This window comes from Heloderma suspectum, chromosome 2, assembly GCF_057233095.1.
Source record: "Heloderma suspectum isolate Gila_16-S chromosome 2, 16-S_ref, whole genome shotgun sequence".
In the NCBI taxonomy this organism is placed as follows: Eukaryota; Metazoa; Chordata; class Lepidosauria; order Squamata; family Helodermatidae; genus Heloderma; species Heloderma suspectum.
Window position 1 is genome coordinate 325,201,086 of NC_139459.1, and position 283,117 is coordinate 325,484,202.

The 283,117-nt window shown below is 43.3% G+C and overlaps 1 protein-coding gene across 2 annotated transcripts; it reads left to right on the forward strand.

Annotated features, from left to right (window-relative positions):
* Positions 1–42,319: 42,319 nt before the first annotated feature.
* FRMD4B (FERM domain containing 4B) lies at positions 42,320–220,161 on the forward strand. 2 transcript variants are annotated; one of them, XM_084840423.1, is made up of 23 exons: positions 42,320–42,611; positions 71,633–71,698; positions 73,269–73,363; positions 79,685–79,777; positions 82,837–82,921; positions 119,301–119,357; positions 120,449–120,471; positions 150,068–150,151; positions 152,259–152,324; positions 153,521–153,578; positions 162,807–162,893; positions 186,133–186,209; positions 187,833–187,971; positions 188,873–189,014; positions 191,089–191,222; positions 191,317–191,436; positions 196,325–196,553; positions 202,218–202,274; positions 206,693–206,840; positions 207,784–207,951; positions 211,335–212,143; positions 214,682–214,814; positions 217,637–220,161. In XM_084840423.1, the coding sequence occupies exons 1-23, from the start codon at positions 42,450–42,452 to the stop codon at positions 217,755–217,757; spliced, it is 3,153 nt and encodes a 1,050-aa protein (XP_084696549.1). In that variant the 5' UTR covers positions 42,320–42,449; the 3' UTR covers positions 217,758–220,161. The 2 variants fall into 2 exon arrangements, with proteins under 2 accessions (XP_084696549.1, XP_084696550.1); XM_084840424.1 differs by having other exon boundaries at positions 207,832–207,951.
* The last annotated feature ends 62,956 nt before the right edge of the window (positions 220,162–283,117 follow it).

The following is a 283,117-nucleotide window of genomic DNA, read 5'->3' on the forward strand; positions in this document are numbered from 1 at the left end:
AGATCCCCTCCCCGCTGAGCATTCAGTATATGTGTGGGAAAAGTCTGGAAAGGGCATTAGTTTCCTCATTTTATGAACATTTCAGGTGATAAGTACATGCACAGAACCTTTTCGGTTACCTTTATTTAGGGCTTTATCTTGCTCTCCTTTAAAAAAATAAAACAAAAACAAATGTAAAGTGGGTATTTGTGAAAACTTAATTTTTGAGACTGGACCATCAAGCACTGAATGTGTAAAGAAGCCATCAGAGATCAAACCCCGCCAACAGAGCTTTCATATAACCCAACATCACCTAACCTCATACTTTTCAGTGCAGGGAGCTCACATAGCTCTGAGTTGTTGAGAGATGAGGCATTGGGTGATGTTCATGCAAGTATGAGTCTGCCCCAGAAACTACAGCTTTAAAAGCAGAACACCCTGACACAAAAGTTCAGGATTTCTCTCGCAAACCCTGTTGCAGGCCGTGCTACGCTGTCAAATTCAGTGACAGCAAAAATAAATACATCCCCTCCCTGTGCTTTTAGCATTACAAATGCTACAAGGGTCGCATTTCACTTGTCCTGGTTAAGCTAAATTTAACCTCATTAGCACTACAGAGCAGTTTGCAAACCACCAATTTTGGGGTGGCGCACCGCATGGACTGTGCTGTACCCTGTGGAGGGGAGGTCCAGGGGGTGAAAATAGTCTCTGGACCTTCCATTGTTGCCACCCCTCCCCTATTGCATCTCAGCTGAACCCCAGCCACCAAAGCCAACAGCATTTTTACGGTGGTAGTCCAGTGTAATCCATTGTATTTTTACTCAGTATGTCCCACTGTGTTTAATAGGGATTACTCCATAGTAAGTATGTTTAGGATTGCAGCCTCAGTTAGGGAACTGCTCGTTGGATTTTTGAGTCTAAGAAGCAGCATGGTTTCCTGAATGTGACCTGCAGTCTACATATCCCCTGTAGTGATTCAGTGCATGGCTTTGTTTAATTTCCCCATTCTTGTAAAGCTAAATGTACCTGTGAAAAGCAAGTACAACTGCTAGAGGGCATGTTGAAACTGATCTTTTCTTGTGATGTAGATTAGTGTATGTGTGTATGCTATTAATAATTTTTCTTTAGTTCATTTTTATCTTAATCTTTGCAGGAAGGGCAGTGCAGTTCACAGTTACACAGGCAGAAACCTTCTGTTTTCTTTTTTTATCCATGAAATGTTATTTAATTTGGAAATAAAAGTAAAAAAAAATAGAGTCAACAAAAAGAGGACGCACGTATAACAATAGAACAAGATCACCAAAGTCTTAAAGAAACTCACTGATTATAATTCTTGGTATTTCATGGATATATGCTTGTGGGACCGCTAGAATAAAGCAGCTAACTATGTAATGAAAACTTGGATATATAAGTTATATAACACATATAAGGGCGTGCGTGCATGCATGTGTGTGTGTGTCTGCCTGCCTGCCTGCCTGCCTTTCTCCCTGCCACTTTTGCCATCATGATACCACAACTTTCCACCCACATAATCTCTCAGTGTCCAGGCACACACCTATTACTTGGCACAGCTCCCCCATTAGCACAGCTCCACCATTCCCCTTTTAAATATTTTGTCTCTGTGGGTGTTTCTGCAAATCCCAGAGAGGGACTGAGAGGGGCGACAGATCACATGTCCTCCATTCCACCACCCACAGGGCTGTCCAATACCACCATGACTGGCCACATTTCCTGGCTGGCTTTGGCTGCCACCACCTGCCTGTCTGCCTGTCCACTATAGGGCACTGTCTCTTGCTGCTGCAGTATTTACCACAGCAGAAAAAGCTGCCAGTGGGGCTCTCCACAGCAGTTGACGGGGCTGTCCAGAGCGCACACCAGGCCCAGTCCTTCACTCTCATGGGGCCTTCCTCAGTGAGGCATTGTGGGTTAGGTAGCCATGGAGACTGATACTACGATATTGGAAAGATAAAAGTTAACCATCTATAACGCAATGGACTGAAGACTTAACAACACTAGCAACATTTGAAAGAGTGGTATATAGGCGTAACTTGCAAATGGACTTATATGAGGATATTTGGTCTGCTTTTACTGAAGTTTATGTGTACCCCCCCTTTTTTTCTTCCCTACCCCCCCCCAAATATTGTAATGTTAGAAACTGAGGATTTTTGAATATGTTGTTGTATTTTTATTTTTATTTCACTCTTTTTTTAAAGGTTTTGTAATGTTTTCAGTTTGTTTTGTTTTGTAAAAAATTCACAATAAAAGATTAAAAAAAAAATTAAAGGTAGCCATGGAGACCACCTGTTTAAAGTTACTTCAAATATCCTGATGGCGGCATAGGCAGTCTCCATGGCCCAAAGCTTGTTCTGAGAAAAGACCTCTTAGAGCAAGGTATTGATGGTCAGGATTAGCCACGCTGCCACCATGCTGGAAAAAATGGCTGGGGAGAGGAGGAAGAGGCAGGTCCTCCCTCCTGAGATGACTCAATATCTCGTGCCCACCCCTGCTCAGAATTTCTCCAAGCATACTGATACCCCCATCTCATTTTCCAGTGGCCCCATTTTGGGTACAATCCTGCCAGCACAGCACTCACCACCTGAGTTTACTATTACGATGAATTGACTAGAATCAAAGTGCTGGCTTTTGTAATGTGTAATGTCATTTTCTCATTTCTTCTACCACATGTTCTTTGATTACCTATTGCTGTAAGTTATGACTTCTGTGAGAAGCTATTAAAACCTGGCAAAGTCTTACTCAGCAAAGAGTTGCAGTCAGAGTGGGTTATTGCTCTTGTACTCAAAATATGTGCAGCGTGATATAAGGAACTTGAACTGCTGGAATTAACACTGAGTGAAACCCATTGTTTGTATTTCAAGACAAGACTTGACTTATTTCTGCAGCTTCCCTTTTTTTTTATCACTATCGCTTAGGAAGAACCAGAAAATAACAGCAGAGCTTATCATTGGATCTTCAGTGGTATTCCTCAATGTTGTTGATTATGCTTCCTTCCTATAGTAAACGCAAATTCATTAGAAGATGTCAGCGTGATCATGTAGTAGATGGTATCCTGTTGCCAAATCTTTGAACTATGGGAAGCTCTTTGAGGAACTTGACACAATGCAATGCTTGTTAAAACATGTAATTGTAAAGCAAGTAGGAATTATTTTATGTATGTATGTATGTATTTTATTTAGAATATTTTTGAATTGGCTGGACAATCTTTGACATGTTTGCTAACATATGATTTTGTGTTATGATCTGGGGTTATTATTTAGGCTAAAATCCTATGCACATTTACCTGGGAGTAAGTGGAACTTACCTCTGAGTAAACGTCTATAGGATTGTGCCAACAATAAAATGATTAGATTCTCAGCTAAGGTGGAATGTGTGTGATTGATAGCATGTGTCCCAAAGACTTGAAAATAAGAAAAAAATAAGGCCTCCTATAATGCCAGATTGAGGACCTTGTAACGCTTTCAACATTTGAATGGGTGGCATATAGACACCACCTTCAAATAGATACATATTTGGATATCTGGTCTGCTTTTGTTGAAGCCTATGTATAATTGCTAGAAGGTTGTTTTTTTCCATATATATGCATTTCATACGTATTCATTGCTATGGATGTATACAAATTCATGTATGTATATTTTTAAAAACTTTAAAAAAGAAGAAAAAAAGAAATTAAGGCCAAATTTGTTTTGGATTTTTAAGATAACATCAAATTGATGGACTGTTAGAATTTCAAAGGTGTGAGAAGTAAAATCTGCTCGCAACTTTTCTTAAGAGCTTTTTCTAAAAATATAAAAAGGCAAAGCATGCTTGAGTTAGTAAATGGTAGCTTTGCATCACAGTCTGCCCTCTGGTGTATAGATAAAGGTAGTAAAAATCATGAAATAAAAAAGGCAAGAGGAATGCAATGAATGATACTGTTTTAGGACTCCAAAAAGGGGTTTTTTTTAGAAGTGATCTGCTATTAATATATTTCCAGTAAGGAGATAATGCAAAATATGATGTACCATCCTTTGTTCCTAGATAGTGCTCCACTTTCAGATTTTCTAGCAGGAAAATAATGTATCTCCTCATTAAGCTTTACCATGATTACTTTGAATGGAAGTTCCAGGTTGGTCCTCTTCCCAGCAATCATCCTGCCCATCTGCCTAGTCTTTTTCATTATGTCTTATGGGGTGTGTGCTCATTTTTCTGTTCTGTTGTCTATATATGCTCTGAGTGCTTGGATAGGCATGATTCTCCTTTTCCACAGCACAGGCCGCTGGAATAGATGAATTTCATGCCAATTCGACCTCTACATGTCTATGAATTACTTAGGCAAAGAGGAAGGCTACCACCACACTAGGTAAAATGTCAGATACTCTGCCCCACCAAAAGCCAGTTCATACTCTGCTACGGAGTTGCCATAACGCCGGGAAAGTGAAGGTTTACATGCCTCTTCCAGAGTGCATTAACCTGAAGGATTGCTTCCACCCTGAGATAGGGTGGCCATATATGCATCACCCGAAAAAGACTAAATGCAGCATCACGAAAGAGGGCACATTGCATCAAATGTACCTATGCTAATGTATATGTATGAATGCAAATTTAGAAATGATGGCTATAATTTAAATAGAGATACAATACATCTCACCATATCAGGGAAGGCTGTGATCAGGTGAGCTGTGTGCCTGCCTGCTCGCTCTGCTGTCCAGGAGCTAACTGGATGGGCAATTTCAAGGCCCCTGGGATTTTTAAAAAATCTTTAAACGGGACTTGGATCAGACAGTCCTTCAAACAGAGTACACTTCATATAAAAGACTGCGTCTGTAAAGGAGGACATGTGGCCACCCTATATCATCCTCAGAGGCTCATCTCTGGGTGTACTCTCCGGTGAGGTGTGGTTACTGGGGAAAGGGCCTTTTTAGTGATGGCACCCTAGCTGTAGAACGTTGTCCCTAGAGTGCCTACTTTTTATCTTTCCTGCACTGAAAACTTTTTATTTTCCCAGGCCTTTAGAACTCTTAATTTAAAATCTAAAAACTAATTATTGCTTGGTATTGCTGAGAGGGTTTTTTTTTTTTTTTGCTGTACTGATCTTATTCTCTGCTTTATAACCTGTCATTTATAGTTGTATATATAGTTGTTACTGTAAGCTGCCAGGAGGTTTCTCCATCAGGGTCTCCTTGGGATGAAGGGTCTACTTAGGAGGAGACAGAAGTCAGATAGGGACCATGTGTACTTTGCAAACCAGCAGATAATCAGGAAGAGGAAGGGCTGGCTGTAGCGGTATAAGTCTCTTGGTCTCCGCTGGGATAGCAGCTCTTTTTCGACAGTCCTGGTTTTAGCTCTTGTAAGCTATTGTCATGGTGCTAACTTCCATCCCTGTCTTTAGTGCCTGCTTCCAGTTGATCTCCTTTGGCTCTGGTACCCTTGGCTCCCTCCAGTACCAGAGTACCTATCCTGCAGGCCCTGTTCCCATACCACCTACACTCTGGTTTGGACCTCAGGTACAAGGAACTGACCTCAGACAAATAGGAAGCAGCAATGTTTTGGGAAAGGCAGTTAAAAGGTGTGCTGTGCACGCAGAGCGTGTGGTGAAGGGATGGTCTGGACTGTGGCCATAGGCATGAGGATTCTACACAAGGCCTCTTCCGTTTAGTTTTCTACTTCCAAACTCAACATTTTAGCCAATTTATCATACTGGCTTTCTCATAGGGGTGACACACACAAACAGAGAGAGAGAGAGAGAATTACAGCAGTACTACTTAGTAACACCCGCCCCCCAATCTGCTTTGGAAAAGGATTTTTAACCTCTCCTTCCCCTAGGGTCAGCTTTTAGGTATTCTTAGTTACAGGCCTAAGGCACATTGGCATGTGTAATTATATATAGGCCATATTTGGATGATAATAACTTGGTTTAATAAACTGGAATATGAGCCTTTGCTGGCACACGCAGCCCCTTTGCTGCTCCCTTTGCAGTTTAGGCAAACAAACCAAGAATAGGGTGGCCACTTGTAAATTGCCAAAAAGAGTAAGCGCATCACTAAAAAAGAGGACACCAATTTGCATAACATTTGCTGAGTTATATGTATAGATGCAAATTTAGAGATATTATAATTTAAATACTGGAAAGATTGTGAGCAGGTGACTCTGTGCCTTGTTCAGTCTGCTGTCCAGGTGCTGTTGATGGGCAACTTCAACCCCAGCTCTTCCTTCTGATGGTTCTTTATCTTTAAACGGGACTTAGACTGCACAGGCCTTCAAACAGAGGACACCATCAAAATAGAGGACAGTCCTCTGGCAACCCTTTACATAGTGCACTGCCTTCTGTAAAAGAGAACACATGGCCATGCTAAGATGCCTCTGACCTTAGTTTCATCCAAAATGGGAAACAGTGGTTACCACTGCTTCAGAATAAGCCAGGATATTAAACCATGGTTTTAACTATGGTTAATTAGAGGCTTCCTGGTTTGTTTGCTTGTGCCACAAGGGGAGGAGCAAAGGGGCTGTGTGTGCATGGGGAAAAGGCTCATTCATATCTCAGCTTATTAAGCAGAGATAAGTGTGTGTGGGTTCAAACAATCGTAACAGTTGAATTCTTGGGAAGCTTATGAACATATGGAGCTGCCTCATTCATTCATTCATTCAATCAATTAATTTCTTAGCTGCTTTTGAAGATCGTAGTCTTCCCAATACAAACATACTTAATCAGACCACTGGTCCATCTAGCCAAGTAGTGTCAACTTTGACTGGCTGCAGTTCTCCAAGGACTCAGGCAAGTGGGTCTTTCCCTGCTACCTGTGATCTGTTTTAACTGGTGATGCTTGGGACTGAATCTGAGATCTTTTGCGTGCAAACACCATGTGCTTAGCGACACATTTGCTGCCCTTCCACTCCGTTTTATATGCCTACCAAAAGTGAAACAGTCCTGAACATCTCAAGTTTTTCATTGTTAATAATCATATGGCATCCAAAGGGATTATTTGGAAACTTTACAAAACATTTCCATTTGTGTTCTCATGACCTTTAGGTATCTGTACTGTCTCTCTTGAAAGTTAGTCATAGGTAGTTTGAGAGCATATCCTAGCTAAACTGAAAATTACACCATCTTGACATTTCATTTTCTTACAGGAAGACGGATAAAGGGGAAAAAAGGATGAATTAATTAGAAGGATGAAAAAGTGTCATGTACTAATGGAAAGCTGAAAAACATTGCAACGAGAAGCAAGTAGACGGGAGCCTGTACCTGAGATAAAGGTAGGAATAAATACAAAATCTTCCCCTACTTCGTGAGTTGGCTGTAGTAATACAGAACGGATACGTTCACCCATAAAAAATACGGATATTAAGCTGAACTCTGAAAACCCAATTGGAATTTCATATTAAGAGATAATTTGGCTGAGTGGATGTTGAGGGGATTCTGATATGCCTGCATGGTACATTGGATGGCTAAACTTCCTGAATGCCAAGGATATCTGTTCACGCAGCACTGCAAACCACAAACAAGCATTCTAGAAGCAACAAGGGCTATTCTGGCTGTTCTTTTTGCCTAGTAACACATTTTAACCTATGAATTAGAAAGTTTCCAAGATTCAGTAAGAACTATGGATGGATCCTGCTTGGGAGAAAATGCCAAAGAAAATAAAGAGCTTGACCTAAAGCAGGAGTGGGCGACACACAGCATATGGGTCGTTTGCGGCCCCCACAGCCTTCCACTGCCGGTGCCACGCTGTTAAAATTTGCGGCGGCAGCAAAAAAAAAGCCAATTTGCCACTGGGCATTGCTGTCAACCCAATCTGGAACACTACACTGGCCAAATTTAGCTTGTGTTCAAGCTGAATTTGGCCAGTGTCATGTTTAGTAGTGGTTTGCCACCGAAGATAAGTGCCAAATTGGCTTTTTTTTGCCACCAGCACCCTGTGGAAATCCGTGGGGGTGGGGTTGGCAGGAAAGCTGCCCATGTGGGAGTCTGGGGTGGGGGGAAATGGCCCATGGACCTCCCAAAGTTGCCCACCCTTTTTGAAAATACTTTTTATTCTATTTTTATCTTTATAAATGAAATAAACAATACCAACAACCTAATTAGTATCTGCAGTTTCCCAACAATACAGTATTCTTATGAGGACACAGCAATAATGAAAAAGAGGGGGGGAAATGAAAAAAGAAAACAGAAGGAGAAGGAGAAGGAAGAAGGAAGCAAGAAAGAAAATGAAAAAATATAAAAAAAAGTTTCTTAAAAGGATTAAATTTAAACTCCATTACACACAGAGTTCAAATATCATTCTACTTAAAAGTTATACCTATAACATTGGCAATATTACAATTCAGTACAGCATAGATAATCAACCTGACATTTCAGTATCATATCATCAGTCTTAAAGCAAGGAAGCAAGCCTATAATTCATTTCCAATAACCATATATTGCCCTTCAGTTAACATATAATAGTAGAGCTTAACAATTTAACCAGCCTGAAATATTACTAACCAGTCTCATAATAATGATAGTAATAATAATAAAAAAGGAAGAAAATTAGAACGGATAAATAATAATAAGTCACTAATAAATTTTATATTGTTGTATAAGCTTAAAATCAACCTTACAACAATCACTGATATATTTTATACTAGATATATAAATGAGTGTGCACATTTCTATACACCCTCAAACAGTAAATTTAAGTACAGTATATCATATCCATTTAAAGAGAAAGGATTTAAAAGAAAAGGGAAAAAAAGGAGAGAGAGAAAAACAAATATAGTTACCCACCCTTGATGTAAAGGTACCGAAATTTAAAGTACAGACAGGAAAAGTGACTCTAATGGTGAGGATGATGTGAGGTTTTAAGGTGGCTTAAGAGCATATTCTAGCTAAATGGAAGTGAATGGAACGAGGAGGAGGAGGAGACTGTACTCACTTTGTCCTCTCGCTTTGGGTGGTGATGCAGATTCGGTGAGGGAGAAGGTGACCATTTCACCTCAGATTGCATCCCTAGTAGCTGCATTGCATATATTTAACACCCCCTTTGAAGAATCCTGGAGCCACAAAGAAAAGAACGGCACACACATTGCCCATATTTTCAGCATCTCGGAGACATGGTCCATACTCTCAAGACTCTATAAACTGTTCAGTGTCTGGGACTGATGTCTTCTGCATTGTGGCTCCGGGCAGATCTACACATTATGTTGAGTTCCGTACATTTTCTTTTGGAGGAGTTTTCCCCACACACACAATTCAGTGGAGACGTCAGTTCGAAGCCGAAGACCAATGCGGGGGAGAAAGCGAGGCAAACATCTTTTCCCCCTGTGCGGGATAAAACAACTTGTGGGTGGGTGGGTGGAAGGTGAGCCACTGCTGTGTCAGGGTGTCTGAGCGATAGTGCCATGACCAGCACGGAGGCCACCTACCAGCACTGTTGCTCCTTGTTGGGGCTTGAGTTGGGTGTGTGGGGTCTTAGTTGCTTTTTTCCCCCCTGACTGGATCATTTGTGTCTCTGTCTCAGGACTGGATGGTGCGGTTCCAGGTGCCAGACAGTCCCAGTAGAGGATTACTGAAAACAGAGGATTTACTGAAATGCACTTGTGGGTCTGTTTGCTTCTTTTGTGTGTGTGCCATCCAGAGCAGTACAGTGCTTAGAGTATTGGACTGGGACTGCGGAGATCCAGGTTCTAGTTCTCACTTGGCCATGAAGCTCACTGGGTGACTTTGGACCAGTCACTGACTGTCAGCCTGACCTACCTCACAGGGTTGTTGTTGTGAGGATAAAATGGAGAGGAGGGGGACCATGTGAGCCACCTTGGATTCCTTGCAAGAGGAAAAAGGGTGGGATATTAAAGTAATAAATAAATAAACATCCTTCCAAGTGGACTTTATTCCCATGGATTAATTGCCAGCTGGTAATAGCAACAGCGATATTTACACCTTCACTTTGGACAACTCTTCACCACTGCATGTCCTCACCGGTCATAAAAACACAGTCTTTAGCCTCTAGCTTGCTTAGTAACTCATGGAATACTGTAGCCAAAGTCTCGTTGAATGCAAGCATGCTCTCAGAGTGGCTTGCGGCAGAACAATTGCAAGGAGAAAGGCTTAAGAACACCCTCTTCCCCATTTCACTTCAAATTGCATCCTTAGTGGCCGCCCTGCACACACACACACCCCGCCCAAGAATCCTGGAGCTAAACATAATGTCATTCTGTTGTTGTTTTTCCACATTTCCAGACTCTCTACAGAAGTGCAAATCTCTGTTTAACAAAGAATCTGGTCCTTCCATTTTAATTGTTCGGAATGACCACTAGGGGGAGTATTATGAATAGAATAACTATGCTTTGCCAATATACTCTGGGGAGTATATATCCAAGTAACAACACCTATTTTCCCTCCTTGGATTGCCAGATGTTTAATAGACTGGCCCTTATTCTTTAACCTGACAGCTCCACAGAGCATCTTGTATTCTAAGTAGGCGAGAAGCACAGAAATGCAATGGATCTTATTTCAAAGGCCGTAACTCCAAAGCACCCCTTTTTTGCTCACGACAAAGGGAGATGTCACAGCATCTTTTGAGCCCACCTCACCTTGAAAAAGGCACTCCGGCCTGATTTTTTTAGCACTTACCTCTTCCATGGGTGTTTGTTCTTAAATGGTTGAAAAGGGCAGTGGCTGCTGGCAATATCCACTTTAGAGCTGTCTGAGGTGGTTTCATTCCTCCTTGTGGACTTTCTTTGTTATGTCTGACCCAGAAAAATGTCCACTTCCTAATATGTTTCACCCCATTTCCATTGTGCTCATGATTAGGATAGTTTTAAAAAGCAAGTGCCATACTTTCAATAATTTCTCTGGGCGAAAGTCCATGCAGTCTGCCCTTACGCTAATGAACAAATGGCAGTTGGTGTCCAATTAGATCTGGAATGGCTGCCTTGCCAGCAATGGGAAAACACCTGCAGGATTATGTTTGGGTGACAGATCAGTCTTCTGGTCAGGACCGCTTAAGGAGTGTCCTGGAGAACAGGAGAAGCCAAGCCTAATACGAAATGTGAACATGACTAAATGTTCTATGAGAGTATCAGTAGTATAGGTCAATGCGTACTGCTCGTATTTCAAGCCCCATTGAAATGAATGGAACCAGTACATGGAGGAGTTGTTCAATGGTTTCCAGTATTCATAGGGAAAACAGTAAGGAAATGTCATTTCACTTTAATTCCCTTCCTATCCTCAGTGTTCTGGCTTGGATTTTGAGATAAACGTATCCTAGAAAACTATTGGATTTTTCTCCCCACCTTCACCCACATCTTTCATTTATATTAGCCTTTCATTTAATCTTCAATTTATGTAAGCCCCTGTTAAGTACTTAAGAGTAAATATATATACTGGACAAGGCAACTTCTCTTTCTTCTCCAGCCCCGAAATCATCGTTGCGACAATCTCATAATGAAATACTGACTGCTGGGAACGGAAACAGCTGGTATTCATGTGCTCCATCATGACGAACAAACAGGTGGAAAATTTGCTTCCGCAATATTCTCCGGAAGGGTAGCATCATCAAGCACTATTCATTAGGGCTGGCATTGTGAACATAATATCCCATATGCCAGAGAATAACTAAGCTGTTACCCACTCGCCACTAAGCAGCTTCCCAAATGTCTACTATGCTGGTGACAGATGTCTTGCAATGATGGCAGAAACCATCCATACTCATAATCTCAATAGCACACTGAAAGGAGCATAATGGCAAATCCTTACTACTGCCATCAGGAGATACCTTATTGGGCAACAGATGCTGCACATCCACAGTCCTACCTAGTGGAAGGTAGACACATAATTCCACAAAGGAGGCATACCAAATGGCATTCCAAATGACAGAGCCTCACTATAGGGAATTGTGTTATGCTTAGTTTTAGTATTACATTCAGCCTATTTTGTTTTCTCTTCCCTGGCCAATTTAGGGAACAAAATCTAATTTATATCCATTTCATATTATTATTATTATTATTATTATTATTATTTCTATACTGCCCCATAGCCGAAGCTCTCTGGGCAGTTTACAAAAGTTAAAACATTAAAATACAATATACAGTTTAAAAAACATTTACATAAAAACAACTTTGAACTAAAAACAATTTGTTTAATAAAAATCCAACGATAAAACACAGCTTAAAGTAAGACTGCTTAAAAATAATATACAGAAGTCACAGCGTCTTTAATGCCTGCTTAAAAACCCTCAATGAGGTCAGAGGCTCATTTCTACCAGCAGGTCATTCCACAACTGAGAGGTAGCAAAGGAAAAGTGTCCTCTTGTGTGTGGCTGCCAGTCTCACATTAGGCAGCCGCAGCAAATAACCCTCAGAGGACCTTAGGTGGTAGACTGGGACGTAGGGGAGAAGGCGCTCCCTAAGGTACCTTGGACCTGGACCATGTAAGGCTTTAAAGGTAAAACCAGCACGCTATATTTTGCTTGGAAACGAATTTGCAGCCAGTGTAAAGATTTTAAAACTGGTGTAATATGGTCTCCATGGGATGTCCCATGATATCTGTAAAAAGTGTGTCTCCATGGGATGTCCCATGGAGACACACTTTTTACAGATATTACAGAATACACTTTTCCCAAAGTGGGAAGTCCAGCAGACCAGCTCATTCCTGACTTTGGGGAAACTAGCAAAGATGGTCTTGTAGGCCCCTTCCAACCCTATGATTCTATGATTCTATGACCTGACATGTATTGATGGATTTTATTGAAAACATTTTAACACCACCCTTCATTCTGTTTAGAATCACAGGGCAGTTGTGATCTTAAATCACAACATAGAATACAACAATAAAACAAAGTTGAAATCCTTTAATTCTTAACAACATACACAAGTTAAAATCCTGGGTGAACAAAAATGCTTAGGTGGAGCCAGAAAAATTACATTGTGGGTGCTAGGTGAGCCTCCACAGTGAGGTTGCTTCATTGTTGGGGCATCTCTGCCAAGAAAGTGCTTCTCTTTGACACATACCATACCTCTGACAGAGCACCACAAAAAGGGTCTTGGTAGAAGCAGGCTGCTATGAGAAACTGAACCCCTTCACGTATTTGGGTTGCAAGCCATTTAGGTTTTAAAAAATAAGCAGCAGCACCTTGAATTGGATCTGGAAGTAAATAGGTAGCCATAAATCTATGAGCAGAACCTCTGGTGGCCATATTCTGAACCAGTTGAAGCTTCCAAGTCATCTTCAAGGGCAGCCCTATCTGTAATGTACAGTACTAGTCCCAACCAGGAGGTTACGAGACAGATAATTGTGGCCAGACTACCACTATCCAGAAAAGGTCACAGCTCCCAACAGAGGTCATCCATCAGTGTGACCAAGGCTGTTTTAGTGTCAAAACCAGTCTTGAAACTGGGTTGAAATAGGTCTAAATAATACGTTCCATCCAAGAAAGCTTGGAGGTGAACCATCGTTCCCTGCTTGAGCACAGAAAGGAGAGATTTGCACCAGGCAATAACCATTATAATATTCTGAGTTCAGAAAGAGTTAATTAAGGAGAGAACACACAACTGCCTCCTTCAAGGAAGCTGGTACCACTCCCTCTTGCAGGGAGGTCTTAAGCATGTCCTGAACCCACCCGGTCACACCCTTCTAGCTAAGTGTAATTAGTCAAGAGGGGCAAGGGTCGAGAACACATGTGGTCGATCCAACCTTTCCAAGCACCTTGTCCACCTCCTCAGGCTGCAATAATTGAAACTGATCCCACACAAGCAGGTTAGATGGCACTTCGGACACCTCCATAGGAACTTCTCCAACCATGTTGTCAAGGTTGGAGCGGATATGGGCAATGTTATCCTCAATATGTCTTGCAAACTTGTTATACCAAGGGTGACCAAGAGATCTAATATATCCCTTATGGGGCAAGCTGTAACAGACCCCCCCACAACCTGGTTCTATTGTGCTAGATGACTACTCAAGGACACAATAGTGGCAGAAAAGTCATATTTCTTTGCTGCCACTGATGCCATAAAGTACACACAGTAATGAGTTCTTACTTGTGTTTGTTCATATTCACTTGTGTTCTAGTTATCACCCAGCCCATTTCATTGCCCCTAACTCCCCAGTAAAACAGAAAGCTAATTGGACTCTTCATTGCAGGAAACAATGCAACAGCCCATTCCATCTCACCATTCCATAGTGATACCAGGGTTTGGACTGGAAACTCCCCAAGAAAATTTAGGAATTCCCTGGTTAAAAATGTAAAAATGTTAACGTTTTTAAATTGTTGCAGGTTTTAACTGTAACCCATTTGGGGGCCCTATGTGGGCTGAAAGGTGCCTCATACATTTACAAATACATAAAATAAAATAAAATAAAAATGCAGGGGTGGACCAACATAATGGGTTCACCACCCCTGCAGAGGGCAATAGTGATTGCCCATCTAAATTCCACTAGGAGATGGTCCAACCATGGCAATGGGTAACAGAAGGACCTCCTCCAATTTCAGACCACTAGCTTTGAAAATACCAAACCCAGAGTGTATCTTGCAGAGTGTGTAGGCTAGAGTATGTGAGATATTGAGACAGTCCCATTGTCATGGCAGCCATGCAGTCCTGAGCTTCCTTGGTTCAAATATGGAAATCCTCTTGGACAATCGTCCTGGGAGATTCCAGCACCATTCCTGAGACCACCTTCACCAGCTCAGGAAGGGAAACTGATGTATAGCAAGGTGGTTGGCACACCAACAGAATCCCCAGTCTGTCTCTCAAGCCCAGCACCAGGTACACATGCTCAAGACCAGCACCCAACCAAACAGATTTCCTGGAGAAGGATTGTTGTTGTTGTTGTTCAGTCGTTCAGTCGTGTCCGACTCTTCGTGACCCCATGGACCATAGCACGCCAGGCCTTCCTGTCCTGCGCTCTCTCCCGGAGCGTGCTCAAGTTCATATTCATTGCATCCGTGATGCTATCTAGCCATCTCATCCTCTGCCGTCCCCTTCTCCTTTTGCCTTCAGTCTTTCCCAGCATCAGGGTCTTTTCCAGGGAGTTTTCTCTTCGCATTAGGTGGCCAAAATATTGGAGCTTCAGCTTCATTATCTGTCCTTCCAATGAGCACTCAGGGTTGATTTCCTTTAGGATGGACTGATTTGACCTCCTTGCAGTCCAGGGGACTCGTAAGAGTCTTCTCCAGCACCACAGTTCGAAAGCATCAATTCTTCAGCGCTCAGCCTTCCTTATAGTCCAGCTCTCACAGCCATACATTACTACTGGGAAAACCATAGCTTTGATTAGACGGACCTTTGTCGGCAAGGTGATGTCTCTGCTTCTTACTATGCTGTCTAGGTTGGCCATAGCTTTCCTCCCAAGGAGCAAGCGTCTTTTAATTTCATGGCTACAGTCACCGTCTGCGGTGATCTTGGAGCCCAAGAAAGTAAAATCTGTCACTGCTTCCATTTCTTCCCCTTCTATATGCCAGGAAGTGATAGGGCCAGATGCCATGATCTTAGTTTTTTTAATGTTGAGTTTCAAACCAGCTTTTGCACTCTCCTCTTTCACCCTCAACAAGAGGCTCTTTAGACCCTCTTCGCTTTCTGCCATTAGGGTGGTATCGTCTGCATATCGGAGGTTGTTGATAATTCTCCCAGCAATCTTAATTCCGACCTCTGATTCATCCAACCCAGCATTTCTCATGATGTACTCTGCATATAAGTTAAATAAGCAGGGTGACAATATGCAGCCTTGTCGTACTCCTTTCCCAATTTTGAACCAATCGGTTGTTCCATGTCTGGTTCTTACTGTTGCTTCTTCACCCTCGTACAGGTTTCTCAGGAGACAGGTAAGGTGGTCTGGTACTCCCATCACTTTAAGAATTTGCCACAGTTTGTTGTGATCCACACAATCAAAGGCTTTAGCGTAGTCAATGAAGCAGAAATAGACGTTTTTCTGGAATTCTCTTGCTTTCTCCATGATGCAGCGAATGTTGGCGATTTGATCTCTAGTTCCTCTGCCTCTTCTAAACCCAGCTTGTACTTCCGGTAGTTCTCGGTTCGCATACTGCTGAAGCCTAGCTTGTAGGATTTTGAGCATCACCTTGCTGGCATGTGAAATGAGCGCAATTGTGCGGTAGTTTGAACACTCTTTGGCATTGCCCTTCTTTGGAATTGGAATGTAAACTGACCTTTTCCAGTCTTGTGGCCACTGTTGAGTGTTCCAGATTTGTTGGCATATTGAATGCAGCACTTTACCAGCATCATCTTTTAGGATTTTAAATAGCTCGGCTGGAATACTGTCATCTCCGCTAGCTTTGTTGTTACTAATGCTTCTTAAGGCCCACTTGACTTCACTCTCGAGGATGTCCGGCTCAAGTTCAGTGACCGCACTATCATGGCTATCAGGGACATTCAGATCTTTCCTGTATAGTTCTTCTGTGTATTCTTGCCACCTCTTCTTAATCTCATCTGCTTCTGTTAGGTCCCTGCCTTCTTTGTCCTTGATCATGCCCGTCTTTGCACAAAACGTTCCCTTGAGATCTCCAATTTTCTTGAAGAGATCTCTAGTCTTTCCCATTCTGTTGTTTTCCTCGATTTCTTTGCATTGTTCATTTAAGAAGGCCTTCTTGTCTCTCCTTGCTATTCTCTGGAACTCTGCATTCAGTTGGGTATATCTTCCCCTTTCTCCCTTGCTTTTCGCTTCCCTTCTTTCCTCAGCTACTTGTAAAGCCTCATCAGACAGCCCCTTTGCTTTCTTGCATTTCTTTTTCTTTGGGATGGATTGAGTTGCTGCCTCCTGAACAATGTTACGGACCTCCGTCCATAGTTCCTCAGGCACTCTGTCTATCAGGTCTAATCCCTGAAATCTATTCCTCACCTCCACTGTATATTCATCAGGGATATGATTTAGGTCATACCTGAACGGTTTAGTGGTTTTCCCGACGTTCTTCAATTTAAGCCGAAATTTTGCAAGAAGCAGCTCATGATCTGAGCCACAGTCAGCTCCAGGTCTTGTTTTTACTGACTGTATGGAGCTTCTCCATCTTTGGCTGCAAAGGACATAATCAATCTGATTTTGATATTGACCATCTGGTGACGTCCATGTGTAGAGTCGCCTCTTGTGCTGTTGGAAAAGAGTGTTTGCTATGATCAGCATGTTCTCTTGGCAAAACTCTATTAGCTTTTGTCCTGCTTCATTTTGTACACCAAGGCCATGCCTGCCTGTTATCCCGGTGATTTCTTGACTTCCTACTTTAGCATTCCAATCCCCTATGATGAAGAGGACATCTTTTTTTGGTGTTAGTTCTAGAAGGTGTTGTAGGTCTTCATAGAACCGATCAACCTCAGCTTCTTCGGCCTCAGTGGTTGGGGCATAGACTTGAATTACTGTAATGTTGAATGGTTTGCCTTGGATTCGTACTGAGATCATTCTATCATTTTTAAGATTGTACCCCAGTACTGCTTTTCCCACCCTTTTGTTGACTATGAGTGTTTCTCCATTTCTTCTCAGGGATTCTTGCCCACAATGGTAGATATGATGGTCACCTGAATTAAATTCGCCCATGCCTGTCCATTTTAGTTTGCTGATTCCCAAGATGTCGATGTTCAATCTTGCCATCTCCTGTTTGACCACCTCCAGCTTTCCTTGATTCATTGATCTGACATTCCAGGTTCCTAAACAATATTGTTCTTTACAGCATCGGATTTTCTTTTCACCACCAGACACATCCACAGCTGAGTGTCCTTTCGGCTTTGGCCCAGCCGCTTCACTCTTTCTGGCGCTACTTGGAAATACCCTCTGCTCTTCCCCAGTAGCATATTGGACACCTTCCGACCTGAGGGGCTCATCTTCCGGCATCATCTCTTTTAGCCTTGTGATACGTTCCATGGGGTTTTCTTGGCAAGAATACTGGAGTGGGTTGCCATTTCCTTCTCCAGTGGACCACGTTTTGTCAGAACTCTCTGCCATGACCTGTCCGTCTTGGGTGGCCCTGCACGGCATAGCTTATGGCTTCACTGAGTTACGCAAGCCCCTTCGCCACAACAAGGCAGTGATCCATGAAGGGGGGAGAAGGATATGATATCCCTAATGATGACAGCAATACCCCCACCCCTTTCCTGACCTTCCAGCCTATGTTGGTGCTGCACAGCCTGGCTGGAATGAAAATAGACAGTTATAAAGCAAACAAAAGCATAAATAAATCACAAAATATTAAGATTTGTAGGGCTGTTGGGAAAAGAGAGTTGAATAGAGGCATCTTCAGAATTCCCAGAAATGGATGAATAAGACTGAGCTGGAAGGGTTTGATAGCCCTTGGACTAAATCTAGCCTGCCAGGTGACATATCAAGCACCCAACATACCCCAGATGTTACCACTTTGTGTTAGTCCAGGCAATTGTCACCACTGTTGAGTGTAGATGAGCAGGGACTCTGGAGACAAATAGAGAGCTGCTCTGCATAGAGAGGGTGGTCCATTTTCCCCAGTACTTAGCTCTGGATTGGCCTGCTGGCTAATATAGTCTCTGACCAGAGCCCCATATGCAAGATGTGGATACTAATATCTCCTTCTGTCTCATAGGGGTACCCTACAGTAATTTCTATGAATTGTATTTATGTATTTATTTTAAATCGTTACATCCAGCTGGAAAGGCATCCGGAGCGGCTTACATGTCAATAAAAACAAGATGATCCCTGCCTGCAGGCTTACAACCTAAAAAGACACAAAAGAAAAAAGGGATGGGGAGGGCAAAGGATAATTAGAAAGATTCAGGCACCAATTCTTAGTATTATAAGGTTCTGGGTAGACTATCCTTGTGTAACATTTGGGCATCTGTAGAGGCATATGAGAATACATTGGTTTACATGTATGAAAAGCAAGGAGCTTTTAAATTTCAGGCTGCCTTCCTATGGCTGTGTAAATGACCATCTATGAGCGGTTGTGCTTCAGTGCCAGACATCCTGTTCCTGCGCCAAATGGCTTCCTTTGATGGGTCCTGCTCACCTTATGTTCTCTCTAAGGAGAACATTTGTTCCGTAACAATCTCTTGGCAAAAGAAATATCAGACCTGCAGCAGAATTAACAGGCTGGATTCATTGCGTATAGTAATAGCAATATAGTAAATGAAGAGTGCCTATTTCTGCGTTGAGCTTTCTTATCCAAGAACAGGCCTTTGGACCATGCTGAATCCTTTCTAACAACAAATAATCATAGAAGAACCATGTATTCTCATTTAATGGTGTGGTTTCCCTCTGAGAGTGATGGTGTGAACTTCCCCTGAGGTTGAATGTTCCAGTATGACGCAACCATCACAGGTCAAACTCCACAGATGGAGCTTTCCAGTCACCACAGGCAATACTTCCCCATGGAGGCAGGTCCTACTGCAGCCAGGGGCAATCAATAATACATTTACAGCTGATGTTCCATGTGGGTGTGAATCATCCCTGAACCCGAAGTAAGAGAAATCGCCAGGAAAAAGGGATAGGATGTGTAGGGCTTGCTAAAGCAAAGATTAAAAACCTGCCATCCTGCAACTGTTGAAGAGAGAAGCATGGTAAAGGTTGGCAGTGGGAAATAAAACCTCCACCAGAATAAAAACAAGTGAGATTTAATCACTCCAGCTTCAGTGGGAGTGCATGTCGGCCATACAAGGCTTTTGAAACCCCCATGTTTTGTGCAGATCCTTGAGTCTATTTCTCTTGTATGTGCCTGTAACCAGCCCCTTGTTCAGTCTACTGTGGGACTGGTTTGAATTTGCTTCTCCCCCCCCCCACCTCTTTTGGGTGTGGCTACAAATCCTCCCTTTCCTTCTCCTCCCTCTTAGCTGATTCAGCTATGCTAAGACAATGAATATGGGTAGTACTGACCTCTACCTCTAAAGTTTCCTTTTGTAATATCCTTTTTCACTGGGGTGTGCGTGTGTGTTTGACATTTCCAAATGTCACCATTCCCACTGGATAAAGCTGCTGCCTGGTGTCAATCCATTCACTTGCATAAGTGCTCTCCCCACCACCCATTTTAGAACAGTATTTAAGCAAGTGTCCTTGCCCCTTAGCAAATGCTGTTCTATATGGGCAAAATGCTGCCCTGTGTCTGGGTCACTTGTCCTTAGTAGTTCACCAAAAATGAACATCTAATGTCTTCTTATCCTTCACACTCCCTGGAAAAAATAAACAGAACTACTTGGAGATGAAGCTTTCCTGCTTTCCCATCTGTTGAACCATGAAATGGCAGGAAACACAATTCTCTATGCACTGTTCAGTTTTGAGAAATGTGTTCCCTCTTCCTGTCTGCTACTATGTTAGGGAAAACTATGAAAAATTGTGATAACACTGTTGATATTCTTCAACCAGTCTTATAAGTTATAACCCATTTGCTGTTGTGTATGTAAACCACCCTGATAATGTCTGTTTACGAGCTGTATATATATATGTTTATTAAATAAGCTAAATAAAATAGTTTTTTTTTAGACAGAGAGAGAGAGTGGATATCATTTTAGGGCACCTACAACAGTCATAGACTAATTATGGATCAAATTAAGGCACAGAACACAGATTTGTGAAAGGTTGCTCAGGAATATCACATGGTTGTTGTTTAAAGAAGTGGAAAAAACATACAAGGTAAGTGCAAGGTGCAAACTTTTGAGTCCTGTCTTGCCAGTGGCTGAGCTGCTGCAATGTCACAGAAGCCTGGAGATCAGAGAATGCCCTCCCCCCACTACTCATTGGCTGTCCTGCTGTAGTGTCACGGAATATTCATGTTCCAATGGCTAAGCAGTTAAATAGCCAGAGGGAATGATGTAAGCTAGAGAGAGACTAGGGAGCTATGTGCTGCTGGTGGGAAAGGATGCAGCAGCACTACAAGTTGAATATTTGAATGGGCTGCATAGGAATGTATGGATGCATTGGGGTAAGGAGCAAAAACATGGAGTATAAAATGTATATTGGAATGAAGGCAGACAGGAGGAGAAATTGGAAGCCTGGGGCTAGGATGCAGAAACAAGGTGAGGGAAGAAACTGAGGGCCAGATCTTATGGCATGGGAGCCATTTCTACATGACTGAGGCACTTGCTGCACTGGTAATCTCTGTGACTGATGACTGAAAGACATCTTGGAGTTGCTGTGGGCAGCGTGATGAAAATGTCAACCTAGTGTGTGGCTGCTGTGAAAAAGGCAAATTCTATCTTAGGCATAATTAGGAAAGGAATTGAAAATACAACAACCATTGGGTACAGGTAGAGAGAACAATGTTGCCATTACAGACAGTGGATTCATTTTTATATATTAAAAATGAACTTAAGAAAACATGAGTGAGTGAAAGCTCTGCCTTGAGAGCAATTTTACAGGTACGGAGAGGAAGAAAAATTATTACCAGGGATATCTCCTATGAATCCTTTACATTGTTACTCAGCCTTTTGCTCCAAGGATTGCCCAGTGGATATACTGGCTTTTAAACAGGAGGGGCTTTATAGGCTGAAAGAGTTTTATTTGAATGTTCTGCTCCTCCCTAGGGAGTTCTGGCAGGTTCACTTGAAGGAGGTTGGAATAACATGGTTAGCATGGTATCAAGTAGGTACGTTCATTAGAAGAGAGAGGACGTTAAACAACAGGCCCTGAGAAATTTAACACTGTTTGAACCCATACTTAAACTCTTAGATAACGGGGAGAAAGGCCTGGTGTCACATATTTACTGAGTGCTAATTGACTTAGATGTGGGTTCAACTTTGGCTTCAGCTATTGGATGGTATAGAAATAAATAAACAAACAAACAAACTAACAGTTTAAAATGAATATGGGAACTGGATTGGGAAATAGAAACAGAGGATGATTTATGGAAGTCAGTGTTGGAAAAATTCCCATTTAAATCAATATCTATTAATATGAGGGAACAAGTCTTGAAGGTTCTTCAAAATGGTATATGACCCCTGTTTGTTTAGCTCATATTCATCACGAAGTGTCAAGATTGTGCTGGAGGGGATGCAAGGAACCAGGATCCACCCAGCATATGTGGTGGCCCTGTGTAAAGTGGCAAAGTTTTGGACTATAATCTTTGGTGAAATCGATAAGATACTTGAACAGCAATTGGAGAGAACACCAGAGTTGGCACTTCTATGATTGTTTTTGGGAAATAATAGAAATTGTTCCTTTAAACCGGGGGTCCCCAATCCCCGGTCCACGGACCGGTCCCGGTCCGTGGCCTGTTAGGAACCAGGCCGCAGCAGGGGTGTGGGAACCCCCCCTTACCTTGTGTTCGCAGGAGGAAAGCGATCTGCCCCCCCCCAGAATCCTTGCTGGCCCTGGCCGGCTCCGCTCTGTGGCGAGTCCGCAGAGCTGCCGGCCGGCTCCAGCCACTGGTGGACTTCCGGCCGCTGGGACACAAATGGCATCCATGCAGACGCCATTTGCGTTCCTGTTCTTCAAGTAATTGGCTACGTAAATCTTTACGTAGCCGATTACTTGAAGAACAGGGATGCAAATGGTGTCTGCGCGGACGCCATTTGCGTCCCAGTGGCCGGAAGTCTGCCAGCGGCCGGAGCTGGCCGGCAGCTCCGCGGACTTGCTGCGGAGCCAGCCAGGGCAAGCGAGGATTCCTGGGGGGGGGTGGATTGCCTCCCCCGCATGGACCCAAGGTAAGGGGGGTTCCCACACCCCTACTGCGGCCCGGTCCCATCTCCCCCCCGGTCCTTGGAAAAATTGTTTTCCACGAGACCGGTCCCTGGTCCCAAAAAGGTTGGGGACCGCTGCTTTAAACCATTGGCTGGATTTTGGTTGGAGCAGCTACACTGGTTACTGCCCAGTTTTGGAAGGACTTAAGAGGAGTTTCACTAGATGTCTGGTGGACTTGGGTTTGGAAGAAAAAATAACAAATAAGTTATGACTGGCGAAAGGAAGTAGGAAACAAGATACATTTTCTATGGATTGGTATCAATTAATTAGTATTTTGGTAATATTCAACTTCATAATACTCTGCCTGTAGCATATCAGTCTCTCTGGACAATGCAGAATTCTGTATTCTTCTGCCTTGATCTACTATAATTTTTCATATGCCTGGGCTATCACATGTAATGGGGGTGGTTGAGGTGAAATATCATGCTGCCCTTATACAAATCTATGGTGCTTCCATACTTGAAATACTGTGGACAGTTCTGGTCACCACACCTAAAAAAAGGATATTGTAGAATTGGAAAAAGTACAGAAAAGAGCAAATAAAATGATCATGAGGCTGGAGCAACTCCCGTGTGAGGAAAGGTTGCAACATCTGGGAGTGTTTAGCTTAGAGAAAAGGTGAGTCAGGGGAGACATGATAGAGGTGTACAAAATTATGTATGGTGTGGACAAAATGGATAGGGAGACATTTTTCTTCCTCTCATAATACTAGAACCCAGTGGGGGTCATCCCATGAAGCTCATTGGTGAGAGATTTAGCACAGAGTCAGGACAGATAAAAGGAAGTACTTCTTCACACAGTGCATAGCTAAACCATGGAATTTCCTACCACAAGACGTAGTAGTGGTCACTGTTGTATAAGTAGAAGGAATGACTGTAAGACTCAGCAGGTCTCAAACACAACTATCCTTTATTTATCACACACAGAACTGTAGAACTTAGCAGAAGCTCAATCCATTGTTGCTACTCCCAACTCTATAGGAGCTGCCAAGGTTCAAAACGATAACGAACCCACAGTACCCCCTCCCCCGGAATACATAACAGTCACCAACGTAGATGGTTTCAAAAGGGGATTGGACAGATTTATGGAGGATAAGGCTATCAATGGCTACTAGTCCTGATGGCTAGATGCTACCTCCAGTATCAGAGGCAGTATCCCTATGTACACCAGTTGCTGGGGGGCATGAGCAGGAGGGTCCTATTGCATCATGTCCTAATTGGGGGTTTCCCACAGGTGGCTGGTTGGCCACTGCGTGAACAGAATGCTGGACTAGATGGACCTTGGGCTGATCCAGCATGGCTCTTCTTACGTTCTTACGATAAAATGGATAACATGGCTACTTCTCAAATGTTGCAAAGTTACTTAGGTATTTTAGTCCCTCTGCAAAGCAAATCGCTTGAATGCTTTTGAAAACCATATATTGGTGGAAAAATTTGTGTAAGCACAATGTTAAATAGCTGGCTGTAGTTCTTGGCATTCTGAATGGGAGAAAACACGTGTTAGGGTTCTACAAAGCTTATGCAGCTTCTACCTCTATTATCCACAGAGCAAGGAAAGCAAAAAGAAGACTAAATCATCTTGGATTGGCAGTCTGGTTCTTAACCAAAGCAGGGTTGAGAAAAAATAAATATGATCCAAGGTCAGCAACAAAGGAATATGGGTCCTGTGGATAGAGAATTAAACCAAGGGCAGGGGGATGTGTTCAAATGTTCATCCTAGTTATTTATCTATTCATTTCATTTCTATACTGCCCAATAGCCAAAGCTCTCTGGGTGGTTCACAAAAATTAAAACCAAAAGCGCAGGATAAAACAATATAAAATATAAAAGCATTAAAACCACAATATAACAATACAACCAGAATAAAACCTAGCAGCAATGCAGAGATTTAAAATACAGATTTAAAACACCAAAGCTAAAAGGCTAGGAAGCTTGTTCTGCAGTACCGATGGAATGTATCTAGATTAGGGATGTCAGAGAATTTCGCCACGAATCTTGGGGAGGCCGAATGCCAGCGCATTCGGCCCCCCGAAATTGGTGGTGAAACGGTTTGCCCCCCTGCCCCCCCCCCGGACAGGACTTACCTTGTGCGACTGTCCCTGGCAGCGACGGTTCGGCGGCAGCAACTGCGGCGGCCGGTCTTCTGACCGGCTGCCGCCGCCGCCATTTCCAAGTAAAAAAAAAAAAAAACGTGATAGGCTACGTAAAGATTTACGTAGCCTATCACAGCTAGATTTTTAAAAAACACCGTGATAGGCTACGTAAATGTTTACGTAGCCTATCACAGCTGAGTGGGGAAAAAAACTGCGCGTATGCAAACGGCGGTGCCCATGGGCGCCGCCATTTGCATACGCGCGGTTGTCATTTTTTTTTCACTCAGCCATGATAGGCTACGTAAACATTTACATAGCCTATCATGGCTGACTGCAGGGACGCAAACAGTGGCGGCTACGGCCGCCGCCATTTGCGTCCTGGCCTGGATTCGCGGCGGGAGGGACGGGGCGCCTCCTCCCCAGCCAGAATTTCGGGGGGGGGGAGGGACGGGGCGCCTCCCCTCTGGCCAGAATTTCGGGGGGGAGGGACGGGGTGCCTCCCCCCCCAGCCAGAATTTCGGGGGGAGGGACGGAGCGCCTCCCTGCCACCGCGAATCAAGTTTTGGGTTCAGGTAAGGGACTTTCGTACATCCCTAATCTAGATGGAAGGGAACACCCGCAGCTCTCGACCTAATTTCATGTAGCCCTTGGCCAAATTTCTAAAGCCCTTTGCAGGTGATCAGTTCAGACCTTTGGCAAGAGTGACCTGTCACTGCCTTGACAGCCTACTAGGTAGGGAAGAAGAGAGCAGGTGTGTGTGTGTGTGTGTGTGTGTGTGTAGAGAGAGAACAGGGTGTCAGGAAGAGTGGGGGGAGAAAAGAGGGTGGCAGAGAGACAGAGACAAAAGGGGGTGGCAGAAAGAGAACATAAGAAGAAACCTGCTGGATCAGACCAAAGACCTGTCCAGTCTAGTATTCTGTTTTCACAGTGGCCAGCCACTGGGAAAACCACAAAGAGGGGTGGTTCTAGACAAGGCTTTTATAATGCCATCAGCCTGCCTCATTCACAGAATTTTACAGGGGGTCTACATGATGATACCTTTCATTTGTAAAACCCCTCCCCCATGTTTTCCCACCACTTCTTCCATATTTTCCTTACCACAGATAATCCATTAAGGAAAAAAGGGTGGAATAGCTCCACAGTGCTTTCTGACAGGCAGAGCTAGGAGCGTGCTGTCTGGAACGCACCCCAGGACATGAGTGAAATAGCAGTCTCCCAGTCATGTTCCCCAGCAATTGGTGTTCAGAGGCGTATTGCATTCAATAATGGAGCTATTATACAGCCATGGGCAGTATCACCAATGGGAGTGAATGCTGGCGCAACAGGAATTTAGCGCTTCTAAAAGCAGCCTATAAGTGCTCATTCTGGAACAGGGCAGGTCAGCATAGCTCCGCTGACCTGTCTCAATCCAGAAACAAGTGATTCCACTTGTTTCTGTGGTTACTTAAAGAACTGGTAAATCCCAGCAGGATATTGCTCATCATGACTAGTAGCCACTGATAGTCTTATCCTCTATGAATTTGTCTGATGTCCATTTCGAGTTGCGGTGACCATAGCCGTACACAGTATTCTCAAGTATGGTTGTACCATAGATTTGTATAAATGGATTCTGGTATTGGAAGTATTATTTTTAATCATTCCCTAATGATTCCCTACATGTCATTTGGCTTTTTCATAGAGAAAAAGGGTGGCCCCACTCACCACTGGCTTTGGGTCTGCCCTCTGCTGATATATGGTTCTTGACAGATTGCCTATAAGGGAATGTGGCCCATCAAAGACCCCCCCCCCCATCTAGAGAATATACTTCTTATTCTAAATTATATCCCAGCTCAAATGATTATTCTGATGAAGGATCAACCATTATATACTCAGTTGCAGGAAATATTAATAACACACACTCCGTAAAACAGTAGGAAATCCTCAAATAACACTATGACCCGGTTTGCACGTAACAGTCATGGGTGGGTGCTGTTGCATTCATATCCTGCTTGTGGTTTCCTGTGGGCAGCTGGTTGGCTACTGTGTAAACAGAATGCTGGACTAGATGGACCCTTGGTCTGATCCAACATGGCTCTTCTTAATATTCTTAATGACTTGTCGATATTGAGCAGGAGCAAGTAAGCGAGTGAACACACTGCCTCTAGCACACTTGTCAGTTCCGTTTTCAATTAACAGCCCACAATCACTCCATTCATAGGTTGTTAGCATGACATCTGAACCTGGACAGGATAGAAGTCTGGGTTGTTTAACCCATGAACAACCCAGAGTCTTTGGATGTCACAGTAACAACCTGTGAATGGGTGATTGTGGGTTGTTAACTAAAGCAGAAGTGATGAGCGCGCCAGAGTCAGCATCCTTGCTCATTCCTGTTCAATATTATCAATTAATGGTTTAATTACTGACCCTTTGTCCGAGGATCTGCTCTGTAACTTGTTTAGAATTATGGTTAATCCAGCCCTTCGCCTAACATACAAAGTTTCTGTAAAGCGCTGATCGTAGCCCCCTTTCATGTATTGATCACGTAAATGGGCTGTATGGGTACAAAGGGGTACCAGCACGAAACTGCTGGCCTGTCCCTGAACACTTGCACACCTTCCCTGACCCTCATGTACATGTGTTAAGTGTGAATGTCTGCATAGACTGTGTATTGACATCTGTGCAAGCTGGAACCCTGATCATGCAGGGTTCCAGCTCATGTGGAAACTGACATGTATAGGCATATCTACAGACATCTATGCTCGTTGTTTGGATGTTGGGGGTCAAGGAAGTGCTAAGTCCCATTGCCCCTTTGTGCACATGGAGTCCCTTTACATGATTAACATGTAAAGAGGGCTGATGTCTCTGTGACATGCCCCTGGCCCGGAAGCACACGTTTCTATTTTGATCCTGCCTGTTCCTTTTCAGATACGAAATGTGTTTTCCCCTTAGCCCCTTGAAGATTTTTTCATGGATTATCTGAGTTTTAGTTGAATAAAGTTTAGAACCCTATGGCATGGAGATGAGTGTTAAATTGCTCTTTTCAAACTGAGTCATTTTCTCTTCCATGGTCAAATGCCCCAATAATGCTGAGATCTGATTTCTAGATGTTTGTGGTATATCAGTGCAGCATTTATGCCAACTTTAATCTGCTCTAATAAACAATGTCTGTTGATTCACTGCCTCTCCAAATCTTAGATCATTATTGTCTTTCTTTTTGTCCTAGCCTGTCAAACATTCATTGTGGCAGTACCTTATTAATAAAAAGGAACATTAATTGCCTCTATCATTCCTAAAATCACATTGGTTCATAATCACATAGGTCTTCATGAGAGCTACATGCAGGAGATGTAAAACATGGACATTTTCCTATCATGTTCAAAATATACTGTCAGGTTTCAATTTCCTGACCTAAAAACACATAAATATAACTTCCCTCTTAATCTCAACGTATTCTGATTTTAATATAGTAACAACTAAGGCTCTTGTGGCACCTTAAACACGAACACATTTATTGTGGCATAAGCTTTGTGGACTAGCTGCATGAAATGTCCTCAGTTGGCAGATCTATATACACACAAATGGTACAGACAAAAACTGTAAACAATGTGGTATGTGTATATGTATCTATAAATTCCCCAATATATATGTACCTGCCAACTGACAATAACTTCATCCATATGATGAACTAGGTTCTGTTCTACAAAAGGCTACAATAAATCTGTTCATCTTTAAAGTGCCATTTCATCAGAGCCGGCCCTATCATTAGGCAGAGTGAAGTGGTTGCAGATACTGGAGAGATGGCAACAAGGTATTAGAGAAGAGAGGTGTATGTCATATGGCCTGCCATGCACCCCCTAAGCTAGCCTGATGTCCTCAAGTGTGGTGGAGGAGTCTGTCCCATCACCAGTGTCAGTCCACTTGGTTTTTGTACACAGAATGGGAGGGAGCACCATTTTGTTCTTTGCCTCAGGCAGCAAAACGTCTTGGTCCGGCCCTGCATTTCATTGTTTTTGCTGCAACAGATGAACAAAGCTTCCTCTCTGGAAGTTGGTCCTAACATGTGACTCACTGAAATATGTTTAGAGATACTTTACACAACCTGTGACTAGCTGGGCATATTACTAGAAGGACATACCTCCATATAATACACCAGCCAGAGGACTGACAGCTGCTGGCAGGGCTGGCTGTACCATTAGGTAGAGTGAGACAACCACTTCAGGTGGTGCAAGCTGAGCAGCAGCCCCTAATTGTTCCTTCTGACTATTTCCTTCCATTGGAGAAGGAAACAGTGCGTGCCACATGACCTGTCCCTGCCCAAACTCTCAGGCGGTGGAATGTCTTGGGCTGTCCTTGGCTGCTGGGAGCATGTATCCTTTCCAGCTTTAGGAACGTCACTATTGCCAATTATCCCTGGGACTACAGAAGAGACTAGGATGTTTAGTTTAGCCCAATGGCTATGGGATTAACCATTGCTGAAAGCCAGTGTATATTATTTCTTACTACATTTATATTCCACCTTTTTTCCTCTTGCAAGGAACCCAAGGAAGCATACATGGCCCTCCTCTCCATTTTATCCTCACAACAACCCGGAGAGAAAGGTTCGGCTGAGAGTTAGTGACTGGCCCACTGAGCCAGTTACCCAGTGAGCTTCATGGCCACGTGAGAGCTAGAACGTGGATCTCCGAAGTCCCCGTCCAACACTCTAACCACTACACCACATTGGCCACATTGGATATATGCCGTCTCCCACGCAGCAAGAAAGACAACTGAGCTCTGCCATTGTTTGGGCTGGGTGGAGTGCTCGAGTTTTAAAAGTTTGAAGACACTGTAGACTAACATTCTGAAACAAGATACATGTTCTAACTCTAATAAAGATGAACAAAATAGGCTGGAGTTGCTATCTCATCCTGCTGGTAGGGAGCCTTTTGCTGCATTCTGTTTAGATCACTTTGCAAGTCTGTTCCCAATTTCCACAGATTAATGAAGCTGTAAAATGATAATAGTAAACTCAAGGTAGCTCTTGGGCTCCAGAATTTTATTTCAGCCATGAAAACGCTTCATGCAGATATAATTACCTGGCTTCTTTAGCTTCCCTTTGATATTTTATGTGTCTCCAAAATGCCAAGGGCATATCCCCCTCACTCAGATGTACCCTGCTGGGCACAAAGAACCCCTGGTCAGATTGTCTCCTGTTGTCAAGCCCTTTGAGGTTATTTTGCATTTACTTACCTGAGAGATCACCAGAGAAACCATAATCAGAAATTAGCTGGAGGCAGCTGGAAAGGATTAGAAAATTAACAGCAAACTGTTATATCCACCCCCTTCAAAGAGTAGTCAACAAAATCCCATCCCATGGTTTGAATTTCTTTTGTTTATGGCAATAACCAAGGGAGGAGTGTGGAACGGCTGCAGAGATCCAGAATGCAGTTGATTATGCTTAATAATAGCATTCTGCAATCCTGTGCACACTTACCTGAGAGTAAGCTCTACTGAGCATAGTGGTACTTACTTCTGAGTAAACATGTTCTATAAGCAGTGGAGGCTGGTGGCTTCGATTTTGGTGGGGCTGTGATTCCATTCTGGATTTCTGTCAGAACCAGCCAGAACTGGAGCTATCCAAGCTGCTGAACCCTATTGCCCAAACAGGTTCTGTACCTTGGATAGTTCTTTTAGAGTTCTGGCTGGTTCTGACTAAAACCCAGAGTGGAATCACAGTCCCACTGAATTGGAGCCATGCGCTTCCACTGGCTGTAAGTCCAATTGATTTCAAGGGTGCTTCCCTGCAGTTATGATGATGAATGTTAATATCTGCTTAGGAGCCTTATTTTGTAAACCTTCCAACAATATCATTTCGGTGCATCTATAAAATGCAAGGTAAAAACCACGGTTGGCAATGAATCATTTATAAGCGAACCTCTAGGCTGGTTCTTGGCACCTGGTTTACATTTCATGGGTGTTTGCTCAACTGAACTGTGGGCACTGATGGGAGGGTGAACACTCTGGCAACATGTGCTGGCATAGACAGGGAGAGGTGGGGACCTTAAAAATTGCAATTACATGTTTGGAAGGTGCTGCATAGCAGCTTCGAAACAAGGATAATTCTGTCAAAATACTGGGGGTGGAGGGATGGAAAGAGGGGAAATGGCTTGACAAACAAGGAGGGGAAGGGAAGCAGGCAGAGGTCTGGCTTTATTCAGCGAATGCTATAGTTTGTCAGCTTTTCAGTAGATGCCTGCGCTCCAGGGCCACGTACATGATGATGCACATATGAGCACTGATACTGACTGGTCTGATGGATCTTGGTTTGATTGCTTTGGCTAAATAAGCCAATACAGGAAGCATGTTTTCTACCGCAGCAGCTGCCATTGAACATAGAACTAGAACACAATAAGATTCACTACTAGTTATATAGAGAACTTTGTGTTGCTGTTGGATAATTATTTGTAATTTTTTTTATTTATTTATTCATTCATTCATTCATTTCTATACCGCCCAATAGCCGAAGCTTTCTGGGTGGTTCACAAAAATTTTGGTCATACTTTGTATTAAGTAGCTTTATGTTTTTTATTATTATGTAAGGGCACAATCCTAAGTATGTTTAGACAGAAAAATAAAGTCCTACAACTGCCAGCATTCTCCAGCTAGGCATGCTGGCTGGGGAATTCTGGGAGTTGTATGACTTTTTTCTGTCTAAACATGCATAGGATTGTGCCCTAAGCCACCCTGTGACCCCTGGCACAGAGGCCCCTGGCCTGCACAGAATGTGTGACATGGTTAAGACTCTGTGACACTGGACTTATTTGGAGGCCTTTCCTTGCTATATTTCAAATAAACTTATTGTGGGCTGATCCAAGCAATCTGTCTTCATGCGTATCTATGTAGGGTGCTGCCTTTTATGCAGTGAGGGTAAAGCCAGTCAGCCTTTACTAGAACAGCAATCTTTTTTGCCTGATCTTTTCTGGGGGTGGGTGGCACTCAAGAAGCCCCTCCAAGCAAATCTTAGTTGGGATAGGGGGTGTTAGGTCCTTCTGCCCCTGCCCACTTCTGGAGTCCGTGGGGTTCTCAGCTGAAATTTTCTAACAATGGCCTCCTGCCTTCTCCATCCTGGCAAACTTTAGCTTAAAAACATTAGCAAACTTTAGTTAAAAGCCATTTCCTTCCCCACATCCACTGTTTCTCCCATGTTCTGCCTCTTACCACTTTTCTATATTATACCTTTTTGTGTGTAAGTGTGACATTTAATGAAAAACACAAAGTTATTTTTAACTGTATGCACTTGTGTCATACAGTTTTTTCCCCTTGGCTGAAGTTCTTTCTCTCTTGTTCAAACTACCTACAAAGTGGTTTGTAGCACCTGTTTTTTTTCTGGTTTCTTTAAAGTGGTATATAGCTCCCACTGCTATCCTTTTTGTTCTCTGTTGAATGCAGACATGGTTATTATAAGCCTTTTCCATGGTTTTGGCATCCCATTGGTTCTTTTCCTGCTGCTTCATATAAGATGACCATCTTATAAGGAAAGACAGGCAAAATTATTTTTCTCAGTTGTCCTTGTATCACCGATCTGTAGAAAAAGGTGAATGACCTCAAACTAAATAATCCTCTCCAAAACATATCTAAAATATCTACAGGTAGGTTGGCTTTATCTAGAGATCCTAATTTATTCTCTCCTTTTTTTACTTTGATATGATTAGCCATGATGGCAGGGGGTGATCGGGTTGTAGTCCAACTCATCTGGAGGGCGCCCAGTACTGCGTCCAGTTCTGGGCACCACACTTTAAGAAGGATGCAGACAAACTGGAAGGGGTTCTGAGGAGGGCAGTGAAGATGATCAAGGGACTGGAAACAAAGCCCTATAAGGAGAGACGGAAAGAACTGGGCCTGTTTAACCTTAAGAAGAAAAGACTGAGGGGAGATACGATAGCGCTCTTCAAGTACTGGAAAGGTTGTCACAGAGAGGAAGGCCAGGATCTTTTCTCGATCATCCCAGACTGCAGAACACGGAATAATGGGCTCAAGTTACAGGAAGCCAGATTCCAGCTGAACATCAGGAAAAACTTCCTGACTGTTGGAGCAATATGACAATGGAACCAATTACCTGGGGAGGTGGTGGGCTCTCCCACACTGGAGGCATTCAGGACAAGACTGGACAGCCATCTCTCAGGGATGCTCTGACTTGGATTCCTGCATTGAGCAGGGGGTTGGACTCGATGGTCTTATAGGCCCCTTCCAACCCTACTATTCTATGATGCAATGAAAGGCACCTGTTGGGGAAGGCTGGTTTACAGCCTGTCCCACCCCACCGCATTGATTTCCAGGGGCCCCACTTGGGGAAATACCATCTTAAACCCACATTTCATTCCATTCTAGTGGCAATCTAAGAAGAGTTTCTCCACACTTAAAATGATCAGACTTTGCTTCTGTTGCATTGCATCTTTTTCTTGTCCTTTAATTCCTTTTGTTCACTTGTATAACTCTTTTTGTGATGTAATGATGTTTGCTTCCTTTCAGCCAACTTCAATGTATAGTTGAAAGCGCTTTAACGAGCCCTCCGAATATCTCCAGGAATTTGGCATACTTAGTAGCTTCTCCTCCATATGCACATGTATGTTTTGAGTAGATTGGAGCTATTAATTGTTTCATATAGAAAACAGGGCAGACCTGCCAGGAATATTTTAAAATTCAAAGCGATAGATTTAAGTTTCCCTCTTTTGCCCAGAGTCACCTCCCACTGGATCGCTTTGAAAGTGAAGGCAATAACATTAGTCAGGGGTTCTGAAATTTGATTCCTTTCCTTCCCATTCCATACATTAAAAGTAAACGTGCCTGACCTTACCCTGCTGCCGGTAGCTACCGTGGCATTCGGAGCATGGAAAGGGGAACACAGCTTTCTCAGTTCTATTGCCTGCTGCCATGTATGCTTGCAGAGGTATCCCAACCATTAGGCACAAAGTAAGGCTTGTCTGACAAAACTGGAGAACATCCAAAATAACTTAAGAGACAAAGTCTCAAGATGTTGGGGGAAAAAAACCTTGAAGTAGCCCAACATGTTTCCTGTACCATAAAATAGCAAATATTTTAAAAGCCCGGCAGAACAAAAAGGTCTTAACTCTGGTTCAGCAAACAACCCACAGTTCAAAACAACCCCAACTCAACCACTAAGTGTAAGTGTGGGTTAATGTGTTGTGTGAACAACCCCAGTAACCTGGTTTGCATGTCGTACTAAGCCATAGTAGGTCGTCATCATGGGTGATTGCAGGGTGGCTTAATGTGATGTCCGAACCCAGCACGGCTTTTCTGCCATGTGTTGTTTTTCACAAACAAGTGACTCTGAGAACCCATGGCTTGTAGCAGGGTTGTTTAGGGTGGCTTGTTCTCAGGGTGACGTGTCTTATCTGAATGCAGCAGAGTCGCTTCGGCGTGGGTTGCTTAAAATGCCGAGAGACGCACCTGGCAAGAGCAGTGAAAAGCCCTGCTGGCTGCTTCTTGCAATCTTGCTGGTGCCACCGCCATCCACCCTCCTCCTCTGCTGTCAGTGTCTGCCTCTTCACCAACCCTTGGCAATGTCCCTATCACAGTGACAGCCCTTTAAAATAAAAAAAACACATTTCAGTCCTTAAAAATTGCGCAAATGGGTTAGTGGGTTTTTTCTCCTTTGGTCCTACACAAGTGCACACATTTGCAGGACTGCAGCAAGGCATAGTTTTCTATCTTATTCACATGCTTCACTGATTGTTAAATTGGTAAAGCAGAAATAAGCTTCACATACTACTGCAGTAATTACACCTGCAGCAAAAGCTCCCATCTCATTCAGCCAATGCTTTTGGAGTTTGCTGTCAAGGGAAGCTTCAAAGTGGAGGAGGAAATTGACAGCTGGCATTTCAGCATGTTATGAGAAGGGGTATTTGACAAGTGGCAGTTCTGGATGTGCAGAGGGCATATTGATTTGCTTGGGTACTTGTACTAGCTGCTGTCATACTGATACAACTTAAGAATGTAAACTGCAGTCGTACTATTATGCACACTTGTGCAGGACCAAATTGGGGGGGGGAATACCTATTCAATTTGCGCAAATTTGAAGGATTGAAAAATAAAAATACCAATTACATTTGCACAAATTTGAAGGACCAAATTTTTAAAAATGCCAATCGCATTTGTGCAAATTTGAAGGACCAAAAAAGAAAATACCAATCCCATTAGAGAAAATTTGAAGGGCCTGGATAAAAGGGTTTCCAACATTAAAATTGTTCAGAAAGGGGGAGAGTTTTGGAGGGGAGATTTTCCTTCCAAGCCAGCGATTGGAGGTGGTGGTGGTGGAGTTTCCATTGATAGGGAATATGAGACTCTGAGATGTTGTGCAACTTGTAGGTTTAACAGCTGTGTAGTGATCAGGGGGTAGGGGAACTCTCAGCTATCGGGAGTATGAGGATCTGAGAGGAGTTGTACCACAAAGACAGCTGGGATATGTGCCGGGAGCAGGCGGGAGGACTGCGGTGGAAAGAAGCCACGCTAAGCCACTGTGCACCTGATCATCTGTTGGGAATACTGTGGGTTGTTCAGTGAACAACCAACCCACTGTGGCTTATTCTCAGGGTAGTTTAGCATGACGTCTGAAGCTACGCATGGCCAAATAAAAGAGGACAAAAAAGGACACAAGGTTGTGCAGATATTTAAATAGAAATACCATAGTGGGGAAGACGGTGACCAGATGACCCGTGTACCTGCTCAGTCTGCTGTCCAGGTGGTAACTGTTGATAGGCAACTTCAAGGCTCTCTGCTCTATTCTCTCTTCTTGCAGTTTTTCATCTTTAAACCAGACCTGGACTGGACAGACCTTCAAACAGAGGATTGTACTCTGTAAAGTAGGACACATGACCACGCTAGAGAGCCAGTGTGGTGTAGTGGCTAGAGTGTTGGACTGGGAGTCGGGAGATCAGGTTCTAGTCCCCATTCAGCCATGGAAGCTCACTGGGTGACTTTGGGCCAGTCACAGACTCTCAGCCTAACCCACCTCACAGGGTTGTTGTTGTAAGGATAAACTGGAGGAGGAGGAGGACTGTGTATGCCACCTTGGGTTCCTTAAGGAGGAAAAAAGGTGGGATATAAATGTAATAAATAAATAGTAGTAGGACACCTTGTCAGGGGAAAGCTGCCTGTGTAGCAGCACTGGTTGAGGTTGCTGTATCCCTGCTGGGGTGGAATACCGATTTCAGGTGTTCAGTTTTAAAAGTTTTAGGCTCCTCCCAGTGTATAAACCCAAGGGTGTATATACAGTGGTTTGTAAGATAAGGCTGCAAATTGCTATTTTTAAGATCATAAGCAAAGCTTAACTTGATTGTCAATAATGGAAAGGAGTGTGCTTTACTACATCTGGTAGTAATATTATTAAGCATCTTAGTGCTAAGGTTAGCCTGCATTGGATTTTGAAAATGTGAGTTGAGAACATCAGTGTGGAAATCAGATTTTATTTATTCCTTTTTAAGATAGCTATTCGTTGGCCTTGGAATTCAAAAAACAATTGAAATTATCTTTCTCTATTTTATCTTATTTATATTTCAACTTGAGGTTGATTGGCTATTATGTACAGATGTCATAACGTATTGTTGTTTTTCCCCTGGCTTTTTTTCTTATTTTGAGAAGCCTTGCTGTCATAGCGCAGATGTTCTTTCGCATTCTTGTTGAAATTCAGTGAGCAAAAACATGTGCTCACTGTTGAAAATAATGTGTTGAAATAATCTTTGGAAATAGGAACTTGCAATTTTATTATTGAAACAGTTACTGCTGTATATGTGACCATGAAAAATAATTTCAGGGTTTCATAAAAGGAGCTAGGGGCAGGGGAGCCTAAATTCCAAATCTTTTTGATATTGTTCAAAAGTCTATGAAGTAATCATTGCATGTAAACAAATGTTTTATTGAAGACGTGGGGAGAAGCCATTGTGGATTGTGGTAAATTATGATATTATGTCTGGTTGTGGGAAGCCAGTTTCTCTGCGACACTGGTTAACTCACTGACTTTCAGAAGCCTACTTCACAGGAATATTGTGTGAGGATAAATGAAATAGGAATTGTATTACTTTTTTCAGTACAAAACTACTTGGTACTGAGAAATACTATTTGATTTATTGTTGTTGTTGTTCAGTCGTTCAGTCGTGTCCGACTCTTCGTGACCCCATGGACCATAGCACGCCAGGCCTTCCTGTCCTCTGCTCTCTCCCGGAGCGTGCTCAAGTTCATATTCATTGCATCCGTGATGCTATCTAGCCATCTCATCCTCTGCCGTCCCCTTCTCCTTTTGCCTTCAGTCTTTCCCAGCATCAGGGTCTTTTCCAGGGAGTTTTCTCTTCGCATTAGGTGGCCAAAATATTGGAGCTTCAGCTTCATTATCTGTCCTTCCAATGAGCAGTCAGGGTTGATTTCCTTTAGGATTGACTGATTTGACCTCCTTGCAGTCCAGGGGACTCATAAGAGTCTTCTCCAGCACCACAGTTCGAAAGCATCAATTCTTCGGCGCTCAGCCTTCCTTATAGTCCAGCTCTCACAGCCATACATTACTACTGGGAAAACCATAGCTTTGATTAGACGGACCTTTGTCGGCAAGGTGATGTCTCTGCTTCTTACGATGCTGTCTAGGTTTGCCATAGCTTTCCTCCCAAGGAGCAAGCGTCTTTTAATTTCATGGCTACAGTCACCGTCTGCCGTGATCTTGGAGCCCAAGAAAGTAAAATCTGTCACTGCTTCCATTTCTTCCCCTTCTATATGCCAGGAAGTGATGGGGCCAGATGACATGATCTTAGTTTTTTTAATGTTGAGTTTCAAACCAGCTTTTGCACTCTCCTCTTTCACCCTCAACAAGAGGCTCTTGAGATCCTCTTCGCTTTCTGCCATTAGGGTGGTATCGTCTGCATATCGGAGGTTGTTCATAATTCTCCCAGCAATCTTAATTCCGACCTCTGATTCATCCAACCCGGCATTTCTCATGATGTACTCTGCATATAAATTAAATAAGCAGGGTGACAATATGCAGCCTTGTCGTACTCCTTTCCCAATTTTGAACCAATTGGTTGTTCCATGTCTGGTTCTGACTGTTGCTTCTTGACCCTCGTACAGGTTTCTCAGGAGACAGGTAAGGTGGTCTGGTACTCCCATCACTTTAAGAATTTGCCACAGTTTGTTGTGATCCACACAATCAAAGGCTTTAGCGTAGTCAATGAAGCAGAAATAGACGTTTTTCTGGAATTCTCTTGCTTTCTCCATGATGCAGCGAATGTTGGCGATTTGATCTCTAGTTCCTCTGCCTCTTCGAAACCCAGCTTGTACTTCCGGTAGTTCTCGGTTCGCATACTGCTGAAGCCTAGCTTGTAGGATTTTGAGCATCACCTTGCTGGCATGTGAAATGAGCGCAATTGTGCGGTAGTTTGAACACTCTTTGGCGTTGCCCTTCTTTGGAATTGGAATGTAAACTGACCTTTTCCAGTCTTGTGGCCACTGTTGAGTGTTCCAAATTTGTTGGCATATTGAATGCAGCACTTTAACAGCATCATCTTTTAGGATTTTAAATAGCTCGGCTGGAATACTGTCATCTCCGCTAGCTTTGTTGTTACTAATGCTTCCTAAGGCCCACTTGACTTCACTCTCTAGGATGTCCGGCTCAAGTTCAGTGACCGCACTATCATGGCTATCAGGGACATTCAGATCTTTCCTGTATAGTTCTTCTGTGTATTCTTGCCACCTCTTCTTAATCTCATCTGCTTCTGTTAGGTCCCTGCCTTCTTTGTCCTTTATCATGCCCGTCTTTGCATAAAACGTTCCCTTGAGATCTCCAATTTTCTTGAAGAGATCTCTAGTCTTTCCCATTCTGTTGTTTTCCTCAATTTCTTTGCATTGTTCATTTAAGAAGGCCTTCTTGTCTCTCCTTGCTATTCTCTGGAACTCTGCATTCAGTTGGGTATATCTTCCCCTTTCTCCTTTGCTTTTCGCTTCCCTTCTTTCGTGAGCTACTTGTAAAGCCTCATCAGACAGCCACTTGGCTTTTTTGCATTTCTTTTTCTTTGGGACGGATTTCGTTGCTGCCTCCTGAACAATGTTACGGACCTCTGTCCATAGTTCCTCAGGCACTCTGTCTATCAGGTCTAATCCCTGAAATCTATTCCTCACCTCCACTGTATATTCATCAGGGATATGATTTAGGTCATACCTGAAAGGTTTAGTGGTTTTCCCTACGTTCTTCAATTTAAGCCGAAATTTTGCAAGAAGCAGCTCATGATCTGAGCCACAGTCAGCTCCAGGTCTTGTTTTGACTGACTGTATGGAGCTTCTCCATCTTTGGCTGCAAAGGACATAATCAATCTGATTTCGATATTGACCATCTGGTGACGTCCATGTGTAGAGTCGCCTCTTGTGCTGTTGGAAAAGAGTGTTTGCTATGATCAGCATGTTCTCTTGGCAAAACTCGATTAGCTTTTGTCCTGCTTCATTTTGTACACCAAGGCCATGCCTGCCTGTTATCCCGGTGATTTCTTGACTTCCTACTTTAGCATTCCAATCCCCTATGATGAAGAGGACATCTTTTTTTGGTGTTAGTTCTAGAAGGTGTTGTAGGTCTTCATAGAACCGATCAACCTCAGCTTCTTCGGCATCAGTGGTTGGGGCATAGACTTGAATTACTGTGATGTTGAATGGTTTGCCTTGGATTCGTACTGAGATCATTCTATCATTTTTAAGATTGTGCCCCAGTACTGCTTTTCCCACCCTTTTGTTGACTATGAGTGCTACTCCATTTCTTCTCAGGGATTCTTGCCCACAATAGTAGATATGATGGTCACCTGAATTAAATTCGCCCATGCCTGTCCATTTGAGTTCGCTGATTCCCAAGATGTCGATGTTCAATCTTGCCATCTCATGTTTGACCACCTCCAGCTTACCTTGATTCATTGATCTGACATTCCAGGTTCCTAAACAATATTGTTCTTTACAGCATCGGATTTTCTTTTCACCGCCAGACACATCCACAGCTGAGTGTCCTTTCGGGTTTGGCCCAGCCGCTTCACTCTTTCTGGCGCTACTTGGAAATACCCTCTGCTCTTCCCCAGTAGCATATTGGACACCTTCCGACCTGAGGGGCTCATCTTCCGGCGTCATCTCTATTTGATTTATTAAGAACAGCTAAAACGTGCATGAAACCTCAACACCCTTTGCTGTAGCTGGCAAGGAATTCAGGATTAGAACATGGACCTTCAGAGACCAGGACTGTGTATGTTTGGGTTTCAGAGGGCTCTTCAAGGTTGGAATGCCAAATATGATAGGCAGTCAGCAAGAATTCCAAGTAGGAATGGACCCACTGAAGTATAGTGTCCCCAATCCAAAACCCATAGAAACTATACTGAAGGATATCATGGTCAATGGTATTGAAGGCTACTGAAAGATGGAGGAGAATTACTAGGGTAGCACACTCCCTGTCCCTCTACCAGATGACCAAGGCAGTTTCAGTGCCAAAACCTGGTCAGAAACCAGATAGAAATGGATCCAGATAATCTGAAGAGGATGTGCAACTTCTAGGTATAATGGCTGCATGGAAAGGTTTCCTATGCAGATATCACTTAGTGCAGGGCAGCCTATGCATTCTGTCATATAAAAGATTAAGTGTTTCTGTTTTGCCAAATACATGAGAACCTATCACGAACCATGGCTTTCCCTCATGTGTACACATCACAATAGGCACGCACGTGCTCATTCCTTCTGATACCGTACATGCAGAATGCATACAGCTTTCGGGAAAGACATGAATAGAGCTATTCCCTATTTTTTGTATACGCAGAGCAGTTGCAGTATCTTCAGGAGAACCTGTCTCCCTGATTGTTCCCCAGCATATGCTAATTCAGATAATTTCAAATGTTCATAAATCTGACCCTTTCCCGTTGTGAAAACTTTTTTTAAAAACACAAACACACATACACATTTTATTTATTTATTTTTTCAATAATACCAAATTTTAACAGAAATAACAGAAGTAACAGGAAGGTTCAAATACAAGGAAAATAAAAATTGAATTAAACCTTTCCAGCCTACTGTATTTCTTCTTCTTAGCTTGGGGATCCAAATTGCTAGGAAAGTATCCACATCATTATAACCATAAGAGTATAACATCTTGTTCTTGCTCCAATACACCTTCTGTTTCTGCTTAGTTTATTTATTTATATTTTCTGTCTCTGTTCTGTAAATTCCCAGAATCAAACTCTACATTTCTTGTTTCAGGTATGTCACATTGTAGGCAAGTTGTTTGCAGTTATGTGCAAATGAACAAACTTGTATGCAAAAATTCACAGAGAATTTGACTGGTTAATGACATAGTGCTACACAGTATCCATGAATTAACACTTCCATACCAACCACCTCTTTTTTACTGATTATGCATTGTACTACTGTAGCCTTCCTCAGCCACTTCCTCCTCCGTTTTTACTGTGCATGGAAAGTTGCCTCTGTCTGCCCAGCGTGTTTGGCTGTTCACGGTACAGGAAACTAGGAAAGTGGTGCAGGGAAAGCCCTATCTCCACCACCAGAAGCAGCAGCCATATTCATCCCAAAGAAAATTTACCTTCACAAATGCCAAATCCCATGAGAGATCTTAAGAATGAATTATCCTTCAACTTCTGGCAGTATCAAGTAACTGTGTCCCCCTTTAGTGCCTTGCAAGGAATTGCCTGAAAGGCACCATTTTCTGGCGTCAACGGTTTAATTCTCAGAAGGGTTGTGCTTTGGCCGCCTAATTTTATACCAACTACTGAGGCAAGCCTGGAATTCTCTCGTGGGCTATTATTTCACAGAGTGTTTATTTACTGTGGTCTGCATGGTGAAAGGTTCAGCCTGAGTGAAGCTGTTCTGTTTTTCTCATGCTGTGTGTGCTGCACTAATAGGATGACAGTTTAATGGGAGAATCAAAGCTACGTCCCTTTTAGCTAGCAAGACGGTGCTCCGTGAGAATTGCGTAAAAGAGAAATACAAGAGAAGCAGAAGGCATTCGGTAGCGAATTACTCGAGGACTGTTCTTGTGTTTGTGTGAGTGTGTTCTGAGAATAGAAGCAGGAAAAGATGACAGTTTATTTTATCGTAAGATTTCAAAGTTGTATGTTTGTGTGAAAGTGTGACAAAAAAATGAATCTCTTGACTAGTTATTTAATCCTTCTTGTCTCAACAAACAGTGACAGTTTTATTTCTTTTAAAGCCACTGAAATGGTGCTGAAGGTAGCTTATATGGTGTTCATTTGCTGTGCCTTGAATGTGTGTGTTTCCATATTGAAGTATTGGAGGGAACAGAAGTATTGAATTACTTGAAAGGAATTGTTTGTGCTCTCTTGGCTTTGGGGTTTTTTTTTTTCCCCTAGTCCGGGAGTATTCAGATGAGGTACTGGTGAGAGGCATGCACAGCAGAAATGGGTTAAATATTTAATTATAATCCATAGTGGTAGCTACTGAAGCTTAACGGAGATTTATATAAGCTGTTAAGAAGGACACAAGGCTGCTGTGTGAGCTTCTAGTCAGGCTGAGCTACTGCAGCCGTTGGCTGGACTTCAAGCAACGCCAGGGCATGTCTGGGAGTCTGCCCAGGAAGCAAAGTGAAAGAGGAGTTTGTGTAAGGATTGACCCTGGCCTCTCGCAACATCCCTGCCCTTTTCCGTGCCATATAAAATGAGTCTGCTGTAGCAGGAGGGGTGTGTGTGTTTTAAAAAGAGGGCGGACGGACTCAAGGCAGGAAGAAGCGTGGCTTGCCGGACTGAGGCTCAGAAACAGCAAATCATGGCTTCAGTATTCATGTGTGGAGTTGAAGACTTTCTTTTCAGTGGGAGCCGCTTTGTTTGGAATTTGACAGTCTCGACGTTGAGGAGATGGTACACGCAGAGGGTGAGGGGATGCCACCAAGCGCTGAGAACGTGGTGTGGCATAAGGGATGTTTATCAGGTAAACCCTTGGTTATTTTAATTTTTCCTCCTTATTGCATAGCCAAAGGGGTGGGGGGTGGGGTGAGAAGAAAGTTCATCTGTAACTTAACTAACTCACCTGTAAGATGCTCTCAAATGAAGTACATGATCCCTAGATGACATTGTTTCTGCAAAAGAGACTTGTAGCCTTTATATGTTTTTATAATCCCTAGGAAGATGGCCAATTGAGGTGGTGGTAATTCTGTTTCATGTGTCTTAATTGTTGTGACACATATGCTTTTTAAATATGATGCTTCCTGGAAATCTTTGCTTCGCAAAATATCCTCCAATGTTGTTTAAAATGGTTAATTGGGATTGAGTGTCCTTTCCGTCCCACTGCCACCTCATGCTTTTAAATCTAATGGGGTTAATTCGGTGTCTGTCAAGGAATAGGCAGAACATGAGATGCTGTAACAGGAGAAACTTACTATGTCCTCATTTGTGCTCTCTTTCCCCCCACATTTACTGTTTTCCCAATAATGTGTAGTTTTAAAATGTCCCATGTGCTTGTAGTTTGTGCATTGGGTGAGAAGAGAGGGATAAATATTGAAATAGAAGTTCTTCTGATAAGTCCTCCCTCCCTCCTGTATCCCATTTATACCTGCTTTGCAGACCAAGTACAAAAATGCAGCCACTAGTTTGGAAGTACCACATTTTTAATGCCAAAGAGCCAAAAGTGCAATGTTATATTGCTCCATGTGATTGTTTTAAAACAAACTCTTTAAAGATAATTAAGTGTGTTTAAAAAGAAACAGCTGTCCTGAAGGCAGACGTAGGCTTCTGACTTTCCCCAAACTGCTCTGTACAATTTCCATTTGAAAACACTGCTCCATGCCTCAGGGGAATCATTTTGAGATATTTAACTTGCTGTTATGAGTTTGTGTAGGTATGTGTCTGGTTTTAAAAGAGAATGCATGGATGGTTCAGACAAGGTCCTCCTGAGGTTATAGTACTCTAACATAGTGTATTGTGACCTTCTGTGGCTTTATGGAGCTACTTTATATCCTTGAATTTTGGTTGGATAAGGGCATCAAACTGAATGGCCACTGTTCCTTTTAATGCATTCGTTTTTTGTAGCTCTACATCTGAGGCTGCAACCCTCTATACACTTACCTAGGAGTAAGCCCTGCTAAACACAGTGGAGTTTACTTTTGAGGAATCATGCATAGGATTTCACTGTGAGTCTCTTATGAACTTCAAACTAGATTATGCCCTCATTTGAGTAGACCAGCCTTCCCCAACCTGATGCCCTCCAGTTATTTTGGACTACTCTCCCATCACCCCTGACCATTGGCGAATGGCGATACTGGCTAGGACTGGTGGGAGTTACAGTATAGGGCGCCAGATTGGGGAAGGCTGTGGTGTACTGTCAAAGCGGTCATCAGCAAAAGTACTGGCTACTATACTTGTTGATGATGATTCAGTGGGAGTTTTGAGAGCTTCATGATATCTCCCTCCATGGGTGTCCGCAGGAAGATGCAAGGGGGTGCAGTTGACCCCCCCCCCCAGTATGAGCCATAATCTCCAGATTCCAAGCTGTCATTTAAAAAGAAAAAGCAAGGCCCTAGCTCTTGTAGAACCTGAGAAATGAGGGGAAATGCGCAGGAACTATTCTGCCCATTCAGTTTGTGGGAAACTTGTCTGCTCCCATCTTTCAGTGTTCATCTTTAGCCAATGAATGAAGCCATAGCAATTGTTAACACACCCACTGTCTGGAGAAGGAACTTCCTTTTAAAGCCTTTTTGATGTCTTTCCTGTTAGGAAGTAATTGTAGTCCAAGAAACGATTAGAAATCCAGGAGTTTAGTGTAACTGAGATTGGGCAGTAATGTGTCTGCCAAAAAACAAAAGGTGCAAGAAAGAAAGGAGCTCATTATCTTTCTAATTCAGATCTTGTTAATATCTTTTTTCTAAGTTTATAAACATTATAAAATATCTCGACAATGCGTGCAGATTAAGTTCATCTTAATTTTGCCCATATTGCAGGAGGCAGGGCTGTGGCTGAGAGAGGATGGATTACACCATTCCTGCAGAGTTGCCCAGTATTGTTCCCATTTTGTGGAGGGGGTGAATGGGTTAGAGTATTGTATGACAACTCTGCAGTGTAGTCCAGTGTTCTTACCCAGTCTCCTGGTATGTTGATATTTTAGGAAAAAACAGACGGTGCTGTGAAGTTGTAGCAGCAATCATTGCAGCAGCAGTGCAATTGATTAAGGGCTAGAGGGGCTTGTTTTGATGCAAAACCTACAGTAGGCCCAAAGTGTAGCCTCTCCCCATCTTGCTCCTGCTCTCTTTTTGCAAGCCTTGGAGGTGAGACAGTATGCCACCCAGCTCCTCAAGGTAGTGTTTTCTCATGTATTGTAGTAATAACCCTCTTGTGAAGGTACCTGAATCTATTGTGTGCTGCCTGCAGAGCAAAGAGTAGGAGAGGACTGCAAGCAGAGCAGGACACTCCCCTTCCCCCGTATTAACCACGCCATTCACCACTGTAATGGCCGTTGGCCCAAGGGCCTAAAAGGTTAAAAGCAGTCAGGGAAAAAACTGGGGGGTTCATCCGTGGGTGTAAAGATGGTGTTCAGACGCCAGGTCTACCCACTGAGAAACAACAAGAAGGGCAGTTGTTGTTCCGTCGTTATTTCGTGTCCGACTCTTTGTGACCCCATGGACCATAGCACGCCAGGCCTTCCTGTCCTGCGCTGTCTCCCGGAGTGTGCTCAAGTTCATATTCATTGCATCAGTGATGCTATCTAGCCATCTATTTCATCCTCTGCCGTCCCCTTCTCCTTTTGCCTTCAATCTTTCCCAGCATCAGGGTATTTTCCAGTGAGTTTTCTCTTTGCATTAGGTGGCCAAAATATTTGAACTTCAACTTCAGTATCTGTCCTTCCAATGAGCACTCAGGATTGATTTCCTTTAAGATTGACTGATTTGACCTCCTTGCAGTCCAAGGGACTCGTAAGAGTCTTCTCCAGCACCACAGTTCAAAGGCATCAATTCTTCGGCGCTCAGCCTTCCTTATAGTCCAGCTCTCACAGCCATACGTTGCTACTGGGAAAACCATAGCTTTGATTACACGGACCTTTGTCGGCAAGGTGATGTCTCTGCTTCTTACTCTGCTGTCTAGGTTTGCCATAGCTTTCCTCCCAAGGATCAAGCGTCTTTTAATTTCATGGCTACAGTCACCATCTGTGGTGATCTTGGAGCCCAAGAAAATAAAAATTCTCAGAGGCCAGGTCTACCCATCTTGGTAAACATGGTGCCCAGGCCTTGTCAGTGCTCAGTTACCAGATCTACCAGAAATGATGGGCCTGTTCTCTGCTGCTGTCAGGGTTTTCTTGCCTAGCGTCACTTCTATGACATTTAGAAGCCAACATAGAGTAGTAAAAGATCCTGGGAATAGATCAGCACTAATTCAGAAGAGTATTATATTCTAGAAACATCATGAACTTCAACAAAACTTTATTTAGAGTGGGGGATTAACCCCCCCCCACCTAGGAACAAGAGAAAATAAAACCAAATGCACAAACATAGTACAGTTGTCTTAAGAGTACCATATCATATCATATATTTTATGGCATCACTGCCTTTAGCATCACATTGAAAGCTGTTGGTACACAGAAGGAAAGTGCACAGAGGTGTTGTAGCAGTGCTCACTATGTGCATGAATTACAGCCACAAACTGCTGTGTAGCTTTGCCCCCACCCCTCCACCCCTGAAAAAATTCTTGTAGACACCCTTCTCTCTCTCTCATGTTTCCTCACAACATTCCAGTTAAGCTGGAAGGTAATATCCAAAACCACCAAGCAAGAGGATTGAGATATGAACCTTGTCCTCCCACACTCAATCACATACTAGCTGCTAAATGAATGAGTTGTTTAAAAAAAGACTACCAGAGAGACAACGCTCATGCTAATGTTCAGGATTGTATATGCTCACCTTTTCCCTGCACAAAAATCATTTGCCAGAATTTTATCAGTAAAGCTGAAGAAAGTTTGGCTTATTTTAGTAGAAGTCAGCATTTTAATTTAATTTATTTATTTATTGAATTTCTTAATCACCCATCTGGCCGGCCACTCTGGGCGATGTACAGCAATACAACAGTTTTAAAACAATAAAATTCTACATTAAAACATCATATTTCTAAAAATACCCTAGCCCACCCCAAATGCCTGCCTGAACAACCACTTTTTTAATGCGTGGTGGAAGCTCATTAAAGTATGTGCATTAATTTAATGCACATACTTAAACTGTATAGCCAATGCATAAGTGCTAGCGAGGGCTCCAGGCCCAACCTCCTTCCCTCCTTCTGCAGGTCTGCTGGTAGACGGGTGAAATCGCCTGTCTAGCAGACATGCAGGGCAGCTGGAGCATAGAGGCAAAGACTGCCTCCACGGTTTTCCCACCCTGCATTGGATATTCACCAGCCTCCGAGTTTAGAGGCTGGCGGGTATCCACACAGGATTGTGCCCTTAAAGTATTGTGCTTCTTCATGTTTGGCTCAAACCTTAACATTAATATAATTGTTTTACATTTAGCCTAATCTGTATTGTAGCATACTTATAGCAATGAACTCACTGATATAGCTGAGTTGCTGTGAAAGCATAGAAACATTCCAAAGAACAAAGCTGTCAGAATGTTTACAGTCCTCTTTCTGTGAGGGAAGAGAAAGTTGTCCATATGACTGAGATTAAAGCTTCACATAGATTTTGGGCATAGTATCATTCTAGGGCAGACTGAGGACTGGAAATAGATTCTGGGAAGCTCAGAGACATGGAGTCTATGGCTGAAGGAAGAGTGTGGAATAGAAATTGGATTGAGAAACAAGAACACAAGGAATTCAGGAAAGCTGCTGTGTAACAGGCGATACTGTTTGTTCACCTAGTCCTGTATTGTCTGTACAAATAGATTAAAACATGAAATGTATGATGTCAAAACAAAAAAGATAAAGCAGCACAGGATAAAACCAAAGTAAAACCAGCAGCAAAGGATAAAATAGTGCTAAGATCTAAAAGCACTAAAATAATTTCTCCGCTGCCTGGGATAATAAAAAGGTCTTCATCTGGCACCAAAAAGACCACAACATAGGCACCATGCAAGCTTATCTGGGGAGGGCATTCTATAGGCAGAATGCCACTACTAAAAAGGCCCTCTCTCTTGTGGGCACCTGCCTCACCTCATTTGGGTCTCAGATGATCACCTTAGAGACTGGATAGGTAAATATGGAACACAACCGCCTCAGATATGACAGAAAGTAGAGAAAGGAAGTGAAAGTGATTTGCGTTTCTGAGCTTCCCTATCACTTCCAAAATGGAATCTTTGTATCTCCTCACATGTGAGATGACGAATGTCCAATGTGAGGACAACTTGTGTATTTCATTGTCTGGAGGGGACATATACAAAAGTTCACTTTCAAAAGGGATGGGGAAACAACCTTACAACCAAAGCTCCCTGGCTGGCATAATGAGTCACTGGATGTACAAGGCTCTGTTTTTCTCTACAAGTCTATTTGATGGGCTCCATGCACAGCTCATATGACTGGTAATTCTGCTTCCTAGAAAAGCTTCTAGGTCAGGTTTCAGCAACAATTTGTTAGGCTCCCCATTTGTATCTGCTTCCTACTCTAGTTTGCTGGATCAATATAAAGGTGTTGTCCCTGGCTGCTCACTGAACACAATCTGGTTCCTAGTGTGATTTTTGTTGCCTGAATTTGACTGCCATGTTGGTTCCTGCCTGCCTTCTATCTAACCATATTCTGGCTTTCTTCCAGGAAGCATACCTAGAGCAACTCTGCTGGTGTGCACCTCTACCACTCCATACTCCAGGTTGGGTCAGATCCTGTAAAAATGTGGGGGGCTTGCACCTGTGGGGAAATTCACTGACAACCTGCCAAACATGAGTAGCAAAGATATCATATCCTTTGTATCATATCTGCCAATGTATTAAAAGAATCTGTTCGGCTCTTCACTCTGACTTTCCTAAGATGCCCTCTCTAACACTATATCTGACCTATATCTTTGATCCCAGGGAGTTCTTGCATGCTGACTATCATTTGTCTTTAGTGTAAGAGGACATGCATATGGGTGTGGGACTCCAGAATATAGCATGGAATAAGTCCTCTGTATTCTTTAACCCATTATTGATAGGCAATGATACTTTTTTCTATCTGGAAATGGTAGCAAAATGACCCCTAACCTTGTCTCATATGCTCTATACAAAATATAGCAGCCTGTCCTTACAAACTGCATTGGAAGCTGTTGATGGAAGAGTTGGCACAGAGGGCCTTTGCAATTCTGGCAGGGTCCTTTGCAAATCAATAAGATCTAATACTAATAATATTAGGATTTGGCCAGACTCCTAAATAAAGACTGAAGCTTAGAAGTTTCCCAAGAATGCTGTCTTCTTGTTTAGAAGGTCATATACCTCAAGGCACAAACTGATGCAAACCTTTCCTAGTGTAACTCACTGTGGGATGTTCCTCTACTTTAGGAACATACAGTTTTAGCGACAACCATATTCTCCATGAAAGTTGGCCCCTCCAATTTCAATACTGAAATTTTGCAATACTGTATTGCAAAAGAGGTGCTTAGGACGCAATATTTATCTTGTTGTTGTTTAGGATAGAGGTAGCTGTTCCATGGCAGTTTAGGAGCACTTCCATTTATGAGCAGGACTGTGGTCCAGGGGGTTTAGTGATTATGCTTTTTTCCGTGGTGGCGGTTCAAATCCCTCACCCCTTTATCTGTCCCAAGGCCCACAGCTCATTCCATAACAGCTTAAAAGGTATGCCCTGATTGAGTATGAAACATTGGTGCAGGCAGGGAAAGTGGCGACAACGACAGGACAGGAATAAGGCTGGCAGAGAGAAAGGATGGCAGATTCAAGTGGGATGATACCTTGGGTTTATATGAACATACGAAGCTGCGTTACACAGAGTTGGACCATTGCTCCATCTAGCCCAGTATTGTCTCCTCTGACTGCCAATAGAGCTGCAGTTTTAGCATGCAGGGGTTATTCCCTACACTGCTTCTGGAAAGCCTTTTAAAGTACAGATGCTACAAGCGGGGGCAAGGGCCTCCCCCCAGATGCTGTTGGCCTGCAACTCCCATCAGCTCTAGACACCATAACCAATGGTGAAGGATGATGGGATAACATCTGTCCAATAACAGTCTGATAACATCTGGAGGGCCACATGTTCCCCATCCCTGTTTGATTTTAGCACCTTCACCTGGAAAGTATGTGCTCTGCCAATAAGCAATGGACTCTCCCTCCAAATCTATCCTTTTTATTATGAATTTATGAACACACCTTAGTTTAAGACATACCACGAGTGCATCTGGCTCAGTATTGTTTCCCTTCACTGTCACTGGATTTCCATGGTCTTGGTCAGGAGCCCTACACAGCCCTGTTATCTGACATCTTTTATCTTTATATCTTCTGCAGGCAAATCATACCCTTTACTACTGCATTATGGCCTTTTTGGAAAAACAAACACACCCATACATGCATAGCACAATCAATTTCAGTTTTTGGTGTCTGGATACCTGAGCAACCATAATATAGGGCTTTCATGTACAATGATGTAGTGGTTCCAAATTGCCCTCTTGTTGATTATTCTGGGGCAGGGTCCATAAGAGAACCCCAAATGAGGGACATCATTCCAGAGGAGTAAAGAAGTAGCAGGGAAACAGTGTGGCTGAACAATTTAAGATTTGGTGAAGGCTGACCTAAAGCTACTGAAACGGAACCAGAGTAGAGTAAAGAGAGGGCGGAGGAGCTCTTTTTAACACCAGAAAGATTGTTTCTTTTAGGTCAGGCGGAGAAACTGCTGACAAAGTGCTTAGCACACAATACATAAGCTTGGCAATGTACACATTTTGCTCTACACCTAATTTGTGATAGAGGAATAAAGAGGGGAATAGGCTATTTCTGCTTCCTGTAATGGGCAGCTGTACTATTAACATTTCCTCTGCCACCCCACCCTCAATTAATTTTCCAAAATGATATTGCATAAAAAAGGGAAGGTCTTTGCAATTATTTTTTTTCCAGATGGAAGAGATACGTCATTAGTTTTAGACATCCCTACAAGATGCTGGGTAATGAGGCTAATGAGTGTTAAAGGCAAGTCATCTCTTTGGCTCTCAAGATCTTTTGGACCCCAAATTCCCAAACGGTTAGATCATTGTTCAATAAGAGGTTTATAAGTCTCAGCCAGCTTTACCACTGCTAATTATTTGCATTTAGATACCACTTATTTTTTGAAAAGTAAATATCCCTTCTTGAAATCAGTTGATCTATAAAGTAATTTACGGCACACTAATTAGCAATTATTTTACTGTTCTATGAAAATTATGTTTTCCACTAACTGGTGAAAAGAGGTATGTTTATCTGAACTACTGTAACTTTTTATTTATTTATATTATTTCTAAAACTGAAATGGATTCCGGGATGGTATATATATGCATGAATAATATTAATCTTGCCTATATACGCACTCGCACGCAGCATGCACACTACAATAAAACATCAGTAATGATTAGAACCAACAAGAAATAGATAAAACTATAAAAACCACAGAGCATTACCACTTAAAATGCCTTGGCAAATAAAAAAAAAGGTTTCAACTTGGCACCAGAAAGCACTAGATATAGCTCCTTCGGGAAGGTGTTCCAAAGTTGTGGCACCACAACGGAAAATGCCCTCTTATTTGTAGATACATCATGTACCTCCCCTAAGGAGGGGACTCAGAGAAGGGCCTCTGTAGAAGATCTCAAGTTATGGCGGGCAGGATGGTTTGGGAAGAGGTGCTCCTTTAGGTATTCGGATGCCAAGCTGTTTAGGACTTTTAAAGATATATACCAGCTGCATGAATTGGGCCTGAAAGCAAATAGGTGACCAGTGCATTTTCATCACTTTCAGATTAAATATTGAACTTCATCTTAAATACTTCCAGGGCCTCTATCACCTGACCCATCTTTATTTTGCAGAGCTGCCAAAGACTGCACAGATTCTCATCAAACTTTTTTGTTGTGGCAAAGATTGCATCTTGAGCACTTACTTGCCCAACTGCCCACTGCCAAAAGCACAAATACTGAAACTGTAAAACTGAAACTATTTCTGTAGCTTTGTGCTACAGAGCTTGCAAGCAAATCAAAGCAGACTTTGGTCATTAGGTTCATTCCCTTTTTAAAAATAGAGTTTATTGATAGCAATCTTGTCTGTTTGTGCCAGGGTTTTCTTTCCTCTTGAAGTAAAGAAAATAAGTAAAATTCTGTCTGGCCAATTGATGGTTAAGTTAGTTCTGCTCATCCAACTGCCTAAAAACAGCTTTCCAGCAATTTCAGCTAGGCATATTTCCACTTCGGCTTGTGAAATAACATGTTTTGTTCTGGAAAAAAAGAAGAAAAAACACTGAATGAAATAACGTTTTGTATTGCCCCTCCTTTCCATTTCTGGACAATTTTCATTCCTGACTGTGAATTTCCTTTCCTTTCCTTTGAGGCAATATGTGCCAGTTTAAAAACAGTGTTTCCTTATTCACTAACTCTGTGTAGTGTGTGTATAAATAGTATTTTCTGTGCTGACGTTCACAAGATATGTAAAATTACATATGCATGGAGCATTTGGAAAATAATTCTTTTTGAACAGCCATCTTAACAAAATTCAGTCAATATTGTGATTTTTGCTGAAGATAATTATAACTTTACTATGGTTTTCTGTCATTCTTTCTGTTGATAGCTTTCCCCTATCAAGTATTCAGAGGGAGTAACTATAGATTAAGTTGTACTAAATCCAACCTACCACTCCCAACTCGGTATGGATGCCATTTTAAGGCACTTACCAGCCCTGGCACACTTAGGTTGCAGTCCTATACACACTAAACTGGGAGTAAGTCCCACTGAAGTCAATGGGAATTACCTTTGAAAAGACATGCATGGAATTGCACTGTTACATTAGTTTAAAAGTTCAGCATTCAGAGTAGTACTGAAAGTGGTACCTACTTGATGAGTGGGCCTTCCTAATCTCCACCCTAACTGTTCAGACTCCAGAATGTAGAATCCATTTTGTTGTTGTTCAGTCGTTAAGTCGTGTCCAGCTCTTCATGACCCCATGGACCAAAGCACGCCAGGCCTTCCTGTCCTGCGCTGTCTCCCGGAGTGTGCTCAAGTTCATATTCATTGCATCGGTGATGCTATCTAGCCATCTCATCCTCTGCCGTCCACTTCTCCTTCAGTCTTTCCCAGCATCAGGGTCTTTTCCAGGGAGTTTTCTCTTCGCATTAAGTGGCCAAATTATTTGAACTTCAGCTTCAGTATCTGTCCTTCCAATGAGCACTCAGGGTTGATTTCCTTTAGGATTGACTGATTTGACCTCCTTGCAGTCCAGGGGACTCGTAAGAGTCTTCTCCAGCACCACAGTTCGAAAGCATCAATTCTTCGGCGCTCAGCCTTCCTTATAGTCCAGCTCTCACAGCCATATGTTGCTACTGGGAAAACCATAGCTTTGATCATACGGACCTTTGTCGGCAAGGTGATGTCTCTGCTTCTTACTCTGCTGTCTAGGTTTGCCATAGCTTTCCTCCCAAGGAGCAAGCGTCTTTTAATTTCATGGCTACAGTCACCGTCTGTGGTGATCTTGGAGCCCAAGAAAACAAAATCTGTCACTGCCTCCATTTCTTCCTCTTCTATATGCCAGGAAGTGATGGGGCCAGATGCCATGATCTTAGTTTTTCTAATGTTGAGTTTCAAGCCAGCTTTTGCACTCTCCTCTTTCACCCTCCATGTCACATTTTAAATTTTAGGTGATGATTGATTTAGCACGTGCATCATCTTCCAAACTTCCAGTTCTAAACCCTGCCCTCCAGATCCTCCTTGCTTCAGGTTCAGATATATACAATTCCTTATCTTTTTGCATGTGAGTGGTGGTGGCATTCTTCAAATTCCGCAAACTTTTTCTCAGAATAAATATAGCCGTATAAATATAATACCATTAAAATTCGAAATTAATAACTTACTAACCATATCATTAGAAATACTAAAATCCCAACCTGTCAAAGCCAGCCCCAACAGAAGAGTCTTCAGGTGCTTTGGAAGATTTCCACAGTAGTACGGCCATTACCAAGAAGGCCCCTCTCCATCCAAACATGGCACATTGGCACTTGGTAAATCTTAAAGATTGCTATGTGAAAATGGAAGATGTATTCTCTTAGATATGTTGAACTCAAGCCTCTGAGGAAGGCATTTGGAAGCTAATATACATGCTGGAGCAGTGACGTATAATTCTAGAGGTGTTAAATCCTGTCAGGATGCAAACCAGCGAATTCTGTATTAACTGCACTTTCTGGAGAGTTATCATTGCTTTGCAATGAGTAAGGGAAAACACAAGGATGCTGCATTTGAAGTATAATCTGTGCTGTTTCTTATGGCTGTGGAGGAAAGAAGCAGATTCCATGCTCTGACTTGGATTCCTGCACTGAGCGGGGGGTTGGACTCGATAGCCTTGTAGGCCCCTTCCAACCCTACTCTTCTATGATTCTATGAGATGCTTTGAATACTAGAACAAAACTTGGGGCCGAAGCAGACAATACTTTTTCACATTTATTTTAGAGAAGATGCAGGGATTTCAATTCAGATCAGGACCCTAGTGTGTGACGCGAGGGGGGGGGGTATATGGATCACTATTTTGCAGTAGTAAGTGCAGGTGCAGGGGGCAAGGGTTAAAGCCCTAGAGTAAAATAAAAAAGACATAGTTCCTGTGCTAGTCCAGCCATGAAGCCCTATTGAAAATGGAGCTTCAGATACCCTCTACGATCTTTGGTTAAAATAATCTTTTTAAAAAGCTTTGTCTGAATTCAGAAGAATACTGCACCATTTCGGTTTCCTACCTATGCTGAACCTAAATGCCAAGTTGTAACAGGGAAGGTTACCACGTGATAATTAGTCATTGGAGCCAGCATGGTGTAGTGGCTAGAGTGCTGGACTGGGAGTCGGGAGATCCGGGTTCTAGTCCCCACTCGGCCATGGAAGCTCACTGGGTGACTTTGGGCCAGTCACAGACTCTCAGCCCAACCCACCTCACAGGGTTGTTGTTGTGAGGATAAAATGGAGGAGGAGGAGGATTATGTACGCCACCTTGAGTTCCTTGGAGGAAAAAAGGCGGGATATAAATGTAATAAATAAATGTAATAAATAAAAATTAGCAATTTGACTGATCTCCTATACAGATGGCATGGGCACATTCTCAATGATTGTAAAGAGGATAATGCTGTCAGTGCTGGGATAAATTATCTTTTTTACCCCCATAGGGATGCATGCATACTTTTTCCTTTCAAAGCTATTTCTTATTTTGATCTGCAGTTTCTACTCAACATTTGAGATTGTTCCTTCTTTTGAGGGAAAGATGACATTTCTTAGACGAGGACGTTATTTATGCTCAGTAAGTGATGGGAAACAAACAATGCTACAAAACTCCAACCAGAGCATTAGCTCATCATTTTTTCTTTTGCTTGGGAGGAGTACAACTCTGTCCTTGGAGAGTATTCTCAGAAATTCCTAGGATCTTGGGCCCAAAGGTGATTTCGACAACTAGCACGCATGCTAGAAAGAAGCTAATATTAACTCCTGAAACGAAGCATGTTAGAGGCACAAATATAAGTATACCTAAGAGACATTTGGGGAAATAAAAAATGGTGCAATCCAATTGTTGCCTCCCCCTACTAATAGTTCATTGTTTGCGAGGGGAGCGCCACTTTTTCTGCTCTACCAATCTATTGGTAGAGTAGCAACTGCACAAGGGAGAGAGTCGTGTGTTATCCACTGCCCACACCCCCATCATCACATTTCCAGAGGCCCCACTGCCTCACCGTCCACACATTGTAGGCATGTCTGCAGAGGGAAAGCCTACTGAATGCATGTAGGCTGTCCCCATGATCTGGAACCAGGTCAGTGGTAGAGCACATGGTTTGCATGCAAAAGGTGTCAGGTTCAGCCCCTGCCATTTCCAGTTGAAAGTATCCTGAAGAAGGTGATAAGAAAGACCTATGCCAGAGACTCTGGAAAGCTGCTGCCAGACCGAGTTGACCGTTTTGCCCCAAATGGACAAATAGACTGAAAGGATCTAAGGCAGTTTCCTATATTTTGGTTCCTTTTATTTTAGGTGTGGCTGAGTTCCAAGAGGATATGAGGGATGCTTAGTCATTCTTTCAGCCAGATAATCACAGGTGTTGTGATATGGCTTTCAGTGGGGTTCTTGGTCTTGCCACAGTTGATGCTCTCCAGATATTTTGGACTACAACTCCCATCAGCCCCAGCCACCATGGCCAGTGGTCAAGGATTCTGAGAGATGTCATCCAAAACATCTGGAGGGCATCAGGGCGCCTACCCCTGGTTCAAACAGTAACTCCTTAGAGAATGCTGAGCACACAGCAATCAGTTTAATTGCTGTGTGCGTGGCCTCGTCTAAAAGCATTGTAGCAAAGCTACTACTTTGGTGGTTGGTTTGTGGCCTTGTACAGGCTGATCAGAAGGAAGATTTAATTGAACCCTCAACAGCTTGTTGTGATTGATTTGCATTTCACTTTGAGGATGAAGTTGCTCGGATCTGCCACAACTTAGACTCGATAGGTGACCATGATATCCTTCTGGGGAGGCTGTAGAGGCACTGTTTTACAGTGGTTCTGCTCCAGCTTGGACAACCAGCTCCAGAAGGTGGTGCAGGGAGACTATAGTTCTGCCTTGTGGAGGCTACATCGTGGCATCCCTCAGGGCTCTGTTTTGTGCCCCATGCTTTTTAACATCTACATGAAACCACTGGGAGAGGCTGTCCAGAGGGAAGGAGGGAAGTGTCATCAATATCTGGATGATACCCAACTTTATAGCCCTGTGCATACATTCACCTGAACACATGAGGGTTTAAAGTGGTTAGCGTGACAGGGCCATGCGCATGGCATGGCTTCGCCCCCTATATTTATTTATTTTATTATTAAATTTATTAATCGCCCATCTGGCTGGTCACCCAGCCACTCTGGGCGATGTACAACATACAATAAAACAGTTTAAAACAATAAAATTCTACAATAAAACATTTTCTAAAATACCCTAACCCACCCCAAATGCCTGCCTGAACAACCACGTTTTTAATGCACGACAGAAGCTCATTAAAGAGGGGGCATGACGGAGTTCCCTAGGGAGGGAGTTCCACAGAGTGGGGGCCACCACAGAAAAGGGCCTCTCCCTCGTCCCCACCAGTCTAGCTGTCCTGGCTGATGGGACAGAGAGAAGGCCATCCGAGGCTGATCTTGTTAAGCGGCCTGTCTGGTGCTGCTGGAGGCACTCCTTAAAATATTTCCCAGCAGGCAGGCCCACCCCCCTCAGTTCAGACCTTGCCATGCTGAATCGGCAAGGTCTGAAAGGAAGTTCCATTCACGTTCATGTGAACATCAGTAAAACTCTACATATGATTGCGGGCCCTGCCTTATCAGGGTTCCTGATCGCACAGAGTTCTACTCGTGTTCAAGCAAACCTGAGCTGAATTCCCTTTCAGACCTTGCCGATTCAGCACAGCAAGGTCTGAAGTGAGGGGGCTTGGGGGCCGCAGGCATAGAGGGTGGTGCCAGTATGCACAGCCCCATCACTCTACCTACTTTAAGCCCTCACACATTCAGGTGGATGCCTGCACAGGGCTTCTGTCTTCTTTTCATCAAACATAGGTGAGGCAGTGACTATCCTAAACTTGGTAATGGACTGGATGAGGGACAATAACTGGAGACTCAATCCAGACTAGACAGAGTGCCAAACTTGATGGTGTTTCAGTGCCTGTTAAAAACGTATTTGTTTAGCCAAGTGTTTGCTGATTTTAATGTCTATCTTAGTGGGATTTCTTGGTTTTTATTGTGGATTTTTATGTCAGTTTTACTGGTTGTTTTAAAGACTCTTGTAGTCTGTCCTGGAATTTGCTACCAGAGAGCAGTATATAAATATTTTAAATAATAAACAAACATATTTTACATAACTAAATGGAACAGGGCTCTGTTTTCAGACCCCCTGGGCCCTGCCCTTGGAAATTTATTAATTAGTTCCATACTTGTTTCCCTTCCATTCTCTCTTAACATTGCTTGTCAGCTAATGCTAGAACTGGGGGTAAACCATATTGGTGCGTTTGCCTCTGCTGGAGTCAGAGCATCAGGTATGTAGACTTAACTGAACACTTGCACCTTCATTCTGTGAAACATTTCTTTCTCCAAATAGTTTTCCATGTAGAATTGTCTATCAGGCAATAGTACTCCAGTTTGTATTTCCCTTACCTGAGCCTCTGACATCTGCCTGTGCCTCTTACCTGCTGTGTAGGAGGGTTTCTGGCAAATCTCCCACTCTGCCAGTTCGTTTATTAATACACACAGAAGTAGGGCACAGGATCAGAGGATCATGTAGGAGTAAATGGGAGAGCACGTCAGGCCAAGAGACAGCTACAAGGGGATGCTAAGGGAATCCATAGAATATCTGAAAAGAGGTGGAGCGTAATAGAAGTGGATGGAACAAAGTTGGCACTGTGTTCTCATTGAACTAATAATTCAACAGTGATTTAAGCTAGAGCAGGGATACAAAACTCAAATCCCTCTGAAGGCCACATTTACATTTTCATGAATTCGAGAGGATTGCATTGTTCTCTAATCCTGATAAGATATGTTTATTCTCTGATCTGGCAGCACAAAGGAATGTTGAGCTGCTGTAACATTTGCAAGAATCCAGAGACTGGAAGTATGACATTAGAAACAGTATTTTTACTGCCTATATCTGTGCATGCAGTTACAATTGCTCTTTCCTGTTCTAAACTTAAGTGCCTCAAAACTGCTGGGCTTTTTTGGCAGTTAAATCATAAGACTAAGGTCCAATGCACACATAATGGTGGTTTCCATACAATTAATTCAGGTGTACATAGAGTTACCACTAGGTTCACAGCTGGGCTTTTATGAAGGCATCATAATTTCAAGCTACTGTCCTAAATAAGATCACTCAGATGGATGAACCTATTCACACAAATGTCTGTCCGTACGCCATACCCTGCTTGTAACTCCAGCAGTAGTGCCTCCAGGGCTTCCAACGCCATGGCATGGGGCCACCATCCTGTGTGAACTGAGCACAGATGTTATTCTGATTGGGTGTGCTGCTAAAGAGTTTGAAAACTGACAGCACAAACTTAACTCCACATATTGTCAGCCAGTCTTGAATAAAATCTGATTCAATATTTTATTGTTAATAATGTATGATTTATATTAATATTCAGTACTCTGTGTATTTTGCCTACTTTTCATGCAGCATAATTTCATGGATCGCTCTGCTGTTCTTATGATGTGAGACAGCAGTAAAAGTGGCCAGGAAAGCCAACAGAATCGTGACACCCCCCTTCCCCCCAATTGGAGTCAGCTTGCCTTGTGTATACTGCTTGTGTATAGTTGAAATTTGTCCTGTCTTAGGCTCATCTAGTGCTGTTTTTTTTTTTTTTTAAGTGAAATAAGGCTGCTCTTTCCCCCTTGTGTATCCAGTGTTTATTCCTTGGTGGTACATGCTTTTGTTTGTTCTTTTAAAGAAGGGGGCAGCTATAGGGCTGCATGGATGGCTCATTTATTGCATGGCACTTCCAACTTTCCTCTAGGGGAAGAAAGCAGTATTTGTTCAAGGTGGGGGAAAGCTTTCTAAAACTGCTGCCCGTTAGTTTAACTGGTGAAGCAATTTGAATAGGTCTGGCACATCTCAACTTCTCCTGTCACTAAACTTAATGAGCATTAGATTGTATTTGTTTGTTTTTTAAAGCCACCTTTTAGGGTTATCCTTTCCAAGGCAGCTCATAACAGATAAAAACATAACATTCATAACACGTTAGGAACCATAAAATCACAGTGTAAAACACGAACCCATCTAAAGATATAATAGCAGCAGCAGTTTAAAAACAGTACCAGCAGAATAAAGCAGTCCAAATATGAAAGCAAGCCACAAAAGTAGAAAATAAGGAACAGCAGAAGTTAAATACAAAACATTAAAATCTCAATTAAAAATAGTTTAAAACAAAAGCCTTCAACACCCATCTAAATATCATCAACGTAGGAAGGCTTAGGGAGGGAATTCCATAAACATGGGCCACCACTGAAAAGGCCCAATCTCTACTGCCTAATAATATAATACTTCTTAATAGTGGGCCCACGAGCAGGCCCTAAGAGGCCAAATTTAAGGCTTGGGCAGGTTTTTATAGGTGCAGATGGTCTTTCCAAACTGACAGTTTTAAGTTCTCCATTTGTGTGCATTGATTCTGGGTGACAGCTGAAATAGTAATTGTTCAGAATTGTTGAAAGTCCATGAATTAATCTTTGCTCAACTGTCTTCTAAAAAAAAAAGTGCCCCATTACTTTTTTCCCTGAATGCCATAAGAGGAGCAGACCTAAATTAATGTACAGCAAATAGCATTAGTTATTACTGCATAGGAAATGTAAATGAAAGAGAGACCTGTTTTGGGTCTCTCTTTCTACTGTTAAAATTATGAACAGCTAAAGAATTATCTAAGGGTAAACCATGTAATATGCTATATAAATAATTCTAGGGTGTTCACGTGTACATATATCCTTATGCGAATGAGCAATCAGAGACCAAACACTGTAGGTAGAATATTCACGTCACTTCCTTTCTTTTCAGAACAATGCTTTTCAGTGGAGTCAGCATATTCAGCTATGAAGAGACATCAAAGGGGAAGCAGGATCATGGCCATTGGCCCTGATCTTCTGTGCATTCAGTGTAAGTTCTGAGAGAACTTACATGTGTATGAACTGAATGTGCTACGTGCTATTCTGTGTAATTGGGAAACCTGGAAAAGCAGGCTTCCCAGCTGTGTGAAGACTATGTACATGCATAGGCTCTTTCAGAATGTATGCTGAATGCATGTGGGAACAGGCAGGGCCAGTGAGCAGGACTGCACTGCTCATGCAGTAGTGAAGCCAATAACATTTGCCTGGTCCTCACGTGCTGAGCAATCATTTGATGCACATGCATGGGTGGAGTGGCCCTATGCAGAAGCCTGTGCCTGAAGCTTATGTCTGGGGTTGGCATTCTTGGGCATCTGCTGAGGCCCACTGCTGACTCCCAGATCCTCTTGACTTCTGCTTCCCTTCCCTTTTGTGGCTTTCTGTTCCACTGGATTAGAACATGGAACAATATCCTCCACTTTCCTTGCACTCTCCCTCTGGGCCGTTGTGTGGATTAGGAACAGGGGAAGAGGGCAAGTAAAAGTCAGTCATGATGATGGTGAAGAGGAACATCTTGCCCAAGAACCTCCCCCCACCCCCAAAATGAGCTAGTACTGCTTCTGTTTAGTGTAGTCCAGAGGGTGATACACCTACACATTTACTGCATGAGGAGAAATGTTCTTATTTGGAAAGTCACATAGCAATTTTGGCTGGAGCCGTAGGGAGGGTCTGTTTTGGCAACCGGTTGTTTTAGGGTGTGGGGTTGGAATGGTAAGAGGCAAATGACTTTAACTTTATCACAAGGGAACATATTAACAATAAAAGTTGCCTTCCATTTGGTGCAAATCTTTAATATCTCTTGCTGCTTGGCTCATTTGAGAGGGCTTTTGTTTCTGAATCTGTAATCAAAGCAACGAACAGTAAGGTCATTTCCTACAGATTATATGGTAACGGAAGAAGTCTGGAATTGTATGTATCTCTGCTCCAAATAGCTTTTATTTAGGAGAAACATGCGCGTGCGCGCACACACGCGCACACACACAGGCTTAGTAGAAACACTTGTACTATACCTTTTGCGCTTCACCCAGCCCTTTCCAAACTACCAAAGCATGTGATCTGGAGGTAAGAGAATTTATATTGCCTTTTGTTTAAGGGTCATTAGTGTATTGGTTGTTGTAAAAGTGGTCTTAATTAAATAAGAAATATAACTCCAGAGTTAATAGCTACAGAGAATGGAGTCAAATGCCAGAAAATGGCAAACTGAACATGGAGACCCTGGCTGGTTTCCCTTGTAGCTATAGAATTACTGTGATTACTCATTGCACATTGGGAGGTTATGAATCTGGAGCATGGAGATGTGTCTGTTTACTCCAAATGTAGTATTTATTGTCATTGTTACCAGTGTTGTCTTCTCTTCCTTGTGAAAACGTTGCATTTCTTTTTGGCCTCTTGCGACTTGGTGGTCATCAGGCGGGTCACAGTTTCTGATTTCACAAGATACAATGTGTTTGTACATCCTACATGTTAGGACTCTTTTTGAGGGAGACTGACACAAGACTACTGCGGGTGAGGAACTATTCCAAAATCTCCCGAGGGAGGATAAGCACATTGTTGCTGGCACAGACACCTCCTTTCAGTTTGTAACGGTTAAGTGTCTTATGAGGGAGATCTGCTCTTCCCTGTCCCCATCTCATCTGATGCAATGCTTGGCACTGGGAGGTGTAACGGCTGGCATGGAGCTCATTAGCAGCCTCTTAGAAAGGGCTCTTTGATCCACACCCTTATTTTGAGGTTTAAATGAGTCACAAAAATCCATGCTGTCAAATCCATTTGCGGTCTCTCTCTCGCGCTCTCTCTCTCTCCCTCTCTCTCTCTCTCTCTCACTCACACACACACACACACACACACACACACACACACACAGTCAAGCTAACCCATTGAGTGGAGCAACTCTCATAAATACAGTTACTTGATAACCAGCATTATAAACTAAATTAAAGGTCTTCTAGTCCCACACATTCCATTTTATTCCCTTGACAGTAAATGTAAGCGTTCAGTTCAGAGGGAAGATGCAGCCTATCTCCAGCGGAACTTCGTAACAGGTGGTAATTGCTTCAGGATAAAGATTGCAAAGTCGTAATGTGCCCATACGCCATAAGAATGCCCCCCCCCATCAGATACCCCTAACCGATTAGCCCGTGTAAATCAGGCTATAAAGGTGTCAACAACAGATGGCAGGTGGGCACATTAACTATTAGACCATCACTGACGGCATAGAGCCAGAAAAGCACTTGAGTTAAATGCAAGTTATGATCTCTGTGTGGTTCATTATGCAGATATGTCAGTAACGCAGAGGCAGGTTTAAGGGATCAGCTAAAGATTTTGGGTTGTTTGTAAAGATGGGAATGCAGCTTACAGGTCCCTCAATTTCTAATCTGTTTCTTACTACTCTTGCATCTGTGCTGCCACCTTTCACAAGCAAATATAGGCAGTGCTGCTGCTTTGTTACTATAGGAATTATCCAGTCTCATGCAATTACCCAGGAGATTTAGCAATAACTCTACGCAAGACATTGGAACAAAACATGGTCATGAGCTTTTGACTGGTTACTATGGCATGCTGTACAGCCATTATTGCACAGGATGAGTGAGCTGTGCAGAAGCTGTAATTAATTTGCAGCACTGCTGCCAAGGAAAGCAGATGTACACAAAGTATTTCACTGGCTCTGTATTTAGAACTGTTTTGTACTGATTGCTCCCTATCAGTTTTCTAATTATATTCTTAACTGTGGCATCTGAAGTGTGTGTGGCTGCATGTATATAAATATGAGAGAGAAAGGTGTGCTCTTTTATTTGTTTTCTCATGTGTGTTTGGCTTTTGAGAGAACATGGCATCCTGAAGATTCCATCTTTCACTCAAGAAAACCAAATTTCTAGTCCTTATGACCACAGTGAAAACCTTGGACAAATACCTGGCAAAAATGCAGATGTCTAAAGGGGAACATAAAGAAGGTTTCCTATTAGAGACCACAGGGCTAGTGTTTGGTTTGGTATTTTCTGGAGTTGACACCTAAAAGAATCCTTTTCCTCACCCATTTCTCATGTTGTCTGTTATGTCCATCCTGCCATCTTTGTTGATATACAGTAGACAGGATTATTATAGTCTGTAAGTAGGACTATCTGGGAGGTGTATATATGTGTGAGGGGGTGGGGGGGTCCCCTTGGTTGGCTTCTACTTCCCACCCTAAAGAATAACCTGTCAAATCCCTCCAAATGCTTCCCTCCCATTCATGAACCCCTTCCAAAAAATATTACAGGCTTTTAAAACTTGTACTTGGAAAAAGAATAAAAGTTATGTAGAATAAGCAAATATGTGCACTTGGTTTTCTTGGCACAACATTTGGATCACCTTAGTGTAGAATTTGTGTGGTTTTTTCTTCAAATATTAGGGATACAGAACAAATAGCTCAGATGAATATACAATGGCACTTTGCCTTTCCCTCTCAGGGTGGGAACTGCTATGCGCTTGTTACCATGCCAGTTTTGTTTTGTTTTTTTACTGGCTCAGCTGGTGGAGATTACATGAAAGTCAGCCGATGTTCTGCAAGAGCCAAGTAATTCTTCACCCTCCTTTTGGAAAAAAACAACAACAATCCTTCTATACATGGATTGAAAAATACTGTACTAGAATCAAACTAAGCTCTCTGTATAGTTTTGAAACTGTCCCAAAGCAGCTCAAAGACCCAGCCAAAGTTAACACTACACAGCCAAAATGACAACTGAAAACATCACCCGAAAGGCATTAGGTGGCAGTTACTTTCCATAGAATGCTGCTCGCGTTAGAAAGCAGTGTTGAGTCCAGCATCACAGATCTCAACTTCAGTCCTTGTACCCAACTTATCCTGCCTTTCTCACCAACCTTCTGAGCCTTCTGAGGTCTGAGCCAGTTCCTCATTTTTCACTATCCAGTTTTGAGGCAGTCAGGATTGCCTGGGATTAAAACTCATGCCCCCTGATCGGTTTACTTGTGATGAGCCGCTCAGGGGTGCATTGTGAAGAAATGGCAGTATTCTACCAGGGCACCACCCTAGGCAGCCCATTGGTTCCTGCTGAGCCAGCCTGACTATAAACATTTCCAGGTCAGGCTTGGTTATTTCCTGGGCAACAGCCAGAATCTGGCCTTGCTTATATAGATTCCTGGCAGAGGTATTTCTGCCTGTTCCTTCATTGTCTCCCTACCTATTCCTTCCATTCCACTGTCATTTTGCTTCCCTAGCCCCCCCCCCCCCCGTCTCTTTTATCCATCCTTCTGGAAGGATTTCTCAGTTCAGAGCCAGGCCTGCAGTGACAGGATTTAGGGATTGGTACACAGTCAGCAAGGTGGGCAAACTAGTAGGAAAGCAAAATGACTGGGACCCACAATGCAGGGGTGTAATGTAAATAGATCAGGATGGAGAAGGCGCTCCTCCCAGTGCATGGGTGGGAAACAGCGGTGTAATGGTACATTTGGAAGTGCAGGTGGTCATCATGACAATCCCCATAGCCACGTCCCCAAAGAGAGTCCAAAAATTCAGGCAACTGTGTTAATGCATATCAACAAACCAGTTCTAGTAATTTTATATCCACCAGGAATAGGTCTTTTGTAAAGCTGATGGGTCTTGCGTTTCCCATTCAAGACCAAGCCATCCCAAAATACGTTGCATTACAGCAAGGAGCAATGTATTGTTGCTGGGAAAATTCATATTCCTCCCTGCTACTGTGAGAATTGCAGGAAAGCTCAGGGAGAATGGGGAATTCTGGGGGAGGTAGCAGATGATGTCAGCGTCCCTGCTAATCAAAATATGCATCCCTGTGAGCCTTGGTTCCACTACACCATTGCGGGCTAATCACGGTGATGTGGCCAGAAACTGTGGTTTTGATAAAGCTGGTGCAGGGGAACTCATGCACCTCAACTTCAGCTGTGAATAAACATTTTGTAATAACTATAAACTCCTTACTCTTGACAGAAATCCAAAAATGCATTTTTCATTTTTGCCTAACAGTCTCCCCCAAGGGTAAAAACCTTACTTGGGGAAGAAGCTTACGTGCAACAGAGGACTCCCTTTGACACAAGTGAGACAACTCATAAAGTCCATGGTAGGAAATGGAGTTTCACAAATGATTTCCAGCCAAGCAGAAGCCACGCTAGGCCTCCCCTGAGTCAGTGAAACCCCTTCTTCTACCACCTTCTCTCCCTTCCCCATGGCAACGCTTTTTTCTTGGGAAAGAGGGGGAAAATGCCAGGGAAGTGGGAGCAGAGGCTAAATTGGGCTTCACATGTGTTTATATCAAACACTTCGAAAAATCCTTGAGGTTTTTTTGAGTGAATGATTGGAACACTGAAAAAAACAATTTATTTTCAGGGGTTCACACATTCTTACCATTAGCCTTCCCCCATTATTGCCCTTTTCCCCTCCCCCAAGCAGCATCCTACCCCTAAACATGGAATTTCCATCATGACTGATAGCCACTAATAAACCCTATCCTGTTTTAATACCATTCAGTTAGACTTTTTTTAAAGTAGCAACTTCTACTTAAAAAATAAATAAATCTCTCTTCAGGATAGATTTCATACCATCCTAGATACTGGTGCATTTGTACACAGGATTACATGCCTCATTTGTTGGCCCAGGGCAAAGCTGTTATCGCAGGTAGCTTTTTGTAGATGTTGTTTGCATTTCTTGAATCTGTAATTTGAGTATAATGTATACTTTGATTAGAATGTATGTCAGAATGGCTGTCTTCTGATTTTTATTTTGCGTTATCAGCAGTGTCAGCTCCAGTTTTTTGAGGGCTCTTGGGCAGGACACCCTCAATGGGGTCCCTCCCTTGGTGAGTCTATCTTCTCACCACTGTCGTTGCCAGCTACTATTGCTCGTCATCTTCTTTCTCATCATTGCTACCACTTGCTTGCTTGACAGGCAGAGAACCAAGGAGCAAGTAGGAAGTGACACCTGCTGCTCTTCCTTCTCACCACGCTGTTGTCTGGGCCAGAGTGAGAGGCAGGTGAACAAGCAGGCTGCAGTGGTGAACAGGAGAAGCAAGGAAAGGTGGCTCTTGCGAGTGGGCCCCTGCTGGGGTGTGAGCTTTTGGCAGGTGCCCAACTGTGGCCACTCTTGAATCCAGCCTTGATTAACAGCATCCATCCAATGCACGTAAAAACCACAATCCAAAACAGAGGCGTGCGTAAGAATGTTGATTTTGCTGTTCGTCTGAATCTGTGTGGGACTGTAGCGAGTACTGTAAGAGACACTCAAATAATCTTTCAGTATCCTACCTTCCCTATAAAAACCCATCCTTTTCATCCTGGTCCTATACATGTTTATTAAGACATTCCAGTGACTTCAGTGGAGCTTAGCCCTGAGTAACCGTTCATAGGATTGTGGTTTTGAAAGCTGTATAGATTTCTTCACACTGCCAGTTTTAAAAAAGTGAATTTCCAAACAAGTTTATTTTGCTGTATATCAATCACTCTGTGGCCATGCATTTTTCCTGTTATTTGATGCAATGTTGCTACTATGAACCCTTCAATCAAATAAACATTTGGGGTCATTTGGGCATTTCTGTGGCTTTTTCTTCCCCTCCTTACAAAGGTGCCCCAGGCCGTCTCTTCTTCAATAGGAGTGTAGTGGCCCAAGTGTAGTGTTTATTTTTCCTTGCCCAGTTAAGCCACATTTCCTTTACTGTTGTGCATTTCATTCAGTCAATATAAACTCTAAAATCATTCTTTTCGGCTAGCAAACTTAAGTTCATTTCCACTTCTATCTGACTGCCATAAATGGTACCCACTATCATGATTAGTGATAGAGCAATGAAGTAGAACTATGTAAGGCACCATGGGGTGGGCAAGTCTTTGATGGATTCAAGCCAGGTATCTCAACAGCATGGTACCTTCCCTTCCATGTTACCAATGCTTTGTCCACCACAAAACTGGCAGACTGAGCTCTGTGCATCAAGCCTCCCACTGGGGCTGGAGTACTATCCACATCACATGGCTGAGAACCTCAGTTGACCCCAAGACCCTATCCTGGTTCATTAGGCCCCACCTAAAGAGCTTGCTCTTTGCTCTGAGCAACTTGTCTTACTGGAGAAGACTTCCTACGCCCTGCCCCTATGCTGCTGCCTTCCAGGACCCACTTTCCTGCTTGAGATTGTGCTACTTCCCGTGGCTCTTGGGAATGTGGCGTCTTGCTTCACTTGGGTTAATTTACCTGCCTTTGGATTCTTTGATGGCTTTCTCTGGAACTTTACTTACGCCTGCCCTATTGACCCCTCAGACTGACAGCCAGTACCTCCCTTGGACCCTGAAACCTGAGCACATGGAGGCCTAACCTTGTTGGACCTTGGCAGGCTTGGGAACACTAAGTGATGTTCCTAAGTGATAAGACATGTGACATGTCTTAACACTAAGACATGTCACATGTCTTCTGTAATATTGTGACTGGGGAGATGTGACAGAAGGTGGAGGCAAATATGTGTTTCTGGTAACATGTAGTTTGACCCTTGGTTTAATTGAGCCGATTCACACCAGGGTAAGTTGTGATTTTTTGTTTGGGAATTATAATCTTGAATAGGATCTGGCTGTTTGTCTTGATTTGCATTTTAGTCTGTACTGAGATATTGGATTGCAAGCTTCCTCAGTCAGGACTCGGAGACATGAACGATTAACTACCTTAGGTCACAAGCTAGAAAATTTGCAGTTGGGTGGTGGTGGTAAATTAGTAGTTAGCATCTTCTGAGAACAATTTGCTTTATTCATTAGGTTATGGCAACAACTGACAGGTCTATCTTTTGGGCGTATATTCAAAATCTTCCAATTAAAATGTGGGTTATGAATGAAAGAGATGAAGATTTTCTGTTTCTTCTCTCTGCCACTGGCAACTGGTAGAAGCCTGGTTATGTGAATCTGCTGTAACAAGATATTGAAATGTAATGCAGTTTTGCAATAGTGGCACGCACAACCCTGCACAGACACTCTTCCTTTTCAATTAAGACTGAATTAACTTAGGTTTATGTTCATTCATCTGGTAATGAGATTAAGCTAATATGAGATAAAGCACTCTTAAATCAGAGAAACATTCCACAAGAAGCTTAACTGATTTAACTAAATGGCTGGAAGAATGGGGGAGATCCCTTCTGGATATTTTTAAAAGAAAGGAATTATATCATCATCATATTATTTTTGTCTGCTTCCTTACCAGCCTTTGAAAATGTAAAACTGGTACGGATAGGATCCTCCCCTCAAACCCCCAAACCCTTTGCACTGTATTGGAAATAATGCCAATAGAACTAGCTCATGTATTTCTCAGTCTGCATTCAGTCACATTGCAGTTTTGAAACTAATGTTAAAATAACTAAAGACACACTCAAATAAAGTAGGGCTGAGCCAGACTTTTCCAGCATTTTGTTTTTTATCTGAAAAAGCTCACATTCAAGTGGGTAGAATTCTTTTACCAATTATTTTTTGAAATAGTTCTACACCACCTTTCATCAGAAGCTTCCAAGGCAGCTAACAATAAAAAATTTAAAGTTAACAACTAACTTTAAATTAAAACAATATTTAAAAACAACAACAACATGGCAAGAAAAACAGCAGTAAAACTGCAGTTAAATCAGAAAAACTACAAGAATAAAATCAACAATCCATTAAAAGTTCAGAAAAATTGTCTTCACCTGGCACCCAAATGCTAGTAAATTAGGTACCATTCTAGTGTCCCTCAGAAGCGTATTCCAAACGTGGGTGTCACCACCAAAAAGGTCCTATCTCTAGTTGCCTGGTTGTGGAATACTCTTCCCAGGGACACTAGACTGGTGCCTAATTTACCAGCTTCTGGGTGCCAGGTGATCAGCAGTGCTGATCAGAGGATGGGGTGGGGTGGGGTGGGGTCAGGAATCTCCTTACTTTCTAGGTATGAGTTTCAGGGTCTAAAGAGCTGACTGAGACAACTGGTTTTGAGCGATGGGCACATGGAAAGCTATTGTGAGCTGATTATTTTCATGTGTTATAGTATGGGTTTCAGTGATGCGAGTACACAGTACTTATTTCAAGCCAAAGTTTGGCATGTCCGGGAATCTTCTCTAGACTATCACCATGCAAAAAGTGGATAGAGCTATCCTATGTATGTCTGTTGAAGCATAAGCCCCATTGAGTTCCATTTGACTTACAGGTAAGGATGTATAGGGTTGCACCCTACAGGAATCATCCCCATGAGTTGGGACATGCTTGCAACAATAGTGGAGAAGAAAAATGACAAAAGCCACTATGGCAAACCAACAAGATAAATGTTCTGAATGGCAAGAGTGGATATGAGCATAGATGGGTGAAATGAGTGAATAATATTTTGGTGCTAACTAACCCAGGGATAATTGTATCCTGAAATGTGTATACATAGCTTGCTTTAAATTGTTCTTTCTTTTTAAATAGTTCTTAAGGGTTTTGCCTATTTAAAAATACACCTACATTTGGAACATTAAAATACAGTCCTGTAATAAAAGAAGAGAGGGTGACAGATGTAGCTTGCCAAACCAAATAGGTTTCTGCTTAGAGAAGACAAAATCACAGTTCTAGGCAGAGAATGAATCAAGTTTCTGTAGTTTGGAAATACCTTCTCTAACGGCTTCTTTCCTACAAAGCTATTCTGTATTTAGATACGCAGGTTGGTCCCTGCTTTTTTTATTTCCTAAATTAGGTTTATTTTTTTCCTGAGGCTTCCTGTTTATACAGCATCTAAATACATTTGCTGTATAACTTGATGGCACTGTGGGGTCTAAAAATATTGCCTTTAACAGCATGCTTGGTGTGTAAGAGGATGCAGCTCTTGTGGAGGAACAGCAAAAATATCCAGCAGGTTCTCCCCTAAATGTCTGAGGTTACAGGGATGGGGGACGGTGAATCAAGTTTTCACTGCTGAAAATGTTTTGTTTTTTCAGTTTCCCTGATGTTTATGTTGGAGTAAACTCTTCTTCAAGATTTTTGAATCTTGAGATGTGGCATTTCTGTGTGAGAACCACTTGCCTTGTCAGCCAGTTGAATCTTAGCATTTTGTGTGCTATTTTGGTTTTGTAAAAGTCCAGGAAAAACATCAGAGCAGGAAAGAGAGGAAAGGAATTACACTGTGTTTTGTTTTGCTTTTAACCTTACAAGGGTCTCTCTCTCTCTCTCTCTCTCTCTCTCTCTCTCTCTCTCTCTCTCTTTGGCCCTCCTGAGTAGTCCACCATAGCAACTAGCAGTGTCCATCTCAAATAGGTCTTCAGGTGCTCTCAGCAATCCACTAGTTCACAACTCAGCCAGCCATGGTTAAAACCAAGAATAGGCATGCTGACTGATGGGACAAGTACCTTCTCCCATATTGTCCTGCCTGCTCACTGAGATCCACGGATGAAACTCTCTTGGCGGTTCCATAGGCAGCCATCAGATATCTGTTTGGAAACCACCTGGAAGAGGGCTTTCACAGTGATAGCACCTACTCTTTGGAACAGCCTCTCCTCAAATATAAGGAATGTGTCAATGACACTATCGTTTTGCCGCATACTGAGAGCAGTATTTCAACAGGCATTTCCTGACAATTGAGAACTGCCAGCATATACGACTGCCAGATTGGACAGTATATTTATTATGAATTGTTCGGGATTTTACCTTATTTTATTGTTGTTGGTGCTTGTATTATTTTATTTTGTACCCTGTTTTGGATATTTGTTAGTGTAAAGCATTATAGAAATGCTTAGTAAACAATCAATCAATCAATCAATCATGCTACTTTATGGTTGAGATGGTCTATGAGTTGGGGGGGGGGAGTGGCCTTTTCCCTACCATTTTTTCTGTTGACTTTAAAAATAGGTTTGGAGGTTGGGTCTTCCTGAAAATTAGAACATTGAACTAAAATGCAACTGTCGACCAAATTCAAGTTACAAATCCATCTCACTAGAGCTTTAAGGGATGTACAGCCTGATCCAGTGCATTTTTATTCAGGGGGAAAATGGCTTCTCTGAGAGGAGAGAGACCATAGCTTAGTGTCAGAGCTCATGCTTTGTATGCAGAATCATAGAATCATAGAATAGTAGGGTTGGAATCAGGTTTAATCCCTAGCATCCCCAAGCATGGCTGTCTGGGGAATGCTGGGAGTTGTAGGACTTCTTTCTGTCTAAACATGCATAGGATTGCACCCTTAGGAACTGTTGCAACTATTTGAAATTATGGGTCTGTTATTGCTGTACTGCTAGTGATGTTCTTGCTTTGCAGATGACAGAAGGGAGACACTGCCAGGTACAACTTCTGGATGACAGGAAGTTGGAGCTGCTGGTTCAGGTGAGACATTAGCATTTCTGGCATCATTATATCATATCATTCTAGTATTGCTTTATGCAATCATCCATCCTCTCCATTCCCTTCAGTGGCATATCACTGGCTCCAAGGTGGCACTCACTTTTTTTTTAAAGCTGGGATGCACCAACACAGAAGCTCACAGGGTGGGGATATACACAATGCAGGTGATGGAAAAGACTCCACTCTCTCTGTCTCTGTCTCTCCTAGAAACCCTGAAGAAACTCTGCCAGTCAAAGCAGGCAGTGGTGGGCTAGCTGTCTAGTATAATATCTAGTATTATAGTATGACAAATAGTCTGTCATACTATAAGGCAGCTTTTAATGTATAGCATGTAGCTATGTCTCCCTTTTCACTTTTATTAATTACGAGTGTACCAGGGTGGTGGTGGGGGAATCTTACTGGGAACACACCAAAGAGGAAGGGAAAGCATATCACCTCCATTCCCATTCCAGTAAAAACTAAAATTGTCCTTCCTGGGGCAGTTAGAACACTCTGGGGGAAAAGAATCCCAAATTGGCACCAATGGGAACTTTTTTCCTAACTTTTTTCCTAACTTTTTTCCTAACTGTTTTCCTTGCTGCATTGGGGGTGAGGGAATTTTAGTCCCTATTGTTCTGGGGAAGGAAGAGATAAACCTGCTCTTCCTGCATGCTGCATTCCCAGTAAAGATGCTCCTTGCCATCACATACCCAGAATTAATAAAATTACAAAGGGAGACGAAGCTACATGTTACCCATTGAGCATAATGTGTTGATTGCCCGTAAGAATCTCTTAGCTTCTGCCCCTCCCTCATAATATAGATACAGGCAAGTTTCATTCTCATATGCAGTAATGATTATTGAGATAATGGATATTATATAATCACATACAAAAAGCACTTTGTAAACACTAAGGGCAGTATCTAGTTCGATACTAGTGCTAATGTAAATTATGTTGGGCTAATGTAACCGACCTCCAGTGCAACACCAATAGTATTTCCTGGTGTAATGGATTTTCCAGGGAAACCTGTTGCACTAGCAAACACCATTGGCATTGTGCCAGAGGCCGCTTCAGCTAGCACAACATAATTTACATTAGCACTAGTGTCTAATTGAATATTGCCCTAAGTCTTCTTTTGCCTCCAAAAAATCACTAAACTTGTATATACGTGGGTGCTTCCAGATGGACCGTACTTGGCACTACCAATGAAAAGGCATTATGCAGCTATTCCATCTTCCCTTCCTTAATGGATGTTTTTCTAGTAAGAAAAAAAGACAGAATAAATGGTGGGAAAACACAGGAGCATTACCAGTTGAAGACTAAGTCATCTGGACCCCTAGAAAAATTCCATGAATGAGGTTGGGTGATTTCACAATAAAAGCCTCTTCTGGAAGCACCTTTGGCCTGCAGAAGGAGAAAGATCTGTACAGGAAAGAACTTAAAATACTGATTGTCTGTTTGCTCCAGGAGGTATTGAAAGAAAAGCAAAAACAAAAATTCCATCTGCAGGGCCTCACTTGACCACAGCCCTGGTTCAAATATGGCTTGTAATCCATATCATTCTTTTCAATAGCCTAAACTTTTGTCACGGGAATTGTTGGATTTGGTGGCTTCACATTTCAACCTCAAAGAAAAGGAGTATTTTGGGATAACATTCATAGATGATACGTAAGTATATACAGGTATTTTAAACCATTGTTTTGACTAAATAGCCAATGAATTATATTTGTTTCTGTAAAATTATTTTGAATTATTAGGTAATAATGTATCCCTTCAATAATAGTTAGATGAAAGTATTCAAGTGGATCACCTTTCCTATTTGCTGTACCTTTACATTGTCAGTGTCGCTTTAAGTTCTACAATGGGCAGAGCAATCCTATGGCTTCTCAGACAATGCCTGAGGAGACGTAGGATGGTACAGATTCCCCCAAATAAGGCCATACACACAGCTACAATCTTGGGGGTGGGAATCTGAATGCGGATTCTTCCGCCCTCCACCCCTTGCAGCACAATAGCATCCTTGGAAGAGGTCGGGGAGGGCGAAAAAGGGGTATTTTATGTTTCTGTCAGATTATTTTAAACATTTGGTTTATTATGAAATGTAAGCGGCTTTGAAGGCTCCTTACATTGGATAGAAAGCTGGGGTATAAACATGTCAATTAATAAATAAAACAAGTCCCTGACCACACACCTACCTTCTGCTGCAATTGTGTAGCTTCAAAATGCATCTAGATAGTCAGCATCTGTCCTCAGGTATTCCTTAGATGTGTACAGACCTATACATTATGTGCATGTTTCAAAAGCCCAATAACAACATTTCCTAGGAACTAGTAGCTTTGCATGCAAGATTTGGTGGGCCAAAGTGGCAGTATAGCACAGTGCTTAACACTTCCCGTGTCTCCCACTTCTGCGCTCTGTATTACAACCCCCACCCCATCCTGCTTATACACATAGACGCACACACAGAGGATTCCAAATGTATGTTTGCCTCTCCAGATATGCAGGTGAAACTCTGTGGTGGGGGGAACAAGAAAGCAGTAATCAGGGAATCGGTGAAATACCCTCACTTGCCACTCCAAATGCGCCTCACAAAGCTGCCTGGTTTGTTTGTTTGTTTGTTTGTTTGTTTTCCTACCTTCCTCCCCAAAACTGGCCTTCAATGTGGCTAATTATAAAATTCAGATGAAATCAAAAGTTTAATTAAAACGTAACATAAAAAGGAATAAATTAAAAACACAACAATAAAAGAAATAAACAGCACTAACCAATTAAAACCAATTATATGCATACTTTAGTTACACATGCATGCATGTAACATGTATTTCTGCAATGTGAGAGCCGGATATCCTGTTGCTGGGTGTTATCATCTCCGTTAGAACTGAACTCCCTCTGAAGATTTCTGTGTTGTCATCAGTATATTTTTGGAAGAACTTCTCCCACTTGGGAAAGTCTTTCTGGAAAACAGAGGAGGGTTTCTTTGGCTTCTCCACCATTGGAAAATTTTTTATTTTTATAAATTCCTTTGGGATTCAGTTTACACATGTTCTTTTGCACAGAATCTTTCTGAGACAATATCCCTCCCTCTGCTTCTTAGTGGCATTTCCAACCTGGTGATCTTGTGAAAGTTGCTTCTTGAGTTTTTACAGAAACGGCTGTGGTATCTTGCCATACAAAGCATCTTTTATTTTGATAAATTAGAGAGCTCTTGAAAGCACCTATCAATGTAATCCTCTGTTTTGCAGTATTTTGAATATGAATTTACAACCTCCAGAGGGCAGTCAAGTCTGTTTTTATTAAAACTTTTTCTTTAAGTTTCCTATCACATTTCCTGGGGTGGCTGCAAGACACTAGTTACATTCTTTCTCTCCTATGAAATCCACAGAGCAAACGGTGCTTGTGGCAAGGACTTAGTGTTACAAATTCTGTTTAGTCAGTGACCTGATGGTTAATAATGCACTGCAATACCTACTTTCTCTCTGCAATGATTTTCCTGTTGTGAATTCACAAATGCTGTTGTGAATTCATTAGATAGAGGCCATTACAAAATGCAGTTGTGCAAGTGATGAATAATGATTTGTTAGGACAGCCTCGCCCAACCTGGTACCATCTACCTGTTGGACTACACCTTCCATCATCCTGGGGGTAGTGGGAGTTTTAGTCCAACACATCCGGAGAGCACCGGGTTGGGGAAGGCTGGGTTAGAACAGTGTCCTTTTTCTTTCTGTCGTATTTGATGTAGTAACATAGTGGAAATAAGACTCTGAAGTAGCTGGTGATTCCGTCACCAAGAACCCAAATTCTGATTTCCCTCTTACTTATTTTTAATGTCACTGCATCATTGGAAAGGCTTCTGAGAGTGGGTTGGTAATGGTATAAATACGTTCCCCCATTGGAAAACCAGGACTTGAGCACTAGATCAAGCAATCATGGGACCATTTCGCTACATTACCTAGACTCGGCCCCCATTCGTATCTAGAGTGTTCATGACCCTTTAGACCTATGGCACTTGTGTGCTTAGCAAGATTGTGCTGATTTCCAGCTGCATTAACATTGTTGTTGTTGTTGTTGTTCAGTCGTTCAGTCGTGTCCGACTCTTCGTGACCCCGTGGACCATAGCACGCCAGGACTTCCTGTCCTGCGCTCTCTCCCGGAGCGTGCTCAAGTTCATATTCATTGCATCCGTGATGCTATCTAGCCATCTCATCCTCTGCCGTCCCCTTCTCCTTTGGCCTTCAGTCTTTCCCAGCATCAGGGTCTTTTCCAGGGAGTTTTCTCTTCGCATTAGGTGGCCAAAATATTGGAGCTTCAGCTTCATTATCTGTCCTTCCAATGAGCACTCAGGGTTGATTTCCTTTAGGATGGACTGATTTGACCTCCTTGCAGTCCAGGGGACTCGTAAGAGTCTTCTCCAGCACCACAGTTCGAAAGCATCAATTCTTCGGCGCTCAGCCTTCCTTATAGTCCAGCTCTCACAGCCATACATTACTACTGGGAAAACCATAGCTTTGATTAGACGGACCTTTGTCGGCAAGGTGATGTCTCTGCTTCTTACTGTGCTGTCTAGGTTTGCCATAGCTTTCCTCCCAAGGAGCAAGCGTCTTTTAATTTCATGGCTACAGTCACCGTCTGCGGTGATCTTGGAGCCCAAGAAAGTAAAATCTGTCACTGCTTCCATTTCTTCCCCTTCTATATGCCAGGAAGTGATGGGGCCAGATGCCATGATCTTCGTTTTTTTAATGTTGAGTTTCAAACCAGCTTTTGCACTCTCCTCTTTCACCCTCAACAAGAGGCTCTTTAGATCCTCTTCGTTTTCTGCCATTAGGGTGGTATCGTCTGCATATCGGAGGTTGTTGATAATTCTCCCAGCAATCTTAATTCCGACCTCTGATTCATCCAACCCGGCATTTCTCATGATGTACTCTGCATATAAGTTAAATAAGCAGGGTGACAATATGCAGCCTTGTCGTACTCCTTTCCCAAATTTGAACCAATCGGTTGTTCCATGTCTGGTTCTTACTGTTGCTTCTTGACCCTCGTACAGGTTTCTCAGGAGACAGGTAAGGTGGTCTGGTACTCCCATCACTTTAAGAATTTGCCACAGTTTGTTGTGATCCACACAATCAAAGGCTTTAGCGTAGTCAATGAAGCAGAAATAGACGTTTTTCTGGAATTCTCTTGCTTTCTCCATGATGCAGCGAATGTTGGCGATTTGATCTCTAGTTCCTCTGCCTCTTCTAAACCCAGCTTGTACTTCCGGTAGTTCTCGGTTCGCATACTGCTGAAGCCTAGCTTGTAGGATTTTGAGCATCACCTTGCTGGCATGTGAAATGAGCGCAATTGTGCGGTAGTTTGAACACTCTTTGGCGTTGCCCTTCTTTGGAATTGGAATGTAAACTGACCTTTTCCAGTCTTGTGGCCACTGTTGAGTGTTCCAGATTTGTTGGCATATTGAATGCAGCACTTTACCAGCATCATCTTTTAGGATTTTAAATAGCTCGGCTGGAATACTGTCATCTCCGCTAGCTTTGTTGTTACTAATGCTTCCTAAGGCCCACTTGACTTCACTCTCGAGGATGTCCGGCTCAAGTTCAGTGACCGCACTATCATGGCTATCAGGGACATTCAGATCTTTCCTGTATAGTTCTTCTGTGTATTCTTGCCACCTCTTCTTAATCTCATCTGCTTCTGTTAGGTCCCTGCCTTCTTTGTCCTTTATCATGCCCGTCTTTGCACAAAACGTTCCCTTGAGATCTCCAATTTTCTTGAAGAGATCTCTAGTCTTTCCCATTCTGTTGTTTTCCTCGATTTCTTTGCACTGTTCATTTAAGAACGCCTTCTTGTCTCTCCTTGCTATTCTCTGGAACTCTGCATTCAGTTGGGTATATCTTCCCCTTTCTCCCTTGCTTTTCGCTTCCCTTCTTTCCTCAGCTACTTGTAAAGCCTCATCAGACAGCCACTTTGCTTTCTTGCATTTCTTTTTCTTTGGGATGGATTGAGTTGCTGCCTCCTGAACAATGTTACGGACCTCCGTCCATAGTTCCTCAGGCACTCTGTCTATCAGGTCTAATCCCTGAAATCTATTCCTCACCTCCACTGTATATTCATCAGGGATATGATTTAGGTCATGCCTGAACGGTTTAGTGGTTTTCCCGACGTTCTTCAATTTAAGCCGAAATTTTGCAAGAAGCAGCTCATGATCTGAGCCACAGTCAGCTCCAGGTCTTGTTTTTACTGACTGTATGGAGCTTCTCCATCTTTGGCTGCAAAGGACATAATCAATCTGATTTCGATATTGACCATCTGGTGACGTCCATGTGTAGAGTCGCCTCTTGTGCTGTTGGAAAAGAGTGTTTGCTATGATCAGCATGTTCTCTTGGCAAAACTCTATTAGCTTTTGTCCTGCTTCATTTTGTACACCAAGGCCATGCCTGCCTGTTATCCCGGTGATTTCTTGACTTCCTACTTTAGCATTCCAATCCCCTATGATGAAGAGGACATCTTTTTGGGGTGTTAGTTCTAGAAGGTGTTGTAGGTCTTCATAGAACCGATCAACCTCAGCTTCTTCGGCCTCAGTGGTTGGGGCATAGACTTGAATTACTGTGATGTTGAATGGTTTGCCTTGGATTCGTACTGAGATCATTCTATCATTTTTAAGATTGTACCCCAGTACTGCTTTTCCCACCCTTTTGTTGACTATGAGTGCTACTCCATTTCTTCTCAGGGATTCTTGCCCACAATAGTAGATATGATGGTCACCTGAATTAAATTCGCCCATGCCTGTCCATTTTAGTTCGCTGATTCCCAAGATGTCGATGTTCAATCTTGCCATCTCATGTTTGACCACCTCCAGCTTACCTTGATTCATTGATCTGACATTCCAGGTTCCTAAACAATATTGTTCTTTACAGCATCGGATTTTCTTTTCACCACCAGACACATCCACAGCTGAGTGTCCTTTCGGGTTTGGCCCAGCCGCTTCACTCTTTCTGGCGCTACTTGGAAATACCCTCTGCTCTTCCCCAGTAGCATATTGGACACCTTCCGACCTGAGGGGCTCATCTTCCGGCGTCATCTCTTTTAGCCTTGTGATACGTTCCATGGGGTTTTCTTGGCAAGAATACTGGAGTGGGTTGCCATTTCCTTCTCCAGTGGACCACATTTTGTCAGAACTCTCTGCCATGACCTGTCCGTCTTGGGTGGCCCTGCACGGCATAGCTTATGGCTTCACTGAGTTACGCAAGCCCCTTCGCCACAACAAGGCAGTGATCCATGAATCACTATGCATTAACATAGGCTGAGCCAATTATACACATGCCAGCTGCCATCCCCTGGATTTGGTTTTGGCACCTGAGCACAACCATATTTTAGTCCATCAGTCATCCTTAGCCCTGAGAGGAGGAATGACTGGAATCCTTCTGCAACTTCAAGAAAGCTGAATTTTTAGTAGTGGTGGGATTTAAGATATTGGGAAGCAGAGTATGATGGGCTCAGGAAGCTGAAAGAGGCAACCAGCTTTGGTTTTCTTTTTAGCTTGACTTATTATACCAGTCTTCCCCAACCTGGTGCCCTCCAGATGTGTTGGACTTCAGCTCCATTTATCCCCAGCAATTGATACGCTTTGTAGCCCAATACATCTGGAGAATGCCAGGCTGGGGGAGGCTGTTTGTTCATTCATTCATTTAATAGATTTATATACCATATTTAAAAATATTTCTTAAGTGGTTTACAAAAAATTAAATACATTAAAATACATTATTATATCTTTGAAAGACATTCTCCATCACTCTAAACCAGGGGTGGGCAACTTGTGGCCCTCCAGATTTTTGGACTACAACTCCCATGATCCCTCACTATTGGCTATGCTGGCTAGGGCTGATGGGAGTTGTAGGCCAAAACAGCTGGGGGGGCACATGTTGCCCAGTCCTGCTCCAGACCAAGCTCATTTATTTTCTTCTCACCTGTCTCTTTATCCTATTTTTATACTTTCAGAGGTCAGAATATCTGGCTACAGTTAGATCACAGAGTTCTGGATCACGATTTGCCCAAGAAACCAGGTCCGGCAACTTTGTTTTTTGCAGTCAGGTGAGTAATATCATATAGAAATAGGATGCAAAAGAAATTGCCAAAGTGGGGTTTGAAACTGTAAGCAAGAATTTGAGATGGAATTTTCCTTAATGATTTAACGTTAAATGCACAAGCAGGGTAAAAGACAGTGTGTTCCTCTGGGTTTTTACGTAGTGACATTTGCATGAGTGGCTGTGTCACACATCCCTATCACTTCCTAACATAGCATGCCACATCATGCTTTAAATTCTTTATTTAAACTTGAAAAAGATGACAAAAAATGCTAGATATAGCACCATCTGTATGGTTAAAATGTAGATTTCAAGAGAAGCTTTCCTTTAAGGAACATTTTGAAGGCCTGGGAGCATTCCAAATTGCTGTGTGCACCAGACTCCCCCGTTCTCTTCTATGAGTAGAACCAGTATACACCCCACCCCACCCCGACACACACATACACGTGTTGTATGTATGAAATGTAACAGAAATCCAATATGAACATGGGAAATTTATGTGAGCTTTGTAGCCACCTGATTTGCATTAATTACTTTGTTTAGATTTTAGGTGACTGCCTTTTTACATTGTACTATTTTATTTTTATTTATTTCTTATGTGTGTGTCTTTCCCTTCCTCCAAGGTACAGGGCCCTCACCCTCCCATCTCATTTGATCTTTGAACTAGGTTAGGCTTAAAGAAAGTCTTACCAAATTCGGGCTATTTTTCTCTCGCCTAGGGAATGGAAACTTTCTTTGACCCAAAGCGCACATTTGGCGTTATATATTGCTGGCAAACACCCCCCCCCCGCTGTTTACTCTAGAGTATTAAAAAACAGACGTAGGTGCTAGTTATGTCTTCAAAGTGACATGGGCTTTGGCCCTTAGGATCCAAGCCAATGATTGCACAAATCATTATAGCACCCTTTTCTGGTAATCATACCACACTTTCTTTGTATTATTTTCTTTACATTTCAGCGAATGAAATGGTCTTTAGAATAGCAAGAAACTGCAAAAGCAACCAACCTGCATGAATTGCTTGTGTTATATTCATGCCATGATGCAATCCAAAATATTATGTGGTGTGCATGAGTTGTAATGGATGTCTGACTCTCTCCAGAACAGTGTCCACATATGCAGCAAAGGGAAACCGCAAAAATTATGCTTGTCACCCCCTTCAGAATCCTTATCTGTCTGTGGTTCGGACTTGCGCTGCTCTTTTTGTGTCGACAAGAAGTTTCTCATACGAACGTTGCCCTTTTGACATCTGAGTTGTCGGCTGTCTGCAAACAGCATCCTAAATACGTCGCTTCCTGTAGGGCTACCATTAGGATTATGGGTATTGCTGCTTCCGTAACACAAGGATGGGTGGCACAGTTGAGCAAGATGTTGACTAACAGTTGCATAGAGAAGAGATTACACATGCTATCATATGTGAAAATCATGCAAATGTCTCCCTTGCCAAAATCTCATGTGCCTGGCAACTATTTATGGACTCCACTGAGAGTTTCAAACTGTGATAGTTTTCAAGCTTTTTGTCTGGGTCAGGCAGGCTTTCCTATTTCTAAAGCAAACCTGAGGTCTTCCTCACTTATTGTCTTGACACCATGGTTGCCATTGGAGGGTATTCGCCAAGTACTAGATACATATTTAAAGTTTTGTGGATACTCTACTGTCAGTTACGTTTGAAGCTGCCTTATACTGGGTGGCACCATTGATCCATCCAGCCTGGCTGTGAGGGCCAAAACAAACAGACTTTAAATGTGTGTCTAGCGGCTACGTCGTCTTCATTTTTACTCTAGAGTAGGTGCAGGACCCACAATCTAAAATCACAACCTTAGCATGGGACTTTTAAGATCTAGATCGAGCTCCTTGCACCTACTCTAGAGTAAAAATGAAATGACATAGCTACTAGACACACATTTAAAGTGATGTCTCTTTTGGCTCTGAGTGGCAGTGGCTCTCCAAGGCTTCAAGCAGATGTATTTTTAGAATTACTACTCAGATTAGTGTGGGCAACTTTTTGTCCCCTAGACTTGTGCAGGGGCAATCTCCTCAATAATTACCCCCCCCCCCCCGAAAGAAATGACATACAGAGCTCCAAAAAGGCCGAAATCTGGCTTGTTTGCAAGGTAAATTTTACCCTTTTAGGGCACCATAGCAGCCATGAAACCCTAAAAGGGCCAAATCTAGCTTGCAAACAAGATAGATTTGACCGTTTCAGCATTCTGTAGTGCTCCGGACACCATTTTTTAATTAACATATATTTTTAAACTTTTGGAGGGAGGGATGGGGGGCAGGGAGGGAGCAGGAGCTGTATGTAGCCCACCTTGACTTAGTGGATCTTCTTAACAGATGGGGAATTAACCTGGGAATGTCTACATACAAAGCATCTCTTCCACTACAGAGTTATTGCCCAGTTCAAGTGTTAAACCTCCGTGTCCTGGAACCTGTATACTTCAGAAAAAACATTTCCCTATATGAGTTCCATCCAGCCCCCTGATCATTAACAGCATCCATGTTCTGTCTTCACAGGCAACTACATCCATAGCCCTGAGGTTATCAAATGAAGCTCTGTAAGAGATGTGACATCGCTCCTTGCCTAGCTCATCTCGTCAGGGTTCTGTTGTCCCTGTCAAACAAGTTCTTACCAAAATATTTCAAAAATTGACATCTCCCTCTCAAAATTAGCATATAATTCAAGTAACCTTTGTATATAACTTGATTTTTTTAAGTGTAAAATATGAAGGGGGGTGCTTTCAGACCTGGCCCTTTCTGTCAGTGTGATATTTTTACTGTCTCACTGAAATGTCATTATTTTCCTGAGTGGTACTTTCTTTGCTGGGTATTTTGACAATATATAATCAGGTGATTCCCCCCCCCCCCCCGCAATACCATTAATATATGCATATGCCAAGAGTTTCTCTTTGGGTTATCATAAGCATCCTTCCTGTCAATCTTCTTCTATAATATTGTCAGCCTAATCTGGATGATTTGTGATGCAGTAACATACACCAGGAGATTACCATTGCTTTACAATTAGAACTACTGAAAGATAATAAAGTCACATCCCTCTCTGTCTTTTAGGTTTTATATTGAAAGCATTTCCTTTCTGAAGGACAAGACCACAGTAGAACTTTTTTTCCTGAATGCAAAATCCTGTGTGCATAAGGTAATTCGGCACCTTTTCTGTACAGTTGCAATCATATGGACTCACGTCTGAACATATATGTCACTGATAGTTAGCATGGGCAGAATGAAAAGTGAAGAAGATTGAAGAAATACATTCCAGAAATCCTGTGAGGTAGTGGTACTGTAATAAGTAAAATGTGAGATCTCAGACAGCTTTGCTTTATCAAGGTGTACGTGTATGTCAGCATTTTCCACTTTGAGAAGTGGTGTGCGTACAAATATCTCATTATGTAAACTTGTTAGCTGTAATAATGACTATATTCCAAGGCATATCAATGCAAAATCCACCTTCTGCTGAAATCGAAGCATTTTAAGATCACAAGACGAGCAACATTGAATCAGAACAATGGCCTATCTAGTCTAGCACTCTGTTCACACAGTGGCCAACAAGGTGCCTATGGGAAGCCCATGAGCGGAACATGAGTACAATAGCACCCTCCTCACGGATATCCCACTAGTTTATTCTTTTGGCATATTTTGCATTGTTTTTTGATACTGTGTATTCTGGAGGAAAGTGCTGAATTACTGTAATGAGTGAGAAGTGTGAACACAACATAAAAACAAATCTGTAGTTTGGAAATAAAGAAAGGCCCAGTTCGGACGTAATGACAAACCATGGTTTATCATTACGTGCATGAATCTTGGGTTTGTGCACTTCCCCCTCCCCTCCTTTGGCATAGCTGCGAGGAGCAGATCAGAAGCTTTTGCTTCCTGTTTCAATTAACCACAGTTTAGTGTTGTATCCATAGTTAAAACAAGCTAGCTTTATAAAGTATGGTTTGAAGTTGCCTTGTTTCAACTAACCATGCTTAAATCTGGGTTCTCGGCAACTCTTTCCAGAGAATGGGGGCAGCGGGAGTACGTGAGCCCACAAGTCACTGCAACTCACTCCCATAAATGGTGAACTGTGGTTTAGCCTTCCGTATGAATGAAACCTTTAAGAAAGAGCCTCTGAGGATGGTTTCATATATTACAACAAGCAGCAAATTATGTGTGTAACTGTTGTCTGGACTTCCACTATACAGGGACCAAGCATGGTGGGGGAGAAAGGGTACACTTTACCAGGGCCTGAATATGTGGTAGGTTGGGGTGCAGGCCCAGGCTGCAACCCTATTGAAATAATTGGGGCTAAATCATAGATGCTTCAGGATCTTTCTGGAAACATATTTCCCTGTATCTATGTACCTGTTGTCTGTATCTTGTGAGATTTCCTGGAGCAGATCAGAAGCAGTCTTCTGGCAGAACAAGCAATAATCTGAATAATGAGTTGCTGGCCCATGCCTCTGTCTTGAACAGAGGTTGTGTACTTGTACAGTTAAACTAGGACCTGAAGTTTGAGAGACAGGGATTTGTGCTTTTTTATGTGATTCAATGGGCCTCGTCACACATAATGACAACCCATTGATTTAAAAACTGATGGGTTGTCAGCGCGCCTGCCTCTGCTGTATTTACCCCACAACCCACAATCAGCAACTTTGTAGGTAGTTGGGCGTGATGTCCAAATGTGGATCACTGAGTGTTTAGAGGATAAACAACCCAGCAGTTAATCCAGAAATAAATCATGGGTTAACCACTGGGATGTCAAGCCCCTAAACAACTCAGCTGTCTGGGTTCGGACATCATGCTCCACAACCTGTGAAGGAGCCAATAATGGGTTGTGCAGTAAAAGCAGAAGTGACACACCCACTGGTGCAAAACAACCCATGGGTTTTTAAACCAATGGGCTGTCATTACATGCAAACCAGACCTATCTTTCAAGAACTTCCAGTTCCAGAGTTCCTTATACATAGGCAGGAGAGAGGGACAGTTGATAGGAAGGTCAAAACACTGTAATAATCAGGGACAGCGGGAGCCAGTGCTTCTGGGAGAATTTACAAGCCTAAAATGTTTGTGAGTAGATACTTAGTTCACACTTACATACTATACTGCCATGTCTGGATATAAATACAAATCAGGCAGCCAGAAATGTAAGGAAGTTAAAACCAGGGGACTAAAGCAAGCTAAAGGGCACCAATCAATCTTCCAGTTTAAAAAAAAAAACAAAACGGACAAGGCCCAGTCTGGTTCAGACAATGCCTATTCTGTCTCTGCAGTGTGCATTTGTAGAAGAATTTGACTTTGGGAAAATAATGAATGATTTTGCAATGAAAACGGCCAGAAAAATAAAAGTTTCCCTTTGTGGACATGACTCCAGAAATGTACATAGTTGCTTTTCCACTAACTCCCAAGCCTTATTCAGGCATCCATACCCATTATATCAGTGCATGTAATGGGCATGGGGCCACACACACCTGCCCTGCCCTGAAGTTCTTCTGGGTGTTGGCCTCACCCACTCAGATCCTGACCTTTCCATGTTGATGGGGAAAGTCTGAAAGTGGCTTCTACTCACATCCACTTGAACGTGAATAAACGCCCGCCCGCCCCGGTGCACAGTCAGGAGCCCTTCTAAAGTAGGGTTCCTGTTGACTTGGAGTCTTCTGTTTGTGCTCAAGTGAACGTGACCTTTGACCTCAACATGGCCTTCACCCTTTAGACATTCCCCCGCAACGGGGATTGAGGACAGGGACGTGGCGGCCAGGCCTGTGTGTGTGGCTCCTTCTGCATTTGTTGTAGTCCTTGAAGGCACTTTTGCTGAATTCCTGTCCTACCAAAGGTGACAATTAAATCAGAAGGCACAACTTGTGTTCAGCATTACCACTGAAGGAAAAGTTAATCTGTGTATTTCCCACACTGCAAACCTTTCGTTTGTTCTAATAATAACAGGCATAGTGCACCACAAGTTATTTTCTAGCAAAACAAAACATGTCGTAATGCAGCTTTTTACGGACACATTTGACATTTCGGTATGGGTCTTTATCTTACGTTTAGCCCTCATTTTTTAACTTAACTAAAACAATTACTTCAGCAAAAATACCCAAAGTCCTAATCTGTTAAAGATTGTGACGAAAACTCATTGATCTTAACCAGTGCTTGAAACAGAATATGCCCTAAGGATGACATAATTAAGTGGTTTCTTCTTTCAAAACATATCTGATTAAAAGCACACACATTTGCATTAGGAAGACAGAATTCAGCTATAATTAATATTCTGTAACACTATTCAGAGAACAAGTGTTCCATGTTGAAGTGATTCTAATAGGCTTTAAAATGGTGAGTTGTGGGGCTTGACTCCATTTTGGTGCTTGAGTAGTATGCCTAGAAAACAGATTGAAGATGTACTGATCATATACTCACGTGAATGCTTCGCCTAAGGCAGAATCCAATGGGGCACTCACACCACTGCTGATTCCTTTCCACCCCATCATTTCCATTCCTTTTCTCCAAGCAGTGGGTGCCGCCAATTCTGTTGCTCAAGCAGGACCCACTCCTTATGCAAGGAAGATTTAGCACTTCCTAAAGGAAGCTCTGAAACAAGCAGAAGCACTCATTTCTGGAAGGAGGCAGGTCGGCAGAGCTCCCTTATGCAAGCTCTGCCAACCTGCCTCCTTCCAGAAATGAGCATTTCTGCTCATTTTGGGTTGTCCTGGAAGTGCTGAATTGCCATTGTGCAAGTGGTGAGGGCTGCTTGCACAACAAAATTGGCAGGGGGAAGGTAATTGGCGGGGACAGAAGTTCCTGTTGGATTCTGCCCATAAGCCGCTATGGGCCAAAGAGGTAATTGCCAATTAATGGACAGGTATGTTTGTCATTGTTCTGTTCCTCTTAGATCGGGGAAAGAGGTGTGTATGTGTGTGTGTGTGAGAGAGAGAGAGAGAGAGAAAGAGAGAGAGAGAGAGAGAGAGAGAGAGAGAGAAGGTGAAGTATCAGTTAAGATGTAGGTCCAGAAAAGAAGAGGCTTAATGAGGAAGGTCTGTGGCAGGTAACAACAGCAATCTGAGTTCCATTGTTGCTTGTTCTAGGGATGTGAGGAGTTCTGGGAAGTTGTCAATGATTACTGGGGTTTGTTGTCTCCCTTGCCTCCTTGATATTGCTGGTGTTGTTCTCGTCTGACTGGTCTCTGGCAGCTGTGCCTGCTGTCAGTGGCGAGAGTTGGGAGTCTGCAGGCCAACCTGGAGGCTGCTTCATGCTGATGAGATGATGTGACGGGGAGAGGGCAACATGGCCAGCTGTCAGCTGAGGGACATTTAAACATTCTCTGCAGACAGCATAGAGTGGAAATGTGGGGGGAAATAGCAAGGAGGTGGAGAAAGAAGAAACCATCAAGGAGGCAAGTGGATCAGTTGATGTAGGGAAGATGAAGTTGGCAATGGGAGAAGCTGGAAGTTGAGGAGGACAATTGGTAACAGGATAATACAAAACTGGGAAGAAAGGAGCAGATGAGCTGGAGTTAGTATTTGGAGGAGAACTAGAAATGGAGAAACCTGTAAAGAGGAGAGACTGGATAGGAGAAAGGCAATAGAGGAGTGGAAACAAAATAGAGGGAGGAGCAAAGGGGAAGAAATAGAAGGGAGATCAACCCTCAGTACTTACCAGCAATGTCCTGACCTGGGAGTACAAAGTACCTGGAAGAGATACTGTAGCTCTAAGCAAGTTTATTGCCCAGAATCCTTTTTACCTCTTTACACACACACACACACACACACACTCACTCCCCTTTGTGAAAACAGCAGAAAGACTTCCCTGGAGATATCCATCTGACATGGGTTCCAGGTGACAAGCCAACTTCAAACTGTGGTTTATGAAGCTGGCTTGTTTCAATAAACCATAATTAAGATTAACCACAGTTTAGGGTTTGGATGTAATGCTGAACTACAGTTAATTGACAATGGAAGCAAAAGCTTCCCGTCTCTCGCGGAGGGGATGTATGAGTCCAAGGCTCACTCACAGAATGCTAAACCATAGTGTAACATTACATCTGAATGAATTCATCAGGTCACCTAATTCCTGATTCAGCTGTTCCATTCTGCTTCTAGAGATAGCTTCCAGGTGCCTGAAGCGTCAAGAAGGAAGAAAAGAAGCCTATGCCTTCTGTTTGGAGTCTAGGCTTCAGGATTTCAGTTGCCTGGAAGACATGGGGCGCATCCACATGGCCCTGAGTTAGAAAATGCACTATTCTGGTATTTCAGTCCTTAGATTCCCTGCCAAGGTACGCCGCTAATAGGAACACCACTGTCTGATGGAGGCTGTACAGTCTGCATGGCTGGCTTCCCACTTCGTGTAGGGTTAGTGTGAAGGGAAATGTCTTTGCCTCTTTAGGGATGCTCTGTCCACTGCAGAGCTGAAATGGGGACAGTGAGCCTAGGTACACCAGTTGCTGGGTAACATGGGTGGGAGTGAGCTGTTGCGCTCATGCCCTGCTTGTGGGTTCCTGGTCGACAGCTGGTTGGCCACTGTGTGAACAGAATGCTGGACTAGGTGGACCCTTGCTCTGGTCCAGCGGGTCTGTTCTTCTTATTACATAGAAAGATGTGCCGTTGTTAGAAGAAACACCGTGGCCCTGTGTGCAGTGTGCAGCGGGCTCTTCCTGAGGTGTGAATGAGGAAGCCCTTGTTTGCATCGATATGCCTGTATGCACAAGCTGCTGGATAATAGCTCCTGGGTATAATAAACATATTGTCATATTTTCCATCTGCCATTGAATCACCTACTCAGCTTTTCCTCTAAATTGCTTGGCCTTTTGTCCTGTTCAAAAATAAAGCCTCTTGACATCCATCAGTGGATGGATGACAGCACAAAATAAGGCAGGATGCCTGATGGATTAGCATACTTCGCTCTCTGCCTAAACCGGAAATGTGCCTATCACCCACAGGAGTGCACTATCTGGAGCAGTACATGTTTCCAAAGAGTTTTTAAGCAACTGTGGGTTTCCTTTTCTATAAAAAATTTACAGTTATCCAGCCATGGTGATGCTTGGGATTCCTTCTTTGGAGGTCCATGACAAAATCTGTATAGATGCTCTAGTTGGGATCCAGTTGCTGGTTCCCATGCATCATTTTCAGAACTACTAGGTTTTTCAGGTCCACAAGAATTGTTGCTTTCAGAGGCACATAAACCTTTCTCGAAGTGTTACATGTTATACTCAAACATGGTAAATGGAGCCTCGATTATGGGGTAAAAAAAAAAGTCAATTGGGGGAGAGATTTTAAGAGGAGACACAGAGACTGAGACAGCCACCTTGCTGAAGCTAAAGATATCCAGGGACAGGGGATCTCCATGGCAACAGAAGGAGAAGGGAATGGAGGATTACCCAATTTTTTTCAAAGAATCGTCTTTGGTCCATGCAGGGACCCACAAGTGAGGGTGCTGTGCACCTTTTAAATTTGCTTGGCATGAACATACTTCCAGGTGGGGTGGGGGAATTGGAACTGAATGTCATCAGACTGGCAGGGGCTACTCATCCAATGAGAGAGGCTTCCCCCCCTTTCAGGCTCTACCCCCCCCTTTCTCCTTGCCCCTGAAGCTCCCGTTCTGCGAAGGATCAAAGCTTCACATTAATTACTTCCCTTCAGCAGTCAGCCAAACATCAAAGAAACACAGCTTCGAAATCGCGCTTCACGGGGAAGCGAAAAAGACAGCCTTTACAGGAGTCATTCCAGTCTGCCTTTACCCCTATAAATGCTTGAGTTACCATGGCTCCAGCCAACCCGTTCTAACCCCCTTTCTCCTCGCCCCTGAAGCTCCCATTCTGCAAAGGATTGAAACTGTGCAGTAATTACTTCCCTACAGCAGTCAACCAAACACCAAAGGAACAGATCTCACTAACTTCGGAAGTGCGCATTTAGGGGACAAGCCTCATTGACTACAGTGGGAGTTACTTCTGAGTAGACACTACTTGGTTTGTGCTGGGAAACACAGGGATGGGAAACACTCCTTGACTGGGGTCACGGTGAAAGGCACAGGGCTAGCATGCTCCAAGTAAATGCAGGGGTCGGGGCACACAACAACAGCATGGAGAACCTGACTTAAGGAAAAGAATTAGACTTAAAGTAGTCTCAGGAAATGTGTTTTTTCTGCAAAAAGCTTTGGGGTGGCCACGGGATGGCCGTGACGTCATGTGCCCCAAATGACCTCCAAACAGAGCCAGCTCACAGCAAATTGACCATGGAGACACCCCCCAGGTCTGGTTAGTGCCTGGATGGAAGACTACCTGTGAATCCCATGTATGCCACCTGAGGTCCGTGATGACAGAAAGGTGGGGTAGAAATATAAAGAAGAAAGAAAACATTTGCCTGCCTGCCTGCCTGCCTTTATTTATTTATTTGTGACATTTACATACTGCTGAATATGATACAATCCCTTTACTCCAAATTGCACCCCCAATTTAGGGGTTTTTCCCTACCTGTAGGGTTCAAAATGTATTTTGAAGAGAAAAACTGACTGGGAGGGACAATTCAGAATGCAGAAATGGGGTGCGGGGAGAAAGGGTTAAGCAGCCCCCCTCCCACATGCACACACTGCTTTTCTGTTCAAAATATGTACATGACATGTACCTATCCCCTTAAACTGAAAGAACGTTGCTTGTGCAGGAATTCCCTCACTGAGAAAGTTAATGGAAATAAATGGAAAAGCTTTTTCTTAAGAAACCTCATAACCATCCTTCAGAATCTTGGCATCCATTGAACTCAGTTCAATAAGCAAAGTCAACAGCCTTTTCTCTTTTCAAACAAGCATCTTGGCTATTGTCAAGTAGCATTGCTCGAAAAGTTAGAACCGTTTTGCTACACACAAGCATTACAAAAGAAACTCTACCCCTCCCCCTTTCTGCATTAGTCATGGGTGTAAATCCAGAACAAGGTGGGAATGAAAGTGCGAATGAATTACCAAAACGTTTGGGTGTGTATATCCATGTGGGTGTGCAAATGACTGTATACATATTTATATATGCAAAAGAAAAGGGAAAACACTTAAAATGTAAACATTTTAAAATGCCATTGTCATTTTGCCAGGCTGTTGCTGCTGCTCGACCAGTCCTGAGAGGAACTGGTTATGACAACAATAGTATACAGATGTGGAATGATAAATAGTGTGCATCAGGAACTGGTTTAAAGACTTAAGGGTGTCATGAGCAGTTTTGACTGAGAACAACATTTTTCATTTACTTAGGTGTGTGTTAATTGGTATCGGGATAGATGGTGCCATGCAGTGGTTTCATGCTGAGCCTGCCTGACAGCCCAAGAGAAAAATAGTTGTTCTTAGAACTCTTATCTAGAAGGCATTGGAAGAAGGTGATAATTCTATGGTTCCAAGTTGCATATCTGTCAAGATTATCTATCTATCTATCTATCTATCTATCTATCTATCTATGAGTATAGTGGCTTTGAAGCCTTCTGTTTGTTGACTGCTTCTCATGCAAAGCAGACAAGATGAAAATGTCTTGGCAAGTAGAACTATGTCCACTCAAGGTTATATATCATTAATTTAAAGCTTAAATGAGGAAAGTGCTGACTATCAGTGCTGATATGGTTTTATCTTGTAAAGCTGATTTAGAATGGAATTTCATTCAATGCCCCATTAACTGCACTGTATCAATATTAGGGACTACCTGCCTCCATCTTACATATGACACACCAATTTCTAGCCACCTGAGGCTGGTGTCTACATATTGCCATCTCAAGATCAAGAAACAATGTGATGTATAGACATACATTCTTGGTTGTTGTTTTTCCAATAGACATCACTGGCTTTACTGGGGGTTATATGGAAGGGCCATAGCTCAGTAGTAGAGCACATGTTTTGCATGCAGAAGGTTCCAGGCTCCCTTCCCAGCATCTCCAGGTAGGGCTGGGTGAAAAAAAAACTCTGCCTCAAGCCCTGGACAGCTGCTTCTAATCAGCATCTACAATATTGGGTTAGTTGGACCAATGGTCTGGCTCAGTATAAGGCAGCTTCCTATGTCCAGGTAGCACAAGCCTATGTAACTTTGGGTGGGTAGGTGGGTGGGTGGGTAGGTTGAAAGACAGGCCTCAGTACTCTTCACTCTCCCTCACTTTCCCACAATGCTTTCTTTTAGACTCTAATAGCAAAAAGTGGCTTGCTCTCCTGGAGGTTTCTGTGATGTGACTGGTGGGCTGTAACAGCTTGGTAACAGAGCCCTGATAGATTAGACCAAGGCTTATCAAGTCCACCATCCTACTTCCCACAGTGGCAAACCAAATGTCTTCCAGAATCCAACAAGCAGGAAAGGAAGACAATAGTCCCCTCCCAACAGCTAGTGCTTGAGAGGCTTACTGCTTCTGAACTTGTAGGTTCATACAGACATCATGACTACTAGCCATATCTGCCATTAATTTGTCTAATCCCCTTTTAAGATAGTGGTAATTATTTTGTGGCAGTGAGTTCCATTAACTATGCACTGTGTGAAAAACTACTTTGTTTTGTCTTCTTGAATCTCCTGCCAGTCAATTTCACTGGATATCTCTGAGTTCTATTATAAGAGAGGATGAAAAAGTATTTTTATTCACTTTCTGTACACCATTTCTAGAGCCAGTTCACTGCTCATTTCAAAGTCCAGATCATATATGAACAAGTTAGAAAACACCAGTCTCAATACAGATACTTGAGGGACTTCCTCCATTGTAAGAACTGTCTGTTTACTTCTACCCTCTGCTTCCTGTATTTAATCAGTTACTAATACACAAGAGAAGCTGTTGTCTCCTCCAAAGATCGCTAAATTTACTCAGGAACCTTTAGCAAAGGACTCTGTCAAAAGGTGTGTGTGTGTGTTTGTTTGGTATGTGCAAGGGGTGGACATATGTCAGGCTTGCAAGATCTGCTCACCATGTGTTCTCACCCTGAGGTCCATTAATAAGAATGAGGTGCAAAATGGTGACTCAGGGGAGGGCATCATACTCTCCAGAATTAAGGAACAAGGTGAGAACATGCTTAGCCTAGGAGTTTGCGTTGGTGCCAGATCTGAGCTCATAGCTGTATCACGCAAAAATCCACTCCTAGTTTCTCCCACCGCTCCACCCCAAGCTTTCTTCTATTTCAGCAGCCTAATTTAGATAGGAGACTGGGTGTGTGTGTGTGTTATTGTTGTTGGGAGTCTTGCTGATATAAACCCTTGCTGATATACTGCAAATCACCCAGAGATGTATCAGTAGATCATGATCTACCTTCTGCTCACCCCCTGGTCTCTACTCATTGTTACTAGTTGTCCAGGTTTGTGTTAGACCCTGAGTTGCAAATGAGAGCTGTCCATTGCGCCTATTCAGAATATGCTCAATACTCTCAAATATTCCTCCCACCTCTGGTAGTTGATGATTATTTCAACTCTAGGTCTTCCTACTTTTAGTAGCGTACAGGTTTACCTTTAAGTGTGATAAGTGAAATGAATGAATCTTGCATGCACAGCCTACCTAAAGAGTGAAACAGAAAGAGTTGTGCAACTCCCATTAATACCTCTGGGCCAGGAATGCAGTAGCCCAAAAGTAGAGATGCACAGATAGAGGGGTGTGGTACAGAAACCTGGCTAGATCGATAACAGTTGTTTAGAGTATCTCAGTTACTAAACATTCTTTAAGGTTCAACTGTTGGAGGAAAGGAATATGTGTATCAAGTCCTGACTGTGAGATAACATTCACACATGTGCTTAAAACAGGCATTTCTCTGAATTGGGGCCAAAATGGATGCTTATAAGCAGGTAGACAGAACAGTACCATGTGAGTGTCTTGTATACTTTGGCTACAAGACGTGACTGCATTTCAGCCATACTGCAGAACCATTCTTTTATACAGCTTATCCACTGTGTCTACGCATCAGTGTCTCCACATCTAATGTTTTGTTTCCTAACACATTGTTCCTTTTTGCTCTTGCAGGGCATGCTCTGTGAGCCTTACTCATCGTAATCCTTTTTAGAGTGCAAATGGGCTTCCTCTTCCTGTAATAATTGGGATGCATTTGTATTTTGGCAAATGTTTTATGCTGCTTTGTTTATCTTTTTAAAATCACCATAATTTTGCACGCAGTCAGATGCATGATCTTTTTACATAGTGCTGCTTTGCGGGGTGGCCTTGAAAAGAGAGCTCTGTACAAGATTATGAAATGAGCCACTGTGGGCAAAGTCAGTTTAAAAAAAGAAGAAAAACAGAGTTGAAAGCATCCTCCACAGCAAAAACTGGTTAAGAGATGTGAAGATGCACAGATTTAAAAGTAAATTAAATTTAAAATTTTGGGAGAGATGGCGAAAGAGTCAGTAAAACAATGGACATATTCGGACATCACAATAAGCCAGAATTCTTTTGAAATCTGGTTTATTGTGAATCAGCAAGTGTTCTAGTGCACCCTGCTCAATCACTCCCAGGATTTGTTCTTGGGTCATGACGCTGGCTGGTACTTCTTTTTTTATAATGTAAGGTACAAGTTTTCACATTTAAAAACCTGGAAGTAAGCACAAATTGAGTGAAGAATCCAATACTAGGAACGGATGCCATAAATAGTGTGTGTGATATAGATATATGAACAGATCCTGCTGAAAAAGGAATTGGTGCAGGGCTGAATCCTGTACTTTAGGATTTGGTGCAAGTCTCCAGCACAGCAATTTCATGTCAACATCAGGGTTACGCTGGCATAAGGTCAGGGAGACACAGATGTATCCCCACTGCTGACTATACCGTTGGCTGACAGCAGTGTGCCACAGGAAGAGCACGCTTATTCTGAATCCTATGGTAAGATGGGATAGCTGATGCAACAGGAAACCTGCATCGTGTGAGAGCCAGGCAATTGGCCCCTGCTGGGTTCCCTCTGATTGTCTTTGGTGCTGCACTGCCCTTACAGCAGCATAAGCAGCTAACACTGTAGTTGGGACCATAGGATTGTGCTTTAAGCTGCAATCCTAAGCACACTTATTAGGTAGCAAGACCCATTCAGCTCAGTTTGCCTTATTTCAGAGTCAACATGTTTAGAATCACACTTTCATCCTGTGATGAACCATAAGCCAGCCCTACAGCCCTGGTGTTTGGTGGTTCGGTCTTCATTACCAAGAAACATGCATGCGGTCATGGTAATAGAGCAGCTCCCCAGAGGGTTCCTGCAATGTCTGGGACATCACACCAGGCATTGACCTTCCCCAACCTGGTGCACTCCTGCTGTGTTGGACTACAACTTTCATCTGTGATGACACATAGGCCCCTGGCTATGCTGGCTGGGGGTGATGGAAGTTGTAGCCCAACACAGTTGGAGGGCACCAGGTTGGGGACGGCTGCCATACACAAACCAGCCCATCATATCAACAGTAATGAATAACGTACGCCACATACCGAGCTGCTAGTGAATTAAAACCGAGACCAGCATCGGGAGTGGGATAGGCTCTCTTTATGCATAACTGCGATTCAACAGGGTTGCTGAAATTTCACTGTGAGATCTGTGTGGCTTCAGCTAATCCAGGTCTTCCCTAAAGTCCCTTAACAGGTTGGGATGCTTCTACAATAAGCTTGACATCAATTACTGTGTTTTGCTGACCCATTCGTAGCAGAATTGTCCAGTAACTCCCTTGCTCCAGGCATAGTACATGACTAAATACCAAGCCTCCGCAGAGAAGCAAATGACTTAATAACACCCTTCTGAATGCACCTACTCTCCTTTTCCTGCCTCCCCTTTTCCCTTTCTTCCTTTGAGCTCCTTTTGGCTTTCTGAGCTGGACAAGCTGGACAGAAGACAGATCAAACTCACTCATGGGATTTAGAGTTTGGTCATGTTTATTTTCATACACCCTGGTGCTTTGACTATGGACTCCTCTTATTAGAAAAGAGGCTGTCCTCTTTTCAATGGCATGTATTTTAACACTGGGCGGGCTTTTAACAATGAGTATTGCACAAGGTCTTTCCAATTGAAACTAGCACTTCACATACCTTTAGGATAAACCTGCCTGCACAGTTCAGTCTATGTTGGTTTCCGTCTCCACCTGACTTTCCACCTGACTTGCTTTACTCTATGCTCAGGGCAGAACGAGAACATAAATGGCGCTCTGCGCATAAATGCCTCTTAAAGTAATATTTCCAGTGGTTGCTGCTATACTTGTTCCAGCACAGGGGTTAGCACCAGGACTATGATACTCTGCGCCCTTAAAAAAACCCTGAAGCATATACAGCAGGGGTGGGCAACTTCTAGTCTCTAGATTTTGGGCCTACAAGTCCCATCAGCCCTAGCCAGCATAGCCAATGGTGAGGGATCCTGGGAGTTGTAGGCTAAACGTTGCCTGCCCATGATATACAGCCATAGGAAAGAAGTGTTGCTCAACCTAGGTTGCCAGTGACCTTGGATATTTTTTGCCCTCCGCTTTAGCTCTAGTTTAGCAAATTGCTTGAGCTACCAGCTTTGCCACACCTAAGTTGTTATACTAGTTCTTATTGGTTCCTACTCTTTGGTTGTGGCATGCTTTTAGTCAGATTGTGTGGGATAATCTGATCTTGGACAATGAACTTCTGACTTCAGCCCTGTGATTCCATCTAGAAGGAACTTCAACAGTCAACTATTCCATTGATTTCCTGTACCCAGGGCAGATTATTGTTATTACTATTTACTATATATAAGGTAGCCCAATAATGTTGTTTATTCTCCACACGCCCCCCACTCCACATTGAAGGGGGGGGGGAAACGTTGTACCGGAGGAACTGAAATCCTTTGCTCAAAATAGGGCATAGTCTGAAGGCACATGGGGCAGCCACCTTGCTGAAGCTAAGCAGGTTTGGGTCTGGTCAGTGCTTGGAGGGGAGAGCACCTGGGAACCACATGTAGTTACATTGAGTTCCATGATGGAAGAAAGGTGGGATATAAAAATAATAAATATAAATAATTAATACATAAAATAAATTCTGTGAATCAATATAATTAATGTACACTGGGGTTATTGGAAGAGTTTACGTGGTTAGAGAGAAAATGACTGGACAGCATGGGAGATAAGGCAGATAGCCATCGTATTAACCTTGAACTGTCTTTTTTGGACAATGAAAGCCAAATTTCTTAGGAGTCAACATTCTCTGACAGATGCCAGGTTCCACATGAAATTCTATGCATGGCGAACTACTGTAGATGCAGACCTAGCAGTACCTAACCCTGCCTCATGTGTAGCAGATTTTTTCCTGACTCTTCTTGGAAACCTCTAGAGAAGGTGTAATGGCAGCTCACTTCACCAGGCAGTGCTCACTGCTTGGAAGCTTTGCCAGCTGCATAATATCAGCCTCCTTTTGCATGGGTTCACATTGTGCACTAGTTGCCCCTTGCCATGATGCTTGAGGCATGGTAGGATGATGGTGCTGCCTTTTCACTGTGTGGCAGCCTTTCAGACATTTGGAGATAGCAAACAGGTTATGTGTAAGTGTGAGCATCACTTGAAGCACATGGATGTTTTGGTGAGCATGAGCTTTTCTACATGAGGCTGTTAACCTGCTTTATCTACTTTCAGTTTTGTCGCAGAATTGAGATCTGAGCACTACATGAGGAGCGTTTCCTTTCCTGCTTTTCTCCTCCATAACCTCTAGGTGGTACGGTGGTACAGTGGAATAGCACAAATACACAAGATGAAATCATGCTTTCTTTTGCTTTCACAATTAAATGCCGCATTTTCCTTACGCTAAAAAAAAGAACTCGCCAAAAGTGCTGTTTAGACACAGAAATGAAACTGGAGGGTCACAGCATCATCTAAAGGCTAGTAAACATTTTCACAGGTTAGTAATCTTTGGACACATCTGGCAGATGTTCTAAAGCAATTAAAATTTCTAAGTCTCCAAAGGCAGCTCCACACACAACAGATTGCAGAAATTTGTTACAAGAAGATGGATAACTGCAGCAAGGCTAACTTTATCCAGGAGAGATAGAAGGCACATTGTGCCATGGAGGTCACCTGGTAGCATAAGTACAGAGAAGCAGATAATTTTTTTATATACTTGAGATAACAAAAGCCTGCCAAAAACAACAAAAAAGATGTTTACCATCTGGCAAAACAGAGCAAGAGAATAATTAATGTAGTTGATGCAACAGCCTAAAATTGGCAAAGGCAGTCCTGGTACAGCCTCCACTGGAGCATCCAGGGGCAAAGTCCAGGAACACCCCCAAACTGCAAACCTGATTCTTCAAGGGGAGTACAACCCCATCCCAAACTGATTGAATTGGTATGTCAGAATCTGTGCCTCTGCTGACGAAGAACACATCTGTCTTGTCTGAATTAAGTCTCAGTTTATAAGCTCATATCCTGCCCATAAGTACCTCTTGACACCAATTCAAAACCTCAACATTTTGTTCTTGTTATACACAATGTCACATAATACCTGGGCTTCCATCAACCTGGGAGGAAGAGACCTCATTTTTCCAGTGACCCATGAGTGGCGAGCCTTATCCATTTGATGTGAGCAACAGACCACATTGCACAAGAGCTACCATAAAAAATGGCAAGCAGTAAGAAATGGCACTGGGCATTGCAGGTTGCCCACCCTAACTCAGGTGAGCAACATGTGGTCCTGGCTGTTTTGGTGTCCCACCCCTGCCACCACATTTGCAATGGTGCAATTTTCTGTTAAGGTATGCAAGGAGCACACACCTTGTTGGGAAGTAGAATCACACTCTGGGAAGCATGATTTTCACTTTGCAACAAGGTGCATGTTTTAAAGGAAGATTGTCACTTTTTTCCTTCTGTGCCAGAATTTCAGCAGCAAAATCGGCAGTGTGGCAGTGGCAGATTTGGCAGCAAAGTGGGGCAGCTCCGGTGATCGCAGGGGGGAAGATGTTTCCTACCCTGCTGTTGCTTTAGAGATTCACATACCTGAGTGTTCTTTTGTACTGTAGAATACCATCGCTGGAACATTATTAATGATAGTAGATGTAGAAGTCAGTATATTTTATATCTCTGTTGCCTTATATCTTTCATCTTTCATTGACCAACTGGTTCTTCAAGGATCTTAATTGGAAAACTGCTTTGAATGATTCCAGATAGTGTGGAAAATCCTGGTTAAACTTTATAGTAGGCTCTGCTGAGAAGTTTAGATAAATGTGTATGGAATGGATATGTCTGCTTAAAATATTGAAAGCTTTATGCTGTTAGTTATAACATATTCTGTAGGCTCAGGTTAGTTTTAATTGGAGTCTTTTCTTAAGAGAGACCTTGGAAAAGCTTGTTTCAGAGTTGGAAAAAACACATTACATTCTAGCTAAAAAATCACTTGTACTTAAAAAAAATACTTTAAAACAAATACGCTTTCAGTGTCCATGTGCTGAATTATTTGATATGGTTCTGCAACAATATATTTGATTTGTTGTGTGTTCCCAAACTTTAAAATCCATCAGTAAATTTCCCTCTTGGTTAATTCAGGCTGTAGTCCTAAAAACACTTACTGGAGAGTAAGCCCTATTGAATACAACAGGACTTACATCCAAGTATTTACACATAGGATTGCATTCTCAGTCACTATGGTTGTTCTTTTTCTTTATTCAGGATATACACTCCATAGTTATGCAGTTAGCATTGCTGGAAAAAGAACTCCCGAAAGCTGGTCTTAAGAGTGTTTACAAAGTCTGGCTACCTGCCAGTTTGCAAGAAAAAAGCAGCAACCAAAAACGTCAAGGGCTCTTGCAAGTTTTACAATAAACATTTCACAATTCTCCCTGTCTCTTGTCTGGAAGAGAGGAGTGTTCTTTTGCACCAAAGGGTGTTCTGGGTTTGTCCGTGCCTACTTAAATATACATTGCAGAGACTGGATTTATCTTTTCTGTTCCTAAAGATAGAACTTGTACAAGCTCCAAAAGAGGAGGAGGAGGATGGGGGTGGTGACTAAGACAAGATGAGAAAGTACAGATCCAGCATACTGAGATCTTTCCATGAATGCCAGAGTCCCAAGCTCTACACACAATTAATTTCCTAGAATATTTAATGATTTGCTTCAAACACGCCAAATGTTCAGGGCCCAAGTATCATTTGGTGGGGGAAGTACAAACTTGTAACATAGGCCCCAGCTACACATAGCAATGATCCCATCCCATACAAGCAGTCTCATGAGTCATGAAAGAAAAAGTTTCTATTATAATACTGAAATTACATTTTCTGCATTTCTGAAAGTATACCATGGCTCACACTGTGGCTTTTCTATCATGCCCCCCAAATGACATTATGGGTGTTCGTGTGTGTGTATGCATGTGCTTGCTTGCCTAGACATATACACACACACATTTTGGGCCTGTAAATCTTACCAGCAGCACGGTCCCTGAGTATTCATTCTGCTACCCTTCTGTTACAATGGATGGTACCAGATTTAGCCAGATGGAGTGGAAACCCATCGATCTCATGATATACCTGCCAACTGATGATTACACCTCATCCATTTGATAAAGTCAAAATACGTTTCCATAAATATCGTCAGTTTTTCTCCTCCATGGTAATGGGGCTACAGCCTGGGCCTGGTAAAGTATACCCTCCCCCTCCTGCTTCGGATCTGCATGTGTCAGCACCTACAAATGAATGAGATTTAATTTGCATTTGCATTTAATTTCTTTGTGTATTTAAATAACATTACAGACTTGCACAAGTGGCATCTGTAATAAAAGGCTGCGGTGTGGAATGCTCCTGTTCAGAGTTCCACTCAGCCAACCATGCCCCCTCCCCTCCCTCACAGTTTTCTGTTCCACACCCCCAACAATCAGTCAGTATGCCATGGTCATTAAAAATACTTGGTCCTTGTTGGGTTGTTTTTGGGGTCCCCTCCCCCTTTGGGTTTTTTCCTAAAGATGTTTTTGGTACTAATGCAAAATCTGGGTTCCTACAAATCTGCTGATACCTCCATCTTGTGTGTGGATGGTGCTGTTTTGGCTCCATCAGGATCCCTCTTCCCTCTGAACTTCGGAAATAGGGGAAACGATGGTACTTACATCACGATCCTAACATGTCTATCCAGAAGTAAGTCCCATTGAGTTGCATGGGACTTACTCATAGGTAATTTGATATAGGATGGATTGCAGCATTAGTTAGCCTTTCTACACACCCTCATGTTACAAAGGGAACTATTGGTCTGTCCTGGATGACTGTAGAGGTCACAGTGGGAGCAGATACATCCTTCAGCCTTGTGAACACGTGCACAGCAGATAAGCAGTGATGAAGCAGTGATATGGGAGGACAGAGTTCAGAGGGTGGGATTTCTCTTGTCATTGTGACAAGAGAAAGCGTGCTAGGTAAAGTTTCCCGTGTGTGTGTGTGTGTGTGTGTGTGTGTATCTCACACACAAAAGACAAAGAAGTCTGATAATGGAAGGGAGTGGGGGATATATAGAACGGCATGGCCATGCAGACTGGAGATGATGGGAGTTGTAGTCCAATGAATATGGAGGGCACAAGGTTGGGGAAGACTGGTATAGAAGGTTGATCTTGCACTTGGGAATTTGATTTCAAAGCTCAGTTCAAGCATAGCTATGGGTCTAGTCGACACATGCAACAGAATGAGGTGAGAGACACCTGGGGTGATAAGAGTGGACTGTTCCACTTCAGACTTCAGGTGGGGGGCATTTTTAACAGCCCTTCATGTAAATACTCTCTACAAACTAAAAACTAATACATAATTGGAAAATATTCTATCCCAGTTCACTCCCTGCTGTGCTAGCATTCTGTTTGCTGAGGTGGGGTAGGTGCACCTGAGGGAGTATTATACAAAATGATGTCCCATCTCTAGTCCTGAAATTAAGCAGTGCATTCTGCCATGTCAAGACTCCGCCCGCTCATTGCCACTTCATTCTGCAGAATGTGTAGACCAGGCCTCCCTGGTGGCTTGTGATATGTGATCAGTGGTGGTGTGAGGTAATTCTAGAATCTGAACTTAATGGTCTAATGCAGGGGAGGCTCTTTAGATGGTAATGTGTATAACTTCACTTACTTCAACATGTGATAAGAAAGCCCTGCTTCATTTCGGGACCCTCCTGCTCATTCTCCTGAGTGGGGGCCTTGGACATCTTCCCCAAAGTCCACCTCTGAGGCTATTCACACAGATTGTTGTCTCCTCAGGATGACACCAGCCTCTAGGAACAGAACCAAGTTTATGGCTGCAGGGAAGGCACTTTTGTCCTCCATGACTCTATGCTCATGTTGGTGCTGGTTTTGAAGTCTCTGTGACTGCAATTGATTTGATTTATTTATTTCGTGTCCAGATCAAACTTTGCCCTGCCATAATGTAGCCACCGCCACAGCTTTATCATTAGCTTGCTGTAGATCGTCAACAGTACAAGACTCCGGCAGTAATCGACACACCATCAGATGCGCTGGGTCTTGGGTTTCTCCACATTCACGTAATGTATTGTCGTCAACCAGCAACTCCCACTTAAATAAATTTGTCTTACACCTTGGTACCCCCACCCTCATCCTGTTTATTTTCCTCCAAACTATATAAGGGAGAGTATTTCCAGCAGCCATTTCTTCCTTCGTTAAAATACTCAAGTCTGTACGCTCATTCCTCCATTTACTTATCCGATTCTGTTCTTTGGCCCCTCTAGGATATTAGTGCTTGACATAAAGCTCTTTCTCGATCTAAGTCAACGAATTGGGGGAATATAACCACTCAAAGGGTGACGAGAGTCAGTCTCTTACTTAGTTCTTTCGGCATCTGCTTCTACTTCCCTTCTAATCTTAGGTGGAGCAATGCCAACAAGAGGATATAGTTTATTAACGGGCGTCAGTTTGAGGCATCCCGTCACTATGCGCATTGCCTCATTCACAGCAATATCTACTTGCTTCGCATGTGCTGATGCGTTCCATACTGGTGCTGCATATTCAGCAGTAGAGACACTCAAAGCCATAGCTGATGCTTGTAACATAGCTGGCTGGCCTCCCCATGTATAGTTTGTCAATTGTCGGATAATGTTATTCCTAGCACATACTTTAGCCTTAGTATTCAGGCAATGTTGCTTAAAAGAAAGCGTTCTATCCAACGTAACACCCTATTATTTAGGTGTTGGGCAATGTTGTAATCTATTCCTTCTCCACGTAATATCCAGTTCAACTCCTGCATCTTGATTACAAAGATGAAAGGCACATACTTGAGTTTTACTTGGATTTGGTTTTAAGTGATTATTATCATAATATCGCTCCAGTTTGTCTAAAGCCCGTGATAATTTTACAGCACACTAATCGAAACTTGGTTCTTGTATGGCCATTGCTGTATCATCCGCATATATAAACATTCACATATTGGCCAGGGCAGGTTGATTGTTAGGATATATATTGTATAAAATCAGAGAGAGTACGCTGCCTTGTGGTAATCCATTCTTTTGCTTCCTCCATCTACTGTTCTTACCATTCAGAGTCACACAGAACCTTCTATTTTGAAGGAAACTCCCTATAACCCTGGTGAGCATATGGTCTCCAGTAAAATTGTCTATCTTGTGCAGCAGTTTTCTATGACTGACCGTATCGTATGCTGCAGTAAGGTCAATGAACACCACCCCAGTGATTAGTTTTCTTTCATATCCATCCTCTGTGTGTTGTGTAAGATTCAATATTTGTCTGCAACATGACCTTCCTGGTCTAAAACCAGCTTGCTCATTCATGATCGAGTCTCTGCCACTTGATTAAGAATCATTCACTCCAACACCTTGTAAAGATGACAGAGGAGTGATACTGGTCGATAGTTCTTTGGATCACTTGGTTCCTTTCCTGGCTTCAACAAGGCTACCACTCTAGCCTGTCTCCAAAGCCTCGGAATCTTAAGTTCAGTAATACAGGTGTTCATCATTTGCTGGAGCCACTCCAAGGTATTAGGTCCAAACTGATTTATCTGTTCCGCCCTTAAATCATCAATGCTCGCGGTTTTGTTTTGCTTCAGACTCTCTATGGCTCCTTCTAATTCAAGTATTGAAATGAAAAGGACACGGAGGAATCCATCCTTTTGCTCTTCCACTCTGATAGCCAGTTCTCGTTCTTTGATTTGATCAATTGATTTGATGTTTATCTGTTTCTAGCATGCTGTAGAGCCTTACCCTTTTCAGGGTGTCTTTCAGGCCTTCTTGATTCTGTACATTCAGGTTTTATTAACCTCTCCAAAATAAGGGCTATTGCACACCTGGGAGCCAGTCTGTTGTGGTGACTGGAGTATGTAGGGGTTGCATCTGGGAGATCCAGGTTCAAATTCCTGCTTGGCTGTGAAGCTCAAGGGTGACCTTGAGCAAGTCAGAGCTCTTAGCTAAACTGTTCACAGGGTTGTTGCAAGGCTAAATGCTGTTCTGAGTTCCTCTTGGAGGAAGGGAAAGATAAAAATGTTGATGAACTATTAGCAAATCTAGGTAAAAGGTCCAAAACCTTAACAGATCTCAGGAAAGCTCCTTCTACCAGCATTTCTGTACAAAGATTAATTCAGATACTACACAAGAACCCCATGACAGATCTTTGGATACATATTTTTAGCCAGATGAAGAACAGAATATCACCTTTACTGCAGACACGTTCAGTAGGGTGACATGTGCTTTCATGCATCTTGAGCATGAACTTTTTACCTTCTTTCTAATCCAGTAACAAATGGCTGTGCAGGTTTATGTTCTATGTTTTTACATTTCCACTACTCTTTGAGTAATCTTGGAAAAGTGGGTGTATTTGCAAAGTGGTTGAGTCAGTCTTAACTTTGAGAGATCTGGTCTCCGGTTTCCACTCAGTGTAGACTGTCACTTTACTTTCATGCCTGAGTACAAAATACTTGTGTAGCATATATCATGTAAAGGGTATATGGGTGATGTGTGTGTGTGTGTGTGTGTGTGTTTGGTCCTTGTAAGATATATGCAAGTAAGGATCTTGCCATTCCCTGGTTGCTGTTCCTGTGTATGTTAAATCCCAAAGAATATCCATGTGTGTACTTCATTTATGGCACAGTACATACTGATTTTGTACCTCTGCTTTGTACCCCAATGCAAAATTCTAAAATGAGGATTAGCAGTTAGTCTTCCTTAGCTAAGTCATTGCTGGTCAGTCTCAGTTACCCATCTGTGAAATGGGAATAACTGTAACCACTGTTTCAGGTTTGCTGTGAGAATAAAGATGTTCAAGAAGTCCTGTTGCCCACTGTGAATCTTATGGATAAGATAGGCTACAATTAGAGCTGCAAAAGAAAATAAGAGAGACTTTAGGTAATGACATTTCTGAACATGGGCTGTCTCTAACGTCCTACAGAAGTGTGAAGGATGGATCGTAATGTTCTAAAACAGGCAAAAACCTTTAAAAGAGCTTTCCCCAACCAGGTGTCCTCCAAATGTGTTAGACTACATTCTCCATCATCCCCGGCCAAGGGTGGGTACGATGGGGGTTGTGATCCAACATATCTGGAGGCCACCAGGTTAGGGAAGGGTGGCTGCTGTAAAAATTCCCATCCTTTTTCTGGGGTACCTGAGACTGACCAAGTGCATTCTGGGATACTGCCTGGAATCCTTTCGTAGCTGGAATTCTCCTCTGTGGCAAACAGTTTGAACACGACAATAAATAAATTGTTTAATTGCTGAGTAAATGATCACTGTGTGCTATGAGCTGAACATGATGGCTGAAAAAGCAGCCTTGGTCTTAATTCTGTTTAATGCCTAATTAGTGCTCATTGACCTTATTTATTTGAGCAATTTTTAAAGATAAGCTTTTAAGGCCTCATTAACTCTAAAGTTCACCAAACCATCCAGAGCCAACAGTGTATGTCAACAAAAATATTTAAATTCTTTTTTCCCGAATTTAAAGTCCAGTGGACAGTACATCAACAGCACTGAAGGATGTGAGATATTTGTTGAGGAGCATAAGGCAAAACTAAACATAAGACAAACATAATGTGAAGTGCGTGGACAGACAAAAGAGGGAGTGGGGAAACCTTTTTCAGTTTAAGGGCTGAATTATAATATGGGAAAGGTCTTATGGGCTGCATTCCATCTGTAGGACCAAAATGTTATTCTTACCAATTTAAAGCCTACTCAGAAGTAAGCAGGACAAGCCTCTGCATGTCTGTTCAGAAGTAAGGAAGACTGAATCACTCAGCAGCTACCTTTCCAGGCCATGCCCCCTTCTCCAGTTAATTGCTGATCAGAGAGGAGAACATTTTCCTGTCAGGAGAGGAAGTGGGGCCTGGGAAAGAAGCTGTTGTGCTGGATGGGGAACTTTGGCGGGCTGTATCTTCCCCGTGGGCCAGAGGTTCCCCTTGCTTGCTTTAAAAGCTGCAGGAATGAGAAGCGTGTTTTTCTTGACCCATCTTTCCTACTGAAAACTACAGTCATCTGTAAAACACGTACTTTGGCCTATATATAGTACCATCATCTTGTTTTAAAATATATATGAAATACCACCAAGAAGTAATTCTCAGGCCTAATATAGCCCCACACAGAAATAATAAATAGTGTGTACTGTTCTGAAGCACATTGTTCTTTCGCTGCTATGAAGAAGTGGGCATCTGGTCTTCTTGCAGTGGATTGACACAGTTTGGATATAATGCTAAGTCATAGTTTAGTTTTACAAGAATGAGCCTAGCCTCCTCCCAGGCTTGCAGACTTCTCCTCCCCCTCGTCCTAATCATAGTTTGCCATGTTGTCTGAACCTGGCAAAGCTGGCTTGTTTTCATAAACTCTAGTTAAGATTAAGCACCATTTAGGGTTCAGATGTAACACTAAACTGTGGCTAACTGAAAACAGAAGCAAAGACTTTCAATCTTCTTGAGGCTGTGCTAGAGGGAGAGAGGAAAAGGGGGAGCACATGAGCTTGATGGGTAACATTAACCGTGGCTTAGCTTTGTGTCTGAACGCAGCCTGTGCAGCAGATTGACAGAAGCCATAGAATCATAGAATAGTGGGGTTAGAAGGGGCCTATAAGACCATCGAGTCCAACCCCCTGCTCAATGCAGGAATCCAAGTCAGAGCGTCCCTGACAGATGGCTGTCCAGCTTCATCTTCATTGCCTCCAGTGTTGGAGAGCCCACAACCTCCCTAAGTAATTTGTTCCATTGTCGTATTGCTCTAACAGTCAGGAAGTTTTTCCTGATATTCAGCCGGAATCTGGCTTCCTGTAACTTGAGCCCATTATTCCATGTCCTGCACTCTGGGATGATCGAGAAGAGATCCTGGCCTTCCTCTCTGGGACAACCTTTCAAGTACTTGAAGAGCACTATCATAACTCCCCTCAGTCTTCTCTTCTCAAGGCTAAACGTGCCCTGTTCTCTCAGTCTCTCCTCATAGGGCTTTGTTTCCAGGTCCCTGATCATCTTTGTTGCCCTCCTCTGAACCCTCTCCAGTTTGTCTGCATCCTTCTTAAAGTGTGGTGCCCAGAACTGGACACAGTACTCCAGATGAGGCCTAGCCAGTGCTGAATAGAGGGGAACTAGTACTTCCCAGGATTTGGAAGCTATATTTCTATTAATGCAGCCCCAAATAGCATTTGCCTTTTTTTACAGCCACATCACATTGTTGGCTCATATTCAGCTTGTAATCAACAACAATTCCAAGATCCTTCCCACTTGTAGTATTGTTGAGCCAAGTATCTCTTGTCTTGTAACTGTGCATTTGGTTTCTTTTTCCTAGGTACAGAACTTCGCATTTATCCCTATTAAATTTCATTCTGTTGTTTTCTGCCCAGCCTGTCAACATCACTTTGAATTTTGTTTCTGTCTTCCAAGGTATTAGCTATCCTGCCCAATGTAGTGTCATCTGCAAATTTGATCAGCATTCCCTGCACCTCCTCCTCCAAGTCATTAATAAAAATGTTGAAGAGCACTGGGCCCAGGACTGAGCCCCGTGGTACTCCATGTCAGGAATGATTCTGAGCATGTGGAGATAGTTAGCAGCTCAGATTCAGATTGGGAACAGCCAGAACTAGGGGAGATATGGATAGGCGTTCTTCTCAGGAACTTGGCTTGCCGGTGGCTTGACCTGAAGGCCCTCCCCTTTCATCCCCTGTGAGAACCCAGGTCCCGGAGGAGGAGGAAAGTGCAGGGTGTGACCTGAGGGATGCTAAAGTCTGGTGCAGAGCGAAGTGGGAAAGGTTAGAGCAGAGCTCAGACATTCCACCCGGTTGACTATGCGTGATAGCCTACGTAGGGGGGAACAACTGTAAGGGAGGCATTCCCCCCTAAGTTATTCTGGCAGGCAAGTTCTTGTTCAAACTGCCAGCAACATCTCTGATTCCCACTTGGCTCCTCTATTGATATTTGTAATTGGAGCAGTTGTTTTCCTTTGTAATCTGAGAGTCTCCGAGGATTTGCATTTGTAAGGAACCTGGTAGCTAACTAATAAAGTAGTGAGCCTGAAGCCTGGTGCCTTGGAGTATGTGACTGTGAATGGAGAGAACTAAGGGACTTGACACCCCGCTTGTTACCTCTCCCCAGTTGGACAAGATCCCACTGATAAGCACTCTTTTTTAGTCCGATTCCGTAGCCAACCGTAGATCCACCTGATAGTTGTTTCATCTAGCCCACCTTCAGCTAGTTTGCTAATCAGGATATCATGGGGCACTTTGTCAAAAGCTTTGCTGAAGTCGAGGTATATTATGTCTATAGCATTCCCACAGTCCACAAGAGAGGTTACCTGATCAAAAAGTGAGATCAGATTCGTCTGGCAGGATTTGTTCTTGACAAATCCATGTTGGCTTTGAGTAATCACTGCATTGTTTTCAAGGTGCTTACATACTGATTGTTTTATAATCTGCTCCAGAATTTTCCCAGGTATTGATGGCAGACTGACTGGTCTGTAGTTCCCAGGTTCCTCCTTTTTACCCTTTTTGAAGATAGGGACAACATTAGCCCTCCTCCAGTCATCTGGCAGTTCACCCGTCCTCCATGATTTCTCAAAGACAATAGACAGTGGTTCTGAGAGTTCTTCTGCCAGTTCCTTAATTACTCTAGGATGCAGTTCATCTCACCCTGGAGATTTGAACTCATTCCAAGTAATTAGGTGTTCCTTGACCATATGCCTATCAATCTCAAGCTGCAGTCCTGCCCCTTCAGCCTCCGCGAAGGGGGTCATAGACCCTCTTTCAGGAGAAGACTGAAGCGAAGGAGGAATTGAGCACTTCTGCCTTTTCTTTGTCATCTGTTATCATTTTGCCATCCTTCTTTAATAACTGAACCACCATTTCTTTCCTCTGTCTTTTACTATGCACGCATCTGAAGAAAGCCTTTTTGTTGCTTTTAGCATCCCTCTCTAACCTCAAGTCATTCTCAGCTTTAGCCTTCCTGATGCCATCCCTGCAATTCTGTGCTACCTGCCTGTATTCTTCCTTTGTAGCTTGTCCTTCCTTCCACTTCCTATATGTGTCCTTTTTTTTCAGGTCATCTCTAAGCTTTTTGTGAAGCCACATTGGCTTTTTCTGTTGTCTTCCGCCTTTTTTTCTTGTTGGAATGGTTTGTAATTATGCCTTGAGAATTTCCTTTTTTAAAAACTCCCACCCATCTTGGACTCCTTTTCTCGTTAGAGTCGCTTGCCATGGAACCTTACTGATCATTGTTCTGAGTTTATTAAAATCAGCTTTCCTAAAATCCAGGGTATGGGTTTGGCTGCACTTAGGTTTTGCTTCCTTTAGAACCAAGAACTCAAGTATAACATGGTCTCTTTCTCCCAGAGTTCCTGTAACTGCTACTTTATCCACTAAGTCATCTCTGTTGGTTAGGATCAAGTCAAGTATAGCCGATACTCTAGTTCCTTCTTCCACTTTCTGTAGAAGGAAGTTATCACCAGCACAAGTCAGGAATTTCCTGGAGGGGCCATGTTTTGCAGAATTTGTCTTCCAACAAATATCAGGGAAATTGAAGTCCCGCATTACTACTATACCATGCTTCCTTGAAACATTGCAAATTGCTTTTCAAAAGTTTCATCCTCGTCTTCTCCTTGATTGTGTGGCCGGTAATAGACTCCGACCACCAGGTTCCTTTTATTTTTTGCTCCATTCATTTTAACCCAGATGCTCTCAATGGAGCTACCAAGCTCATCCTCCTGTATTTCTGTGCAGAGATATGTATTTTTAACTTACAGTGCAACTCCACCTCCCTTTCTGTTCCTCCTCTTATTTTTGAACAAGTTATATCCTTCAATTGCTGTATTCCAGTCATGAGAGTCATCCCACCAAGTCTCAGTTACACCTGTCAAGTTATAATTTCCCTCCTGCATTAAGAGTTCAAGTTCGTTCTGTCTGTTTCCCATACTCTGGACATTAGTATATAGACATCGAAGACCATGTGCTTTATAGTCTGGCTTTCTTCCTACATGTTTCTGAAGACTATTACTGAGTGCTATTAGAGCTGTTCTCTCCGTTGTGGTGCATGAGCCTTCATCCATTGTTACCCTCAACTTTACATCTCTCTCCCCCGTAGGATTCAGTTTAAAGCCCTCCGGATGAAGTTCTTTATGCTGTGGCCAAACGCATTCATCCCAGCCTTTGTGAGGTGCAACCCATCCCTTGTCAACATTCCATATTCCAGGAAGTATAGCCCATGGTCCCAGAATCCAAATCTCTCGCGCTGGCACCACCTTCATAGCCCGTCATTCACAAAGAGTATTTTTCTTTCCCTTTCAATCCCTCTTCTAACTACTGGAAGGATGGATGAGAAAACTATCTGGGCCCACAAAGATCTTGAGTTTCTTTCCCAAAGCTTCAAAGTCTGATGTGATTTCTTCGTAGCTCTGCTTGGCAGTATCATTTGTTCCCACATGGATGAAAAAAAAGGGATACCTGTCAGTGGGCTTTATGAGGGTAGGCAACCCTTCAGTCACGTCTCTAATCCGTCCTTCCGGGGACAGCATACCTGGCGAGACCACGGCTATTCACAACATACTTGGGTTTCGATCCCACGCAGCAAGAAGTCTCCCACTACTACTACTCTTCTTGTCGTAGGCCTGGGTTTTATCACCTCTGCTTGACTGACCTTCAGCCTCTTGCTCACTCTCATGCAGGTTCCCCTGTAATTCTTCCTCTGCAGGCTGTCCTCCAGTAGGAGTGTACGAAAGTCACTTACCTGGTCTTGCAGCTTGCTTCGCGGTGGGGGGGAGGCGCTTCGCTGCTCCCCCCGAAGTTCAGGCCGGGGGGGGGGAGGCTTCCCGCCTCGCCCGGCCGAAATTCAGGCTGGGGAGAAGCGCCCCGTCTCCTCGGCCACGAACTTCAAAAGAAAAAAAAAAACAACGCCCCTCTGATAGGCTACAATTAACGTAGCCTATCACAGGGGCGTGTTTTTTTTTTTACTTTTCTTGTAATGGCGGCGGCGGCAGCCGGTCGAAAGACCGGCTGTCGCCCCTGCCCCTGACGAAGACCTGCCGAACCGCCGCCGGGACCCGCCGCCGGGAGGAACATTCGTGAAAGGTAAGTCCCATCCCGGGGGGGGGGGCGGGGGGCAGATAATTTCTCCCCAAACAACCTTTGGAGGACCGAATGTGTTGGCACTCGACCCCCCGAAGTTTCGGGGAGAAATTCTCCCCCATCCCTATCCTCCAGTCTCATCCTCAAGTACCTTGAAATGGTTCCATAGTTCCAATGCTTCCACTGGTGTAGAGTGGCTTCTAGTTCTTCTGCTCCTAACTGACACCCTTTTCCAAGGAATATCCTCTACTGCATTTTTCCTCACCTCAGGATTTCCTTCTTCTGCCTCAGCTTGCTGTTGCTCTTCTAGCTTTTGTTATTCACTTTGCTGCTGTAGTTCCACCATCCTGTCTAAGAACTCTTTGTCTTCTCTTATCCCCTGGAGGGTCGCCATTCGCCTCTCCAGTCCTCTTACTTTTTCTTCCAGCAATGTGATCAACTTGCACTTGTTGCACGTGTAGGCCATGTTGATCTCAGGCAAGAAAACAAACATTGCACAGACCTTGCGGGTCACCACCACTGGAGAGTCCTTTCCTTCCATAGTCTCTATTCCCTTTATGTTTCTAGCTTTCTGATTGTACAGCCTGTGCTTTGTCCCCTATTCACTGGAGGTTAACAACAGAGTCCCACTGGTATGGAAGTGTGTGTTACAAGAAAATAAATTTCTTAAAATCCTCCTTGACTTCCCCTGCCAAGCATCCCTAGCAAACTCCTGTTTGCTCTCCCTGTTTGCTCACTCTGATCTTTTGCCCTCTGGGAGCTTCCTTGCTTGTATAGCCCCTAGACTAGCTGGAGCAGCTTCCTCTGCTCAGCTCAGCTCGGAGACAGAAACAGCCCCCCACATGCATTTGACCATACTTGCATGTTATGGTAAAGCTGGAGTATTTCAGTGGAGTATTAATTTAATGAAGGGGCCGCGGTGGCTTAGTGGTTAAGACGCTGAACTGCAGATTGGAAGGTCGGCAGGACAGCAGTTCGAGACCTGAGTGCTGTGTGACGGAGTGAGCTCCTGTCTTCAGTCCCAGTTTCTGCCAACCTAGCAGTTTGAAAGCAAGAAATTGCAAGTAGATAAATAGGTACCGCTTTGGCGGGAAAGGTAGCAGCGTTCCGTGCACCTTGGTGTTCCGTCATGCCGGCCACATGACCACGGAAGCATCTTCGGACAGCGCTGGCTCTTCGGCTTAGAAATGGAGATGAGCACCACACCCTAGAGTCGGACACAACTGGTTGGGGACACCTTTACCTTTTACCTTATTAATTTAATACTATATACAACATAATTGGACAATACTGTGTCTAAATGAAAAGTACATCTCTTTCCATTCTGTTTTGAATAGTTCTGCTTGAGCTTCTTGACACGTGCAACTTATAAGAACCAAATGCTTTTCGATTATATCCATATGCAAACCTTAATTTTATTTATTGACTGTTGTTTTCATTGTGTTTGCTACCGCCTTTAGCTTGTTAATGTGTTTAAATGATTGCTTTTGTTTTTATATTTGTAAGCTGCTTTGAGTGACTCCTTGTTTGGAGGGGAAAACTGGGGTAAAAAGGTTTTTAAATAGATAATGAGCACTTCCTTGCCATTTTGGGTGATTCCAGGAATGTATCCAGTTTTCATGCTACTCATCCTGCAGGCCAGCCCAGCGAACTGGCTTACATACACATACACACACACACGCACACATACACACACTTATACCGTCTGTACAATTATAGCAATATCAAATTACTGTTTTTACTTTAGGTTTGTTTTTGATAATTGAAGTTAGTTCCAGAATTAAACTGTAGTTTCATTTCCAAATTTGCAAGTCACCCCATAATTACCTCTTTTGGTTAAGAGAGGAGCTAGTTACCAGATTTAAAATGCCAACCTTTTCATTGACACTCATATGAGATCAGCTTATGTTGGTGTTGTCACTACATGTTTATCTGTGTCATCTTAATAAACAATGTTGAGTCAGTTGGTCGGCATCACACTGCCATCATTTGTCATGACTCTTTTGGGCCAGTTTTGACTTTTGTTTATCCCAAATGAAGGGTTTCAGAGAAGGAACAGATGAGCTGAAATCTAGAAACTTTTTTGGAAGCTTATCTAATTTTGTAGATGTTCTTACTATTTTTAAAATACATATATTTCTCTTGTCTGGACCCCAATCCTCTGTTTGTTCCTATGTAGGAAACATAAGAGGGCACTTGATATTTTATTCATTTATTTCTCTATGAAATAAAGTCTTGTTTTGAGGTAAATACAGCGCAGGGATTTCTTGTCTGTCACCCACTGAATTTTTCATAAGACTGCTATGTGCGGAATTGTCAGACTTACAATCTTTGCCAGACTTGAATCTTTAATATGGGCTTATGTTTCCAGTTCAGGTAGAAGGCTCTTGCAAAGGGGCATTGAATAATTGTCCAAATTGGTCTGGAGCAGTGAACTTAACATTACTATTTATAAGCAAAATATTAAATCAAGGCAAGCTACAGAAATGCTACAGAATGAAGCTACAGAAATGCTAGCTTGAAGAAAACGCTTTTCCATTATACAAACCTATATCTCCCAGAGTGTGAATGGATTCTTAGCCCTCATAGCCTTGCTGAGTGTTAATATACCTGGCCATGTTTGATGGAAAAGTCACTGAGAGTTGATTTCATCCCTTCAATCTTTATATGAGAAGATGGCACATAAATGCACACCAAGATCTCAAATTCCCATATTAAAAACCACTTGTTTCTAGTGATGTTTACATGTGATCACTTCCTACGCAGAAATCACTTTCAGCAGCTATGACCAACATGGTTCCCTCCATATGTTTTGGAGTACAACTCCCAGAATTCCTGACTATTGGCCATGCCAGCTGGGGCTGATGGGATGTCCCAAAAATCTGGAGGGCACCAGGTTGGGATAGGCTGACTTACAGCAAATTGACATGGCAACTATACACACGTTATTGTGTGCGTAACCAGTGCAAACATATCTGATTTGCGGTATGTACAAGCTGTAAAATATATTGATTGCATTCATCACATGTGACAGTGTACATGGAGGTTTCTTACATGAAAGTTGTGATGGCTTTGTGAAGCTGCCCTTGCTCAGCACGAGGGAATTTGTGATCTTGGAACGTGGAGGTCCTTGCAAAACAATCTTTTGCCATGTAAAATGGAGGGGGGGAACAACACGTGGTGAGATGCTTTCATATCAAAAGTAGTAATCTGAATCAACCTCAAGGAGCTCTGTTTTTGCCATTTTTAGCATTTAAACCAAGTGCCACAAGAAGGCATCATAAACACAGATTTGTGTGTGTGTATGTGTTGGGGGGAGGGGCGGAATCTTCCACCATAACATACACTGGTAAATGACCCAGGTTTCTTGACAAACATTTTTCAGGTATTGAGAATGCATATGTACTATCTACCATGATACTCATAATTGTCATACTGGCTTTACTGACTTTTTCATCTACAAAAATCCTTCACAAGAAACAGCAACGTAGTGCCCCTAGGATATATGCAAGCGCTGGATCTATTTTACATGACAGTAAGCTGAGTCATGGACTTGTAACCAAGTTTGCCTGAAGGTCTCATTTTTTAGATAGGGCTATTGTTACTTTTAGGATCTCTGGAGACATTCCACAGGTAAAATTTCCCCATGTCATCAAAAGCTATGTCCAATATGCCTCACAGCTACTAAGGGCATATGAGCCTGTTCAGGTTGAGATCTGCAAGCCGAGATTCTATAACTTGTTAGTTATGTTTTGTTGTTGTTCATCCCAGACTCTGGTGCAAACTATCTGAGGCAAGGTTGTTAGGCCCTTTAAGAAATGAGCCATGTAGGCTATCATGAAAAGCATTCTCTTTTTAAGTTAGCGCTCCTAAAAAAAAAAGAGTAGGATTAGCAAGGCTGAGATAAAAGACCTGGAATTACTGGTATGTTGGAACATGCATCTTAAACAAGAAGACTGTCTGGAAGAATAATGAAAGCTCTGGAGCAAAAGTGCTAAAATAATTCTGAGCCTTTGCAGGAGAAGCAGGGAAAATAAAAAAAATCACCCCAAGTGTCACAACGCATAAATATTTTAGATTTAAATATGATGCACCAGCTTTTTGAACAGCATATGCTGGGAAATATACAACTGTGAAGTAAGAAATACCATCCTCAACTGTATAGGGGAAAATGGCTCCTAAATTTGGGCTTCTCCATTAATCCTCCCTTTTGCCTGCTGTGCGTGTATATATATCTATATCTATCTCCACTTTCTGAACATAGGATGAACTGAAGTGTTACATTATGCATTACTATCCATAAGTTCCCATGGAACCTTTTGCCAGTGTCTGAGTTTTAAATATATGTCTGCTTGTACTTATGCCATGAAACTGGGCGATCTCTGGGGATATTCATATACCAAGGTATAGAAGTTCTAAATGTGTGGCAATTATTTTTATAAAGTTGTGTCATCTTGTCAGTTTCCCCCAGGGATGCTTATCAGCAAGAACTGCCAGCTTCAATATAGGACAGGGGCTCCTGTCCCCTTAATAGTTTCATGAGAGTTGGAGCATTTCAGTGGGTATGAATGTTCTCATTATTGCAGCGCTCTGGTGGGTGGAGCTAGATCTGCTGAAATTCTCTTTCCCACACTACTTATTTATTTGCTACATTTATATCCTGCCTTTTCCTCCAAGGAGCCCAGGGCAGCATAGATGATCCTCCTCCTCTCCATTCTATCTTCACAACAAGCCTGCAAGGCCCAAACTCACCCAGTGAGCTTCATGACTGAGCGGGGACTTGAACCCCGGGCTCCCTAGCCCAACAGTCTAACCACTACATCACGCTGGCTCCCACACTATGAAAGGCACATGATTTAGGTTCTACATCTTATTTAGCAAGCCTCACTGATGTGCCCCTCACTATTAATGCAGATTAGCAAAACTAGAACCAAGTTTTCATATTTAAAGTAGTGCCATAAATGTGTTTCAAGACACCCTTTAACCTGAAGCAAGGATTTTGAGTTATGTGGATAGCCCTGATCCGCTGAGTACTTCCCATGCCAATACAGCCTCTGTAAATGATGCTACTCATTTCCCATCTGGTTCAAAATTAGAAGGAGCCTGTAATGACTTCCAGTCTTGCATCTGTTAATAAGCAAGTTATCAGTTCCAAGTCATCTTGCAAAATAATTCCTTTTAGATAGCTGAACTACCCTATTTGAAGACTTTTGGAATAACACAAGACACTTATTTCCTTGCCTTTTTCTATATGATTGGGATGTGCTTTGCCTTTTTTAGTTTATTTTAACTTTCTGAGATTGGGTTATTTTCTTCATTCTATTACGGCTTCTGTATTAGATTTTTAATGTATATTTTGATTGTATTTTACAGATTCTATGTTTTAATTGCTTTAAATGGTTAAATCATACGTCACCCAGCAAACCCAAGTTGTTAGGCAGCTAGAAAATATAATAAGTAACCCAGTTCCCACTTTCAGTCAACAGATGTCCAAAATACATGCAAACTATCCACTTTATTTTAAAATTCATACATCCAGCATCAATCATTATTTAGATTACAAATATGTTTTAATCAGACAGAGGATAAATGCTCCTAGTGATTAAGAATGATGGTTGCATATTCTGCACATTTTGTGCACATGATCCAAACAAATAATACAAAAGAGCATGCCCTGAAATGTGTTCGCATGTTTTACGACAAATTCCCTACTTTCAGATGCTTCATCCTTTGTGCACCTATATATCCCCCATAAGCTATGTAAGATTTGCAAAAGCTTGAACTTTGCACTAGCAATGCCGTATATGTTTTTGGGCATGTATGCCAAGAACAGGCAACTATAATGGTCTGAATTACCTCCCCGCTCTACCCTCTATGGGCTGTATGACAACAACGGGTATGGCCCCACCCCTGGTGTCAACTGCATGAGGCCACACACCCATATGTCATTTGGTTCCTGGCAACCACTTCGGGAGGGTGATCCAACATAAATAATGGGAACTGGCTTCCCCTGCTGCTGGGGAGAAGACGTAGGGCAAGTGAATTTGCCGCTCCCCAAAATCCCCTTGTTATCACTGAACAAAGTTCAGAGATGAGGGGATTCCTCTCGCCATTTCCTCATGAGGTCCCCCATTGCCTCCAGGCCAGTGAACGGAGCTTAAGGAGGAGAGTGGGTGGGGCTCACAGAGCAGCCCAAATATCTCTGGGCTGCAGAGGTTGCCCTTTCATGATGTATGTTATTCTCTGCAACCAAATGCTTCTCTATCAGTAGACAGTTATCCTGTGTGCCATCAATGGAGTTATTACTGCTTGTAATTACTGCTTCTAATTTCGCCCTTTCTCCCTCAAATAAATATTGCACTAAAAGTAAATGGGAACTGAAATACTGTGTACGTCACATATGATCTTGGATCTAAGAAACCTGGGCTCACATCCACATTCAGCCATTTACACTCACGTGCAACATAATACGAAGCATTTTACTCAGAATTTACTCCACCACCACTTTCAATGGGATTTATTCACTAGTACTTTTGTTTATGACAGCAGCCTTAATGGCTGCAGGCTAGTCAAGCCAACTTTTGATTTCTAAAATCTGTATGGGCCTAAAAAGAAGCAGTGCAGAACCTGGCAGCAGGCTGTGGGGTTTAGACTGGAGGAGGATGGCTTTGAGAGAAGTAGGCTGGCCGCTTACACATCACCAAAAAAGAGGACAAAAGAGGACACATAGTTGCATAAAATTTGCCTCTGTTGATTTATGTATAGATGCAAATTTAGAAACAATGTTTCCAATTTAAAGAGAAATACAATAATTCAACCATGGTGGGATAGACTGTGACCAGGTGACCTGTGTTCCTGCTCAGTAGGTGCTAACTGCTGATGGGTAGCTTCAAGGCCCCTGTTTTCCCTTCTTAGGGTTCTTTGGGCAGTGTACAACAGGGCCACTACACAATAGATGTAGCACTAGTTTAAGTGATATCTAGTGCAACACTAGTAGCGTAAGCTGGCGCAACACGTTTTCTGGGGAAACCCATCATGCCAGCTTATGCCCTTGGCGTTGCACTACAGGTCGCTTACGCTAGCACTGCATCAATTGCTTAAGCGCAGTGACTCTGTTGGCTACTGCCCGTTATCTTTAAACTGGACTTGGACCAGACAGCCCTTCAAATAGAGGACACCTTCAAATATAAGACTGTAGGACACTATGAGTCACCTTTCAGCCCAAATAGGAGCCCCAAGGTAACTTACAATTAAAACTTAAAACAATGTAAAAACTTCTTTAAAACATGGCCACCCTAAAAACATCATTCATCTGGTTCTTGGGTTTATTGGCTTTTCAGATCTAAATCCTGATTACCTGTCCAAGGGAAGATAGTTTTACTGATCAGTTCACTGCCTCTTAGCTTCAGTTTCCCATTTGTGAAATGGATAGTCAAGCAACCATCCAGCCCAGCTGTCACACAGATGAAAGGTTTAGGGATTAGAAAAGACTTCTATACATTCAAAAGTGTTATTAACATTATGATAATTCATTGCAAACAGAATAGTAGTATTTTTGTTTTAGAGAGATGTTTGAACGTAATATGTTACATTTTTTATTTAGAAATCATTTTTTGTGCTGAATCAAGAGACCTCACCAAACCTCACCGCACAAGGAGAACCAAGATGCAATCCTATGCACGCTTACCCCATTGAAGACAGTGGGACTTGCTTCCAAGTAAATGTGCATAGGATTGCACTGTACGTGCGTGTCTGTATTTACATAAAGCTGAATACTCAGCTGACAGAGGTGTGTTAGCACAGAATCCAGTCAGTACAGCCAGCAGATGTTGGAAACCTGTAGGGTCCAAGTGTGCTAAAGTTGTAAGGGCAAGCTGTGATTCATCAAAGATTGCAGGCAATCCCTATGTCAGTTTCCCTTGTATCCTGCTTTTCTTATTTGCAGTATGATTTTTCTGGTTGTCTGTTAAACACTATGCAGCCAGTTACCCAACTTTACAGCTCAAATTACACCCACCCCTTCTGCTGTAATGGTATGATCTGCCACTGAAGGAAGACCAGTGGTGCTGACTAGTAACAGCCTAACAAATTCAATGTACCAGGGGGGGGACCCCAGTGCTGCAGACTTCAGCTGTGTCAACTTAATATTTTCCTCTCTATTTAAACAGGGGCATATTGAGGTGGAAAGTGAGACCATCTTCAGATTAGCTGCTTTGATTTTACAGGTAAGGTCTTCCCTAACTCACTCACTCTCTCTCTCTCTCTCTCTGTGTGTGTGTGTGTTGGGGGGGGTGTTTTAAATCTGCAACTGCAGTGCACTTTTTAAAATACTTTTAACTTCTAAACTTTGGCATTTCTGCATCAGTGTTCATGTACTTGTTATAAATTGTAGATGCATACATTTCCCCCTTGACCCCAACAATATATTTGTGGTTGAAATGTTGCAAATCTGCCAGTTTGCTAAGATGATACAGAGGTATTAGTATGTAAACATTTGAGGTGAACTAGGAGGTATATGGAGGAAGATGTGTTTGGAGGTGGGGAGTTGCATAAAGTGATTTCAGTTCGTTACATTGTTACATCATATTTCTAGCATAAATATTTTTTTTCCAAAATGCAAGTGACAATATGTAGATATATTGGATACCTGAAAAAGTGTGTGAAGTGGAGAGGGAAAGTGCAGTATTGATGCTGAACATTACTGCAGAGACTTTTAAACTTCTCTCATCAGTTCCACATTTTAAAAAAGCCCCACCAAAAGATAGTTTTATTTTTAAAATAGTATCTGTACATGCTGATGAGGGCCATAGTTCCATTTGCCACATAGTTGTTTCCAGTGAGTAATCTTCATCACTGCACATATTGTACTGTGTTTTTATTTTTCTTCTGTATCTTTTTCTTAATGAGAGGCTTAGATTTTCATTGACAAAATTCAGCAGCAAACTGATGATGGCTTTGACTTTCTGAACTTTGGTGGTGTTTTGAATGAACTCAGACTGTTAACAAGGGTTGACCTTCCTTGTAATTTCAGTTTCTGGCTGAACATTCCAAGGATGGGCTAAATGTTTCTTTTCAAAGGACAAAGTGTGTGTGTGTGTGTGTGTGTGTGTGTGTGTGTGTATAAACAAATAAATAAATAAAAACCTTGTAAGGCAGTGTCATCCTTTCAACTTGCATATGGGGCCAGAGTCTGCTCAAAAAGTATGAATTGTTTTTTGTTTTGTTTTCTAAACTGTGGTGTGATGTCTATATTTAACACATAGCCATTGCAAAAGAAATAGTATTTTAACATCATTACTTTCCCCCCAAATTATAGGAAGCTAAAGGGGACTACTCCAGGTAATTATATTTCCCTTTTTGATATTAGCATACTGGATGATTGTGCTTTGTTCAGTTTTCATTGCATTACTTTAAATCGTCTTTTAATTAGCTGCAAGTGTATGGGAAAAAAAGCAAAGTAAGTGCAGGCATGGAAGTAAAATCACTGGCACAGCCAGTTCACACTAATACGGGGATATGATTCTTTTGTGAATGGGTATGAATCGAGACATTCTTTTTCAAAGTACCATAGCCTGCTTGCTTATATTAGCTAATCTTTAATAAGGTGGAACTTGAGTAAACAATCCCAGTATTTTGTAGCAGGGTCCTCTGCAGACAAGTTCCTTTATTTTTTTCATTTAAAAAAAATCCAAAGCTCCCAATGACGCTGCTTGTGAATAGCCCTGATGTGTTCCCAGAAAGATGAAGTTTGTCAGCTGCCTGCTTTGGAGATCAGTGTGTGCAAAGTTTCTTTTGCAGCTGCCCTGCAGGGGCCTCACGCATCATGCTCTTGACCTGACAGTTGTATTGTGGCTGCTGAGAGACTTTGAGCTTGTTGGGTTTCACTCTTACCTACTGATGCATAAATTGGACAGCCTTCACCCTTGCATCTCTTCCTACCTGTTAAACCCAGGCACTTCAATGCAGTTGCAAGCTGGTAGGAGCAAAGAAAAATTAAATAAAAAGGAAATTGTCATTGAGCTGAAGGAGAAAGAGAGAGACCTTCATTAGCATGACTTACTGAACAAGCAGAAATTCAAAAGATCAGCTTTAACCATATTAATGTTTTACTCTTTGCCTGTCTTTCTGCAAAGGAAAAGTGACTTGTTTACAATTTTGCAACAACTACTTTTCGGTGACATAGCCTAGCATGCCCGACAGTATTCTGACAGGAGTTATCATAATGTTGGTTGTTGCTAACTCCTTTCAGGACTGTTCATACAACCATAGGCCACTGTCATTTTTAGTAAGTAAGAAATGTCAGTTGACATGCTGTTGTGACAGACATGAAAGTGGCTGAGGTGGGGAAAGGGAATAGCAGAAGCAGGTGTCCTTTTCAGTCTTTCTGAGGGGAGAACTTCTCAATGTATGCTTATACACATTGTCAGGTTTTGTCCCTACCTCGTAGTTGCCTCCAAATGCACTTTTGTATTGGATGCTGAAGCTGCCCCTGGTGACCTCAGTTTCTTCAAAGGGAGGGGGAACAGGCTTTGCTGCTTTCCTAAATGTCTTGCTTATTGTGTCTTAGGGAGCAATCCAGCCATAGGAAAACCGACCTTCCCCCCCCCTTCCGCACTGCCTCTGAAGAGGAGCATGGATCAGCCAAAACGGGGCATTCTGGGGGGTGTTCCGGGGTGGGGAAGACGGAAATGCCCATAAGACACATCCTATGTGTCATCCAGCAGCCTTCTCCCCTGCTCTGCCTTCCCATGGCTAGACAGCCGAAATTGGCTGTCTAGCCGCAAAAGCAGGGCAGAAGAAACACGGAAGGAACAATTCCCTCCGTGCTTCTCCTGCCCTGCATTGGATAGGCGGTCACCTCCAAGTTCGGAGGCAGCCGCCTATCCCCATAGGATTGCGCCCTAAATGATTTAATGGGAGCCATTGGCAGTTGAGCCCACTCTTCATCTGCATAGCCCTGTGCTAGATTCCATTTCTTGATCTCACTACAGTTAAACAGTGAGTCAGACCTCAGTGATATCTAGCAGTGTTACTCAATAGGAGCAGCACAACAAAAAAACCTTGTAGTGAAGAGTTTTGACTTTACTTGACATCAGTCACTAAGTACCCTTTAATGTTACTAAGGTTGTGGCCCAAAGGCAGGTTTTGGTATTGCTATTTGCAAGACTTAGCGTATTAAAAAAAAGTGTGATGTGATAAGAGGGCTACAAAGTTGCACAGATGTTTATTCAGTGAATTACCTGTATCAAAATACAAACCACCCACGCTGGTTCTGCCAATCGCCAAGTCTGTTTGGGTTAGCAGGAATCACCACAGGCATCCACACGATCATCACTATGTAGCTTGGAGCTATCAGCTGCAGTAAATCCGTGTGCCTGCCGCCAAAACATGCTCTACTTGTAAGTGCCTTGATTGAGCAGTTGTTGGGTATTTTGCAACAGAATGCAAGTAATGATTAAGGGTGGGGATTCCTACAAACAGGCTGAAAGCCTTAGGGTTTTAAATTAGTAAGATTAACCAATTAATCACAGATTAGAATTCTGAACTTTAATCCCATTTAATCCATGAAAGGATTTTCAGTGCGTCAAAGATGCCATCATGCAGAATGCTACATGCATATTGCAAGTTCGGAAAGATATCGAAGGGCACTGTTTTATGCATGTTGGCTGGGGCCTGCTGGGAGTGGTTTGGGGTTTTTTTGTCTTAACATGCATAGGATTGCACCCTAAGGGGGTTTCCCAACAATAAATGATTATTCTGCCCTGTTGAGTTTAGAGATACTGCTACTGTAATTAAATATTGTTCAAAGCACTTCTGTAAGTCCTGTATTGAGAAGTTGAGATATATAGGGCACCAGTATCCTCTGCTCTACCTTGCATAGAGTTTTGATAGGTCTCTTAGTTAGTTACTTTCTTGATTCTCCTGGTCACATATGCATGTTTATTATAATCGATGCGCTGCATATGTGAATGCTCATGTCATGTCACTTCCATTGATCTGAGAACTGATTCATATGTTACTAGCTGCAGTGGAGGGTGGGCAGGACTTCCTCATGATATGTACTTCCCACTCTGGTATGCTAACATTTGGATAGAGAAACCACGTGGGTGGGACCATTGCTGTACCTTGCTGCCCAATCATCTCCTGGCTGGGAGGAGAAGTGATGTTTGGGTGTCGCTGATTATTATTACATTCATTATTTGGTGTTACATTTTTCATTCTACCTGCCCTTCAGGGAGCTCAGAGGGACTTAACAGTGTTCTTCTCCCCCTTTTCCAATTCATGGAGGATAAGGCTATCAATGGCTATAGCCCTGATGACTATATGCTACCTCCAGTATCAGAGGCAGTATGCCTGCGTATACCAGTTGCTGGGGAGCGTGAGCAGGAGGATGCTTTCACATTCATGTTCTCCTTGTGGTTTCCCACAGGCAGCTGGTTGGCAACTGTGTAAACAGAATGACGGACTGGATGGACCCTTGGCCTAATCCAGCATGGTTCTTCTTATGTTTTATCCTCACAACCACCCTGTGAGGGAGTTTAGACTGAGTGTTGATGAGTAGCCCAAAGTCACCCAGTGAATTTCATGGCTGAGTGAGGATTTGAACTCTGATCTCTCCTCGGTCCTACTTTGACCACTATCCCATGCTGTCTGTCTTCACCGGCACATTTCCCTGCACTGTGCAATAAAATGCATCAATCAGTATAGAATGTCCAGAAAAGGCAGATAGAAGAATTGGTGCTGTGAGTTTCTTGAAGCTAACATAGTTCTTAAGGTCACTAACTGCTGCGGGAGTTCTGAGTTCCATTTTTACTGTAGGCAGGCAAAACGTTATTTGCGTTAGTTTCACCTTTATGCATGGTAATGTCAGGCCTGGCCAGCTGTTTAATGTCGCCTTGGGACAATCATATACATTCAGGAAACTCCTGAACCAGCTACTAGAGTTAAAGCGAAGTCACTCCCCTGTGTCAGGCTGCTCAAAGAAGTTTGATTCTAGCATATCATGTTGAAATAACAAGTATGGGCAACGTGTGATCACACGTTACATGTACCTGTCTCCACTACGAGTCTGAGAGCACTTATGCATGGCCCTCAGGCTCTGATTGAAATGCAGTTTTCATTTATTTCTAGGAAGATGTGTTGCATCGGTGCATATATGCTTTGTGGGCGGGTACCAACTGTTCTGTCAGAACTGTTTCAAAAAAAGAAAAGGATGATACACAGGCTTTGCTGTGATGATGTGTTAATACCAAGGCTGATAAACACTGAGATTGGTCCAAATACGTCTTATGCTGTTTAATCTCAGCTGCTGAAGGGGGTTGAATCTTACTTTTTTAACCGGGATGGATTGGGAGTCTGCTTGGGAATGCGTGAAGGAAAAACAGGATACAAAAGTTACAACATGAATAATAAATTCCTCCGCTCACCCCTAAACAGATGTTTATGGTCAGAATATATGTTTTTAATTCTCATTTATTGTAGATAGGAAGTTGAAAATGTAATAGAAAAAATGCTAAACAATCTCAAGCTACAATCCTATACACAGTTACCAGGGAGTAAGACCCAGATCTTAGTCGGGCTTGCTACTATTACCCCATTGGGCTTACTACTGAGTAGACATGCATAACAATGCTCAGTAATAAACTGACATCTTATCAAAATAGGAAGGGAATAGCTCTACTTGCAGTTTTGGATTATATTGTTGTTGTTATGTGCAAATTCCAAGCATGTCTGCTCACTCCAGGCAAGTGAAAGTTTGTTTGTTTTTATCCTGGCAGTTAAACTGATTTGTTAAAATCCCGAGGGAAGAGAGAAAAGGAAAGTTGTTTCTAAGCCCTCAAGATTCTGGAGTAAATCCTCAAAACAACACTATACCTTGTTTCTTACAGTGCAATGTCTACTCAGAAGTAAGTCCTATTGCATACAGTGGGACTTACTCCCAGGTAAATGTGTATTTCAGGCAGCCTGAATCAGCATTTCCCAGCTGCAGACACCTTAGCAGGATGTGCCTACCTGGGTTTGCTTTCATTAAGCAAATTTGGGGAAGGGGCTGGAAATATAGGGGAGTAACGTACAGGATGAGGTGGGGGCTGGGAAGAGGAGGAGTCTTGGAGTAAGAGGGCTACAGTAAATCAGGAAAAGCAAATCAGAAAACCGAGTAAATCAACTCCAAGCTGCTGGGTTCAGTTCAGGAATTAGAACAATAGTGTAATTCACATAATAGTTTATGATCTAGAAGAGGGGCCTATCTTAATGCAAATGTTATTCAAAGTCAGTACTGCTATCCATGCACAATTAAATTAAGAAAAGGTATTATTCCCATGGTGATCTCTCAATCTGGTATATTTATTCAGAAGTAATTTCCACACACAGTTCAATGGGGTTTACTTAAGGCTACAGATGTAGTCATAGGGATATTCTGATGAATTGTTTCTGTTGGTAAATGAATAAATAATGAATAAAACAATATTTCAGGGAGGGAGTTGTTTTTATGTGATGCATGTACATGTCACAGCAACCACCATCTTAGACAAAACATTTTTGTTTATGTGTGTGTTCGCGTGCGCGTGGAAAAGGGGGATGTGTCTTCTAAGGTGGTGCCTGCCACCTACAGTTTTTGTAGGTTCTTATAGTAAAAATGTTTTTAAAAATATCTGCTGACTCATTACTGGGGGGTATATTTTTAGTTGATTAATAGTTCAACCCTGTACATTTCTAGTCAGAAGTAAGTCCCATTGAATTCAATGGGCCTTATTCCCAGGCAAGGGAACTAGGACTACAGCCTAAAAGATTCTTATAGTGTGTAAGCCTACATGTGATTGCTTGGAAGTAAATCCCACTCTATATTTATTTATTTATTACATTTCTATACCACCCAATAGCTGAAGCTCTCTGGGCAGTTCACAAAAATTATAGGATTTTTCAAGGGGAAGTGTGCGTAGGTTTATAACCATGAAGCACAATCTTCCACATATTCCCAAAGTAGGGGGAAAGTCCACTCTGTCGAATGAGGGCTGCTCCCTAGTAAGTGTGTTTCGGATTGCTGGTCTAATTGATTAATCTAATGGATCAGTCAACTAGACATTGCAGCCTCATTATCATTCTTTTTTCCCCTACTGATAGTCCCCAAACTGTCTCTGTGTTGGGGGTTGTAGTGAGACTTCAAGACAGCCCAGTAAACAATTGCTGCTTTGATTCCACGGCTGATGAAAATGTTGGGACAGTTGGCAAAGAAGCAGGTGGGGGAAGAAGCACATGTTTTGAAGTGCCAGTCATAGCATGCTGTTGATATCAGACTTGGATTCGGAAAGAAAGAACTGCCAGTTCAGAACCAGGTGTGGACAATAAATATTTCGAGCATTCCAAGATTTTGACTGACAATGGAGGAGCTGTTTGTTTGTTTTTGTTTTGTGTCAATGTTTAATTTTGCCATTTCAGAGTGTTAAATTGGGGGAAACAAAATAATCTTTCTCCTGATGCATTCCTTGCCACATCTACTCGGAAGTAAGCCCCAATGAGTTCAATGGGGGCTTAACCTTCGATAAATTCATTTAGGATCGCAGCCTAAATATCCCAATACTATGTAGGAACACCCCATCCCCCCCTTAATTTGATGTTAATTCGTTTTTCTACACACATGCACAGACGCAAACACCTGTCCCCAACAATTCTGAGAACATTTGAAGCTTCCGTACTCTGAGGAGGCCATTAGTCTATGTAGGCTGGTGCTGCTTGGTCTGGTAGCAGGTCCCTCCAGGTTTTGTTAGATGTGATCCTTTTACCTGGAGATACTGGGGAATGAATCTTTCGAGTGCCAATCATGCACTGTACCAGTAAGCTAAAGCCCCTTCACAACATTTCATATTGTTAAATGGAATTGTTGGTTTTAAATGGATGTCCAAGCTGTGAAGCAATGGAAGCAAGAGTACGAACTTTCTACCTTCCTATTTGGTTTAGGAAGAGAATGCTGATCTGGAAGTTCCTTTCCTTTCCTCTATTAACTAGAGTTATTGATGGGGAGGGGGCCGACTTATGCCCAGACATCACATCAGTAGACAGGCCGACTTATGCCCAGACATCAGTAGACATTATTGTTGTATCAACAATAATATTGTGTGCTGCTAATGAGACAGTCATGCCTGAGGGAAGGCAGCATCAGTGTTTTAGAGGGGGAAGCTATCTTTGTTTTCAGTACTGAAAGCAGAGCATTGCCTTATTTGAAAGCTTTATAGTATGTTCAAGCTAGAGAAATCTCCTGGCAACCTAGTGGACTATTTGGAAGATGCAGAACCTCTTGAAGTGTGCCAGGGGATTTTTCCCAGAGCTCAGAATAGGATGGCTCTCAAATGAGGTATTTTTATAGAACATTTATGGCTGGTGTCAGCGAAGGTAGCCCTGTGCTTTAAGCAGTGTGGCTTTCTTAACACAGACTATAAAAGCATTTTTAAAAAAATGGATGAAGAGGGATAGGAGTTGTGGACTGGACCGCAAAGAAAAAAAGCCCTCCTAAAGGTTATTAGGTTTGTGGGAAACCTAAGTCTTAGCATTAGGACTTCTGTCTCCTCTAGTGATTTTATATAAAGCAGAGCCAGTATGTATGCATGTGTCTCATCAGGGCATAACATGGTACAATTGTTGTTCAGTCGTGTCCGACTCTTCGTGACCCCATGGACCGTAGCACGCCAGACCTTCCTGTCCTCCGCTCTCTCCTGGAGTGTGCTCAAGTCCATGATGTAATTACATTCTTGTTAACGAATAAATAAAATAAAACTAAAAACAAATGTAGCAGGCACCTAACATCATACTTACAAATAGCAAACTCATTCTCTAAGCGTGGATCCTTAAGTAGCCAAAACGGCACTATCCATGCCCAAGAGGGAGCGTCAGCAGGTTTGGGGGAACCCCAAGATTGACCAAAAAAACCATGGGGAGGAATCCAATGTGGAGGACTCAGAACAGCCCTGTGAAGACTGGGCATGCTTAATGGCCATAGAATCATGACTAACTATTGGAGAGAAATAATGAGAGATTGGGGGGGGGGCAAACAGGAACACTCTGCACTGCAACATTTTGTTACAGGCCCCATTGGTCTGTCCTAATGCTTTTACATGTTAAAATGTGCCATGTACATAGGGTAAACTAGCACTTTCGGGGAGGTTTTTTAGAGCAGGGAAAATGTGGCACTGTGAAAGCGAAAGAAAGCTTGTGTATTTGCATTACCCCACTATACTACAGTGCCACCTAGAGGTTATGTAGCAGAAAAGTAAACGGTCCTCATGGAGTGCTTGGATCTCAATTCTGCAACAAAACCAAAAGTAGAAAGTTCAGAGAAGACTATTTATATATTTATTTAGCAGATTTGGCAATATCCCCCTTCAGACGTTATTCCTCCCAGCATTAGAGAATGCACAGAAGATGCAGTGAGGCCATGCACACTGGCAGTTCCTCTAATGCTCCCAAGAGCACCACCTCCTGACCTGCCTACAGAGCTTTTCTACACGAAGCTGTTAATCGGCTCTTAATCCGCTGTTCAGTTTTGTCGCAGAATTGAGAGACAAGCACTACATGAGGTGTGTTTGCTTTTCTGCTGTATAACCTCTAGTTGTGCTGTAGTATAGTGGAATAGCACAAATAGACAAGAGGAAAGAGCTTTCTTTCACTTTCACAATGCCACATTTTCCCTACTCTAAAGAAACTTGCTGAAAGTGCTGGTTAGACATAGATGCCAAACTGGACAGTCATGATGTCTTCTAAAGAAGCCATAAGCAACTGTGACTAGGCAATGACGAGTGCACAATAAATACCTTGTATAGAAAAGCCCTCATTGAGCTGAAGGGCTGAAAGCACACGGGCTTCCCTTCCAGACCTTGCACTCAGGCTGTGAAAGTCAGGAGTGGAGCTGGCAGTGATCGGGCCATTGAGGGCTGGGTCACTGTATGTGTCTCTGCTTCCCCTTGTTTATACATGCCTTGCTTATACATGCATCAAGGAATCACTTCTGAAGGGGGCTTATCTGACTGCCACTATTGCACATGAGGCTTAACGTTGCTCTTGCTTCAGTTGAATGCTCATTCTCCTTACCGAATGTTCATAATGCTCATTCACATTACAAATGCTTCTCCCTGGCTTTATATTTGGTAGTATGAGCCATACTACTAGTAGTATTTAGTAGTATCAGCCATGATCAGAAATAGCACAAGTGGGGCTCAAAAGCAATTTTAGATGCATGTGTGGCAGTACCGTCAGACTTTCTGTGGTTTCTAACATTTATTTATTTATAATACGTATACACCACCTTTCCATAAATGTCACAAGATCTCTAGCCGAAACTGCCTACATGTTTTAGGACATTCTTCTCTAACTATTAAGGGCTAGAAGGTGCCTTTATGTAAATATTTTTAAAACATGGATCCATAGATTCTGAGCTACATTTTTAATTGTTTTCATTCTACTGAATGTGATGTTTTATCCTTGTCATGACAGATTGGCATTTTACACTGTTTTTTTTAATTGTTATTAAAAAATTAATTGTTATTAAACTGCCCTGGGAACTTTATTGTTAAACTTTATTGTTAAAACTGCAGCATATAAATTTATTAAAAAAAAAATAATAACCAGATTCTATATTAGGGTGCAATCCTATGGAGCTAGAAGATCGCCTCCGACTTCCTGTGAAGTCAGAGGCAACCACCTATCCAATGCAGGGCGGCTAAAGCACAGAGGAGAGGATTCCTCCCGTGCTCTGGCTGCCCTGCAGTTTTCCTTAGACACCTGATTTTGGGCGTCTAAGCATGGCTTCTGGGAGGGGCAGGAACGGGGTTGCATAAGAAGTTGTCTAAAACAGCTTCCACAGTCCCCACCCCACCCCACCCCCGGGAATGCCCCCTTTTTGCCCTGTCAGTGCTCCATGTTACAGGCACGGATAGGCACAGAGGGGCGGCTACCATGGTTCTCTCTGTCCTGGCTATGAGGGGGAGAGGAGCATAGTTTCCCGTCTGCAAGCTTGAAGCGCTGTCTATGAGCTTGGAGCTAGGAAATCGAAAAATCCTATCTCCTTAGATGCTATCTATGGGACACAGGATTGCTCTCTCCGTGACTTTATTTTGCAATGCAGCGCAGCACGCATTTCCTAGGTGTCTAGTTATTAATGGTTGCTTCCATGGTGCTTTGATTGAATTGCAAGGCAGCAAAATCCCATATGATCACTCAGTCCATTCTTCCATGCTAATTCTATATACCTAGCACCTTATCAGTTAGTGTGTGTCATTCCTAAGACTGTATCTAAGAGATCCAGAAAAATGAAAATTTGGCACGCCAGAGATGCATGTTGTTCAGTCGTTCAGTCGTGTCCGACTCTTCGTGACCCCATGGACCATAGCACGCCAGGCCTTCCTGTCCTGCATACAAGCAAGCAAAATGTTGACCATATGCTGTTGCTGTTTTATATTGAGTCAGACCTTATTTATTTCTTAGCTACCTTTCAAGCCTGTAGTCTACCCAAGGCAGTTTACAATATGAAACAGTAAAATTCAGTATCAAATTACAAGAACATAAGAGCCCTGCTGGATCAGACCAAGGGTCCATCTAGTCCAGGATTCTGTTCACACAGTGGCCAACCAGCTGCCCATGGGAAACCCACAAGCAGGATGTGAGTGCAACACATTAAATTTAAATGATTTTAAAATAATCTAGTTAAAATACAATTTCAAATACCTAGCAGGAGCAAATACCATAAAAATATTTTAAATGAAAAGCGAGGGAGAGCAAGCGTGTTTTTAAAGCCCTATTGAAACCAGCTAGAGATTTAGCCAGATGCATTTTTCTCAGGTGGGGTAAGGACCACCACTAAGAAGGATTCCTCTTTAGTGGCCACCAACCTTATTAATTTAGTGGTGGGCCAGTAAGCAGAGCCTCTGACAGTGACCATAAAACAGGTTGAGGCAGGTGTAGATGGTCATTCTATTGATCTAGCCCCCTAATTATGTATTCTAACTGGTGAGGTCTCTGGTAGGGTCTTTCCCATCCCTCCTAATTGGGGCTGATCTTTCTAGCTGAGGCTTGAACTTGAGATCTCCTGCATGCCAAGAAGATGCTCTGTTACTACTGAGCTATGACCAGTGCCCTCTGTTACCATAAAAAGAGGACACTGTTGATGCTGGTTCTCTCTGTTCTTTTGCCAAAGCAGAGAAAACACTTCTTCTTCTCTTAAATGTTATTTGGATACTCCTGCAGAACTTCTTCCAACTGGAGTCACTTTTCTCTCAAACACGTGTGTGTGTATATAAACAAACAGAAGAGCTGAGGCAGCTGGTGTCCTTGCTGCCTTTTTCCTTCCTTGTGACATACGTGAGGGGACAGAGTGCAGAATGTCCACAAATAGTTGCCAAGCATTGCTGTGCTTCCTCTGCAGGACGCTGGAAAAAAGCAGGGTGTGATGGTCCTCCTATAGCAGAGGACAGAAAAAAAGAGGGCAGTACCAAATACAAACGAGCAACAACAAGATACAGGAAGAAAACATATCTGCATGAAACCAGATATGTTTTGCTTTCCCCATCAAAAACACAGAGGGACTCAGTTTACCATAAGGGAGCAGAAATAGGACAATGAACACCTAGATTAGTAAGGGTTCTTCCAATGTTGCATGCTTCACGCCGCAACCCCCAACCCTCAACCCCCAGGTTTTTGTATTTTTCCCTCTCATTTTGGAGATGACAGGCCCAAATTATGTAGCTGCCCTACAGTGAGTAGTATGCACTCTGGTTGCCAGCCGTCACTTCAGACTGACGGTGAAAGAGAAGGGGAAGGCCACCGTAGGTCTTGCCTGCCACTGCTGGACAGCAAGCAAAGAAGGGAAGCTGATTCATGCTGTGCAAGAGCAGCAGTAGTACTACACCTGTGCAGCATAAAACTGGCTCTTCAACCACTCATCCTTCTGCAGCGAAGCACAATTTTTGGTGCAATAACACTCTGCTAGACAATTCTGTGCTGTTTTCCATATGTGGGGAAAGAGAAAGAGAGACTGGGAGAAGACTACAGTTTTGAGAACGGGGCAGCTGTCCTTGATCCTAAGGTCATGCAGCTTCCTCGCCCCATCCCCCAGTTTTCACAGTTGAGTGTGAATGCCTGAGCAGGAGAAGCTTATGGGTATAGAGGTCTATGTCCAAAGGCTTCCATAGGGACAGGATCTTTGCTTGATCAGGGTTCCCCCTCCCATAAAGGCCTGTGGGTGTAGATCAGGGGTGGGGAACCTCTTTCAGCCCAAGGGCCAAATTCAGTTTCAGAAAAGCTCTCTGGGGCCACATTCCAGTGGTGGGTGGGGAAAAGGAGTGGGACCAAAAATATCAGCATATTTTAGCTTAAAGCTCTGCCAATAACTAAATCTTAAGAGAGACAGTTCAACCTCTTAGAATGGGGAAAAAACTGCACCAAAGCCGGGAAACCACCAAAATTGGTGGTTGGGAGAAAGTGGGTGGGGCTATCTGGGGAACCCAGGAGGTCTGGTTTAAGAGCCTGGGAGAGCTGGATTTGGCCTGCAGGCCTGAGGTTGCACACCCCTGGTGTAGAGTTTACACTCCGGTTCTTCCCTGCTCAGATACGTAGTCATGTTCAACACATGGACATCAAGGGCAGCGAGGGGGAAGCCATGTTGCCATAGGGACACCCCCGCCCCAATTGTCTCTTTCTACAAGTGGACCACTTTCATGCAATTAACTCGTGAAAGGGCTTACTGTTAAATCTCCCAGTGATAACAATATTAATTTGAGTACCGAGCTACCATTAGGGAAGTGCAAATCTTACACAGGTAGGAACCCTTTCAGTGTTAGCTTCACTATAAAGTAGGACGAAGTTGCTAAGGTAAATGCATATTTTCAGTGCCAGCTTTTAGAGATCACTACTTGATCAGCTCCCCTTTTCTACTTGTTGCTCGGGGTGCAGGGAGTATGTATCATTGACACACGGAGATACTTCATTTTGAGTAAACATGTTCAGGACCATTTTGCATGTACCAAATACAGTTGAGAGAGAGAGAGAAAGTTGCCTCCTTGGAAAGTTTGTTTTCTGACAGATGATCTCAGATTCCAATTTCTGTAGTAATGTTTTTTCAAAGCCGAGACTTAGCCATACGTACTCCCTGAAAGTTAATTAAATTGCTGCCAGGAGGGCTTCTGTTTTCTTTAAATAGCTGACACATTGGGTTTCCATTATAGTCCATGGGCTACAAAGATAACTACTGCCTGGTATAGCATAACACAACCAACGTAATGAATTCCTGATGGCTGACGAGTGTAAGGGAGTATCATTATTTGGGTGATAAACACCATTTGCAAAGGAAAACGGTTGGTATAAAAATATATCCTGCAGACTGATGTCGCAGCTTAATTGGAAGTCAGGAATGTCTATATCAAATGGAAGGAACATGTATGTTTCCTACTTCTGCAGCTTGTAAAGTGTGCTGTCAGATGTGCTGTATAAATGCTAAATAGGTATAGTTGAATCACACTGCAAACTCACTGAGAGGATTGTGACAATGGTTTATGCATATTAATTGAGGGACTGGAAAGCTGTTCAAAGAAAGAAGCTGTTCTTATCTAAAAACAGTCAAACTGTGGTGAAATGCTTGTGAGACACATTTCTCATCATACAGCTGACTTGGTTTTTAAAAACCAAAACAAACAATAGAACCCCTGGAATCACTGGTAAGCTATAGATCAGGGGTGGGCAAACTTTTTTCTGTCGAGAGCTGCATGTGAATGGTGGGAGGACCAAAGTCAGCATTGGGTAGAACCAGAAGCAAAAGTGGATGGGACCCCCCACCCCCGAGATGACCTACAAGTTAGACTAATTGTGTAGCATGTAGCTGATGCTTACTTCTTCATTTTTTACCCTAGTGTAAAAAGGGCATACTGCCCCAATTTGGATCTGTACCACTGTGCTCCGAGAAAGGAGGATTAAGCCTTTCCTGTCCCCCAAGAAAAAAAGCCTCTGTTGACCCCAAGCATGGCAGGAGCATATTTGGGTTACTGGGGGCAGAGTCAACAGGACTCCCTTTTCTACCTGCTTATATTATGTCCTGTTTGTGAGGTAGAGTAGGGGAGGGTTGATAAGCCAATACAGAATTAGATGTGAACATTACCCTAATGGTAGTGGATGTGAGAAGAGTAGGAGACATTTTCTGGCCATGGTTTTTTGAGTACTGTTCTCACCCATTTCTTTTCTTGGGAAGATGAATTAAGGATGTGCAGGAGTCCTCCTTTGAGACATGGTCTCCCCATCCCCTGCAAGCCTTGGTTACCTGTGCGGGGTGTCTCGTCCTTGCAGCAATAGAATTAGGTTTTCTGGTGGGAGTTACTATTGGGAATCCTGAGGCATGGCACCTGGAAACTTCATGAGAGAACAGTGCCTGTTTGATGGTAAGCAATGGAAAGTGCTATCTTGAGTAAAAGGTGTCATGTTGATGTATGAGGTTGTGAGCTCTTCTGTTCCATATGTGTGTTAAGATTAGGTAGCAGCCTGAGAGAAATGTATGGCACTGTAGGCTAAATTCATCACTGTAATTTGGTTTTGTTTTTTTAAGATGAGCTTGCACTAGGAACTGTTTAAGTTTCTGAGACTCTTAAAAACATTTGATGCTTTTATAGTTGTGCTACACTTCAGCATTTGTCACTGCATTCAGGATAAATACTTATTTGTAGAGACATTTAATTGACTCTCACAGACACAGTCTAAAATAATAATTACATTTTGTTTTCTGTTGGGCAAAGTGTTTATTTTTCAGGTGTACACCCAAGCAATATATGTATTTAATAATCTGCAGTGCTCAACACCCACTAGGCTTACCAGTAACACAAAAAAAATAGTATTGTAGTATCTTAAAGACCAACAGATTTATTGTGTACTTACAGTGTACTTCATAGGCACAGCTACTAATATGTGTTAAAAAATAAACAAACTATGCACCCGTTGATACTGTTAACAGTATCTTCTGCTAACAAATTGAAAAAATCTCTGGTCCAAGGATTATTTTACTTATCCTGTCTTTCCACCCAAAATGGTGCTCAAGGAGGCTAACAATAATAAACTACAGATTAAAACCAGAATCTTAATTGAAACATAATCAATTAAAAACACAATGCTAAAAGAAATAAACAGTACCAAACCAGTCAACAACCCCTTCAGCACTAGACCAGTTTACATGCCAAAGGCCTGCCTGAATAAAAACATCTTTGCCTGTAAGCACAAGGGTAGTGGAGAGGGAGCCAACCTTGCTTCCCTTGGCAGCGTTCCAGAGCCTGGAAGCAACCACTGAGAAGGGCCTCTCTTGCGTCCCCACCAAATGTGCCTCCGATAGTGGCAGGACTGAGAAAAGGGCCTCCTACTAAGTTCTTAAAACACTGGCAAGCTCGTATGGGAAAATTCAGTCTTTCAGGTGGTCTGGTCCCGGTTTATATAGGGCTCTATTGGTCATCATAACCAGCACTTTGAATAGTGCCCAGTAGCCCATGAAGCTGTAACAAGCAAGGGAGTCATATGTTCCCTGTATCCCACTCCGGTAAACAGTCTGACCCCAGCAGAGAAACATGGATTGAAATCTCAGCTCTGTTATGTAGTCATTGTGTGAATTTGGCAGATCACTTTCTCCCAGCCTCAGTTCCTCAAATGTAAAATGGGAAGAACAGTGAGACACCTCATAGGGTTGTTGTGCAAGCAATATGGCACACCTTGTAAAGCTTTTTTGTCAGTTACGGATGCTTTTAAATTATTCATAATAGTGTGTTTCAGGAATATTTGTAACTAACTCAAAATGTAGTCTATGCAAAGGTAAACTCCATTTAATTCAAGGGTGAGCAACTTGGGGACCTCCAGATGTTTTGGCCTACAACTTCCATCAGCCCTAGCCAGCGTAATGAATGGTGAGGGATAATGGGAGTTGCAGGCCAAAACATCTACAGGGCCACAAAGCTGCCCACCCCAATTTAAGGGGTAGTGCTTCTTCTGCCAGGGGAGGGGGAGTGGGAAGGGAATGGCAACTGAATATTATCTATACATGTGTAAAAGAGTATATTCAGTCTGTGGGAAAAGCTTGTAACTGGGTTGACAGAAATAGGTTTGAATTATCTGTGTAGAGGACAATCAATGCAGTCGAGGTAATCAGCAGATGTAAATATGCTTAGAGAACAAAACATTTATGAAGTGAGTAAAGAATGGCAGGGCTGGCCCAGGCGGAACAGCAGATGACATTCCCCCTTCCCTCAGAGAGTCAAGGTGCATAGTACCCAAGAGTGGTCAAGTCATTTTGGCACCTGAGGCAGAAAATCCAAAAATCCCACCTTTCCTCCTCCCTGGTATTAAAATACAATAATGATAAATTCAGTAACTAACCATTTGCTGCCCTTGCATGTCATTGAAAATCAGCTGCTTGAGGTAACTGCCTCAGTCTGCCTAACGGTAAGGCTGGCCCTGAACAATGGGCACACTTCCGCCAAAGTAAACCCGTCTCACTGATTAGAACAGGATAGACTGAAGCACATGTTTAATGCTCCCATTGAAATCAACAGCACTTTTAAAACTACTTTCCTTGGCTGGGTCTTGTCCTTTTGTTTTGTAGGCAATTAGGTAACGTAGTGTAATTATAACAAAGAGTATTGTGGCACCTTAAAGACTAACACATTTATTCTGGCATAAGCTTTTGTGGACTCTATCCATAAAAGTGCAGGAGGCAGGGGAGATGCCAGTTTACATCTGGCATCTCTTCCCCCACCCTCAACCCCAGGATGTGTATATAAATCTGCAAATTTGAGGTTAGCATTTCATGCATCTAATGAAGTGGACGGTGTCCACAAAAGCTGGTGCCTGAATAAATTTGTTAATCTGTAAGGCAGGGGTCCCCACCCTTTTTGTACCCATGGGCATATTTGGGAATTTGAGCAACTGCTGTGGCCATTACCACAAAATGCCTAATAAGTGGATCGCTGCTTTGGTGTCTACTTGTCACATCTATGGATCTTAGGCTGCGTCTTATTCCTCAAAAACGTTTGTTTTGTGTCTATTGGACACCACAATGTCTCTTTAATAAGGGATTGTTTAATTCGGCTAATTGCTGGTGGTGCTTCTTTTAAACATGTGTTTTGGCAATGGCCAGTAGTTGCTTCTTTTGTGGGGGATGTTATTATGCAGATACATTTTGTACTGAAACAGTCTTTAATATTATTTTTATTTATTTATTTTTATTTAAAACATTTCTATCCCGCCCTATATCATTAAGATCTCAGGGCGGCATACAGATAAAATCAATTTAAACAGTATAAAACAATAAATCATTTAAACAGCTAAAAACATATTAAACCATTAAATAAGCTAATACCAGTTAAAATCTAAAACAATAAAACAGTTAAAACAATGTGCTAGAGAATGCATTTAGCCCTCAAAGGCTTTGGTAAAATGGCATATTTTTACTTGGTGCCGAAACAAGACCAATTGGGCCTCCAAGGGGAGGGCATTCCACAACCAGGATGCCACAGCAGAGAAGGCCCGCTCCCACATCCCACCATAGTGTATGTCTCGTACTGGTGGGACGTGTGAGTAATATTAACTGATGTACACTGTCCTTTAAATTATTTACCTGCTTCATGGAAATTAACAAATGGTCAGTGTAGATGGATTTTCTGCGCCCTTTTGACAGCTAAAAGATTGATATTACAACATTATAAAAATAAATCCTATAATGCAATGGATTGAGGACCTTACAACGCTTTCAGTACTTCAGTATTTGAATGGGTGGCATGTAGACACCATCTTCAAATGGATACTTATTTGGATATTTGGTCTGCTTTTGTCGAAGCCTATGAACAGAAATCCTATAATAATAAAAAAGAGAAAAATTTGGGTGCCTATGGATCCCACATTGGGGACCCCTTCATGGATGCCATTGGAGGTGCCCACAGGTGCCATGTTATGGACCCCTACTTTAAGGGGCCACAAGACTCTTCATTGTGTTGTTATTTATTATTATTTATTATTATCTATCTATCGTATGGCACATTTACATTGCATTACGATAAAAACATAGAGCATAATAAATATGAAATGTAAAATATAAAATATAGACAGGAAGATCACAAAGGTACGTCTAGGTTGCAGATACAGTTTTTTACTTCAGTTGTCACAGCTAGGAAATCAGCAAAGTCTCCATTGTAGGCTCAGTTTTGACACTCTGTCACTATATGTTGGATAGTTTGTTTTTCAGCCCCACAACCACAATTTGATTATGTTGTTTTGCCCCATTTATAACCCATTGTGTTGTTGTTTTTCTGCAACAGACTAACACAGCTACCCCTCTGGAAATAGTGTAATGATGTCAGCTGTTGTAATTTCATAATGTCAGTGGATAAGGGGCATGCCTTTTTAAAGGCTGCAAGTGAATGTGGAGATGAAATGAGGCAGAATTCAGGAGCTCTGTAGGAAATACTGAAGCATGTAAAGGGGTCGACATAATCACAATTTAAGAATAGCTATTAGACTCCTTATATACCCACTATATTGTTATTGTCCCTTGGGTGCATGCATATAATTGTGCCAGTAACTAAACTGCTGGGTGCGGACACAGAAGATTAGAGATTCACATCCTTTTTCAGCCTTTACTAAGGAGATTAGAACAAATCCATAGAGAGGAAGTCTGTCAATGGCAATGGTGGCTATATGGCACCTCCAGGTTCAGAGGCTGGATGCTCTTGACTTTTTGTTACTGCGATTTTAGCACAAGTCTTATCTACATTGCCTATCATACATACACCTAGGACTTTTATTTATTTTCCCCCTTTTAAGTACAAGCAACAACGCAGTAGTAGTTGTGTTTAGTTTGGTTGAGGCCATATACACAGACCTTCTCCAACCTGTTGCCCTCCAGATGTGTTGGTGTATAACTCCCATCATCCCCAACCAGCATGCTGATTTGTTGTTTTTGTTGTTCAGTCGTTAAGTCATGTCCGACTCTTCATGACCCCATGGACCATAACACGCCAGGCTTTCCTGTCCTCCGCCCTCTCCCGGAGTGTGCTCAAGTTCATATTCATTGCACTGGTGATGCTATCAGTTCCATGGGGTTTTCTTGGAAAGAATACTGGAGTGGGTTGCCATTTCCTTCTCCAGTGGACCACATTTTGTCAGAACTCTCCGCCATGACCTGTCCGTCTTGGGTGGCCCTGCACAGCATAGCTTATAGCTTCACTGAGTTACGCAAGCCCCTTTGCCACAACAAGGCAGTGATCCATGAAGGGGTGCATGCTAATACACAGTTTCAATCACTTCTCATTCATGCTTATTGGGGATATTTCCCACCCTTAAGCCATTAAGAGAGTTTCATCCCATGTTGCACTGAAAACTATTCTGTCATGCTAGAAAAGAAGAGCTGAAGTAGGTTTCACAGGAAGGCAGCTTTTTCACAACAGTCTGGGATTTGGTGATAATGGTTTTGCTTCGCCGATATGAAGTTTCAGTAACAATAGCAGTGGAGCTGATATGCGTGAGAACTACTGAGCCTTTTGATTACTTAGGAAAAGTGCTATATATATAGAAAGTTGTTGTTACTACTATTACTACTGATTGAATTCAAGCGGTAGTAACTTGGTCTAGTCAGATCCCTCTAGTTGTTCTGATTGATGGAATCAAGAAATCTTTAAAATATATATAAACTGTTGGAGACATAGAGTTTGTTCATACAATTATATCTTTGCTTAATAGACTGAGATATCACTAAGACGTTTGCCCACACAGACAGCCCCTTTGCCCTTCTCTTCACAGCACAAACCAACCAACCAGGAAACCTCTAATTAACCACGGCTTCCTGTTTAATCTGAACCAGAGTACTATGGTTACCAGCTTTGGAACAAGCCAGGATATTAAACCATGGTTTGAAGTTAGTTTAATACCCTGGCTTCTTCCGAAGCTGGTAACCATAGTGTCCTGGTTTGGATGAACCAGGAAACTGGTTAATTAGAGGCTTCCAGGTTTAATCATAGCTTGCGGCAAGGGAAGAAATAAAGGGAACTGGCTCATTATGTTATATGCAACTCCACTCTGCTGTTCCTAAAGCTTGTCCAGCTTTCTCCTGACTAGGCTCACTGTGCCCAGCAGTCCGGAGAGTGTTTGCACTTCAACACAACTTTCCCTTGTAGTTTTGCCAGTTCTCTGCCTTTGTATGTATGCCTTTTTGTAGTCTGAGATCTCTTTTGTTATCAGAAGGACTATGATAACAAGCTTTCAGTTTTGTTGCTGCACAAAAGAATCGCAACTAATTTGGCTAATCTGACTTTTGTGCAAAGAGGAAGAACCCATGAATGTTAGCAACAACAAGTCTCTTCCTTGCGGAAGCCTTATGAGGTTATTCTGGCATCATGCAGACTGTGGATAATTCTCACTCGCTTAACAAAAAATCCACAGGTAGAGGGGAACAGATCCATTTCCTGCCTGATGCTTGTCAGAGTATGTCTGATACTCTTAGGTCATTCTTTCAACTTACAGGTGTTCCATACTGACTCTGAATGAAATCATATGCCCATTGGTAGCTCTCCCTGCTCCCCACCAAAACTAGAAGCTTTTTAGTTTCAAACACTCTTTGTACATATCATAGCTTCACATCTTAATATAGCTGTGTGCAAATGGCCTCTAAATTGTCCATCCTGTTTGTGGGCAAAGAAATGAGAGGGGGGATTTCACCAAATTTTCCCATGGGAAGGAGAAATTCTCCTACAGTTTCTCAGAAGTGGGGCTCACTGATACCAGTGGTTGTAGCACGTTTTCTTTTTTCCTAAGGATTTTTGTTTTTTGTGATGACACTGCCGAGGTTGCTGTGTGTGTTTTTGTCTTTCTGTTACACATCACTCTACAGCCTCCCGGGCTACCTGCACTTCCTGATCTGAAAAAGCCCCCTGGGTAGGGATGTACGAATCCTTTACTTGATTCTGGTCGGGGCATCCGCGGGGGGGGGGGGGGGAGGCTATCCATCCACCCCCCGAATCCTTGACAGAGAGGGGAGGCGATCCGGTCCTCCCCCCCGGAATCCTGCCTGGCTGGCTACGCTCCGCAGCCATGCCGCGGAGCCGCCGGCTGGGCCAATCCGCAGCAGGGCCTCCAGCCACTGCCAGGCTGGTGCGGATGCAAATGGTGTCCTGTGCAGGGGACGCCATTTGCGTCCCTATGGTAGCCCATGATAGGCTACATAAATATTTACGTAGCTATCACGGCAAAGAGCAGGGGTGCAAATGGTGTAGCGGCTGCCATTTGCGTCCCCGCTCTTTGCCGTGATAGGCTATATAAATACTTACGTAGCCTATCACGATAAAGGCAGCCATGCAAATTTGCAGCCGCCTTTACCGTGATAGGCTACGTAAATACTTGCATAGCCTATCACGGCAAAGAGCAGGGGTGCAAATGGTGTAGCGGCCGCCATTTGTGTCTCCGCTCTTTGCCGTGATAGGCTATATAAATACTTACGTAGCCTATCACGGCTGCCTGCAAGCATGCAAATGGCAGCTGCTACGACGGTTGCCACTTGCAGCCACAGCAGCCCAGCAGCGGCTGGCTGGGAGACCAGCTGGAGCCGCCGCATCTGCCCCAGGTAAGCTCCGTCCCGGGGGGATTCCGTCGGGGGGGCGGGAGGCCATTCCGCCACGGATTCTAGGGGGGCGGATTCTAAAGAATCTGGCCTCACTGGAGTCCATGGCGGAATTCTCTGACGTCCCTACCTCTGGGACGTCCTCAGGAAGGTTGCAGGAGAGATCATTGTAAAATGAAAGACAGGACACTCACACACACTCCTTGGCTACCTCATAAGTAAGGTAAGCAGAAGAATTCTGAAGCCCATCCATGAGGTTTTCTTCTCCTTTGAACATTTTTTCAGAAGCAACTTTTATTATTTCAAATTGAATGAGAATGTTTGGGGGGAAAGCATGGAAGAAATTCTTGACACAGCACTAATACAATAACCCCCATCTCCCAAAAGTTATGTATGTAATCTGTCTTCAGTTCACACTGTCTGCTGGAGGTGGGCTAGTGAGTTGCTGGTCAGGAAAATCCAATAAGGCTGCAACGGTATATAGACTTACCTGGGAGTAAGTCCTTTGAATCCAGTTAGACTTTCTTTTGTTTAGTAGATGTGTATAGGATTACACTGGAAGCTACGTTGTGACTCATTGCTGTGAAAGGTAAGAGAGTCCTAAAATGGATTCCCTTGGCCACTAAAACCGCATCCACATCACATGGTACAATGCCTTCATGGTATGGCTTGGGTAGAAGTTACTGCTGTTGGATAATAGGAACAACTTTGCATGCTTCCAGACACTAGGGGGCGATAGAAAATGTCCTGTGGGTTGATCAGTTCCTATTTCCTGTTCCCTCCCCTTCCTCTTCCTCCTTCCTGCTCTGCTTCTGCAGCAAGCATCATGCAGTAACCATATCCCATGGTCTTGCTCACTTACACCCACACACCCAGCTTCAGGGGGTGCTTGTAGTTATACAGTGTTAGATAGCCTTCTCCAACAATGTGTCTAAAAGCCCCAATAAAGTAAGTTGATTTGAACTTCTTTTAAACTAGCTCTAGCCTGTGTTTACTGTCTCCAGTACTAAATGCTGAGTTGCCACATTTTCTCGGGTTGCCTACATTAAGCTCTGTGAGATTATTGTAAACACATTGGCCTGCTTTGTTTAAGGATAATGCTAACCCATGGTATGGATTGTTGAATTCTGGGTTGTCATTATGTGTGAACATGGCCATGCTAACAAACCATGTTTTGTTAACCACAAACAACCCAGAAAGAGAACCTATGGCTTGTTATTGGGTTGTGAATTCTGGGTTGTTTAAACCATGGGTTGTCATAATGTGCAATAGGGATGTTGGAGAATTCCGCCACGGACTCCAGTGAGGCTGGATTCTAAAGAACTGCCTCCCCCCACCCGCCACCCCTTGAAATCCCCCCCGGGATGGACCTACCTGGTGGCGGTGGCAGATGCGGCTCGTCCTCCGGCCGCTACCGGGCTGCTGCGGCCACAAATGGCGTCTGTCGTAGCGGCCGCCATTTGCATGCCTGCATTAGGCCGTGATAGGCTACATAAATACTTACGTAGCTTATTACGGCAAAGAGCAGGGGCGCAAATGGCGAACGCTACGCCATTTGCACCCCTGCTGTTTGCTGTAATAGGCTACATAAGTATTTACGTAGCCTATCACGGCTTAATGCAAGGACGCAAATGGCGGCCACTATGACGGCCGCCATTTGCGGCCGCAGCAGCCCAGCAGCGGCTGGAAGTCTGGTTGCGGCCGACCCTTGCTGGCGGCTCTGCGGCCTTGCCGCAGAGCTGGCTGGGGAGGATTCCAGGGGGAGGGAGGGATCACCTCCCCCCCACCGCCGAAGCCCCGGGCTGGAACCAGGTAAGAGATTTGTACATCCCTAATGTGCAAACCCAGAAACATGGGTTGTTCATCGGTTGTTTCACCAGACTACAGAGGCAGTGGGCAAGAGTGGTAAACCCCCCCAGCCACTCTACATGCCAGTGCTACAGCACCATAAAGGCATTTGGGATACAGGGAGGGAGCGGGCAAAGGAGGGAAACACATAATTCAGGGACTGAGAAAACAAACCACGGTTTGTTCGATCATCTGCCAGACAAACCCTGGGTAGGGCAACCAGCCATGAGCTAAATAAACCATGGGTTAGCATTATGTGTGAACAATTGCCGAGCTGCAAAACTCACTACAATAGTTTGTGCCTTTGGGTTTCCTTAAGTTCTGAGTCTTCATTAATTGAGCAGCTGAAAAGATTTCAATGGATACCCACCTGTTTAATATCCACTATGCCTGCTGGATACTGATACCAGGATAACTGCCAACTTTATACCAACTCTCAGTTTGATTAATTAAAATAAATACAGTTTCATTGAAAGCTAATTAAAATCAGCTTTACACTACTAAATCAAAGCACTTCCAGGACCACACCTCCTTTACATTAATATATACTTGGCTTAACCTAAGCTACTAGATAATCCTTGTTTTTAAGGATTTGCAGGCAGGCCTTTTAAGACCATATATACCTAGCCCCAAATTTATAAGCAAACCAGAATAATAGACTCTCCACCCTTAAAAACATGCCAGTGAGAAGTATCTTGCAATTTTAGTTTTAGCATATATTAAACAGTAGAATGTGAATTAAAGCAAACATTAATATTTCTGGGCTGGGTACCTTTATTTACATTATGGATTAATTACTGGAACCTCAAGATGAGGGGACATTAGACCCTTCCTTGAAGTTCTAGTATTTAATTGATGATTAAATATTTTCAATCTTTTTAAGTTGACTTTCTTTTCTGGAAATTATAATGGGGGGGGGGGGGGCTGAGTACCAGACTAGGCATTTATTTCACATTATTGTAATTAAATGAAAAAAAACATGTTTTTTCAAGGTGGGAAAGTGGGAAATGTATGAAGTTATGGGAGAGTGTCATTTATGAAGCTGAGAATGTTTAGATATTGCTTGCCAAACCCCAGGCCCAGCTGGCCACTTCTTTTCACGCTCATAATGCAAGATTACCGTTTGGCCTAATGTAAAATAACTGTATCTAAAAATTTGGGGGGTGTCTTGAAGTAGCAAATGAAATTATTTCATGGAGGTTGGGTAATTTTGCAGTAACAAAACATAGGCCTGTAGCCCCTAGGGGGCTTCAGAACAGATTTGCAGTTGGAAAGCGGTGTCGTTTTTTCCCTTGAGTTGAGTGATCTTGTGTTCCCTCCATTTCATAGCTGGCCACGAAGCACGCAGTTGCAGGTAAATGAAAGGTTACACCAATCCACTGGAGGAATTACTGAGATTCCTCTAACACTGTTATGAAATGTTGTTAAAATTAGTTTAGGAACTGGTTTATCAGAAAGGGGGCTGATCTAGAACTCTTATCTTTGATACTGCATAAATATTAAGCTGCTTGTAGAAGAATAATTAAGTCAGACTTGCGTTGATATTAGAGGTTTAGCATGCTTAGGCCAACACTATCCAGAGTAGGTGTGCATCTGTCAGTGACTGGATTGACCAATGTAGGTGGCCTGTTTTATTTATCTCTTAAACTCTTTTAAAATGATAGAGAATTAACATGTGGTTATTTGCCAGTTTTATCACCCTTATTTTCATGCTGTAACGTGCTAGCACACACATCATTCATTTAGGGTTCCAATTTGAAAAATCAAAATAACAACCCAATTTTAAAAAACAATGTTAATAATTTCATAACAAGCAAATAGTATCAATGTTCTTGTGACACGCTTAAGAGGTGCGCTGTAAGTAAATAAGGCAGTGTACATTCATTAGGACTTGCTTCGAAGTAGTTTTTTACATTTATTTTGTTGTTGTTCACAACAAAAGTTGTTCACAAACAATGAAAGCTCAAGATAACTGCAATAAAATCAGCTCCATAATTAGAACAGTGAAAAAATAATACAATATGAAACCAGTAACAATAAAAACAGCAGGAAGGACTAAATATAACAACGGTAGCATCATGAACAACCAGATAAAATCTCCCAATACCATCATATGCCCTGTACGATAATGAAGGCCTTCACTGACTTATTAAAAACATTTCAAGGCTGCAATCCTATACACACTTACCTAGGAGTATGTCCCCTTGAACTCAGTAGGGGTTACTTCTGAGTAGACATGTACAAGATTGCACTGTAAGGGAGCTAAAATCCCTACATGAGTTATGTTGCAATTGTATGCATGTTTAGACAGACAAAAGTCCTACAACTTCCAGCATGCTGGGAGTTGAAGGACTTCTTTCTGTCTAAACATGCATATGATTGCATCCTTAGATCTAGGACAGTCTTCTCCAACCAAGATGGTCATGCTGGCTGGAGGTGATGGGAACTGTACTCCAACACGTCCTGAGGGCACCATGTTGGGGAATGCTGATCTAGAACCATGCGTGTCTCACACATACAAACATATAACCTGAGAAATTCCCTGACAATTTTTAGTGCTTAATTTCTAAAAGGAGTATTTCATTTTAAAAATCTGTCTGGAAACATCAGCTTTGGGGCTAAAGGCCCTTCTTCCCTGGTTGCAGTCTCCCTCATGAAGTGGCCATCTGAATTGCAGATGATCAACCGAATCCAACCTGCACTAAGCAGAGGCGATAAAGGATAAGTGGGTAGGGATGAACTGTAGTCTTTCAAAGTTTGAATTTCTATTATGGGAGGGTGCTAGCGCACTTGTTTCCTTCTAGTGGTTTCCTGGTAGGCCACTGTGTGAAGTCCAGCATCCTGTGTAGGATGCTGGACTAGATGGACCCTTGGTCTGATCCAGCATGACTCTTCTTTCATTATTATGTTCTTACTCATCAGAATAAAATACAGGTTACATTTCATATTATTGTGCTTGTAATATAATACATAAACATTGTTTGGGGTTGGAAAAAAGCTTTCCCTTAGATCACATTGACTAGTGACATTGGGAAATTTTTACCTTCATCTGCAGTATGCCACTCAGCTCACTTACTGAAGCCGTAGAGATTATTTTATTAGTAAATTATGCTTTGCCTAAAGGTACCTGGTCATGATGCTCCATGTTCAGTGGTATGCTTTGTATGTCAAACATGGTAATCTGGGTCATGGTGGGTTAAGTGAAGGTTGACCTTGCGATAACATCAAGGGATTGAAGGCCAGTTGATCCTCACATTTCTTCCAGCTGTACGAGTCTATAATCCCCAGACATGAACTTTTTGCATAGGAGAAACTGCCTTATTGTCACTTTGCACCTTCTTTATTCACAATGCGGAAGTGTGGCTTGTTCTCTTGGTTTTTGCCAGTGTTTTCCACATGGGAATATGGGGCACACTAGTGCAGGGGTCCCCAACATGGTGTCTGCAGGGACCTCCATCAGCTCCCGTGAAGCTCTCCACTCCCTGCCCCCTTCAAAAACTTATTTTTAATTACAAACTTGAAGAACATTAAAGCGCCAGGTTCTCCTTCCTATTCCTGAACCTGCCGCTGATTAGCAGGCAGAAAGTGAAGGAAAGAGTTGCTTCCTGGCCCCACCCGATCTTCATCCATCTGCTCAGACATTTCTCCTTTGCGCGCTCGCTCTCTCTCTCTCTCTCTCTCAATTCGCAGCCTCTAGTCTTGCTCTTTCTCTCCACCCAGCCTCTTTTCTTACTATTTTTCTTCCTTCCCCACCCCTAGCCGTTTTTCTGTCCCTTCCTAGCCTCTAGCCTTGCTGTTTTTCTCCCACTCACCCCTTTAACTTGCTGTTTCTCTCTACTCCCAGTCTCTAGCCTACCTGATTCTCACCCTCCCTCCTCTTTACCTCATTGTTCATTCCCGTCTTAGCCTCACACTTTCTCTCCCCTCTACCCCTTTGCCTTGCTATTTTCGCCTCCCTCCCAGCCTCTAGCCTCTAGCCACACATCTCCTTTGATTTTCTAGGCCTCCATGGCAGCCATCACATGACTAGCCATATCCTCCATGGGAGCTATTTTGTGGTAGCGCCCACAGCAGTTTCTCAAATTCCCAAATGCGCCAACGGGTCGAAAAAGGTTGGGGACCCCTGCACTAGTATGTCCTGACTACTTTGTGAATATTTTTACTTTTTAGTGGTGAGCCATTATGGAGGACCTCTGGGGTAAGTGAAGAAGCTGCCATTAATATGCTTGCCAAGTCAAGATGGGGGACTGACATTTTCTATTTTAATGTCTGTGTTGTAACCTTGATTCAGGGACACACACCAGATATTGGATCCCTTCCCCTGGGCATTAGAGGAAGCCACAAAACATAGGGTGACATGGGTGGGTTTGATCCTCCAGCTATACACTTGATTATTGCTCTCTGGAATACTGGCAGCTTCATGTGTGAACAGAATCCATTGAAATGCTTTTTGTTGTGAAATGATGTGAGGAGATGCAGAGGTTTTGTCTGTGATGTTATAGCCATGATTGCCCATTCAGAAATTCAAGTCATTACTTGGTGCTGCAGTCATCAAGTGGTAAACAAACACGTGTGAACAGCTCAAAACACTTGTGTCCTATATTGTCTTATTTTGGGATAACTCTCTGGATCGGATTTACTCATAGATACTGAGTTTGACAGATGACCCCATTTCAGGACAGGAGGAACTTTTCTCACATATCAAATTGGCTACAAACCCAGGGAGTCTCCTTGTAGATGAGCTTTTTGTCTGTCTCTGTCAGCATCTCTTTGCCATACAGGCACTTGACTCCAGTGGGCTTGCTCTGTGCATGTGGCACAATTGAAACTTAGATTCTGCTGAGAACTGATAGATGAAATAGGATCCTTTTATTACTGATCAGAATACTCATTGTAAAGGACCAGGGCTAGAATGACATATTTTTGCTATCTTGCAAAGTAGATTTCTTTCTGTGTGTGCATATATATGTATGTACATACATACACACACATGCACTGACACACACACATTTATACACATTCTTTGTGGGGGGTTTTCATATATTGGAAACTTAAAATAATGCCTTGGATCCTAAGTTTCTGTGAGCAGAACTCCATTCACTTGTTACTTCTGGAGGACAGCCAGGGAGGCTCCTCCCCCCCCCCCCGATTCCCCCATCCTTCTGTCTCCCCTGAAAATCTGCTCTAGAGTGTTGGGGGACCCTCTGGAACAGTGTGGGAGGTGGCATGGAGAACTGCCAGGGGAAGGGGAAATTGGCAAAAATTGTCTCCCCCTCCTTCCACCCGCTGGATTGGACCCTCTTCTGTGAATGGAAGGAGTCTTTCCATGAATGGAAGGGCAACTCAGGATCTGTGCCGATGTGTTTATTTGATTTTTGTTGAATTTTCCAGCTCTGTAAAAGGTGCGCCTGCCCCCAAAGGAGAGGTTTCCATTGACAGAAGGCTCTTAAGAGAAAAGTTCGGAAGCCACAGCATAATGCTTTATTCCTGCACTCTTCAGAAATCCGTCATGCTTTGCAGGCAGACACATGCCTACAAAAAAATTCTGCACAGAGGTTGGGACTGAGATATAATTTCTCCTGTGCTAAATTATTTAAGGATGCAGTGAACTCTGCAGCCTCGTCTTGAACAAGAATTAGGCCTCTTGCATAAAAAGTCACACATCAGCTTGCTCCACTGGGAAGCAGAGACGTATGTTAATCATGACTCAGCCAGCCCAATGAATCCTTGATACAGAAAAGTCATGTCGGTGCTTGCTGATCTCTACTAAAGCATGCAGAAATCCTGCAGAAATTGATTGGCCTAATTAATTTTTCTTTCTTTTTTGTCAGCAACCACAATTGCCGTTTTGTCTTCTTAAAATAATTAAATAGATTTCTGCCCAAACCAAAGATCTTGGGGCAAGTTGCAACTTCTTTTAGGCTGCAATCTTATACCTACTTTCTTGGGAGGGAGTAAGGTCCATTGAACTCAATGGGACTTAATTCTGATTGCACAGGATTGCACTGTTAAAAACAAAACAAAACTTTGTTTCCCTTTCCCTATTTATTTGGATTTTTATTATAATTCATTTTTATCTAAAAGTTTTCCTTAAGTATCTCAACATCTATTTTTCATGTTAGATATTATGGGGGTTATCAGCTGGTTAAACCAGAATGTGCAATTCAACAACAACAGCAAAAATTTCAGCAATAGCAATGTGTCCAGTGAATATCACCACCGCTTCTTTTTCCTCAGCAATTGGATTTCCCCAACAGCACTGTGTTCCTAATCAGAATAGTAATGTAAGTGAACTTCTTTTGTTCAGAATTGTCATGCAAGAGGGCCTATAGGGTTACGTTGCTATGACAGCTGGAGTATGCTATGAATGAACGCGCTTTTGAGTGGCTAAAACTCAGCCACTTTTGCTAAAAACCAATGGTCGTCTTCATAATTTCAAGAGAGTAATACTCTACCATTCTTTTGTGTTTTTTAAAGTGATGAAAATGCAAGAAAAGATCTAAGGAACTTGCCTGCCTTTCCTACCAAGACTCTGCAGGAACACCCTTCACTCGCCTATTGGTAAGACACATTTATTTAATTTATTTGTCTATTGAATTTGTACCTTGCCCTTTCTCCAGGCCAGCATTCATAGTCCCCCCACAGCTTGCTATATTATCTTCCCACAACCCTGTGAAGTAAGTTAGATCAGACAGTGACTTACGCAAGGTCAGACAGTGACCTTCACAGCTGAGCAGGGGTTTGAACCAAGGTCTTTCTGGCCCAAAGACTCAGAGCTAACCAACCAACTAACACGCATGTAAATATTTTTATGAGACTGTTGAACTTTCCTTCAAGCTACTAAGTGTTTGAAAAGCTTTTGAGCAAATAGTATAGACTGTGTTTAATCCAAACTCTGGAAGTAAACATTGCCAAAGTTTAGGAGCTATTGGTATATTTGAATCCAGGTGCAGGATTTAAAGATAAGCTTACACGTTTAAGAAAACCATAGCTCAGCATGTGAAAAGATTAAAGAAGTTGACTTTCATAAAACACTCTCTCCAAAAGAGACTCAGGCTACAATCCTATACACAGGGCCCACTGAACTCAATAAAGCTTACTTTTGAGTAGACAGGACTGCACAGTCAGTAAAGTAGAACAAATGTGTGAAACAATTCAGAGACCATTATCTAGGAAATAATTTGTGAATGGCAACCTCGGCTATCCACCTACAGTTCTGAGCAAGTACTAGCAGCTTACTTGAACGTTGTGTGTGTGCACTGGAGAGCTGTTTCCAGGTTTTCCTGAAGCAATGCTCATCTTGACTTTTTAGCTGAAATAAAGCACACTGCTGTGTTATAAGTGAACTACATAGAATCATAGAATAGTAGGGTTGGCAGGGGCCTACAAGGCCATCGAGTCCAACCCCCTGCTCAATGCAGGAATCCAAGTCAGAGAATCCCTGACAGATGGCTGTCCAGCCTCATCTTGAGGCTCAAAAAACAAATGTTGCTTGTGGAAATAATAGTGTGCCAGATCATCTTCACACAATCCAGTTCTGCACAGATTTCACCATAGGAGGTAGCGGAGTAAAAACAATAAAATCAATCATGGTGGGAGCAAAAGGAGCTGTGTGACTTCCATCATTCTTGTTCGGCCGTTTCCATATGCCCAAGGTGGTAAAGGAAAACAGGAGCTGAAACGTTGCTCTTGGTCCTTCTGCAAGTCATATGAGCTGTTTGTCAGAGAGTGAGAGAGCGGGAATGGGAGTCTGCGCCCTAGCAACTTCTTCTGTAGATCTTCCCAGACTTGTGTACCTTTGTCATGTTTGGCCAGTGCTGGCTGGGGATTCTGGGAGTTGTAGTCTAACACATCTGGAGGGCTCCAGGTTGGCAAAGGTTGTCATACAACAGCAGCAGTTTTTTTCACCCATGTGGATGCGGCTACTCCTACTCTTTCCACTTTTACCTGCAAGTCCTCACCATGGCGATATGTGATGTAGTCACATCACGCAGGGGTGGGGGCAAGGCTAAACCCACTGCCACGGCTCCACATGTTTTTGCTGAACTTCAGCTTCACTGTATTGATGCAATTGGCAACGGTTTTAACATATACGCCCAGTGCATACATCATGACAACCCACAATTTTTAAAAGATTGCGTACTGGTGCAAGAAAGAGGAAGAACCCACCATTTGTTCTAGGGTAGTTTCTCTGGCTTGTCGAGGCAAAGGCAAGCCAGAGGTCTGGATTTGGATGCAACACTAAACATCACAGGGACGGAACATCCCAGGGTTGTTTAACAGCTCCCGTTTGAAGTGGAGCAACCAGGCAGCATACACCAGCATTCTGCCTTGTTCATGACAACCCACAATCGTTAAAAAATCGTGGTTTGTCATGATGTGTGAACTGCTTCAGTGCTAGTAATGGGTCATCCTACAACGGAGTGCGCAATATACCAGGCTTAATTACAGAGCCAACCAAGCTCTATATCAAGGGAACAGGCACATCGTTCCATTCTGTGTAATAAACTGCAGAATTCAATTCTTGAATTAGCAGAATGTGTACACTTCATAAAAGAGATTCTGTGGAGTGTCGTTTGTGTGTATTGAATGGGTTTCTGAGTGCCATCAAACGTTCTTTGGTATAAAACAGTTCTGTCTCTCTTAATGGACTATTCTTGTTCCACAGTGAGGACAGAGTCATTGAACATTATATAAAAAATAAGGGGCTGACCAGAGGACAAGCAATTGTTCAGTAAGTGTTTTACTTGGCTCTTTGTGGGGAGAGGTGGAATACAGAAAGGGCTTCAGTCATAATCTGATCTATTGATCCAATGCTTGGTTAGTCAGTGCTAGCATAAATGGAAAGAGACATACTTGCCAACAGCTTGCAAAGGCACAGAAGCCTGCTTTGGTGCTGTCAGCATTCAGCAATCCAAAAGATCTTCAGACCATTTCCTTGCATTCTGGCGCATACCCTCCACTTCCACCAGTACCCGTGCTGTCCTTTATCCTGAGGACTCCAGCACGTTTATCAGTGGAAGAATGCTTTTTGTGATCTGGAGCATAACCAGGAACTAATCCAATAGCAGAAGCTGTGTAAACAAAGATGCAAATCCTATGAATGGCTACTTAGCTGGTCAGATCTCATTTCCTGATTACATCTCCCTGATGTTGTGGGTATTTCACCATTCAAATTTCTGCCACATGGCCATGAAGTTGGTCAGCTACAGTTACAGTGGAAGTGTATTCAGAAGAACATAACGTTCTTTAGAGCTGAGCTTGGAAAATAGTTCAGACCCATATTGTAGAGAGCTCAGCCACTAGGATTGGAGCCAGGGTTTTGATGGAATTTAGCTCTTATACAGGCATGTAGAAGAGGGTGAACTCCTGGCAAACGTAGCCACAGTACTGGAATTTGTTGGGTTATCTTTTTATGAGAAATCACTAATTCCATTTTACTCAGTTCTTTTGAAATGTTGATGGTGCAATTTCTTGCTATGGTTCAACTCATTTGTAAAAAGACTTCCAACATAAGCGTTGACTAATCCATTCTAGTAATAAGGGAGGGAGTAGTATCCAATGGTGTCCCAGCGCTAGTGCTGATGACGTTGTGCTAATATAAGCCCATGTATGTGCAATGTAACTAGTGCAATCAGAAAAAGTAATTTGCTGCTGAAATTCAGTGGCGCCAAATTTCAGCAGCAAATCACAGCTTTTCCCACTTGTGCTAGTTACACTGCATAACTGTTGGTTTACACTAGCACAACGTCATTAGCACTAGCACTGAGAGACCGTTGGATACTACGCAGAATCCTTAAAAAGAAAACCCTTTACTGTTGTGTTGAAGCAAATTTAAATATGAATTGAAACTCTTTGATCAGAAAATGTGTGTTCATAGAAGACTTTATAGAAGAACTGATCCATTGACTTGTGAATCTGTCTGTATAGGTACTTGAAAGTGGTTGAAGCTCTGCCTACTTACGGAGTCCATTACTATGGAGTAAAGGTTAGTCACTGTTGGTAGCCAACGTGCGTATCTTGTTTATTACATGCAGCTGGATGTTTAAAAGAGCAGTTCAGCTGGAAAAGACTGAGGAAAGAAGGGCTGTTGCGCAATGGTGGTAGAGCACAGGCTTTGCATCCAGAAGGTCCCAAGTTTGATCCCTGGCTTCTCCACTTAAAAGGGTCAAGCAGCAGACGATAGGAAAGTCTTCAGCTTGAGGCCCTGGAGAGCCGTTGCCAGTCCCTGTAGACCAGCCTTCCCCCAAGGGGCCAGTCCCTGTAGACCAGCCTTCCCCCAAGGGGCCAGTCCCTGTAGACCAGCCTTCCCCCAAGGGGCCAGTCCCTGTAGACCAGCCTTCCCCCAAGGGGCCAGTCCCTGTAGACCAGGTGATTGGAAGGTCTTCAGCTTGAGGCCCTGGAGAGCCACTACCAGTGCTTGTAGACTGGCCTTCCCCAACGTGGTACCCACCAGATGTTTTGGACAGAAACTCTCATCAGCCCCAGTCAGCATCGCTAATGGTCAGGAATGCAGGGAGTTGCAGTCCAAAACATCTGGAGGACACTGGGTTGGGGAAAGCTGCAATAGACAATACTGGGTTAGATAGACACATATTCTGACGTGGTATAAGGCAACTACCTATGTTACTACAAGGTATTAGAAAAATAGGTCTCAGAAAGGTATTATTAACATTTTATTTTTAAGGTTGAATTTTGATCCCTGATTTTCCCATGTCTTTTACATGATAGAAAAAAGAGGGTGGATATTTCCAAAGGAACTTCATGTAATTCAATTAGTAGCTAATTTTGTTTTCAGTCTACTTAATCTAGATAAGCAGTCATTTCTAGCTTTTAAGATGTTTGATATTTCTCCAGAGAAACTGCATTTTCAACCAAGGTTTGGAATCTTAAAGATTGTTCTTAAGGGATAAAAAACAGGGTTCCTCAGCCAAAAAAGGCTCCCAGAGTGGCTTATAATCAATGAAAAAAGGAGACAGTCCCTGCCCTCAGGCTTACAACCTAAAAAATACATGACACACAAGGAAAAGGCGATGGGGAGGGAAGAGGAAAAAATAATTATGTCCACTGTCAGCAGAGCTGGTGGGATGGCCCTGCTCCCCCTCTCATCTCCCAAAGGAGGGGCAGTCCAATGATGCTACTATCTTCTGTCTTTTTTTCCCCTGGATCTTGCAGGATTCTCAGCTTCTTAATAGTAAAATACCAGCACAAAGAAGATGTGTGTGTATTGTGCAAAAAGATGCTCTAACATTGAATTTGGGCTGCAGTGCTAATCATGCATACATGAAAGTGAATTCCACTGAACTCGGTGAGACTTACTTCTGGGTAAAGATAGTTAGGGGCTGGGCAGTTAACCTTTGAATTTGAGACCAGACAGAAATGGGAAGTTATGCAGCTTGATTCTTCGCATGTCTACTCAGACGTAAGCCTCAATGAGTTCAGCCTTAGCTGTAAGAGCAGCTGAGGATCATGGCATTTAGTAAAAGGGTTGGAGACAGTTTGGTGTGATGCTATTGAATTTCTTATGTACCAAAAAGGCCATGCGCTAGAAGCCTTCAACCCCCCAGGCTGCCTTAAGCCTCCTAGACCTCTCACAGTGCCTCTCTGCTACATGAGAGATTGGTTCCATTCAATATCCTGATCAGGACCACAGCAGGGGTTAATGTCCCCCACCCCCCACTATAGGGTCCCAAGCCCTTTCACTGGTAGCTACGTCTTCAAAGCAACATGCAGCTTGGCCTTCAGATTCAGGCAGGAGGGAACCTCCTACGATACAGGATACAGTTAGGAAGTGGCAAAGATATAAATGATTTTATGTATGTATGTATGTATGTATGGTATTTGTGTACTGCCCTTCGTACAAATATGTACCGAGGTGGTTCGCAATAACACTTTCCAAAAAAATATAATTACATAATTAAAAACACTATTTTAAAAAAGCACTTTCCAGAATAACTCAGTTAAAGTATAAAATATAGCTTCCTTTTCACTCAGGTCTAAAAAGAAATAAATCCTTTAAAATGCTTGAGGGGGAAAAAAAAATCTTAATCTGGTGCTTAAAAGATGACTACATAGGTGCCAGACAAACTTCCCTGGGGAGGGAATTCCACAACTAGTGTCCCTTGATGGGAAACCTTCTATCTAATGTTTTCATGGATGAATGACAAATGACAGACAGACAAACAGAGGTGGATTCTGGCTGCCTTCCCCAACCTGGTTCCCTCCAGATGTGTTGGATGGCAACTCCCATAATTCCTGGGAGTTGCAGTCCAGTAGACTGGAGGTCACCAAGTTGGGGAAGGCTGCATCCTGGAATTAGCAACCCTACAGGATGGGAACCTTGTGCGATCCTTCCAAAAAAATGAAATGGTTTTTTTCCATTGTGAAATTTTGAACAAGGATATAAGACTTGGGCAGTTTCTCTGATTTCTGAGTCTCAAACATAGACTGTCGTTTTTCAGATTCAGTTCTAGAGCTATGATGGCTCTAGATATTACTTTGGTTCTCTGGAGAGTCAGAATCGGTCCAAAGATCACCATCGGAGAGCTCCCTCCACAGATCTCAGCAAATCAGTGGCAAAAGCTAAGTTCCATACGTATTGGTAAAAGCTGCTTCTGAACAAATATGTATTCATAGGTTCAAACGAAATGTGATGTGGAAGATGCGTGTAACTGCATCTCCTTTATCTTTTGCAAAAAGCAGAGGATTGTGGGGTGGGATTTGCATCAGATAATTAGTGTTAGGGAAAGTGTTAACCCCTTCATGGATCACTGCCTTGTTGTGGCGAAGGGGCTTGCGTAACTCAGTGAAGCCATAAGCTATGCCGTGCAGGGCCACCCAAGACGGACAGGTCATGGCAGAGAGTTCTGACAAAATGTGGTCCACTGGAGAAGGAAATGGCAACCCACTCCAGTATTCTTGCCAAGAAAACCCCATGGAACGTATCACAAGCTTAAAAGAGATGACGCCGGAAGATGAGCCCCTCAGGTCGGAAGGTGTCCAATATGCTACTGGGGAAGAGCAGAGGGTATTTCCAAGTAGTGCCAGAAAGAGTGAAGCGGCTGGGCCAAAGCGGAAAGGACACTCAGCTGTGGATGTGTCTGGTGGTGAAAAGAAAATCCGATGCTGTAAAGAACAATATTGTTTAGGAACCTGGAATGTCAGATCAATGAATCAAGGTAAGCTGGAGGTGGTCAAACATGAGATGGCAAGATTGAACATCGACATCTTGGGAATCAGCGAACTAAAATGGACAGGCATGGGTGAATTTAATTCAGGTGACCATCATATCTACTATTGTGGGCAAGAATCCCTTAGAAGAAATGGAGTAGCACTCATAGTCAACAAAAGGGTGGGAAAAGCAGTACTGGGGTACAATCTTAAAAATGATAGAATGATCTCAGTACGAATCCAAGGCAAACCATTCAACATCACAGTAATTCAAGTCTATGCCCCAACCACTGAGGCCGAAGAAGCTGAGGTTGATCGGTTCTATGAAGACCTACAACACCTTCTAGAACTAACACCAAAAAAAGATGTCCTCTTCATCATAGGGGATTGGAATGCTAAAGTAGGAAGTCAAGAAATCACCGGGATAACAGGCAGGCATGGCCTTGGTGTACAAAATGAAGCAGGACAAAAGCTAATAGAGTTTTGCCAAGAGAACATGCTGATCACAGCAAACACTCTTTTCCAACAGCACAAGAGGCGACTCTACACATGGACGTCACCAGATGGTCAATATCGAAATCAGATTGATTATGTCCTTTGCAGCCAAAGATGGAGAAGCTCCATACAGTCAGTAAATACAAGACCTGGAGCTGACTGTGGCTCAGATCATGAGCTGCTTCTTGCAAAATTTCGGCTGAAATTGAAGAACGTCGGGAAAACCACTAAACCGTTCAGGTATGACCTAAATCATATCCCTGATGAATATACAGTGGAGGTGAGGAATAGATTTCAGGGATTAGACCTGATAGACAGAGTGCCTGAGGAACTATGGACGGAGGTCCGTAACATTGTTCAGGAGGCAGCAACGAAATCCATCCCAAAGAAAAAGAAATGCAAGAAAGCAAAGTGGCTGTCTGATGAGGCTTTACAAGTAGCTGAGGAAAGAAGGGAAGTGAAAAGCAAGGGAGAAAGGGGAAGATATACCCAACTGAATGCAGAGTTCCAGAGAATAGCAAGGAGAGACAAGAAGGCCTTCTTAAATGAACAATGCAAAGAAATCGAGGAAAACAACAGAATGGGAAAGACTAGAGATCTCTTCAAGAAAATTGGAGATCTCAAGGGAACGTTTTGTGCAAAGACGGGCATGATAAAGGACAAAGAAGGCAGGGACCTAACAGAAGCAGATGAGATTAAGAAGAGGTGGCAAGAATACACAGAAGAACTATACAGGAAAGATCTGAATGTCCCTGATAGCCATGATAGTGCGGTCACTGAACTTGAGCCGGACATCCTAGAGAGTGAAGTCAAGTGGGCCTTAGGAAGCATTAGTAACAACAAAGCTAGCGGAGATGACAGTATTCCAGCTGAGCTATTTAAAATCCTAAAAGATGATGCTGTTAAAGTGCTGCATTCAATATGTCAACAAATCTGGAACACTCAACAGTGGCCACAAGACTGGAAAAGGTCAGTTTACATTCCAATTCCAAAGAAGGGCAATGCCAAAGAGTGTTCAAACTACCGCACCATTGTGCTCATTTCACATGCCAGCAAGGTGATGCTCAAAATCCTACAAGCTAGGCTTCAGCAGTATGTAAACCGAGAACTACCGGAAGTACAAGCTGGGTTTCGAAGAGGCAGAGGAACTAGAGATCAAATCACCACCATTCGCTGCATCATGGAGAAAGCAAGAGAATTCCAGAAAAACGTCTATTTCTGCTTCATTGACTACGCTAAAGCCTTTGATTGTGTGGATCACAACAAACTGTGGCAAATTCTTAAAGTGATGGGAGTACCAGACCACCTTACCTGTCTCCTGAGAAACCTGTACGAGGGTCAAGAAGCAACAGTAAGAACCGGACATGGAACAACCGAGTGGTTCCAAATTGGGAAAGGAGTACGACAAGGCTGCATATTGTCACCCTGCTTATTTAACTTATATGCAGAGTACATCATGAGAAATGCCGGGTTGGATGAATCAGAGGTCGGAATTAAGATTGCTGGGAGAATTATCAACAACCTCCGATATGCAGACGATACCACCCTAATGGCAGAAAGCGAAGAGGATCTCAAGAGCCTCTTGTTGAGGGTGAAAGAGGAGAGTGCAAAAGCTGGTTTGAAACTCAACATTAAAAAAACTAAGATCATGGCATCTGGCCCCATCACTTCCTGGCATATAGAAGGGGAAGAAATGGAAGCAGTGACAGATTTTACTTTCTTGGGCTCCAAGATCACCGCAGACGGTGACTGTAGCCATGAAATTAAAAGACGCTTGCTCCTTGGGAGGAAAGCTATGGCCAACCTAGACAGCATAGTAAGAAGCAGAGACATCACCTTGCCGACAAAGGTCCGTCTAATCAAAGCTATGGTTTTCCCAGTAGTAATGTATGGCTGTGAGAGCTGGACTATAAGGAAGGCTGAGCGCCGAAGAATTGATGCTTTCGAACTATGGTGCTGGAGAAGACACTTACGAGTCCCCTGGACTGCAAGGAGGTCAAATCAGTCCATCCTAAAGGAAATCAACCCTGAGTGCTCATTGGAAGGACAGATACTGAAGCTGAAGCTCCAATATTTTGGCCACCTAATGCGAAGAGAAAACTCCCTGGAAAAGACCCTGATGCTGGGAAAGACTGAAGGCAAAAGGAGAAGGGGACAGCAGAGGATGAGATGGCTAGATAGCATCACGGATGCAATGAATATGAACTTGAGCACGCTCCGGGAGAGAGCGCAGGACAGGAAGGCCTGGCGTGCTATGGTCCATGGGGTCACGAAGAGTCGGACACGACTGAACGACTGAACAACAGCAACAACAAAGTGTTAACACCTCCCCAAGGCCACTGCCCTGGATCCAAATTTCTGCCACCTTAAAGCTACTTTAGGACAGGAAGACCTGGCGTGCTATGGTCCATGGGGTCACGAAGAGTTGGACACGACTTAACGACTGAACAACAACAACAACAAAAGCTATTTTGGTCAAAGCAAAAGGTGTCAGAAGATCCAGTCATACTTAATTTGCTCTTCAGGCTGTCTATGTGAGGACAAACATTAAAGTGCTTTAGGGTTCTGTAATAATGCATTAGTGGAGGCCAGCTATAAATGCCATCCCTGAAACACTGAGTGCTTAGAAGTGGAAGGCTCTGGACAAGCAGCATAAAAATTATAAAGACAATGATGATGATTTATTTAATTTCTATACTGCCCAGTAGCTGAAGCCCTCCAGGGGATTCACAAAAACTACAAACCATAAAATGCAAGATAATAAAACAGAGTATAATATTTTTAACATACAAAATTTAGAACAATTGAAAAACAATTTCAGCAAGACTCTAGACTTGATGAAGACAGCTGTCATAAATGCCCCATCATATGCCATTAAATGCCTGAGATTAGAGGACAGTCTTAACCTGGCACTGAAAAGATAGCAGTGTTGGAGCCAGGCGGGCTTCAGCGGGGGATGGTTCCATAATCAGAGGGCCACCACTGAGAAGGCCCTCTCCCTTGTTGCCACCTTCTGAGCCATCTTTGGAGGAGGAACTTGGAGGAAGGCTTCAGATGTTGATCATAGTGTCTGGGTAGGTTTATGTTGGGAGAGGCAGTCTGTCAGGTATTGTGGTCCTGAGCCATGTAAGACTTTATAGGTCAGTAAATGTGTCCAAAATGCAGTAGTAGTGGGCTAAATCCAGATTGGAAAGAGGGGAATAGACAGAATCACTATAGCTGCTACCCAGTCTCTCTCTCTCGTGTGTGTGTGTGTGTGTGTGTGTGTGTGTGTGAGAGAGAGAGAGATCTGAACTGCATTAATTGGACTCTGGAGACTGAAGGTTGTATCCAGTGTATACCCAATGTTCACAGAGCTCTTCTGTATATCATCTTTTCCCATTGGGGCTCCCTCCATATGTGGATTCCTCCAAAATCTCTTCCCTCAACCCCAGCCAGCAGAACCAAAGATCAGGGATGATGGGAGTTGAAGTCCAAAACATCTGGAGGGTACCAGGTTGGGAAAGGCTGCCACAGATGCTGTAGATATGTTAGCAATGCAGATATAGAAAAATAGAGACGTTACTACAGCAAGCTGTTGGCTAGGAGACTAAGGGCGCAATCCTATCACGATAGGCAGCTGCCTCTGAACTCGGAGGCTACCACATATCCAAAGAAAGGCAGGAGAGGCACGGGGGGGATCGTTCCTGCCGCGCCTCTCCTGCCCTGCTATTTTCTGCTAGACAGCCGTTTTTGACTGTCTAGTCGCGGGGGGGCCCAACCAGGAGAGGAGGCTGCTGAACAATGCATTGGATGTGTCGTACACGCAGCTCCGCTCTCCCCACTCCGGAATGCCCCCAGCTCTTGCGAGCACGGAGGACAGGGCTTCTCCACGCTGCCTTGGAGGCAGTGCGGACATGGGGGAGGTCAATTTTCAGGAACCGACCTTGGAGCGTGGCCTCTGAGGTTGGTTCCCAGAAAAGAGCATATCCTATGGCCCCCTAGACAGTGTCTAGTGGCCGTAGGATTGCTCCCTAAGAGTGCAAGCCTGAACTCCAATGTTGATTGCTAGAGGAGGAGGCTTGGATTTGGTGGAGGTGTCCTTCTGCCAGTAGACAAGACCTCTGCTGCTGGCGGGTGTTTGCACCACCATGGTGGAGCCTCCCACTATGCCCATAGAGAACTACACTCATGGCAAGCTACCACCAGAGGTAGCAAGGATAAGACCCTGAAACAGGGCTCTGGATCCAAAACTTCTCCATTCCTGTAAGAAGGGGCCTGATCTGGGACCCCCCCACACACACACCCACGCACACCAATCTGGAGCTGGCTTAGAAAAAATTTCTCCCAATAGGTTTGGAGAGTCTTTGGATTTGCAGTCAGCAAGCACGGGGGGGGGGGGGGTACATTAAAAAAAAAAAAAAACTGTTCCCCCAGGAAGAAAATAACATCTCCCCCCGTCACCTTCCACTCTGGCAGGGTTGTGGATGAGGTGTTAGATCTGCCTTGTTACTCCTCCCGCCCCAAAATGTAGGATTGCTCTGCCTGCTGTGAACCTGAAATATCTATTTCAGCCTTCTCTAAACTCCTCTCCAGATGCTTTGAACTTCAACTCCCATCAGCCCCAGCCAGCATGATCAATGGTCAGGAATTCTGGGAGCTGCAGTCCAAGACATCTGGAGGGCACCAGGTTGGGGAAGGCTGGTCTAGTTCACCTCTGCCACAAACTCTCTAGGTGGCCTTAGGCAAGCCACAATCTCTCAGCCTCAGTCTCCCATCTATAACAACCTACACTACAGGGTTGTTATAAGGATTACTGAAATAATGTATTTGCTGTATAATGTTACTTTTTTCTTGCTTGAAGGAGAGCCCTTTGAAACTTGGAAGTCTCATGAAGAGAAGACGTTAGCACAGCAAAAAGCTATTCTTTTACCTCCTTCTTTCCCCTGTATCTTTCATATATGCATATAAAACAGGAGTGGAAAACTTGAGGCTCTCCAGATGTCTAGCTAGCATAAATAGTGATTAGGGATGATGGGAGTTCTATGCCAAAAAATATCTGGAGGGCCACAAGTTGCCCATCCCTCATGTAAAGGAATGTGTGGAAGGAAGGCTGCTGTCTTAAAAAACATTGTGATGTATTTCTGTGTAAACATGCATAGGATTGCACTGCACGTGTACATCACCCATTATTTCCTTTCAGCGGTGCCCCAGCGCAGCTGAACTTTGGACACATCCTTCATCAAATCTCTTTTATTGTTGTTGTTGTTTCACCGCCCACAGATTTTCCTCTACTTGTACCCCGCCTGTAGCCACTGTTTCAAAGAATGCAGCTTCTCTTCCCTACTGCTTTCTGCCTGTTTGCACAGCATCTTCCAGCTGAGAAAGGAATGGCAGACCACTTTCAACAATAATCCTTGCTCGGTTGGCTGCAGGTGTGCTAACAAAGAGCGACCGTGGTCTCTCTAACCTGCAGATACTTGTTGCAGAATGAAGCAGTTAAATGTTATATCAACTCTGCAGCTCCTGACTCTTACTTAGGCCTCACCGTTTGTATTCTTCTGTTCTGCAGGATAAACAAGGAATCCCTTGGTGGCTTGGTATCAGTTATAAAGGAATTGGTCAGTACGATTTACAAGATAAAGTCAAGCCTAGAAAAGTAAGTCCGTATGAGTGTGTAACACAGAGATGTACAGGAAACATAATAAAAATAGATGTTTGGCAGTTGTTCCTCTAGTCTGGACAGTTGGAGAATTAGATCCAGTGAAAATGGTTTTGACATGCATTAAGTGTATATTTTGGAGAAGGGATGTTCCTCCATATTCAGGTAAGTGAAGGTGCTGGCAGTTAACGGGTACCAGCTTTTCCCCTTGGAAGGCTCCTTTCAAATGTACATGAAATGAATTTGTGGAAATGTCTTTTTGGTAAAGAAAGAGAAAGGGTTGTGTTCAGGGTGTCTCCTTGCTTGGTATAATAAAACGAGAGATGTGGAACAGGAACAGCTCTCTTGTTGAGCCCGTTTGCTGAGGGTAACTTGCAAAACGTGTATATTTTTTATCATCCTCCCTAGATTATCACTGAACATAAAGCAATTCACCATGTACTTTGTGTTCTGGGTGTGTCTGCTGTGGCTATTCTCCCTTCTTATCCACATCTACATTTAAAAGAGCACTCTTTGGTGTGTGTGTGTGGGGGGGGGAAGCATCCTCTCCCCACCCCTCCGTTTTGTAATATCACTTGTGCGGTTAGCAGTACCTAAAATTCTGGGGAAAAGGCAGTTTGACCGGTAGTCTCAAATGTTTGTGTGGAACCCCCAAGATATCCTTCGGTGCAACACATGTGATCTTCTTTGGAGGACCTGCTCTGAATGCCCCACTGAATAATGTGAGGCAGGTAACCACCAGAGAGAGAACCTTTTTGGTAGTGGCACCGTAGTTACGGAACATTCTGCCCAGAGAGGTTTGCCTCGTGCCATCTTTGTGGTCTGACACCATATGAAGACCTTTCTGTTCACCCAGGCTTTTTAAATAATTCATGTCTTATCGTCTGGGCCTCTTCATTTTAAAAACTGTGTTTTAATTGTTTTTAATAGCTTTCTTTGTTTTATATTGTAGTTTAATGTTGTATTTGTTTTGTGAGCAGCCTAGAGGACTTGTGTTACAGGGCAGCTATAGAAATTCAGTAAATAATGCTAATAATATCAGATGATATGACCCAGTTCACACCATCAAATTAAGCCACTGTGGCTTAAATAAGCAATGGGGGCTTATCTTAATCAGCAGCATGTGCCAGCACATGCCGGTTGCCATTTCCCTAATTACCTGCCTGGGTGTGGCTTGTCATGTCATCTGAACCCAGGCAGCATGGCTTCTTTGAGAGGGAAACAACCCTCAAATAACCCATGGTAGGGTTTTTCCCCATCAAATAAGCCATGCTGCCTAGGTTTGGACAACACAACAAGCCATGGCTAGGCAGGTAATTAGGGAAATGACACCTGGCACATGCTGCCAATTAAAACAAGCCACAGTGGCTTGTTTTAATTGGTGGCACGTGCCAGGCATCATTCCCCTAATTTAAGCCACGGTGACTTGTTGGGTCGTGCAAACTGGCCCAGTGGGACAAGGACACCCTGGAATCTCCCAATTCCAAGTCTCTTAAGAGGCTTCGGAAGTGCAGGCATGCCTGCATTTACACTCTGAAAGCAGACACACACACACACACACACACACACACACGGAACATAATGCAAAGTTTCTAATTAGTTCTTCTTAGAATCCTTCAATACTTAGGTTTGCCAGGTTGCAGAGATTTGTGCTGTTCCCTTAAATTCATTAATGCAGCAGGAACTGAGGCAGTTGTGGCTCTTCCTGCCTCTCCTGGGTGTCTCCCTCACCAGTAATGGACAGGAGTCAGGGTGGTGGTGGAGGGGCAGCCAACAAGACCAGAGCAGGGGCGGGTTGGAGAAGCCATGGTTGCCTTGTCTCTGCTACATCAGGGAATTTACGGATACAGTGCAGATCTCTGACATAAAAAAGAGCCCTTCTGGATCAGACCAATAGACCATCAAGCCCAGCGTCCAGCATTCCACAGGGGCCATATCGATGCCTCTGGGAAGACCACAAGTAGGGCATGAGTGCAATAGCCCTCCCCTGTTGTTTGCCCCCTAAGCAACTGATATTCAGATTCAGAGCTTTTCTACACGAGGCATTTATTATGCGCTCATGATTCCTTACTCACAGTTGTTTATGGGCTCTTTAGATGACATTGTCATCCTCCAGTTCTGCTTCTGTTTTTTCAGAGCACTTTCCCAGTTTTCTTTAGAGTGAGGAAAATGAGGCATTATTTCTGAAAGTCTTGTTTCTCCTTGTGTATTTGCGCTGTTCCACTATATCACAGCTCCACCTAGAGGTTATGTCGCTGAAAAGCAGGAAAGGAAAAGCTTTGTGTATAGCCCGCATCTCAATTCTGCAACGAAACCGAAAGTAGATATAGTGATTAATAGCCTCACGTAGAAAAGCTCTCATACTGCATATGGCAGCCTCCCTCTATATGTGCTGGATTACAACTGCTATTACTCCGGCCAAGCTGGAGAGCACTATGTTGGTGGAGGCTGACATACAGACATGAATGTTCCATATAGGTGGCTAATAGCCTTTGAATCCTCCATGAATTTATCTAGTCCCGTTTTAAAGCCATCTCAGCAGTATGCATAGCAGCACATTTTGGGGCAACAAATTCTATTATCTTGAATCTATTGCTGGCCAATTTGACTGGGTGCCCCTGGGTTCTAATATTATGAGACATAATATTAATCTCATAATATTATGAGACATAACTAATATTATGAGACAGATTGCACTCATGTCCTGCTTGTGGGTTCGCGGTCGACAGCTGGTTGGCCACTGTGTGAACAGAATACTGGACTAGATGGACCCTTGGTCTGATCCAGCAGGGCTCTTCTTATGTTCTTATGAGAGGGAGAAAAACTCCTCACACCATGTGTGTTTTTAATTATCTTCTATCATCCCCCCCTTCCTGGGCACCTTTAAGACATATTTTTTTCTAAGCTAAAAAGTTCTAGCTGTTTTAACCTTTTGCTCATAAAGAAGACTAGGTTGCAACCTTTCCACTACTAAGAAGTAGTTGCAGATAGATCCAGAGTAATAGTTCAGTTTGCCAAGGCAGAAAGTCACAGCAACGGTGTCTGTTTTGTGTTTCCCAATTCCTTCTCTCCCCCCCCCCCCCCCACAATCATTGCTCTTCCATGGAATGCTAAGTGGCTTTCCTAGCAGAATCTCTGCACCTTTAAAAACTGCATGAGAGACAGAAGCTCAACCAATACAGCATTTTCTGGCAAGGAGAGAAGTGGTGTATAATAAAGCTTTGCCCACTAACTTTCTCTGTGTTAGGCTGCTGTTAAAAGCACAGGAGCAGGGCCTTTGGAGAGGAGGCAACCGTACGTTCACCATAATTAGTTCTGCATTAAAGCGTGCTTGCAAGTCACTTTTTTGCCCATCTCAGGGAGGTACCAGTGAAATATCTGGTGAACTTCTGTCCATTTAGGGTGCCCCTGTGATGATGTGGCAGGAAGAGAATAGGTAAGCTGGAGCCTTTTGCCACATGAACTACTCATTGGAGCAAAATAAGCCCTGTTACCCTGTCAGAGCAGAGGGCTCTGTGTTACCCCACTGCTTTCCAGAGCCACCCCCTAACAGGCCCCTTTCCCTCTTCCTGGGCACATGATGATATGCATAGGAACTGTCCCAACTTCATTCCTGAGCAAATCATAAACATCTGGAATGAGCCCCCAAGTCCTTTGAAAGAGCTAATTTTCCTTGCTAGGTGTAGCAAGGAGACTTGCACACGTGTAGTGACTGCACCCCAGGGGAAACACACCTTGTTTCTTCTCAGCCACACCTCTGTGCTTTACATGCCAGGAGCTGGTTATTCTGCTGCTCTTCCTGCCCCCAGAGCATTTAGGGGTCAACAGCTTGTACATATTTCCTGCCAGCTGCACATTTTGCTGATTAGGGGTATTAGGTACCTCTGCCTCCTTAGAGTGGAACCCAAGTTGTATGCATAGGAGTGGTAAATCTGGCCTACTTTCTGTACATCCAAGTATCCCAGTGCAAGATTCATTTGACCCCATTAAAGAGGGAGATGAGCAGATCTTCCATGGCAGGGAATTCCACATCTGGAGCATTGCTGCAGAGAATGTTGTCTCTCGCATCCCAGCCAGCCACACCAGGAGAAAGACAGCTTTAAAAGAGCAGATTCAGAAGAGGACAGTTGCTCCTGCCCATCTAAGCAATACTTTATTGGCAGGACCCAGTTTGGTTCCCGCTTCCACCACATCTAGTTCTGCCCAGACAGCCTGGAGAGACTGCAGTGCTACTGCATTAGCCACCCTCACCCAGCATAAAGTGGCTCTCAAAGTCATTGTTTGACAGTGTCAACTTTATTTATAGACTGTCTTTCCAGATACCATGTTTTACATCAAAGCTGACGATGTGTATAGCAATGCAAAAAAGATGAAAGGAAAAGAATTCATCTACAGTATTTCAATATGGTTATGTTTTGTTTATCCAGTCATACAGAAGAAAGTAACAGTGGTTCTGAGTTTGCAGAGATCCAACAGCTTGGAGGATTTTTTAAAATATGTGTAGTGTGTCTTTGTGTCAAAGGAGTTTTGTTTTTGCTGTTTAAAACAATTGCCTACATGCAGCTCTTTGGCAAAACACTAGATTGGAAGAGGCTTGTGTTTGTAGTATTAATCTGTGGGCCTCAAACCTGGTTTCAGAGAAAAGGGATGTTGACAATTTCAATACAACCCTGCTCCTTCTCAGGCAAGGCACCATGGTGTGTTATTGCTTCAGAGTAATGTATTGTGGTTCTTCGCCAGTGTGGTGTAGCGGTTAGAACACCCTTCCCCAACCTGGTTGCCTTCCAGATGTTTTGGACTACAATTCCTAGCATTCTTGACCATTGGCCATGTTGCATGGGACTGATGGGAGTTGAAGTCCAAAACATCTGGAGGGCACCAGGTTGGCAAAGGCTGGGCTAAATTATCAGACTGGGATTTGGAAGACACAGGTTCAATCCCACCGCAGCCACGAAGCTAGGATGACTTTGGGCCAGTCACTCTCTCTTCGTCTAACCTGCATCACAGGCATGTTAGGATAAAACGGAGGGAGAATACAGTATATACCACCTTAAGCTCCTTAGAGGAAAGATTGGATATAAATCGTTGTTGTTTGGATATGTTGTTAATAATGTTTACTCAAAAGTTCTATTTAGTTCTATGTGGCTTATGCTGAAGTAAATGTAAAGTACTGCAGCCATGCAACGCAATTCTATACAGGTTTACTCAGAAGTATGTTTCACTCAGTTCAATGAAACTTACGCCCAAATGAGTGTGCACTGGATTGCAGCCTTAGACACTAGATTGCCACCATAGGCAATTTTTCACATTTGGGGTAATTGAAGGCGAATCCGTGCTTTTAGGGGTGCATTGCCATATTTTAAGGTTCTGTTGCCATATTCTGCTGAACTCACTATTTATAAGGGTATCAATTTGTGCTAGTTACAATGGCTGTATATTAACCTGCAGTATGCCTCTGAGTGCCACTTGCTGGAGAACACGAGTGGGACTGTGCTGTTGTACTCATTGTGCTTGTGAGCTGCCCATAGGTATCTGGTTGGCCATTGTGGGAACAGAATGGTGGATCCAGCGTAGCTCTTCTTATGTCCTTAACTTTTCACTGGGAAGTTGCAGTGCAATGGATGGCAAGTGTTTGTCTCCCCATCTTCACCCGCCAGGAAAGAATGTTTCGCCATTCATTTGCCAAGACAACGCACCCTTGCACAGCTCCCGAGACAGCTGTGCCGCATGAAACACAGAAGGAAGTGAGAGACGCCAGAGCCTGAAGGAGGGAAGGGAGATGGCAAGTTTTGATTGCCACCAGCGTCTGTAAACAGTGACTCCTAAATAAAAAGGAAGGAGTCAAGGAAGAAGAGATGTGAATGCAAACAGTTTCCTTACGCAGAGGGTGGTTCTGTGTTTGCCATGCACAACAAACTGTAAAAGTAAGCCAAAGCAATGGAGTTAAGAGTGGTTGCAAGGAGAAAGAACTATACATGTATGGTAAGGGTGTGAATTAGAGATGTAGAGACACTGGTGAGGTTTGTGCATCAGGTAGTGTCAAACACCTTATTTCAGCAGTAAAGGTGTCATCCAAAACCTCAGTTCAGTTAGAATCTATGAAGTGACCCTCTAAAGCCGCCGTGTGCTGTTAGACCACTGGTCCATATGGATACTGTGCTGGATCAGATCACCCATCCATCCAGCGCATCCTTTTTCTCACAATGGCCATCAAATGCTTCAAGCAGAGCATGAAGGCAACAGCCCTTCACTGCTGCTGCTGTCCTAGAACCTGGCAGTTAGTGGCATACTACAACTGCCATCATCCCCAAACCGGGGATAATGAGCTGTGTTGTCCAGCACATCTCAAAGGCATCACATAGGGGAAGGCTGGTCTAGCTCAACTAGCAACAGCTCTCTAGGGTAGTGGTGGGATACCTGTGGCCCTCTCAGTGTAGTTGCACTCCATATCCCATCCACCCCAGCTAGCATGGCTAGTGGTCACGGATTTGTTTCTTTGAACTCTTACCCTCATCAAAAAAATTATTCCCATGGGAAGCTAGTGTGTCTAAGTCTTACACTCTAAGAGAAGAAATTTCGCCTAGCCTGACTTATATGTACAGAGAGATTTTATTTTTAATATAGAGAGCACTGAAACATGATATCCCTCATCTGCATTCTTAAGTGGCACATTGTCAGGATTCATTCTAAATGTGTAGCTCAGCCATGAGAACTACTCCAAACTTGCAGGGAGGCATATGTGGTACTGCCCTGCAGCAGGCCATCGCGACCTCACAAAGCACATCGTGGACTGGAGTGTCAGTCAAGATAATAACATTGGCCTAGAACAAGGCGTGGGTTCTAAGATGGTTTGTAACTCATCCCTGCCACCCACCATTGTCGGGTTCAGACAACACAACAAACCATGCTGGTGGGCTAATTATGGTAATTACTTGGCACGCGACTGGCACATGTGGGGAGGGAAAATGCGCTACGGTGGCTTATTTTCCCTCCCCAATCATGCGAACCTGGTCACAATCTCGTGATTGTTCAGTTTATTTGTTTCTGCTTGCTTTAACGACCAGGAAAGAAGCAGATTTTTGTTTCAAACCTACTTTTCCTTTTGGATGTTGGATTTGTATAGTTTTGTAGAGTATAAACATTCCTTTCTATCTGCAGTAATCCATATGCTGAGGTATGTGTGATGTTTCAATACATGGAAATAATTGTACATGTACATGTGTACACAGGTAAACCCCCATTGAAATGTCATTCTGAATTTATAGCAAAGAAAATAAATTATGTTTGGATAAGTGTGTCTAAGGATATATTCAACATAAGACATGTGTGTATATGTGCACGTGCATTAAACACTCACAAAAAGCCAGTCCGGTTTTACTGCACAGTCTTGTGACGGATATCTTCTTATCCCATACAAAACAATTTGATATAGAAGGCAATGATTATTATATCAACCCACTCATATACGGGACATATATTTCATATGCAGTTAGTTCAGTGCATATATAAAGGGCTGATTATCAATATTTCCAAGAATATAGGCATATACAAAATAAAGGCTGAACAGTGAACACTGATTTGCTCAGCGTTTCCATTATATTTGGGATGGGAGAGTTTCTGTATATTAAAGGCATCCGTTCCAGAATATAATTTTTCACTATGTACATTAACCTCCCTTTGTTTTCTACTGTTAGCTGTTGCCTACAAAACTTTATGATTTTGTAGTGTGGTTTAGAGTTTAACCACAATATATCAGGGATTATATCTTGCAAGATTTAGAGTTTCAATATGTCGAAACTTGTCCTCTTCCTACATTTACAAGGAAATGCTGACTATATACAATTTCCACTGGTGTATTCCAAGGCTGAAAAGCTTATGTGATTTTACATACACAGTACCTCTAGCAAGATTAAGGTGTGTTGACCTCTTTCTCTGGCAGTATTCCAGCTGGGTAACTAACCAACCACATTCTCCTTTTGCCTGGCCTTTAGTCAATTCCACATTCTTTGAAGTTGCTGTCAGAGATAACTGCAAGCATCTTTTAGTTTCAACATACAACCTGAGAATGATAATCCTCTCCCAGCCAAAGGGAAAACACAGCAACAACTCTACTTTGCTTAAAAAAAGCAAAAAGAGGCAAATTATTTTTTTGAAATCCTGCCTGCTGTGCCACTTTTGCCCACTTTTCTTCCTCCATGTCCATTTCCCCCTTCTATCACCAGTTGCCCTTTCATTGGCCAGAAAGAGCAGTGAAGGGGGAGTGTGTGTCTGCCTGTTAAGGCCGGGAGAGGCAGCTGGGGTTAGTCCTATTTTGTACTATCTAGGCCAGGGAAAGAGTAGCATAGCTCTTTTGTTCTTGCATGTGCTGCCTTTCCCCAAATGGAAGAGCCAAAAATGAAAGGGCATGTCCCAACCAAAATTAAATGCCTGAGGACCTTCTTGCACAAGCCCTCCAGCTCCCTCTTCCCTTTCCCAAGCTTACTTGGTGGCAATGAGGGCTTACTGTAAGGTAGGCCCCTGAGACTGCCGCAACATGTTTCAGCAGCATCCAGGAACCATGGGAAAATACTGTTTAATTTATTTAAGAATGTTTATTGATAAGGTGGTATGTCCATTTTTTGAAAAAACATTGACTTGTTTTTTGAAGGACAATAAGGAGTAGGGACATAGAAATCTCATGTGGCAGTGTATTCCTGAGCTCTGTGGCCACAAGAAAAAAGACCCTGCTTCTTCTGGAGGCCAGTTTTGCTTCCGTATAAGACGAAGCAGAGCTTCTTAAGAGTTGGGGCAGGGGTTGTATGTAGGAAGATGTTCCCTGAGATGATTGGGTCCTAAGCTCTTTAATTTCTCATAATTCCTGATGCCTTGGACATTCCTATTTGCATTGTGATGGTTTCTGGAACCTCAGGGAGCTATGAGCCCACCCCATGGTTACCAGTTATGCTTGGATATGAAAAGAAAGGGGATGTTGGTAGTAACAGTGAGAAGGGCTTGCTGCTGGATGATTCCTTTATGAACTGGGCCCAAACTTTAAAGGAATCCGAGTCCAATTTTTAATGGGCTTGGATGGGAGAATTGGACTTAGGAAGTTTATTTTTTAACAACTCCCACCATTTCAGATGTCACCATCTCCACTAGTTTTGACCTTTACAGACATCCAGTCGACTCAGGGCTGTACCCAAGACAGGCGAAGGCTTCCACAACCCTACCCGGGATGTTCCAAGCCAGTTCCCTGAATTTCAGCTTTAAAAAAGGAAAACAAAATTCTTCCTCTCATATTTAAGGAGAAATGGGCCAACCCCTTCCTGCCAACATTACAGAGGTCATCCTTCCCTAACAAGACCAATGTGTGCCAGAATCAGAATAAATGCACTATAGGAAATTGCTGGAGGAGCAAATGGCTCCAGTGGCTTCCTACAGAGGTTCATCATTCAAAGTGATCTCTGAGAAATTCCTTCATGTCCCTAGACATAGTGATAAGTGATACCATGACCGTGAGCAAACCCCACACAGTTGAGTTTTCTCAGTAATTTTTTTTATCTTATAGAAATCTTAACGGATGCAAGCCCACACACTGCAACAATAGTTGAAGAATTACTATTCCACACGAATTATATTTTGTTATAAGTATCTCTTATTTTCTGGGACATACTGTATGTGAGAATATTTCTTTATCATGGTTTGAAGCCCCCCTTCCTTCAGGTTGCGCATGGTGGTCATTCCATCCTTCTTACTCTTCTAACAAACCTGTTCAGTAGATTTAGGCTGACAGATAATGACTGATGCAGAACCATCAAATATGCTCATGGCTGAGTGGAGATTTGAATCCAAGTCTTCCCAATCTAAGCCGGACACTCGAGACAATATGCTACGTTGTTTCTTTAGCAGATGCTCGTTGTTCAGTAGTTCAGAAATACCACTGGTTTTGTCTTCTGTAAAGGGATTGTAGTAAGGGAGGGAAACCATTTGCTGGCAGTTTCCTTTGTAGAATTGTGATTTTTTTTTTTTTGCCCCAAGCATTATGAGGCTTGCATCCATGACTCATGGTCTGACGTATGTATGTGTACTGCACTATGTGATCATCCCTAATTTCCAGTTGCTTTATCTCAGTCTGCATCTTACATCTGCAGGTAAATGACCAGCTATTAAATGTTGCTAGGGACTACTCCTTCCCTTTACAATGCATCATTTCCCTTTAACTGCTGTAGAGGGAGGTAGATGTGATTTTTCCCTAAAGTCTAGGGCTTAGACCTTTGCATGAACTGTGAAGTCTGGTCGTTAATTGAGCTTGCCAGACTCCCACAGGAACATTGTTATCACGTGTCACCGTTCCTATGACTCTCTGAAAGGGAAAGGAATTTCTCCCCTGTTCTTTAAATTGCATGAGAAGCGCCTAGTTTCTGTTTCATTTCTGGAGAGATGAGAATTAGGCAAGATGTACAATTACGTTTGCATGATTTTAGATTACCCCCCCCAAAAAAACCCCCTAGGATGCCAAATGCACTTTCCTGAATAGAAATCATTTTTTAAAAAAGAAAATTATGGTTACAATCCAGCTTCCAGCAGTCCCAAGGAGATGGCAGGGGCATGCATGAAGGATCACTGAATGCCTCTTGGGGATGATTGCAGGAACTTGAGCAGTCACAGAATGGGAAAGTGAGGAAGGAGCTGAAATACCAGTTCCAGATTAGACCTTTGCATGCACTCTAAAAAATCAGACCATAGGCTTTTCATTCACTTTAGATACTCGAAAGCTTCAGAGCCTAAATAGTCTAAAGATATATGATGCAAAAACCTTGCTGAAGGTTTTGCGGTAGGTCTGCATTTGGTCAGTGCTTGGATGGGAGACCACCTGGAATCCACTTGCCCAGAAGAGTTCGAGGCTGTAAATGAAGTAAACAACTAAACAGCAAACAAAGAGGCAAATTTTGAAAGCCGCTATAGGAAAACTAATTTTATGACCCCATTGGAAAAATAAAAGTTTCTATTTTCCTCTTGTTTCTGTCGTTTATTCAGTTTTCCAGGCCATCAAGTTGCTGTTCCTGATTGGCGAGGAAAGGAGAGCATAATTTGTTTGCTTGCACAGTGCGGTTGTAGTTGTGGTTGCAGCACAATAAAGATGGGACCTGCACAGCAGGTTGACATCATCAATTAATGCCATTGCTGATTGTCTGAGGCTACTGTGTTGGCCTGCCTACCTTCACAGAGACCATGGCCAGAAGGTGCATTATACCCACCCTCACTTCCAGCTGTAAGTGGCGTAGGTGGCATATTTCCACAAAAATTGTGGGGGGGGGGGGTCATGCAAGCTTGTAAATGGAACTTGAACTTACCTCTTTCATTAAAGCCTCTAAGAACAAAATAGTTCTTATTTTTTCTGTGCACTCCTTTTTGTGTGCCTATAGTCAAAATAATCCTTAATTTTTCTTTGCACTCCTTTTTGTGTGCTTATAGTCATTTTTTGTATTTTGGACTACAACTCCCAGTATTCTTGATCATTGGCCATGCTGCCAGATGTTCAAGACATCTGGAGGGCACCTGGTTGGGGAAAGCTGACTATCACTCTTATGGATACTATTATTTCCCCCACAGAAATAACCTATGACTTTGTGAGGAATTGCAATAAATGAAATGACATTCTCTGTTTAACATGCAAGCCAGACTCATAAGCACATTAGCTTGGAAGTAAGTTCAGCTGAAACGAAGTGTGTCTCATTTGCAAATAAATCTATTGATGACTGTGTTTGCAAACTCAAGAACAGCTTGAGAAAGTACTGTAAATATGTATGGATCATACCTGGAAAAAAGGCTGTTCTGTAAGGTTTCTGCTGAATACCATGATGTTTATTAGTCAATGGACACAATTCCCCAGATCATTTCCTTGTTGATATAGTAGTAGAGTCACTCAAGGTCTTGCATACCTCCCACTCATTTTAATGAAACTTATGCAGGAGAAGTTTCTGGTGGATTGTGACTAGCTGGAGCTGAGAAATGTGTTCAGGCTGTTGAATTATTAACTTACAGCCCTGTCTTATGCACGTTTATTTGGTTGCAGCCTCAGCTGTTTGAAAATGCAGCTTCTGTAGCTGAACAGAACACAAGCATTTCACTTGTTATGGTATGCGATCCTTTCCTCCTGCCCCCCCCCCTTGAGGTTTTTGTGTTTTAACATTTCTCTCATTAATAGATCTAGCAAGAATAATAATAGTCAAAACATATTCTTCTGTATAAGCATATAAAGTTTTCTGCATGCTTACTGGAACTTCCCTGTATAAGCTTACATTCTATGGCTAGAACCTGTTATTGGCCATGATCCAGACCACTGCTCTGGGCATGCACTTTTTTTTCCTTCCTAGAGGCACCTTTAATGGATGCTGTTGAAGCTCCCCCCCGCCCAAGTTCAGTGGCCTGTCTCCTGGCTTGAGGGCCCATTTTTCAATGGAGGTGGTTTGTGGCTCATTGCTTGGGGCTCATTGCTCAGCTCTGTTTCTGCTCTTGAAGAGGTCGTCAGATTTCCCATTAGGACTCAGTTGACTGGACACTTAACTTGGGAAAGTGTTTCAGGCCTGAATTAGTTAATGAACTGTATAGCACATTTGAAGACACTGGCTTATTCTTGCGTCACCCTCTTTATTAGTTCAGGTATTGGCTTGTACTGATGGGTTATAGTTGCCATCTTGGCAAATGTATCATAAGTGAAACTGACAACATTGTAATGTATGTGCTGGGAATATCGGCCCACGTTTGTTTCATATTTAAAATCATTTTTACCACCCCTCTTTGTTGTCAAAGGGTCCCACTGCCTCAAGTGTTGCAGAGCACAGCTACCGTACTTGCCTTTACTTTGCATATCATGTACCCGTAGGGATTTTTTACTTTAGCTGTGTTACCAAGGCCACACTTCTCAACCATTACAAAATAACCTCATTATGATGGTGACTCTGTTGTGCTTGAAACATAGGAACAACCAAAGTCAACTATATAAACTTTTACAACGTGGACTGTAACAGGTATATGCTTCACATTTTGTTAAAAGGAGGGAAGGTCGGTTTATTTACTCTTCTAGATCCTTGGTCTTTCCTTTAGAGCAACAGCTCTTTAATTTTCCTGTTAATCTTGCTAGGCTTCCATTTTACAGGTGGAGAAACTCCCATTGGTGCTGCAATTCTCAGATCAACTATTGGCATTGCAGCATTTGCACCCTGCCTTAATGTGGCAAATCAGTGCAGTTGTTCAGCCTTCGACCTGAGATGACTTAATAGCCACTTGAGCAGTCTAGGATATGATTCCTTTGGCATGGGTAGTTTTCTCCCCCAGTAGTAAGGCAAGCAGGGACATGCTGCTGTAGCTGGTCCCTTTCTGTTTGCCATTGGATCTCTAGCTCAACAAGACACGGTCTTCCGTGAAAAGCCAATTTATAGGCCTGTATTTTTATATGCACACGTAGGATAAACTTTCAGTGCTGGCTCCAGGTTTGTGAGGACCCTTGGACAAGACACTCTCGATGGGCCCCCTCCCTCAGTGAAACTACCTTCTCATTGCCACTGCCACCAGCTGCTATTACTCCTCATCCTCCTTCACATCATTGCTATTGCTTGCTTGACAGGCAGAGAGCCAGTGAGCAAAGAGGCAGTGGCGTCTACTGCTCCTCCTTTTCACCACCGCTATTGTTGGGGCCAGAGTGAGAGGCAGGTGAACAAGCAGGTTGCAATGATTAAGAGGCGAAGCAAGTCCAGGGGCTTCTTGTCAGTGGGCCCCTGTTGGGGTGACACCAGGCCTGCGTACTCTATGCACATGGCAAACTAATAGGGACACATGAGCTGGGGTTGGCTGCAGCTCCTCACCATGCAGGGGCAAACCCAACATTATTGGTGCATAATGCCTGGAGTGGCACTTAGCCAAAGGCTGAAATGGGATTCCATTTTCAAAGTTTGTTTATCCAAAAGGCTTGCATGTGCGCTCCCCCCCCCGCCTTTAAATATCTCTGACTTACAAGCACTAACTTTGCCTACTGTGCTAGTTGACTTGTATGATTAACACTGATACCAGGAATGATAAATGGCACAACTAAAGCCATTGCTTGTGTACACAGCAAATGTGTGTGTTCAGCTGCACACACTTTATGTTATGACTTTAAGATAAAGTACTGCCGTCACTTTTCTGGCTTTTCAGTATCATTCTTCACGATCCTACACAATAATGACACTGTGGCATTGTCTGTTGTGTATCCCCGGGAACCAGCTGGGTGGGAAATATTCCCGAGGTTTCTTGCTGGTCTCAATGCCTAAAAGTGCTCAGCTGAGCCCATAGAGACAGGAATTGAAAGAAGAGAGACAAAGAGGGCCCCTGATAAACTGTTCCTGTCAAACACAAATCATTCTAATGTTAGAGGAGTACTCCTTAAAACTATAGAAGGAAAACTATTCCATTAACATTGCTTACAGTTTGCAATCTCTCTTATAAATGTAATTAGTTGGTAGGTGGGTTCTCCCAGCACAGGTATACGTTTCAAGATCCAACAAAGCTTTGACTATAAAAGAACTTAAAAAAGAAACTGTCAGGGGAAGGACAATTGTGTGAGGGAACAAAAATTCTTATGTGGACTATTTTCTGTTGATTATATTTATATCCCATCTTTCCTCCAAGGAGCACATTTCTCTCTTCCCTCGTCGTCCATTTCAGCCTCCCAGTGCTCTTGTGAGGTAGGTTAGGCAGAGAGTTAGTGCCTGGCCTGTTAGAAAGAAAGAAATCTGAACTAATGCCTCAGATCAATATGTCCTCATCCTTCATAAACAAGAGAGGTAATTAATGGTTAGGTACTAAACGACTGAACAACAACAAAAATTCAATGTTGTGCATGTTTTCCATTTTTGGTGCCACCTGCTTGTTATAGTAAGGCACACAGAAAGGGCAAATGTCTAGGATGGTTACTTCTCACCAAATAAATTCCCCGCTTGAGGGATTATGATTATAGGATTGCAGAACATCCACCAGGGCACCACCTTGTCATTTAAAAGATGTATTTCAGTGCAGGAATCCATGTCAGAGCATCCCTGATGGATGGCTGTCCAGCCTCGCCTTGAACGCCTCCAGTGTGGGAGAGCCCACCACCTCTCCAGGTCATTGGTTCCATTGTCGTATTGCTCTAACAGTCAGGAGGTTTCTCCTGATGTTCAGCCGGAATGTGGCTTCCTGTAACTTGAGCCCATTATTCCGTGTCCTGCAGTCTGGGATGATCGAGAAGAGATCCTGGCCTTCCCCTCTGTGACAACCTTTTACATACTTGAAGAGCGCTATCATATCTCCCCTCAGTCTTCTCTTCTCAAGGCTAAACATGCCCAGTTCTTTCAGTCTCTCTTCATAGGACTTTGTTTCCAGTCCCCTGATCATCTTTGTTGCCCTCCTCTGAATCCTCTCCAGCTTGTCTGCATCCTTCTTAAAGTGTGGTGCCCAGAACTGGACACAGTACTCCAGATGAGGCCTAACCAGTGCTGAGTAGAGGGGAACTAGTACTTCCCGGGATTTGGAAGCTATGCTTCTATGAATGCATCCCAAAAGAGCATTTGCCTTTTTTGCAGCCACATCACATTGTTGGCTCATATTCAGCTTGTGATTGACAACAATTCCACTTGTAGTGTTGTTGAGCCACGTATCCCCCATCTTGTAACTGTGCATTTGGGGTTTTTTTCCTAGGTGCAGAAATTGGCATTTATCCCTATTAAATGTCATTCTGTTGTTTTCTGCCCAGCGCTCTAGTCTATCAAGATCACTTTGAGTATTAGCTATCTTGTTCTGTTGCATATCTAGACCTAGCCTCACATAGGAAGCCCGCAACCGGATAGGCTGTTGAACCCTGTTTTCCCTGCTCTCATAGCTTTGCCCTGAGTGCGGGTCACCTTTTCCTTCATGTGTGCCACAAATGCAAAGTTCATTCATTCCATTCAGTTTAATGTTTATACCTGGTGTTTCCTCCCCCAAAGAATCCCAAAATGTTTAATAATAGCATGCCTTCTCCCCACCCTATACAATAATGTCAAAAACAACAAACCGAACAATATGAAAAAAATCTAAAAATATATTTTTTACCAGAATTGCTATAGGATCAGGCTGTAGGATCAGGCTGTACAAATGCTAGTGTGATGCTTGAGGCTTAGCTGTTTGTTTTCCAGGCTTATCTACTTGCATTCTAGATTGCACAGAATCACCTTTCTAAGTCCTTAAGGGCGCAATCCTGTGCATGTTTAGGCAGAAAGAAGTCCTACAACTCCCAGCATTCCCCAGCTAGCATGGCTGCCTGGGAAATGCTGGGAGCTGTAGGACGTTTTCTGTCTTTCCTTTAAAGTGGCAATCCTATAGCCCCTTCCCTGGGAGTAAGCCCCTTTGACCTCAGTGGGATTAATTTCTAAATAGGTATGTTTAGGACTGCACTGTCAACTGTGGAAAGTACTTTTGTTGGCATGGACATGATTCTGGGTTGGATCCCAAGCTGCTTGAGTGAAAGATGACTTGCACAATTCTCCCCCAACCCATCCATAAGGCCCAGGGATGAGCTAATGCTTTGTTTCTGCTGATGGGGTCTTTAAAGCAGTCTACTGAGAACTGTTTGAACAGGTCATGCAGCCATTTCCAGCAATGATCCAGGAGGTACCATGACACCCAGTTCTCCATGTGCCACCTTCTCCGCAGGCTTCTAGTCAAACAGGTTGTCTCTCTTAGTATGTTGCCAGTACCCTTTGGGGCTTCCCACGAGCTTCAGAAATGCTGAGTGCATCACATAGAAGACATTGCGAATTAAAAATTCCAGAGGAAGTGGTAAAGAGGGGGAGGCATGTTAGGAGTCATTATTAGTCAGAGCAATAAGGTAGCAAGAGAAAGGCTGTGCTTTCAAGAGATCTTGTTTCATGCACACCTCTCTCTTCTTTCCTTTCTCTCTCTCTCTCTCTCTTTCTCTCTCTCCCTCCTCAATCCGAGCTGCAGGGAAGTGCTGCTGGAATGTGGCAAACTCTTCCAGTAGAAGCTGTTGCCTTTTGATAGTGTGAGTAAGCCCAGTGGGGATGTCTGCATTTCTTTAGCTCTTGTGGACTGGCAAGTTCTTATCCTGCTCCTTGGCTTGGCCAGAGCTGCTGCTGATCTCCTGTGCTAGCTTTAAGGCATGCCCCCTCCGTCTCTGAGACACCCATCAGCTTTGCCTCCCTTGCCCTCTTGCACTTTCTGCTATCTGCGAAGGAGGAGGAGGAGGAGAGAGGGTGGAATGGGGAGACAGCCCTGCTGATAAAAGCTGATGATGTCAGCAATGTGTCAGCCGAGAGAGTCAGTCGGTGAAACTAGAGTTAACACCTAAGTGTTTGAAAGTCAGGCAGAAGAATTGAGACAGGAAGTTATCCTGCTACTAGGGAAAGGAGTTGGAGGTGGGGGCGCGGGGGGGGGCATTATCGAAGCATATACACACACATACACACATGCAAGTGCCCTTTTGGAAACATACGGAATTACAAAAGCGTTCAAGAAAGCAGCCTCCACAAAGATCCAGGTAAGTACAGAGGATCGTTCATCCAGTTTTTCATTTGGGCTACCTTTCTTTTCTGCTGCCAGTGTGAAGTGGTAGCACTGTGTGGTTCTACTTTCCCAATAGAGGGAGAGGGAGGAGAAAAGGGTCTGTATTTGGCGGTGACCCGAAGTGGACATAGTTTGATTGAAATCAGCTAGTCTTATCCTTCATAATATGTTTAAGATCAGAATGTTAACTAGCTTCTAGGTTTTGCCTAGCTGTGGAAACAATCTTACAGGTCGAAAGGTTTCAAAATCTCCTTTGATACAGAGAGTCTTTTGCAATCTTTAGCCTCCTAATTTTTTTTTTTTAACCCTATTTTCAGGGTGTTTGTGTTCTTTTTATGGAATGAGAACTGGGTTTGTCAACAAAGGCTATTGAAACATTCCAACGAGCCAGAAGTGGGGTATTTTAAAAATACAATCTGGTATAATTTGCATCAGTTTTAAAACACAGCAGAGTCTAATAAAACAATCATAAAGTACAGTTTGGGCAAAGGCACAATTTGGATCCAGCAGGATTTCTGAAGATGAAAGGCTTGTAAAGAGAGCCTTGCTTGGCTCGTCCATGAACACATGTGAAGGATTAGGCTTTGTTTATGACATGAGATAAGTGCATTTAAAATAAAAATGTAATCTTTTATGTTTTCGAAATGTATGGTTGCTTAGCGTTGTAGATGACAGTTTATGCTTACCAGCTGTGGTGGTACATGGCAATTAAAATATTATATCCCAGTGTTATATACATACGAAGAATGAAATGTCTCACTAAGACCTTTTGTAGGCATGGACTGCAGATTTCTTTGGTTCATGCATGAAGTATGATATTTAGTAAACAGCCTTTGGATGTCTACTCAAAAGTCAGTACAGCTGTGTTCAAAAGGCTTACTCATGAGAAGGTGAACACAGGATTGCAGCCTAAGGGATTGAACACAGTAAGACCTTCATTCAGTGGTCTTACTTCTTTGCACACCTACTTGGAAGCCAGCCAGATTGACTACTGTGGGGCTTACTCTCAAGTAAACATGACTAGGAGCAGATTGTAAAGTTGACGTCCCAAGCACAGTTAGTTAGGAATGTCAATGAATAATGGAATTTACTTACATATAACTGTGCACAGGATTTGGCTGCTAAGTAAGTGGCTTCAGCACAATATTCTGTATATATAATTATTCTGTTCTGTGAAGCCTGGAATAGTGCAGTTCTTGATGAGTTGCCTTCACTTTGATTTGCCCAGTGTTCAGGAAGTTTTGTTTTTCTTAGTCCAAATACCAACCCTTTAGGTATCTTCTCATCTCCTACATCAACATTGGCAACAAAGGGTTTCGTAGCTAAATAACACTCTTGGCTACACCTGTGCAAACTCATTGTCTCCAGATTGTCCTCCTGAGGCAGCTACAAAAACTTGTTGGCTTTGTTTTGCACGAGTGCTTGTTAAGGAGAACTTTTGGGAACAGTGCTACCTCCTTCTGCAAGCCCTAAGGAACAAAGGGGGACACTTATAGCTTGCTGATACATTGGAAACAGTTTCCCTGGATTCATCAGGCACAGAGGGAGGCAGTTTTGAATCGAAAATTGGGGCCATTTGGTATGGAATAAGGGAAAGGGTGGTTAGGTCAATGGTAGAGCACAAGCTTTGCATGCAGATAGTCCCAGGTTCAATTCCTGGCATTGCCAGTTAGGACTGGAAAAGTCGCCTATCTGTAACACTGGGGTCAGTCAGTATAGATCAGCTTTCATCAACCTGGGGCCCTCCAGACATGTTGAACCGGAACTCCCATCATTTCCATGTAGTGTAGATAATGCTGAGCTAAATGGACCAATGGTCTCACTCTTATAAGGCAGCTTCCTGTATTTCTAATAGCTCACTGGTTTAAGGCTGGGGTAGGATATCCTGCCCTCCTTCCCTATCATACTCCAGCCTCTCCCTTCCCATATCCTGCACTTATGCTCATTTTAGCTCCCTCTGTCCCCACACTCCATCCCCTGCATTCCGGCTTCTGCCCATTCTACGCTCCACCCCTTCCCTGTTGCTCTGCCCTTACTTCCTGTTCCCACTGAAAAGCTGGCACATGGAAATGCTTTCAGGAACTATGCAATGCGTGCCTCATTGCCTACGAATAAATCCCTCAGGCATCACCGCTGCTGCCAACACTGAGTGCCAACTTCACTCAAATGGTAGTGTCAGCTGCACTGCTTTCAGGAGCAATGTTGGCACTAGGAGTAAGGTCAGAATTCACATGTCTTCTCTTTTGACAAGTTAACTTTTCTCTGAAACTTTCATGCAGGAAAGCAGTCTTGTGAATGTGCCCTCCATAGTGTAATCACAATTATTCATCATACACCTGAAAATAGAAAAGAAAAATAATGTTTACCATATGATAGAATGGTTGTATATTCCCAAGATTATATGAAAATTGAGGTGGGGAGTCACATTCTAGCACCTTTTCCACTATAATATGTGAGTATTGGGCACTGTAGTATAGTATAAGCAGAGGCTATACAAAGGAAATTGCCCATTACTTATGTTTGGTCAGAAGTCCCACTGAATCCCATGTAGCTGCCTATGCTATGGCCATAGTTGGCTTGGCTTGAGCGCACAATCCAGTGCATCTTTACTCTGAAATAAGTTCCACTGTGTTCAGTGGGACTTACTCCCAAGTAAGTGTGCATAGGAATGTTGGTCTCAGCACATTGTTATTGAGCATTATTGTATTATAGTTCTCTGTCTAGTCCTGGGTTGGATAACACGTAGGCTACATAATCAATATTATTTATTAGCTGTCCAAACAAAACTTAAATGCCCTTCTTTCATTCTCCACCGTCCATATCACTTTTTGATCTATCATACTAGCAAAATTGTGCATGAGGTTTTCATTGATCACACTTTTATTTCCAGTTGAGCTTAGGGTGAGCCTAGCCAGTCCCTTTTAGCACATCAATCTGCAGTGGGTTTAAAAATGATTGATTTTATGCAGGTGCACGACCCTTGCCACCCCAATGCAAATGGGATTAATATTTGTGATTCCTTGTTGCCACCTAGTGTAGAGGAGGCTAAAGATTTTTTAAAGCATTTTATTATATATCAGAAAAATCAAAAATCAAAAACAACATAACAGTAAAGGCCCTCAGGAACAGTCCCCTGGGTGTCAATGGGCTATTACAAGAGACTGACTTAATACAATAAGAGGGGGTAGGGATTAATAGTAAGTGTGCTGGAGAATCTTCACTGTTACAATGCCCAAATGCTCAGAGCAGAAGCGGGCATATATTGCGGTAAATCCGATTGTGAAGTATGTTGAATAAAACTCCAGCCATATAGCATAAAATGCAAGCGGTTCTGTCTTTAGAGGAGGCTAAAGATGTGGACAGAAAGAATTGTTCTGTGCATATAGGAAAGGTTCCTTGCAGGGCCTGCAAAAGACAAGTGCATGTCCTGGATTGCTGGGCGGTTTTCATCCCACCCATCCCATCTCTATATAAAAAAAGCTGGACTAGATCGGATCAAAGGCCTACCTAGTCCAGTGCTCTGTACTCACAGTAGTCAACTAGATGTCTGTGGGAAGCCCAAAAGCAGGGTGTGAGCGCAACAGCACCCTCCTGCTTGTGGATCCTAGCAACGGGTATTGAGAGGCATTCTGCCTCCAATATTGGAAGTAATATCTCGCCATCAGGACCTTGTTTTGATGTCAGAAAACATGTGAGACTCTGAGCTGCATCACTGATTGCCTAACATCCCTTCCAACCACTAGGTAAAACTACCCAATTTGGCTTGCACTTACTTTTTTTTTTGTTCAACCTAATGCCCTACCTGAAATTATCTCCAGCTTTGTCAGCATGATCACTGTCTAGTTTTTCTCTAATTCTCTTTCCACCTACCAGGGAAACTGTGGAGAGTAACCAATGCTGGCAATTCACCAGCACTAAACATGTTGCACTACCAAGCTCCACCGACTCGTCCCATTCCAGAAGTGGTGGTTTCACTGGGCAGCACCAGCTCCTGTTGCCCTAGCTGTTGTTCCCACGAGCACAGCAGCAGTCTGTGTGTTTCACCTAAGGATGGAGTACTTTTCAGTGAACAGCTGGATTTTATATTTTCAACAATGGGAGATGTTCTACTGTTTGTTTCTTCTTAGAAGGGTCTCAGGTGTATGTTGAAACCATCTTAGTACCTGGTAGAGTCTAATTTGAATGCCACATCCTCCACTTCCCATCTTAAGATTGTAACGAAATGCAGATTCCATAGCTTAAATATCAGCAACTTTTTTCTTCCCGCTTACCTCTTTTTGTTTTGTTTACCATCTTACCTGATTAAGAATTCTAGAAAGTTCATAGCACAGTGTTTTGTGACCTTTGTGTTGGCCTAATAAAGGTATTACACTAATATGGATTTAGCATTTTTCTTTTGGAATGTTTTTTTTGGCAGGGGGCACAATACGGCTACCTTCACTTTATATATTAAACTGAGTGTCAAAAAGCCTTGCTGTTGTCCTCCTCAATGTGTCTGTGGTGTTGGGCCACCCAGGTCTCAAGGCACCATTTGTCTCTGGAAGTTCTGGGGTTGTGTAAAAAGTTGTCGGACATACTGCTGCTGGGGTTTTTCTGGAGATGGGGGCAGGGTTGATAGAGAAGTTCATGAAGGTGTCTGTTAGCCTGAAGAAGTTGCCCATCACTCTTAGCATTGACAAGTGCTTGCCAGTAGTGAGCCAGGAAACAAAGACAGAAGCAAGAACAGTAAAATGAAAGCATAGCTGCTGTCCAACACAGAATGGCGTGCCATTGATTTCAATTTTAAATGCTTGTATAAATTAGTTTAGTTTAGCTAGAAGGCCATCCTAACAGTTATATAAAAAACACACACCTAACAGTGCAGCCCTATACATGTATACTCAAAAGTAAGCCCCATTGAATCCAATGGCACTTACCCCCTGGTAAGCCGGTATAGGATTGCAGCCTCAAGCATCTACAGAGCCTGTAACTGACAGTAGATTGTTGCCAATGTACTGTGTCAACAGCATTAATGTTCTGTGCTCATGCTTCCCATAAAAGGAATTTATCCGCATCCTGCAGGAATGGACATGCAACCACATTGCTATATCTCTTCAACAATGTCCATGAAGTGATGATATAAAAACGAGCCTGTTTGGAGCATGGGATCTTTAGAGTTTCATGCCTCTGACGCAGGGATTTTTATATGATAAATTCACACCCCTCACCTGTTTACTTCTCCTGTAGAATGACATGCCACTCCTAAGTAGAAACACATCAGGTCTCTATGGATGATGTTTGACCCACAATTGGGAACAGCAGTAGGGAGAACAATCAACCATTTTTTGTCACTTAAATTAAGTTTGAATGACTTTTACCCTCTCTATGAGAGCAAGGTTTGTTAGAGATGAGCAGGTTCTTGTTTCGGGAATGGAGGAAGGAGATGCAACTATCTACAGTTAAATTCTGTACGAGGAGCCCAATTTGTAGTGTGCTCTTTATGACAAACAGTGTAAGTTCACTATATGGGCCTTTTAATCTTACAAATGCTTAGAGTTTGAGATATATATTTTTGCACAATTAATCCTCAACCATAACTTGAGTTTCTCTCAGAATAAAGCTTGGTGGGGTTAATAATAATGTGGCAGGGTGAGGAAAGTTTTTGTTCTGAAATAATTGTATTTCCTGTTTCCTTCTCCAGTTATTTCAATGGAAACAGCTGGAGAATCTCTATTTCCGTGAGAAGAAATTTGCTGTTGAGGTTCATGATCCTCGTAGGTAAGTGGGTGGTGGCATATCTGAAAACATTTGATTTGTTGTTCAGTGCCTAAACTTATTTCATTGAACATGATGTATTAGTATTTCAGCGCCATCCAATATTTATCTCTACAGCAGCACAAAGGGATCGTGCTGAGGTCCTTCTTTTCCATTTTACAGAAATGGATTTCATTCACCTTTGCAAAGAGGAGCTGCATGGACCAGCTTTATTTAAAGGATAAATAAAACAAAATTTGGTATATGTTGTAAAAAAAAATTTTTTAAGCTGCTGGGTAAATGTTATGGGCTGAATCTGCTGGAAATTCCCACTGCAAATCTTTCATGTGAGTGAATGAGAGAGGCTTAATATGAAATAGCACTTCTTGTGCCTAAACAGGTTGAGCACAATATTTCTGAGACCACACTTTCCTGATGGATCTAAAACAAACCGTTACTTGTTCATATATCCATGTAAAGAGTAGACATTTTGAAATTGTAGGGGTAAAAAGGTCAAATTTTACTGGGAAAGACTGAAGGCAAAAGGAGAAGGGGACGGCAGAGGATGAGATGGCTAGATAGCATCACTGATGCAATGAATATGGACTTGAGCACGCTGCGGGAGAGAGCGCAGGACAGGAAGGCCTGGCGTGCTATGGTCCATGGGGTCACGAAGAGTCAGACACGACTGAACGACTGAACAACAACAAAAAGGTCAAATTTAGCTTAAAAACGAGCAGTGCGGCAACAGGAGTACATCCCAGGGGAGCTACAGGGGGTCAAAAGGCCCCCGGATCTCCCAGGTTTGCCCACTCCTAGTCTAAAGAGAACCCTATTAACCATATCATCAATGCACCAAACCAAGACAGCAAGGGTATATAGACAGACATTCCCAACATTGGCCCTCACAGTTGTGCAGTTCCTTTTCTCAGGTCAATATTGCTTGGGAATGTTTCCCATGGTGGCTCCCATTCCAGCTTCAAAGTGTGAATTCGACCCCTCAGCTACATCTCCTTAGAGTATGTACTGACTCAGTATTTTATTTTTCACTAGCTCTTTCGAGTTGCCACAAACGTTCTTTTAGGTTTAAAACTGTGTATTGTACAATTCTGTAGGGAGTGGTTTTGTATATATGACTCAGTTCTTTGACAAAGAGGCAAGTCAGAAGTCTGGGTGTAACAGAAACTTCTTTCTCATTGTGGTGGTAAACCTGTGTCTGGACTGTACCACTAAGACGTGGTGGTACTGTCATGATTGAATACCCTTCCATACAAAAAACCACACACTCTCCATGTAGAAAAACTAGATGTCAGGGGAAAGGCTAGGTTAGAACATTTCTCTCCGATATCTAGTTTTTTTTCTGTGGAGGGGAAGTTTTGTATGGAGGAACATTCAATCATGTCATTCCCCACCCCTCTTACCAAAGCGTACAGCCCACATATAGGTTTAACACTTTGGTAAAAACAGGTCAGATTACACCAACTGTGAAAGAGGATTGCCAGTTATTCTGGAACCTGTGATGCTGCTTTTTTTTAGCCACGGCTGTACAGAGTGTTGTGTGTTTCATCTGATTGGAGAGAGAGATGGAGAAGCTTAAATTTTTAAAAAGTAGCAACGGCTTTATGTGGCCTTTTTTAAATGCTTTAGAATTTCGGTGTCAAGAAGGACTTTTGGACAGAGTGGCCTCGTAGTGCAAACCTGGTATGCGAACACGTCTCTCATAAAATCCATCTGGGTTATGGCCATCAGTCAACATCAGTTTTACTTGGACAGAAAACAAAGCAAAGTAAGTTGCCATCAATAAAAACATGTTTAGTGCCATTATTTGAATGCAGAACTACATCAGGAACTCCCTCAAGCAATTATATCATCCTTGTAAATGAGCCCACAATGTTTTCTAGCCCGCATGCCCACACATACCTATGTTCATCATTTGTGGCCCATCAGTAACGTAAGGAAAAAATCACCTCTCTTCTCTTTTGCAAACACTTCCCTGTATGGCTACTTGGAGGTCATTTTTACTCACCACAGGATGAAAGGCTTGGGTTATATACAGGCTGTCTTTGTTATTGTTACTGCTATCTTTGGCCAGTAATATGGTTATTTGATTTGTTAGATGCTACTTTCAGTTAAGAACTGCAGAAAATAAATTTGCCACAAATACAAAATGTTTAACATATGCAGTGCTCTTTTTATTAGTGTGTGTGTGTGTGTGTGTGTGTCCCCTCCACCCCCATTCATTTTGAATCTCTAACAGACAATCAAGGTGCTTTAGTAATCTTTCATTTTCTCTTTATTATGATTATTTAGACTTGTTCAGGTTAAAATACAGATACACAAATATCACAAAGGCTACAGTTTCTTCAGTTTAACTAATATAATCAATCAGTGTCCAGGAAATAGGTTAACAACCCACATTTAGCTCTTGGGGTAGCATGAAACAACATAGAATCATAGGGTTGGAAGGGGCCTACAAGACCATCAAGTCCAACCCCCTGCTCAGTGCAGGAAGCCTGATTCCCAGGTGGTCTCCCATCCAAGTACTAACCAGGGCTGACCCTGCATAGCTTCCGAGATCAGACACATCCAGCCATCTTCCCTTATCTTTTGTTCAGATACTTTGTTAGAGGCAACCTGATGATATATGGTGGTTCACTGTTTTTGTGTGTGCGTTTCAATTGGTTCAGGCAAAAATTCCCTCAGCCAGAAGCTTGGATGATATTGCAATGGACCTGACAGAGATGGGAACGCCAAAGGTTTCGAAACTAGCAGCTGTGGAGGCAAAGAATCAACTTATTATGGCCAGCAATGGTAGCTTAATCTCTTCAGGTGAGATGTCTGCCTTGTTTCAGATGTCTGCTGCTTGAAACTTGATGACTGTATTATGAAACTCAGGTGCATGTTCACATTCAGTGAAGGAAAGATGACTTCTTGTTACATGGGAGAAATCCCATGAAATCCCTTGCTACAGTAGGTAACACTTGGCAAGTCTTTACAGGGTTTCAGAAAAAGCCCTCCTGTGTGGGATCTGCTTTTGCTGTTGTAAAAATAGGTGGTGCTGGAAATGAAAATAGAGTTCTCCAAGTCACCGTACCTGTTTAGTTTGATCAAGTCACCATACCTACTGATTCTAGTTGCTGGTGCTTCAAATTAGAAAAGTGTCGGCGATAGAGTCGCCTCTCTTAGTTGTGTCTCTTTGGGACCTATTGTTTTCACTCACCGCCGAAGGAGAAGGAGCTTGATCACTTTCTTGTTTGGCTCCTAGGATTTTAGCTGCAGTGAGATTAATTTGTTCACTTGTTTCTTAAATTTATACCCCACCTTTCCATGTATAATATCTACATAATGTATAATGCCAAGGTGGTTAACGGAGTAGAAAAATAACCAGTCAGTATAATGATAAACATAGGTTTGGATCCTAAGATAAGTAAATGGAAGGTTCCACTTCCTAAAACAACTTGCAGCTTCTGTTAACAAGCAGCCCTATGGAACCTGGACTCTCCAAGGTCTTAATGTCGATTATATTCCACCCCCTCCTTTCATCCCTGCTCCATATAGTCATGGGGATTATAGTCATGGGGATCAAGAGCGAATGAGCATAGGATCCGTAAATCTGCAGCCAGTCTTGTTGCAGACAGAATGTTCTACCCATCCCTGGCCTAGACAGCCATGTAACAAATAACCAGCTCCATGGAAGGAAATGTATTCTTGCTGTGTCTCTAGTAGGATGTAGGCCAGCCTTCCCCAACCTGGTGCCCTCCAGATGTTTCGGGCAGCAACTCCCATCAGCCCCAGGCAGCATGGCCAATGGTCAGGCATGATGGGAGTTGTTGGCCAAAACATCTGGAGGGCACCAGGTTGGGGAAAGCTAGTGTAGACAATCAACTTCACTGCTGCAACCCAGGTTTACCCGGGGCAAAGTTCAGGACAACATTTGAACATTCAGGTCTAGTTAGTACCGCCTCTGTTCTGCCCCACCCAGCTGGCCTCGAACTCTGAAAGTCAGAGTTATTCTGTCTGTTGTTGCAGCAGCCAACTTGCTGCCTCATATTCCAGGATTCTGTACATTGAATGGGAAAGTCTAGCCTTGCTGGATTGTACTACATAAGAGATTGAATCAAACTGAATTTGAATTCAGTTTGAATTTGTCCACGAATTCTCTATAAAACAAGTGACAACACGGGGAAAACTGTGTTCAGCTGTCTTCACACATTTGAAGTCTTGTTCAATGAACTGTGCAAACCATAGGTGCTTGTACTTCTGTATCTTGCAAGGAATATTGGAAAAGATGCTTGAAAGGGGAGCCCTAGTATAATTGGAAGAGGTGGAAATCAAGCAATAACTGCAGTGCTCGTTTTGCAAGTTTCTTGACTGACCTTTCAAACTGATGAGTTTTGGCAACTTATTCACATCAGATAGAATAGGGGCATGCATGTCTATCACTACTGGAAATGGAGGGCATCCATTTAATGTCATTGTAGTGCAGCTACTATCTACTTAGAAAAGCCCGCCTTGAACTAAGAAAACAGCTAAGATCACCCCCACTGCTTAAGGTCAAGGAAAGCAACAGATTGAAAATCAGCGTTAGAATTCACAAGTGGGACCTGCAATGAAATGTTGTAACGTGGAGTGCTGCTGTTCAGGATTCCAGCCATCTCATTCGCCCTCTCCCTAGTTTTCCTTTCCCCTCCTCCTAACCGTCAGTCAGTATTACGTGGCCACGGAGCGTACTCAGTCCTCATTGGCCTGTTTTGGGTGTTCCTTCCCTTTCTTTTTGTGCTTCTGCAAACCTTGGGGTTCCCCCAAGCCTGCTGATACCTCCCTCTGCCACTGCTTTGGCTTCATAAGCAGCAGCCTTCAACGATTAAACATCCTAAATAGAGGGACTGGTTTACTCTTATAGAGTCTCAAGATTCGGAGGTCAGTGAAGAGCAAAAGAAGGAGAAAATCTTGGAACTGAGAAAGAAAGAAAAGCTTTTACAGGAGAAACTTCTACAGAAAGTCGAAGAGCTGAAGAAAATCTGCCTGCGGGAGGCGGTAAGCCCTGTTCCTTGCTTCCCTTTGGGAGGGGTGGAGTATTAGAATTCATTTGTACTAATGTTCCTAATGGCTCTTTTCTCCTCTTCCCTAGGAGCTCACTGGGAAAATGCCAAAGGAATATCCTCTGAACACAGGAGAAAAACCTCCTCAGGTCAGAAGGCGTGTAGGGACAGCATTCAAATTGGATGGCAGCCTGCTTCCCAGCGAGGAGGTATGTGCAAGCCCCGCTTGGAGGTTCCTTGGTAAAACTGGGGCAGTGCAAAGCACCAGTGGAGTACCTGTTAAATGCTGTCGCTTGTATTGGCTTTTGATATTTGCAGCATTTACGCTTTGGTTTGTGTTAGGTCACCGAGGGGAGACCCCAAATAAAAGGATTGCTGGAAATAGGTGTAGGCATGTTCTGAAACGGAGATTAAGCCTCTCCATTATTTACGTGCAGGATTCAGTCCTTACGTAATGGCTTTGAAAGCTATCTGGCCTCAGTCAAGAAGCTGATCCTGCTTTATTTAAATTGCTGGGAGCTTCGACCAGTGGTTTCAGTAAAACATGTAATGCAGAAGAGTGTCCTTTGTAGATTTTGTTTTACCGGATCACGTTGTGGTGGAGAAATGGCACTCCCTTTACCTCACCTAGGGAGCTGATTGTTGGTGGGGATACTGCCCCATAAGTTGGGTATGAATTCTCTGCATTAGGAGTCAGCAGCCCAGCACCTTCCAGATGTTTTAAGCTACAACCCCCATCACCCCTGACAAATGACCATGCTGAATGGGGCTGATGGGAGTTGCAGTCCAAAACATCTGGAGGGCACTGGATTGCCTAACCCTGCTCTGCATACCACTTCAGTGGCCCTGATCTGAACTTATCCCCCTTTTTAAAAAGTTGCTCCTCATTAACTTTGCACAGTCCTTGTTTCCTACCATCTCCCTTTGGATCTGAGATGCAGCCATTTCTGTTGTTTGCTGGATGCTATCATGGTGCTGACTCATAGCTAATGTGGGAAACGATCTAGGGGGAGTGACAACCTGGTGTAAACAGGAAGGCCCTCTTCAGTTGTGACAGCCTGGTTGAAGAAGGCCATCATGTGGGCGAGACACATTGCATGGGTCTTTTTCACCTGAGCAGCACACTGGCCAGGAAAGACCCACAAGACTGGCCACGCCATACGTGGCTGCTTTGTTCGCACACTCTCCCCTGCAGTGTGGAAATGGACGGGGCTTTAGTGCTGTGGAGAGTGTATCTGGAGGAGCCCTGGGTGGGACTCCAGAACTAATTTTCAGACCCTCACACTGCCAACAGCTCCCTCCCCTTCGCTGCGCTGTGACTTCCCCCTTCAGAAGGATCCCTACTGCTTCCATCAAGCGCTGCAGATCTAAAGCTACCCCAGCAAGGAACAGATTGGCTGTTTTGCCCAAGGTCCATGCATTGCAATTTGGCACTCCAGTTCTGTTTAAGTAGCTCCGTGATGTCACAGTGGGGTGGGGGGAGGAAGAAATCCTTTGTGACAAACTGTTCAAATAACCTTTTCATTGCCTGTATGGTGCAATCTAGGTTTCTGTTCAAGAGCTGGAACTGCCCCCGCCCCCCAACACACACATGCCATGTCTGATAACAGTGGAGAGGTGGCTGGCAGAGGCTGCTTAGGGCAGGTGCTGTAGAAGCTGGCAGTTCCAAGGATTTCCCGGTCTCTTACCTCAGATCGATGCTGCTTATATAAAACTTTAAATACACGGGGTCACTCTTGCCAAGGGGACCTGTGCTGTGTGCGTGCGCACATGTGTGTGTTGTGAGGAGGTCTGCAGGAAGCCAGAAGCTACTCCAGAGTTAATGGATCTTCTCTTGAAGACTGATGGCTTGTATTTCGATTTTCACATTACACCCTTTTGTATAATCAGTGTTCTTCTGTGATTCAAATGTACATTTCTTTAAAGCAATTGCCCACAGCTACTAGGAAATTAAAAGCCAGCCGTCCCCAACCTGGAGCCCTCCAGCTGCATTGAACTCCAGCATCCATCATACTGGCTGGGAATGATCGGAGTTGTAGTCCAACACAGCTGGAGAGCCCCAGGTTGGGTAAGGCTGGCTCTTAATTTCCTAGTAGCTTGTGGGCAACTAACATCTCTCTGCCAATAGGATCCCATTCCCCTGAGCAAGGTGAAAATAAACTGAGGTTCCTTTTGTATATATCCCTATAAAAGCTTTGGAAGCAAATTGCCTGGTACATAATTAGGCACTGCTTTGGTATTTTTGTTTGTGCATCTTCTTTCATCTGTGGTCCCCAGAACTGTTTACAAACATTGACTAATAAAGCTTCCAGCATTATGGGCATCACTGTATCGGTGTTTGTTGTTGTTGTTGTTGTTGTTGTTCAGTCGTTCAGTCGTGTCCGACTCTTCGTGACCCCATGGACCATAGCATGCCAGGCCTTCCTGTCCTGCGCTCTCTCCCGGAGCGTGCTCAAGTTCATATTCATTGCATCCGTTATGCTATCTAGCCATCTCATCCTCTGCCGTCCCCTTCTCCTTTTGCCTTCAGTCTTTCCCAGCATCAGGGTCTTTTCCAGGGAGTTTTCTCTTCGCATTAGGTGGCCAAAATATTGGAGCTTCAGCTTCATTATCTGTCCTTCCAATGAGCAGTCAGGGTTGATTTCCTTTAGGATTGACTGATTTGACCTCCTTGCAGTCCAGGGGACTCGTAAGAGTCTTCTCCAGCACCACAGTTCGAAAGCATCGATTCTTCGGCGCTCAGCCTTCCTTATAGTCCAGCTCTCACAGCCATACATTACTACTGGGAAAACCATAGCTTTGATTAGACGGACCTTTGTCGGCAAGGTGATGTCTCTGCTTCTTACTATGCTGTCTAGGTTTGCCATAGCTTTCCTCCCAAGGAGCAAGCGTCTTTTAATTTCATGGCTACAGTCACCATCTGCGGTGATCTTGGAGCCCAAGAAAGTAAAATCTGTCACTGCTTCCATTTCTTCCCCTTCTATATGCCAGGAAGTGATAGGGCCAGATGACATGATCTTAGTTTTTTTAATGTTGAGTTTCAAACCAGCTTTTGCACTCTCCTCTTTCACCCTCAACAAGAGGCTCTTGAGATCCTCTTCGCTTTCTGCCATTAGGGTGGTATCGTCTGCATATCGGAGGTTGTTGATAATTCTCCCAGCAATCTTAATTCCGACCTCTGATTCATCCAATCCGGCATTTCTCATGATGTACTCTGCATATAAGTTAAATAAGCAGGGTGACAATATGCAGCCTTGTCGTACTCCTTTCCCAATTTTGAACCAATCGGTTGTTCCATGTCTGGTTCTTACTGTTGCTTCTTGACCCTCGTACAGGTTTCTCAGAAGACAGGTAAGGTGGTCTGGTACTCCCATCACTTTAAGAATTTGCCACAGTTTGTTGTGATCCACACAATCAAAGGCTTTAGCGTAGTCAATGAAGCAGAAATAGACGTTTTTCTGGAATTCTCTTGCTTTCTCCATGATGCAGCGAATGTTGGCGATTTGATCTCTAGTTCCTCTGCCTCTTCTAAACCCAGCTTGTACTTCCGGTAGTTCTCGGTTCGCATACTGCTGAAGCCTAGCTTGTAGGATTTTGAGCATCACCTTGCTGGCATGTGAAATGAGCGCAATTGTGCGGTAGTTTGAACACTCTTTGGCGTTGCCCTTCTTTGGAATTGGAATGTAAACTGACCTTTTCCAGTCTTGTGGCCACTGTTGAGTGTTCCAGATTTGTTGGCATATTGAATGCAGCACTTTAACAGCATAATCTTTTAGGATTTTAAATAGCTCAGCTGGAATACTGTCATCTCCACTAGCTTTGTTGTTACTAATGCTTCCTAAGGCCCACTTGACTTCACTGTCTAGGATGTCCGGCTCAAGTTCAGTGACCGCACTATCATGGCTATCAGGGACATTCAGATCTTTCCTGTATAGTTCTTCTGTGTATTCTTGCCACCTCTTCTTAATCTCATCTGCTTCTGTTAGGGCCCTGCCTTCTTTGTCCTTTATCATGCCCGTCTTTGCACAAAACGTTCCCTTGAGATCTCCAATTTTCTTGAAGAGATCTCTGGTCTTTCCCATTCTGTTGTTTTCCTCGATTTCTTTGCATTGTTCATTTAAGAACGCCTTCTTGTCTCTCCTTGCTATTCTCTGGAACTCTGCATTCAGTTGGGTATATCTTCCCCTTTCTCCCTTGCTTTTCGCTTCCCTTCTTTCGTGAGCTACTTGTAAAGCCTCATCAGACAGCCACTTGGCTTTCTTGCATTTCTTTTTCTTTGGGACGGATTTCGTTGCTGCCTCCTGAACAATGTTACGGACCTCCGTCCATAGTTCCTCAGGCACTCTGTCTATCAGGTCTAATCCCTGAAATCTATTCCTCACCTCCACTGTATATTCATCAGGGATATGATTTAGGTCATACCTGAACGGTTTAGTGGTTTTCCCGACGTTCTTCAATTTAAGCCGAAATTTTGCAAGAAGCAGCTCATGATCTGAGCCACAGTCAGCTCCAGGTCTTGTTTTTACTGACTGTATGGAGCTTCTCCATCTTTGGCTGCAAAGGACATAATCAATCTGATTTCGATATTGACCATCTGGTGACGTCCATGTGTAGAGTCGCCTCTTGTGCTGTTGGAAAAGAGTGTTTGCTATGATCAGCATGTTCTCTTGGCAAAACTCTATTAGCTTTTGTCCTGCTTCATTTTGTACACCAAGGCCATGCCTGCCTGTTATCCACCTTACTAAACGTTTTGCAGAAATGCTTGCAGCAGTTTGTTCTCAGTGGGGCAGTGCAAATATATTGCTGGCTGTGGAGCGATTGTGGTGTTTAGCTTTCGGTAAAAGGGTATGAAAACATCGGCCTTTTTATAAGCATCCTGATGATGCCATGGCAGAACTACAGAGCATAGGCTAGGAAGCTGACTTACCATATCACACCACCCAATCCTACAGGTGACTCTACAGATGCACCTGTTCTTTGTTACACGTGTTGAAATAAATTGCATTGTTGTTCTTTGAGCCTTAGAAGGCTTGGGTTAAATCCAGGTTCTAATGTGGCAAATCTCCTTCCTTACTTTTATCTTTCTGATCTGCTCAGGACCCGACTCTGCAGAATCTGGAGAGCAACTTTTTCATACAGCAGAAGCTGGTGGAAGCGGTGAAAAAACTTGCTGGCGAGCCAGACCTCTGCAAAACTGTGAAGAAGAAAAGGAAACAGGAGTACACAGAGGCTGTCAGAAAGCTCCAGGAGATTGAGAATGCCATTAATGAGTATCGGATTAAGTGTGGGAAGAAGCCTGCACAGAAGGCGACCCTAACCTTGCCAGGTATGGAAAACCCTCCCAACATTCTCATGCAGCAGGGTGGGAGGGGAGCGCTGTTTTTCAAGTACTGCTTGTTTGGGGTCTGTTTTTCTCCCATATAACAAAAATATGATTTTGCTACACATTACAGACAGGCAAAGATACAGTCCAGCCCAGCAGAAATCAAGAGGCCTTTAGCCCAGCAGAGTCTGGAGCTTACCTGTAATCTAACTGCTGTGTTTTTATGTAAGATGTGGTTAAAAGGGAATACAGGCAAAGTGCAGCACAAGTGCAGGCATGTCCAAGGGAGAATGCAAACCAAAGAACTGCTGTGCACAGAAGGGCTGGCGGCATCCTTCCAGCCGAAACTAGTGTGGTACCTTGTTCTGCTGAGTATCAGATCCTGATTTGAGCAGAAATTGGCTGCCAGTGATCTCTTGGCTGATGCTGGGCCCATTATGATTCCAGCGCATAATTAAAGCAGTGCTTTCCTCCCCCCTCTGCTGGGTCCTCACAAGGGTAGGAGAAGTTGGCAGTGATGGGAGGGGCGGTGAAGACAAAAGAGAAAAATGGTGTGTCACCTTTGAATCCCCATCAAGGTGACACGAATGAAGTGTGCATGGTTTAAGAGTTTGTAAAGTAACCATGCCGTCATGAGGAAGTGCATATGTTAGAGATTCGTTCTGAAAAAAGAGTGTAAGGCGCATGTAAATATGGGGGGGGGGGTTAAAATAAGATCTGGAATTACAGGGTAGAATCCTATGTTGCCCCCACGCTAGCACTAATGATGTTGCACTAATGTAAACCAACGCTTGCGCAACGTAACTAACGCATCAAGAAAAACAGTCGTTTGCTGTCGAAATTCGGTGGCAAGAAAGGGGGTGTTTTTTTCCTTCAAAACAAGCCACGTGTTCCCCTGTTGCCAAAGGGGACAGCCAAAGTCCTATTCGTGTATTGAATCCCCCACATGATTAGGATGGTGTGAGGGGAAAGCGAGGCCATGGTCGCTTGTCCTGTCCTCTTTGTTACCTCCCCATTGCCAACCAGAATTCTGAATCCCTACTTCCCAGCTTCTCAAATATGTTGGCAGTAGCAAGGACACGACAGATAAGGCAGGGCCACTACTGAGCACAGCACAACCCTGCCCTCCCTCTCCCCTCACATGGTTCTAATCGCATAAGGAACCGAATGCATGACTAGGAGAGTATTTTAACAGTCAGGAAAGTGAGCAGATGCTGGCCAGATCAGACGATTTAGGAACCGGGTCTTCAGACATCTTCTTCTGGGCCCTTTTTAAAGTATCTGAGCCCCAAACCTAATTTGGGAAATCCAAATTAGGCCTCTTTAAATTCCAACTCAAGTGCATTCGTTCATTTATTCATTCATTCATTCATTCATTCATTCAGAATTCTTATATCCCACTCTTCTCCCCAAAGGAGCACAGAGTGATTTCCAGTATTACTAAAATAAGTACCAATAAATCAACCATAATACCATACTAGCACACTAAAATAGAATAATAATAATCCAAACTAAACACCAAAAACAAGTCAGGAGCCATATGCTTGTGTAAATAAAGCAGTCTTTAACTTGAATTTAAAAAATAGTCACAGATGGGGGCTAATCGCACCTCTCCTGGTCAGGAATTCCACAAACGGGGGCCACCACTGACAGAGCCCTTCTCTGAGCGGGGACGGACGGACCACAAACTGGCATTTCCATACATCGAAGAGCCCCACTTGTCTGGGTCGCTCCAGGTTCCCTCATACGTACTTCCCTTTGGTTTTTCATTGATCTGGTTCTCACATAACAACAACCCATCAGTTTAAAAACAGATGGGTTGTCGGGGACGAGTGGGAGCGCTGCCTCCCATGCCCACCACTTCGGCTTTTACTGCACAACCCATGATCAGCTCCTTCGTACTTGGTTTAATGTTGGGTTAGGTGCTGGGTTGTTTAGCCCCTAAACAACCTAGTGGTGCAGGTTCAGATGTCATGCTCAACAACCTACAAAGAAGTCTATCATGAGTTATGGGATAAAAACCGAAGAGGCGGGTGTGCTGTAGGCAGTGCATGTGCTCATGCACGACAGCCCATCAGCTTTTAAACTGATGGGTTGTTGTTACATACAAACAGGCCCATTGTGTCACTATGGTTTTGGTTTTATACACAAGCCATTTTTATAGCTGTATGTGTGAGCATGCAGCAGTGAGTAGCTGGCTAGGCCTCTTTGATCTGAACGTCTGTAGCTTTAGCATTCTGTCTCTGCATTACCAAATATAAATCTTAACAATAAAAAATACGAGCGTAAATAATAAGCCACACATGGAGACCAGGTTACCAGCAATTTTATTCTGACTGTATTGCATTTTATTTATTCTTCTGTTTTACCTAAGAAACCAAAATGCCTGAGTCTGGTCTGTTTTAAGCCTTGATAGATATCTGAGGGCCCTGGGCATTCAGGTGCTTTACTCTGGACTTCCCAGGAACCACTGAGCCATTCATTTCATCTAGCTGTAAACAACTCAGTGTCAAGCAGACACGTAGGAGGATGAATGCAGGAAAAAAGATAGGTATGAATGGTTGGTCCAGAGCTGGTGCCTGCATTTTGAGAAATGTTGAAATGTGTGGACGAGAGTTCCAGGAATGACTCAAGTGTTGGGAAGCAAGCCGGTGCAGGGAGAAACGAAAAGAGTTCAGTTTAGTTCCGCTTATCAAAATTAAGGTTAAGAGGATTAGAGTGATTATAGTATGCCAGCACCTTCGTGGGGAGAAAATTACTAGATAAGCCAAATGGACTCTTTAATCAAGTAGAGGACAGCATGAGAAGTGCCAGTGGCTGGGAGTGAACGCTGGACAATTCATACTGGAGCTGTGTCGGCATGGGTGCCAATTCATGACTCAGTTTAATGGCTGCACACTCATGAGAAACCAGTTCCTTCTGCCCTGCCCTGCACAGCACGGTGGTTGACTGGCAGCTTCACACTGACATGCAGCTGAGCCATGGGAACTGCACACCAGGCTCGCACTACCACTGATGGGATTGTTCTCCTGGCATTGGCATGGATTCCGACGTGGGACTGGCATCGTGTCATCCTATGCAAGATCATAGGATCACTCTGATTTTAAAGCTAGAGTTTGTACCTCGCCCCGTTGTCTAGAGTCAGAGCTTCAACTTGGAGCAGTGCCAACAGTCTTAGGAACTGATGATTAACCGTGGCGGCTGTGTCCAGAAGTGCTTGGTTTTCTATTTCTTGACATTTTTAACATAAAGACTAGGGATCAGTTGGTGTAACTTTTTGTGGTTTTGCTCCAAGCAGGCACAGTGGTATGAACAGGCTGTAATTTCGTAACTTGGGGCAAAATTGTGTAGAACAACTTTGTTAGAGCTCCTCCTGATCAAAGTAGTTGCATTGACCCTTCCTGTATCTGTATCCCTGTCCTTCCCCACCGCCACCACAACTACCTCAGGAGTCCATCCACTTGGTTCTGTCACCAGTTCTGAATCCTCTCTGGATGTCGTGACTATCCTTCAAAGATCACACAGCCATTCCAATGCTCAAACATTCTCATATGGAGAGTCTGTGTTTGGAAGAGATCACCAAAAGGTGCCCACAGTTGTTTGTTTCTTGCAAAAGGTTGAAGAGTACAAAAATCACATAGGGCTGTATTCAGTGCTGTCCGTCCATCAGTGGAACAGAAACTGCCAGTGGAACAGATTCCCCTCCACCCCTGCAGCCCCCCTTGCTCCTCCCCAAACTACAGCGGAGAGTTGGAGGATCCTCTGGGGCAGACATAGGGGTACGGGGGTGGGGAGCGGGGAGAAAATCAGGGAGAATACCCACTGCACAAGCGGAAGGCTTTTTGTGTGACATAGGATGTAGCGCATAAGCTTGTGGGCAGAGTAGGGAAGAGGAAAAAGAGACGTGACACAACAAATGATAATTGGAGCACATTAGAGAAGATTATCCTGATGCTTGCCTCTGCACTTAAAGAACTATGAACTAAATGAGGATGGTGTAGGAACAAGGCAGGAAGTCTCTCCTGGGCTAGTTTAAATTGGGCTGAACACTGAAAATGCAGCCTCCGTTGTATACACAAGAGAGATGGTGAATTTGGACTATATGCTTTGGTCTTAAAAGCATAAACCCAACATGACACCTTCTAGATGGGTGGAACTACAACTCCCACCATGGCATTTTGATGGGAGTAGTATTCCAACACATATCGAGGACATCAAGTTGAGGAAGGCTGACATAGGAGAAAATACCATTAAAAATATATATATTCTTAGAAGTCGGGTATTGGGTAACACAGAATCCTCTAACTATCTCAAACCACAAAGTGAGGATAATAGGCTTGTAACTTTGTTGAGGACTGCTTAGAAGAAAAAAGAAGGAACATGCATAGATTTAGATGCATCAAGAAGGAATATATGAGGCACAAAGCAGATGGAGACAGAAGGCACATAATGGGGAGGGAGACAATCCATCTTTAGAGGTTCAGGAGGAGGACTGAATCAGCAAGCGTGGTTACATTTTCAGTATTTCTCTACAACAGTGAGTATGAGAGGCTTGATTTTTCATAATGAAAACTTATTAAAAATAATTGGAGAGGCGGGGAAAGTCTTTGCCAAATTTGAGCCACTCATGATCGCCTTAGCAACAAAGCATGCTAGAAAATGTCCTGCCTTTTTATTAATTTCTACTTTATAGTGTCTAACATCATTTTTTATTTCTCAGGCTCTGTCAGGTAAACAACTGTAAAATGAAGCCTATAGACAATGTCTGCATTTCCTAAGTGCATTGCCCATCTTTTAAAAAAAGCATTTCTCATTGTAGACAATGACTAGCTAGGCACGTAAGAGACGAGCAATGATTTCTATCTGTATCCTCTTTCTGGATCTGCCAGATTTTCTTCTTAGTGCTCTGGGAACAGCTTCTTTGATTATAGCTAGCCGCCTCATCATTCTGCAAATCACCAGTATGAAAGGAGAGGAAAGCTGAAGATTGGCCTGCTGGTACAGCAGTGAATCTGTTGCAGCTGCAGATTTTCAGAATAGCTCCACAGAAGAAGACACAATCGCAGATAGGGTACAGCAGCCTTGGCTTCTGTCAACTCTGGGAATGGGCAATCAAGTATGTACTTGGCCGCCATATAAACTCTGGGAATGGGAGATCAAGTACGTACTTGGCCGCTGTATCCTGTCAGTGACACTTGTCCTACGTGACTGCAGAAGGCTCTGGTATGACTCCTGTGCATTACAGAATTTAACACTTGTGCAGAGTGCAGCAAATGTTGTGTGTATGTGTGGTCCAGCATCAATGGACACTATTGTAATACAGCATAGAATTTCTAAAATTGCCAACAGCTGACTTGTCTGGTATTATTCTTCATGGTATCAGTGACTAGTTAAATTGTCTGACCATGCTAGACAGAGTTACTTTGCTTGGGTAACCAACACTCCGGGGCTATCAGATTGCAGGTTCTGGATTTGTTTATTTTTGTTTGTTTTAGCTTGTGGCATTGCATTTATGTTTGCTTGTTCTTAGTAACTTGCTTTGTTAATTTGGTTTTTCCTCCATTATATCCTAGTGAGTGCATCTGACCCTAACAACTGTGTTCTATGTTCAGTATTGCAAACTACAACTTAAATTCATTCTTAAAGATCCTTTCTTTTTTCCCACAGAAGAAACCATCCCATCTGAGAGCAGCTCTCTGTCTGATACGACAACATTTGATGATGGTACGTGGCTCCTACTTTTCAGCACAAGCACATAAAATCACAGTGTAAAATTTCATATTCTGTATTCTCGGGAACTTCAGGGGAAGGCTGGAAATGTATTTTCTTTACAAACTGATGCCTTAGAAAAGGCCAGGCTAGGTAGTAAAATTGCCCAGCAATTGAGTGTATGGAACAACTGTATGCTAAGCTAACTTAAGGAAGTTCACAAAAAGAATGTTACCCATTCCCTCCTCCCGCTGCAGTCACCTGTATCACTTCCAAATGCCTCTCCATGAAGTTGGGAGGTGGGGGCTCCTGAACAATGGGACATGGGGGCAGAAGGGAAACTTTCCTCCCATGGACTTCCTTACGATAACTTATCTTCGGATCCAAGCCCATGTGTTCTTGCATTGTTGTTGTTGTTCAGTCGTTCAGTCGTGTCAGACATTACTTATGAAATTCAAAAGAGGTAACATTAAAGTATACAACTTGACAACTTGTGTCCTTGGACAACACTTTTATTTTTGTTATGACAGGAACTCCAGGGAATCTTTTTATCACACCTTGATTAAAACTGGGGGGCAGGGGGAGATCTCTGTGGATGCCATCTCTGGTGTACATAAAAGTGGAATAATTAGTTGAAGTATGGATTAATTTGGCCTTATTTTCTCTTATTTCTATTTTTATTTTGTTCTCTCTCCACCACCCACCTCCCCCCGCCACCAATAGTGTTTTGTAAACCTTTCTCATTATTAGTCAAAGAGGGACTAGCCAGGACCTTTGGATAACTCCAAAAGGGAAGATTCAAACTAGCATAAGCAAAGTGTTTGTGCAAGCCCCCAGTCATCTAGACACTGGACACAATGTCTGGATTCAGGAATCGCATAGAGGGCCAGCAGCAGAGCTGGACTCAGATCTGGTTCATAAGATCAGCATTAGATTTTGGGTTTGGACAAACGCGTAGGCTCGGCATGAAGGTTTCAGATACATGAAAATAACTTGGGCCGTGGCTTGGCAGGGGACTCTCCAGGTCACCCACATCTCTCCAGGGGCACTAGAAGCTTCTTGCTTAAGGAGGATCTGAGGGTTTAGGACAATGGTTCCCAACCTTAGGCCGCCAGATGATTCTGAAAAGTAGAGGCTGGTGGCTCCAATTTCAGTGGGGCTATGAATCCATTCTGGGTTTCAGTCAGAACCAGACAGAACTCTAAAGGAGTTGTCCAAGGTGCTGAACCATATCCCCAAAATAGGTTTGATGCCTTGGATAGCTCCTGGCTGGTTCTAAATGAAACCTGCAATGGATTCACAGCCCCACTGAAATCAGAGCCACCATCCTGCACTGATTTTGAATTACAATTCCCGTAATCCATGACCATTAGCCATGCAGATTGGGGATTATGGGAGTTTTGTCCAAAATGTCTGGGGACCCAACATCCCCAGCTGCTCTAGGAACCTATCTCCCTACGCCTGTCTTTAAGACTCACATAGAGAAACAGGAAGGTAATGAATATACGTAGTATTAAATTAGCAATAGGACTCAGGCAATTGACAAAGCTCATTGAAGTTGGTTGATCCCTTCCACACACCCAAGTGGCCACATTGCTATTACAAAGAGTTTAGACTCATTTTCTTTCAAGTTTATATCTTTATGATGTATTCACAGCAGGGGAGGGCAGCGGGGAGAAAACAGACCCCGAAGTAAATTCTCTATTAATAGTTGTATTGAACAAAGCAATAAATATTCATACTCATTGCCCAATCGAATCATCACAAATACACACATTATTTGTGCAAATTTGTACATTATATGTAATACATACATGTATTACATGTTCCTGTTATATATAATATGTACAGTACATAATAATACATATACAAGGCTGAGATCACCTGTTTTCCTTTCCACTTCTCTCTCCATCACTTCTGCCACCACTATCACCTGAGCCTGTGAATTCTGGGACGAACAGTTCCAGATAGTAAAGGCTATTGTAATTGTGAGCTAATTTTGAGCCAGGTGTTTTCCAAAAAGAACTTCGCTGCTAATAAGGTTAAAAGAAAAGTAAAAAATCAGTATTCTAAAGCAATCTCGTAATCTCCTGGAAAGATAAAACTCCTTAGTTAACACATAAACAAGCAGTCATTATCCTTTTATATTTTCTTCAGGATTCCCAAGATGTATTTAATTGGCATAATGACATCTGGGCTGGGTATTTCCTGCCAGCTAACAATGGGCTGGGTTAGCTATGCTCCTTCAGCTAATCATTAGACCTCAGGAAACACCCTCCCTCCCCACTCATTATCATTTAAACACAAATGTGTAACTTTTGTGTTCAAGGTCCTGTAGTGCCAAGTGTCCCTTGATTTTGGTCCGGCATGCCTTTTCTGATTGGCTGTTCCCAAGAATAAGGGCTGTGGTTCCACCGATATTGGAATGACTCAGCCCGACATTTTAAAAACACTCTGCCATATCTGATCTTGCTTTTGAATACACAAGAAGTACAGACCTCAGGTTTTTTTCTGTGCAAAAATGTTCACTTGGGAGAAACAATCTACAAAAACGGGATACAATCTACTCTAGTTGCTTCCATGGGGTCACGAAGAGTTGGACACGACTGAACGACTGAACAATAACAAACCATATTAAAAAAATGGAATTTATGATATAGGAAAATTCTAAGGTTTTCCCTACCCTATTTTGAGAAGTTGTTGCAGACAGAATGGACCCCAGTTAGCTTAGGTGTCTAGTAGGTTCACTTTACCATTCATCTCAGTAGGGGTGAACCAGATCCCTGATAGCTTATAAATTAAACATACATGTTTTTAAAACTGAAAAAGTACACAGAGTATGAAATGGTTCATTTTTCTGCCAATATGGCAAACAGGTGCTGGGGCCCACAGCAACCCCATTAGCATAAGAGGGTTATAAGGCCTGGTTAAATCAAAAGGAGTTTGCCTGGTGCCAGAAGGACAACAGTGAGGATTCCAGATGAGCCTTCCTGAGAATTTCAGAAGCAGGGTGGCACAACCAAGGAGTCTCTCTCTCTCTCTCTCGATCTCTCTCCCCCCCTCCCCCTCCCGGTCCATATATATGGGGAATGCTATGTGTGTAAAGGGTTATTTAAGAATTGGATACTGCAAAGTTGGTTCCTATTCCTCAGCCTGGAAGAAGTGCATAGACCACATCAGTGGGAGGATATTAGCTCTCCTATTTGGTTTCCCTATCCCTAGCTGACTCGTCACAGCTGTTGTGCTCTTTAAGACTGAACTAAACAGCAACTGTTTCTCCAAGAAAAGGCAGAGCCAACTGCTCTTCGTGAACCATTTGCTTCCAAACTGATGGAGTTTCAAGCATAAGTCCATGAAGATAGCAAACCTCAGAGTTCTCTTTCACAGGGTTTATTCTGTAGATTTCTTTACTTCTCCCTTTACATCAGAATGTGCATCTATATGCACAAAACCTCTGCTAGACTTTTCCTAGATATAAGAAAAGGTCTACACAATCTTGGCCCCATCAGGCTTCAGGTGTTCCAAAGCCCTGGGGCCTTAGATTTGGGCCCATATTTAGGAGTAAAGCTAGGAGTCTGGAAAATCCAAGAATTTGCCACACTACCTCTTGGACTGCAATCACCATTGGTCCATAAGACACAGACAGGCCTTCTATGAGACTGCTGACCTTTACTTAGAACATCACAGAAGATACTGAAGTGCAAACCCACCCCAGTTATTAGGAAAGTAGCCATTTATGCAAAGTCAGTTGCTAAATCTAGAAAGAAGATTGGGAAAATCTTTAATTCCAGAATTATTGTGATATTTTGCTTCTAGATATTTACTTCAGCATTATCTCTACATATGGGTTACATGTGAGGTAATATATACCTTATTTTTGCTATCATTGTTGCACTGTATTAAAATGCTGCATTGCTCGACTCTTTAGTCTGAGGCTTTGCTGAAGATAGAGCAAACCTGCCCTTATTTTTAATAAGAACATGGCATTACCTGGCTAACATCTTAAGAAATTAAGGGCTTGATCCTATGCGGGTTTAGACAGAAAGAAGTCCTACAACTCCCAGCATGCCCCAGCCAGCTTGGCTGGTTGGGCATGCTGGAAGTTGTGGGACTTTTTTCTACCTAAACACACATAGGATTGTGCAGTAAGTTAGCTAAGTATACCATATATGTAAGGATAATTGGGTTTAGTTGAATATGTGACTGCATCTACACATTCGACTAAATTGTATATATATTAAAATCTATTATATCTTATTCAAATATCTTATTCAAATTAATTAAATTAAAATTTCTCAAGATTTTACATAACCCAAAGCTCCAGACCTTGCACAGTCAAGAGCTTTCCCTAATTGAGGATATGAATGTTGCAAGGTTCCCACCTACCTATCCCTCCCATTCTTCCAAATTCTAATTATGTTGTCTTTAAACAGGCAATGATTCCCTTGCTGTGCCAGGTCAAAGAATAAACTCTGCCTCACTTTCTCCAAAAACTCCACCACCCAAATCCCTTGGGGTGGAGAGAATCCATTTCAGGAAGTCTTCCATAAACGAGCAGCTCCTGGAATCCAGACACTCCAGGTACAGAAATGTTAACATTGTCAAACACTGCAGCAGCTTTGTTACTGTTTGCTTGGCATCGCTTTAAAGAATTCTTTGCATTGTTGCCAGCTTTAAAGTGATGAGTTTTATTTTTTAAATGTTGCTCTTATTGATTTACTGATCAGTCACCTTCTCTGCTACTAAAAAGACGCATGCAAAATGACTTGCAGCACGAAGTCTTACGTTCTGTTTTGGGAGCAAGTTCTTCTGTCTGAGCTTTCGCCTGAGAACTAAATTCAAATGTATAGATGTTTCTGTAAACATCTGAGATTCAATTATTCATTAGAGGGTGACAGGATCATTAAAAGAAAAATGACAGTAGTTGTGAGACTTGTAGGAAAAACTCACAAGTTCTTGGCTCTGGACAGGATCCAACACGTCTCCAACTCCTCAGGCGTTTTTGAGTCCTTCCTCTTCCCACTGCAACCCCTTGTGCCCTTTGGAAACCTGCTGCAGAAAGTCAGGCATCCTTCTGAGCAGACCCTGATGAAGCACAAGGAGCTGCGATGGGAACCAGAGATTTGGAGACCCGCAATCCATGTGCGGAACCAGTTGAGTTCAGCCAGGGGCCTGTTTGAATCCCCATCATTATTTATTATATTTCCATTCCATTGTATGATGCTTGGGATTGTAATACATGAGCACTTCATAGTATTCAGTGAACTTGCCACATCATCACAATGAAGCATGAATACTATGTTAATTCTTATTATTTTTCCTTTTTCATTTCCTATTCTGCCTTTTTGAGTTCCACTTTCTTAGTTCTCAAAATAACAGCTATTCTGTGCACTACTCAGTGTGATGCTGTCCAGCATGACCTTTGTGCTAGCACTTACACTCTCCTCCAGTGTTCTAGAAATCTTTCACTTTCAGGCTGTAGGCGAGTAATGCCAATGCTGTTCTACTTTGCATTTTATTGAAGATATTGGGATGGTGGCCACATATTGGATTCCTCTATTTATAATCACAGAGATCCCTTGTCAACCCATAGCAGTCCATACAGAACAGTGGAGAGACAGCACCATGGTGGAAGAAGTATGCCCACAACACCGGTTCTCACGCGCAATGCGTACAGTAGCACTCACTTGCAGTAAGTCGATTTCCTTCTCCCCCCACCCAACCCTATGCCAAAGCATTTCCAGTACAAAAAAATAAAGTCATCCATGTTCAAGGCTAAAGAGGCATATTGTAGGCAAAGGTTATGGGTGTGTCCACTACCACATGCCTTTGAAAGGTTGAGAGACTGGTCGCACGAGTATCCTCAAATCAAATGAATGCAAGTGCTTAATTGGGAGCTTTAGTTCAAATCATTTCAGTAGAACCTAAATGTGTTTAGCTTCCTTTGGTTCTTTCAACAAGCTTTTGAATGGCCAGATGTTCTTAATCAGACATTGGGGGGGGGGGGTCACTGAGTTCTTGTATAGCTCAGTCTGAAAGTGTTATCTAATTGCTCTGAAAAGGGCTTTACTAAATAGATGTTAAGTATATCATGATTTTGACTAGCAAATGACTGCCAAGTTTGACAGGTGGGAGGACTAATCCAGCCACTTCCTGCATCATCATATCCTGGGTTCCATTTCTTGGTCACTGTAGAACAGGGGTATGGAACCTCAGACCTGGAGTTTCAGTAAGCCCTGCAGGGTTCCCCAGATGACCACGCTGCTTTCCTCTGACCACCAATCATTTGATGTTTTCTCAGCTTTTGTGCAGTTTTTTCCTCATTCTAAAAGCTTGAACTGCCTCTCATAGGAGAGGGAGCATGCACCAAGCATGCTAGCCTTGCCCCCCCCCTCTATTCTCTTTGCCCTCCACATACAGAGGGCGACCATCTGTGGCGGATCCTCCTCTATCCATGGAGGCTTTCAGTACTAAATCATATGGACAGCCTCCGTGGTGTGCAGAATTTACCCACTTTGCAAACGCCTGCATAGGGCTTAGAAAGTGATGGATCATTGAAAATTGGATATATATGTCTACTGAAGAGTTAGTCTTTCCAAAACAAATGACAGGAACGTCAAGCATCTGGTCTTACTGGCATGCACTATTTATTTTTATACCATTATTTACAAATGTAGGACTGCAACAGATGTTGTCAGCCCCCGCCTTCCTACTCCCTACATATATACATACATACCTGTTGCAAAATCAAAGCTTGGCTTGAGCCTCCTTTTGGAAATGGGAGAAAATGAAAGGAGAAAATGAAATGGGAACATGGTGAAATGTATGCCATTAGTGGCAACTCAGATTACAAATTTGCTCTTTTTGAGAACTGACTGCCAGATAAAAACTGCTCAAATATTTCTGCAAAAAACTCAGTGCTGCCAGTCAGTGTGTCAGGATATCAAATCCACAGAGTTTATATGAACACTGAAGAATATCCCTCTTGTAACTTTCTGGCCCAGGTAGAAATGTTTTTATTTATAGCTTCGTTGTCTTCAATGCCTGCTACTACATTGTATCTCAGCAGTGTGCTCCTTAGCACACAGCGTTTCATATAATAAAATGGCTTTTGTGTACTATAATCCCCATCTTTGAATCACAGCTGATAACTAATCTTCATAGTTGAAATATTTCTGATGTGAAATATATGAGCATCCCCTGATCTTGATCAATTGGCTACAGGGGCTCTTTCCCTTCCTTGACACTGGCAAAATCGATGCTCGAATGAACTATATTACCATGTTATTACTGCATTACCTAAGCCTTTTACCTAAGTTTCATTCTTGCTGGATATTCAGAGCCTGGCCCTGACAAATTTTTTATTTTATTATTATTTTTTGTTATTAAATTTATTGATCACCCATCTGGCTGGTCACCCAGCCACTCTGGGCGATGTACAACATACAATAAAACAGTTTAAAACAATAAAATTCTACAATAAAAACATTTTCTAAAATACCCTAACCCACCCCAAATGCCTGCCTGAACAACCACGTTTTTAATGCACGACGGAAGCTCATTAAAGAGGGGGCATGACGGAGTTCCTTAGGGAGGGAGTTCCACAGAGTGGGGGCCACCACAGAAAAGGCCCTCTCCCTCGTCCCCACCAGTCTAGCTGTCCTGGCTGATGGGACAGAGAGAAGGCCATCCGAGGCTGATCTTGTTAAGCGGCCTGTCTGGTGCTGCTGGAGGCGCTCCTTAAGATAGGCTGGGCCGGAACCATATAGGGTTTTAAAGGTCAAAACCAACACCTTGAATTTGACCCAGAAAACAACTGGTAATCAGTGCAACTCTTTCAGCACTGGAGTGATGTGATCTCGCCGGCGGCTGCCTTTAATCAGGCGAACCGCCGCGTTCTGTACCAGCTGCAGCTTCCGAACCGTCTTCAGGGGTAACCCCACGTAGAGCGCATTACAGTAGTCTAAACGAGAGGAGACCAGGGCATGTACTACCGATGGGAGCAGATGGTCGGGAAGGAAGGGGCGCAGCCGCCGTATCAGATGGAGTTGATACAGCGCTGTCCAGCTCACAGCTGACACCTGAGCCTCCATGGACAGCTGGGAGTCCAAAATGACCCCCAGGCTGCGGACCTGGTCTTTCAAGGGTAGCCGTACCCCATTCAGCACCAGGTCAACATCCCCTAGCCTCCTCTTGTCTCCCACCAAAAGTACCTCGGTCTTGTCAGGGTTCAGCTTCAGCTTATTCCTCCCCATCCAGCCACTCACCGTCTCCAGACATTTGGACAGGGATTCTACGGCCAACCTTGGTGAAGATTTGAATGAGAGGTAGAGCTGCGTGTCATCCGCATATTGATGACACTGCACCCCAAACCTCCTGATGATAGCCCCCAGCGGCTTCACATAGATGTTAAATAGCATCGGGGAGAGGATGGAACCCTGTGGCACCCCACAAGTAAGTGGCCACGGGTCCGAAACCTCCTCTCCCAGTGCTACCCTCTGATACCTGCCAGAGAGGAAGGCAGCTGATTTATACATACATGTTCATTGCTTGAGTGCTGCACCACATACAGCTTTCATACCACCCAGTGCCACCTCAAATGCAATACCTTCTTAATGTGATGGACACATTTCTTGCATCTGGTTGAACGGTACCACCCTGAATGATCATGTGATGTACATTCATGTGTGAATCAGTCCTGCGACTAATAGTTTAGGACCTACCATCACCCATGAAATCCTAACATTACGTATGAACACGTAGGTTTATTATGAAATAGAACAGAATTGTGGTGCATGAACAGACTTAATTGGGCCCTCTAGCCCAGCCTCCTATTACATTAAGGTGTTATATATCTAAACTATTCCTGTTAGATTCCTGCCTAGACTTCCCTTGAAACTCTCCCGGGAAGAATAGCACAGTCTCCATAGGTAGCTTGCTCCATTGCTGAATTATTCTTGTTTTTACTTCTAACCTAAGCCTACTTTTCCTGTAATTCAAAACGATTGCCCTGTACCGCTGTTGACCATGACTGTCCACCATGTTTGTAACAAACGCACATTTCTGCTGTCCCAGGCCAGATATATCCCCGCAACACTGCAGGCAGCGGAGTGGCAGCTTAGAGTCCCAAACCAACTTACTGTCTGAGACTGCGAGCGAAAAGCCAGTGTTCACCCTTTCAAAATCCCAGAGAAGCAGCAGCACAGAAATCCTAGATGATGGATCCTCCTACACCAGCCAGTCCAGTGCAGAATGCTATTGTGTGACCCCAAATCCAAGCCCCTTCTACACCACCCAGACCCTTGACAACCGTACAAGAAACAGGAGACGGTCCAAGAAACCGAACATTTCTGCTTCCAGTTCGGGAAGCATGCCAAACCTGGCCCAGAAGGACATCCACAATGGTGTCTTCCAAAAAGGTCAAGGGCATCCACCAGCCAACTGCTACATTACTGGCTATGCCCCTTCCACGGAATGTGATCCATATTACAATAGTGGCTACGTGTATGAGAACGGCACGGAAGGACAGTACACTGTCAACCCTTCCTACCGCTCATCGGCACACTATGGATATGAGCGCCGCTATCGGGAGTTCAGGTCTTTCCATGAAGATGAGATGGAGAGAGTGCCACACAACCCATACGCCACTCTGCGTCTGCCACGGAAGCCATCTGTGAAAGCTGAGCACATCACCAAAAATATTCACAAGGCCTTAGTAGCGGAGCATCTTCGTGGCTGGTACCAGCGTGCCTCCGGGCAGAAAGACCAGGCTCTTGGCCTGCAGGCAGGCTTTGAGGTTGGCAGAGGATCACAGAGGAGCCTGGGCTTTGCTGGACTTCAAGTACCATGTTGTCCAAGCAGTCGCGCATCATCTTTCTCTTCAGGTAATAGTTAGTCTATCCGTTGGTTACACTTGGCTCGCTTTCCCCTGCTTTGTGCCTCTGTGACTTCCCAGATAGGCACTCCAGTCCAACCATCTCTTGCAGGTATAGGTGCACCAGTGTACTTACAGTGGTCCCTGACTGCAGCAACTTCTCCATTCGCTTCTCAATTTCATTCATTTCTTTGCATGTGCAGAGCTGCTTCCCCATTCTGATAAATGGGAAAGCCCGCTCAAATAGGCATTCCCTGTATACATTGGAGCATACACTCTGTTGGGTGATAGAGACAAAGACTAGAGACTCAAGATGGATTGCTGATGCCCCTGACCATCACCAGAGGCGTTGCTGGTGCTCTCACCCTCTTTATCAGTGCACTGAGCAATGCAGATCATGGGGGAAAGAATTATCCTATTGTCTGAAGCAAAAACAACTATTGGGTGGTTTGGGAAGCTGGGTACGAAAAGGTACACAGTAGGTCGAATGCAGGTACAGATAGGAGAAGTTTGGAAATTCTGAACAGGATACTGGTTTATTTTTTATTTATTACGTTTATATCCCGCTTTTTTTCATCAAGGAACCCAAGGTGGTTAACACTAGTAAGGTTCTTCTGTCCATGTAACTTTGCATTTGGATTACTACAATGCACGCTATTTGGGACTGCTTTGAAACTGCTCCAGAAATTGCAAGTGGTGCAGGATACAGATGCCTGGCTCCTGAGAAGTATTTGCTGTGGGGGAACATACTACGCTTGTGTGAAAAGAGCTGCATTGGTCACTAGTTAATTTTGGGGCCCAAGACAAGTAAAGGAGCCTAATCCTTTCACGCACTAAACAGCCTGCCTACCTCAAGGGACACCTGCTCCCATGTAATCCTTCCTGCCCTCTGGGACTGAAATTAGGTTGGCAAGATCACAGATCAGGGCTTGCTCTGTTATTGTGCTGTGCCTGCAGAACAGGGGCTTAGGCCAATCTTCTGTGGCGTTCAGGAGAATGGCCAAGACCTTTTTTGCTCTTGCTGAAACAATCTTATGGAAGTAGAAATAAGTATATAGATGTTATAGGAGTAGGTAAGAAAGACCCTTCTCACATTCTCTAGATTACAGTTTGAATTAAGAGAAATATATATGCATATATGTTTAAATGGCAATGCTGCCTACCATTTCTATTCATTATTTACATAGAATTTCTGATGTGCAACATATTCCATGAGTATTGTTCCTCATTCTGTCAGCCTCGGCATGGTACTATATAAGAGGCCACAGAGGGAGTCAGCCAGCTGCTCTGGCTGAAGCTATTCATTTTGCAAGCCTGGTTTTGAAAGAATGGTCAAACTGGTTTAGAAGATAATTGGGTGTCAACAGTGTGCAGGAGGTTAAGAAACTTGGGAGGAGCCTACTGGCTCACACAGGTGGTTCATCCAGTCCCATATCCTGCTTCCCATAGTGGTCAGATCCAGGTAGTTAATTAAGTATTTTTAACCACAGAAGGTAGCAGCAGGTGCATCCAAAATGATCGTACAAAGGGAGAAATACATAAGAGAATAATAATACAAATACTAAAATTTATGGTGAATTTCAGCCCAAATCAATGTTGTTGGAATATAGTGATAAAGAAAATGCCACTGCTTGTCATGAAAAAATTGATACAAAGTAGGTTGATACTTACTGTGTATCAAGAAGCTTATTGTGCAACCCTGAAAATTACAGATGGAAACAGATGGAATACAGGAAGTTTGGGAAGTCTTAATAATGGGTGACTGCTCATCTACTGGGAGACAAAAAAAGGACAGTTCTGTGACAAAATGACGAACACTAGTTATATATTTAGAAAAGACAAAACCAGTGTCATAGAACCTAACACATATAAAAATATACTTACTGAGTTTAGATTAAAAACAAAAGTTTAATTGTTGTCTATGTCTGCATTATAGAGAGAGTGTGGGGGGGTAAAGAAATTGGTGTTCTATGTTTGTTTTTTATTCTGTTATATATTCTGAATTATGACAAAGCAAAGTAGTTAAAAGGAGAAGCAGAGCCTTAGCTAGTTCACTTTATGACTTCATCACTGGATTAAAGTCTAGAGGCACATTAAGAAAGAGATGCATTGCCTTCATCTGATGGACTGAGCATGTCACTCTCACCCATGAACGTATGTAGTAGTTCTTTGAACTCATTCATATAGCCACCTGGACGTTTGCTGGTGGCAGTAAGTTCCATGGGTCAGTTGTTCAGTTTTGAGGTCCTTGGCTTCCATTTTGTCATATATTTGTCTGTCACAATAGTCTTTAAGTATGGCCACAGTGCTGAACATTTGCATGTGTGAGTGGAAGAGCTACGCTTGAATCCTTAACAAAAATGTTATACAGATACAACAGTTTCCAGAGGGCTAGCCGTGTTAGTGTGTTGCAGCAAAAACAACAAAGCGTCTTGTGGCTTAAAGGCTAAGATATTTATTCTGGGATAAGCTTTCATAGACACTGTCTGTTCCATCAGATAAATCATGCTATTCACTCCTACCGTTCTTCCCCTTCCCCCCATTTTAGCATCTTCTACAAATACGTCTGGGAACTGGCGAAATCAGATTGCACTAAGACTTTCTGATTACGATACACTGTCTCAGTCCTCTTATAGTAGCTGTTATGGGAATGTGTATGGCAACCACCCACAGCAGAGCAGGTAAGCCATGTACAGTCCAATTGCTGGTTTACCTTGTGGGGCATCTACAGTTTGCGAGAATGTTGGAAGGCAGTAATCTACATATGTAGGGCAGGCACCACTGGAGTATTCATATTTTTTCTGAGAATTTTGCTTTATAGATTGTAGCATGCAGGGCATCTCCTTATACATAGTCTTTAGTCCAATGTGTTGAACATACAGTGAACCAGAAATTCATCAGTGCAGTGAGAATTTATGGCAGAACGGCCGTGTAAGGATTGTGGATAAAATCTATCTCACTTACCTTTTCCCCAAATCGTTGGTCCCCTGGTGAGTCTACATGGCAGTAGTATAGGGTCAGAAGCCAAGGGAAAAAGCCTCGGTAGGGTGCCTGTTACCTGCCCCTGATCTAGAGAATCAGAAAATTGTACCTATTTAGACTCTGATGCTGATAAATTGCATTTCTGTATCAGCCTGAAACACCATACAGCGCTCCTGAAATGTGTGATGTAAGATCCTATTTTATGATATGACCCTGGTGCATTACTGGATAGTCTCTGTGGCTAGCATTTATTTGCATGTACAGTGTATTTTAGGCTCAGCCATCTGCATGCAGACATTAAATTAGAGAGAGAAGTGGGGGCGGGGGGAACGGGATATATCTATATAAGTAACGAAGGAAACCAACAGAACTGCTTCTACACATGCTATGGAAAGCCACAAGCAACTTCTGCACACTTACCCAGTCATAGATTCAGTTGTATAGTGAAAGAAGGGTCACACATGTCCCCCTCTGCCATGTTCATAAGGTTAATAAGACACATGTGCTCCAAACATAGGCCTAATTTCATGCATTCCACCCCCACCCCCTTTCCCTTGGTCAATCGGGCGTGTTTGTGGAGCACTCTCATCACGTTGCCTTGTATGCATCACTGCCTCCAGCATGCAAATAGGATATTTGGCCAGATGACTGTGAATTGACTTACATTGTTCAGTAGGCATGTGTAGGAGCAGTTCTGTGACTACTACGGCCATCACCCAAGTTGCAACTGAAATTGTGGAATGTAGGTGACTGATGGTACCTTCTGTGCATGGTGCAGGGAGCTGTGTGTGTTTGCACCTCCATCACACAGATATGTTCTTTGGCCGTGTGGCTGAATTAAGTGACCCCCTGCAGGGTCCTCATTCTTCATGTCTTATTTTTTTCATGTGAATTGGCTTTGAGTCTGGCCTTCTACAAAAGATGTGTTTTTTTAATCTTATTGTAAGATGAGGTGGGGCATTCATGCCATAGAGGGCACATCCTCAAAGCAGTAGCTTTGGACAACCGATGCTGTTCACTCTCTCTCTCTTTTTTAGTGATCATTTGCACTTTTATTTTCTCCTTGTTTGCATGGCAGTTCTGCCAACAGCAGGTAGCCTAGCAGGTAGCAGTGCTACCAAGTGTTATGTTACGCAACTCTTTCCGCTTCCTTTTTCGGACTCTGCTTTTGTGTCTGCCCCTCTTTTCTTCATTCTCTTAACTCCACCTGTTATCCACCAGAACAAAGGCTTCCTGTCCAGGGGATTGCTTGTGCCCGCAGGAATGAGATCATGTTTACATACTCTTGTGCTAAATGTAGCCAGCTTAGCATAGTAAGTACTCATGACCATTTTGTGTATGGTTTGTAATGAGCCAGCTGCCGTTCCTTTGCTTATTGCTGAGCTGGCTTGTGTGAAGTTATCTAGTGAGATACAGGCATTTGCTCAGTTTGATAGACTGTAGTATCAACTATTGCAGTTGATCTTTAACTAAATTTCTTACAGATCTTAATTTTTTTAATGGAGTTACTAAAATATATAATTCTAATGCTTTATTACGAATTACCTGACTGTCCTTATTGGATTTCAAAAACCTGAGGAGAGCGAACATAATTTTGGCAACTCTGCACAATGGCCTGGCTCGGACATACCGCTAAACAATGATTTAGCTGGGCCTGTGTGCTCCCCTATCCTCCTAGTCAGCTGGGAGAAAGACATTGGAAGCTTTTGTTTCCATTTTCAATTAACTGCAGTTTAGCATTACTTCCAAACCCAAGCTGTACTTATTCCAGACTATGGTTTATTGAAACAAGCCCTCTTCATAAAGTGCTTGTTTAGTAAATCATAGTAAGCTGTGGTTAGTTAAAAATAGAAGCAAATGCTTCCTGAATATTGCACCGAAGGAGGAGAGGAGAGAAGGAAACACATTTGCACCGAAGGAGGAGAGGAGAGAAGGAAACACATTAGCCTGAGGCTCATTTACATAACAATAAACTATAGCTTAGTTTTGCATCCAAATACAGCCATTGACTCCAATCCAGCACACTGGTCAAGGCTCCCATTGCCAGCTCTGGCATATGGAGCTCCTTTTCTTACAGGGTTTCATCAGTGACAGTGGGGAAGCCTTGCTTTCATACGTAGGGCTCTCCCACTGTCATAGAATTGGTGTCAAATCTATGTTTTTCACCCTCTTTCTGTTCATGTTCTTTAAATCTACATAAGAATGTATGATGATACCAAGATTATCATTTTGGTAGTCTGTTTGTGTAAGTGTGTTGTATCCTGACTTTTGAGGATGGGATAGAAATACAAGCAAATATACTGTTTTGTACTTTCTTAATGACTGTTTATGTTACAAACTCTTGCTAGAGGCACACAATGTGTAATTAAAAACACAAACGAACTGTTGACTCGAGCTTAGAAGCGCTGCTTTGAGGACAGAGGTTACTGAATATAAAGGAGTCTCTTCAAGCACACACTAGGGCACCAGCTGAAATCCGAGTTCACCTTGCATGTCACTGATGGCCATACTTCTTTTGCAGGATGTATGCTGAGACAAGCCAGTTGGACAGCAGTGATAGGAACCAGTTGGAAGGTGATCCGCAAGACAGTGAGCAGAGACTGTTCTGGCATGAGGATTCAAAGCCTGGGACTTTAGTATGAATCTGCCCTCTGCTTCAGTTACCCCGTGTGCCTTGCACCTTGTGCTGTTCCTACAAAAAACAAGCTTCCTGGTGCAACTAAAAAATGAGGATTGGTATGGGAGGATGAAAAGCGTTCCACGAGAGAAAAGCTGCAAAATCTCATCCAGGCTAGCACAATAATAATGGATCCAAGTAACCCAAACGAGGAAGGGGAGTCTCAAGAAGGGGTCTGGTTTTAAATCTCCTATTGCAAAATGCAACCTTCGGCTGAAGTATTTTAGAAAGCACTTTTTTAGAAGATGGGGAGCTGTTGCCATTGCAAACTTCCAAAAATGTGAAAAGGCGAATCTTGTTGAGACTATTTTAGGAGCACAACTGAGAGAGACAGAATTGCAAGGTTGGAGTCACTCCTGCCATACAGCACTTGCTGATCAAGAAGAAGACTTTGTGATCTATTGAAGGACAACGTGAGCATATGAATGGAGCAGAAGGTTGATTTCCAGTTGCAGCACTACTTGAAGGATGTTTGGGTTTTCAAACAGTATTTTGAATGAGGTTAAAGATGTTTTTAAGGTGTGCTATCCTGAATGTGTCTCTTACACAAGCACCATTGGGGCAGGGGAGGGGGGAGGAGAGGAAGCGGCAGTTTCACATTGCAATGTACCACATAAAGCTGAGCCTGCAGGGTGGTTGTTCTTTGGGAAGTGGGGAGCAGGCAGCTTCAAACTGCTTCTAAGATTTTTTTTAATGTAATTTTACACTTTTTCTATGATACGTTTCTATTTATGCAAGGATGCATGCTGTTTTAACATGGAATGCACTGAGAAACACTTGGGATGCTTCCAGACAATGCCTTTATTGTGCAATCGCCCTGCCTCATTCATAGAATTTTACGGGGGTTCCAGGCGACGGCATCTTCCACTTGTAATCCTCCTGTGTTTTCCTACTGTTTCTTCCGTCTTTTTTCTTTCCACAAAAAAACCCATTGAGGAGGAAAAGACGGAATCGCTGCACATTATTGTTTGATTGGCAGTGCTAGGACTCCTTCATTTGGAAGCATCCTTGGTTTCGATAAGTTTGCAACAAAGTGAACTACCAATGTGGCAATATGTCTAATGCACTGAACAATTTTGGTTCATGCTGGCCAGTATTATTCTTTCTTTTATGATGAATGCAAATGCATTTAACAATAACACCAAGTTGGTGCCTTAAAAATTGAAGGGCATTAAAAGAGTAAAATATGTTACCTGAAAAGCAGGTGCACTATTCAGTCGCTTGCCCCAGTCGAAGAAGTCAGGAGCGCAGCAGAGGGTTGAGTGCCCATTGTTGCTCTCCTGGAGTTCCCCCATCTTCCAGATGTGATCAGTGGTGCTTATCTGTTGGTGAGAGGAAAGAGAGTAGGGAAAAGGACTACCTGGATTTAGTCCAGGTTGGAGGTTGAACTAAATTGAAGGCTGACGGTGCGAATCACCATTAGGTGATTCAGTTGCTGAAGAAACGTGGCCCTACCCTGCTTCGGAATCCACGTATCTAATTCATGAATGGAAGCTTGTTTCCATGTGTGGATTGGGTTCTATAGACTGGGGCAACCGAGGGATACATTATCATTTTCATTAAATCAGTGAATACTGATTTTGTTGCAAAGTCAACTGCAGGTTTTTTTCTAGGAGGGATCAGCCTACCTCGTATCATCTACCTGTAGGAACAAATTAGCTAAAGATTATCTAGTGTAATTTTGCAAACTGTAAACAAATATTTTTGTTTCTCAGCTGTTCTGTGCTTCAGGATTCTATACAATGGTGCTGTTTGGGGATTTTTTTAAAAACATAGGATGCATCACTCCTTGTTCATATTGTGAATAGAAAAGTTTCTGAAAAAACAGTTTTGGACCTTTTTTTACTGATACTCCAAAGCATGTAAAAATAATTCTATAAATACACACACATATATATATATATATATATACAGAGAGATTCTGAATTTGTTAAGCTGGTCCTTAGTCATTTGTATTATTAGAGTTAAAGTTTGGAATAAACATGGAAAAATTAAAACAAAAATAATTTATTTCTTTTGTGCATATTTGTATAGCCTTTTAGAAACAAGAAAATCTTTTTTGCGTATTCTTTTAATGCTCCTGACTTTTTAAAGACCTATGATTTTGAATAGGTCAATAAACTTAAATGTATGCTACCATGTTCTGTATTCTCTATTTTATGTTTTTGTTTGTTTAAGTTTCTGTCTCTTGCAGAGTGGGTTGCAGCATAAAAACAAAACATATGTAATACAGGGAATGATCCAGCTGAAGTTAAACACTTTTAAGCCCTATTGATTTTAATGGGAGAGTTAAGTATGTGCTTAATTCTCTCCCATGAAATCAGCAGGACTTTTTAAATGCCTTAATTTTGGCTAGAGCACCCCTCCCCCCCCCCAAAAAAAAAAACTGGTAAAATTTTTTTAAAAAAAACAAGTGGAAACACTTGTTTCCAGATGGGGTCCGGTCAGTGGAGCTCCCTTCTGCAAGCTCTGATGATTTGCCCCTTTCCGGAAGCACGTGTTTTCACTTGTTTCAGGTTATGTTTATAACTGCAAAAGTCCCGTTGTGCAAACAGTGGGTCCTGCAAGCACATGGGCACATTAGGATACCACCCCAGGACTTTTAGGCCTACCCAATCTCTCTTTCTCTCAGTCTTGTTCCCTCAGTCATCACTTCTATTTGCCCCCCATCACCTTTCCTGTAAGCTTCTGTGTTACCAGAGCCAAAGTGGACGTCCTTGGGTTATGTATGCCTGTTTTAAAAATAAATAGCTGGCACTGGGGGTGGGGAGGATGACGGGAGCCAAGCTGGATCAGGACCATGGCAAGGGTGAAAGTTTCAACCCTTTGCCCTTGCCACAGTGCCCATCCAAACTGCTCCCTGCAATGGCAGCTATTGGTTTAACAAGGCAAACACACAAGGCCTAGCAATGTGATTTAACATGATGTCTAGCTTGGCCTTCAGACAAATGGCTAAGGGATCTTGGCCTACCTTCTTTTCTTTCTTTTCAAAGCCACTTTTTTTTTTTACTGATTAGCAAAATTACCCTTTCTACATGTTATTTTAATATCTCTCTGACCACAGTATGCATCCTAAAATAACATCTGCAGAAAAATCCTGATTTTAGTTTGATATATACCAGGAGAAGCCCACAGTTGTTGTTATTCAGTCGTTAAGTCGTGTCCAACTCTTCATGACCCCATGGACCATAGCATGCCAGGCCTTCCTGTCCTCCGCTCTCTCCCCGAGTGTGCTCAAGTTCATATTCATTGCATCGGTGATGCTATCTAGCCATCTCATCCTCTGCCGTCCCCTTCTCCTTTTGCCTTCAATCCTTCCCAGCATCAGGGTCTTTTCCAGGGAGTCTTCTCTTCGCATTAGGTGGCCAAATATTTGAGCTTCAGCTTCAGTATCTGTCCTTCCAATGAGCAGTCAGGGATGATTTCCTTTAGGATTGACTGATTTGACCTCCTTGCAGTCCAGGGGACATGTAGGAGTCTTCTCCAGCACCACAGTTCGAAGGCATCAATTCTTCAGCGCTCAGCCTTCCTTATAGTCCAGCTTGCACAGCCATACGTTGCTACTGGGAAAACCATAGCTTTGATTATACGAACCTTTGTCGGCAAGGTGATGTCTCTGCTTCTTACTATGCTGTCTAGGTTTGCCGTAGCTTTCCTCCCAAGGAGCAAGCGTCTTTTAATTTCATGGCTACAGTCACCGTCTGCGGTGAGCTGGGAGCCCAAGAAAATAAAATCTGTCACTGCTTCCATTTCTTCCCCTTCCATATGCCAGGAAGTGATGGGGCCAGATGCCATGTTTTTTTTTTAATGTTGAGTTTCAAACCAGCTTTTGCACTCTCCTCTTTCACCCTGAACAAGAGGCTCTTTAGATCCTCTTCGCTTTCTGCCATTAGGGTGGTATCGTCTGCGTATCTCAGGTTGTTGATAATTCTCCCGGCAATCTTAATTCCAACCTGTGATTCATCCAGCCCGGCATTTCTCATGATGTACTCTGCATATAAATTAAATAAGCAGGATGTCGTGCTCCTTTCCCAATTTGGAACCAATCGGTTGTTCCATGTCCGGTTCTTACTGTTGGTTCTTGTCCCTCGTACAGGTTTCTCAGGAGACAGGTAAGGTGGTCTGGTACTCCCATCTCTTTAAGAATTTGCCACAGTTTGTTGTGATCCACACAATCAAAGGCTTTAGTGTAGTCAATGAAGCAGAAATAGACATTTTTCTGGAATTCTCTTGCTTTCTCCATGATGCAGCGAATGTTGGCGATTTGATCTCTAGTTCCTCTGCCTCTTCGAAACCCAGCTTGTACTTCTGGTACTTCTCGGTTCACATGCTGCTGAAGGCTAGCTTGTAGGATTTTGAGCATCACCTTGCTGGCATGTAAAATGAGAGCAGTAGTTTGAACACTCTTTGGCATTGCCCTTCTTTGGAATTGCAATGTAAACTGACCTTTTCCAGTCTTGCGGCCACTGTTGAGTGTTCCAAATGTGTTGGCATATTGAGTGCAGCACTTTCACAGCATCATCTTTTAGGATTTTAAATAGCTCAGCTGGAATACTGTCATCTCCGCTAGCTTTGTTGTTAGTAATGCTTCCTAAGGCCCACTTGACTTCACTCTCGAGGATGTCCAGCTCAAGTTCAGTGACCGCACTGTCATGGCTATCAGGGTCATTAAGATCTTTCCTGTATAGTTCTTCTGTGTATTCTTTTCACCTCTTCTTAATCTCATCTGCTTCTGTTAGGTCCCTGCCTTCTTTGTCCTTTATCATGCCCGTCTTTGCACAAAACGTTCCCTTGAGATCTCTGATTTTCTTGAAGAGATCTCTAGTCTTTCCCATTCTATTGTTTTCTTTGATTTCTTTGCATTGTTCAATTAAGAAGGCCTTCTTGTCTCTCCTTGCTATTCCCTGGAACTCTGCATTCAGTTGGATATATCTTCCCCTTTCTCCCTTGCTTTTCGCTTCTCTTCTCTCCTCAGCTACTTGTAAAGCCTCATCAGACAGCCACTTGGCTTTCTTGCATTTCTTTTTCTTTGGGATGGATTGAGTTGCTGCCTCCTGAACAATGTTACAGACCTCTGTCCATAGTTCCTCAGGCACTCTATCAGGTCTAATCCCTGAAATCTATTCCTCACCTCCACTGTATATTCATCAGGGATACGATTGAGGTCATACCTGAATGGTTTAGCGGTTTTCCCTACGTTCTTCAATTTAAATTGAAATTTTGCAAGAAGCAGCTCATGATCTGAGCCACAGTCAGCTCCAGGTCTTGTTTTTACTGTCTGTATGGAGCTTCTCCATCTTTGGAAGCCCACAGACATTGATTCTAATTCGGTGTACTCTGCATTCAGCCATCTTCTCTGTCTCTCCCTCTTCCTCTTCCCCCCTCTCTCTCCCTCCCTCCCCCATACATGTTTGTATAGAGATTTTCTCCCAAACACCACTCTGCTTTGTGTCATTATCTGGGGCCTCTCTGAGGCAGCTACTAGTTCTTGATAGCTATGTGCTACCTCCAGTAGCAGAGGCAGTATGCCTATGTACACCAGTTGCTGGGGAACATGGGTGGGAGGGTGCTGTTGAGCTCATGCCCTGCTTGTGGATTTCTGGTCGACAGCTGGTTGGCCACTGTGTGAAAAAAATGCTGGGTGAGATGGACCCTTGGTCTGATCTAGCATGGCTCTTCTTACATGACAGGTGTGATCGTTTCCTTCATGGAAAAACTTTTAAGACTCTTAGTGCCTCAGAAAACTGTCTCTGTTTCTTCACAGCCTACCAGAATATAGTTTGTGGCTGTTGAGGTGAGTGAGGCACCAGAGTATTATTGGACATAAGTTCCCACGCCTGTTCATCACGCCTGATCGGTAGCACCAGTTGTGAGCTGTCCAGGGTACACACTGGTCATGGTGAAGATCTACTGTAACTTGCACATGTTTAGCCATGATACAACTTGCAGAGAGAAGGAATATAGGTTGATAAAAACATGTCCAGAGCCACAAGGAGGTTGTCACATGTTCTGTATTTTGCAGCTTTTTTCTGCCTATGCCTTGATGCATTGCAAGAGAGCAGACAATGTCAGTCTTCATACATGTTAAGATGTTGATGGTATTGAGTTCATAGAATCATAGAATAGTAGGGTTGGAAGGGGCCTATAAGATCATCGAGGCCAACCCTCTGCTCAATGCAGGAATCCAAGTCAGAGCATTCCTGACCAAAGGCTGTCCAGCCTCATCTTGAATGCCTCCAGTGTGGGAGAGCCCACCACCTCCCTAGGTCATTGGTTCCATTGTCGTATTGCTCTAACAGTCAGGAAGTTTCTCCTGATGTTCAGCCGGAATCTGGCTTCCTGTCACTTGAGCACATTATTCCATGTCCTGCATTCTGGGATGATCGAGAAGAGATGCTGGCCTTCCTCTCTGTGACAACCTTTCAAGTACTTGAAAAGCACTATCATATCTCCCCTCAGTCTCTCTTCATGGGGCTTTGTTTCCAGTCTTGTTGCCCTCCTCTGAACCCTCTCCGGTTTGTCTGCATCCTTCTCAAAGTGCGGTGCCCAGAACTGGACACAGTACTCCAGATGAGGCCTAACCAGTGCTGAGTAGAGGGGAACTAGTACTTCCCGGGATTTGGAAGCTAGGCTTCTATTAAGGTAAAGGTGTCCCCAACCAGTTGTGTCCGACTCTAGGGGGTGGTGCTCATCTCCATTTCTAAGCCGAAGAGCCAGAGCTGTCCAAAGATGCTTCCGTGGTCATGTGGCCGGCATGACTGAACACCGAGGTGCATGGAACGCTGTTATGAGGCTTCTATTAATGCAGCCCAAAATAGCATTTGCCTTTTTTGCAGCCACATCACATTGTTGGCTCATATTCAGCTTGTGATCTACAACAATTCCAGGATCCTTCTCGCTTGTAGTGTTGTTGAGCCAAGTATCGCCCATCTTGTCACTGTGAATTTGGTTTCTTTTTCCTAGGTTCAGAACTTGGCATTTATCCCTATTAAATGTCATTCTGTTGTTTTCTGCCCAGCACTCCAGTCTATGAAGATCACTTTGAAATTTGTTTCTGTCTTCCAGGATTTAGCTGTCCTGCCCAATTTTGTGTCATCTCCAAATCTGATCAGCATTCCCTGCACCTCCTCCTCCAAGTCATTAATAAAAATGTTGAAGAGCACTGGGCCCAGGACTGAGCCCTGCGGTATCCCGCTCGTTACCTCTCCCCAGTTTGAGAAGATCCTATTGATAAGCACTCTTCGAGTCTGATTCTGTAGTCAACTATGGATCCACCTGATCATTGTTTCATCTAGCCCACTGTGGATCCACCCCACATCATTTCATCTAGCTAGTTTGCTCATCAGGATATCATGGGGCACTTTGTTGAAAGCTTTGCTGAAGTCGAGGTATATTATGTCCACAGCATTCCCACAGTCCACAAGGGAGGTTACTTGATCAAAAACTGAGATCAGATTCATCTGGCAGGATTTATTCTTGACAAATCCATGTTGGCTTCGAGTCATCACTGCATTGTTTTCAAGGTGCTTACAGATGGATTGCTTTATAATCTGCTCCAGAATTTTCCCAGGGATTGATGTCAGACTGACTGGTCTGTAGTTCCCAGGTTCCTCCTTTTTACCCTTCTTGAAGATAGGGACAACTTTAGACCTCCTCCAGTCATCTGGCACTTCCCCCGTCCTCCATGATTTCTCAAAGAGAATAGACAGTGGTTCTGAGAGTTCTTCTGCCAGTTCCTTATTACTCTAGGATGCAGTTCATCTGACCCTGGAGATTTGAACTCATTCAAAGTAATTAGGTGTTCCTTGACCATATGCCTATCAATCTCGAGCTGCAATCCGACAATGGAACCAATCACCTGGGGAGGTGGTGGGCTCTCCCACACTGGAGGCATGTAAGATGAGGCTGGACAGCCATCTGTCAGGGATGCTTTGACTTGGATTCCTGCATTGAGCAGAGGTTTGGACTCGATGGTCTGATAGGCCCCTTCCAACCCTACTATTCTATGAATCCTGCCCCTTCAGCCTGTACTTCACCTTTGCCAGGAGGGTCATAGACCCTGTTTCAGGAGAAGACTGAGCCAAAGTAGGAATTGAGCACTTCCGCCTTTTCTTTGTCATCTGTTATCACTTTGTCATCCTTAATTAAATAGTTGAACCACCATTTCTTTCCTCTCTCTTTTACTATGCATGTAGCTGAAGAAAGCCATTTTATTGCTTTTAGCATCCCTTGCTAATCTCAGCTCATTCTCAGCTTTAGCCTCCTTGATGCCATCCCTGCAATTCTGTGCTACCTGCCTGTACTCTTCCTTTGTTGCTTGTCCTTCCTTCCATTTCCTATATGTGTGCTTTTTGTTTTCAGGTCATCTCTAAGCTTTTTGTGAAGCCCCATTGGCGTCTTCTGTTGTCTTCCACCTTTTCTACTTGTTGGAATGGTTTGTAATTGTGCCTTGAGAATTCCCTTTTTTAAAAACTCCCACCCATCTTGGACTCCTTTTCTTGTTAGAGTCGCTTGCCATGGGACCTTACTGATCATTGTTCTGAGTTTATTAAAATCTGCTTTCCTAAAATCCAGGGTACACATTTGGCCACACTTGGCTTTTGCTTCCTTTAGAACCAAGAACTCAAGTATAACATGGTCGCTTTCCCCCAGAGTTCCTGTAACTGCTACTTTATCCACTAAGTCATCTCTTTTAGTTAGGGTCACGTCAAGGATAGCCAATCCTCTAGTTCCTTCCTCTACTTTCTGTAGGAGGAAGTTATCCACCACACAAGTCAGGAATTTCCTGGAGGGGCCATGTTTTGCAAAATTTGTCTCCCAACGAATATCGGGGAAATTGAAGTCCCCCATTACTACTACATCATGCTTCCTTGAAACATTGCAAATTGCTTTTCAAAAGTTTCATCCTTGTCTTCTCCTTGATTGTGTGGCCGGTAGTAGACTCTGACCACCATGTTCCTTTTATTCTTTGCTCCATTTATTTTAACCCAGATACTCTCAATGGGGCTACCAAGCTCAACCTCCTGTATTTCTGTGCAGAAATATGAATTTTTAACAGTGCAACCACACCTCCCTTTCTGTTCCTCCTGTTCTTTTTGAACAAGTTATATCCTTCAGTTGCTGCATTCCAGTCATGAGAGTCATCCCATCAAGTCTCAGTTACACCTATCATAGGTGTAACTGAGTATGATAGGTGTTATACTTCAGGGACTCTCTTACATCTGATTTAGAATGAAATGCTAAAGTATTCAGAATTTCCCATCCCTCATAGGCTCAAGAGTTAATTCCCTTGAGCCTATGAAGGATGGGAAATTCTGAATATTTTAGTATTTCATTCTAAATCAGATGTAAGAGAATCCCTGAAGTATGACACCTATCGAGTTACTGTGAAAAAATAATGAGTGGGCATTTCTCTACTATGAATAGTTCAGACTAGAAAACCTTGATATTCCCCATTCTTCTGTCAGCTAACTGGTCATCTAAAACCTCGGCTGACAAGAGTAGGCCAAATAAAAAATGCTAAGACCTGTCCCCTTCTTCACTTCATTATGATCTGTCTCTAGGTGGCAGATTTTGTGCCTTGCAATAAGGGGATAAGAGAACAGAGTTAACATTTGCATGTGTGGATGAAGGCAATAGAGATTGTAGCATGTGAATCACAGAAATATTGTCTCCACCACATGGTTCAGGATAGAGCCCTGTGCCCTTTAATCCAGCACTGCTTACTTTTATACAGTGACAAATTAAAGTAAACAAATAAACCACTTCTCTGTTCTCTGCAATGTGCATTGCAAGATAATAAAACACTTAGCCGGTGTACTGGGCATAGTCCATTGATTATTCATTGCCATAGTAGCATGATGGTGTGAGTAACGCCAAGGGATATTTTCCCATTGTAACCGGAATAAGTTATCTGCAGCAGTCCCTGAGTTCTCAATTTCCTACAGTTGTACCACAGCAGGATATCTCCTCAACAAAACAGGGAAGCACAACTATTACTTTTTGTATTGCCTCCCCCCACAATACACACACACAAATACTTTCCTTCATAAACAAAGGAAAAACTGCCAGTAGCCTTTCACAAGTTGTACCCAAGCTTGTAATGTTCTGATGAAACAGCTCAGACAATTTCAAAATAATTAGGACCAGCTATTCTTGTTGTCGTGTTCTCCCTCTTTTGTTTTGTTTGACTCGGGTGAATCAGGATCTTGATTTATTTTTTATTTATTTTTAAATAAATTATTTTTAGATACCCTACATTTTAGGATGACTCTTTAAGGTGGCATAGTCTTTAAGGTGGCATACATACATGCATATAGATCCTACATAACAAAAGCAATAGAATTGCAAATAATGAAGTCATATAAAACAACTCCACTCATTTGTTTGGTAAACGAGAAGGGCAGCAGAGCTGACTACAAAAATGGGTTTGCATGGAACTCGTTATTTGAACTGAGCACATGGATGTCCCAAGTAGATTTTTTTTTTCATACTAGCAACCTGATACACACATTTTTGCACACACATGTTTTGCTGACTGCAAAACAAGAATCAAAATTCTGCACTGAGTGAAGCTGAATTCTGTGACATGCAGACACACACACTGCGAGTTAAGGAAACTGACATATATTTGCTTACGTTTTAATACTTTTTTCTGACTCAGCTAGCTAAATTGTTCCAGAACACCCACTTCTTCTGATGTTTAGAGACAATACTCTGATGAAGGGGAGGGCAACCAAAATTGGGGGGGGGGATGATCCCCCCAGCCCTCCATGGGCTAAATTACTTTAAAGGGGGTGTGGCTTCACCCATGCGGCATCTCCGCCCACCTGCATCTCCCGTTATCTCAAATCAGATATACCAACAGCGATACCTCCAGGGGGTGAGGCTTGGAGGCCATGCTCTGCCCTCTGGAGGAGTTTGGGAAGGCTCTGCTGGCCATATGAGCAACTTCCACCGGCCATATTCAGGCCCTGCACAGGAGGTTGTCCCCTCCTGCTATAATGCCTGTCCCAAATTTACCAAGTTTGGGATCACAAGTTTGTAAATCAAGTCTATTTATTTTTTTCCATTTAACAGAGAGAGACAACTTTTTTTTGGTTCTTTTCCGTTTACAGACGCTTCACTGGCTTCTGTGGGGTCCTTTGGCAGAGTTCTCAATATGCTCTGTTCATTCTTCAGATCTGTTATATATCATAATCCAGATTCGAAATTACATGGAGTAAGGGAAAAATAAAGGAAGGAAAGGATTGGTCTCGCCTTCACTGACATTGCAGGTCCTTCTGGCTCAGCTGCCACATCTGCATTTTAAAAGATTGAAGGCAAAAGGAGAAGGGGGCAGCAGAGGATGAGATGGCTAGATAGCATCACCGATGCAATGAATATGGACTTGAGCACACTCCTGGAGAGAGCGCAGGACAGGAAGGCCTGGCGTGCTATGGTCCATGGGGTCACGAAGAGTCAGACATGACTAAACGACTGAACAACAACAACACTTCAACCGATACTGAGCCAGTTGGTGCTGTTAAGACACTGCCCAGCAAAACCATTGCACCCCAGCGAACTAATGTCATGTCTGGCTAACAACCTTACAAATGCAGGGCACACCTCAGGTGCTGACATCTGCAAAGGCTTGCCAGTCCTCCTCCCTTTCTCTGAACAAAGCTAAGTATATAAATGGGGAAGGAAACCAGAGCCAGCAAACGTCACAGCGGCACAAAACATTTCTCTGTAATTATTCTAATTTAGAACATTTGTGAAAACCTGCCCCTTTCCCTACCTCAAGCTGGACTCTGACTAGTAATTTGTATGGCTGGAAGAAAGTGCACTCGGCAGTCAATGGGAGGGGGTATCCAGAGAGGATGATCCACTTTGAAATAGGGTGGCACAATTTAGGCTGCAATCCTAGGGTTGCTGGGAGGACTGATGCTGCAGATCTTCCTCTCTGCAAGTGGAGAGGGAGGTCCAAGCTGGATGGTGGCAGAGCTTTCTCCCACTATGGTGGTGGTTCTTCTGCCACACTCTCCACCACATCACTTTACGATTGCTCTGTTAATTGCCTTAATTAATCAATAACAACAACTTTTGATTGCCTAAGAAGGAACCAACAATTAATTGGGCGGTAGCTTTAAAGAATACCTTTACAATATAAGTACATATACAAACTGGAGATGTTATGTGCCATCTTAAGATAGTTTTTCCCCTTCTTTCTCACACATGGAGGAATGCCTTTTCTCTGAAGATAGCTGCTAGCACACATGCATGCCTCGTCTAAAATCTAAGAGCATTTCTACATGAGGCTTTTATTGCATGCTCATGATAGGTCATTCACGGAAGTTTGCGGGTCCTTTACACAATATCGTCGACTGCCAGGGCGTCTCCTGCGGTTTTTGACCTTTATCCCGCTTTTTAAAAGACTGGAGATAATGCAGTATTTAAATGTTAATCCACTGCAATGGCTGTGTGAAATTGCATAATTCTGTTATAACCACAGCACCATGAGGTTAATATAGGGTGGCTTCATACGATAAGCTACACAATTATGGAAGAAGGGAGGATAGTCTGGGCTAGTCTCCAACCCACCCCCATCTCCTCTGCCTAAGCTGCCTTGCAGGGTTGTTCTGTAATGGAAGGAGACATGTATGCTGCTCTGAGCTCTTTGGAAGAATGGCAGGACAAACATGTAATATGGAGTTACATATTCTGGGTGGTCCTCTCTGACTGAGTAAATTGGTGTGCCTTCTCTGCTACCTCAGTGGAGTCAGAAGGATGAGGAGAAAAAGAAAAAGCATAGCAAATTCTGGCAAAGCATCTCCCCTCTCAGCATTTTCACCCACCTACCCCCTGCTCCACCCAATTCCTAGACCAAGCAGAGAGAGGCAGCAAATTCTGAGGAGGTGGCAAAGGGGCTGTGGAGAACTTGCCGAGAAAGACAGCCCTGAAAAAACAGCCCATGTCTGCCTGTGTAAGGAGTGGATCTTAATCCCGCAAAGAATCCAGAAGCAGAAGTCCTGGTAAATTGCAGGATAAAAAGTCTGGTGTGGTGAAGCCCTAAGACCCAGTGTGGTGTAGTGGCTAGAGTTTGGGACTGGGATCCAGAAGATCTGGGTTCTAGTCCCCACTCAGCCATGGAAGCTCACTGGGTGACTTTAGGCCAGTCACAGACTCTCAGCCCAACCTACCTCACAGGATTGTTGTTGTGAGGATAAAATGGAGAGGAGGAGGATTATGTATGCCACCTTGGATTTCTTAAGGAGGAAAAAAGGTGGGATATAAATGTAACAAATTTAAAAAAATGTGCTGTTTACTGCAGAAGTATTGTTTTTCTCATGCAGGAACTAATTGATTAACCAACTAAAGCTAGTATAATTAAGCATATAAGATTTTTTTTAAAGGAGTGACAGGCCTATTTTTAGCCTTTGTCACACATTGTTCCATCAGTCCTTTTAACAGCCAGCTCAGGTGGTGAAGGACACCTGAAATGGAGCCAAATTGGCACTACTGAAAAACAAGGGTGAGGTATCAGCATGTTCAGAGAAAACCCAACATTTGCAAAAGTACAAAATTCCCCAAATAGCACAAGGACCACAAAATGAGTGACAGCTGGAAAAGAAAAATGGAGGGTTTGTGGGTGTAAGAGGAATGCACTCCTTGGAAGAAATGGTTGGTTGGAACCCTGAACAGGAACACTCCTTTTAGAAAATGCAGGTCCCGCTTGTCTTAACTAATGGCCCATCTGTCCTTGATCACAATTCTATTCCTCCTCCCCTCTCTGCAGCGTGGCATACTGTTTGGATGGTGAAAAGTTTGTATATGGTTTTGAGCATTGATGTCAAAAATAATATTTAGCATTAATGGAGCTCACTTAAAAGTGTTCAAAATCCTTCACTTACATTATATCAGTAGATGTGAAGAATGAACAGATTCCCTAAACAAAACAAGACACCAAGGGGGTTGGACTTGATGGTCTTATAGGCCCCTTCCAACCCTACTATTCTATGATTCTATGATCATCAGGAGACTGAACCAAGAGGTCAGCTAGACTTTGAGTGCTCACCAAAAGTAAGTGTAGTTCAAGAGCACATGCTTTGGATGATGAAAGTCTCAGGTCCAGCCCCTAGAACCTCCAGCCAAACACTTCTTGGGTAAGTAGCACAGGTAGGAAAGAGATGCTGCCAGTACGAGGCTTGACTGACCAAATATCTGAGTCAGCAGAAGGCAGTATTATATGTTTATCAAAGAAGCCAACGTTCCAAGCTGAGATTCCTGCCAGAAACCATTGGCTAACTGGAGTATTTCACCATCAGGGTGTACCCACCTTGTGCAACAGCACTTGTTAGAGGTCGCAGTCAATGCACCAACACATTCCAGCCAAAGATTGTACCTCAAATTACTTCTTTGCTGCAAGAAAGTAGTCCTGGCTGTATCCGACTTCTCCACATTATGGGGCACTGAATATCAAGCTCCTTTTTGTTAGAGGGGGGACTCAGGACAAGCCACCAACACATTGAGTACTTCTGTGGCAAAATTGTTTTTTATTGTTGTTGTTGTTGTTGTTGCTGTTGTTATTGTTGTTATTTTGCATGTGTCCTTAAAGGAGGTCAGAGTGCCACACCTGTCTACCAGCAGCTGCACACAGATCAGCCTAGGCAATGGAGACCACAACATGTTGTCTGTATGGAGCAGATGCATTGCAGGAGGTATCTGGAGAGGAAATAGCTCCAACTGACTCAGCCATACATACCAAATCAAAAACCACGTGCTGCAGGAGATGGCGACTTCATCGTTGTCCTTTGAATCCTTTCTGTATTATTGCCACTATTATTTTTGCATGGCACTTTACAGAATTCATTTGCAACAAAAGAAAATTAAAACTTAAAATAGATAGAGCCCTGCCCTCAGAAAGCACACACCTTTCGTTCTTGCTTTGTACTTGTGACCCAGCTGTAACCTGGGTTATGTTAGGTGTTGTATTGCAAGAAATCCATGACACCAGAGACAGCTACTTAAATGCTTCTTTATTCTAGGCCTTCACTAGGTCTTTTTCTAAAACTGAAACTCAAGTAGGGATGGCAGAGAATTCCGCCACAGATCTTGGTGAGGCCGAATGCCAGTGCATTCGGCCCCCCGAAATCTGTTGCGGAACGGCCTGCCACCCCCCCCCCGCCACCCCACGGATCCCCCCCGGGACGAGACTTACCTGGGGCAGATCTTCCGGGCTCTGGCGGCTGGTCTTCCGACCGGCCGCCGCCATTTGCAGGGGGGGGTTGTTGTTTTTTACCCAGACGTGATAGGCTATGTAAGTTTTTACGTAGCCTAAAACGTCTGGGTAAAAAAAAAGGCGTACACAAATGACGGCGCCTACAGCTGCCGCCATTTGCATTCCTTATTTAGGGCAGTCTTAGGCTACGTAAATATTTATGTAGACTAAGACGGCGAAAATAAGGGGAGCGCAAATAGCGTCCGCTACGCTATTTGCGTTCCCCTTATTTTCACCGTCTTAGTCTACGTAAATATTTACGTAGATTAAGACGGCAAAAATAAGGAACGCGAATGGCGGCGGCCATAGCCGCCGCCATTTGTGTATGAGGTTTTTTTCTTTTTTTCCCCCCCAGAGCCCTCTGTGGCCGGAAATCCGGCTGCGGACGGCTCTGGCCTGGCTGGGCCTGGCCGGCTGCTCCGCGGAGCTGCCGCAGAGCACAGCCGGCTGCGGAGGATTCTGGGGGGGAGGAACGGAGCGCCTCCCCCCCCGTCGAGGATTCCGGGGGGAGGGACAGAACGCCTCCCCCCCACCACCATCAACATAATCCATGAAAGGTAAGTGACTTTCATACATCCCTAGACTCAAGCAAACAATCTCCCTCTGCAATCCTCCTAACTCTTTCCTTTCACTTCCTCTTCCTCCTTACTTCTTTCCATGCCTCTTCTACAAGTCCCAACATGCAATTCACCTTCCACAATACTACATATCCCCCTTATTTAAAAACAATACCTTTTTCCCAACCAACCAACCAACCAACCAACCAATACATTAAAAACTAGCATATATCTGCAAACAATGTAAGACAAGTTATCCTCGAATCAACGACCTTGTTAATTGCAGTGATGTAAGAAAATTACAGAACATGGGCTTTAGCCTATGCAGGCTGTTGTCTGGTGCTTTGAGAATGTTGATCAGGCAAGGGTCCTGGCTGGCTATTCTATGCAAGGGGTAATACACTGGAGTCAACAGCACTAACTAGGTGATCGGTAGTGTGGGTAACAGGCTCATACTGAGTAGGATCTAGGTGGCTGGCATTCCATATCTGGCCATTTGTAGCAGAGTCAAAATGAGCAGGAGCCAGGTACCGGGCACTCCATATCCAGCCATCAGACAGTTTATAGGTGCATTGTCCTACCCTGTCAAGTACCTTGAGGGGTAAAGTGAATGTTGGTTCTCCTTTCCGAATGATTCCTGGTTTCTTCACCCATAAAAATGAACCATATTGTATTCCTGGTTCCTTGGTTCCATAATAGTGACTTGTATACCTCTTATACTTTTGTTGTTTCTTTTGTACTGTTTGCCTCACATCTGACTGTAGAGAAGTATCTGGCTTAAGCATTTGTAGTCCAGCAACACTAAGCTTTGCGTGCAACTCCTTCCCATGTAATAATTCAGATGGTGACTTCTGTGTTGTGGCATGACTCATGACTCTATGAACTTGTAAAAACTCTGTAATGAAAGGTTTCCATGCCCTACCTTCCAAGTCAGCTGTTTGTAGACTTTCAAACTTCTGTTAAAATGCTCTAGCTCTCCATTTGCCTGTGGATAATAAACTGATGAGCGTCTGTGTTTGATATTCCTTTCTGACATGAAAGTTTCAAACTCTACTGAAGTAAATTGGGTGCCGTTATCTGAGATCAGTTCCTTGGGACCTCCTTCTCTACTGAAAACTGAAGCGAGGAACTTGATAACAGTAGCAGAAGTAGCCTTTGGAGTAGAAGCCGCTTCGGGCCATTTACTAAAATAATCTATAAGGGCAATGGCATAACAAAAGTCAGCAGCCCCTTTATCAAACGGCCCCACAGTGTCAATGGCCAGCTTCTCCCAGGCTGAATCAGGCAGTGGGACAGGCTGCAGTGGAGGCACACGTGTGGTTGCTGTCTTGTCATGAAGCTGGCGAGTCACACAAGATTTGATAGCAGCCTCAACTTGCATATCCATTCCAGGCCACCAGTATAAATCACACAGTCGTTCTGTGGTTCGTACAGTCCCTTGATGTGTGTCATGGACCAACTGTATCTGTTTTGCTTGTAATTCTGGTGGAACAATGAGATGATGAGTACCCTGGATCACTAAACCATCATATAAGGACAATTCCTCACAAATCTTAAAGAAGGGCAACACGGTCTGAGCCACATTACACACATTGTGTGGCCACTTCACCAAGAGGTAATCCCATAGTTTGCATTGTACTGGACAGAACAAGCAAACAGCTTTAAATTGCTCCTTGGAAATAGCTGTCAGAGCAGATGTGATGGCAGCAATCACCTCTGTGTCCTCATCTTGTTCAGTTTCTGAGGATGGCAAAGGTAGCTGGGATCAACAGTCTGCAGTAACGTTCTCAGTGCCAGGTCTGCACTCCATCTTGTATGTAAAAGCCAACAGTTTAGCAGACCATTTGGTAATCCTCACTGCTGCCCCCCCAAAACCTTTAGTTGTAAGCAAGGTTGACAATGGATTGTGATCAGTACACAATGTGAATGCATGACCCCACAAGTAGGTCCGGCATTTCTCCGTAGCCCATACACATGCCAATGCCTCCTTTTCAGCTGTAGAGTATGATCTTTCTGACCCTTCTAATGTTCTCGATGCAAAAGCAACTGTCTTTTCACTCATGTCTCCATAAACTTGGGTAAGTACAGCCTCAGGACCATAGTCAGAGGCATCTGTAGCCACGATGGTAGATAGTTCTGGGTCAAAAAAGGACAATGCTGGGCTATGTACAGTCAACGATTTCACTTTCTCACAGCTGGTTTGTGCAGCTGATGTCCACATCTAGGGTGTAGATCCACGAAGCAACAGACATAGAGGTTCTACTACAGATGCATAATCTGGCACAAATTTTGCATACCAAGACATAAGGCCTAAGAAGGAATGTGGTGTTTGGACATCTTTAGGTAGTGAAGCTTCTATAAATGCCTTGACATGGTTGGGGTCAGGTTTCAATCCATGTTGTGATATAATATGCCCAAGGAAAGGTACCGCCTTCTGTCTGAACACACATTTGGAAAGGTTCAACTTTAGTCCTGCATCTGTTATGCATTGCAAGACAGTTTGCAGACGTTTTCCATGTTGTGCTGGGGTCTGTCCAAATACGATGATGTCATCCAGATAGCACCGAACTCCTGGCTGATCCTTAAGAATCAGAGACATCATCTTTTGAAAGGCACTGGGGGCTGATTCTAAACCACATGGGGCACGTCTCCCATATCTCCAAAATTGCAAGTAACCAGTGGTGTAGTGCTGGCAGGTCGCGCCGGGGCTTCGGTCTTGCACTTTTATTGCAGCCGGCTCCCAGTGTGCTACAGGAGAAGGAGGGAGCAGAGGAAGGGAGTCCAGGCGATGCCAGGCAAAGGCAGCAAGAGAGGGAGCCTGAGGGACTGCTGCAGCCTCCTCTCAACACCCCCTATTTTCCTCAGCTCCTCCACCTGTCCCTGCTTTGCTCCATTCCTGCACATCCGGTGCTGCCCTCGTCGTCCTGCAGCACCAACCATGGCAGCAGCAGAAGCATGGGGGGGGGGGCCCATTGTTTACTTGTGGAGCAGGGCAGGTGGCTGGAAGAGCCCTAGAGCAGTCGCTGCTGCTGCTATTGAAGCTACTCTACCCGAAGAGGGGAGTGTCCCAGGCATGGGACAGGAAGAGTGGCAAATTCCTCCCTCCCCCATCTGGAGAGCCTGCCTGGGCAAGGCAGCCTCGCCTGGCAAAGGGTTAATTTACCCTCTCTTGCAGCCTGCCTTCTCTCGTTCTGAGATGGAGGGCTGCCCGCCGCACCTGCGCCTGAGACTGCGCGGTTGCCATCTGGTTTTGGGGAAAGATGGGAGCACGTGGGTCAGGCTAAGTTGCTTGCTGGAGACACTGATCCTGATCATCAATCCCGTGCCCCCAGCAAGCCCAGCCAGTCGTAGAGCGGCAGCAACCCAGCACACAGACACAGCGCGCCCGAGAATACGCTGGCCAACATCAGACTCAGGTCAGCTCAGTCAGTTTGTTGGGTGGTGCGGGGGGGGGGGCAAAAAAGGCAACGAGGTATGGGGTCGGGCCATGGGGAGGGCAGAGAGAAGAAAGAAGAAGTCTATATGAGTGAAAAATAAATGAAATTTTAAAAATTAAATTAAAATTGTAAGAAATACTTGGGAATAAACCCCATTGAAATCTATGTGCTTACTCCCGAGAAGACATGTATGTGGATATCGGGAGCCCTGATACAGTGGCCGCCTCACCTGCCTCTGCACAGCTCTGGGCAGGGGCCGCAGAACTTCTCCATTGCGTCTCTCACCCACCCTTTCCCAATCTTGTGCCCTCTAGATGTGTTGGACTGTAAATCCTATCACCCCCCCCCCCAGCCAGCATAGCCAATATGCTGCCTGGAGCCAATGGGAGTTGTCATCCAGCAAATCTGGAGAGCACCAGGTTGGGGAAGGCTGCAACCTGCTGCATTTCTTCTTGGCTGTTCCTGCATAGGGTGAGGGCCTAAAGTGCACATTACCAGCAACCCTGATGGTCTTTAAATAAATTTGTTAAGTAAAGCAGCTTTTCTCTTGTTCTCCCTCTCCTCACACACACACACACACACACACACACTCATTTCCTCCATATATTGCTGTTGCTGGTCACCAAAAGACAGTTTGAATAAAACATCACTTCAGCTGCTTCCGGAAGATGCACAGACTTTGGTTTTTACAATATATGTGGTACTTTACAGAGAATAAGCAAAAAAGTCAGGTCTCTGCCTCTAGAAGCTTACAATCTAAATTTAAATTCAATTTGTAATCTAACGATGTAGATGTATTTCTAAATCTACATAGCTGTTTGAAAATTAATTCTTGATTACACAAGATATTATTATTATTATCATCATCATCAACATCATCATCATTATGTTCTCCTTTTTCCTCACACTATTTAGATATAATGTGCCTTTAGCAAGTAAGGGTGTAGAGATGTGAATGGCCTAGACCCTTGTCCTCCTCTTGAAAATATGCACCCATTGTTTTGTACCTTTTATTTAAAAACACACATGAAGCTGATTTATATACCCTTAACTGGGGGGGGGGGAGAGACTCATTACTGCATCACCCTTAAAACTCCTGATGCTTAAACTTGTTCTTAGCAGTTCTCCAAACTATACCCCAGTACCAGCAGCCAGAGCTAGCTGGAGGACCATCCTATCCCACTTCCAAAATTCCAGGGCAGGAAAGGAGAACAGGGCCACAGCAATACACCAGCTCCCTCAGTAAGTGTGTTTAGGATTGGTGCCTTTTGGGGCTTTACGGGGGTGGGTGGGGGTCAGGGTGGAGAAATGTTATAGAAAAGTTTCTTTCACATCTTGATGAACATGAAAAAAAATGGAGGCAGATGGATGGTGCAAGCGAGAAGCAAGATGATGTCTTGTTCAGCTATTTAATTATTAATATTCAGTGTAAGAGTTGGTTTGTGCCAGTTTTTAGGATTTTTCACACAATCCTATGCATGTTTACTCAGAAGTCAGTCCCACTATGCTCAATTGCCAATTGGGCTTTCTCCCACGTAAGTGTGCGTAGGACTGCAGCCTTAGCTGCCTTCCCAAGATCTCTGTAAATTCAATTTGAAATAAACACCCATTGGACTGCACTGTTAATTCTTGAACATTAATTTCTACACCAAGTGGAACTGCCAAATGCAACCTGCTCTGTCAGCTACAATTTTTGGTACAAGGCTGGCATGTACCTGGGCAAACAAGCCCTGGGAAGAGAAAGCGCCATGTTTCTTTTTAACATCCTGATAACAATGTGAGGATGTTACAGGCTTAGTAGCAGGGGACTTGTAAGCACATGCAATAGTTGGACAAACAGCGCATTTTCTGCAGGCTCTACCCATTTACCCATAGATGCAAATTTAGAAAGGATTATTATAATTTAAATAGAAATACAATGCATGTCACAGTTGTGGGGATGACTATGGGCTCCTTCACACTGAGCTTTTATCCTGCAGATTGCTTCTTCACGGAAGTTGGCAGGCTCTTCACATGACGCCGTGACCCTGCCATGACCCTCCAGGGCATCTCCTGCACTAAATGCCCTTTGTTCCGTTTTTAACTAGATCGCGGATAATGAGGTATCAGTTGTGTTCCATGAAAAGAGTTAAAGCGGCAAGAAGAGGAGAGAGATCAATGAAAGATAATGGAAGACTCTTATACGAGGAGAAGAAGGGAGAACAGGGAGGGGGGGAAGGAAGCACGTGTAAAGGGAGTCAGTGGTGATCCTGCATTTAAAACAGAAGCAGAAAGCCCTGTTTTATATGCAGGATTTTAGGCTGGTGTAGAGATGCCCTGTGAGCAGGTGACTTGTGTGCCTGACCGCTCAGTCTGTTGCCCATGTGGTACCTCTTGATGATGGGCAACTTGAAGGTACTTCCGGCTCTCCCTTTCTTAGGGTACATTACCTTTAAATCAGCCTTGGAATAGACAGCCCTTCAAACAGAGGACTGATCTCTGCAAAGCAGAACATGTGGCCACCTTACCACCTGCTGATTGCTCCTGTGCAGCCTTAGTTGTGAGGCCAAGCCCCAAACTGCCTTCCAAGTTCCCATGATCTGGCCCAGCTACCTAGGGCCTGGGCCAGGGGATGACCACAGGTATTGCCAGACAGCAGAACAAGAGGCAATGGATGTAGATGCTGCACCACCCTAAAGCCAGCAAAAGAAAAAGATTCCCGCACTCAGAGGCAGTATGGCCATTATTTCTTTATGTGTGCATTTATATCCCACCCTTCTGGGATAAAAATCAAGCTCAGAGTGGCTTGCAAATAAAGAACATACATAAATCACAACAATTAAAAACAAGCCTAACAATAAAGAGCAGTAAAAATAGCATCATAAAAACCATATGAGCAAAAGCAGATATAAAACCTTATCAAGGCCAAATTTAAAAAGGTCCACTATAATAAAAGTCTTAAGGGCCCATAAAAGCAGGCAAACATGGAACCTGGAAAGCCCCTTTAAAGAAGCTATTCAACAGTTTAGGTGCCACAGCTGAAAAGGCCCTCTGTTGTATCCCTACCAGCTGCACCTCTGTTGGCAAAGGGACAGTGTCACCGTCTGCCCCTTCGCAACCACTGTGATGAAAGTGACTCGGGTTTGTTTTGGTGTGGGATGTGCTCTGTTTGGGAAGCAGCTGCACACATTGTGAGCCCGCCTTTAACTTGCGAGCAAATTCAGTTAAAACCAAGGCAGCTGATGTTCAAGTAACTGTAGTAACTGCTCTGCTCATTGAGCAAAGGGCAGAAAGCCAGGCTCCACTCCAGGCATCGGTGCCATACCCAGCCACTCTGGATCACCTGCCTGCCCCTCCATATTCCCTTCTACCTCTGAAGGACATCCCAAAGTTCATTCCCAGGTGGCTTACCACCCTAGAGAGCGGGGGCATGATTTTGGATCCATGAAATCATAGAATGACGGCATAAAACACAATTTTAATCTGTGGAATTAAGGTTGGAGCTGGATTGAATTATTCACTCTTTTCTTGGCACATCCGAGGAAACTGGAGGTGGGGTGAGAAGGGCAAGCAAAGACTTGCCTGCTTCACTTTTGGGCTGAGGGCAAAATCCCAGTAATTGCGGCAGGAGGGATTTATCATTAAGATGAAGCAGCAGAGGGGGTTCAAGCAGAGGGGTTTTAAGCAGAGGGGTTTTATACGTATATGGAAAGCCCTTAGTAGCCAGGGGAAACAATGCCCCTGGAAACGACACTACGTCATAATGTAGCATGGTTTGGATTGGGGCATTTTATAGGACTGAAGAATGTTGCCGGGCTACTCACTGCAGCTCTGCTGGCTGTAGACGTTTGTACAGAAGAAGAAGAGAGTGTCAGAGACAGAGAGAGATCTTTAAAATCCTCTCCTGCCTTGTCTGAATGGCAAGCCCCCTGCCCTCACCAAAGATTTCTAAAATAATGCCTTCCTTTGAAAGTCTCCCCAAATGCTCCCACTTTCATGGGAGATTAATGGCTCCATAAAAGGGTGATGGTGGTATTATTTTTGTCCTGCAAAAGTCAAGACAGTATTTCAACAGCCCGATGTGACTTTAGGGCATGGCCACAAATTATCAACTTTTAAGAAAGAGCTGTCTAGTGTGCCTAAATAAGGGAATGACTCTAAATTATGTTTATTTTATTAATTTATTTTTTATATTTTAATTAATTTTATATTTTAATTAATTTCTTTTTTATTTTTATATATATTATAACATCACAACTAATACAACAATGCCCATGTTGGCCAATCAAATGTCTCCAGGAATCACACCTGTTGGGCATGGGCAACAGTATCCCCTGTTGTTTGTCACCAACGTCGGGCTATTCAGAGGTACATTGCATCTAAACATGGAGGCTCTATTAAGCTCTCGTGGCCAATGGCCATTAATTGATACACCTTCACTAATCTATAAGCCATCTAAATCAGTGGCCGACACCCCCCTCTTGTCTCTAAATGATAAACTATCACAACAATGCGGTTCCTTGTTCAGCACAGAGGTGCCTGACTGGTGGGAACTTGAGCCTCTTTAGAAAAGCTACTGGCATGGCCTGTAATAATCTCACAAAAAAAAACCCTTGGCTTTTTCTGACCTGGAGCAGCGAGGACCTCTAGCGTCTCACAGACTTCACTACACGCTAGATGGGCTTTCTATGAAAAACAACAAGGGAGAAGTCCCAACCGTGCTCAAGAATTAGGTTTCAAAGTCCACCTGATTTCAAGCCTTGTTGGCTCTTATAGGACCTTTGCACAGACGGTTTGCTTGTTTACCACTTCAGCTTATGAATTAATTGTGTCAGAGCACCATCTGCTTCATTAATTTATTGCAAATAATAAAGATGGCCTGAGGCGAGAGAATACATGCGCAGCCACGTCGCGCCCCCGACTCCTTCCTGCTGTCGTGTCACCCCCACACACACTCCCTTTCCTTTATTGTGTTACACCCCCACCCCAACTTCCCTTTACCACATTGGGCCCCCACCCACTGCCCCTTCCTGCCGCCATCTCATGCCCCCGCCCCTTCCCACATTGCTTTCCCCACCCCTTCCCTTTACTGTGTCATGCCATCCCCTTCCTGTGTCAAGTCATCCTTTCCACTTACCGCCACCGCTGTGTTGCGCCCCCTGCCCCTTCCCTTCACCGCATCGTGCCCTACACCCTTCTTCTTCCTGCCATGTAGTGGCCCCTTCCCCCCGATGCCCCTCACCTCTTGCCTTTACTGTGGTACATCCCCTACCCCCTTTCCCTTTACCACCAAGTCACTGCTCTTCAGACAGCACGCTGGGCCACCGCACTGGCTACTTCCTCAGCTGAAGCAGCTCACTAGAGGGGAGGGCAGCTGCCCCAGTTAGCCCTGCTAGCCACTCTCTTGCTGTGACACATGCAGCTGTGGGACAGCAGCTTGCAGGGCTCTCCAGAGCACCTGTTGGGGGCAGGTGGGGGAGCAGTGCCATTTGCCACCCCTCCTGCTCTGCCTCCTGAGACAGGGGCTTCACCCCACCTCATGGAAGGGCCAGCCCTGGCAAGTATTACACTGCTCAAGATCTTCAACCCCTTAAGTACAATTTGAGTCCCTGCATTTATCTTATGAATTACTATTATTATGAGAAGCCTGGTTTGCCAAAAGGGGGGGGGGCATTTGCAGAACCCCTGGCAAACTCTGAAGAAGTCTGTCATCGTAGTCTGAGAAATTAAAGATAAATAGGGTTCCAGCTGTACAAACATCAGCATTATCCAAGGTTAAAGGCATGGAGAGAGCAGTTATTTCAAATATAGGAGCAAAATATCAGTTATGGCCCATGAGGAGAATGGAAATACAAATAATGACACATTATATGCTAAGGTATTTCTGGAACAGCATAGGTCATGGCTTTCTGAGTCATTCAGCAAAGGGAGGGGGAAAAGGAAAGAGCAGAAACAAAATGACATGATGATGATTATGATGATGCTAACATGGTGCTTTACACAGTAAAGGAGGACCAGTTGCTGCCATCAGGATGGCTTACAATCTATAACAAGGGTCTCCAACCTTTTTGGGTCAGTGGGCACATGTGGGCATTCTCACAAAATGGATGCTGAGGGGTTTGCTTATTCACAAAATGGCTGCCATGGTGCGCATGGCCAGTCACAAAACATTCATTTCCCAGAAGGCAAACTGATGAGACTAAAGGAAAAGTAACTTGCCCAAGAACCTAAGTACAAGGCACGGGTGAGATCTGAGCTTGAAAACACAAAACCACTCTTTTGAACCCAAATAAAGATGGTGCTGGAGGGCAGCACTTTGCTTTACCACATGGCAACCTTCCAGTTTAAAAATAAAATAAAACAGAAATATATCTTAAGAAATAACATTAAAATCAGGAGGGGCAGTGAGCCTGATGGGTGTCAAGACACACTGGAGACCCCAGATCTATAATTCAACACAGTGGAGACAACACAGGAAATGAAGGACAATGGAGGGGAAGAATATGCATTTATTTTAGTTATATGTGGCTTTTGAGGAGGGATTTGAAGGAAATCATGGAGGTATTCATATGGCTGTTCCAGGCATAAGGGGCAGTTAGGGGGAAAGGGGTAAGGTCATCTGAGGAAGCAGAAGACCTACGGATGGCTGAGGGTGGTGGAGCTGGATGAGTGAATGTCACAGGTAGGGATGACAGATTTGAATGCAGCAAGGAGGGAGCCAGAGGGTGAAGATAGGTTGCTTTTGTGCTGGAAGGATAATGGAAAAGGTAATGGCAATCAGGGGTCAGGAGGGGGTAGAACTGTTTGAAGCTTAACCCATGGGAGCCACTTTCCTCCCTGTAGTCCAGTCTCAAGCTCCTCTGGTAACAGGTTGGGGAAATCACGTTGTTACTTCTAACACCAGTGTGTAACTCTCATAAGACATTCTTAAATCTCTTGTTGTACTTCCCCTGCCTATGCAATGACGTCACATGGGCCCCTTTTAACCTTGTTCAGAAGTTTGTGTCCTCTCCCCCTTAGGGCCAAACCAGAAGTGCCTGTGTTTTTTAACCACACACTTAGTTATCAAGTGCATGGGATTAACCTTTTGTACTAAAAGGCATGCACTGGGAAAGGGGAATTAAATGTACCCATTCATTCATTCATTTGCTACATTTCTATACCGCTCAATAGCCAAAGCACTATCTTAAGCTGTTGGTTTTTTTCCTGCTGGTTCATTTCAGTTATTGGAAGACAGGAAGGGGGGAAAAACAGCTTAAAGCAACGGTAGCACATGGCGAGGTAAGGCAGGGAAGGGTTGGGGTTTGCTTCCTTCCCCTGCTGCATACTTGTTTTTATAGAAAAAGTTAACCCCGCCCGCCTTTATAGTGGAATGGGCAAGCACATGTTTAATAAACTCATGTATATCTAGTTTAACAAACACACTTGTTAAACTTGTCTCACTGGAAATTGCCATTCCGAACTATTTTTGGAATAAGAACTATTGCCCAGAATGGCAACAGAAATGTGGTTTCTGTTGATGTTTTGTGGCTTATTATATCAATCCCATGTAGTTATGTGTGACTGATGAATTTGGTTGGCTTGGCTCGCTTGGAACTTGCCATTCTGGGCCATTCTGTTATGGATGGGTCCTGGGCATTATGGGGTTAATAATAATATTACACTGCAAAGGGTTTCAGCCCTAAAGTATTGTTCTCAAGTGTCTCTAGCACATGCCATTGTTTTTGGCATGGGTTTTTTAAATAAAGGAACCGTTCAGGTGTATTCTGCTCTGTTCAGGCTTTTACACCATCCCATCACTTTGTAGACCGTACAAAGCTTGCTTTGATGCAGCAGGCCTTTTGAGGATAAGAGAGGAATCCCCACAACATCTTTTGAGATGTTTGTAGACTTTATTTGGGAACTCTCCCTTTCCTAGCCCCCAGCTCTAGGAAACATATTAGGGGCTGGATGGGGGTGGGGAGCAGAAGGCAGAGAACAGCATATGGGAGACAAGGAATGTTGGATCTGAGTGAAAGGAGAGGCTGTGGACAGTATAGCGTCGTTTGTTTGAGAACCACCACATTAGAGTACATCCATCACATATATCCAACATTCATAGTGAAATGTCTGGTAGAAGCCGAACCAATAAGAGCCCTCCAGCCTTTGGGGAGAACATTTTGCTGGTTTAAATCACAACTGCTTCTTTAGAAAACTTATCTATACTGATTATTGTTTCCTCCTTACAGAGTTTTCCTTTATCTTTGCTGTTTCACAAACCCCATCATGGAATTGTCCTTCTGTTTCTACTACCCCACTAGTTTTGACAAGAACAGCCCACCTGATGTGAGGAGGAAGCTTGTAAAATATATAACTCTGCACTGAGGGACTTCTCATATGGTTCCCTAATGTCTGCCGTCTCCTATGTCATGGAACCTGGAGAAGCCTACCAATGATGAAGACAGTGATTTATAGAATGCCATCTGTGCACGTGGTATTTGTTCTACTGAGTCACAGAAGGAAAAGACAGATCCTTGCCCAAGGAGCTGTCAGTCTAAATTTGGACAGGGTGGGGTGGGTGGCAGAAATACAGAGAGGAGAGGGAGGGTGAAATCATGGGGGGAAAGGATGAACATGGGTAACATTTCACTTTGGGATTTGGACTTAGGCCATAAGCAAAATGCTCCACAGAAGAGGCTGCATTAAACTCTGCCGTTCAACCTAAGATTCAACTCTATAGAAATTGTTTTTTTTATGATGGATGGACTTCCATTTCATAGGGAATATTCTCTTAAAATAGAGGCCTGGGACAAGCAGGTGGGGTAAAGAGAAAGCTTCAGATACAGAATGTTGGGTCAGGGGTTTATCCTGAGCAGAGGAAATATTACATTGGTTGGTCCTTGTTATAAAAAAATGGGCTCACAAACATTCATATACATTAGTGAGATCACTGAATCCACTGGTGTTCTGGGTTTGTTCATTTAGTACTTGAAGCAGCCTTTCAGGTTACACTAAACTCTTCTTCAGGCTTAGGTTAAGAGATCAAACATCCGCCTTGCCAGAGAGTCTATCTGATGGTTACCTAGGTTTACTGGCCGCTGCCGTTGGCATGGAGACTGCCTAGGTTGAATGCAAACACAACATTCTGACATCATTGATGTCACAAGCAGGATAAGCTCCAAATCTTGGCAAAGGGAGCGGCAGTTAACAGTCTGACTGAGGCCTCGCGCTATCAAGATGGATCTTTGTGACAGATGATAAAAAAAACTTTATTTTGGGCTATACTTCCTTTTACTATAGTGGGGAAAGTTTTGGAATGATTTACAGAGATGGTTCACATGGTCCTTATCTGCGTATCTTGTAAAGCAGAAGTGTAGAACCAAAATTGGGTGGGGGAAGCCCCTTTCCCAAAGGAGGCAGGGTGGGTGAAGCTGGGGCAGATTCAGCAGGGGATTGACTGCCTCGGCTTTGCAGTGCATGGGGCTTCCCTGAATAGGAAAGCCCAAGAGCAGTGCTGTGGAATGCCCACTGTTTGGAGATCAGAGAGAACTGTGGGGATTCCTCTCCCTACATCCTCCCCAACCCCATTAGGGGCAGGGCTTATAGGGGGTGGGGCTTGTATTTATTTGTTTGTTCGTTTATTGCATGTATATCCTGCCTTTTTTCCTCTTGCAAGGAACCCAAGGCAGCTTACATTCTCCTCCTCCTCTCCATTTTATCCTCACAACACCAACCCTGTGAGGTGGGTTGGTCTGAGAGTCTGTGACTGACCCAAAGTCACCCAGTGAGCTTCCATGGCCAAGTGGGGACTAGAAGCCGGATCTCCCAGCTCCCAGTCCAACACTCTCGCCACTTCACCAAGCTGGCTTGTAGTGCTGAGGCAGGGTCCACAGGGGTGGCACAAGCCTCTGTGGGCCAGATTAGTCCTGTGGGCGGAGGTTCTGCATCCCTGTTGTACAGGAAACTGCAGCCATTCGTACATTTAGGTGCCCTTCACATAAAATGTTCCGCCTGTATTATTTTGTAATTTGATAGGTGGAGCTGTGTACAGAATAAAACGTAAGAAGCAGCCCATAGAACCTGCAAGATGACAAAAGGAGTAAATGGTCATAACGTTATGTAGTGCATAAGCCATTTAGGGCTGTATTAATTAAAATTAGAACTACAAATTTAATTTTTAATTTTTATTTAAAATTATTTTTAGGCCGCTTTTCAAGGTAGGACCCACTCCAGACACTGTGTTCTGACAAATTTAAATTTATTCCAAATCGTAGTGCTGTGAAAGGTTGGATGCAGCTAGGGCTTACACCACAGCCAGCCCAACCAGATGTAAAACACAGTCAGACCAGAAGTGACCAGATGTGCCTGGGTAACTCAGGGGGGCAAGGGGGTGCCCCCATAATTGTGGTCACAGGTAGTTGGAGGTATGGTGTTGCGGGATTAATAGGCCAGTTGAGGAGAAGAGGGCTAGATACTTACAGCTATCCCCTCTTCTTGTTCTTCCCCCAACCAGATGGTTCCTGGCAGCCTTACCAGCTTGCCCTCGGATCTGTTGGTGCTGCTGCTGAATGCCAGGTTAGTCCAAAACAAAATCTCCCTCCATGATTTGATTGTGGATGAGGGGCTGACTTGATATGAATTACTGAGACCTGGGTGGATGAACTGGGAAGGGTTACTCTTCCCAGTTGTGCCCTCCTGGGTACTCGGTGCAGCACCAACACCAACTCAAGTGCAGATCTTGAGTGTCTGTACCTTGTGTTGGGTGCCCAGGCCAGATTAGGGATTCTGCTGGCGTACCACCCACCCTGCTACCCATCAGGCTCCTTGCCTGAGCTGATGGAGGTGGACTTAGATTTGGTGTTGAGGATCCCTAGGATGACGGTTCTGGGGGGTCTCAACTTCCATGCTGCTGTATCCAAGGCAGCTCAGGACTTCATGTCTACTGTGACAACCATGCAGCTGTCTCAGCATGTCATCAACCCAATGCATGTAAAAAGATACAGACTTGATCTGGTTTTCTCAACTGGGCAGGAGGAGGAGGATCTGAAAGTGGGGGAATAAACATCTATTCCCTTGTCATGGTCAGATCACTTCCTATTGAGGTTTAGACTCCTGGTGGCCTTTCCCCTCTGCAAGGGTGGGGGACCCATTAAAATGGTCCACTCCCAGAGGCTAATGCATTCCAATGGATTCCAGAGGGCTCTGAGGGATTTTCCTGCTGGTATGGCTGGTGCTCCTGTTGAATCCCAGGCTGCTCTGTGGAATGCAGAGATGACTCAGCGGTTGACACAGTCACACCTAACTAAGCGCCCTCTCCCTCTGAGCAGAGCCCGGCCAGCTCCTTGGTATACACCTGAGCTGAGGGCAATGAAGCAAGCGGGGAGATGGCTAGAATGCAGGTGGAGGAAAACTCGTGCTGAGTCTGATTGAACACAGGTTAGAGCTCATTATCTGTGGCAGTGAGGGTAGCAAAGAGATGTTCTTTTCCACCAGCATTGCATCTTCTCAGTGTTAGCCAGCTGAGCTTTTCTGAGTGGTTTGTGCCCTGCTACATTCTGGGCCAGGGAGAGAAACTGTGGAACCCTCGGTAGCACACTCTGACGAGACTGCATGGCACTTTGAAGATAAAGTTGCTGAGATTCATAATGAATTGGACAACACTATTAATGCAGCTCAATTAGTAGAGGTGTCCAGAGCACCATCTGGTCCAGTTTTATTGGATTAGTTTCAGTTATTGAGGCCCAAGGATACGGACAAGGTGCTTGGCCAAGTCCAGTAGACCACCTGTGTGCTCAACCCTTGCCTTTCATGGCTTATTACATCAAACAAAGAAGGGATAGCCAGCTGGGTCCAGGAGGTTGTAAATTCCTCCCTGAGAGAGGGAGTGGTGCTGCCCTCTTTAAAAGAGGCAGTAATCAGGCCACTCCTGAAAAAGTCTAACCTGGACCCAGAGGATGTTGACAACTATAGCCCAGTGGCTAACATCCCCTTCCTGGGCAAGGTGCTTGAGCGGGTGGTTGCAGGACAACTCTAGGCACTCTCGAAGGAAACGGATTATCTAGATCCATTTCAATCGGACTTCAGGCCTGGTTGTAGAATGGAAACTGACTTGGTTGTCCTGAGGGATGACCTTTGCTGGGAAAGGGACAGGGGGACTGAGACCTTGTGAATTCTCCTGGACATCTCAGCAGCTTTCTATACCGTCGATCATAGTATCCGTCTGGATAGGTTGTCTGGGTTAGGAGTTGGAGGCACTGCACTGCAGTGGTTCTGCTCCTACTTGGAAATAGAAAGAGAGAGAGAGAGAGAGAGAGACAGGCAGCTGTGAAGCACGTCCAAGCTGGCTCTCCAAGAGAAGTAAAAGAGGGACAAGTGGGAGCAGCAGAAGGCAGACTGATGGCTATCCTACACACTCTTTGTTTCCTTCAGGCTACCTGCCCTCTCACTCTGGTGCCGTCCTGGGCAATAGTCGACATTCCTAAAAAAACTGTCTGAAACAGCAAGTTCCAAGTGGGCCAAATCAACCAAATTTACCAGTCACACATACTTACATGGGATGGATGCAATAAGCCACAAAATGTCCACAGAAACTATTTTCGGATACCTGTTCTGGGCAATAGTCCATATTCTGCAAAACGGTCTGGAACACCAACTGGATGGAACGGAACGGGCCAGAACAGCCCCTTTATTAAAAACGACAACAACAACCCAAAAACAATAGAAACACTTGAGATCAATATTTTAGGACTGAAACCCTTGCAATATTATATTATTATTGACTCCACAATGCCCAGAACCCATCCAGAACAGAACAGGATGGCCCTGAATGGCAACGTCCAAGTGAGCAAAGCCAACCAAATAACTACATGAGATTGATATAATAAGCTACAGAACACCCACAGAAACCATGTTTCAGTCGCCATTCTGGGCAAAAGTCCATATTCTGGAAAATGGCGCAGAACCATAACTTCCAAGTGAACCAAATCAATCAAATTCACCAGTCTCTCATACTTACATGGGATGGATGCAGTAAGTCACAAAATGTCCACAGAAACTACTTTCAGATACCCGTTCTGGGCAATAGTCCATATTCTGGAAAATAGTCTGGAATACCAACTGGAACAGTTTTAAGAAAATTCCTAATCCCTATCTAGGCCTCCCATTTATGTTTCCAAAAAGGCATGCAGTTGCAATGTAAATTGCTGTCATAGCGGAAACGGTTAATGCCCCCTACCCACCAGTCTAAGGTCCTGATCCATATGAGGTCCCATGAGCATACTTTTGAGTAAAAAAGAAAGAAAACTTAGCTACATCTTTACAGTAATGTGAAGCTTGACCCTCAGATAATTTGGGAAGGGTGGGGATAGAATGCACGGGGGGGGGGAGCAGAAGGATCAGGACCTCACACCACCTTTCTGAAAGCAGAAATGCAGTACAAGGGCCCCAATCCTCCCTCTTTCTGTGTGGTGGGGAAAGGACATGCAAGGATCATTTACATTCATATGTTACACTGAGCATGCATTCACACTCCATGTATGCTCATTTCATTTCATGCACCCACACTTTTCTTTGGTCAGCAAAGATGCCCCATGTTGGAGCATCTAGTGTTACTGCTAGAAGAGGTCTCCCTCTCATTGTTTAACCCATCCTGCCAGCTACTGATGTAACTAACAAACAGACCTGGCAACTCACAGGCGGATTCCTCTAGCAATAATACAGTAAGGCTCAAATGCTTCATAAGGCAATACAGGACCAGGACAACAGGGGGCATCTTTGCTGGTCCCAGACACTTCATCCTCCTTGTGTGGATTTGGGCCTGAAAGGCCTAGGAGAAATGTGGATGCATGGAGGATAAGTTGTAAGCAAACATAATTCATGATTTTGTACAACATCATCACTGGTCATGGGGCACGTCAGTTAAAGCACCAGACTTAGCTTCCAATTTCCTTGATTTGTGGACCTTCAGGAAAAATGAGATAGCTTTAACTCTGGTCTTAAACCAGCAGGCTTTAAAAAAAAACAACATTGAGTATAAATTGCACTGGTTTAATAACAGACAAATTCAATTTGATGGTGTTAAATGTTACTTAGAAGGGCTAAAAGTTAAAGACACACAGTAATTTTTGAGGTGGATTTGATTCTGTTATGTTATTGTACTATACATTAAAGATGCTTTTAATTCTAATGTCGAGTGGTAGTGTTTCTTTACGGCCTATTGTATCACTCCCATGTAGCCATGTGTGATTGGCGAGTCTGGTTTCTTGAAAGTTTACATTATGGGCCGTTTTTCAAAATACAGACTGTTGCTTGCAACAGGTACTGGAACATAGTTTTATGGCAGTTTGAGGCATATTATATCACTCCTGTGCAGTTATGTCTGGAGGATAAATTGATTTGGCTCACTTGGAAGTTGCTGTTCCGGGCTTTTTTCCAGAGTATGGACTATTGCTTGGAATGGGTATCCGAACATGGTTTCTGTGGATGTTTGGTGGCTTATGCCTCCTATGTAGTTATGTGTGACTGAAGAATTTAGTTGAGTTGACTCATGTGGAAATTGCCGTTCCGGGCTGGTTTTTGAAAATGTCGATTATTGCCCAGAACCGGTATCCGAACATAGTTTCTTTGAAAATTTTGTAAGCTATTGTATCCCTCCTATACAGTCATATGTGACTGGTGAATTTGATTGATTTGGCTCACTTGGAAGTCACCGTTCTGGGCCATTTTTCAAGAATGCAGACTATTGCCCAGAACGGGGTACCTGAACATGGTTTCTTGGAAGTTTGTGGCTTATCGCATCAGTCCCATGTAGTTATGTGTGACTGGTGAATTCGGTTGATTTAGCTCATTAGGAAATTACTGTTCCGGGCCATTCCATCCTGTTCCAGATGAGTTCTGGGCATTAAGGGGTTAATAATATTATCATATTTCAAAGGTTTCTGTCCAAAAATTTTGTTCTCAGGTGTCTCTAGTACATGCCATAGTGTTTGGCATGTTGTTGTTGTTTTTCAATAAAGGGGCTGTTCCAGCCCATTCCATTCCGTTAAAATCATCCCTCTAGTTTAGCCCTTAGAAAGATGAGTTTAACAAAAGACTACACCTGCAGGTTGCTTGCTTGGATACTATAAATTATTGCCCCAACAGAGACTTTTACAGTGGACAGTCCATTGTAGTAAGAGCAGGCAGAAGGTGTAATGTTTAGAAAATTCATATTTTTCTAGCAGTTCTAACACACCAGAATCTGGAGGGGTTCCAGACCAGGTTTTACTCAAGACTCAGTCACCCTCTCTCTCTCTCTTTTATTTCCTTCTTTCTCTCTTCCAACCCCTCCAAGCTAGACCTGCTAAGGCAGCCATGAAAGCTTCCAGAAAGCTTCCCACTGTATATCTACTAAAATAATGTTAATAAAGCCATGCTTTGCCTGGAATCCTTTTCTCTGGCTTTATGTACCTCTGATTGTATAGGCCATGGCACTATACCCTACAGTGAATATGGGTTCTGGAGGCATTATAGAGACAGAGAAAGAACAAAAGGGGGAGGGGTGGTTCTAGAAGAACTATAGATGTGGAGAAAGAGCAGGATGCCGACAAACTCTCTAATCCTGAAAATATATAATTGGAATTTACATGTTAAGTATGCTATACATTATTGTCTAAAACAAATGGGACCTCCAACAAAACATTGCAACTGTGGAGTGCTCCTGTTCAGTGTTCCAGTAAGGCAGCCATGGCCTCCTCCATGGTATACCATTCCATTCCCACTCCCACCTGGCTTTGTGTGCCCCCCCCCAACAGTCATTCACCATTCTGTGCCCACTAAGCATAGCATCCTTATTGGGCTGTTTGAGTTCCCCCCAACTTAGGGGTTTTTTTCTAAAGACTTTTTGTACTTCTGCAAACCTTGGGGTTTCTCAAAGCCTCCTGATGCCTCCCTCTTGTACAGTCAGGGCCAGAAATATTGGAACAAGGATAACTGTTTTGGCAGTTGGCCTCTGTACACCACCACATTGAAGTTGAAAGGAAACACACCCAGATGGGAACGAAGTCAGGACTTTCAGCTGTAATTCAAGAGGTTTAGCAAAAGTGGGGCACTAACCATTCAGGAAGGACAGCCAATGGCATACACACACACCCATTGTTGGTGGCTCATAAGTAATGGAACAAACCAACATCATTTCAAACTTAAGGATTGCCTTTGATACCTGGATGAAAATTCTTTGCAGTCAATGACTGCCTGAAGTCTGAAACCCATGGATGTGACCAAATGCTGAGTTTCCTCCCCCGAGATGCGTTGCCAGGCCTTTACTGCACCTGCCTTCAGCTGCTGCTTGTCTGTGGGTCTTTCTGCCTTCAGTCTCGTCTTCAGTAAGTGAAAAGCATGCTCTATTGGGTTGAGATCAGGTGACTGATTTGGACATTGAAGAACATCCCACTTCTTTGCCTGGAGAAACTCTTGGGAAGCTTTTGCTGTATGTTTTGGGTCATTATCCATCTGCAATATGAAGTAGTGTCCTATCAGTTTGGCAGCATTCGGCTGAATCTGAGCAGGAAGTATCGCCCTATACACTTCAGAATTCATCCTGCTGCTTTTATCAGCAGTCAGGTCATCAATAAACACCAGTGACCCAGTTCCATTGGCAGCCATACATGCCCATGCCATAACACTGCCTCCACCATGTTTGACAGATGCTGTGGTATGCTTTGGATCATGAGCTGTTCCTTTCCTTCTCCATACTTTTCTCCTCCCATCATTCTGGTACAAGTTCATCTTGGTTTCAGCAGTCCAAAGAATTTTATTCCAGAACTGGGCAGGCTTTTTTAGGTGTTTGCTGGCAAAGGCTAATCTGGCCTGTCTGTTCTTGAGCGTTACCAGTGGTTTGCACCTTGTTGTGAGCCCTCTGTATTTACATTCATAAAGCTGTCTCTTGACTGTAGATGTTGACAATGACATGTCTACCTCCTCAAGAGCGTTCTTGACCTGGCTAGATGTTGTGAAAGGGTTCCTCTTCACCATGAGCAGAATTCTGCGGTCATCCACTTTAGTTGTCTTCCGTGGTCTGCCAGGCCTTTTGCTGTTGCTGAGCTTGCCAGTTAACTCCTTCTTTTTCAGGCTGTTCCAAACTGTTGTGTTGGCCACTCCCAGTGTTTTTGCTATCTCTCTGATGGGTTTATTTTGTTTCCTCAGCCTAATGATGGCCTCCTTCACTCGCATGGACACCTCTTTGGACCTCAAGTTGGGAGTTCCAGTGAACAGCTACCAAATGCAAATGTCACACTCAGAACCACCTCCAGGCCTTTTCTCTGCTTGATTGGTCATGGGGTACCCAGGAAACAGGCCACACCTGGCCATGCAGCTGCTTGTCAGTCATTCGTTCCATTACTTATGAACCACCAATGATGGGTGGGTGTGTATGCCACTGCCTGTACTTCCTGAATGGTTGTGCCCCCTTTTGTCACACCCCTTGAATTACAGCTGAAAGTCCTGACTTCGCTCCCATCTGGGTGTGTTTCCTTTCAACTTCAGTGTGGTGGTGTACAGAGGCCAACGGCCAAAACAGTTGTCCTTGTTCCAATATTTCTGGCCCTGACTATATATGGATGGCACAGTTTTGGCTACATACAGAAACTCGCTTCTGAACCTTGGAAATGGACAGAATGATATTCGCCCCCCTAGGAAGAAAAGCTTAAGAATTTGGTCTTTAGAAGAAATATTACTAAGGAGGGAGATGATGGAAGCTAATACAGTGGAGAGAATGAAGGCAGAAGTATGGATTATATTGCCAGGCATGTGATCACAACTTTTGCTTGCCAGAATAACAGGAATGGGGGTGGGGGAGCAGAAGGACAGTATATTGGCAGGAGAGGATTGGTGGGCAGGTGGCAGGGGCACCTTCTCCTGTACCCCACAGAATTCTTTCCTACAATTGCCCTCCAAAGCTATTTTCACCTAGGAATGCTCATATCCAGTTGCAGAATCCAGCTTGGGAAAACTGACAGAAAACTACCAGGTGGTGGGGAGCCGTTGCAAGAAGGAATTGGCATGCAAGGAAAGGGATGTGCACCCTCTCTCCCCCACCAATTTTTCCCTGCAGTTGTCGTCTCCCCCCCCCCCCGCTGCCCCCGAGTGCGCATTAACATTAAAACTTGGTTTCTAACTTGGTTAGAAACCCCATGCTTCTTTCAAGGGGGAAAAGCTTGGTTTGGAATCTCATGTTTTCCTCATGAGATAACTATTCGGCTGGAAAGCCCACACTTTCATGAGAGAAACACTTGATTGGGAACCCCATGTTTCCCTCATAGGGGAAGCACTTGGTTGGGAACCCCATGTTTTCCCTCAAAACATCTAGCTGTATCCTGAATAGAGAGAAAGTAACCACCCCCTTCTCCTGACTCTCAACACTTAAATACAGCCAATTCAATGAAACTGGATACAAGTTCAGGACAAACAAAAGTAAATATTTAACTAAACACATGTAATTCTTTGCCATACGGTGTCGTCTTGTACACTAGCTTAGGTGGCTTTTTTACAAGGTTAGACAAATTATTGGAGGGTAAATCTATCAACAGTTATTAGCCATAAATGCAAAGAATTGAATCTCTGTGTTGAGGGCCAGTATACCTCTGATTCCCAGATGCTGGTGACATGTGCCGTGGGTTGGCCATCATGTTCTGTTTGTGAGTTTCCTGGGACATCTGGCGTGACATCCTGCGCCAGCCAAGAATTAGAACATAAGAACATGGGGAATTGACTTCCTGGATCAGGGCACAGATCCATTTAGCCCAGTACTCTGCCTCTAACTGGTTAACCAGAAGATGCAGTAGTACAAAAGTAAAGGCTTTTGCCTCGAAGATCTTTAATATAAAATCACCGCAGGAGAAAATTTATACAGAGAGAGAGAGAGATTATAAACCTATTTCAGTTTTCAAAGGGACAATGTTACAGTGGAGTTTATTCCATTTATATACCACGATTCCTGCATGAGGGGTGTACATAGTCTATCCCAGTTTTATCCTCACAACAATGTTCTTAGGCTGAGAGAGAATGACTGGGCCAAGGTCACTGTAAGCTCGTGGCCGAATGGGGACGAAGCAGAATTTCCTTGGTTTATGTCCAGCTCTAGCTACTTCACTATGCTAGTTTATGTATCCCCCTTGGCTTTGTTACACTGAGTACAGATAAACTAGTGCAGACAAAAGTTTTGGTGTAGGTTCCTGAGGTAGAAATCTGTGTACATAGACTGTAGAACATATCATGTATTGAGATGGTCTCTAGGATCCTCTTAAAGCATTTCTATGACTACTCCAGTAACCAAGGCTGATGTTGTTATCACAAAGCTATCATCTGACCCTTTATAATCCTGATATTACATTACAGGGTATCGAGGAGCATAATAACTGTGTCTGTCTGTGTTCCTCAACATTAGGCTCCCCCATCGTGCTTAGTTACCAAGTAGTTTACAAACGAGGCAAGGTTTATATTTCATGGGTACATTCTCTCCAGTTGGCTCCAGTTTGTGTTCTGGCACTACCATAGGAGAGAGCAACGAACGAGACAGGGGTTGAGGAGCAGGGGGAAGGTCTATCAGCAAAAATGAAAGACCAGTGGGGCAGAATTTGCTCTGAAGTATTTGGAGTCAGCACTTGTGCCATCAGTTATCTTAAAAATAGAATCCATTCAACATTTAAGGCACTTCAGGCATGTTTTGATGACCCCACTACTTAGGATTAAAATGGTGATACACGAGGAGACCTTGGTGAATCTGTTTGTCACTGCCTCTCTTTAACTGCCACTGCTTTTAGTTCATAGGTGGAATGAAATACTGAAATACTGCACAGAATTTGAACAAAATAGTCCTGTGATCCAGTTTCCTGGGATTGTATACCTGCCCATGCTATAGGTAAGCACTTATTCTAGGAACCACATGTCTTGCTATGCTCCAGTGTTTCTTACACCATAGGGTCACTTATGAAACTTAGCCCTTAGTGACTTTGATTTATGTTATATGGTTGAAAATGATGCCCTTTATATGTGATAGTATCCCAGGCCTGTGCATACTGTTGTATAAGTAAATTCCATTGATTCCAATAGCACCTACTTCTGAACAGATGTACTGAGGATCATAGTGTTATATACAGCAATATGCAGTATTTTAATTTTTGTTAGAGTGTTAGGATTGTTGTTATAAGTCAGAAGTCTAGACTTATAGACTTCTGACCTCCATCCCCTATTTTTTTTTAATTAATTTTCTAGCCCTCATGTTTATGGAAAAAATCTGCAGATAAGTTGCAGTCTGTATATAGTATGTACGTGTTAGTGTGTATGTGTCTGACTATTCTGAGCCAAGAAATCTCCTCCTCTTCTTCTTCTTCCCATTAATAAAGCAGTATGACAAAACATAAACGTAAATAAAGAAGAGGACATCGACCAAAATTCAAAATGCAAATGTTATACATTCACTCAGGAACGAAACAGTATAAAATGACAGGGTAGATCTTGCCTGTTTTCTTAAAACAAAATTAATGTTTTTTTCTATAAACCGTTGACATTATGCAGTAATGCATTCTGCATTCTACATACTTCATATATTAGATAATCAAGCATTATATACAATTCCATAAAATTCAGAAACACCCCCACCCACACCCCATGATGGTGTAACTTGCAATTCTACATTTGAAGCAAATTCTAAAAATTGCAATTCCTTTTTACCAAGTGGGAAATTGTTAATATGGCACTTCATACTAAAACTATGGCCATCTGTAAGCTTAATCCTATGCATGTCTACTTAGAAGTAAGTCCTGTTGCATTCAATGAGTTACTCCAAGGTTAGCCAGTATCACCCAATGTCAGCAATGTTATTTGCCATAATTCCAGTGGGATTCACTAAAGGAGAATTGCTTGAGATGGTCAACTTTTTCAAAACAAACTGGGTCACTTAAACCTAGCTGTAGGCAAGTTGGGACTTGGAAGACATACAAATCAAGTGGTGCATCCAATATTAGTCTAACTTAAGTGCCATTCATTTCAATGAGTGTACCCTAAGTAGAACTAACATTGGCTACCATGCCAAGTATTTTCAGTAATTCAGAGATTTAGGGTGCAATCCTATGCATGTTTAGTCAGAAAAATCTCTACAACTCCCCACAATGCTGGGAGTTGTTGGGTTTTTTCCTGTCTAAATATGCATAGGATTGCAGCCTTAATTATGTAGACAGGGTCACCGGATGGACTTTTAATATGTACCTAACTTTTTTTCTGTGAATAATATTTAAGATCTTAAGCCTTGATGTTGGGCAGTGGCAGATAAAATAAGCTCACCTTAGGGCAAGCCTGGCCTTTTGTGTGTTTCTGCTGAACCTGCTGCCAGGTTTGGCTGTGTGTTTGGATGCCCAAATGGCACTGGCGTCATGAAGTGCCTTCCACCAGCTACTATGGCCAGTGTGACAGCTGTGGCTCATCCTAGAAAGAGAAAACCTGGCAGCTATTTTCCATAAACTCCACATTATCCGGTACCATGACTCTTAAAGTCATTTGTTTTAGTTAGAGTTACATATACACACACAACTTACATTTGTAATAATTACTCAGGCTTTTAATGTATCAGCAATGTTTTACTTCTTTGGGGACTTTGTGTACACAGCACATGAACAAGGGCAACCCTTCCAGAAAATCAGCAATGTGCAAAACTGAATCCAGCACCACACTTCCCCACTCAAAGAGATGATCAGCGCTATTACTGATTTTCTGAGTCGAGTGAATCCCACATCAGATGTCTGTGTAAATGGTGTGTGAGAAACAGCAAGCATGCGGGGTTAAGGTCCACCTCCACAGGAACTGTAACTGTTGGGCATTCACAGATGGCTACTCGATCTTACTGGGAACAGCAGAAAAACTGGAAATGGAAAGCCCATCGTGCCAGCAAGCCCTTCGAGGAGAAAGTCACTCATATTTGCTCAGAACTTGATGCCACAGTTATCGCAGAGTCTGGGGAGGTGTCCAGTGCTCCATCTGGTTGTGTTTCCTGGGATCAGTTTCAGCTGTTGCAGCCTGATGATGTGGACAATACACTTGAATCAGTATGTCCCTCCACATATAAGCTTGACCCTTGCCCATCTTGGCTAATATGATCTAGCAGGGGTGGATTGATTGGGTGGGCCCAGGGGGTGGTAAATGCTTCACTCTGTCAGAGGGTGGTTCCTGCCATCTTGAAAGAGGCTGTAGTGCGACCTCTCCTGAAGAAGACCTCCCTAGACCCAGAGGTGTGTTAGAACTATTGCCCCATCACTAATATCCCAGTGTGGTGCAATGGCTAGAGTGTTGAACTGGGGGTCAGGAGATCTGGGTTCTAGTTCCCACTCGGTCATGGAAATTCACTGGGTGACTTTGGACCAGTCACAGACTCTCAGCCCAACCCACCTCACAGGGTTGTTGTTGTGAGGATAAAATGGAGGAGGAGGATTACGTATGCCACCTTGGTTCCTTAAGGAGGAAAAAAGGTGGGATATAAATGTAACAAACAAATATCCCTTTTGGGGGCAAGGTGCTTGAGTGTGCAGTGGCTGGGGAACTTCAAACGTTCTTGGAGGAAACTGATTATCTGGACCCATTTCAGTCTGGTTTCATGCCAAGGTATGGCACTGAAACGGCCTTGGTTGCTCTGACTGACAACTTACTCTGGGTAAAAGATGGGAGTGCTACCCTGTTGATCTTCCTAGATCTCTCAGCGGCTTTTGATACCATAGATCATGGTATCTTACTGGATCGGCTCTGCGGGATGGGGGTTGGGGGCACTGTGCTACAGTGGTTCCACTCCTACCTGTAGGGCCAATTCCAGAGAGCGGTATTGGGGGATTCCTGTTCCACCCCATGGCTATTAAATTGTGGGGTGCCACAGGGTTCTCTTCTATCCCCCATGCTGTTCAATATCTATATGAAGCCGTTGGGAGAGGTCAATAGGAGTTTGGGGGTCAGGTATTCCCAGTACGCTGATGATGCTCAGCTCTACTTCTCCTTGTCGTCGGAGTCAACTGGGGCGGTGAAGGTGCTGGACCAGTGCCTGGAGGCTGTAATGGGCTGGATGAGGGCCAATAAATGGAAGCTGAATCCTGACAAGACAGAAACTTTGTGGATTAGTGGTTCCCGAGTCTCGGAACTGAGTAAGCGACCTGTCCTGGATGGGGTTGCATGCCCCCTGAAGGAGCAGGTGTGTAGCTTGGGAGTACTCCTAGATCCATTTCTGTCACTGGAGCCCCAGGTGGACTCCGTGGCCCAGAGTACTGGGGGCCAGCTTCGGCTGATCTGCCAGCTACAGCCTTTCCTGGACAGGGATGACCTAGCCACAGTATTGTACGTGCTGGTAACTTCCCGATTAGATTACTGCAATGCACTTTGTGTGGGGCTGCCCTTGAAGACGACTTGGAAGTTGCAGCTAGTGCAAAATGCAGCAGCTTGATTGTTGACCGGAACATCTCGCAAAGATCACATAACACCAGTCTTAAAGACTTGCACTGGCTGCCAATATGCTTCTGATCAGAACTCAAGGTTCTGGTGATGATATTTAAAGCCCTAAGCGGCTTGGGACCTTGCTATTTGAGGGAGCACATCTCCCTATATATGCCTGTCCGAGGACTGAGATCTGTTGGAGGAGCCCTCCTCTGCGTCCCACCAGTGCGAGACATAAACTACAGTGGGATGTGGGAGAGGGCTTTTTCTGCTGTGGCACCCCGCTTGTGGAATGCCCTCACCTTAGAGGCCCAATTGGCACAGACATTCGTTTCATTTCGGTTCCAAGTTAAAACACAGCTTTTTATCAAAGCCTTTGAGGGCTAAATGCATTCCCTAAAGTAGCACACTGTTTTAACTGTGTTATTATTTTAGATTTTAAATTGGTATTAGCTTGCTTAATGGTTTAATATGTTTTTAGCTGTTTAAATTATTGTTTTATACTGTGTAAATTGATTTTATCTGTATGCCGCTTTGAGATCCTAATGATATAGGGCAGGATATAAATGTTTTAAATAAATAAATAAACTGGTGCTGTGCTGAAGCTGGTTTTTGCTAGTGCAACATAATTTACATTAGCATTAGTGTCACATTGGATACTGTCCATGGGAGAGAATGGGGCTTGCGGTAAGGAATTTGTTCCTGTATAAGTAACCTAACCTACTTCACAGGGTTGTTGAGAGAATAAAATGGAGAGGAGGAAGAGTATACCACTTTGGGCTTCTTGGAGGAAAAGATGGGATATAAATGTAAGAAATAAAATAAATGAATATACACTGTACACTGTAAGAAATAAAATAAATAAATATAGACATTTAAAATAAATGAATATATCATAAATATACACTGTAGGATTTTCTCCCCTGAATATGAATGCAAAGACAAATTTATAACAAATTTAAATTACATGCCTAAATGCATGAATGTAGATTAGACTAGATTAATTTGGATTAGAGAGGATGGGATGGGATAGCACTGGTGGGTTTGGGATGGCTGGGAAACCAAACAAAAAGGATCTGCAGTTCTGTGTTAAATAAAAGCTGAAGTTTTGAAGGAATTCTGAGGGACTAAGTGAAGACTAACATTTTAGGCCATATATATAATTGCAAAGGAATTAAATTTCATTTACTTCTGATATCAGTAAAAAATACCACTAGTTCTCATTGTGCTCAATGCAGGTTAGGGATGGAAATGGACCTTGGTGTCAGCATGCTGGGAAATGAAACAGTAGAGTAGCAAGACTGGGTTGGTTTAGTAGCTTAATGCAATTAGGATAATACTTTGTATTACATAGCACCTTTTTGTAAGAGCGCAAAATACATTAAAGAATTATTTGGTCATTCTTATAACAGCTCTGTACATAGGCCAGTCTGATTACCAGCTCATAGTTCATGGTCTTAACTGCTATATTCAACAAGCTTAATTTGACAGCAAAACTATACAAAAAGTCCCACTACCAATGCACACACTTTAGGCCTCAGCTTAGACAAGTCTTCCATGAGCAAAACAGCCTTTGCTTTAAATGTATGTCTAGCAGCTCTGCCTTTTTCTCATTTCTACTCTTGAGTAGACACAGGGCCTCCAATCTGGATCAGGGGGGTAGGGGGCTTTTAAGTTCCACCACAGAAAAGAGAGAAGATGTGGAAATGCCAAATTAAAACTCCTCTTCCGTCATGACAACAATATCTCCTGTTCCTTGATTTTTCTACAGGGGCCCTAACAAGAGGCTTGACCTTAACTTAGCAGATCAGACAAGCTCGTGGCCTCAAGATGGAATGGTTGCAGATCAGGGAAATATAAGAGCACAGCTAGGTACTTTATTTACAGACAAGAAATCAGCAGGAGATTTGCAAGTGGTGAATGGATAGCTTCAGTGTGACCCAAATGGCATGGTTTGAGAGAAGAAGATGCCAGCTAGAGACCACAGTTGATTTATTCGATAACATCAGGAAACCATTTAGGGACTGTATTATGGATGACTATCCTGGTGTTTAGAACAAGACAAGAAAGAATGATGCTGTGCTTACAGATCCATAATATAAAATAACAATATCCTTTGGATGTGAAAGGCAGAAAGCAAGATCCCATGTAGAGTTTTAAAACTTGGTTTTAACTTTACAATTTCTGCTCATGGGCTTTGGACTTGTTTACAGATTATTCCTCAACTCTGGAATTCTCCTGGAGACTTGCCAACGCCTAAATCTGTATGTCTTCTAAAAGCAATGCAAGAAACTTTAATTTAAAATGACTTTTGGGAGGCAGGGAGAGGGTAGGATAATTAGTTCACTGTTGTTCACCATGAGTTGTTGGGAAGGGATTGGTTATAAGTATGTTGTTGTTCAGTCGTTAAATCGTGTCCGACTCTTCGTGACCCCATGGACCATAGCACGCCAGGCCTTCCTGTCCTCCGCTCTCTCCCGGATGTGCTCAAGTTCATATTCATTGCATCGGTGATGCTATCTAGCCATCTCATCCTCTGCCGTCCCCTTCTCCTTTTGCCTTCAATCTTTCCCAGCATCAGGGTCTTTTCCAGGGAGTTTTCTCTTCGCATTAGGTGGCCAAAATATTGGAGCTTCATCTTCAGTATCTGTCCTTCCAATGAGCTGTCAGGGTTGATTTCCTTTAGGATTGACTGATTTAACCTCCTTGCAGTCCAGGGGACTCGTAAGAGTCTTCTCCAGCACCACAGTTCGAAAGCATCAATTCTTCGGCGCTCAGCCTTCCTTATAGTCCAGCTCTCACAGCCATACATTACTACTGGGAAAACCATAGCTTTGATTAGACGGACCTTTGTCGGCAAGGTAATGTCTGTGCTTCTTACTATGCTGTCTAGGTGTGCCATAGCTTTCCTCCCAAGGAGCAAGTGTCTTTTAATTTCATGGCTACAGTCACCGTCTGTGGTGATCTTGGAGCCCAAGAAAGTAACATCTGTCACTGCTTCCGTGATGGGGCCAGATGCCATGATCTGAGTTTTTTTAATGTTGAGTTTCAAACCAGCTTTTGCACTCTCCACTTTCACCCTCAACAAGAGGCTCTTTAGATTCTCTTCGCTTTCTGCCATTAGGGTGGTATCGTCTGCGTATCTGAGGTTGTTGATAATTCTCCCGGCAATCTTAATTCCGACCTGTGATTCATCCAACCCGGCGTTTCTCATGATGTACTCTGCATATAAATTAAATAAGCAGGGCGACAATATACAGCCTTATTGTACTCCTTTCCCAATTTGGAACCAATCGGTTGTTCCATGTCCGGTTCTTACTGTTGCTTCTTGACCCTCATACAGGTTTCTCAGGAGACAGGTAAGGTGGTCTGGTACTCCCATCTCTTTAAGAATTTGCCACAGTTTGTTGTGATCCACACAATCAAAGGCTTTAGCGTAGTTAATGAAGCAGAAATAGACATTTTTCTGGAATTCTCTTGCTTTCTCTATGATGCAGCGAATGTTGGCGATTTGATCTCTAGTTCCTTTGCCTCTTTGGAACCCAGCTTGTACTTCCGGTAGTTCTCAGTTCACATACTGCTGAAGCCTAGCTTGTAGGATTTTGAGCATAACCTTACCTTGCTGGCATGTGAAATGAGCGCAGTTGTGCAGTAGTTTGAACACTCTTTGGCATTGCCCTTCTTTGGAATTGGAATGTAAACTGACCTTTTCCAGTCTTGTGGCCACTGTTAAGTGTTCCAAATGCGTTGGCATATTGAGTGCAGCACTTTAACAGAATCATCTTTTCGGATCTTAAATAGCTCAGCTGGAATACAGTCATCTCCGCTAGCTTTGTTGTTACTAATGCTTCCTAAGGCCCATTTGACTTCACTCTCGAGGATGTCCGGCTCAAGTTCAGTGACCACACTCTCATGGTTATCAGGGACATTAAGATCGTTCCTGTATAGTTCTTCTGTGTATTCTTTTCACCTCTTCTTAATCTCATCTGCTTCTGTTAGGTCCCTGCCTTCTTTGTCCTTTATCATGCCCGTCTTTGCACAAAACATTCCCTTGATATCTCTGATATTCTTGAAGAGATCTCTAGTCTTTCCCATTCTATTGTTTTCCTTGATTTCTTTGCATTGTTCATTTAAGAAGGCCTTCTTGTCTCTCCTTGCTGTTCTCTGGAACTCTGCATTCAGTTGGGTATATCTTCCCCTTTCTCCCTTGCTTTTCGCTTCCTTCTTTCCTCAGCTCCTTGTAATGCCTCATCAGACAGCCACTTTGCTTTCTTGCATTTCTTTTTCTTTGGGATGGATTGAGTTGCTGCCTCCTGAACAATGTTACGGACCTCCGTCCATAGTTCCTCAGGCACTCTGTCTATCAGGTCTAATCCCTGAAATCTATTCCTCACCTCCACTGTATATTCATAAGGGAAATGATTGAGGTCATACCTGAATGGTTTAGTGGTTTTCCCTACGTTCTTCAATTTAAGCCAGAATTTTGCAACAAGAAGCTCATGATCTGAGCCACAGTCAGCTCCAGGTCTTGTTTTTACTGACTGTATAGAGCTTCTGCATCTTTGGCTGCAAAGTACATAATCAACCTGATTTCAATATTGACCATCTGGTGATGTCCATGTGTAGAGTCGCCTCTTGTGCTGTTGGAAAAGAGTGTTTGCTATGATCAGCGTGTTCTCTTGGCAGAACTCTATTAGCCTTTGTCTTGCTTCATTTTGTACACCAAGGCCATGCTTGCCTGTTATCCCGGTGATTTCTTGACTTCCTACTTTAGCATTCCAATCCCCTATGCTGAAGAGGACATCTTTTTTTGGTGTTAGTTCTAGAAGGTGTTGCAGGTCTTCATAGAACCGATCAACCTCAGCTTCTCCGGCCTCGGTGGTTGGGGCATAGACTTGAATTACTGTGATGTTGAATGGTTTGCCTTGGGATCCTTGGGATGTATTGAGATCATTCTATCGTTTTTGAGATTGTACCCCAGTACTGCTTTTCCCACCCTTTTATTGACTATGAGTGCTACTCCATTTCTTCTAAGGGATTCTTGCCCACTGTAGTAGATATGATGGTCACCTGAATTACATTCGCCCATGCCTGTCCATTTTAGTTCGCTGATTCCCAAGATGTCAATGTTCAATCTTGCCGTCTCATGTTTGACCACCTCCAGCTTACCTTGATTCATTGATCTTACATTCCAGGTTCCTAAACAATATTGTTCTTTACAGCATCGGACTTTCTTTTCACCACCAGACACATCCACAGCTGAGTGTCCTTTCCGCTTTGGCCCAGCTGCTTCACTCTTTCTGGCGCTACTTGGAAATTCCCTCTGCTCTTCCCCAGTAGTATATTGGACACCTTCTGACCTGAGGGGCTCATCTTCCAGCGTCATCTCTTTTAGCCTTGTGATACGTTCCATGGGGTTTTCTTGGCAAGAATACTGGAGTGGGTTGCCATTTCCTTCTCCAGTGGACCACATTTTATCAGAACTCTCCACCATGACCTGTCCGTCTTGGGTGCCCTGGACGGCATAGCTTATGGCTTCACTGAGTTACGCAAGCCCCTTCGCCACAACAAGGCAGTGATCCATGAAGGGGGGTTATAAGTATAATCAACAACAGATAATATGAAACAGGCAATCCTGAGTGGGAGCCAAATATATTAGCTTAATTACTTTGAACCAGGTATTCCTAATGTTTCAGTTTTTGTGATTCTTGCTTCAACCCTTTTCTTCTCACCTCAGAATCCCTTAGAAAAGTACAACAAATATGTGACTGGCTCCCTTGATCCAAAATGTCCAGCAGGTAATGGAACACTCCAAATTAATAGATGAGGGTAAGGGTGAAAGAAGGGGATCTACAAATATGCAGCCAAAATTAAGTACATCTAAAGCCGATTGACTGTAATGGGGGAGACATAAGCAAATGCCTAACTCTCCCACTGAAATCACTGGTCCTTAATAACACTTAACCATGATTGGATTTTTCCCTAACATATTTTATGATAGTCTGCAGAGGATATTGGAATAAGGAGTAGGGTAGTGCATTATTTATGTATGTATTTATTTACACCATTCAATTGCCAAAGCATTCTCATTAAAGTGGCTAGCTTGTTTTAAAGCCCTTCCCCCTCTGCTTGTGTCTACTTTTTATTAGCAAGAGCACAGTGTATAAATGTGGGTTCACATTTATATTGAACATACATTAAATCTGCAAAAGGAAGAGATTTACTAGTACATTCATCCCGTTCATTGAGTCATATGATCTTGAGTGGGATGTGCAAACCTGGCCTTCAGTAATTGGTTTCTGCAGCTGAATTTAAAAGAGCAAAGTGGTCGAGAACAGGGATTAACCACCAATGAATTCTTGACAATGAATAGAACCCTCTTCTAGTGTACCACCTCATTCACTTAACTGATGGTGATACTATTGAAAGTAGTTCCTTGATGCCCCAGACAAGAACATACTGTGCTACGTAATGTACAAACTGACCCCTTAAACCAGTTGCAGAGAAATGTGCTCTAATACCACTTCTAGTCTCAGCCTCATTAGTCAATACACAAAAGTTTGTTTCTAAATAAAGAAGTGCTGGGGTTCATGATCAACTTGGAAGCTATCCCTCTTACTTGGAAGTGCTGGTCCCTAATCCTACACTTGATCCATGTCCTAGTAACTTCCAGGTTTGACTACCGCAATGTGCTGAATGTGGAACTGCTGCTGGAAATGTCTCAAAACCTTCAGTTGGTTCAAAATACAGCAGCTAGACACTTGACTGGCATGGGTTATGTGGACCATAACCAGTTCTGAAACAGCTTCACTTCCTTCCTGTGCATTTCTGAGCACAATTCAAGGTGCTGGTGTTATTTACTTAATAAAGAAACACACTTTAGGGCAGGGCCACAAAGCAGAAAGAAACAAAATGCTTTGTATACAAAGCCCTGGCCTTAGGTCATATAGAAGATTCAGCAGCTAATATTCTGATCAATCCCTACCCCAGGGTACCTGTACTATACATGTTACCCAAAATACACAAACCTGAGATACCACCACCAGGTAGACCAATTTTGTCTGGCTCAGATTTGGTACCTGAAACTTTGGCTAAGTATGTAGATTATTTTTTGAGCCCTTTTGTGCCTCAGGCCTGTTCCTTCATTAGGGAAACCCCTCATTTTATTTCAAAGATAGAAGGGCTTAAGATCAATACAGAGGACATTATACGTACATTGGATGTTACATCCTTGTACACCAACATACCTCATGAGGAGGCCCGAGAAGTTGCTGATATGTTTTTGAGGACACGTGAAGTGCTACCACCTCCCACTCATGTTTTATTGAACTTTCTCGACATTATTGTAGAGAAGAATTACTTTCGGTTTAAAGAAAAATTTTATTTTCAGACTCAAGGGGTTTCAATGGGTAGAAGTACAGCACCTACAATCATCAATTTGTTTATGGCAACTTTGGAGGATAAATACATCTTTCAGCAATCTAATCTTTTTTTCGAACTTGCCTTCTTTTTCTACAAAATATTGATGATATTTTCTTGACCTTCAGGGGGGCACATTTTTCCAGATTTTGTTTTATGGATTAATGAATTACATCTTACTATCAAATTTACCAGACATTACAGTACATCTCAGATCCCTTTTTTGGACACTATGGTACATATTGATAAAGGACAATTAGCTGTGAGGCTGTTTTCTAAACCCACAGATAAGAACACCATACTCCAATATTCCAGCCACAATCCACTACATATGTTGCAGAACTTACCATATCGCCATTTTTTACACATAAAGTGGAATTCTACATCCTATGGGGACTACAAAATTCATTCGGAATTCCTCACTACAAAATTATTAAACAGAGGTTGTCTGAATCGGATAATCCATGAGGCAAGAAAGAGAGCAGATAGAATTTCACATCAACAACTGTTTACTAGATGACCTGGTCAATCTACACCAAGGATATATTTTTTTCTATGCAATATTCACCCTTTATCATTCTTGATTAATAAGATTTTTTAGAAAACCCTGGCATCTAGTGAAGGATCTGCCTGGCTGTTCTAATGTACCATTGGTAAGTTATCGCCGAATTTGTTTTATTTATTTATTCATTCATTCATTCATTTCATTTCTATACCGCCCAATAGCCGAAGCTCTCTGGGCAGTTCACAGAAATTAAAACCAAACGGCACACAATAAAACAATATAAAATATATAGAACATTAAAACCACTATATAACAATACAACCACAATAAAACCCAGCAGCAGTGCAGGAATTTAAAATACAGATTTAAAACAGCAAAGCTAAAAGTCTAGAAAGCTAAAATGCTAAAATGCCTGGGAAAATAAAAAGGTCTTCACCTGGCGCCGAAAGGAATACAATGTAGGTGCCAGGCAAACCTCACTAGGGAGCTCATTCCACAGCCAGGGTGCCACAGCAGAAAAAGCCCTCCTCCTAGTAGCCACCCGCCTCACTTCCTTTGGCAGGGGTTCACAGAGAAGGGCCGCTGGGGATGATCTTAGGGTCTGGGCAGGCACATATGGGAGGAGGCGATCCTTCAGATAACCTGGCCCCAAACCATTAAGGGCTTTAAATGTTAATACCAGCACTTTGAATCGGGCCTGGAAATGGACTGGCAGCCAGTGCAGCTGAAAAAGTACTGGCGTAATATGAGCTCGCTGGCTAGTCCCTGTTAAAATCTTGCTGCCCTATTTTGGACCAGCTGACGTTTCCGGACTGTTTTCAAAGGCAGCCCCACGTATAACGCATTGCAGTAATTCAGACGAGAAGTTATCAGAGCATGGATAATTGTAGCTAGGCTATCTCTGTCCAGATAAGGGCGTCGTTGGTATACCAGCCTAAGCTGATAAAAAGTGCTCCATGCCACTGAGTTCACCTGTGCCTCAAGTGACAGTTCTGGATCCAGGAGCACCCCCAAACTATGAATGTGATCCTTTAGGGGGAGTGCAACCCCCTCCAGAACAGTCTTGCCTGGATTGAGTTTCAGCTTATTGGCCCTCATCTAGTCCATTACCATGCCCAGGCCCTGATTCAGAACACCCACTGCCTCACCTGGGTTTGATGAGAAAGAGAGGTAGAGCTGGGTGTTATCTGCATATTGATGGCACCTCAGCCCACACCTCTGGATAACCTCCCCCAGCGGTTTCATGTAGATGTTAAACAGCATGGGGGATAAAACAGAGCCCTGTGGAACCCAATGGCACAATTGCCATGGCACAGAGCAATAATCGCCCAGCACCACCTTCTGGAATCGGCCATCCAAGTAGGAGCGGAACCACTGCAGTGCAGTGCCTCCAACTCCCAACCCAGACAACCTATCCAGAAAGATACCATGGTCGATGGTATCGAAAGCTGCTGAGAGGTCCAGGAGAATCAACAGGGTCGTACTCCCTCTGTCCCTCTCCCGGCAGAGGTCATCCGACAGGGTGTCAGGAGCGCCCTAGCAGCCTCTTTCAGTAGACTCCAATAGCCAACTGTCCCGGGTACCCAGCACAATCTGTCCCGGGTACCCAGCACAAGGTACAAGCACTCAAGACCTGCACTTGAATGAGCAGGATGCCTAGAGAGGGAGACTGAATTCCTACAGACCATGGCAACCCCCCGCTCCCCGACCCTCGAGTCGGTGTTGGTGCTGCACTGAGTACCCAGGAGGGCACAGATGGGAGGCAGTGACCCCTCCCAGTTCCCCCACCCAGGTCTCAGTAATACATACCAGGTCAGCCCCCTCATCCACAATCAAATCATGGATGAGGGAGATTTTATTTTGGACCGACCTGGCATTCAGCAGCAGCAGCACCAGAACCTGAGGGCAGACTGGTAAGGCCGCCAGGAACCATCAGGTTGAGGGAAGAACCAGAAGAGGGGATAGCCATAAGGTGTCTAGCTCCTCTTCTCCTCAGCTGGCCTGTTAATCCCCCAATGCCATACCTCCACCTGCCCATGACCACAGTTATGGTGGCACCTCCCCGATCCCCTGAGTTGCTCAATGGTCCTCCCAGGCACATATTAAAATGTTAAGATATAAAATATACAACAAGATAAAAGAAGATAAAAGATAAAAGAGATAAAAGAGAGTAGCAGCTAAGAAGGAGCTGAACTACATCTTTCAAGGGTCTTTTAGTACGCTCTGATTTTTTCAACTTATGTTCCTATAATGAAAACATTAGAGGCCACTGTAAATGTGGACATTGTATTAAGTGCCCTCAGTCTCTTCAAATTCAGGATTTCATACATCCTGTGGATGGTTGGTGCTTTAAATTGCGACATGTGTCTAATTGTAACAACACTCATTTATGTTGTGATGTGCACCTGTAAGTGCATATATGTGGGTAAAACTGTTAGGTCCTTAAGGACTAGGATGTCTGAACATCATAGCAAAATTAAGAATAAAGTTATAGATGCCCCCTTGGTGTCCCATGCTATTGACAAGTTACATAAATGGGAGGACGTTTCTTTTTTGTGTGTGATGGAATGGTTTAGTTCACACTTGTATAACAGGAATGATGTGGATAGATTCTTGCTACAGAGGGAGGAATTCTGGATATTCAGTCTCAAATCATTAGCCCCTGAAGGTCTAAATGAACAGACTGATCTGTCAGCATTTCTGCAAACCCACTTTGATGTGTACAATGCCTTTAAATTGCAAAAAGTGTTTCTGTATATATATTGTTGTATTCACTCCCTGATTTATGACTGCTGTGGTTGCAACTGGTCGTGACAGTATCTACACATTGGGAAGGGTGAGCTGGAAAAATCAGATGAAAATCAACTGTAATTTGTATATGGTTTGCTTAGTAAAATTTGGGAAAACATATAACATTATACATGCAATTACTTTTCCTTTTCAGAGGAAAATCTCACTCTTCTCACTCTTAACCCATGAAGTTAGTGGGCCTATTTTGCCTTTACTGACCGGTAGACCACTGAAAGAATTCAGTCACTCAGGAAAGTGAAACTACTTCTCAGCATCATCAGTCTCTGTAAACTTATTAGAATGTGTTATGTCTACAGGAGCACCTGAGGAAGATTTTTCATAGTCAAAAAGGAATCAGACTGGGAGTGTTTGCTAGATGTAACTTTTCTGTAAAATGGACTGAGAGATATAACTGATATTGTTGTGTTTGAAAAATTGGCTGTCTATAATTGATATGGCTGTTTTGAAAAACCATTTAGCATAATTGTAGCATCAAGTATTTTAAACTTTGCAAAAAAAATAATAAATTGGTCCAGTGCAGTGTTGTCAGGTTTCTTACACTTGGAGTGTTTGTTTTGAATTTGTTACTGGGAACCTTGTCTTTTCTGTTCTGTGAGTCAGGTGCATTACAACAGTTTGGTGGCCCAAGGGGGGAATCTCCACGGTTTAGTTTGCTCTCCACTTTGCTGTGGTTTTTAATGGAGTCAAATCTGCTCTGTCTGGGGACACACAGGGCTTGAAAGCCTGGATTATCCCAAAGCTAGCTTGGGGCTCTCGGCAGGTCACACAGCAGTTTACTATGAATTCTTTGGGTGGCTACCAGGTGGAGTCTCATCCACATCAGCACTTAGAGAGCCTGTTCCCTCCCTCCCACTCCCTCCCATTCTTGCCTTGTTCTGCCCTTTCTGCTTTCTCAGGCCAGTGTGTGTTAGCACTTGCCTCCCCAACCTATGCCCGATCCCCCCCCCATTTTTTTTTATTACTGTCCCTCTAAAACTGCATTAGCGCAATACTAGGAATATGTTCAAATGCACTATTTCACAATAGTGTTATAGTGCTGTAGGGGGTATAGCTACTCCTGTTCAAATGCGCTATTTCATGATAGTGCTATAAGGAGTATAGGTATTGCTACACAAATGCACTATTTTTCTATAGTGTGGTAGGGATATCTTTTAAATGCACAATTGTGGGTTCCCCAGTAACTAACTCAGGAACCATGATCTCGCTGAAATAGTGGAAACATTGGGGAAACACAGGCAGGGGAAACACCCCTTGACCAGGGTCAGTGAGGTCACGGCCAGGTGAAAGCCACAACCCCTGGGCAGAGCTATAATGCCGAAGTAAATGTGGAGGGTTGGTGCACACTGCAACAAGTACAGACAAGCAGAATTAAGGAAAACATCGGACTAAAAGTTGTCTCAGAAAAAATGGTTTTTCGGCACAAAACTCCAGGGTGGCTGTGGGATGGCTATTATGTCATGTGCCCCAAATGACCTCCAAAAGCAGCAGACTTGCAATAAATTGCTCATGGAAACACCCCCCAAGACTATCTCAAATTAAGACCCAAAAATAATCACACTGAATAATGGAATGTTCTCAAAGATCCCAGTTTGAAAGGGTAGCTTCACCTGAAGTTAATTTTAAAAATGAAGCTTAGGAACATAAGAGCTCCGCTGGATCAGATCAAAGGCCTGGCTAGTAGTTCCACATCTTATTTCCCACATGAAAAAGAAAAACTGGAAGTGTTGGCTTGGATCCAGATTTAATCATACTTAGAGCAGACCCACTGAAATCCACGAATTAGTCATGGCTCACTTCAACCCCATTGATTTCAATGAGTCTGTTCTGAACATGACTAAGTCAGATCCAACCTGTTATTTCTAGTGTAACCGTTTCTATACTGATGATGATGAAATACAGCACCAAAAATGCTGTAAGTGCTTTACAAAGATTTTAAAAAATGACACAGGCCCTGTAGTTGGGCTTGCAATCTAAAAGCCATGATACAAAAGAAAAATGGTATGCAGAGGGAAGAGGAAAATAAATAAATGCAAGTTCCACAACTTTCCAGTTACATAATGATCAGGTGGAATGGCCACTGAGGTGCTAGAAATAGCACTTTGGGGAGCAAATAGTATCAGGGAGTGATTTTAGGCAGGAAAACAGCACAGGGATGACAAGGTAAACCATCCCTCCCTATGTGACCTGGTCTTGATCTAGATTGGAGAAGCCTTGTAGCCAATTCTGCTAAATAAATAGAGTGATCAGTTCTAGGTGCACAATGTAATGCTCATGCTTATTATAATGTGTAGTTTGGCCCTGATTTACCAGGAAGTTGCTGGTGTCCCAGGGAAATATGGAGAGTTGAGAGTATATGGAGGGGGGGCAGATCTGACACACTGTTGAAAGCCCTTTGGGGTGGAGACCTATCTATTTACTTATGTAACTTTGTAAGTTGGTCATCATCAACATGGGTCTAAAGAGCTCTTAGGAGCATGTAAGCACTTGGATTTTGGTTCCCCTTGTCATTCTTTCAACTGCTGTGCAACAAGCTCAAGTTCTTGAGTGTTGCGAATAGCCTTTAGGATGGCAAGATTGCTGCTTTCAAAAGAAGAGACTCAGTACAGCCATGGTACACGTGGAGCTTTCCACACTGCCCTTTGGATCCCAGTTCACCACCACCAGGATAAAATGAGATGTGGTAACACAGGAAAATAAAGAAACAGAAGTAAGTCCTAAACAAAAAAGGTCAGGGAATACAGTTGCCAGAGTGTGTATTCCATGGCCGTCTTGAGAAAAACACTAACTTCCAATCAACACCCTATGTGCAATGTCAGTTGCAATCCTTTACATTAACAGACTGATGTGAAATAAATAGTTTACTTTCAGGTCTGTTATTCCACTGCATTATAAACTTATCTAGAATGTGTAAAAAATAAAGACTGACCTACTTTAAATGAAGACTGAAGACTATGCACAGAAAAAGAGAAATAGAACATCCTAAGGATAAAAACAGTGTAAGCAAAAATTGTCAGAAGACATGAGCTTCCGCCGTGCATTAAAAACGTGGTTGTTCAGGCAGGCATTTGGGGTGGGTTAGGGTATTTTAGAAAATGTTTTTATTGTAGAATTTTATTGTTTTAAACTGTTTTATTGTATGCTGTACATCGCCCAGAGTGGCTGGGTGACCAGCCAGATGGGCGATTAATAAATTTAATAATAAATAAAAAAATAAAAATGGAGGGACTGCCCAAAGAATAACGTAACACATGGTAAAGAATTTAGCTACACAGTGTGGTTGGGTAATTTATTTTAAAGTTACTCTACACACTCTTCAGCAGTAAACAAGGATTCGGAATATACTAATATTAGTTTTGTACATGACAAGCTTACATGCTTTCTAAAAGGCTTATTCCTCTTACATCTCATTGCCACACTCAGTGAGTGGTAATACTAGTTGATATTGCGCCAGTGATTCATGGAAAATCAACAACAACTCTGCTGACCTCTTTTATTACAAGAATTTGTCACTAAGAACTCTTTCAATTTTATTTTTAAAGTGATATTTTACTTTATTCTCTATAATGCTTTTCTTTTTCAGAAAATAAATGCTTTCTATCTGGTAAGGTGAGCATCTTCAAAGAGGTGAGAACAGCTCTAATAGCGCCCAATAATAGTCTTCAGAAACATGTAGGAAGAAAGCCAGACTATGAAGCACATGGTCTTCGATGTCTATATACTAATGCCCAGAGTATGGGAAACAGACAGAACAAACTTGAACTCTTAATACAGGAGGGAAATTATGACTTGATAGGTATAACTGAGACTTGGTGGGAGGACTCTCATGACTGGAATACAGCAACTGAAGGATATAATTTGTTCAAAAAGAACAGAAGGAACCGAAAGGGAGGTGGGGTTGCACAATATGTTAAAAATACATATCTCTGCACAGAAATACAGGAGGATGAGCTTGGTAGCCCCACTGAGAGCATCTGGATCAAAATAAATGGAGCAAAGAATAAAAGGAACCTGGTGGTTGGAGTCTACTACCGGCCACCCGATCAAGGAGAAGACAAGGATGAAACTTTCGAAAAGCAAATAGCCAATGGGGGAATTTCAATTTCCCCGATATTTGCTGGGAGACAAATTCTGCAAAACATGGCCCCTCCAGGAAATTCCTGACTTGTGTGGCGGATAACTTCCTCCTACAGAAAGTTGAGGAAGGAACTAGAGGACTGGCTATCCTTGACTGGATCCTAACCAACAGAGATGACTTAGTGGATAAAGTAGCAGTTACAGGAACTCTGGGGGAAAGCGACCATGTTGTACTTGAGTTCTTGGTTCTAAGGGAAGCAAAAGCGAAGTGTAGTCAAACGCGTACCCTGGATTTTAGGAAAGCAGATTTTAATAAACTCAGAACAATGATCAGTAAGGTCCCATGGCAAGCGACTCTAATAAGAAAAGGAGTCCAAGATGGGTGGGAGTTTTTAAAAAAGGAAATTCTCAAGGCACAGTTACAAACAATTCCAACAAGAAAAAAAGGTGGAAGACAACAGAAGAAGCCAGTGTGGCTTCACAAAAAGCTTAGAGATGACCTGAAAACAAAAAAGCACACATATAGGAAGTGGAAGAAAGGACAAGCAACAAAGGAAGACTACAGGCAGGTAGCACAGAATTGCAGGGATGGCATCAGGAAGGCTAAAGCTGAGAATGAGCTGAGGTTAGCAAGGGATGCTAAAAGCAACAAAAAGGCTTTCTTCAGCTACGTGCATAGTAAAAGACAGAGGAAAGAAATGGTTGTTCAGCTATTAAATAAGGATGGTAAAATGATAACAGATGACAAAGAAAAAGCAGAAGTGCTCAATTCCTACTTTGGCTCAGTCTTCTCCCAAAAGAGGGTCTATGACGCCCCTGGCAAAGGTGAAGCACAGACTGAAGGGGCAGGATCGCAGCTTGAGAGCGATAGGCATATGGTCAAGGAACACCTAATTACTTGGAATGAGTTCAAATCTCCAGGGCCAGGTGAACTGCATCCTAGAGTAATAAAGGAACTGGCAGAAGAACTCTCAGAACCACTGTCTATTCTCTTTGAGAAATCATGGAGGACGGGGGAAGTGCCAGATGACTGGAGGAGGGCTAATGTTGTCCCTATCTTCAAAAAGGGTAAAAAGGAGGAACCTGGGAACCACAGGCTAGTCAGCCTGACATCAATCCCTGGGAAAATTCTGGAGCAGATGATAAAGCAATCAGTCTGTAAGAACCTTGAAAACAATGCAGTGATTACTTGAAGCCAACATGGATTTGTCAAGAACAAATCCTGCCAGACTAATCTGATCTCATTTTTTGATCAGGTAACCTCCCTTGTGGACTGTGGGAATGCTGTAGACATCATATACCTCAACTTCAGCAAAGCTTTCGACAAAGTGCCCCATGATATCCTGATGAGCAAACTAGCTCAAAGTGGGCTAGATGAAACAACGATCCGGTGGATCCACAGTTGGCTACAGAATCAGACTCAAAGAGTGCTTATCAATGGGACCTTCTCAAACTGGGGAGAGGTAACGAGCAGGGTACCGCAGGGCTCAGTCCTGGGCCCAGTGCTCTTCAACATTTTTATTAATGACTTGGAGGAGGAGGTACAGGGAATGCTGATCAGATTTGCAGATGACACAAAATAGGGTGGCATAGCTAATACCTTGGAAGACAGAAACAAAATTCAAAGTGATCTTGATAGACTGAAGCACTGGGCAGAAAACAACAGAATGAAATTTAATAGGGATAAATGCCAAGTTCTGCACCTAGGAAAAAGAAACCAAATGCACAGTGACAAGATGGGGGATACTTGGCTCAACAACACTACAAGCGAGAAGGATCTTGGAATTGTTGTCAATCATAAGCTGAATATGAGCCAACAATGTGATGTGGCTACAAAAGAGGCAAATGCTATTTGGGGCTGCATTAATAGAAGCTTAGCTTCCAGATCCCGGGAAGTACTAGTTCCCCCCTACTCAGCACTGGTTAGGCTTCATCTGGAGTACTGTGTCCAGTTCTGGGCATCGCACTTTAAGAAGGATGCAGACAAGCTGGAGAGGGTTCAGAGGAGGGCAACAAAGATGATCAGGGAACTGGAAACAAAGCCCTATGAGGAGAGACTGAGAGAACAGGGCACGTTTAGCCTTGAGAAGAGAAGACTGAGGGGAGATATGATAGCGCTCTTCAAGTACTTGAAAGGTTGTCACAGAGTGCAGGACATGGAATAATGGACTCAAGTTACAGGAAACCAGATTCCAGCTAAACATCAGGAGAAACCTCCTGACTGTTAGAGCAATATGACAGTGGAACCAATTCCCTAGGGAAGTGGTGGGCTCTCCCACACTGGAAGCATTCAAGGTGAGGCTGGACAGCCATCTGTCAGGGATGCTCTGACTTGGATTCCTGCATTGAGCAGGGGGTTGGACTCGATGGTCTTGTAGGCCCCTTCCAACCCTACTATTCTATGATTCTATGGTGCTTAGGTGTATACAATGGGTTTGCGGTAGGCCACAAACAGCTTTTGAAGCTGCCCTCAGTTTCAAAGCAGCATAGCACCAGGGTGGATGAGAGGTGCTGCTCTTAAAAAGCAAAAGCAAAAACTAATCTAAAACAGTCTTGCGCTTATGGAACTAGTTTCACAGTTTTTTCGGATCCTGCTAAGTGTTTTGGAAATATGAACTTGGTGTACTTCGAGACAGAGGGCTCCTAGCATTTCCAAGCAGAAGGCATTGCGTTGCAATTCTGCCTTTTTTTCTTTTTCTTTATAAAAGTCTATACCTCTTTATAGCTTTTCTCTTTAAAACCTCTTTATAGGTTTTCTCTGGTAAGAAAAGAGATGGAAGAAGTGGTGGGAAAACATGTGGGGGTGAATGAGGCAGGGAGATAGCGCTAAAAGCCTCATCTGGAAGCACCCTTATTTGTGTTTTTGAAAACTTAAAAGATAACCATATGAAATCAAACTCCCATCTTTCCCAATTAAAGGAAAAATGTCCAATAATTTCTCTTATTCAAGGCAGAAGAGACCTTCTCCTTTCTTTCTACTGTTTCAGCCAAGTTAGAGGTTGGGCAAGTTTCTTCATGAAGCTGATGAATTTCCACTTCTCACAGCTAAATACTTGGTGCTTCCAGATGAAGACTGTGTAATCACCCTGCCTCATTTATGGAATTTGATTGGGTGTCCAGATATCACTGTTATCCATTTGTAACCCTACCATGCTTGCCCCCCAACCACTTATGTCTTTTCTTACCAGAAAAAAAATTATGTTAGGGTGCAATCTGCATAGGCCCATTCCTTGAGCCAGGCTAAGATTTCTGAACAACCTGGATTAAGCACAGATAATTCATTCCAGGATTTATACTAGACTGGCAGGGCAAGGACCAGTCTGCCTGTGGCTGTTTGCAAGGAAGAAACACTGAAATAAACTACTCATCTCCTAAGTTTTGTGTGGAACCAGATTCTTACTTCCAAGTGTCCCAGGCCCCTGGACACAACACAATCCTATACATCTTTAGACAGCAAAATTCCTACAACTCTCAGCATTCCCCAGCCAGCCATGCGAAACATGCATAGGATTGTACCCTTTAATGAGGAAAAGAGAGAATAGCTGCCCAATGCCTTTTGCTTGGTACTGGTAGGAACTGTCCATCTGGAAGCACCCTCAGTGCCTGAATTCTTGAGGGCATAGATGGGGTGGGGCTTGTGTGGATCATGCCCCCTTAAGCACTAAGAACCAAAGTAGTTTTCACTGACTGGAATTTACTAGCTAGCATTTGACTGGAAATCAAATAACAACATGTTACATTAATGACATGTTTAGCAATCACGTTGACTAGGGCTGATGGGAATTGTAGTTTAACAACATTTGGAGGGCCACATATTCTCCACCAATGGTGTAAGGCATTTTCCTATGTTTCTAACCCCATCCACCAACCAGGATGCACTTTCTAATAATTCCGATTGAATTGTTTCTAATGGTCTTTCAGAAAATGTTGGATACTGGATTATCCCATAAATTCCCCTCACCCCACCCCAACAGATTAGAGAAACAGAAAAGAAGAGAAAAGAGCGTACTGGTCTAATGTTTTGCCTTGGCAGAAAGAAGTAAGAAAATAACAACCTGCCACTGTTTGAACGACAAGGTAAATCTGGCAGAGAAATAACAAGGATTACATGTCCTTAACTGCTAAACAGTCACTGAGGTATGTCTCCCTCTGTGGATGTATAGACAGCCTAAGCACAGTAACAACTATCAAATTGTGATAGTTATCTGGGGGAAACCAAAAGGAGAAGCTTTTCATACCTCAGTGACTTTCTATGAGCTCAACTGGCCACTTTCCCCCCTTCTGAATCCGATTTGCATATCCGAAAGGCACTGATAGATGTCACTGGACGTGTAATGCCTGACCTCTTCTCAATATTCCAGCTGAACATTCTTCTCCAGTCAACAAACAGGAATTGCCCTAGCAACCATCTGGACCAGCTTAGTTGCTTGGTCTTCCCAGAAGGAAAACCTGCTGATTTTTTTTAGTTCATATCTATGTCATTGAAACAGCCTGGGATTCAACCGAAAGGTCAAGGTCTTTAGCACAGGCTGTGAGGAAATCTGTACAGCAGGGGTCCAAAAATCCACACACAGAATATAATATGAGAAGAATCATTGAAATTAACAGCAGGAAACAAACACCTAGCTACACCAAAGCAATTTTTTCCTCATTGGCTCTGTTCTATCCCCCTGCCTAGGAAACCTTATAAGGAACTGGGGATGATTCCAGCTGTCCTTTGGCATTTTTGCTGATGGGGTTTTGGTTCTGGACAGAAAGAAGGTGTGTTCGGCCTTCCAGGTTGTTATTTTGTTTTTAGTTTTAAATGGCTGTCATGGTATTTCTGATCTGAACTTGTATCAAAGTTACAATACTGTGTTTGTATTTTTTTGTGAGCCACTTTGGGGGCCTTTTGGCTGAAAGGAAGCATAGAAAATAATAAAGTATCACATAACATAACACCTTATATGCAAATACTTGTTGCCAAAACTCAACAGCAACTCCCCCCCCCCCCGCCCTGCCTGCAGGAAAAGTTGCTTTAGGAAAGGCAATTTGCAATGGAAAAATAGTGGGGGAGGTAGGGAGGTGTGCCCCTTTCTCTGCCTGACATTTCTCTACTCAGATTTGTTCTCAAATTTGAATTTGCAAAGGCACACGTTTGGTACCCAACAGGGAGAAAAGCAGCTAATAGGGCAGTTTGGACCATAGAAGTTGTCCATACAAAGTAGGGGTGCAGAACCTCAGGCCCAGGTGCCAAATCCAGCCCTCCAAGGGTCCAATCCAGCCCTCTGGGGTTCCCCAGAAGGACCCACCCTCTTTCCCCAACCACAGATCGTTTGGTGGTTTCCTGGCTTTTGTGCAGTTTTCCCCCATTCTGAACGGTTGCAGTGTCTCTCCTAATAGTTAGTCAGTAAGAGCTTTAAGCTAACGTGTGCTAGTGTTTTTGGCCCTGCCGCTCTTGCCTTTGGCTCTCCATGCTACTGCAATGTGGTCCCCGAAAATGTCTCTGAAATGGAATTTGGCCCTTGGGCTGAAAGAGGTTCTGCACTCCTGGCTTAGTCACTGGGGATAAGAGCTTTAAGCCAAAATATGGTGGTATTTTTGGTCCCACCCTTTTTGCCTTTGGCAAAACCCACCATTGGGATGTAGCCTCCGAGAGCGCCTCTGAAATTGAATTCAGCCCTCAAGCTGAAAGAGGTTCAACATCCCAAGAAAAACTGTAGTTAGGTGCTTTATGCTATCAACTAAGAAATTAAGAACTGGACAAATATGGCCCTTCATGCCTGACTGCTGACAGGTAATGCTTTGAGTAATTTATGGTCTTGCATGTCAGTTTGTTGACCCCTACAAGTTCAGAACTCAAGAAGTCATTGGTTTGTAAAGCAGGCATCAATGAGACTCTAATCTCAATGAAAAATGTTTCATTACTACGCAGAGCTATCCTCTTAAATATGCTGGTAGTTGTCAGTGCAACAGTATGACTTAAAAGTAAATGCTTTGCATTTCTCAGACCCCCCCCCCCCAAGTGTACTCCCTTGTTCAATTCCTGATTTGCTGGGAAGCGTAAGAGTCATGTGACAGCTACCTCCAGTACCAGAGGCAGTGAGCCTGTGTACACCAGTTGCTGGGGAACATGGGTGGGAGAGTGCTGTTGTGCTCATGTCCTGTTTGTGGGTTCCTGGTCGACAGCTGGTTGGTCACTGTGTGAACTGGACTAGATGGACCCTTGGTCTGATCCAGCAAGGCTCTTCTTATGTTCTTCCCTAGCCCTAGAAACAGCATAAATGGATCCAATAGTGGCTTTCCCTCTGAGGGAGATGAGACCATGGGGGGTGGGGGGAGATAGGGTTCCCCCTCCCTGCCACTGTGGTCCTGATCACATTTGGGGAGCCCATGGCTGCTATTTACATTTAAAAAAGAAAAAAATATGGACATTCACTGCATTCACACAAAGCATCACATCTAGTTTGGCCCTGTGATACTGACACAACCACACTATTCCTAGGACTCACTATTCCAGATGGTGGACCAAGGCTTGCCAAACCTTGAAATTTAAAAAAAAAAATCTGGGACGGGGCCTAGCAGCAGAATCTTCTGGGTCAGAAGGTAAAGCTCAGGGTTAGTCTAAGAGTGGAGTCAGGGCACAGAGCCCAATGATGTGGGGTGCGCCTGTTGGCAGAACTGAATGGAAAGGATGTCCATTCATTTAATGCAAAGATGGGCAACTGGTGATCCTCCAGATGTTTTGGCCTACAATTCCCATCAGCCCTAGCCAGCATTGCCAGTGGTGAGAGATGATGAGAGATGTAGGCTAAAACATCTGGAGGGTCACGTGTTGCCCACCCCTGATCTAATGTGTATAGTTTAAAAAACAAACCGACAGGCTGATGTAGAAGAAACATCTGAGCTAGGAGGCATTTTTAGTTCTTGGTCAGTTGGCAACTACAGACGGAACTACACATTCCACCCTAATCTCTTGTCTTCATCGTCCTTTCACTACTTCTCCTCAGCAAATTAGGACTGAAGGGAAAGATAAAACTTCTTTCCGCAGGTACTCTTTCTCAGCTTAGTATCCAGACCTGTGTTTCCATTCCAAACACAGGTCTCACTTGGGGAAAAGAGGCTGCATGGGAAAACTGGTGGAAAGGTGAAGATTTAAGTTCTCTCCTACTGCAGTCTGTTTCTCTGATGCAAATCCCAGTTTACGTATAAAAAGCAGTGGATGGGCTTTGAAGACTATATGTTTAGGCAGAACATCTAGTTCCATCCATGTATACACATACTGAGCAGGGAATCGCATTAATCTCATGACAAAAAGTATTTTACGTGCTGGGAAAATTTTATTTATTTATTTATTTATTATTACATTTATATCCCACCTTTTTTCCTCTTGCAAGGAACCCAAGGCAGCTTACATTATCCTCCTCCTCTCCATTTTATCCTCACAACAACAACCCTGTGAGGTAGGTTGGGCTGAGAGTGTGTGACCGGCCCAAAGTCACCCAGTGAGCTTCCATGGCCAAGTGGGGACTAGAACCTGGATCTCCCAGCTCCCAGTCCAACACTCTTGCCACTACACACTGGCTCTCTATTCAATTTCCCTACAAGAAATTAACCCTGTGCAACAATCATGCAAAACTGTACATTTGCTTTCTTCACTCACCCCAGGCTTAACTTGTGTCTGGGCTCAGCGCTGGCATCTGTTTCAACTCTGGGGCATGTGACGCACAGTTCAAAATGATCCTGAACAGAGTGTATTCCGAGACCATCTTTGGAGGCCCCCTTTCAGGTGCTCCTGCCAAATGAGGTCAGGTGGGTGGCTACTAAGGAGCCACAGCTTTTTGGTGGTGGCACCCTGGTTGCAGAATGCCCTCCACAGAGCAGCTC

Coding starts and splice junctions, on each gene's coding strand:
- FRMD4B (XM_084840423.1), top strand. CDS start 42,450: ATGGCTTCAGTATTCATGTGTGGAGTTGAAGACTTTCTTTTCAGTGGG. Junction 153,579..162,806: donor TCCATTACTATGGAGTAAAG/GTTAGTCACTGT, acceptor TCTGTTCTGCAG/GATAAACAAGGAATCCCTTG. Junction 186,210..187,832: donor GAGGTTCATGATCCTCGTAG/GTAAGTGGGTGG, acceptor TAAATGCTTTAG/AATTTCGGTGTCAAGAAGGA.